The sequence below is a fragment of the Bufo gargarizans genome, chromosome 6 (assembly GCF_014858855.1).
Source record: "Bufo gargarizans isolate SCDJY-AF-19 chromosome 6, ASM1485885v1, whole genome shotgun sequence".
Taxonomy (NCBI): domain Eukaryota; kingdom Metazoa; phylum Chordata; class Amphibia; order Anura; family Bufonidae; genus Bufo; species Bufo gargarizans.
Genome location: NC_058085.1, coordinates 292,232,843 through 292,521,200, shown reverse-complemented (window position 1 = coordinate 292,521,200; position 288,358 = coordinate 292,232,843). Strand labels below are relative to the sequence as shown.

The following is a 288,358-nucleotide window of genomic DNA, read 5'->3' as shown; positions in this document are numbered from 1 at the left end:
CATACATATTGATGACCTATCATCAGGCTGGGTCATCAATATCTGATTGGGCGGGGGTCCGGCACTCCCATTGATCAGATGTTTGAACAGGAGACAGCACTCTATTTGAGTGCTGGTTCCTGCTCATTACACTGTACGTTGTCTCCTCTTAAGCAGTGGCTGTCACGGCTGTTTAAGGGTAACCAGAGCATACACAGTAAGAAGAGCTACTGACCGGACCCAAACTAGGGAAGAGAAAGGGTGACCCCTGTCAGACCCTCAACACTCTCCCTATGCTGCTAAAGCACATGCCCGGATCCAAATGGTGGAACGAGGCATGCCCGCGTACCTTAGACTGATGAGCCCTGTAACCCCTACAATAGTGGAAGGGGCACGGCCACCGATGCCCTACTCAGAATATGGAGGGAACCGTGGCCACCTCAGATCCAGTCAGGAAATCACCAGGTACACAGCAAAGTCTGCACACTTAGCTGATGGAGCTGCAGCCGCAGAGAAGACGGATCCAAGGGCCGCTGGCAATATCCGGAGTGCTTGCAGCAGCAGAACACAGGTCCAGAGAACTAGTAGCTAAAGAAGTGAAGATACTCAAGGCAGAGCTACAACTGAAAAGAGAAATATAATCCATGCCCTGCAATAGGAGGAGGGGTGATTTAAAGGCAGGGAAATCAAACGCAGGAGCGACAGCTGGGAGTAAAGACCTCATCACAGGGGCGGAGAAACAGAACAGTGAGAACACCTCCAAACTCTAAGTGACATCATCACAGGGGTGGAGACACAGAGCTGTGAGAACGTCTCAAAGCTCTGGTAGTGACAGTACCCCCCCCCCCCCCCTCTACAGGTGGACTCCGGACACCCAGGACCCACCTTCCCAGGATGAGCCCTATGAAATGCCCTGATAAGGCGAGTGGCTTTAATGTCCGACATCGGAACCCACATCCTCTCCTCAGGACCATAACCCTTCCAATGAACGAGGTACTGAAGAGAACCGCGGACAATGCGAGAGTCCACAATTCTGGAAACCTCAAACTCCAGATTGCCATCAACCAAAATCGGAGGAGGAGGCAAAGAGGAGGGTACCGTGGGCTGGACATATGGTTTTAAGAGAGATCTGTGAAATACATTATGTATCTTCCAAACCCGTGGAAGATCAAGGCGGAAGGCAACAGGATTGATGACTGACAAAATTTTATAAGGCCCAATAAACTTGGGACCCAATTTCCAGGAGGGAACCTTCAGTTTAATATTTCTTGTAGACAACCACACCAGATCACCCACATTCAGGTCCGGACCAGGCACACGTCTCTTATCAGCCACACGCTTATACTTCTCACTCATCTTTCTGAGATTACTCTGAATCTTTTGCCAAATGGTAGACAAAGACGAGGAAAATCTCTCCTCCTCAGGTAAACCAGAAAGAGCCCCTCCCGAGAATGTCCCAAACTGCGGATGGAACCCATATGCACCAAAAAATGGTGACTTATCAGAAGATTCCTGACGACGGTTGTTCAAAGCAAACTCAGCAAGAGGGAGAAATGAACACCAATCCTCCTGGTTCTCTGCCACAAAACAGCGCAAATATGTCTCCAGATTCTGATTGAGGCGCTCAGTCTGACCATTCGACTGCGGGTGAAAAGCAGAAGAGAAGGACAGCCGAACCCCCAGGCGAGAACAGAAAGCCTTCCAGAACCTGGACACAAACTGCGTGCCCCTATCGGAAACAATCTCAGAGGGAATGCCGTGCAATTTAGCAATATGATCGACAAAAGCTTGCGCCAACGTTTTAGCATTGGGTAAACCAGGGAAAGGAACGAAATGAGCCATCTTGCTAAAACGGTCCACGACCACCAGGATCACCGACTTCCCCGAGGAACGAGGAAGATCCGTGATAAAGTCCATGGACAGGTGTGTCCAAGGACGGGAAGGTATGGGTAACGGGAGAAGGGAACCTGAAGGTCGTGAACGAGGGACCTTAGCGCGAGCGCACGTCTCACAAGCCGCCACAAAACCCTCCACAGACTTACAAAGAGCCGGCCACCAAAATCTCCGAGCAATGAGATCTACCGTGGCTCTACTCCCGGGGTGACCAGCAAGAACCGTATCATGATGTTCCTTAAAGAGTTTGTGACGTAGCTCAGGAGGCACGAACAACTTCCCGGAGGGACAACGGGCAGGTGCCTCAGACTGGGCAGCCTGGACCTCGGCCTCCAAATCGGAATATAGAGCAGAAACAACTACCCCCTCCGCCAAAATGGGACCCGGGTCCTCGGAGTTTCCTCCTCCCGGAAAACAGCGAGAGAGAGCATCAGCCTTCACATTCTTGATCCCAGGGCGGAAAGTAACAACAAAATTGAATCTGGAGAAGAACAGAGACCATCTGGCCTGTCTCGGATTCATACGCCTGGCCGACTCCAAGTACGCCAGATTCTTATGGTCCGTAAAAACGGTGATAGGGTGCCTGGCCCCCTCCAACCAATGGCGCCATTCCTCGAAAGCCAACTTGATGGCCAACAACTCCCTATCTCCCACATCATAGTTTCTCTCTGCCGGGGAGAGTTTTCTAGAGAAAAAGGCACAAGGTCGCCATTTGGCAGGAGAGGGGCCCTGGGACAAAACTGCACCCACACCCACCTCGGAAGCATCCACCTCAACAATAAAAGGTAAGGAAACATCGGGATGCACCAAGATGGGAGCAGACGCAAAACTCTCTTTAATCTTAGAAAAGGCTGCAAGCGCCTCCTCCGACCAAGAGGAAAAATCCGTCCCCTTTTTTGTCATGTCAGTAAGGGGTTTGACAATAGAGGAATAATTCAAAATGAACTTTCTGTAGTAGTTAGCAAAACCCAGAAAGCGCATCAATGCCTTCTGATTTTCAGGAAGCTCCCACTCCAGCACAGCACGGACCTTCTCCGGATCCATGCGAAAACCAGAAGCAGAGAGGAGAAAACCCAGAAATTGAATCTCCGATACCATAAAAAGACATTTCTCCAGCTTGGCATACAGTTTATTTTCCCGCAGTATCTGCAGGACCTGAAAAAGATGATCCTGATGGGTCTGAACATTAGGGGAAAAAATCAAAATATCATCAAGATACACCAATACAAATTTCCCCATTAAATGATAGAAAATACTATTAACAAAATGCTGAAAGACGGCCGGAGCATTCATCAGGCCGAAAGGCATAACGAGATTCTCGAAATGCCCGTTAGGGGTATTAAAGGCCGTTTTCCATTTATCCCCCTCTCTGACCCTGACCAGGTTGTACGCGCCTCTCAGATCCAATTTGGAAAACACCTTGGCCCCAACAATTTGGTTGAAGAGGTCCGGGATCAGAGGAAGGGGATAGGGATCGCGAATCGTGATACGGTTCAGCTCCCTAAAATCTAAGCAAGGTCTCAAAGAGCCATCTTTTTTTTTAACAAAAAAAAAACCCGCGGCAACAGGCGACTTTGAGGGACGAATATGCCCCTTCTCAAGACTCTCGGAGATATAGGTTCGCATTGCGAGTCTTTCCGGTTGTGAGAGATTGTAGAGGCGTGCCTTTGGCAGCTTGGCGCCGGGAATGAGGTTAATGGGACAGTCAAACTCCCGGTGAGGAGGTAGCTCCCGAACACCGCTCTCGGAAAACACATCCGAGAAATCAGAGAGAAATGATGGCAGAGTTTTAGTAGACACCTCTGCAAGAGTGGCTGTGAGACAATTCTCTCTACAAAAGTCACTCCACTCATTTATTTGCCTTCCTTGCCAATCAATAGTGGGGTTATGTCTAGTGAGCCAGGGTAGCCCCAAAACTAGAGGAGAAGGCAATCCGTTAAGGACAAAACAAGATATCTCCTCCACATGAGTGTCACCTACAGCTAGCCGGATATTGTGAACAATGCCTTTCAGAGATCTCTGCGAGAGTGGGGCAGAGTCAATAGCAAAAACAGGTATATCCTTTTCTAATGTACAAACCTGAAAACCATGCAAGGCTACAAATTGAGTGTCAATAAGATTGACGGCCGCTCCACTATCGACAAAAATCTCACAAGGAATGACTTTGCTCTCTAGCGCCACCCTGGCAGACAGGAGAAAACGGGAACTGCAGGTCAAAGGAAAAGCATCAATTCCCACATCAACTTTGCCCAAAGTAGCAGATGAAGCAGAACTTGATGATCCACCTCTTGAGGTTTTTCTCTTATTATCGGTCTTAGTACAGTTCAGGAATCTCCTAGACGGACAAACATTTGCCAAATGACCTATGCCCCCACAACAAAAACACACCATATTCTGAGGACTAAATCCTCTTTTATCAGGGGCAAGTCGGCCTAGCTGCATGGGCTCCTCCTCAGAGGGGAGCGAGACAGGATGAGACCCCTGCATACCGAATGAGTCCGCACCATTGCCCCTAGACTGACAATGGCTGGACGGAGAGGTCTTGTTTCTTTCCCTTAGACGCCTGTCAAGGCGTACCGCTAATGACATGGCAGACTCTAAGGACGTTGGTCTCTCATGGAAAGCAAAGGCATCTTTCAAACCCTCTGAGAGACCATGACAGAACTGACTTCGGAGTGCAGCATCATTCCAGCCTGAATCATCTGCCCATCTCCGAAATTCAGAACAATAAAGCTCCGCAGACAGTTTGTTCTGGCATAGAACACGTAAGTTCGATTCTGCCAGAGCAACACGATCCGGTTCATCATATATCTGCCCCAGGGCCACAAAAAATCTTTCCACGGATCGAAGGGAAGGATCCCCTGATGGCAGCGAAAAAGCCCAAGTCTGAGCATTACCTCTGAGCAGGGAGATGACAATCCTCACCCTCTGTTCCTCATTACCAGAGGAGTGGGGACACAAACAAAAATGGAGTTTACATGCCTCTCTGAAGCGAACAAAATTCTCACTGCCCCCGGAGAACGTTTCCGGAAGTGAGACCTTTGGCTCGCAACAGACTCCATGAGCCGGAGCAGAGCCCAATGCTTGTAGCTGAGTCACAGATTGACGGAGATCCGCTACTTCCAAAGAAAGACCCTGCATGCGGTCAACCAGGTCAGAAAGCGGATCCATGTCAACAAGGACGGTTTTGGTGGATTATAATGTCACGGCTGTTTAAGGGTAACCAGAGCATACACAGTAAGAAGAGCTACTGACCGGACCCAAACTAGGGAAGAGAAAGGGTGACCCCTGTCAGACCCTCAACACTCTCCCTATGCTGCTAAAGCACATGCCCGGATCCAAATGGTGGAACGAGGCATGCCCGCGTACCTTAGACTGATGAGCCCTGTAACCCCTACAATAGTGGAAGGGGCACGGCCACCGATGCCCTACTCAGAATATGGAGGGAACCGTGGCCACCTCAGATCCAGTCAGGAAATCACCAGGTACACAGCAAAGTCTGCACACTTAGCTAATATCCGGAGTGCTTGCAGCAGCAGAACACAGGTCCAGAGAACTAGTAGCTAAAGAAGTGAAGATACTCAAGGCAGAGCTACAACTGAAAAGAGAAATATAATCCACGCCCTGCAATAGGAGGAGGGGTGATTTAAAGGCAGGGAAATCAAACGCAGGAGCGACAGCTGGGAGTAAAGACCTCATCACAGGGGCGGAGAAACAGAACAGTGAGAACACCTCCAAACTCTAAGTGACATCATCACAGGGGTGGAGACACAGAGCTGTGAGAACGTCTCAAAGCTCTGGTAGTGACAGTGGCATAGTGTAATTACAAGTACTCGCTATATTCAAGCGAATGGAGAGAGTACTTGTCATTACACTACTCCGCCAAGACGAGGGGAAGCAGTGTTCACATGGAGCACCACCTCCTCTTTAAACAGCTGATCGGCGGGGGTGCCAGGTGTCAGACCCCCAATCAAATAATGATCGCCTATCCAAAGTATAGGTCAGCAATATGTATGGTCTGCACAACCCCTTTAAATACTTAAAGGGAACCTGTCACGTGGATTTTGTGTATAGAACTAAGGACATGGGTTGCTAGATCGCCGCTTGCACATCCACAATACCCAGTCCCCATAGCTTTGTGTGCTTTTATTGTGTATAAAAAACAGATTTTATACATATGCAAATTAACCTCAGATGAGTCAGAGCTTAAGAAATATGACTCTTCTCTGGTCACACAAGTAAGATATGACTCTTTTATGTTAATTTACATATGTATCAAATCTTTTTTTACACAATAAAAGCACACAGAGCTATGGGGACTGGGTATTGCGGATGTGCTAGCGGTCATCTAGCAACCCATGTCCTCAGCTCTATACCCAAAATGCCGGTGACGGGTTCCCTTTAATGCTTTTGGAGCTACTCTAAGGATTATTTTTGGAAAATACATAACTAGCAATTATTGATATCATACAGTATACATAGTTCTAAGAATTTAGAGCACAGCCTAATAAAAATAAGTATATAAGGTAGATAAGTGTGTAAAAGTATAAAAATTACTCCACTTGACATAAATATGTTAGTAGACGTTAATTATCTCTGTTTTAAGCTCCTTTTCAGATACTATACAACCTTGAAAGGGTCATTCTGGTTATTTCAGGAGTTAGTTGTATTAGATTGGTGGGAGTCCGATCACTGGGACTTTCACAGATCATGAGAAGGGGGCCCCACAAGATAAATGGCTTCACTGTAGCTTTTATTCATGTCTGCGGGTATGCCTGAATACGGGTATGCTATCTCTAGTAGTCCCATAGAGATGAGTGGAGCTCCGGTGGATGCCCGACCTGCCACTCAATGGGGTCTCATGACCAGGGGAGGCCCCAAGTATCTGACAGTATTTAGATATATTTTGCATCTGTATTTGTAGCCAAAACCAGGAGAGAACCCTAATATTGGAACAATTTGCACCTCTTCCATATTTTGAACCCACTCCTGTTTTTGGCAAATAATGATGAATAATTCTAAATTCAGATTGAAATGCATTGTGTGAAAGAGGTCTTACTGTACACTTTTTTGGCATACGCATGGTGTGTTAGTGTATGTATGTAGATTAGTTATTCTTATTTCATTTGGATTTTCTAAAAATTTTAAGGCTACTTTCACATTTACGTTTTACTTTCCAAGTGTTGAGGTCCGGCAGAGGATTTCAATACCGGAGAAAAACGCTTTTGTGTTGTCATTTAATGTCAATGTGGACAAAACTGAACTGAACAGAATGGAATGCACCAGAATGCATTCCGTTCCGTTTGGTTGAGTTCCCATACCGGACAGAAAAAATGCTCCAAGCAAAATCCAGCATGACACACCATGTAAGTCAACGGTGCCAGATCCGTTTTCTCAGACACAATAGAAAACGGATCCAACACCCATTGACTTATAATGTTTTTAAAGAGGACCTTTCATGGTTTTGTATTAATTGCGATAAATACCTTTACTTGGGGGGTACCCCCCTCTGATGCTGCCACCCTGCCTGATTTTTTTAAATATCACTCCTGTGCCCCCCCCCCCCGTAGTTTTCCCGCTCAGTATGCTAACACTGAGCAACGGTACAGGGAGGAGGAGACACAAGGGTTTCTCAATGGGCGTCTCCTTCTCCCTGGCTGTGCCGCGATCCAATCACAGGGGAGAGTGTCACAGCCAGGGAGAAGGAGACACTCATTGAGAAACCCTTGCGTCTCCTCCTCCCTGTACCAATGCTCAGCGGGAAAACTAAGGGGGGAGCACAACGGGGCGCAGGAGCGATATAAAAAAAAAATCAGGCAGGGTGGCAGCATCAGCGGGGGGTACCCCCCAAGTAAAGCTGTTTATCGCAATTCATACAAAACCATGAAAGGTCCTCTTTAATGCCGGATCCGTCATGGCTATTTTAAAGACAATACAACCGGGTCCGTTCATAACGGATGCAGCCGGTTGTATTATCAAAAACGCAATTGTAAAAGTACTTTAAAGCAGACAAAATATTGGTGGGGGTCTGACATTCACGTGATGGAAACCTGGAAAACCCCTTTAATAGGGTATGTGGACAGTTGTTGCTTTCACTTATGAGGCTAAGGCCTCATGCACACGACAGTATTTTTTTGCGGTCCAGAAAAAGGGGTTCCGTTGTTCCGTGATCCGTGTCCGTTTTTGTTTCCATGTGTCTTCCTTTATTTTTGGAGGATCTCCAGACATGAAGGAAAGTAATAAAAAATCTAAGTCAAGTTTGCCATGCAAATGATAGGAAAAAAACGGACGCGGACGAAAATCTTGTGTGCCTCCGTGTTTTTTCACTGACCCATTGACTTGAATGGGTCCGCGAATCGTTGTCCGTGAAAAAAATAGGACAGGTCATATTTTTTTCACGGACTGGAAACACGGATCACGGACGCGGATGACAAACGGTGCATTAGCTGAGTTTTCCACGGACCCATTGAAAGTCAATGGGTCCGCAGAAAATCATGGAAAACGGAACACGGGACACAACAACGGTCGTGTGCATGAGGCCTTTGGCTACATGCACACGAATGTTGTTTGTTTCCGTGTCCGTTCCGTTTTTTTTGCGGATAGGATGCGGATCCATTCATTTCAACCGTGTGCTGTCTGCATCAGTATGTCCGTTCAGTAGCCCCGCAAAAAAATGGATCCGCAAAAAAAACAAAAAACGGATGGCATACGGATGTCATCCATTTTTCTTTGCGGATCCGCAATTTGCGTACCGCAAAATACATACGGTCATGTGCATGTAGCCTTACATGTCAATAGCTATTAGGTAACGACATTAAAACAGACTATTTATGACATCACAGTTTTAATGTAATTGTTTTCTCACTATGATTTATGATATTATTATAGGTGTAATAATTATGTCTCCACACTGTACCTCAGTATAACAAGGAGACACTTATAGACAGTGCAATATAATATCCAGTAAAAAGCCAAATAAATCCATAATATCTGCAAATTGACAACGGACAATTTTATAAACTGAACTTGTTAGTTATCTACCATTTTTCATACTGTATGGGATTTGCTTGGTAATCACGGGAAGAAATCTGCATGGAGTTTGTTCTCACATGAATCATTATGTGATTTCTCCTTTATCCTAGTTTTACATTTGTGGCACGAGATCTCTCTGCCGGAGCTCTCTGGATCCCGTATTGCCGGACTGTCCCAGATTGCCCGCCGCCCCCGTGGTCCGGCAGAGATCCAGCCACTACCTAGGAAATACACATAGAATTGTCTGCCCAGCCTCAGCTCTGAAAGAAGCCTTAGGGTATGTTCACATTGTATAATGTACAGTACAGACCAAAAGTTTGGACACACCTTCTCATTCAAAGAGTTTTCTTTATTTTCATGACTATGAAAATTGTACATTCACACTGAAGGCATAAAAACTATGAATTAACACATGTGGAATTATATACATAACAAAAAAGTGTGAAACATCTGAAAATATGTCATATTCTAGGTTCTTCAAAGTAGCCACCTTTTGCTTTGATTACTGCTTTGCACACTCTTGGCATTCTCTTGATGAGCTTCAAGAGGTAGTCACCTGAAATGGTGTTCCAACAGTCTTGAAGGAGTTCCCAGAGATGCTTAGCACTTGTTGGCCCTTTTGCCTTCACTCTGCGGTCCAGCTCACCCCAAACCATCTCGATTGGGTTCAGGTCCGGTGACTGTGGAGGCCAGGTCATCTGGCGCAGCACCCCACTACTCTCCTTCATGGTCAAATAGCCCTTACACAGCCTGGAGGTGTGTTTGGAGTCATTGTCCTGTTGAAAAATAAATGATGGTCCAACTAAATGCAAACCAGATGGAATAGCATGCCGCTGCAAAATTCTGTGGTAGCCATGCTGGTTCAGTATGCCTTCAATTCTGAATAAATCCCCAACAGTGTCACCAGCAAAGCACCCCCACACCATCACACCTACTCCTCCATGCTTCACGGTGGGAACCAGGCATGTAGAGTCCATCCGTTCACCTTTTCCTGCGTCGCACAAAGACACAGTGGTTGGAACCAAAGATCTCAAATTTGGACTCATCAGACCAAAGCACAGATTTCCACTGGTCTAATGTCCATTCCTTGTGTTCTTTAGCCCAAACAAGTCTCTTCTGCTTGTTGCCTGTCCTTAGCAGTGGTTTCCTAGCAGATATTCTACTATGAAGGCCTGATTCACACAGTCTCCTCTTAACAGTTGTTCTAGAGATGTGTCTGCTGCTAGAACTCTGTGTGGCATTGACCTGGTCTCTAATCTGAGCTGGTGACTTGGATGAACTTATCCTCCGCAGCAGAGGTGACTCTTGGTCTTCCTTTCCTGGGGCGGTCCGCATGTGAGCCAGTTTCTTTGTAGCGCTTGATGGTTTTTGTGACTGCACTTGGGGACACTTTCAAAGTTTTCCCAATTTTTCGGACTGACTGACCTTCATTTCTTAAAGTAATGATGGCCACTCATTTTCTTTACTTAGCTGCTTTTTCCTTGCCATAATATAAATTCTAACAGTCTATTCAGTAGAACTATCAGCTGTGTATCCACCTGACTTCTCCACAACGCAACTGATGGTCCCAACCCTATTTATAAGGCAAGAAATACCACTTATTAAACCTGACAGGGCACACCTGTGAAGTGAAAACCATTTCAGGTGACTACCTCTTGAAGATCATCAATAGAATGCCAAGAGTGTGCAAAGCAGTAATCAAAGCAAAAGGTGGCTACTTTGAAGAACCTAGAATATGACATATTTTCAGTTGTTTCACACTTTTTTGTTATGTATATAATTCCACATGTGTTAATTCATAGTTTTGATGCCTTCAGTGTGAATCTACAATTTTCATAGTCATGAAAATAAAGAAAACTCTTTGAATGAGAAGGTGTGTCCAAACTTTTGGTCTGTACTGTACATCTGCCGTGTATTTGCCGTGGAATCTGCAGCAATAATCTGAGACTGATCCTCAGATTTCTTTTGTGGATTTGTAGCTTGAATGCGGCATTGAATGGGGCTAATCTGCATGCTGACGCGATTTCAAATTGAGGAACAATGGGAAGCAAAATACATGCGGTTTGCAAACATATTTTGTTGAGGAATCCACGTGGAAAATCTGCCATTTGAACGTGCCTTTAGTAAGCTTGAATGCTTCCGATCTGGACTGTGCCCTACGGTGGTATCAGGTGAACACCAACCTTCCAGCATCCAGAATGTGGATAAAAGGTTGGAAGCAATAATGACACTAAGCAAAAAACAATAAGGGACAGTGGTGACAAGAGCAAACAATAAAGAAAGTCTAAAGAAGCAAGTGCAGCGCAGTCGCATTGTTCTGCTAGGCTGATATCTGCACTGGGAGGAGGGGTTCTCTCAGGGGCGTAGCTAGAAATGACTGGGCCCCATAGCAAAAAAAAAATGTATGGGCCCCCCTCCCAGATCTCCCACCCCCACATACCTCTCAGACCTCCCACCCCTTCCAGAGCTCCCAACCCAACATCCTCACACCCCTCCTAGACCTCCCACCCCCACACCCATCCTAAATCTCCCACTGCCAGTCCCCAGATATAATGGTCCAGACATCAAGTGTCCTGCTCCCCCCCCTCAATTTAATGGTCCAGACCTTGGAGATCCTGCGGCTCCCCCCTCAATAAATTGGTTCAGACCTCCAGGGTCCTGGTCCCCCCTAAATATAATGTTCCAGACCTCCAGGGTCCTGCTCCCCCTCCTCCCCAGATATAATGGTCCAGTGTCCTGTTCCCCCGATATAATAATGGTCCAGACCATACCTCCAGGTCCTGCTCCCCCCTTCTCCTTAAATGTACTGGTCCAGACCTCCAGGGTCCTGCTCCCCCCTTCTCCTTAAATGTACTGGTCCAGACCTCCAGGGTCCTGCTCCCCCTTCCTCCCTAGATATAATGGTCCAGGACTCCAGAGTAAATTTTACCAGTCCCAGAGTCAGCCAGCCCTCACCTCACAGCCACTTGAACGTCTGTGCGCCCACACTCCAGCAGCGCTGCCAGACCTAGCACCATGCAGCTTCGCTGTACGCTCCGCCTCTTCCACTTCCGGGCCAGTAGGACTGCCGCCCAGACTGGGAGCGGGACCACTCCCTCTCCTCACTGCAGGTACGCCTCTCTGCCTCCGACAGCCCCCTATCGCACTGCCCACAGCCTGCAGGCCCTGCAGATAGCGCTTTGTCTGTCCTGGAGGGGCCTGCGACCCCTGTAGCTATACCACATGAATTAAAAAATTAATATTAATCCTCAGCAGGCAGCCTGGGCCCCCAGTGGCGTAGGGCCCCATAGCCATTGCTATGGCTGCTATAGCGATCCCTACGCCCATGGGTTCTCTAGACACATCCAGCACCTGTTGGACAATCAATCCCAATAATGCATCACTTCTATACGACAAACTAGATGTGAGGGTATATTTCCCGGCTCATATCTCCATTTAAATGTAAATGCCTTTCTTCACTAGGGACAGTCAGGCTGTTTCCATGGCAACAGAGAAAGGGAGTAAATCAATGTCTTCTATGGAGCTGAATTCCTTTTGTTTTCTGAAGTGATATTCTTTGCCTTCAAGCACCACACTATAGGACAGTCTGCAATGATCCTCTATATTGTCTATGGAAAAAGGTCTAGACTTATAAATGCAATATAACAAGATGACTCTTTTTTTATTTTTTTAAGTTTTCATAAAAAAACAAAGCAAAAAAACATAAATTAATAAATGCATTGTGGGGTTATTGAATAATTTAACTTATGTTAGCAAGTGGCTATTACTAAATGGTTTCTAAATTTGACTGTAACTGTAAGGTTTGTTGACAGTCAGTAAACATACCATAGGGTTAGAGAAATTAAAGAGCATCTGTCACCATTAACAACCCTTTAAAGCCAGACATGCTGCCTGCTAGGATTTTGGTGATTGTTGTTACTGATGAAGAGAAATTCTTATCCTTATCTATATACAAATGAGGTGCTAGGAGCACCTGCGAGCAAGTCAAGCCCCTCTGAGCACCACTTCACCTCTGCCTCTTCCCGAGGCCACTCCCCATTCCTGTGAGATTGACAGGGCCGGGCACCCTCACTGCTCTGATGGCAGTACCATGGTGTATGCGCAGTGAAGATCTCAGAGTGGGGAGAACTGCATGAGATCTTCACTGTGACGGCGCATGCTCAGGATTTCAAGGCCAGGCATCAAAGCAAGGAGGCTACCTGGCCTTGTCAAGTCACTAGGAGAGGTAGTGGCAAAAGGGAAAGGAAGAAGTGCTCCAAGGGGCTAGACTGCTTCATGGTGCTCCAATCACCTCATTTGCATATAACTAAAGAGAAGAATTTCTCTGCATCGGTAATACCAATTGCAAAGAGAGAGAAAAGGCTCATTCTATTCACCATGATCAACCCTTCCTGGCAGTATGCCTGGTTAAATAGGGTTGATCGTGGTAGTGGTAACAGATGCTCTTTAAGCAATGAATTTAAGTTTGTTTTTGTGGAGGAATCATACCCATGGAGACAGGTAAGACCACACAGGTTGTGACCTGACAAAGAGAGAAATCCTGTCCTGAAATGTGCTGTTTTTGTATAAATTGTAGCATGATCACTAAGGATTTGATCTTTTTAACCAATTGTTAAAGAGAGAATTTTACTGTTGAGTTGATCTATATTAGAGCAGCACCCTTCAACCTCAATCTTTATACATGGACTGTGAAACTGGCCAAATACATATGTGTTCACCACTGCCATATCTTCACCACCAACACACATGCACATTCCAGTTGGCCAAGTATATATTTAATGGGTACACCTCATGCTGCGACTTACATTTCAGGGGAGATCCAGCGTTGCTGATCCTGCTTTCCACGGCTGTCATCATGGATAATTGATTGGCAACTTGTTGGCCAATTCCTTTCTCCTTCTTCAGTCAGGCTAATCTATGACAAAAAGGGGCTAGCTGCTGTCCTTTCTTATATACTCTTTTACCTAGTCTCTGATTGGACATCCATTCAATTGTTTGGGTTATTAATTCAATGGGGGTAGATTTACTATTGCAAATGTGCCAGAATTCTGTCTCAAACTGGCCATTCAGCATCAGCTTCTGTGATAAATCTGGTGCATGTTTGTATATCAGGGGTCCACAACCTGCAACCCTGGTATGCAAATAGAAAAAGCTGTCAATCACTGAGTAGGACCACCCACTGGACTCCTATACCCAGGATGAGCAGTGATATAAGGTCTACAAACACATTAATTGTTAGCAATCCTACAGAAATCAAAAGGTTCATCTGATAATTTATGCTGCAGTATTTTCTCCGTCCAAAATGCCGGAACACTTGCCGGAATGCCGTATCCGCCATTTTTTTACATTGAAATGCATTAATGCCGAATCCGGCCCTAAGTGTTCCGGAAAAATGGATCCAGTATTGAGGTCTGCGCATGCGCGGACCTTTAAAAATGTGAAAAATATAAATACCGGATCCGTTTTTCCGGATGATAACCATAGAGAAGAATCCGGTATTGCAATATCCACATCCAGATCCGTCTACAAATGGTATCAATTTGCATACAGATTGACGAATCCGGCAGGCAGTTCCGGCGAAAGAGACCTATGCTATGACAGTCTCCCAAACTATAGCAGTAACCAATGTGAACATGAATATTGAGAATGAATGACACTCATGATCATGGTCGGGATGGAGGGGAGAAGGAGTGTAGACGGTTGAATGAGTGTGAATGGAAAGGTTCATCGGGGGATTGAGTTCAGTAGGGTGACAGCTGTGGGAAAGAAGCTGTTCCTAAACCTGCTGGTTTTAGTCTGAAGGGTCCTGTAGCGCCTTCTAGAGGGAAGGAGCTGGAAGAGTTTATTGGCAGGATGAGTGGAGTCCCTAAGAATGATGCGTGACTGGCGTAAACATCTCTTCTTGTGAACATCCTCAATGGTAGGAAGTGGAGTTCCTGTGATGCATTGGGTAGTTTTCACCACCCGCTGCAGTGCCTTACGGTCAGCCACAGAGTAATTCCCATACCAAACCGTAACACAGTTGGTCAGGATGCTCTCTATCGCACAGCGGTAGAAGTGTCCTCAAGTTAAATAGGCGCTGATGTGCCTTCTTGACCAGGCTGGAGATGTTGGTTGACCAGAACAGTTCTCAGTGATGTGGGTCCCCAGGAACTTGAAATAGGTAAAGGTAAAGCCTTTCCATGGAAAAGGAAAGCCTGTATTACACTGGCCGATAGTCGGCCAGATCAGCGCTAATGAGCGTTCATAGTAACGCTGGTTAGCGATGACCTAGCAGTGTAATACTACCGCCAATTACCCGATAAACGAGCAAATGTGCACTGATCGGGCTATTTAGATTTTTTAGCAGGATTAAAAATCATCATTTGCCGGTGGCAAATCGTACTGTCTAATCACGATTAGACAATCATAATGGCATTAGTGATCGCTCCTCCCTATACTGAAGAGGTGATCGCTGCATGTAATAGCAACAGTCTCCTCGGCTAACAAGCAGGCGGTTGCTGGGAAGGAGCACTTCCTTCACGACAACCGTCTGCAAAATCTTTTAATGTAATACAGTTTTAAGTTTTTGAGATCTGTTCACTTGGGGCAGTGCTGGTGTGGTTCTGTGCAACAACTGTGGTTTGTTTTGCGGTCCGCAAATCGCGCATCCGCAAAACACAGATGGCATCCATGCGCGATCAGCAATTTGCGGAACAGCATGGACAGCCTTTAATATAAATGCCTTTAATATAAATGCTGTGTCTCGCCACCTGTAGTTGCTGTGTTGTGGTACCAGGGTTGCCATGTGGCACTGTACCATATTAGTAGGACCCTACTCAACAGAAGCCACCTTGACACAGTAAGTGGGCCTATGTAATTTGAACAAAACCTATGCAAAGCACCTTGTGGATGTTTTTATAAATTATGCGGAGAGGCAATATATCAATGCATGGCATGTTGATGTGCGATCCATGTCTTCTTTTTTTTTTTAACAGATTGGCACATTGAACTGCAACACCCGATTCTTTTGTTCTCCTGGGAGTTAAGCTGCCACCAGAGGTGTCTGGCAGAGGCTTTTGACTGTCTCTGGACTGAAATTAAATACACTCTCAGCTCAGTATGTGTTATGTATAGGCGAATCGGAAATGTATGGTCGACAGCTATTGAAAGTATATGAGCTCCTTATGATCAATAAATCACCAGTTATATTGAATTGTTTAACATCTAATATATATATATATTTATATAAACCTGCTCAGCTCCTCTCTATAAGATGCTGCCTGCAGATAAGGCCTCATGCACACGACCGTTGTGTGCATCCGTGGCCGTTGTGCCGTTTTCCGTTTTTTTTCACGGACCCATTGACTTTCAATGGGTCCGTGGAAAAATTGGAAAATGCACCGTTTGGCAGCCGCATCCGTGATCCGTGTTTCCTGGCCGTGAAAAAAATATGACCTGTCCTATTTTTTTCACGGCCAACGGTTCACGGACCCATTCAAGTCAATTAGGCCCCATGCACACGGCCGTTGTTCACGGCCGTGTGCGGGCCGTGGAACCGCGGCCTGGATCCCTTCCTGTGAGCTGGAGCGCACGGCGTCACTGGTTGCTATGACGCCGTGCGCCCCCTGCTGCCGGCACAGTACAGTAATACACTGGTATAGATCATACCAGTGTAGTACTGTATTGCGGCGGCAGCAGGGAGCGCACGGCGTCATAGCAACCAGTGACGCCGTGCGCTCCAGCTCACAGGAAGGGATCCAGGCCGCGGTTCCACGGCCCGCACACGGCCGTGAACAACGGCCGTGTGCATGGGGCCTTAGTCCGTGAAAAAACACTGATGCACACAAGATTGGCATCCGTGTCCGTGATCCGTGTCCGTGATCCGTGTCCGTTTTTTCCTATCATTTAAATGGCAAACTTGACTTAGATTTTTTTTTCATTTTACATGTCCGTGGATCCTCCAAAAAACAAGGAAGACCCACGGACGAAAAAACGGTCACGGATCACGGACCTACGGACCCGTTTTTGCGGACCTTAAAAAAAAAAACGGTCGTGTGCATGAGGCCTTAGACTTAATTTTGAATGTGACAGGTTTGTGAGAGGTTCTCATTCACACTACTTTATAAGCGACTTCATTTAAATAATTCTAAGACCATTGTCAATTAATCATGTATCCCATTTCCAGTCATGGACTTTGGTTTGCATAGAGGATCTTAGTCTTGTCCTTTGAAAGCCCCATGGCAAGGAGTGAAGGATCCTGATGAATAACTTCTTCTCCTTCTTTGTGTCATAGCTTTTGCCAATAAAAAAGGTTATTTGTTAAATGTTGGCAGCAGTTAACGAGCATCAATGATCATTTATTTAGATGGACATTAAGAATCCTTAATGACCTACAGAGCTAAATTGGTGATCTCTTTTATTGGTTGCTTCTACATTCTAGACCATCCTTGTTAGCAAAGGTTGTGCTCCATCAACTCCAAAAAGGGAGGAAATGTGTATGTTCTATAGGATTAAATATTAAAATTTATGAACATGAATTGTTAAAGAGATCTAAGAATTTGTAGATCCGCCGTGTGTAATCGGAAGAATGTATTTGCCGGATAATTGATATACAAACGGAATATAGACTGAATTTTCAGAACTCCATGTTAATGCTCGTGCTGTAAAGTGCAGCAGACCTCTGCCACCCACAAAACAGGTCATATATTTTTTCCTGAGCAGAAATAATTCATTTTTCACTCAACCAATGAAATCAAAGCCTATTTTTCAAAGGTCAGCTGGCTAGAGAAAATCTGCCTCGGTATTGCCTGGCAACAGAGGGAGTAGTGAATTACTAAATACCCATTGTGCTAAATTTTTATTTTGCGAACTAAAGCCTTATATAGCTTTTTTTTCAGTTATACAGGAATGTTTACCTAGTGCAAAATATCAGATATAACTGAAATATAAGATATACAGTATATTTTTTTTACATTTCAGTACTTTTCGCTTGAGGTTTTAAGAGAGGAATAACAAAGTACACATAAGGTACATCATTACAATAGCACATGTGAAATAATAGAAGTAAAATGGAATATATCATGTCAGTCGCTGACATCTTGTAGACACAGTAGATGTTTGTGTGGTTATTACTGCATAAATGTACAAGGTTGTTGGAGGACTTAGAATTGCATATGTATTATACTTTCAACACTGTCATTTTTACACATATAGGCGGCTCACCTAAGGGTAAGTTCACATTACTGTTTCATTTTCCGTTCTGATCCGTCAGAAGGACAGAAAAAAAAAGGATCCTTTATTTTGAGCATCCATTGTGCTCATTGTGCATTTTTAGCCATTTCCATCTGATATCCGTTATTTGAAAAAAATACAAATTCCTTCATGAAAAAAATATTTTGAGAAAAAGTCCTTTGTGTAGGAGTTTTCCCCCTGTCAAACACAACAGATATCATAGATGGAAACAGCTAAAACGGAGGAAAAACAAGCGCAACATATGCTCAAAATAAAGGATTTTTTGTTTTGTTCTCTGATGGATTGCCCAATTGCCTAAAAAAAAAAAATCATGTAATACCCACATCTCTTTTTTTGTGCCACCAGTTGTGCTTGCTTAGAAACTGCAGTGGTTATGTGCTGTACACCTGCATGTCAGGGTGCACGTCACAATGGTGCACAGTGAAGTGTAGGTGTACGGCATGGCACATGACTGCTGTAGCCAATCGCCGTCAAGTTGGCATAAGGAGTGTTATATGCAAGGTAATGCTTCCTGGTAAAAAAGGAATACAAATAAGCTCTTAGGGAGGAGGACAAAAGGCCACTCTCTAGTGCCACCTATTGGATATATACCAGTGGTGCCCAACCATTTCTCATCTGAGGGCCGCACTAGACATGGTATAAATTTTGCGTGCCAGAACCAGGTAGCTTTGCCAGAAAGAAATGCAAACACTGTGAGGGGGCACATATGAGCATTACTACTGTAAAGGGGCAAATATCTGGGAATTCTTTCTGTGAAGGGGCACATCTGGGCATTACCCCTGTGAAGGGGGCACATCTGGACATTACTACTGTAAAGGGGCAAATATCTGGGCATTACCCCTGTGAAGGGGACACATCTGGACATTACCCCTGTGAAGGGGGCACATCTGGGCATTACCCCTGTGAAGGGGGGCACATCTGGGCATTACCACTGTGATGGGGGCACATCTGGGCATTACCACTGTGAAGGGAGCACATCTGGGCATTACCACCATGAAGGGGCACATCTGGGCATTGCCACTGTGACGGGGCACGTCTGGGCATTACCACTGTGATGGGGCACATCTGGGCATTACCACTGTGAAGGGGCACATCTGGGCATTACCACTGTGAAGGGGGCACATTTGGGCATTACCACTATGAAGGGGGCACATCTGGGCATTACCACTGTGAAGGGGCACATCTGGGCATTACCACTGTGAAGGGGGCACATTTGGGCATTACCACTATGAAGGGGGCACATCTGGGCATTACCACTGTGATGGGGCACATCTGGGCATTACCACTTTGACAGGGGCACATCTGGGCATTACCACTGTGACGGGGGCACATCTGGGCATTACCACTGTGAAGGGGGAACATCTGGGCATTACCACTGTGATGGGGCACATCTGGGTATTACCACTGTGAAGGGGCACATCTGGGCATTACCGCTATAAAGGGGGCACATCTGGGCATTACCACTGTGAAGGGGGCACATCTGGGCATTACCACTGTGATGGGGCACATCTGGGCATTACCACTTTGACAGGGGCACATCTGGGCATTACCACTGTGACAGGGGCACATCTGGGCATTACCACTGTGAAGGGGGAACATCTGGGCATTACCACTGTGATGGGGCACATCTGGGTATTACCACTGTGAAGGGGCACATCTGGGCATTACCGCTATAAAGGGGGCACATCTGGGCATTACCACTGTGAAGGGGGCACATCTGGGCATTACCACTGTGAAGGGGCACATCTGGGCATTACCACTGTGAAGGGGGCACATCTGGGCATTACCACTGTGAAGGGGGCACATCTGGGCATTACCACTGTGAAGGGGCACATCTGGGCATTACCACTGTGAAGGGGGCACATCTGGGCATTACCACTATGAAGGGGGCACATCTGGGCATTACCACTGTGAAGGGGGCACATCTGGGCATTACCACTGTGATGGGGCACATCTGGGCATTACCACTGTGATGGGGGCACATCTGGGCATTACCACTGTGACGGGGGCACATCTGGGCATTACCACTGTGACGGGGGCACATCTGGGCATTACCACTGTGAAGGGGGAACATCTGGGCATTACCACCGTGATGGGGGCACATCTGGGTATTACCACTGTGAAGGGGGCACATCTGGGCATTACCACTGTGATGGAGGCACATCTGGGCATTTTGTAGTAGTAATGCCCTCTGTGCCTCCTTCACAGTAGTAATGCCCATTGTGCCCTCTCCATAGTAATAATGCCCATTGTGCCCCCTTAATAGTAATAATGCCCTCTGTGTCCTTTTGTAGTAGTATAATATAGTATATAATATGCCCTGACACACACACCCCACAGTGGGTGCTTTTTTTTTTTTTTGTACTGAAGCAGCAGCAGGTTCAGCTCGATATTTGCAAACACAGTGTCTGTGACACACAACACCGGTGGTCACTTCAATTCACTACAAGGCACACAGCCGTTTTCAGGAGGACTAGAGAGGAGCACTGGATCGAGTGAGCGGCTGCAAAGATGGAAAGTTTTTTCCTACCTGGAGTAGGGTGAGCTGCGGCCGGCGGCGAGAACAGAAGTGAGTGAGATAGGTGCGCGCACACTCCCTGACTCAGAGCACGCACGCTACTTCATAGGCTGATCCCCCTTCTGCGGCGCTGCCCACGTGACCTCCCCTCCTCTGTCTCTGTCACTGCTTGCTGCGCTCATCCTGCCTGAGCCATTCAGTTAATGATTCACTGAATGGCAATGGCCGGCCAAGATGCGCTCTCACTCATAGTTCGCTGCCTGATGCCGGCGGCACTGCACCTTCTGTATAGCTGAGAGCGCCGCAAGCTCTGACTTCGGTCACTGCACGGGTTGCATGACACAGGCCGGATTTGGTCCGTGGGCCATAGGTTGGGCATCACTGGTATATACCATATAAATAAATTTCTGACCCATTCAACAATTACTTTGTATAGAAACCAAAACCCCTTTTCCCAGGGAGCATTGCTTGGCCTCTAAGACATTTTTTTTAATGTAAAAGATTCTATATCCTTGTTCCAAAACCTTTTTAAAGGGTGTAAGAAGGTACAAGGAATCATTGTGGATTATAGGTACGTGTCACCGAGGTTCCTGGCCTCGGTGGAGTAAGAGCCGTTTTTTATGTTTCCGCAGCAGTTGCTATTTGACACCTTAAAGGGAGTCTGTCAGCAGATTTACCCCTTTTTAACAGTTGCCATACCGCTGTAGCCGCAACACAGATGATTAACACAGCAAGTGTCCAGGGCGGAGTCCACCGGGTTGGAGCCCAGGCAGCTCTGCCTCTTCGGCTCTTATCCCCGCCCAGCCTCTTCCTCTGCCCGCCTATCTGTTGTCTCTCCCCCTCAGCGAGATCCCGCGCCGACGCGATGACTTCCTTGGTCGGGGCATGCGCATAAGCTACTGCGATGCCGTGTCAGCAATGGGCATGGCAGTGCGCATGCCCCGGCCAAGGAAGTTATCGCATCGGCGCGGGATCTCGCTGAGGGGGAGAGACAACAGATAGGCGGGCAGAGGAAGAGGCTGGGCGGGGATAAGAGCTGAAGAGGCAGAGCTGCCGGTGGACTCCACCCTGGGCACTTGCGAGCCCTCATCAAAGTTCGTTTTTGGCATATTTAAAAGTCCACCAAAGCATATAAAGGTACTGTGTTAATCATCTGTGTTGCGGCTACAGCGGTATGGCAACTGTTAAAAAGGGGTAAATCTGCTGACAGACTCCCTTTAATACTTAGTATGGATGTATGTCTGATCCGGGGCGGCTATTACTGAGAGTAGTCAAAGTGCTGGGTGGGTGACTACTCCCCATGTTCCAGGCTGGGTTTTGCTAGGCCTAAAAACCAGCCAGCACTGCCAGGTGAGGAGGATTACCCCTGTCTGACAGTGGAGCTCAGGTGGTTTGTGTGCTTGGATCTGAGTCTTGTGCTCACTGAGACCCGTCTGTAAGGGAAACGGGCCCCCTAAAAGCCTGATATGGACTGCTGGAGGCAGAACTGCAAACAAGGTGATTTTTGCTATGTGGACTTTCCATTGTGTGTGAACTAACACCAAGATTGCAAAGTGACATTTTGTTTTTGCGTTATGTGTGAATAAACACGGAAGTTTGATTTAAGAACTGGTAATTTGCCTCTGTACTGCGTCCGCACTCCCTGTCTACCAGAGCGAATCCCCACAAGGGCTAGACATCCAATAGGCACTAGAGAGACAGCTTCTGTCATTCTGGGCGAGGGCTTATCTGCAGTTACAACATAGCTATAGTGCAGGATAAAGATGAGGCATGTTAACTGACCTGTAGGATAAAGATTAGCCCTAAATGTGGGTAGGTTCCAGAAAGAACAAACTCAATTAACCAATGTGATAAAAAGATGGTTGCATCAATCTGCATTAACCAGTTATTGGTGCAGACTGTAAACTTCTAAACACTTCTAAAACCGTCATATATTTAGAACAGAAGGTGATATAGTCCATTTATCCTTGTAAAATGGAACCTTTAAATAGACAGAGTAGACAGAATGGCAGATTATTACATAACAGAATTATGCGCCATTTGACACCACTGTGGCTTTTCCAGTGCTCCATTCAGCTGACAACAAAAGGGTAGGTTACCCCTAAACGATTCCCCGGAGATGGCAGAATTGCATCTGACATGAATCAGAACTCTGCTCAGGCAATCAGCGCTGAACAATGAAGACCTATTGAATGACCATGAAAGTGCAAGAACCTTTGTGAGCCTGAATTTCAGAGAGCATGCCCCTGTGTTTCCTGGCACATTAAACACATTCCACTCAGGTTTTAATGTATGCCTCGCTGAGCATATACTCCAAATTAATTCCAAACCGGTGCCGCAGACGCATGGTCCTTGTTCACATGCTTACTAGTAATAATGGAAATTATATGTGTGGTGTAAAAGTGAGCAATCGTAATTCAGCAGGCTGATCTACCGTGTTTCTCCGAAAATAAGACATTTATTATTGGGGTAGGGCTTATTTTTGGCTCCATGAACATATTTTATATAGACACATGCCAATTACAGAACAGTCCCTGGACAGTGTTTATATTAAATATGACTATAACCCCCCTCACCCATAGGAATGTAGCCTTATACTGCAGTACATGGGTGCATTCCTATGGATGAGAGGGGTTATAGTCATATTTGCCACACATTTTTCATTCTGGTACTGTATATTGCCCCTGAGCTGTTCTAATCCAAGGGACCTAGGCAGCAATCTACATGTCACGGGGCACCAAAGGCGCACTCGGTCTCCCATCAGCCGCAGACCTGCTGCTTAGCTTCGGTAGCGAGGATCTGTGTTTGGCCTTGTTCCCAGGGCGGCTTTGCTAGCTGGGAGGCTCCCTGCTCCTAGGTCTGCCTTGAGCACCGAGCTGATCACGCTGTGCTCGACTTGTCTGTCTGTTGGTCATGTGACGCTGGCCACGTCACATGACCCTCAGACCCCACTATAAATACAGGCAGCCTGCTGGCCACAGGTTGCCTGTTAATTCTAGGTTTTTGGCACCTGATCCTGTTCCCTGACGATCCTTTGCCTGCTCCTCCTGTACTGTGCATCCCTCCTGGTATTGTGACCTCGGCTCCCACCTGACTACTCTTTGCGGACTCCTCTGGTACTTCTCTACTCTCCTGGTATTTGCCCCCGGCTTCTCCTGACAATTCTTTGCTTAACCCTTTGTACTGCGTAGCTCTCTTGGTTCTGACCCGATCCGTTTAACGTTCCGTATTTTGTCTTGTCTGTCTTCCCTGCACATATCCTAAGTAAGGGACTGTCGTCCAGTTATCCCCTGTCATCAGGACTCGTGAGGCAAGTAGGCAGGGCCAGGGGTGAGGGTGGAGCGCAATGGTCACTATCCTTACCCCTGTGTGTGTGTGTGTGGACGTGACCGTTACACTACAGTACCAGAAAGAGCAGATACTGCATGGGAGAGATGTAGGGAGCTCCTCTAGGCAGCAGAGAGGAGAAGGAGATCCTCCTGCTGCCTCCTTCATGTAAATAAGAACGTGCAGGCTGGCGGCAGTACAGGGCATACAGAGAAGCCGCGAGCCCGCCCAGCGTGAAAGTGAAGGGAAGCGCAGGCTGCCGGACTAATTTAGCATTTAGTGAAGCCGCGGCCTGCCTAGTGCCGCGATGTATGCGCGGGCTGGCGGCTTCACTGAAGCCTGAAGCCTGCACTGCCCACCCTCCTACTGTTTCATGGCAGCTCAGGAGCCGTCTTGAACACCATTGTCAGTCAATAGAAGATGGATCCGTCTTCTATTGTGTCATAGAAAACGGATCCGTCCCTATTGACTTACATTGTGTGTCAGAACAACGTTTGGCTCAGTTTCGTCAGACGGACACCAAATTGCTGCAAGCAGCGTTTTGGTGTCCGCCTCCAAAGCGGAATACAGACAGAGGCAAACTGATGCATTCTGAGCGGATCCTTTTCCATTCAGAATGCATTAGGGCAAAACTGATCCGTTTTGGACCGCTTGTGAGAGCCTTGAATGGATCTCACAAACGGAAAGCCAAAACGCCAGTGTGAAAGTAGCCTTAAAACAAGCAAACAGCCTTCTTCAAGAACTAGGGTAATGTTGCACTACATCTCTACTGGTAACATGCCCTTCGTCAAGCTGTATCACACAGCTTGATGAAGGGCACCGAATTTGGGCCCGAAACGTTGCTATAACATGATGTTGAAAAATCTATAAAAATATCAATTTTTTGAAGATCATTTGTGCTGTCTCAAACTAAACATGGTTTTATTTTTTAAGCTATTCTGAGACTTTTATCTTTAAAAAAAATACTGGCTAGACAGTCACTAAGAGGTCCAATAAGTTTGTTTCTTTGGGACCCCCACTAAATGTTGATATGAGACCCTTTGATTTATGTGTACACCCCTGCCCAGTAGTCACCATGTGGCTCCTGCTATTTTCTTGACTCCTCTGTAGATACTTGTCACCAGTTGTCCACATTGTTTCTCACTTTTACATTGGTGGCCTGTGCCTGCTGCCGCCCTGCGCCCCTTTTTCTGCAGCATTTTTAGGGTTTATCCCTGCTCTGTTTCTCTATTCTGATATTCTCTGCAGCACTTCAAGGGTTAATGCTCCTTTGTTTCTGGGTGCACCTGCTTGACTAATGGGCTAATCAGCCCTGCAATATATTCTGTGTGTTGTGTCCCACCCCTGGGCTGAGCATCAGGTTCTGTCTGGTCTTTCTAATCTGCTGCATGCTGGGAAGGACCTATAATCTGTTTGTCTGTCTGCCTGACTCCCTAGTCTGTGTGTCTGCCATCTGACCTGTGCCTGTTCTGTTCATCTGCCTGTGTTCCGCCTTTGCCTGTTGCCTGGATCGTGACCCAGTGCTGTCTGCCCTTGTCCTGTTTCTCAGATTCTCATGTACTCTGCCTGACCTCGACCTGGTTCTAACTGCGAGTATTGCCTAATACCTTGGTGCTATGCACCGGTGTCTCTGACCCCTGTGGGGTATACTAGGACTATTCCAAGAGGCAGTGCCCTGGTAGCTTCTTGTGTTCTTAATGTTTTTTCCCTGGGCACCCACTGTCCTGATTCTGTGCCCTCTGATATAGGCTACAAGTGCTATCCCTATTAGTAAATATGTGATATATGGTTATCAATACTACAGTGTACACCTTGTGCAATGTATGCAGACCTTGAAATGCTGTTTGAGGGTGCATACTACTGTACAACATGTGTGCATGTTTGGAAGTTCAGATTAGGGATCTAAATAAGCAAACCTATGGAGATGCAGGAAGAAGGGACAGGTAGCTGGACATAAAAAAAATGCTGGATCTGTGTTTTCTTTTACATTTCATGTGATGATTTGCTTAATTTGTGAGTTTTTTTTTTTTTAAATAAAAAAACTGCCACAAAACTCAAAGTATAAAGAAGCCATTAATGTCAAATTATACCCCATGTTAAGCCATGCCCCAAACCACACCATAAAATTTGGGGTGCCTTTTCTCCTATTGCCACTTGTAAAAATGAAACATTTGAGGCTAAAACTACATATAATGGAAATTCAATATAATTTTTCATTCCATGCCCCAATCTTAAAAAAATGTGTGAAGCAACTATAAGGTCAGGCCAGTCTTTATAACCCTAGGTGAATTCCTTGAAGGGTTTAGTTGTCAAAATGGAGTCACTTTTGGGGTTTTACACTTTGCTGGTAGTTTGTGGCATCCAAGAACCACTCCAGCAAAATCTGCCCTCCAAAACTCAAATGGCACTCTGTCACGTTCGGGTGTGGGAGGGAAACACCACACTTAACATAGGAGGGAAAGGGGAGAGAGAATAAGACCTGGAAACTAGGGAAAGGAAATGGACACCTCCTAGTAAAACCCTAATCAAAGTCCTGACTAACTACCAGTATGAACAGACCCCAGAGGTAGGTGAGTTCCTACACCGGAATACCTAGTGTCTTAACTCACTCTATAGGACCCTGGTACTAATGTCAGGACAGAGACAGCCTGTTCCTCCAAAAGTAAGGACGAACAGCTAGTGTGTGGATCTCGGCTGAGTTCCTGGTGCTGCCATGGCCACTTGAAGTTTAGTGTTTTCTTTCCCTTTTGTATTTTGTTTGGGTTATTTTTCTGTGTTGCAAATTACAGGGAAATGCAACACAGAAAAATAACCCAAGCAAAATACAAAAGGGAAAGAAAACACTTAACTTCAAGTGGCTATGGCAGCACCAGGAACTAAGCAGAGATCCACACACCAGCTATCCACAAGTCAAACTGAAGCTATAAACTGCATAGCATAGTGGGAGAAACAACAATAAATAGAGATGGTTGAATGACCATAATAGCCACACCTGGGGAAAGAAGGTGTGGCAAGCACCAGAAGAAACACAGACGTCATTTGATCCAAACGGAAAACATGTCAGATCAAACCACGTGTTGCCAGTCTCACCGATGTCCTGCCACCTGTCGTGGAAATGTCTGTGACACGTTCCTTCCCTTTTAAACCATGCAGTATACCCATGTAGCAGTTTACAACCACATATTGAGTGTTGTGGTATTCGGGAAGTAATAGTAAACAAGCTGTTGGGTGCTTTTTCTCCAGTTGCCTCTTGTGAAAATGAAATATGTGGGGCTAAAGCAACATTTCCTCCTGTTCTGTGTTTTTGACTAGTACCTGGTTTTGGCTCACAATCACTGATGGAAATCACTGACCAAACACTGAATGTGTGAAAGAGACCTAATACGATTGTAAAGTGAGAAAAAAAAGAAAAGAGAGGACAGCGCCTCATGTGTGGTGTTGCTGGAAACAGTATTGTTGTTAGGGACCACTCATTAAGGCGACCTTGGCGTGGTGAGCGCTTATTACGCTTTGCCAAAATGTACACCAATGCCTTATTCAACATCCAGCATGAAGGCAGGGCAGAGTGCTGGTTGCAGAGTGCGATTGCATTTGTGTTTTTGCGTTTGTATCTATATTTCGCCATAGCAATCTGCACCTGCATGGGGTTGTGCGGGCTGAATCCCCCATATTTTTTCTTTGTAGTATATATTGGAGGCGTGGCGATCTGCATGCAGTCATGCACACCTGACCAGTTAGTATGCCCTGGAGGCTGGTTTTAAAGTCAGTATAAAACTGAGTCTGCTTATATAGCACCTACCAGTAGCCATTTGGCTCCAGGAGAAGTATATAGCGGACTCAGCATGCATGTTGATACTTGCATCCCTGGATCCGATGAAAGCTGTAATGGCACTGGACGGGGTGAAAAGCAGAGTGTGCTTGGCGTGCATGCTGTACCTGCTCTCCCTGGACTTTGCTGTGGCTGTCGTGGCCCATAACAGGTAGGAACTAGTATAATAAAAATCACAGCAGTGAGAGGTATTCTTTGATTGCAATTTATTTTTTTGCTGCGTTTTCGGCTATATATTAGCCTTCATCAGACACTATGGAACAGAGAATAATAGTGTCATATATATACACAAGGCATATACATAAACTCATGTAATACACCATTGGCGACAATAAATCAAAAGGAACATAAAAAGTGAAAAAGAAGGAAAAAAGAACAAACTAGTAAAATAAAGAAAAAATGGCAAGCAGATAATTGATGAGAAATCATCCTAATATAGAGTTACAATTCAGTAGCTACATAATATTATGTTGGCATATAACATAGGATATGCATGGCGATGCGATGGTTCCTGAAGGATCAAATTAAGGAAAAATCAAATCTAAACAGAGTCCTCTAATTGAAGTATGATGTCCATTCTAATAGGTTACAGACTAAAATTAATAGCCACAAGTATGGTGATAAGGACAACATATCAGACAGATGAATAACCCCAAGTATAATAGTGAAAATACCATATAAATCAGATAAATAGATAGCCTAATCCCCACTCGGGAGGACCTACCATTGCCGCTGGAGATGGAAGGAGAATGTGGAGGTCACACAGTTGTAGATCAGGTGCTGTCAGCACCAGTGGTTTGAGGTGTGTGCCCATAGCAGTGTGAACCACTGCTTTAAATGAGTACCAGGGAGCGCGCCAAGCGAGGGGGGCGGACCTGGGTGATGGAGCACGTGTGACGCCGTGCGTTCCATTGGCCGGAAGTAGATCGTCAAATGGAACGCATCGGGTCACGTGACTGCGTTCCAACGACCGGAAGTGAGTCGGTCTGTTGGATGTAGTCATCTGAAACAACACTGGGGACTTGAGAAAGAAACCAAAGGATGAAGGATTGTGTAGAATAGTATCATAGAAGGGAAAAGAAGATATGGATATGGCTTTATGTGGTTGTATGTGAAAGGATACTATTAATGGATGAGTGTACATGGCCAAATGTGTTAGTATATACTGGTAATATGGTACAGTGTGTATACAGAACTAAAGTGATGTGATTACAGTGTAATGTACAATAGGATGGTATAAATGGTATACGTGAACGTCACTGATGTGTGCTATGTATCTATGTGATATAGTATTAGTGTAAACTAATAGAAAATACAGATAAAGGATACAGTAGATGGCACGTGGTCCAAGAGGTGGGGATCAGGAAGCCTGTCAGAAAAAAGGAGAAATAACAGTTAATATGATAATTGGACATTCATGCATAACTACATTATAATAAAGATTGGATCTCATATTCTTTGTTCATTCCTTTTGGATGGAGCGTCTGCAGTGTGTGAATCCAATAAGCCTCTCTGAATTTGAGATTTTTGATCCTATTACCCCCTCTGCGGGGTGGAGGTACCTGCTCTATTATTTGGTATTTTAATTGGGATATAGAGTGTTTATGTTTATCGAAATGCGCCGGGACTGGTAGCAGTAGATTTTTCCTCCGAATTGTTGATTTGTGTAGCAAAAAAATAAATTGCAATCAAAGAATACCTCTCACTGCTGTGATTTTTATTATACTACATTCTGGGGTCGGAACCCTATGCACAGCGGAGATAACCCGGTGTGAACAAATTTGTTCTACATAGGTAGGAACTAGTGTTAGGGACCACTCATTAAGGCGACCTTGACGTGGTGAGTGGCTTATTAATCTTTGGCCAAAATGTACACCAATGCCTTATTCAACATCCAGCATAAAGGCAGGGCAGAGTGCTGGTTGCAGAGTGCGATTGCATTTGTGTTTTTGCGTTTGTATCTAAATTTCGCCATAGCAATCTGCACCTGCATGGGGTTGTGCGGGCTGAATCCCCCATATTTTTTTATTTTGTAATTTTTAATTTTCACAGCCAAATGTATCTAAATTCTATGAAATGTCAAACTCCAAAATGAGGTCTATTTTGGGGGTACCTCAGGGTCTTTTCACATGCGACATAGTGCCCATATAACCATTCCATCAAATATGTCCTCCAAACGCCAAATGGCGCTCCTTCCTTGCTGGGACTTGTTATGTGCACATACAGCAGTTATGGGGTGTTTCCATATTCAGAAAAAATACCTAACACATTGTTAGGTGATTTTTCACCTGTTACCCCTTCAACATTTATTGGAAGAAATGAATTTTTTCATTTTTACTGTGAAGTGTCTCTAAATTCTATGAAATGCCTCTTGGGTCAAAGCGCTCACTATACCCCTCAAAAAAATTATTGAGGGTTGCAGTTTCCAAAATGAGGTTACTTTTGGGGTGTATCTACTGCAGGGGTTTCTTAGGCTCTCTTCAACTGTGACATAGACCACAAAAAACATTCCAGCAAAATCTACCCTCCAAAGACCATATGGTTTTCTCTCCCTTCTGAGCCCTGGCGTGTGCCCATACAGCAGTTTACAATTACATATGGGATGTTTTTGTAAACTGAGGAATCAGGGTAATAAATATTAAGGTTTGTTTTGCTATTAACCCTTGCTGTGAAAAATATGAATAAAAATGTAAAATCTGCTCAAATACTGAATAGTTTAAATTTCGCCTACAATTTGTTTTCATTCCTGTTGAACATCTAAAGGATTAACAAAGTTCCTAAAATCAGTTTTGAATAATCTGAGGGGTGTAGTCTCTAAAATGGGCAATTCATGGGTAGTTTCTATTGTGTAAGCATGCTGCGTTTTTTGTCCAGCCGATTCACGGCATGTTTGCCGTGCTGCGGCTGCATCTCCCATCCATTCCCATTATAGTGAATGGGGCCCGGCTGGACTTCCCGCAGCACACAAGTGCCGGAATAGCCTGCCGGACAAGCCTAACGCTAATGGTAAAAAAGCCTAATAGATAGGGAAAGATAATTTTAGTTTTTTAGAGGTTCAGTTTTAGATACAGAGAGGACATTATATTAGAGACAGCTGCCAGACAATTAGTGGTTATTGGGAGTAAAGCAGGAGTGATGTCTTGGGATTATGTGTATAGTTGTGTGTTGTCAGCATAGAGATGGTACCGAAAGCCAAATCTACTGATAGGGGCTATGTAGAGACAGAAGAGTAGAGGACCGAGGACTGAACCCTGAGGAACCCCAACGTCAGGAGGAAGAGGAGAAGAAGTAGAGTCAGCGAATGATACACTAAAGGAGCGACCGGAGCGATAGGAAGAGAACCAGGAGAGAGCAGTGTCCTAAAGGCCAATTGAGTGGAGCATGGTGAAGAGGAGTTTTTGGTCTACCTATCAAACACTAAAGAGAGATCCAGAAGAATCAGCAGAGAATAGTTGCTATTCTTTTTGCTCAGGAGATCATTAGACACTATAGTAAGGACAGTTTCTGTAGAGAGGAGAGGGCTAAAGGCAGATTGTATGGGGTCAAAAAGAGTTAGCTTATTAAGAGAGTAGACAAGATGTTCCAGGAGTTTAGAGATGAAAGGGAGATAAGAAACAGGTTGGTAATTTGAAGCACAGATCGGGTCAAGAGATGGGGTTTTTTAGAAGTTGGGTTATAACAGAATGTTTGAAAGAGGACTGAAAGATACCAAAAGAGAGGTTAAATATTGTAGTAAGTTGAGTAATAACAGCTGGGGAGAGGGATTGAAGGTGTGAGGGAATAGGATCACTGCTACAGATGGTGGGTTGAGAAGAGAATAGAAGCTTGGAGACTTCTTCATCTGTTATAGGGTCAAAAGATGAGAGAGAGCATGTGGAAGTGTGGGATGGAGGGGGATTGAAATTGGTTGAGGACTGGGAGATTATATTTCCTGCTGGATGTTACCAATCTTGTCTCTGAAGTAAATGGTCATGTCATCAGCACGGAGGTCAGTGATAGGTATGTCAACTTCAGGGCTTAGAAGCGAATGAAAAGTGTCAAAGAGTTGTTTTGGGTTATTGAGAGTGAGGAGATGAGAGAGATGACGTAGTTCTGTAGAGGACAGAATTGTAGGTTTTAAGCATAAATTTATAATGGAGGAAGTCTGCTGATATTATGATTCTCATAAGCGTTCTGTACATCTGGAGAAAACGTGTTTCAGGTGAGTGCCAGGGTTGCCATGTTCTGTGTCGGGAGGGTCGGATTGATATTGGAGTTGCTTCATCCATGGTGGTTTTGAGAGTATGGTTGTAATGATTGGCAGCCAGGTCTGGACAGGAGAGGAAAGAGATTGAGGTAGGAGCTTACTGTAGGGTGTCAATGAGTTGCTGGCATTTAATGGTGTGTAGGTTTCTATAAGTGTGAAAAGTAGGAATGTCGTGAGAAGAGTGAGAGGTCTTAATAGTGTAAGGGATCGCTCTCTTAAGCAGGGTGGCGACGACAGATTCCTTCTCAGACAACAGGGTTCAAGTCCAAATGGTGCTTTATTCTGGCACTTCAGCACCATTACAAACATAAACATAAACCAAAATAAACACCTGCCCGTCTGGGCTCTACCTAATACAAACCGGATTCCAAAAATGTTGGGACACTATACAAATCGTGAATAAAAACTGAATGCAATGATGTGGAGGTGCCAACTTCTAATATTTTATTCAGAGAAGAACATAAATCACGGAACAAAAGTTTAAACTGAGAAAATGTACCATTTTAAGGGAAAAATATGTTGAATCAGAATTTCATGGTGTCAACAAATCCCCAAAAAGTTGGGACAAGGCCATTTTCACCACTGTGTGGCATCTCCCTTTCTTCTTACAACACTCAACAGACGTCTGGGGACCGAGGAGACCAGTTTCTCAAGTTTAGAAATAGGAATGCTCTCCCATTCTTGTCTAATACAGGCCTCTAACTGTTCAATTGTCTTGGGCCTCCTTTGTTGCACCTTCCTCTTTATGATACGCCAAATGTTCTATATAGGTGAAAGATCTGGACTGCAGACTGGCCATTTCAGTACCCGGATCCTTCTCCTACGCAGCCATGATGTTGTGATTGATGCAGAATGTGGTCTGGCATTATCTTGTTGAAAAGTGCAGGGTCTTCCCTGAAAGAGATGACGTCTGGATGGGAGCATTTGTTGTTCTAGAACCTAAATTTATTTTTCTGCATTGATGGTGCCTTTCCAGACATGCAAGCTGCCCATGCCACACGCACTCATGCAACCCCATACCATCAGAGATGCAGGCTTCTGAACTGAGCGTTGATAACAACTTGGGTTGTCCTTGTCCTCTTTGGTCCGGATGACATGGCGTCCCAGATTTCCAAAAAGAACTTCGAATCGTGACTCGTCTGACCACAGAACAGTCTTCCATTTTGCCACACTCCATTTTAAATGATCCTGGCCCAGTGAAAACGCCTGAGCTTGTGGATCTTGCTTAGAAATGGCTTCTTCTTTGCACTGTAGAGTTTCAGCTGGCAACGGCGGATGGCACGGTGGATTGTGTTCACTGACAATGGTTTCTGGAAGTATTCCTGAGCCCATTCTGTGATTTCCTTTACAGTAGCATTCCTGTTTGTTGTGCAGTGTCGTTTAAGAGGCCCGGAGATCACAGGCATCCAGTATGGTTTTACGGCCTTGACCCTTACGCACAGAGATTGTTCCAGATTCTCTGACTCTTCGGATGATGTTATGCACAGTTGATGATGATAGATGCAAAGTCTTTGCAATTTTTCGCTGGGTAACACCTTTCTCATATTGCTCCACTATCTTTCTGCGCAACATTGTAGGAATTGGTGACCCTCTACCCATCTTGGCTTCTGAGAGACACTGCCACTCTGAGAAGCTCTTTTTATACCCAATCATGTTGCCAATTGACCTAATTAGTGTTAATTGGTCTTCCAGCTCTTCGTTATGCTCAAATTTACTTTTTCCAGCCTCTTATTGCTACTTGTCCCAATTTTTTTGGGATTTGTTGACACCGTGAAAATTTGAATCAACTTATTTTTCCTTTAAAATGATACATTTACTCGGATTAAACGTTTGATCTGTCATCTACGTTCTATTACAAAAAAAATATTGACATTTGCCATCTCCACATCATTGCATTCAGTTTTTATTCACAATTTGTTTAGTGTCCCAACTTTTTTGGAATCCGGTTTGTACATGTGTCATCTCTCTATCTCACTTATAGAGTGCAGTTCACAAACAGGGTATCAGGTGCCGACACTCAGCAGGTCAGCTCATCACGCACAGTCCCACACAGGGGAGCGATCCGGCTTCGCACAGCCTCGTGACCCCTCAGCCCTCCTGGCTGAGACGACACAGAGCCTCTGCAGGCTTCCCCCTCTATAGGGTCACTTCCTCTACCCTGGACTCCTACACTGAGGGTTGGTTTATCCCTCAGTGATTACAGCCAGCTGGCCTCACCTGTGGTGGAATAGGGGTGTGGACTGAAATATCCACCCCATCTACACCTCTATCAGTTATGAGGCCTGTTACTGCCTCACAATAAGAAAGAAAAGAAGATAGTGGTCAGAAAGTGAGAAGGATGAGTTAATAAAGTTTGAGACTGAGCAGTGATGGAAGAAGACTAGGTCAATTACTGTGCCAGGAGGAGATTAAATACATTCCCTAATATTTAAATATTTTTATAGCTATATCTAAACTATGTCTGTAAATCATTCAGGATGTAGAATCCTTTATTTCCTTGAGTGAAAAGTGAGTTGTCACTTCTACTACTTAGAGGAAAATACTATCTGCTATATTCCATGTTATCTCCTTGAGATAGGAGACTAGCTGTAAAATGAGTTCTTGCTACTTGCAATTTCCGTTGATAGTTTATCTCCTTTAGATATTGTTCATTGACAGTTTTCCCATTTTGGGCCTTATTCATACGGTCAGTGTTGGGTCAGTGATTTCCAGTGATTGTGAGCCAAAACCATGAATGAAGGCTACACAGTGATAAATTATATTGGAAAGATCTGCACCTGTATGGTGCTTTTGACATGCACCTGGTTTTGGCTCCTAATCAGTCATGGAAATCACTGACCAAATACTGACTGTCTGAACGAGGCTTTATACATGTCTTGAGAATTATGGTTAAAACTTATGTGATATAACCTCACAGTTCCGGGGTTCATGTATCCTAAATATGTATCATAGTATGTAACAATGTACAAGGTTATTTTTCTCCATATTAAAGAAACCCCCCTAGCTGGGACGGCTTGGGCAGATTTGTAAATACTGGGGGTACCTGAAACTAGATATGGCAATTGGAAATAGCACACGTTTAAACAGGTTTTCCGATATCTTTATACTGGTGGCCAAAATTAACATTCTTAAATCCTTTCCACCCTGGCCATACACATAAGATAAACATTATACTCAATTGTAAATTTGACTAAATTATCCAGTGGTTGTGTAAAGTCTGAGTGCAATGCTTAAGAGATGTTTGATGAAAAGTCAGTCATTTTTGTCATTTACAAAGGCAAACTCAACATTGGGGAGCATAGGAGATGGTGAGCAAGGTGGGAAGCGCATTCCCCATGTGATGGGACATATAGTTAACCTGTCCAGCAAATGCACATCAGCTGCCATTCTTGACACTAGCTACCTGCAAGAGCTGGTGAACTTGTTGTCACGCCCATGTTTATGGTCGTGACTCCTTGGGAGCCGCATGCAGTTGCCCGCGGTCTGGGAGTTTTGTCAACCGCAGCTGGGGGCTGTTAGTTGTTTGTCTCAAGTGTGGTTGCCGCGGACAACAGGTGTATTTGGCAGTGTAGCAGCCTTAGCTGCTTGCTAGGCGTCTCACTGTTGATGCGTGCGGTTGCCTCTGGCTATGTGTTGTGTGTATGTATGCACTTTCTATGTCTGGTGTGCACAGGGTTTATGTTATGTGTGCACTGTGACACTTTCCTTCACTTGGGGTTGCCCGTGGCAACGTGTGGTGTTTGCATGTGGTGGCAGTGTCTCGGCCCTATGGCTAATCCCCAGGACATGGTTGCCACGCATGCCGTTGCCCGCGGTAACAGGTGAAGTGTGTGCTTCTTTGTGCTTTTCCCCCTTTAAGTAGTTTCCATCCCTTGCCTGGTTTTGGAAGGGTTAATTCCCTTCTTTGTGTGTGAACACAGGGTGTGGGTGTGGCTACTTGGGGCTATTTAGCTCCTGCTTGATGCCAGTATCTGTGGGGTACTTCAGCCATGGTTAGCTGGAGTCATCCTCTTGGTTATATACCATCTGAGGGCCATCCTTGTGGTCATAAGTTTATGTTCTATGATGTTAGTTTATGTGGTGTTTGTTATTATTGCAGCTATGGATCTGGGTTCCTGTGTGTTTATGTGTGTGTGCTGTGTCCTTTTATGTTGGGTGTGGACATCAGCAGTTGAGCACGGGATCCAGTCAGTGTGTCTGTGGGACGTAGGGGTGGAAGTCTTTCACTCTCCTGCCATATCCATAGGCTGTTGATGTTTCTATTCCCTTGCAGCTTGGCCAGTTTAGACTCCTGTCCGTCCGTATCCAGGAGGAACAGGTTGTCTTATCCAGCTCCTTGCTCAGGGAGATGTCCAGGGCTAGTAGGGAAGCAAGGTTCCTGAGTATGAGCCCTCCTACCATCAGGGTCGGCTCATACAGCTAGGAGTTAGGGTCAGATTAGGGATGCGCTAGGAGGTGACCTGCTCCCTAATTCTGTTGTCCTGGTCAAGCAGCTTTCACTTAAGTTAACATCACACGGATTAGAGTTACCCCCACTCTAATCCGTGACACTTGTGCTGCAACACCCCTGTTACTGCAGGGGCCCTGCTTACAGTTGAATAACCGACAGAATAAAGATTTTCCCACCCAGGAACCTAAGTAATTAAACACTAAGAGGTCCCTGCTGGTGCTAAGGAACGCTATGCATGCATGCACGACCTGGGTAGCTGCTAGCATGTGGAGTCAACAGGTTATGAACCAGAGGGGAAAGAATATGAAAAGCCAAAACAGAAATCAGAATCTGCAGTACGCAGCCCTGCAGGGTGAGCTATGGTGTGGTCACAGGGGCAATTAGCAGACCGAGGGTTTTCTTGGTACTCACAGTTTTTATATACCCTGGGCAGGCGTACAGCAGTGATGGAGAAGCTGGCGCATGGATCCTCTGGGGCACTCTCTATGTATAGGGACCAGGCCAGGTGGTAGGTGAGGTGCCCTGGGTGTTGCAGGTTTAATGTGCCGGTGGCAAGATCCCTTGAAGTTTGTGACGCCAGTGCCGGTAACGGTGGCACACTGATTTATTGCAGGAATAATTGAGGAACACAAGTTGCAGTGAACCAAAACTTCCTTTTACTGAAACAGTGCAACTATTTACAGTGTTTGGTTAGTTCCACATGTAAAAAGGTTGAATACACACAGGCTTCATATAAAACGGCAGTATCACGACCGGCGTGCCTATCACATACGTGACACAAAGGGAGGGAAAAGGGAAGGCTCTGTCCAAGGGAGAGGGAAAGGTGGTGAACCCTATCTCACCTTGAGGCTGGCACCTGACTGCCCTGACGTCCCTAGACGGATTCCTCACCCGTACGCCGATCGCGTGCCTAAAACCCTGGCTTTCCCTAAGATGAGCCCTAGATAGTGAATAGGGCGGTGGGAACACTAGTCCGCACCACTAACTCTAAAGGAAAACACCAAGGGGAGGACAGACAATACAGACAACATATAATCCCAGGTGGGCGACCACAGTGGACAACAAAAAGCCCAACAGGGATCCGGAGGGTAACACTCTGGAACAACAACCAGGATTCACAGCTCCAGTGGGTCAGTATAGAAGTCCAGGCAGGAAGCTCTATATCTGGCAACCAGAGAAGTGAGAGAGGAGAATATAAGGAGATTGGGAGTGACAGACAAGAAACAGCTGAGGAGGAGAAGCTACAGATCCCTGAGTGAGACAAAAAGGATAGTAAGGCAAACACAGAAAACTATCATTAAGAAACAGCGTGATCTTTAGACATAGAGCGCGCAGCCACCCGCTGCGACTTCCTGACCCTGGGTATAACGGAGTCAGACGTGGCTCTTGACACCCTCATGACAGTTACCCCCCTTTCTACGAGGGGCCTCCGGACACTCAGGACCAGGTCTCTCAGGATGAGAGGCATGGAAAGCCTGAAATAACCTGTTGGCGTTTACCTCTGACGCTGGAACCCACATTCTTTCCTCGGGGCCGTAACACCTCCAATGCACCAGATACTTAAACAATAAAAGGCTGGAAGACATCGGGTTGAATTAGAACAGGTGCCGAAGTAAATCTCTCTTTTAGAGAGGAAAATGCAATTTTAGCGGCGTCAGACCATTTAGAAAAATCAGTCCCCTTCCTAGTCATGTCAGTAAGGGGTTTGACGATCACTGAATAATTTTTAATGAACTTTCTATAGAAATTTGCAAAACCCAAAAACCGTTGTAGAGCTTTAAGGTTCTCAGGAAGATCCCAATCTAAAATTGCCTGGACCTTCCTAGGATCCATACGGAAACCTGAAGTAGATAATAGATATCCTAGGAACTGTATTTCCTGAACGGCGAAGACACACTTTTCAATTTTCGCATATAATTTATTCGTTCGTAGGACCTGCAGTACCTGGGCGCAGGCGCAGAAGATTACACACGAACGATGCCAGGAGGATTCGATTGCCCATGCGCAGGATCGAGACCTGGAGAGTTGTAGCCGCCGCCCAGCCACGTGAATATTGATGAGCTGGGCGGGGCTTCAGAACGGCAGTTGGGAGCGGCTGGCTGGGCGCATTTTCAGATGAAACGCCGCCCCTTGGGCAGATTGGAGACCGGACAAGCAGGTTATAAAACTTGTTATTTCCGTATTTATAAGGTGGGCAGGGGGGATACTTACATGATTCTAATACACTTTATATGACCTGTACTGTGATATATATAACTCAATATGCTAATTGGGCCTGTCAGTGTCCCTTTAAGCAATTTTCTCTGCAATGCTCACTCCACTCCAATATCTCCCTGGCCTGCCAATCCACCACAGGATTGTGCACTACCAACCAGGGAAGACCCAATACCACAGGAGAGGGAAGGCCCTCCAGATCGTAACATGAAAGACACTCATTATGGTGGTCCCCTACCCGAAGGTGTAAGTTATGGACAATGTGAGTGAGGTTTCTCTGAGACAGAGGAGCAGAATCAATAGCAAAAATGGGAATAGGTCTCTGCAGCGTACAGAGAGACAAACCCATAGTGCGGGCAAAATGGGCATCAATCAAATTTACCCCTGCTCCACTGTCTAAAAATAAATAAATAGTCTCCATCTTAACACCAAAAACAATAACCGCTGGCAACACAAATTGAGATGTTCGTATGGAGGAAACGTATACCCCCCGGCTGACATCCTCCACACAGCCTGGGGTTAGTGGTTCCGACAGTCTTTTGTTTTTGAGAAAGGAAGGACAGACATTAATGAAATGACCCCTTTCCCCACAGAAATAAACAAGCCCCACGCCTACGGCGAGTCTCAGGAGGATGGACCTGACGAGTAGTTCCTCCTAGCTGCATTGGCTCGTCTAGGTCAGTACAGTCTAACTGCTGCTTGGGAGAGGTTACCAATTGCTCAGGAATTTTCAATCTCTCCCTAAGACGTCTATCTATTCTGATAGAGAGGGACATAACAGCATCAAGGGAAAGGGGAGTCTCATACAGCGCAAGCGCATCCTTAACCCTTTCGGATAACCCAGAGCAGAACTGACTCCTGAGAGCCGGGTCGTTCCACTGAGTATCCGTAGCCCACCTACGGAACTCTGAGCAATATTCCGCTGCTGGCCAATCTCCCTGTAGGAGTCTCCGTAACTTTGACTCAGCCAGGGCGACTCGGTCAGGGTCATCATATATGAGACCCAAGGCCCCAAAAAATTCATCCACTGACAAGAGAGCCTGGGAACCAGGGGGTAAAGAGAACGCCCAGGATTGCGGGTCCCCCTGCAGCAGGGAAATAACAATCCCCATCTGCTGTTCATTACCAGAGGAGTATGAGCGCAGCTTAAAATATAATTTACAGGTCTCACGGAACGTCACAAACTTGTCCCTTCCCCCAGAAAATCTATCAGGAAGAACAACCTTGGGTTCTGCAACAACCTGGTTACCCATAGCAACCGCTGGGCTTGCGGTCTGCTGCATTTGCTGCTGTTGCTGGAGGACCGACGCCTTCAATCCTGCTACCTCCAAAGACAGGCCTTGAAGTTGATTTGCCAAAGCAGCAATAGGATCCATACTGGATTCTAAATAGAGAGAGAAAAAAAAAAAAGATTTTTTTTTTTCTCTTCCCAAAAAATAAGGGCCAGATATAATATCATGACCGGCGTGCCTATAACATACGTGACACAAAGGGAGGGAAAAGGGAAGGCTCTGTCCAAGGAGGAGGGAAAGGTGGTGACCCCTATCTCACCTTGAGGCTGGCACCTGACTGCCCTGACGTCCCTAGACGGGTTAATCACCCGTACGCCGATCGCGTGCCTAAAACCCTGGCTTTCCCTAAGATGAGCCCTAGATAGTGAATAGGGCGGTGGGAACACTAGTCCGCACCACTAACTCTAAAGGAAAACACCAAGGGGAGGACAGACAATACAGACAACATATAATCCCAGGTGGGCAACCACAGTGGACAACAAAAAGCCCAACAGGGATCCGGAGGGTAACACTCTGGAACAACAACCAGGATTCACAGCTCCAGTGGGTCAGTATAGAAGTCCAGGCAGGAAGCTCTATATCTGGCAACCAGAGAAGTGAGAGAGGAGAATATAAGGAGATTGGGAGTGACAGACAAGAAACAGCTGAGGAGGAGAAGCTACGGATCCCTGAGTGAGACAAAAAGGATAGTAAGGCAAACACAGAAAACTATCATTAGGAAACAGCGTGATCTTTAGACATAGAGCGCGCAGCCACCCGCTGCGACTTCCTGACCCTGGGTATAACGGAGTCAGACGTGGCTCTTGACACCCTCGTGACAGGCAGGCAAAGTCTTTGCAAGATACTCAGAGGGCATAAACACTTACAGATCAGGCTGCACTTTTCCTCAGATCCTGTCTGGCTTACTTCAAGGCCCGTAAGCCCTATTGCTGGCTTTATCCTTGGGTAGGGAAAACCTTCCTCTGGTATATGTCTCCTTGCTGTAGAAATATCCTTCTGCCCTTCAGCTCTCTGTTCGGCTGGAAATAAACTTGGCTCTGCACTGCACCTTTAAGGAACTAGGTTTCTCAGGAGGCAAACTCTTCTCTTGGTGGCAGGCTAGGAGCCTGGGCTATCTAGCTGCATGTCAGAAGCTGCTCCTCAGCTCTCTTCTGTCTAAAGTCCACACTGACTTCTGACTACACACTACTCTCCTGACCTGGACCTGACTATATATACTAGGGGGTTCCCTAGCTCCCTCTACTGTCTAGGAGGAGGAACTACACCCCTAACAGGCCTGGTACAAGAGATAACAGGAAAATACACATAAAAACATCATATAAAATACAATCACCCTGTCCCGCAGGAGGTGGGAACAACGTGGCCCAATTGACCCTTGTGTAGTGCTCACATTTACCTAGTGGGACACTACAAATCCACAACAGAGACAAGCAGAGTCAAAACCAACAGCGCAATAACAAAAGACAGGGGCAGGATAAATAAGCCAAGTCAAAAAACAAAAGAAAACCTACAAAATGCACAGAGCAAACTAGCACACAGGATCAAGGTTGAGAATCAATAACCAGCCGAGCGCTTGAACCAAGCTCCCTCTTGGCACTTAGGCTGCGCCCTTTCCTACCTCTTTGAGTAGAGATTGTTACATCCCATAAATGTGCAATTAGCATAATTTGGATGTATTGTCTGTAACAATTTATCAGATAAAATGCACACGATCTTTTTGTGATGTTTGTGTTGTTTAAGGGGTTGTCCACTTTTTTTTAATATTGATGACCTATCCTCAGGATAAGTCATCAATATCAGATTAGTTGTGGGGGGGGGGGGGGGGGCAACACCCAGCACCCCTGCTGATCAGCAATTTAAACAGAAAGCAGCACCTGTAAGAGCACTGCCTTCTCGTCATTGTTTACTGGCACACCTTCACTGTGTAGATACAACTACACTGCCCCATTCACTTCAATGGGACAGCACACTAGTGTTCACATGAATAGGAAGGAGCCGTCCCATTGAAGTGAATGGGACAGCAGAGTTATAATAATTACATCTGCTCACCGGTGCAGCTGCGTCAGCGAGCAAGTAAACAGTGAAGAAAAGGCAGCACTTATACAAGTGCTGCTTTCGCTTCACACAGCTGGTCGGCGGGGGCGCAGATTTGATATTGTTGACCTATCCTGAGCATAGGACATCAATACAAAAAAATCGGACAACCCCTTTAAGGCCTTTATTAAAATGATGATACAGTAATCATTCCTCCCTCATCCTGTTCTATTGATTATCAGCAGCACAGTTCTGATTACCAGTGTCGGACTAGGGCCTACCAGTGGAATTGATTATGGGGGCCCACCGTACAGCTACCATAAATGCAGTGGCATAGCGTGGGTTGCCAGCACCCAGGGCAAGCCAAGTATTGCGCCCCCCCCCCCTTCCCCCAACCTGTGACCACGCCCCTTTTTACAGATAATGAAGTAGATATTACTTGCAGTCCTATGTAAGGATAACACAGTAATAACTCTCTGAGTACAGACAATGTAGTAGATGGGTATGAGCCCCCAGATTTCAGAACAAGCACAGTGTGACCTGAAGTCTGGGGCCAGGGTGGGCCAAATTCTATATCCATCCTCCCATCACTACAGAACATACAGGGTAATGCAGCACCCCATACCTCTTACATCCAGCAACGTGTCCTTTGATGTAGATGTTCTCTTTTCTCATCTTCTCCTTTCAGACCTTCAGACAAGACCACCATTTTTCTGCCATTTCTTGTCTCTGCAGTTTGACAAAAGAAATCTTATGCTGGGTTCACACCTGAGCGTTTTACAGCGCGTTCCTACGCACTGTAAAATGCTCAACAGGCAAGAACCAATGATTCCCTATGGGCATGGTTTTCACCTGAGCGTTTTACAGCATGTACGAACGCGGTGTAAAACGCCCTACGCCCCAAAAAGTACAGGAGCTTCTTTGGGGCGTATTGTCGCGCGTTCCCGCACATAGACTAGCAGGAACGCGCGACAATGGGCGTTTGCTTGTTCCGGAGCCGCGTATGTAAACGCCCGATAAGCACGCTTGTAAACAGCGCTTATCGGGTACGCTCAGGTGTGAACCCAGCGTAAGTTTACTACTTTTCCATCTTCCTCCCATCTTCTGGACAAATCATCTTACCATCCCCAATACTGTGCCGCTGTGCTCCCCAAAATTATACTGCAGAAACAAATAAATCCCCTGATAATACTAGTACCCCCCCCCCCCCCCCGGATAATGCCCCCTTCAATAATTATTGGCACACACTGCCCTAAAATAACTGCGCCCAGGAAATAGTGCCCCTGACACTAATAGTGTAAACATAACGTCCCCAAAAAATAATTGTGGTAAGCTGATGCTATGCCAAGGTGCCCCCACAGCAATAGTGCTTCCAAAAGTCCCACCAATAGGAATAATTCTCTGCTAGAGCACACATGGTAGTAATAGTGCTCCTACAGTGACCCCAACATATCCCCACTGTGCCCCATAAGTAATAATGCTCCCATAGTGCCCATGCTAGTAATTGTGTTCCCAAAAGACCCCCAGTAGAAATAAGGCCCACCATAAGTAGTAATTATTCTCCTTGTAATGTGACAGTGCAAAAATGCCCCCTTATAATGTGTGCCAGTGCAGAAAATACCCCCTTTTAATGGCCCCCAGTTGAGCTAATGTCCCCATACTGCCCCAATAATGTGCCATTATAAAATACCCCTATATAGTGTCCCCAGTAAATGTCCCCTATAGTGCTCCTCTCCCCCCTTCCTCCTAGTGCCCCCTTATAATGTGCCAGTATAAAATGCCCCATATATAGTGCCCCAATAGATGCCCTCAGTGTCCCCCATAATTTGCAAGTATAAAATACCCCTTCCTAGTCCCCCCCGTAGATCTCCCCCTTCCCCATAGTACCCACCATAATGTGTCCCAGTATAAAATGCCCCTATACAGAGCCTCCCATATAAAATACCCCTTCTTTGTGGCCTCAGTAGAAGCCCCCATAGTTTTCCTCTCCCCCCTTCCCCATAGTGCCCCCTATATACAATACCCCTTCTTTGTGGCCTCAGTAGATGTCCCCATAGTGCCCCCAATAATGTGCCAGTAAAAAGTGCCCCCAATAATGTGCCAGTAAAAAGTGCCCCCATAGTGCCCCCCAATAATGTACCAGTAAAAAATGCCCCCATAGATGCCTCCATAGTGTTACCCAATAATGTGCCAGTAAAAAGTGCCCCCATAGATTCCCCCACAGTGCCCCCCAATAATGTTCCAGTAAGAAGTGCCCCATAGATGCCACCAAATAATGTGCCAGCAAGAAGTCGCCCCTTAGATGCCCCCCAATAATGTGCCAGTAAGAAGTCCCCCCATAGACGCCCCCCAATAATGTGCCAGTAAGAAGTACCCCCATAGATGCCCCCAATAATGTGCCAGTAAGAAGTGCCCCCATAGATGCCCCCCAATAATGTGGCAGTAAGAAGTCCCCCATAGATGCCCCCAACCATGTGCCAGTAAAAAGTGCCCCCCCAGCTCTCCTCTCCTGTAATGTGCCATATAAATAAACACATATACTTACCTCCATCATGCTGACAGCGATGCAGTCCTCTTCCGGCCTGTGGCCCACGCTGTACGACTCAGGCGGCGTGATGATGTCATCATGCCGCCTGCAGCGGCGTCTGATAGGCTGCAGGCCTAGTGCCTGCAACTTATCAGAGGAACGTGCCTGCAACTCCTGAGGACGGCGATACAGATAACTATGGAGTTGAGCGCTTCCATGATGGAAGTGCTCATGTCCCTGTGCCCTGCCGCTACGCCACTGCTTACTGGTTTGGGGGCCCACCGAGGATTTCCCCGTCTCCCTAGTGTGCCAGTCCAAGCCTGCTGATTACACAGTGAGATGTGCTGCCAATAATCGATCATCTGTCACCCTGGTGAAAGTTGCCCACCAACAAACAAACAAGTGTTTGCTTGTTCATTGGCTGATCAATTATATTGGCCAAATATAGGGAATGAGAGTTCCTGATAATTATACCGAATGCTTGTTCCTGGTAAATAGCCCAAAAATCATGCGTTCTAATAGTGTCCAAACCCTTCAGATCTGGAGTTCTAATATGCTGCTGTCACTCTGACAGAGGGGCATGCTCCACAAGTTTTCAGCATCACCGGAATCTCTGCTCCTTTCCTATTGTAGCTGGCAAGTGCGCTCTCCAGTAAGCAGTGCTGCCGGCATCTCATCACCATGGTAATCTGGCCAGCCTCTTTGTGCTGGAGCGACAGCCAGTCAGAGTGATGCCGGGGCATCCGGCGTCATGACATCACAGGTCATGTGATTCAGACGTTCCATGTGATCTGTGGGGTCCCCTATTTAAACAGGCAACTGCTAGCCACAGTTGCCTGTGATTAAGGTGTTACTCATCATATACCTTGCTATATTGCATTTTTGACCACTGGATTATTGGACTTTGGCGTGTTTCTGACCAATACCTCTTTTGCCTGATGATTTAGACCTGACAAGACTTCCTATTTTTGCCATTCTGGCTTGGTACGTTTCTGTTTTCTGATTTGGCTTTCGATTGGATTCTCCTGGTATTGACCTATACGACTCTGCTATATTCAGTTTGGTTCTGTTATGGTTATCCTACCCATCGAGTCAGTTATCTGCTCCGTGTATCTGTCACTACGGTTGTTATTTTGTCCTTGCATTTTTCCCTGCAGACCCCTGCACTTTGTTAGGAAGGGACCTCTGTCCAGTTGTGGGCCGTCATCTAGTGCAGGCAGGTAGGGACAGTGGTGTGGGCAAAGTTCAGGACCTCACTGATGCCTATAGTCACAGCTGCCTAAAGCAAACCAACCTATACTTCAAGTCCTGGACAGTCAAATTTCAGCTTTTTTCTGGTGAGCAGATTGAGATATGCTATTGGAGTTTGCTCTGTTTCTGAATGAAACACACTACTAAGGAATAAGTAAGTGCCACCCCCATACTCCACTGAGGACCTCCATGGGGAATTTATTAGGTAAATTGCAGAAAGTTTGCTTTTGTTTCCACTCCATTAATATACATTGCAGGAAGAAATTACCTTTACTCGAACCCGCTGGAAAATACGATATATACTGATTTAAAAATATATTTCTGTAAAATATCCCTTTAGCATGTCTGTGCCTGCCAAGAAACCAAAGCAAGCATAATACTTATCAGTAATTTACTCTACCCTGTGGGAATTCAAGAACCTAAGCAGAATTGACTAAAGTTAAAATGCCCCCCTCTGAACTCTTATTGAACATGTAACTGGTCTTTAATAATGTATGGAATCAAATGAATGCTTTTTGTTAAAACCTAGATCACCAAATAAGAGCACACTTAAAAAGTGAAGGACATAAGTGCATCGTCTCCGCATCTTCAAAGCTGAATAGAACAAAACAGATTCTTCAAAAGTATCAAATGCTAATTTGTGAAATCTTATAGCTACATGGGGTTTCTAAAAGGTGCACGATTTCAAGGTTGTTACGCTGCAGAAACAAAGTGCATTGGAAAGTATTGTTTGTCAGGCTTTAAAACGATACAAGAGGCTGAGATGATTTACTGCCTTTATGAAACTTGAAGTGTATTGTATCTAGCGCGTTACAAAAAAGAATAAACTGGCATTACTGGGCTTATTATGCCAGGCAAATATAAAGCCAGTAAGCACCCTCTTACATGGGATCATGGTCAGCCTAATGAGAATTCGTTGCTAATCACTACCCAGTGCAGAGGGGAATAGCAATCAGCCAAGAAACAAGCAAATGTTCATTTGTCATCTGATAGCATCTTTTAGGCAAGCATAAAAATGCTCACTGGTCAGCAGCTGGTCTCCATGTGTAAACAGGGGTGTGCTGCCTACAAAATGTAAAGTATATAGGAGATGCAGTGGGGAAAATAAGTATTTGACACACCTACAAAGAATGGAGAGGCCAGTATTTTTTTATTGTAGGTACACTTCAACTGTGAGAGACAGAATCTAAAAGAAAAATCCAGAAAATCAAATTGTATGATTTTTAAATAAATAATTTGCATTTTATTGCATGAAATAAGTATTTGATCACCTACCAGCCATCAAAAATTCTGGCTCTCACAGACCTGTTAGTATTTCTTTAAGAAGCCCTCCTACTCTGCACTCATTACCTGTATTAATTGCACCTGTTTGAACTCGTTACCTGTATAAAAGACACCTGTCCACACACTCAATCAATCACACTCTAACATCTCCACCATGGCCAAGACCAAAGAATTGTCTAAGGACACCAGAGACAAAATTGTAGACCTGCGCAAGGCTGGGATGGGCTACAGGACAATAGGCAAGCAGCTTGGTGAGCAGGCAACAACTGTTGGTGCAATTATTAGAAAATGGAAAAAAAAAACAAGATGATTGTCAATCTTCCTTGGTCTGGGGCTCCATGCAAGATCTGGCCTCGTGGGGTAAGGAAGATTCTGAGATAGATTAGGAATCAGCCCAAAACTAGATGGGAGGACCTGGTTAATGACCTGAAGAGAGCTGGGACCACAGTCTCAAAGATTACTGTTAGTAACACACTACACTGTCATGGAATAAAATCCTGCAGGGCACGCAAGGCCCCCTTGCTCACACCAGCACATGTCCAGGCCCGTTTGAAGTTCGCCAATGACCATCTGGATGATCCAGAGGAGGCATGGGAGAAGGTTATGTGGTCAGATGAGACCAAAATAGAACTTTTTGGTATCATCTACACTCACCGTGTTTGAAGGAAGAAGAAGGTTGAGTACAACCCCAAGAACACCATCCCAACTGTGAAGCATGGAGGTGGAAACACCATACTTTGAGGATGCTTTTCTGCAAAGGGGACAGGACTACTGCACCATATTGAAGGGAGGATGGATGGGGCCATGCATTGAGAGATTTTCGCCAACGACCTCTTTCCCTTAGTAAGAGCATTAAAGATGAGTCGTGGCTGGGTCTTCTAGCATGACTATCACCTGAAACACACGGCCAGGGCAACTAAGGAGTGGCTTCGTAAGAAGCATTTCAAGGTCCTGGAGTGGCCTAGTTAGTCTCCAGACCTGAACCCAATCGAAAATCATTGGAGGGAGCTGAAACTCAATGTAGCCCAGCGGCAGCCCCAAAACCCGAAAGATCTGTATGTGGGAGTGGGCCAAAAATCCCTGCTGCAATGTGTGCAAACTTAGTCAAGTACAGGAAATGTCTGAGCTCTGTAATTGCAAACAAAGGTTTCTGTACCAAATATTAAGTTCTGTTTTTCTATTGTATCAAATACTTATTTTATGCATTAAAATGCTAATTAATTATTTAAAAATCATACATAGATTGGCAGCTTCTGAAAGGTATTTGTGCTGCTGGTCAACATTTTGTGCTGTACTATGCTTTTTGATGGTGCTGGGGCAGTTTATTGTGCTGCACTGAGGTATTTGGCTCTGCTAGGGTGGTATTTTGTGCCGCAATATGGTAATGCTGGCCCTACCAGCTTGTGTTAGCCCTGCCTTCTGTCAATTTGGGGCCACTTTTACCTTTTTTTTTTTTCCAGGGCCACTTTAACATCCCAGTCCACCCCTGGTTAGTGGAAAAAACACTACACTACTGATTCGTGTTGCAGACTAAAGACGCCAATTCAAGTGTATAGGTCCCTGAAAACCAAAGACTAAACACAGACGCATCTGTGTTTGGTCCATTTCTTTTAAAAATTTTTACATGTATTTGCTGAAACTGTAATACCCCTTTAACTCTGTCCAGTGAATTCAGAAAGTCTTCCGACCCTTTCACTTTTTTCCCATGTTGGTATGTTGTGCCCTTGTGTTGAAATAAAAAGTTGTCCCCTTCATTCAGCACTCAGTCCCCCATAATGAAAAAGTGCAAAGAGAATTTAAGAAATGTTTGCTATGACACTTGAAATTTAGCTCTTTGGGCCTCTCATTTATTTTGATAATCTTTGAGATGTTTCTACACCTTGACTGGAGTCCACCTGCGGTAAATTCAGTTGATTGGACATAATTTGGAAATACACAGTCTGTCTATATAAAGTCTCACAGCTAACAATGTATCAGAGCAAAAAACAAGACATAAAAGCCTTCAGAGAGCAGATAGAAAATTGTGTGGAAGAACAGGAACAGATCCGGAGATGGGTACACAATATTTTTACTGCACTGAAAGTTCCCAAGAGCACAGTGGCCTCCACAACTCTTAAATCGAAGAAGTTTGGAACAACCAGGGGCCTTCCTAGAACTGGTTTCACCACCAAACTAAGTAATCTGGGGGAAAGTACCTAAGTAAGAGAAGTGACCATGAACTAGCTGAGCTCCAAAGATCATGTGTGCAGATGGGAGAAACTTCCAGAAGGTCAACCATCACTGCAGCACTCCTCCAATTTGGGCTTTACAGCAGAATGGCCAGGAAGAAGCCTCTCCTCAGTAAAATACATTAAGAAGGTTTTCAAAAAAAACATCTGGCCCTAAGCACACAGCCAAGACAACACAGGAGTGGCTTAGGGACAACTCTGTGAATGTCCTTGAGTGGCCCAGCCAGAGCCCTGACGAACCCATTTGACCATCTCTGGAAAGACCTGAGAATGGCTGTCCACTGACAGTCCTCATGCAACCTGACAAATCTGGAGAAGATCTGCAGAGAACAATGGCAGATCCCAAATCCCCAAATCCAGGTGTGCAAACCCTGTGGGAGCATAACCAAGAAGACTGAAGGCTACCCAAGGGTGCTTCAACTAAGTACAGAGTAAAGGGTCTGAATTTGGGTCTCAATGTGAGATTTCAGTTTTTCCTTTTCAAAAATTAGCAAAGATTTTGAACATTCTGTTTTCACTTTCTCATTATGGGGGATTGAGTGCAGAATAATTGGGAAAATTAATATATTTTTTTTTAGCACAAGGCCCCAACATAACAAAATATGAAAAAGTGAAAGGGTCTAAAGCAGGGATGGCCAACCTGAGGCTCTCCAGCTGTTGCAAAACTACAACTCCCATCATGCCCGGGCAGTCTACAGCTATCAGCCTACAGCAGGGCATGGTGGGAGTTGTAGTTTTACAACAGCTGGAGAGCCGCAGGTTGGCCATGCCTGGTCTAAAGAGTTCCTAAATGTCCTGTATTGTCTTATGTAGATACAGCTTATTCACTGTATTTTAGGCAACTTTCTAAGATACTATGCATTAACACTATTTTTAATATCTCTGCTTAGGCAGTGAATGGAAACAAAAATGTTTAGAGGCTGTAAACCAATCATTATGTAGTTTTGCTGAGACAGTCGTTGTGCTTATTACAGTGCAGCACCACTTCCTATGGAGCCGATGCAGGGAAAAGATTTGTGCTGCTGCTATATTTAATTTAAGGGTCAGTGAGTTTTGGTAAAACTTTTGATATGTCCTACAGAGACACATGGGTTTCTGAATGCTGAGTTCCTCACCACTAGAACGAGGAGAGAGAAGTGCACACATATCACGCTCTCTCTCCTTGCTGCAGGGAATAGGACTGAGAGGGGCCCATAGACTTCTATTGATCCCGTCTTCTACAGTGAGGAAAGAGAACACAATATGCATGGACTTTTCTCTCCTCGTTCTAGCAACCGGTGTGGGGCTCAAAACTCCTGCATAGGTCTCTATGACATATCAAAAGTTTTATCAAAACTCGTGACCCTTAAAAAGAGAAGTGCCTAGACTCATACACGGTGACAACCAGAGAAAGTAAGTTAGCAGAGACACCCACCCCCCAATTGGTAACGCTCAGTTGTCAATTTATTTATTTAGGAAGGGTACAACATAGAATAGTTATATTATGGGGAATACAACTACTTACTAAAACAGACATGTCAGGAGAGGTGACACGTGCTCCTTAAATGCAAAGAGATGCAGCTGCCCCAGTTTATATTTATTTGGACAACCCATATTTCCAGCCCTCTTCGCATGCAACGTCTGTGTTTACAGGCTGCAGGGATAACATGCCTGTATAAGACACACAAACACTGGCCTTGGTAGTGTACGGCATGAGACTGCTGAGACCAGTGATTGGCAGCAGTGCTCATGTGCCGTATATATGGCTACTGTTGCAGCCTGGTAACAGAGATCAGAGCGCCAGCATGTGCACCATCACTCCATTTCCACAGGTGACCTGGGGACCATGGTTCTCATAATTAGCAGCGGTCCTGGCACCTGGACCCTCCCAGGTCATACATTTATCACCTATCCTATGGGACATCCTCTTTAAATTTAGAGTACTATTTTTCCCAAATTCATAAACTGTACCCACCTATTCCTCTTTATAGCTTATTACAAATAGGTTACACAACACATAGACATACACATAAATGGTAAATAGATGTACTATGTTGAATAGACCCGGAAAGAGTAAGGAAAAACCCACTCAGTGTACATAGAGACACCAAACACCGAAAATGAACTGAGATTAAACGGGTATATCATCAAAAAAGAAATCCTTTATTGAATAAATAACATATATAAACGAGAACGTGATGCGACAGATAAAAAATGGCTACATCTGAGGAGGCATATCAGCACAGGTGAAACACTAAATAGGGGCAAAAAAAACACACAAAAAAAAATACTAAAATGTATGCACTTGCACTTTAGTATTTTTTGGGTGTTTTTTTGCCCCTATATACACTAAGTAATTGTGGTCACGGGCTTACACCAATATTCAGGCAGGCATTGTACTCTCCTTTTTTGCCTCTATTCCTGTACTCCATTTCCTTCCCTATTAGTGTTTTACCTGTGCTGATATGCCTCCTCAGATGTAGCCACTTTTTATCTGTCGCATCACGTTCTCGTTTATATATTATTATTTATTCAATAAAGGATTTATTTTTTGATGATATGCCCGTTTAATCTCAGTTCATTTTCGGTGTTTGGTGTCTCTAGTTTATAGCTTAGCTGCCTACTTTGCCCACCCCTTGTTCCAGTACTGCCGCTGGCAATGTGGTCACCTGGACACTTATTTTCCTGGGGTATATTGCCATAGCCCAAATGTTATATCCCTATATATATAGAGTTACTCCAAAAACATACTGGTAGGGTACTTAGAATAAGGGCTCAATCACATGGTTGTATGAATGGGTCTGCATCCATTCTGCAATTTTGTGTACTACGTGCTGTCGGCATCCGTAGTTCTGTTCCACGGCCCGGCAAAAAAGATAGAGCATGTCCAAGAGTAGGCCTTTCTATACCGGGCCACCCCTTCCATTCCGCAAATTGAGCCCTAATAAGAATCTGCTCCTAGTCTGGTGAGTGAGAGGCAGGTAAATTAGATTGTGAGCTAGCCCCAAGCTGACCATCTACATACAGCGCCACAGGATATGTCTGTGCTATAGAAGAGGAAACATAAAGAATACAGTATTTGCCGATGACCTGACACAGCAGAGATACATATACAGCAGAATGTATTCTAACTGTAGGAGAGGGGTGATAGAGATAGGATAGATATGGTAGGTAGATAGATAGATAGATATTAAATAGATATATAGATATTAAATAGATGGATGGATGGATGGATAGATAGATGATAGATATATAATAGATGATAGATAGATGATAGATAGATGATAGATATATAATAGATAGATGGGTAGTTGTCTCCTGCAGGTTGCCCAGCGGTCACACACCGCACTCCCCATGCCGGCAGCACACAGGTCTGCTCAGACACCTCAGCACTCCCCTCCTCCCCCTCCCCTCGCCCTCTTCACTCTGCGCTGCCGGGCAGCGGGCCAGGAATTCCTCCAGCAGCCAATCAGGCAGCGGAGAAGGGCGCAGATGGGCGGGGCTTATTCGTTTCCTTTTTTTTTTTTTTTTTTTCCTCCGCTTTCAAGCCGAGAATTCGGGAGCGGGGCGAGTGACGTAGGAGAGTTTCACGGGATCGTGGACCTACAGTAACAACAACACACCGTGAAGCGGCCCGGGGCCGTGCTGCGTGCACCCCGCCCGCTCCGGATACTGGGGGACCCTGCAGTGCCCGCCGTCAGGGGGGGAAGGGGGAGTAGCCTGTGCCAGGTTAGATCCCGGGCGGTGCCAGCGTTGTCAGCAAGATGGTGTCGTGGATCATCTCTAAGGCCGTGGTGTAAGTCATCCCGATGATTGCAATGGTTTCCAGTCATGTATTGTTGGCCTTCTCTGATTACTGGTGTATGAAACATTATATTCATTCTATTCTCTCTATCTCTCACCTCTCTCTCTATATCTATTATCTCCATCTATTATCTCCCTCTCTATTATATCTATTATCTATTCTCTCTCTGTATCTATCGTCCTATTTGATAGCGTTAACCATATAAAACCCGTCTACACAGAGCAATATCCAAATATACATTGACATCCCATTATAAATAGGAAATCTCGGAAGGTTCTGGTTCTGGCCCGCTGAGATCCGGTATTACGTATCATACATGTTATTGCTGGCTGGCAATCATCATGACTCGGGCTGATGATCAGTATGTATGATTTCTAGATTGGGGTGGTCTCCTAGGATTGCTCAGTGTTGTGCTCTTTGAGGATGGGCCTCTGGTCCTGCAGATTTGGTTCTGTATCAGTTCTGGTCCTGTGATGTAATCTAATCAGAATGAATTAAGAGTCAGCGCCAACTTCCCATTTGGTAGGAGTCACTGGACATTGGCCTGGATGGGTAGAGGTTATATGGCAGGAAAATGACCATGTGCCGGGCAGATGTCACTTGGCTCTGCAGTAATTCTGGTTGTGGAGCTGTCACATTATATACATGGTGTAAGTAAGTGCATAGCATTATGGCCTCCACTTGTGGCTCTGCTGCTGTTGGAACACTACAACTCCCAGCAGGGTTTCGTAAAAACAGCGGGAGATCCACAGGTTGGAGGCCATTGCTGTGCAGTGCTTTTGGTTTGCAGTTGGATAGGTGCCATGTTATATGTGAGGATTATCTCTAACTCTATTAGGCCTCATACACACGGCCGGGGTACGTACCTCAGTCCGCAGAATTTGCATTCCTTCCATATGCGGTCCATATTTTTCTCACTCCCATCAATAGAAAGGGCTATTTTCATCACACGACCGCGTATTGCGGTCCACAAATTGCGGATCCACAATGACTTCGCAATGCCGCCTGTGTGGCATTCCTCAATTTGTGGAACGGAACGGGTCGCCCTGTAATAGCAATACCTATTCTTGTCCTCAAAATAAACAAGAATAGGACATGTTCTATTTATTTTTTGTGGCCCCACGGAACGGAGCAATGGATGCGGATGGCACATGGAGTTCTGTCCACATCTTTTGTGGCCCCATTGAAGTGAATGTGCATGAGCCCTTATAAGGGTTTTCCAGGACTGTAATACTGATGACCTATCCTCAGGAGCCTCAGCCTTCCCGCAACTTACCGCGCACCGCGCTGTACATTGTATAGCCATTCACTTCAATGGGGCTGAGCGCAATACCAAGTACAGCCGCTATACAATGTACGGCCCTGTGCTTGGTAAGTTGCGAGAAGACCGCGGCATTCACAGGAGCGCCAGTGCCTTCTCAAACAGCTGATTAGTGGGGGTCCCAGGTGTCGGACCCTCCGATCAGATACTATCGCGAGGATATGTCATCAGTATGAAAATTTTAAAAAACCTGTTTAAAGGCTATGGACACTGTATTTTGGGCTAAAAAATATTTTTTTCAGTTGGTCTTTATTAAGAATTTTTAGCAGTTTTTGTGATACATGTTGTTAAAAATCTGTCTATTTGCAGACTGTCCCTCCTGAGTTCTGGCAGCTGACGGTTTATGTGGAGCCTTATCTCTGATCTCCTGACCTCATAAACACTCCTTATAGCTAAACTCTATCAAACTGATATTTGTATGTTAGGCTACTTTCATACTAGCAGCAGCCTTCTGTGCTGCCGCTAGTGCACACGTGCCGCTGGAGGTCCGCTTTACACTTTAACACTAGCGCCAGCCTTCTCCGGCAGGCTGTTCTGGCGGGTGAACAGCCTGCCGGATCCGTGCTGCTGCTAGTGCCCACGTTCCGCCGGAGTTCCGCTCCGGCCCCATTGACCATAATGGGGGAGGCAGCACGGAAATGTCGTAGTTTTATTCCGACTACCTCTCGGCATGTTTGCCATGCTGTCGTTGAAACTCCGGCCTGCCCCCATTATGGTCAATGGGGCCGGAGCGGACCTCCTGCTGCACGTGTGCACTAGCGGCAGCACCGAATCGGCAGGCTGTTCACCCGCCAGAACAGCCTGCCGGAGAAGGCTGCCGCTAGTGTGAAAGTAGCCTTAGATGAGGTCAAAAGATCAGAGATAAGGCTTTTTATAAGCCGTCAGCTGACCAGGAGGGACTCTCTGCAAACAGACTGATTCTTAACCACATCTATCACAAAAACTGCTGAAAATTCTTAATAAAGACTGATTGAAAAAATGATTTTTAGCCCAAAATGAGTAAAAGACAATCATAAGAAATTGTCTATGTAATTGGCTATACAGACTAGAATAAGACATTCTCTATAATTTGCTGAATGGCCCCTTAGAAATGAATGGGTTAGTGGATAGCACACTGAAGAATAATTTGGTCGTGTGCGTGAGCCCTAGGTGTATGGTGGTATGTGGTCACTGGTGTAACCTGTGGATCTCCGTCTGTTGTGAAACTACAACTCCTAGCATCACCATTGAGAGTTAGGTGGAGGGCCGGGCCTCCTGCCGATTTGTGTACTAGTTGTTTTGTGATTTGCTGCTTATTTTTTATGGTTTTGTTTTTCACAGTTCTTTGTGAAGTTTGACGTGTTCTGTATAACAACGGGTGCAGTGTCCGTGTACCAAGCTTAGGATCTTCTGTGCCTTCTTATATCTCTCCTATCTGTGTGTGTAATGCCTGCCCTGTTCCATGTTTAACCCTTTTACACCTGGGAAATAGAGTGACAATGTGTAAGGTGTGGTCCATGCTAGATTTCACAGCTGCATGTGTCACGTGAGGCTATTACCCTGGGTTCACACCTGAGCGTTTCTGAGACGCGCGTTTTACGCACGTATTTGTCGCACGTTTTTATGCACGTTTTTTGCGATAGTAAACGCGCGTTTGACGCGTGTTTGTGTGATTGACTGCAGTGTTGTCCAATGAGTCTATGGGCCAAAACGCGAGACAAACGCCCCCAAAAAAGCTCAAGAACTTGTTTATGCGTTGGGCGTTTTACAGCGTGTTCAAACGCGCTGTAAAACGCTCAAGTGTGAACCAGGGCCATAGGGAAGCATTGCTTTTCACGTGTTGAGCGTTTTACAGCGCGTTTGAACGCGCTGTAAAACGCTCAGGTGTGAACTTAGGGTAACTGCGGATTTACCACCCTGCTTCATTGAAAGGTGTGAACGCCATCGCAGACTCTACAATCCGCACCGCGGGTCGATTTCCATGCAGAAAAGGTCCACACAGTGTGCACATGAGGTTTGTGAAGTTTCCTCTACTTGCCTGCTGCGGTTCTTCTTATCTGCGTCCCCATGTCTGATTTTCTGTTCCATCATAGGAACAGGAAAAGAAATCATGGCAATGCCGGTTCATCAGAGCACTGATGTCCATGGGTCCCAATATGATAGCCCTCATTTTACTGGAAAAATCGTGCTACATGCTGCAGTATTTTTCAGTCAAATTTTACAGAATCTGTGAAGGAGGATCCTTCATTACAGGTGTGAACCTAGCCTTACCTGTGCCTATTGGTGGCATTTCCATCCATTGCCGACCTTCCAATTGGCCTCTGTCACATGAACATATCGAAGTCTCTCCACATTCCGGCTCCGGATTACACACAGATTCCGGATGATACACCTCCTGTATTGCCCTCCATTAATATCAAAATCCTGGAAAACCCCTTTAGGAGAAACCTGCAGCTGAATTTCTATCATGGAAATTCAGCAGCGGAGTCGTCCCATGTGGACTTACCTTTGCAACATCAGAAGATTGGAGGGAAGGGGAAACTAGTCAGGATCAGTGATGGCCAGTTCGCCGTGTTCGCCCGCGAACACATGCGAGCTGCCATCTTAACTCACAAGTCCGGCGAGGCAAAGATAAGTCCTTACCTGTGCAGGGAGCTGGTCTGAAACAAATGCGGTCACCGGGAGCAGGCAGTTCCGAGAACAGCCGCCAGGGGCCTTCATCGGGCTGTTTTCGGAACTGCCTGCTCCCGGTGACCGCATTTGTTTCAGACTGGCTCCTGGCACAGGTAAGGACTTACTTGTGCATTGCTGGACTTGTGAGTTAAGATGGCAGCCCGCATGTGCTCGCGGGCGAACACGGCAAACTGGCCATCACTTGTCAGGATATTGGTTCAGGGCTGGATCGCAGTCTCTTGAAGGTTGATATGAATGGGTTAGGACTCAGTCCGGATGCCATGCTTCTGCTACCGGATGGAATGATTGCTCATGTTAAAGAGCAGCCATTAACTGTAACCCTTTCATTTATGTAATCTGTGGGCTTTACACCTCCTTGACCTCAACTGATGTCATTTTCTTACTGTGTCTGACGCTCTGGAAGTTCACTTTTATCTAGCCACAGATAATGTTTTGTGACCTATTTCATGGCCGGTTCGTTCTCAAACAGCTGATCGGCGGGTGGTCCCGGGTGTCGGACCCCCACCAATCAGATACTGGTAACCTATCCAGAGGATAAGCCATCCGTATAAAAGATTTGAAAAACCCCTTTAAAGGAGTCCAGGTTCACCTCATGCTCCGATGCTCTCAGTGCAGGGCCAAGGCTTTTTCTGGAGATCCAGTGACGCACCGGGCTCTCCATGGGGAAAGCTTCCACCCAGCAGTGAGCCCGGTGACAGTAAAACGGCAAGGGCAGCGCTAAATCCTGCCCATCAGAACCGGTGACGTCATCGGCAACACTGCTAGGTGGAAGACGACGCCTAGCAGTGTAAAAATATAAACAAAAAAGCCAGTGCAATCCAGAGCAGGGCAAGGGAGAGCATCAGAGCATTTCAGAGGGGCTGCCTGGGTGAAAATAGGGATATGTCAGGGTTCATATCTGAACCTGGACACAGTATTTTCCAGTTACTAAATGCATAGTGCATTGCATATTTACTTACATAAATGTAGAAAATTCTAGGAATTTCATAACTTGGTTTATGTGCTACCTCAGTAGCTTAATTACTTACACGATAGTAAGAAGGAGACCGATGTCACCACTTTACTACAGTAATATAATTTGTTACTACTTCATTATTGGCCATTTATGGAGTTGGAGTGTCATAAAACAAATGGAGTCGGAGTCAGAACTTTGTCTTACCGACTCCACAGTTCTGTTTGATCAGTGGGGGTCTGACTGCTGAGACCCCTGCTAATTGGTAGAACAGGGAGAGAGAAGGACTCACATAGTGTTCCCTCTGTCCTCGTTGTAGGGAACAGAATCAAGACGGGCCCATAGACTTTCTATTGAGTCCGTCACCTGCAGTGAGAAACTTCAGAACTTGTATTCCAATAAATATGGTTTATGTGCTACCTAAGTAGCTTAATTACTTACATAATATTAATAAGGAGCCTGATGTCACTTTACTACAGTATATTTGTTACTTCCGTCCTCGATGTACGGGACAGAATCAGAACGGGCCCATAGACTTTCTATTGAGTCCGTCACCTTCAGTGAGGATCGGTGGAGGTCTCAGCACTTACCGATCAAAACCTTTTGATATGTCTCTGTGACAAGTCAAAAGTTTTTTCAAAGTTCAGTGAGAGTGTACAGAGGACCTCTAACCTTTCCTGACATGTCTCTTTTAGTAACTACCTAAAGGGATTGTCCTGCTATTTATATTAACCCCTTAAGGACCAGGCTCATTTTCACCTTCAGGACCAGGCCATTTTTTGCAAACCTGACCAGTGTCACTTTAAGTGCTCATAACTTTAAAACGCTTCGACTTACCCAGGCCGTTCTGAGATTGTTTTTTTGTCACATATTGTACTTCATGACACTGCTAAAATTGGGTCCAAAAAGTTAATTTTTTTGCATAATAAAATACATTTTTTACCAAAAATTTTGAAAAATTAGCAAATTTCAAAGTTTCAGTTTCTCTACTTCTGTAATACATAGTAATACCCCCAAAAATTGTGATGACTTTACATTCCCCATATGTCTACTTCATGTTTGTAGCATTTTGGGAATGATATTTTATTTTTTGGGGATGTTACAAGGCTTAGAAGTTTAGAAGCAAATTTTGAAATTTTTGAGAAATCTTCAAAATCCCACTTTTTATGGACCAGTTCAGGTTTGAAGTCATATTGTGAGGCTTAGATAATAGAAACCTCCCAAAAATGACCCCATTCTAGAAACTACACCCCTCAAGGTATTCAAAACTGTTTTTTCAAACTTTATTAACCCTTTAGGTCTTCCACAAGAGTTGATGGCAGATGGAGAAACAATTTTGAAATTTCTATTATTTGGAAAATTTTCCAATATAATAAATTTTTTCCAGGAGTAAAACAAGGGTTAACTGCCAAACAACACTCAAAATGGGTTGCCCTGATTCTGTAGTTTGCAGAAACACCCCATATGTGGTCGTAAACTACTGTTTGGCCGAATGGTAGCACATAGAAGGAGGGGAACACCATATGGGTTTTGGAAGGCAGATTTTGCAGGACTGGTTTTGTTTATACCATGTCCCATTTGAAGCCCCCTGTTGCACCCCTAGAATAGAAATTTCAAAAAAGTGACTCCATCTAAGAAAGTACACCCCTCAAGGTATTCAAAACTGGGTTTACAAACTTTGTTAACCCTTTAGGAGTTCCACAAGAGTTAATGGCAGATGGAGAAACAATTTAGAAATTTCTATTTTTTGGAATATTTTCCAATATAATCAGTTTTTTCCAGGAGTAAAACAAGGGTTAACTGCCAAACAACACTCAAAATGGGTTGCCCTGATTCTGTAGTTTGCAAAAACACCCCAAATGTGGTCGTAAACTACTGTTTGGCTAAACGGCAGGACATAGAAGAAGGGGAACGCCATACGGTTTTTGGAAGGCAGATTTTGCTGGACTGGTTTATTTACACCATGTACCCTTTCAAGCCCCCTGATGCCCCCCTAGAGTAGAAACTCCATAAAAGTGACCCCATCTAGGAAACTACGGGATAAGGTGGTTGTTGTTTTGGGACTATTTTTGGGGTAAATTAGATTTTTGGTTGCTCTATATTACTCTTTTTTGAGGCAATGTAACAAAAAAATTTAATTCTAAAATAGTTTCTACATTCGCTATTTAGTTTTGTGGAACACCTAAAGGGTTAACATAGTTTGTAAAGTAATTTTTGAATACCTTGAGGGGTGTAGTTTCTTAGATGGGGTCACTTTTTTGGAGTTTCTAGTCTAGGCTACATCAGGGGGGGCTTCTAATGGGACATGGTGTAAAAAAAAAAACTGTCCATCAAAATCTGCCTTCCAGAAACCGTATGGAGTTCCCTTCGTTCTATGCCCTGCCGTGCGGCTATATAGCCATTTACGACCACATATGGGGTGTTTCTGCAAACTACAGAATTGGGGCAATAAATGTTTAGTTTTGTTTGGCTGTTAACCCTTGCTTTATTACCGGCAAAATGGATTTAAATTTAAATTTTGCCCAAAAATAGGTGTTTTGGCACCGTTTTTATTTTATATTTTTAACACCGTTCATCCGAGGCGTTTGGTAAAAAGTTATTTTTATAGCGACGACTTTTACGCACGCGACGATGCCCAATATGTATGGCTCTCAGACTTTGGAGACACTAAGCAGGCACCCTAAAACTGCAGCCCTCCAGATGTTGTAAAACTACAATTCCCACCATGCCCTGATGATGGCTGTAGGTTGTCTGGGCATGCTGGGAGTTATAGTTTTACAACATCTGGAGGGCCGCAGTTTGAGGATGCCTGCACTAAAACTAATATTTTTTGGGGAAAGAAAAATTGTTTTCGTGTCTCCAAAGTCTGAGAGCCATAGTGTTTTATGTTCTCTAGTGAACTGTTGGGGATTATAAAAATTTAGTACTCCATGGAAGTGTGATACTCCCTGAAGCAATCGATAATGCAGAGGCCCGGATGATCGGGGCACGTGTCACATTGAGTTGTGGTGTCCTTCCGTATCCCCCTCTTGTGACACACTGGTGGTGGGGGGGATGCGGGGGGGGGGGGGGCAAGTGGCAGGGGGGGGTCTGGGGTCTGAAAGTTGAAACAAAAAAGTTTGGAATAAATGTGCTTTTTTTTTTTTTTTTCTTCTAACTTTTCCTTTCTATCCCTGCCTAAAGGTGCCTCTCCCTCACTGACCCTAACCTACCTGGGTGGCGATGGGTGCAGGAGGGTGATGGATGCCGATTTAGGGGGACACAGGAGCTGGTGCTGGACGATGCTGCACGGTCAGGGTGCTGGACAGGAAGAGGAGGGGAGAGAGGAGCGCAGGAAGTTTGAATCTCGCGCCTCTCTCCCCTGCACCAATCAGCACCCTGGACAGCGGCGTTCAGCACCAGGGCCAGCACCGCCTCCTCAAATCCTCGGACTGCGATTGGTGGTGTAAAATTACGCCACCGATCGCAGTCTTTTTCCGGTTCATCGGGTCACAGGACACCCGAATGGACCGGAAACGCAGAAAACCGCAGGTCTGAATTGACCTGCGGTTTTCTGCGATCGCTGATACGGGGGGGTCCAATGACCCCCCCCCTGCGTTGTTACGGGATGCCGGCTGAATGATTTCAGCCGAAATCCCGTTTCGATTAACCCCCGCGGCGCCGGAATTCAGATTTTAAGTCAGGACGTACCGGTACGTCCTCGGTCCTTAAGGACTCGGGAAATAGGGCGTACCGGTACGTCCTCGGTCCTTAAGGGGTTAATAACCTACCGTCAGGATAGGTCTTCAATATTTGATCGGCAGGGGTCCGATACCCGGCACTTCAATGGGTCCATGGTCCACATTTTATGACCAAGTATAATACATTTTCTGTCTTTTAGCAGAAAGGACATACGGATGCGGAAAGCACTTTGATAATCCCTGTGCTTTCATCATCCGTATATCCAAAAGGATAGAATATGTCCCCCAAATGCAGTCAATGGGTCCGCAAAAAAAAAAAATGCGAACGACACATGGACTGCCTCTGTATTTTGCAGATCTGTGGTTTGCACACCAAAAAACAGACACGGTCGTGTGCGTGGGGCCTAAAAGGGACATTCTGAGGTCACAGATAATGACGTGCATCATCTACATGATTTCACCTTGTTTATATAACTATTATACCTACTATTGTATTATAGCCCATTGTTATCTAATGTTCTCCTTAGATAAGCGGCAAGGCCACTTATCTCTGCAGAGTTCATTCACCTTGGGGTTTATATGAACTAGGCCTGAGTTGCAGACAATTGAGTAATGTTATGTACATATGTTGCTGACGGGAGCAGGTGCGACTGTAATGTAGAGCATTTGCTGCTGGTCGTTTGTCTGAGGTTGACATCTAGTGAGAACTGGGATGATGTAGGGCAGTGAAATAGTTTGGAAGGTGTCACTACTTTCCAGCTTAAGAATAGATCACAGATATTTTTGGGAAGGGCTCATCACTGTGAACTTAGGACAAAACCAATGTGTCAGCAGCATTTTGCACTCACTGATTGTGTGAGTATGGCCTCATGCACACGGCCGTTGTGTGTTTTGCGGTCCGCAAATTGCGGATCCGCCAAACACGGATCAATTTGCGGAACGGCACGGACAGCCATTGATATAACTGCCTATTCTTGTCCGCAAAACGGACAAGAATTGGACAGGTTATGTTTTTTTGCGAACCACGAAACGGAGCAATGGATGCGGGCAGCACACGGAGTGCTGTCCACATCTTTTGCGGCACCATTGAAGTCAATAGATCCGCATCCAAGCCGCAAATACTGCGGCTCAGATGCGGACCAAAACAACGGTCGTGTGCATGAGGCCTATGATGCAGAAAATGCTGCAAAAATTGCAGGGGTTAATTTGCCGATCTCCCCCATGTTGGCTTGGTGGCCGCCAGCTCCAGCTTCATGTAGGCCCTTGGGCGATAAAGTCTCAGTGTGCCACCTTGTGGCATCAGACCCCATTAGACCTGCATGTCAGACCCCTCCACCCATATCAGACCTTAGATCAGACCCCCTTTAGAGTTCCATGTGAGACCCCCATATCAGATGTCAGATCAGGACTCCGTGTCAGACCCCCTTTAGACCTCCATGTGAGACCTTAGATCAGAACTCCATATGAGGCAGGGCCCCCATATCAGACCTTAGATCAGATCCCCATTAGACCTCCATGTCAGATCCCCTAAGTATCAGACCTCAGATCAGACTTTAAAATAAATAAATTAACTTACCTCTCCTGCTGCTCCACTACTCTCTCGGTCCGACGTTCTCTCCTGTAGTCGCACTCCCTCTTCTTCGTCGGCGTCAGGTCATAGTGCGCGCAATACATTCTGACGCTGTAGGCAGTCGGGACAGTGGAGCGCAGGCCGGAGGAGACCAGCACTCACAGCGCTTCACTTCCCCGCCTCCTGCAGACTAGTGAGCGTTTCGATAATAGAAGCGCTCACTAGTATTTATAAGGCGCACTGCGCCGCTGGCTTAGGGCCCTGGATGCCGGATGCTGACGCCGGCCCTGGTGGCTGTCAGAGGGGTTGGGGCTTAATTAAGGAGGTAGGCTTAGCAATGTCTTTGTCCAGACAGGGCAGAGGAGCGAGGCGGCTGCTCCAGCCAGTTGTCGCACAGCCAAACTATGGACAATGAAAAGGAGGCGGGGGGGGGGGGGGAGGGGTTGGAGGTTGCGGACATGGCAGAACTCCTTGAACACATAGAGAAGATTTCTTTATATACTGTATTTCTCCATTTAAATTGTAATATGAGACAAAATGGTATCCAAGGAAAGGAGAAAATGAGGGAAGTGTTGGGATATATGTTTTTGTGTTTAATGTTCCGTTAATTATAAGCTATGGTGTATTCTAAGCACTTATTGGTGGGTGGTCTGAGCCCTGATTACTAAAGCAGAAGCCCTACATCGTTAGTAATATGAATCAGCCAATTCATGTGGTTGCGGTTACTGGTCAGGAGGGGCGCTGCACAGAGAAAATGGAACTTAGTCTCTTCCACACATAATTTTATTTCAGTGTTTTTAAGCTTTTTTTTTTTAAAATAAGGCATCTTTCATCATATTTTTAGTTGCATTTGTCATGTAGCGAAGCCTATGGGAAAAACACCAGAAAAAAAAATCATGCGTGTGCATGAGGAGTTCAGGAGAAGTGGCTTTGGGCGCGGCTCATTCCCCTACATCTGAGGCAGAAATTACCTGATAATAACGGTAATCAGCTTTTTCTCACTGGTGGTTTAGTAATCTATACTTTATAATCAGTTTGTCCTTGCTGTATTAGAAATAGCTCTCTATGCTCTGACTTCCAATCAGAAGAGGCAAAGCTGCATGGGAGGGGGGTGTGAGCAGCAGCTTCAACCAATGATGAGACAGGGGGTGTGTCTCAGACTACCTCACAATCACTGTAGACTATAACAAAACTAGTCACAGATCACAAGTCGGACTACATGGAGATGGAGCTGAGCTAGCGTGGTATTACTGCTACAACCCCCTCCCCCCACCACCACCCCTCATCACTGTCTAAATGCTTTGTTGGAGGGTTTGTGTTCATTTTTGATTGAATAAAAAAATGTAATAAAAAATCACCGCTACAACACTTTTTTTACTTTCTTTTTTAATTAAAATTTTTAAAGCAAAAGTATTTAAAGGGGTTGTCCAGGGTTTTACTATTGATCTACCAATCTGATATTGATGACCTATCCTCAGGACAGGTCATCAACAGTAAAAGCCCAGACAACCCCTTTAACATCACATGACACTGAGCTAAAAAGCATCCAAACAAGAAGATATGAGGAAAAAAGGCACTGACGTAGGGTTCATTCACACGACCATATCCGTTTTTTACGGATCTCCATGATAGAAATGCCTATTCTTGTCCTCAAAAACGGACAAGAATAGGACATATTCTATCTTTCTTGCGGGCAGCGGAACGGAAGTGTGGATGTGGACAGCGCATGGTATACTGTCTGCAAATTGTGGATCTGCAAAATACGGATGGCGTCCGCGTGCCTTCCGCAATTTGTGGAACGGCACGGACAGCCATTGATATAACTGCCTATTTTTGTCCACAAAACAGACAAGAATAGGACAGGTTATATTTTTTGTTGCAGACCATGGAACGGAGCAACGGATGCGGAAAGCACACGGAGTGCTGTCCGCCTCTTTTGTGGCCCCATTGAAATGAATGGGTACGCATCCGATTCGCAAATTTGTGCAAAGGATGCGTACAGAAAAATCCAGTCGTGTGAATAGACCCTTATATATAATTTTTGTTCTCCAGATGGGACAGTTGCCTTAACTGGTATGTTCTTGGGCACAGCCAAGCCCATATGTTATATTTGCTTATATGACGGATCCTGGTGGATCAGTCGTGTGTATCCAGAAGAATGATGCTGTCAGACCTCTAAATGATGCAGAGTGTAAGAGAGCCCCATGAAACCATCCGGTATACATATTTTATAAGCCTTGAGCTTTTAACAGCCGTGAGACCTCCATCAGTTCAGGTTACAGCACCAGGCTCCCGGAGAACTCATCCTCTTACTTCCCACATTGGTTGACTCATCCTAGAAGTGGTTCCAAGGTGTCGATGTCAAAAGTTCAAGTTTCCAAAGCTTTATTAACTTGGGAATGTGTTTTAGTAAAGGCCACTCTCTTGTTAAGTGACAGTGTCTTCTGGTTGAGTTCACTGGGCAAATCCATGATGTACAGTAGATCTTATGTGACAGGAACAGACATCTCAGCTTTCATATCCATCTATCTGTCTGCACTCTATTGAACTGATGACTGCTGGGGGTAAGGCTGTGTTAGGCCTCTTGCACACAGCCGTTGTTTGGCTGTTCCAAGCATCGAGGACCGCAATTTGCAGTTCCCAATGCACGGGCACCGCCTGTGCGGCTGCCGCAACGGATCCAGGCCCATTCAACTTGAATGGGTCAGTGAATTGTCCGCACCGCAAAAAAAATAGCATGGCCGTGTGCATGAGGCCTTAAAGGGGTTCTCTAGGAATTAAGAAAATGAAAATACTTAAATATGACTTTATTATAAATATGTCCCAAATACCTTTCATTAGGTATAATGGCTTGTTTTGTCTGGGGAGCAATCATTAGGAGAAATAAAATGGCCGCCGTCCTATTAGTACACACAAAACCTGTCCTAATCGCACAGCAGGGCAAGTTACTTCAGGACACTGAGCTAAAGAGCTGCCTCATCCTCCTTTCAGGGATTATGATCCTGAATACAGCTGATAAGATCTTCAGCTGAATCTCTGTAGGAATTGAGTTCATAAGGAGATGTGAAGTACAGACTGTGGTAATAGAGACCACATACAAGAGCTACTGCTCATTACTACACCCCACTGTCACGCTTTGATGTGGGAGGGAAACCCCACACCGAGCATAGGAGGGAAGGGGGGAACAGGGAGAAAGGCCTGAGAATTAGGGAAGGAAGATGGACACCTCCTAGTGAAAATCCTAACTGACTAACAGTATGAACAGACTTCAAAGTTAGGTTTATATGCAGTAATACCCTGAGTACTATCTAGCCTTATTGGGCCCTGGTACTAATGGCAGGGACGAGACTACCTGTTCCTCCAAAAGGAAGGTTGAACAGGAGTCTCCTTCAGGCCTAATACAAACAATAGGGAAATGCAACACACAGAAGCCAAACAAAAGGGAAAGGAAAGACTTAACTTCAAAGGAGCAATGAAAGCACCACAAACTCAGCCGAGATCCAACCACAATCTATCCAAAGGTCCAAACAGAAGCTATAAACCGCACAGCATTTTCGGAGAAGCAACTATAAATAGAGATGGTTAAATGACTTTAATAGCCCCACCTGGGGAAAGAAGGTGTGGCAAGCACCAGAAACAAAACAGACGTCATTTGATCCAAACGGAAAACATCAGATCAAACCATGTGTTGCCAGTCTCGCCGATCTCTTGCCACCTGTCGCAGGAACGTCGGTGACACCCACCAACTCTCTCTGTACTTCATGTCTCCTCATGAACTCCATTCCTACAGAGATTCAGCAGAAGATGTTATCAGCTGTATTCAGGATCATAATTCCTGACAAGCAGAGCAGAGAGGAGGATGAGGCAGCTCTTTAGCTCAGTGTCCTGAAGTAACTTGTCCTTCTGTGAGATTAGGACAGATTTTGTGTGGACTAATAGGACGGCGGCCATTTTATTTTTTTCTGATGATTGCTCCCTAGACAAAACGAGCCATTATAACTAATGAAAGGTATTTGGGAATATATTTATAATAAAGTAATATTTAAGTATTTACATTTTCTTAATTCCTGGAGAACACCTTTTTATGTGGATGGGGGACACTAGGCACTGCCCTGACGGGTGGGGCAACAAAGGATTGCTGTGACTACTAAATGCGGCAGCTGATCACTGAAAGAACAGTGTTTTTAGTCAGCATGGTTACCTTTTCTGGACCTTTATAGATGGTTAAATAGGGTTGATCCTGCTGACAGATGCCCTTTATATATTGCAGGCTTTCTTATAACATTTGTTTATTTTGCTGGAAAATTTCCCTGCTCCGACTCCCCCGGGTTATGTAATGTTGATTCAGTAATGCTCTGTGATATTTTGCAAGCACGAACCTGCTTGGCTGTGCACACACTGACTACAATAATCCTCAGATCTAGGCTGGTTTATTCTATAGTGTATCTGATATTTCTATCAGCAACAAAGACGTCAGGGTCTATCCTTTATTTAGGGTGATGTTACATACGGCTGCTCTTTAAAGCAACCTGTATTCTGCCTATATTTACTGCAAGCTTATGGGATTGTTAACAAAAGGAACTATACTGATAAAAAGTTTCACAGGGCCTTAAAGGGGTTGTCCATTCCTCAGAATAGGCCATCATTATCTGATCGGTAGGGGTCTGACGCCTTGCACCCCCGTCAATCAGCTATTCTACTGTAATAACTACTCAGTATGGGGACGAGCGATGGAATTAGCGATATACTGTGGAGGAGATTGCTGCATGTAATTGCAGCGTTCTCCTCCGCTAATGTGCAGACGATTGTTGGGAAGGAACACTTCCTTCCTGACAATCTGCTGCTGTTTCATCCCATGTAAAGGACCTTTAGACCCCTTCCACAGGAACGATACCGATTGTGTCCAGATCAGTTTTTTCAGTTTTGATACATTTTTTTTTTCACGGCCGTGAAATCTACATCTCCTAGCGACCATCAGTGAAAAATGCTTTGCATCCAGACCGTGTCCATGTTGCATCTGGATGCTATGCATTTTCACGGAAACCCCATTCACTTCTACCAGGGCTGCGTGAAAAATGCAGAATATAAAACATACTGCAATTTTCACGTAAAGCTGAGATGATGCTTAAAAAACAACGCTCATGTACACAGGATTCAGTGCGGGTGCTAGGTGCGCAATTCACACATTGCACCCGTACGGAAAACTCGCTTGTGTGAAAGGGGCCTTAGTCTCTGACAATTGTGGTACATTCTGCCCAGGTGAAAACAAGAAGGGTATGATGGCTTCCAGCGCACAGAAGAAGTCTCTCCTTTACATTATACAGGACTAGAAATACAAAGCACAAAAGGTTGACCTGTTCTATCCAAGTGAGTCCTGGCATGAGAACATTAGCCCGTGTCATGTCCTCCCTCATTTCTGTACTCACATCCTGGGCAAGTAGATTCACATGAGCTAATTATATAACTCATGCTATGAGATTTAATAACCTCTTGTGAAAGGAACTCCCTTTTCGGGAATGTGTCCTTAAAGCAATACACCATCAGAACAACAAAATGTGTGACTTTGTTTTACTACGTTGTTCTGTAATCTGTATAATCTTTGTCAAGTTCATTGTGTGGTCTTCTTGGGTCTGGTTCACATGGAGTGTTTTGACCAACCCCTTTCCAACATTGCCGTTCCTTCAGTATCTCACTGTTGGAATTGAAATAAGTTAGAGGCATACAGAGGTGCAGTATGGGCCCATAGACTTCTACAAGGTGGATCGGTAATGCGTCCGAAAAAGGTTAAAAAAAATCACCTTGTTCCAAGCTCCATGCACATGGTCACATTACAACCACTGAGTTGCAGAACGCTGTAATGGTGCACCCATAGGTTTCTAGGGGACCCTATATGATTTCATCTGGAGTTGTCTGTCACATGCATATTTAGGCGTTTTTTGTTTTATGCACATACTGCTTTAATTAGAGCATGGCCTATTATGTGGTGTCCAGCTCAGGGCTGAAAATTTCAGTGGCAGAATTGTGAAAATTGAAACAACAAAAAATTCTGATCCGTTTTTTTTGCGGATTAGATGCTGACCCCTTCAATTCTATGGGGCCCCTTTCCGTTCTACGGCTCTGCAAAACAAATAAAACATGTCCTATACTTGTCAGCGGAAATCGGGACGTGGCCCCATTGAGGTTTATGGGTCCGCAAAAATGCAGAATGCAATCTGTTTTATTGCGGACGTGCTGAACTGTCCGCAAAAAAAAAAAAACCAATCCACATTTTTGCGGACAGCATACGGCCGTCTAAATGAGCCCTTAAACAGGTTTGTCCAGCCCAGCTTTTCTGCAAAAAGGCTCAGAACAAAATAATAAGATTGTTCACTTAAAGATTACTTAAAGGGGTTTTTCCCATGAATTAAAAAAATATATATATTCACTATAAGCACTGTTCTCCAGTGTAATGTTTCTTTTTTATCTCTTTTACTCACACATCTGGAGCTCTTGTCTTTTCTCTTTCTGTGGCTGGGCAGTAGCTCATCACATGTGGCAGTCGACACTTAAACACCTGCAATCCCAGGTGTGAATTGCAGTCGGCTCTCCTATTGATGTCCTTGTGTTATGACAGTGACACTTTATGAACACACCTGCAGCCGCAGCCCAGAAGGTTAGCGGATGCAGCGAGGGACTGCAGTATACATCTAATAAAAAGTCACTAAACCGAAAATTTACTTTATACCACCGTACTGTGCAGATAAGTGAAACTCACTGTTTCTTGTAAGAAGCTATTCCATGATGGGAAGGTGCTGACTGTAGTGTCCGTTAATGGGTTTACTGACAAGTACGCCAGTGTGTCCAGCTATAAATGCCGACATAAACATTTCCATACATAGGTGCAAGGTATTGTAGTAAGTCTTATTGTAAACTGCATTTGTCAAATACTTCTTTTTAACTCCGGGGGGACCCCTTTACCCCTAATAGCCTAGGAAATCAACTTGGAAGACTTTTAAGCGTTAAAGGGGTTGCCCAGATTTTTTATTTTTTGCCAAACTCTTACATTGTTTTGTACACTGAGCCTGCCATCTTTTATAAAGTGAGTCAGTCATCAGCTAGATAAAATGGAGAGGTTAAGTATCCTGTTACACATGCCAATGCCAGCACTCACGTAAAGGAACTTTCACACGGCTTGATGCAAAGTGAATGGGGGACAAAGGATCATTTACTGTGATCAGTTGTACCAACACCCCCACCAACCGTGCAGTTTAAATATTCTTATCAGCACATCCTGTTTATATGGGGCAAGGTGCTGCTGATTTGTCGATGATTTGTGTACTTCTGGTGGGGTCGACAATGACAGACTCTCAGACTTTGGGGTTTAAAGTCCAGATGCTTTATTTTCCAGCACAACACTATACAGCGCATCCAAGTTAACCGTCACTTAGGTGAAGCCACAGCACATAAAGCATTACACAAAAATATCAAATTAACACCTGCCCGTCTGGGAACTAACTATACAGGGAACTTCTCTCTCTCACTTATGCCTTCAGCATGTTGAGGGGATCTGGCTTTTCACAGCAACCATGATCTGACCTTGACTGAGGCTCTGAGGCCTCTATTTATTCCCCAGTAACAATCCCAGTAGCTTCACCTGGAATTTCCTCATGCTAGAAAATAGCTGTACTGAAGTACGGGGATGGACTGGTAGGTCCTACTGCCAAACCTACCTACTAAGTCCAAAAAACAAGACATCTCCAGAAAACTACACTTTGCTGAAACTAATTTCTAGCTTTCTGGATTCTTTTTCTCACCCAGCTAATGACTTTGGGTTAAATTGACACCCCTGTCAGCACTTTTCCACACACATTGTTACAACTAGGGTACCTTGGAACCGAACCCCAGTTCGGGAAATGTTTTTTACAGTATAAATCAATTTCTGAAGTTATTATGCGAAGTCTCGCGAGACTTTGCGAAGTAATAACTTCTGCTCATCAGAGCCAATACATTCTAATACTGTACGGAGTGCTCGCTCTGTACAGTATTGAAGCAACGTTTTATGCAAATTGACTTAGGATGTTTAATCCGAAGTCGATTTGCTCATCCCTAGGTACAACATATGGACATTTTTCTTCCGATAATTGGTCATATCCTCAGCACCCATAAAAGGGCCCTAAGCGTAGAAGAGTTAGATTAGGGAATGTCTGGGGGTAGCACATTGTACAAAATTGGTGCAGCACGAGAAATGTCTTGAAGACCGGGGTGGGAAGTTCGAATGATGTAAGATGGTAGTCATTAGCAGAACGTAGAGCATGAGTAGGGTGGTAGACAGAGATGAAGCAGGGCATTGGTAAGGTGAGTATTACTCAATTTGTTATTTTATAGCGTTGTCAACTTTTGGGGAAAAAAATGTAAGTGCTGGACAACCTTTTAATGTGGGATAAAACAACGTGGAACATTTCTTGGATGACCATCCATTCTTGATTACATTTGCAGACTTTCCCTCGTACAGAAAGCCATTGACATCTATATTTGAGCCAACAAGTTTTGTTCACTGTCCTCAAAGGAGGACCCTGGCCTCTGTCCCAGCAGTGAACGTATGATGGATAATGTGGCTGTGTACCCAGCACATACTGTAATGGCTTTTTGTTTTGACTGTACTTTTCCAGGCAATCATTCATCTGACACTTTAACATTTCTTCTTAAGGATGTTGTCTAGCCTAACTAAAAGGCTGGGCCATGTTAGAAAAAAAAAAACACACTCACGTTTCCAGGTGCGCTTCGTTCCAGCACTTTGCCTGTCAGCGATCCCCTTCAGACCCATTATGTTGACCCATTCTTGGTTACGAGACCGTTGAAGCCAATCAGTGGCCTCAGTGGTCACATGTGCAAGAACGGCACATCACTGCCAAGAATGGCTACCCATCACTTCCTGTCTGATAGGGACAGCTGGGAAGTGCGGTGCTGGAACGGACATGCACCTGGAAAGGTGATTGAGGGTTGTTTTATTTTATTTTTTTACCCCAGTCCTGCCTGACATAAGCTTTTTATTTAGGCCGAGAACCCCCCTTAGGAGTCTTGCTTTGTGTGACTGAACTGATTTTAGCTTGACTCATCCTTCTACATTACGACTTGTTTATTTTGTCAGAGGATCTGAAAAATATTTCCAGATGTAGGTGGGTGTGAACATGTGGAAACTGGAGACGGATGTAACCTTGTTTTAACTCTCCTGCTAATGTCAACCATTCTCCTTATGTTGGGAGCATAAGAACTGTTTAATAGGTCAGTGTTTGATCAGTGATTTCCATCAGTTAGGGTACATTCACACGACCGTGTGTAATCCTTTCCGCAAATAACGGAACCGTCTGCCCGCATTTTGCGGACAAATGACTTCCGTTTGTCTTCAGTTTTTTACGGTCCGCGAAGGAAAAAAAAAGATAGACAGAAATTTTTTTTTTATTAAGGCCTTCAAAAGTACGGAAACGGATCTTCAAAAAACGGATGAAATACGGAAACCATTCCATATGTCCTCCGCAATTTGCGGATCCATTGACTTGAATGGGGCTGCGGACCGATCTGTGCGGACAATAGAAGAACAAGCTTAAATTTTTTGCGGACTAGAAATGCGGAAACACGGATGCAGACAACATACTGAATGTTGTCCGCAAATTTTATTCACCCATAGAAATGAATGGATCCGCATCTATTACGCAAAATGCGGAAACGGATGCGGATAAAATTATACGTTCGTGTGAATGTATCCTTATTGTGAGCCAAAACCATTAGTGAAGCCTACAGAGATATAAGGTATGAGGCTGGGTTCACACCTGAGCGTTTTACAGCGCGTTCCTACGCGCTGTAAAACGCTCAACAAGGAGAAACCAATGATTCCCTATGGGAATGGTTCACACCTGGGCGTTTTACAGCGTGTACGATCGCGCTGTAAAACGCCCTATGCTCAAAAAAGTACATGAGCTTCTTTGGGGCGTTTTGTCGCGCGTTCCCGTACATAGACATTCGGAAACGCGCGACAATGAGCGTTCGCTTGTCTCTGTATGCGCGATTGTAAACGCTGGTACAATCGCGCATACAGAGCGCTCCTTTCGGAATGCTCAGGTGGGAATCCAGTTTGATGGAAAGATTTCCTCCTGTTCTGTGTTTTTGACTAGCACCTGGTTTTGGCTCATAATCACTGATGGAAATCACTGACCAAACACTGAATGTGTGAAAGAGACCTAATACGATTGTAAAGTGAGAAAAAAAAGAAAAGAGAGGACAGCGCCTCATGTGTGGTGTTGCTGGAAACAGTATTGTATATAAGTTTGTAGTTCGCTAACCAGATCCTGGTGTGAGGGAGTCACAACAGCTTTACAGGGGGGCTGGTGTTGAAATTAGGGTACTTTCACACTTGCGTTGCTGGATTCCGGCAGGCAGTTCTGTTGTATGCAAATGGTTCCGTCAATCTGTATGCAAATGGTTCCCATTTCTAGACGGATCCAGATGCGGATTTGTCTCAAAAAATTATTGCAATACCGGATTTATTATTTTCACATTTTTAAATGTCTGCACATGCGTAGACCGGAAGAACGGATCCGTCAATGGAGATGAATGCCGAATCTGGCATTCCGGCAAATGTTCCGGAATTTTGGACAGAGATAAAAATGCAGCGTGCTGCGTTTTTTTTCTCTGTCCAAATACCGTGAAAGGACTGAACTGAAGACATCCTGTTGCATCCTGAACGGATTGCTCTCCATTCAGAATGCATTAGGATAAAACTGATCATTTTTTTTCCCGGTATTGAGCCCCTAGGGTGGAACTCAATACCGTAAAACTTTAACGCAAGTGTGAAAGTACCCTTAGACATAAGTTGTGAAAACCAAACAATAAAGCTATTGGAACCATATACCCCATGTTGATGAGATCCTTGGCAGCGCCCACAGAAGAGGTTTGTTTGGTTTTCACAACTTACGTCTAATACGATTGTGGGCAGTCTGCAATCTGTAAGGTAGCCGAGGATGCCGCCTCATTTAGAAACTGCCAAAGATTCCTACTGTGCTACCTCTCTACAAATGGACATATGCGGCGAGGGGGACACCTGATCGATTTGCGCAGATCTGGAAACTGTGGGCCCAGGCCCAAGCTACGACAGCAGTGTCGGCATGAGCGGGTACTTCGGATCCTGTACTTTATTCCCTTGACTAATGCCTTTACCCATGGCTTGAATGCTCAATATTTTTCCTGGTTCTCGGGTTATGGCTGTGATTTTAACTTAAAAAATCAATAAAAATACACTATGAAGATGATAGCCCATGATACCAGTTGTCTGGTGGCATATGGAATGCACATATTGACCTTCAGCGTGCCCAACCCTTTTTTCTGCAAGGAGATAAGATGCTGCCAGAAGGTTTTAGCCTAAAGCTTAGATCAATTTCGGCAACTTTGGCTAATCATCTAATATGTATGGGGCCTCCTGATAAGGATTGAGCATGTTGGAGTTCAACTGTCCTATCTCTTGGCCTTGGGGACATAAGTCGTCACCAGGCATGTCTTCCCTTTCCCCATTATGTATACATTGGAGGATCGGGAGCACCCTGCTGACAGTTCTCTCTTATGTTTGGTCAGCACAGATTAATGGTGTGTGCATAGAGATCACCACTTTATGGACCTATATGGCACTCCATGTGTACCTCTGTGTACCCCCGTAATGTGGCATGTGATGAAACATGCATGTGTATAAAATTAGAGGCTCATCAAGGTGCCATATAGAGCAGATTAATAAATAGATTTGTGAGAACGATTCTCTATAACTTGTATTTTTAAAAATTTTAATTCCTGCTCATTCTGGGCTTAGGAGTCCGGTGGGCAGTGTGATCAGTGATGGACAGCCCTTATTGTATGACTGTACACAGAGATAGCTCCCCATCGCTGAGTCCGCCCAGTGGACTCTGGAGCGTGTTTCCTGAACCACACACGCCGTAATCCCGTCCTGTAGACATGACTTAGTGATGTAGTCATCATTGGGCAGGTCAGATAAGTCGTATCATTCTCCGGAAAATATGTTGAGATTTTTAAAAATGTATTCTAGCATTCTTTGGTATTCTTGTCATAGTTTAATAGCCTTCTATTAACAGGTCAGAGCTGATCACCTCCATATTTATTGAATAGGTGGATGCCTAATTAATCTCTCTGATCATATCATCTCAGTGATTTATTATTGAGATGTTTGTCTCATGTTTCTAAAAACTAGAACGCCTATTATGTACTTAGAGCGTCCCATTGTACAGTGGTCTGACGCTCACTTATCTAACATTTATGGCAGATCCTATTGATATACACTCACCTAAAGAATTATTAGGAACACCATACTAATATGGTGTTGGACCCCCTTTTGCCTTCAGAACTGCCTTAATTCTACGTGGCATTGATTCAACAAGGTGCTGATAGCATTCTTTAGAAATGTTGGCCCATATTGATAGGATAGCATCTTGCAGTTGATGGAGATTTGAGGGATGCACATCCAGGGCACGAAGCTCCCATTCCACCACATCCCAAAGATGCTCTATTGGGTTGAGATCTGGTGACTGGGGGCATTTTAGTACAGTGAACTCATTGTCATGTTCAAGAAACCAATTTGAAATGATTCGAGCTTTGTGACATGGTGCATTATCCTGATGGAAGTAGCCATCAGAGGATGGGTACATGGTGGTAATGAAGGGATGGACATGGTCAGAAACAATGCTCAGGTAGCCTGTGGCATTTAAACGATGGCCAATTGGCACTAAGGGGCCTAAAGTGTGCCCAGAAAACATCCCCCACACCATTACACCACCACCACCAGCCTGCACAGTGGTAACAAGGCATGATGGATACATGTTCTCATTCTGTTTACGCCAAATTCGGACTCTACCATTTGAATGTCTCAACAGAAATCGAGACTCATCAGACCAGGCAACATTTTTCCAGTCTTCAACAGTCCAATTTTGGTGAGCTTGTGCAAATTGTAGCCTCTTTTTCCTATTTGTAGTGGAGATGAGTGGTAGCCGGTGGGGTCTTCTGCTGTTGTAGCCCACCTTTCTTTCCCATTCTGACATTCAGTTTGGAGTTCAGGAGATTGTCTTGACCAGGACCACAACCCTACATACATCGAAGCCACTGCCATGTGATTGGTTGACTAGATAATCGCATTAATGAGAAATAGAACAGGTGTTCCTAATAATTCTTTAGGTGAGTGTACAGTAAATATCGATACCAGGAAAACATCTTTGAGTGCTGATGATGCCCACGACAAAAAACACATGCCCAAAAAATCTTTTGTGTCATCATACACAAACAGTGCACACATGATAAAAGGGAGCCGAGGACCACAGAGACCACCCTTTAAAGTGAATCTGTCACCACTCCCAATATTCAGTACAGTACTACATGAATAGTACTGCTTCCACTGACTCCTCATTACAATTATATGCCTCTAATCACCCCTGCTCTTCCACTGTGCGAGTGCAAAGTAGCGCCCGAATAAATTGAGAGGACTCATCCTGAAGTCCTTTCCATTATCTGGGCACGTTCATGACTCCTGACAGTGTATTCCAGCACCAGTTTGAAGGCGCACAGCAGGATTAATGGAAATATGTATGGACATACAATTTACTCTAGGTTTACATTTGTGTTAAGAAATCCGCCAGGCTGTTCAGGCAGAGGAACAGCTTGACAGTTTTCACCATATCTGGCATAACTGGAAAATGCCGTGAACTGCCGGATCCGCATTGACTACAATGGAATCCAACGGGGATCCGGATGACAACTTTCATCCATACAAAAAGTCCTTCATGCACAACTTTTTGTCTGGCCATACAGCCGTTGAATCCAATTGTAGTTAGTAGGCATCCAGCGGTCCATGGCATTATCTGTCTATGCTGGAGACGGTGAACATTGGTACATTGTTTCTCTGCCGGAACAGCCTGACAGATTTCATAACACTAATGTGAACTGAGCCTTGTCTTATGTACGTAGTACTGCACTTAATAGGGCTTGGGGGAGGCCCCATTCACATGACTCTGTTTTTGATCTGCCTCCGATCCACATCTTTTGCAGATTGGATGTGGATCCATTCATTTCAATAGGGCTGCAAAAAATGTGGATAGCACACTGTGTGCTGTCCACATCCGTATGTCCATTCCTCAGTCCCGCAAAAAAAGATAGAACATGTCCTATTCTTGTCCAGATGCAACATGAACATCACACGGATGTCATCTGCACTTTTTGAGGATCCTCATTTTGCGGACCGCAATAAACATACGGTCGTGTGAATGCACCCCAAAGGGAACTTTTCAGTAGATTCATGCTGCCTGAATTATTTGCTGCATAAAAATACCCGCAGGCTCCTGCAAATATAAGATCAAACATAGTTTGAATATAAATAAGGAACAAGAAGAGTCATGTGGGCGACCCCCCCCCCCCCCCCTCTGGCTACTCCCATCAAGCTTGGCTATATTGACAGGTATCTCTGCATACACAAATAGGGAAGGACTTGTCAACCAAGCTGAGCCCGACAGGGAGCCATTCATGGCTATCCTTAGGATTGGCCATCAGTATCTGGGGGTGGGGATCTGACTCCCGACAGCCGTCTGAATCTCTTCAAAAATAAATAAAAACTGTGCGATTCGCCATTTTTTAAAATGTGGAATGCACGTGGCTTTTTTGGTTTATTTTTTTTGCGGTGTATCGAATGGTATCAAGTATCTCAATACTTTTTTATGGTATTGAAACCGAATAAAAAATTTGGTATCGCAACAACTCTACTTCAGTTTAATGAGTGTTTGGACCACCTAATACAAACATATATAGCAAAGCATAGCCACAGGATATGTCGTATATGTCTGTTCTATGGGGGTTCCCACCTCTGGGACTCTCGGCTATGTCGAGATCTAGTGTTCTTCATCCTCTGCTGATTCTGTAACTTTCATAGTAAATGAAGTGAGATGCGCACAAGTGCGGCCACCTCTCAATCTATTCCATTAATTTTCCACCTGGATGCTGTGGCCGGTGGTCACCTTACCATGCAGGAGAGGATATGATGGACCACCCTTCTTCACATAGCTGTTGGGACTCCCATTCGTCAGACATTTATGGCATATCCTGTGGTTATGGCATATCTAAATGTCTGTGTCAAGAATATCCCTTTAATTTGTCAGAGTTTGGAGGATCTTCTGATTGACTTGCAGTATAATGGACCGCTCACATGCCATCTTTTGGCACAGACACATATATTTCACGGTGGTCGTGCGGTTTATTGACTGTTTCTGCTTCCCATTCAATAGGAGGCAGCCCAGAAGATTGCATAGCCACTGGTTAGATAGTGTCAGACAGTACAGGGACAGCCCCCAACTGGTAACACCCAAGTAAGCCTTTATTGCAGACTGCTGACAATTCATAAACATCTAGTAGGAATAATATGGGAATGACACAGCTTAGGGTACTTTCACACTTGCGTTTTTCTTTTCCGGCATAGAGTTCCGTCACAGGGGCTCTATACCGGAAAATAACTGATCAGGCATATCCCTATGCATTCTGAATGGAGAGTAATCCGTTCAGTTTGCATCAGGATGTCTTCAGTTCAGTCGTTTTGACTGATCAGGCAAAAGAGAAAACCGCAGCATGCTACGGTTTTATCTCCGGCTAAAAAAACTGAAGACTTGCCTGAAACGCCGGATCCGGCATTTTTTCCCATAGGGATGTATTAGTGCCGGATCCGGCATTCAGAATACAGGAATGCCGGAACCGTCGCTCCATTCTGCGCATGCGCAGACTGAAAAAAATGTGAAAAAAAAATGCCGGATGACACCGGAAAGACGGATCCGGCATTTCAATGCATTTTTTCGACTGATCAGGCATTTTTAAGACTGATCAGGATCCTGATCAGTCTTACTAATGCCATCAGTTAGCATACATTTTGCCTGATCCGGCAGGCAGTTCCGGCGACGGAACTGCTTGCCGGATCTCTCTGCCGCAAGTGTGAAAGTAGCCTAAGACTTATATAAAAAGATGCTTCAGAAATGATAATACATGGGAAATGCATGTAGTTACTAAAACCGACATGTCAGGAGAGGTTATAGGTCGTCTTTAACTTATTCCCTTCGTTTTATGGTAAAGTGAGTCATTTCAAAGGAGATTACAAAATTTGGTGGAAAATAAAGAAAATGTTGAGATTACAGTGGTGCATTGTACTATTATCCATCATGTGACATGTCTAGACTTGGTGGACTTTCAGTGACAAATTCCATCTGTCCAGTGAAATTTCAGTGCAAGCCTGGGAAACAAAGTCAGATGTAGGCTGAGCTTTCTCATAGTTGGGTAGATGTTAAATGGTCACTAACTTTTCACATAACTTTGTATAAATCAATAGTACAAGCAACCACAAGATACATTGTAATATGTCTTATCAGTGAGAAATGTTTAGTTCCCATGTTATTAGCTGTTTGCCTCCCCCCCCCCTTGATAATTGCTTTTCTGTTTGAAAATGCTTTTAATCCCTTTCTAGAGGGACCAGCTCTGTTGAAGTATCATATTAGATCTATACAAGTCTATGGAGAGGAGAGGGGGGAGGAGTGAGCAGGAAGTCAGAGACGCACACAATCGAACAGACTGCTGGAGCTACTTAGGAAGTTTATATCTCAGCCCAAGTGCTTTATTCACAACCATGCAGGTCAGTACTTCTCTGTAATGTCCACCATGATCCTGGGGCATACTTTTAAATGAATAAGAGACGTTTAGGAAGCAGATTCTCCTCTTCTTTCTGTGCACAGTGGATGGCAGCTAGTCTCCACCTACCATGTAATGCAAACCAGATATTCAGCAAGCACAGAAGAAAACAGTTCTTTGCTGTGTTAATAATTTGTTCACTACTCGAGCACTATTATATAAGGTTTTTGTTCACACTTACGTTATGGCTTTCTTTTATAGATGGCTACCATCACACTGTGACAGATCCATTGCCAACAGACTCTATTGACTTAAAGGGGTTATTTCTTGAGTATTGTAAAAAGTGAATATCGGACATCATATGGTATATCTTATTCTAACAAAGCCAGAACCAGTCTTGTACTTCACATGGATCGAGAGATCTCCCCATTCAGTGCTGCAATTGCTGTGCTAGATTTATTTGTAGCTGGCAGCTCAGGGGTGTGTGGCCTTTCTCAGGGGGCGTGGCCATTCTTGTGCAGCTCTTCTTTCTGCAGCTGTCACAGCTTCTAATAGTAAATACAGCTAGTGGCAGTAGAAGGATGGAACTGAGCATGTGTGACCCCCCCTTAGTGAGCTGGACAGAGAAATAAGGAAAATAACAAACAGGTGGCGCTATACCAATACAGTTTATTGAATAACTCAGCGGCTGTACTAAATGTTTAATTGCAAGCAATTACAAAAGTATTTGGATCCAGGTGCTTTGACATTTTGACGGCAAGACTAGCAACGGATGCTACAATGTTCTTGCCATCGAAAGTGATGGCAAAAACCCAAAGGATTCAAGTGCCAACAAAGTAAAAAAATATAAATTACTTTTGTGCAAAGGTTAGTATACTGTGTAATCATTGTATACGTGTGCGTTATGGAGAAATGGCTCATCATAAATGAGTGCTTCGTCATTGAAAATACATGAATCCTTGCTTATCAGGTTGTGTAATGGTGGTTGGTTGTATATTTTATTAATGGGTCCCAACTCAGTTATTATTCTCAAGAATAATAACATAGTTATTATTCTTGATGTTGAGGCTTGGCAAACGCTATGTGGAAGGTAATGATTGTGCCCAGGAAGCTTATGTTGGCATCTAGTCATTTCTGCCACATTTTGTAGGATGACATTGAGGTCAGAAATATAACTCCTTGACTACAGAATTGGAGACTATTTTGTTGACTACTTTATGTACAAATCTTTTGTATTTTATTGGAATTATTCTTTATGTCGTACTAAGAGAAGCCTTGCAGCATATTTTAAAGGGGTTCTCCGGGCCTCCACCTAAAAATACTTTTTTAGCTAACCTACAGAAAGAAGACCCTTTGAGCAGAGCTCACCCTTCTGTCGCTCCACCGATTCCGCGACCATTGCTTGGATCACATGACGGCCAGACTGGCTGCAGACGTCTGCATTATGCAGCTGAGCAGGAAGAAAGAGGAGCACATCCGGTCATGACATTAGAGGAAGAGCCTGTAACCAGTCGGCCGGTCGCATAATCCCAGCTGGGAGTGTTGAATCGTTGGTGAGATAGAAGGGTAAGTACTGCTCAAAGTGTCTTCTCTCCAAATGTTATCTGAAAGAGGCGTTTCTGGTTTCAGACCCAGAGAACCCCTTTAATGGTCAATTACCATCTTGGTGAATCTTAAATAGACTTGAACAGAGTGGCAGGTCGGGCATGCACACTGCTGCTCCATTCATCTCTCTGGTACCTGATGGAAATAACTAAACTCTATACTGCTATCTCTGGCAGAACCATAGATTTGAATATAAAGACTGTGTGCAAGCCTGACCTGGCAGGGTACCGGGCCTCCGTTCTCATGATTGGTAGGATTCCCAGAGGTAGGACCTCCGCTGACCTAATAGTTATGCTCTATCTTGTGGGTAGGGGATAGCTTGTAATTACTGGAATACCCCTTTAAGGATTTTTAAGAGCTTACATGGGGCCCGGCAGGGTTTCAATAGAGTGTTAGACAGTGAACTGTGAAGCAATCTTTTATGGTGCTCTGTGGATGTGTAGATATTTAACCCGCTTCAAGATGCTGCAGGGTTTATGATGATCATGTGAAATATCTGGAAAAGAAGTGTGACTTCTTGCGGGAGATTATCTAACAGTATTGCCACGTAGCATCGCAGTTTTGTCTGGAATTCAGCATATTCTGTGGGCTGGATGCTGGTAACTTTTGTATTCACTGAAGTCTTCTCAAGAGTATGCTAGAGCCTAGGAGCCTCACATGAATTCAGACGAATATTAATTTATCAAATTCTTCCAGTCTTAGTTGATCAGTAATATTGCATTTTTATAATATATTCTTAAAGGGAGCCTATCAGCCGTTTCTTGTGGCCCTAACCATGGCCAGGATGAAATATTGACAGGCTCCCTCATTACAGTAAACTACACTCTATTCTGTAACGTTGCATTGTTTCCTAAAACCACAGGGTAAGATTTATCATCTCCCTACACTAGTTTTCTAGTGTAAAAACGTTGAAAACCTTGTGTTTGTGACTTTTTACACGCCATTGTGACACAATATTGTCTAAGTGCCATTTGTACTCCACCCTCGCCATTTTCCCAAAAAGGGGGGCATTACAGGATGGTGAGGGTCGGCAAATGTATCTTCTTCTATGCCAGTTTTCTGGTGTAATAGAAGACTGAAATCTACGGCAGCTTGTTTTTAGGTGGAGCTCCGGGGAGTCATATAAAAAGTAAGAGTTGCTTGAATGATCAGATGGTACAAAATCATTTTCTGAATTAAAGAAATTTTTTATAGGACTTTTTTTTTCCACGGGAGATACCATCAATATCTCTCCCCCACCAATCAGCTGTTCTGAAGTAGCTCCGGCCCCGATACTATTACACAGCATTATCCATTGTGTAGTAGAAGGGTTAGTTACTGTAGCACTGCTCCCATTGAAATTAATGGAGGCAGTGCTGCAGTAACCAGCTCCGTCCACTACACAATGCAGGGGCGGACTGGGAATTTAAAGTGGCCCTAGAAAAAATACTAAAAGTGACTCATTTTGTATTCGGGTCCAAATTGATGGAACGCCAGTAATACCATATTGTGGCACATTATACCACCCCAACAGAGCCAAATAGCGCAGTCCATCACAAAATACTGCCGACAGCACAAAATACATCCCCAAAAACTTCCACTGGCCGTCCATGAGGAGGATCCAGGTGGCCCCCTTGGGAATTTCCATGTAAGGTCTATGGAAAATTCCCCTGACACAATGAATATAGCTGTGTAGTTCCGCCACCAACTGGGATGCGGGGTGTCAGACCCCCACCAATCAGACATTCATAACCAATTCTGAGGATAGGCCATCAATAAAAAAAAATCTGGACAACCCCTTTTAACTTTGTTTTTATATACAGTTTAAATATTTTTTCTTCAACCTGTGACTTTTTAATATCGGCCATGGCACAAAGACAAGAAATTGCACGTCTAGTCAAACAAACGAGCTATCAAGTAGCTGTAGAAAGTCTGCTGCTGCTCAAGCAGTCTAGGTTTATACTTGCGGGAGTAAAAGGAGGACAACCGCTTCATAACAAGTCACCCAAAATGGAATTGAATGTCTTAAGGGTTGAGATTTGCCATGTAGCAAATTCCATTTCGAGTACATAATAGCGCAGAGCTACTCTGTTTTAAGGGCTATGAATTTGTCCCCTCATAATAACATAGGGCATTGTAGTAATCTAGCAAGAAGTAATGGTCCTTCACTTCAAAAAAGTTCAAAGTAAAATAAATTGATTTGCTGGATCAGCACTCTGAAATTGAAAATCTCATTTTATTGCTTTCTATGTAGAATTTGATACTTTTCCATGTATTTTTTCTGAGCCCGTTAGCATGAAGGACTCTTAGCAGCTATTGGTTATCTGAGCAAATACCTACATAGCAGAACATTAACGTAGACTATAACCTACCCACTTAAAGACAGAAATGTGAAAGACTTCTCCGCTGATTGTTTTCCCTGCAAAAAAAGCTAGTTAAATGAATGAAAAAGTGGAATGAATGGAAAAGGTGTTATATTTGACACTGATCTTTTCTCGTCTCCCCTCTATATTCAATTGCTCGCCCGCTCACGCCGTCTGCACCTCAAAAACATCTCTGGAATCCACCTCTTTCTTATGTGGTCAGGGACTCTGTCACCAGTTTCTAACCCCCCCTTTTAAAACTATTGTTCTCTCCATGGTGCCCTTGTCATTACAAAGCTGTTGTTATAAGATAAATCCGCCCTGTAGTTTTGATAAAAATCGCTTTTATCTAACCTGTCAATCTTCTGGATAAGGTGCCCAGGGCGTTTCTGAAGGTCTGAATCTGCCGCTCTCCGCCGCCGCCGTTGGTGCCCAGCTCCTCCCCTGATCCTTTCAGCGCCGCCTGAATGTAAAAGAAATCCGCCTCCGGCTCTCCTCAGTGCCCCCTCCTCCTTTTCAAAGATCCCGCGCGTGCGCACAGGCCTGTGCCTGATGCGCCCGTGCGGACTTTTAGATTCTGCCTCGTTGAGCGAAGCGCGCATGTTCGCGCAGAAGATTGACAGGTTAGATAAAAGCGATTTTTATCAAAACTAGACGGCGGATTTATCTTATAACAACAGGTTTGTAATGACAAGGGCACCATGGAGAGAACAATAGTTTTAAAAGGGGGGGTTAGAAACTGGTGACAGATTCCCTTTAAAGAGGACCTTTCATCAGTTCAAACATTGTAAGATAACGATCAGGCTGTGTAAAGCGGCGCCCCGGGATCTCACTGCACTTACTATTATTCCGGGGAGCCGCTCTGTTCTCCCGCTACGTCCCCTGGCAATTTCGCTGACTTGGTAACACTGGGAGGAACCTGCCCTGTTTCTCCCTGGGCGTTCCTTCTCCGGCGGGTGAACAGCCTGTCGGCTCCATCCTGCCGCTAGTTCACGTGTGCCCCCGTATTTTCGCTCCGTCCCCATTGACTATAATGGGGGTGGGGGCGGAGTTCCGGCGGCAGCACGGCAGTGCACGCCTAGAGGCGGCCGGACTAAAAGTACTGCATGCAGCGTTGCAGGCCGAGTCGAGAGGAAGTGGGAAGCCAGTGCCTGGAAGAAGGTAAGTAAGCTTGCCTTTACAGGCCAGGTAAAGTGGGGGGGACTCCCCCCCCCTCTTTTTGCACAACCCCTTAAAGCCATAGTAAGTCTAGTCAAAATCCTGTATATAAGTGCGTCATCGTAGTTGCCTTGCACAGCTCAAGAAGAAAATGTGTAACGTCGACTGTTTGCATAGTAAAAACCAGAAGCGGCAGCGGCATTTTTTCTTTGGATTGATTTCCAGTCTGTTTCCATGGCAGTATTCTGAAGTGGAACTCCGCTCCGTGCGCAGCCAATGGGTGCACCGGGCTCATCTGAGCCGATAATCTCCTCTCTTTCTATGATGCCGCTGTCACTTGTGTGTGACCTTCAGAGCCAGTCAGCGGCTGCACCGTCAGCCATCACTGGGGAGCTTGTTTTGCCAGCATGCATGTGACAGATGTTCACAAATCTGTATAGCAACAGTGACCCTGAGGGAAACGATAAAATGCAGTTACCATAACAACGATAAATTGCGACCTCACAAGCCGCCTCCTGTAAGAATGTATATCACAGTCTCTTCATCCGGATACACGTCATGGGCAAGTAAAACAGCTGTAAGTCAGGTTGGCCAACATTCGGATTTTCAGGTCCTAGCTGTGATGTGCCCATGAAGTATATAAATTCATCATTCTCCCCAAAAGTTGCAAACCTCAGTGGCTCAAGTGGCGTTTCTACTCCGCCCTCATCACTTTCCTGAGAAGTGGGCATGACAGGGGCGGTGCCAGCGCGATTGGCATATTAATCTTTTCTATGGTAAATGAAGACTGAAATCTGATTTCACTTTAGGCGCACGGACTGCACTGCTGGGGGACGCGACTAAGTTATGACGAGGCGCATCCTCCGGCAGCACAGAGGATGTCATAGACTGTGATAAAGCCCCACCATGTGTCCATGTCATGGACAAGCCCTTAATTAGGCTCTTGCACACGGCCATATTTTTCACCTGTTGGCCATCTGCGTGTTTTTGCAGCTAGGACACTGACCCATTCATTTTTGCGGTCCCTGTGGCCATTCCGCAAATTATAGAACGTGTCCTTTTCTTGTCCTTATTGCAGACAAGAATAATCCTTAATATTGACGGCAGTGAGAAAGACCCAGAATGCACACGAAGTATGGGGGTATCCGTATTTTTGGGAGCCATTGTTTACTGACTGAAGTACAGGCACCGCCATGTGCATAAAGCTTTACTTTTATTTGGGGGAACTTTTGTGTTTATCCCAAATACTTTTATAATTGCATCTTTTTGTTGTTTTTTGTCTCCTCTATTTAAAAAACTAATATTAGAAAAGTTTGACATCCGAAGTCTTGGACTATTAATATACAGAATAAATGTTTCCAGATCAGGTTATGCATTGGTAAAGGTAAACAGCAATTCTCTGATATATGAATATCACATTTTCAGCAGATGCCCTTAGGTCTTGTGCACCAGCTATAGAAAACAGTTTGAGTCAGTGACATAGAACAGTGAAGCCTTTATTGCGGTACATTCACACTTGTGTTGTTGGATTCCGGCAGGCAGTTCCGTTGCAAACGGTTACCATTTGCAGACGGATCCGGATGCGGGTCCGTCACACAAATGCATTGCAATACCGGATCCGTCTCTCCAGTTGTCATCCGGAAAAACTGATTCAGTATTTATCTTTTTCACATTTTTAAAGGTCTGCTCATGCGCAGACCGCAAAACCGGATCCGTTTTTCCTGAACACTTGGTGCATTAATGTATTTCAATGGAAAATAATGTTCCGGAATATTGGACATTACATGCTGCAGTATTTTCTCCGTACAAAAACCGTACAGTGACTGAACTGAAGACATCCTGATGCATACTGAACGGATTGCTCTCCATTCAGAATTCATTAGGATAAGGGTCTATTCACATGTCCGTGGTGTATTGCGGATCCGCAAATTCCGGATCCAAAATACACCCAGCCATAGAACTGCCTTTTCTTGTCAATTGCGGACAAGAATAGGACATGTTCTATTTTTATTGCGGAGCCGCGTCCCGGAAGTTCAGGGCCGCGCTCTGGAAATGCGGATGCGGAGAGCACATAGTGATCTCTCCGCATCCCGTTCTGCCCCATTGAGAATGAATGGGTCCGCACCCGATCCCGATATTGCGGAACAGATGCGGACCCATTTGCTGAAGTGTGAATGGACCCTTAAACTGATCAGTTTTTTCCGGTATTGAGCCCCGAGGACAGAACTCAATACCGGAAAAGTTTAACGCAAGTGTGAAAGTACCCTTAGTAGAAAGTCGATGCTGATTATGCAGTATGTAAGGTTGGATTTTTTCATTCGAAGACTTGATGTCCATAGCCTTTAAAGGGAAAGTGGTTGTTTAGTTTGGACAAACCCTCTTAATAGAAGAATCCTTTCGCATTAAAGGTGTTTTCCAATAGTTTTTTTTATTGACCATCAGTATCTGATCGGTGAGGGTCTGACACTTGGGACCCCCGCCAATCAGCTGATTGAAAGGACACCCACACTCGCATAGTGCCGCAGCCTTCTCTTCGCTCACAAGGCACAGCGTTGTGCATAGTATAGTGGCTGTGCTTGGTATCGCAACTTAGCCCCATTTACTTCAATGGGGGTGAGCTGTACCTAGGCCACATGACTGACGAACATCACATCACACAGCTTAAGAAAAGCTGGAGAAGGCTGTCACGCTACTGCAAGTGCCGCTGCCTTCTCAAACAGCTGATCGGTGGGGGTCCAAAGTGTAGGTTATCAGTAAGAAAACATTTGGAAAACCCCTTTAAAGGTACAGTAGGCTACCGTTAGTGATGACTGATTGTTTCACTACTGGTTTATAAGACTTGCACAGCTCACATTCAAATCAGTGAGCTGTCTGTGTAATGTAGGACACAAAAAGTCAACCAGACAGAGAAACACTCTTTATCACCACCGTCTATTCAAACCAAGAGATAAGGATCCCGAACATGAGACCCCCGCCTTTTAGCTCAGAATTCTTTTAAGGATCATATATTTTAAATAAGTGGCCGAATGATGTAAAGAAATAAATAAAAAGAGTATTACTCACCTCAACGGCCACCTATAACTTCTGGTCCAGTGCTTACTGGGTCCTGGCTAGTCTCGGCTTCCTGGCCCTGGGATTATCATGCAGGAAACGGCAGCAGATGCCCACTTACCCTGTTACAGCAGACACCAGCGGGAACCTGGATCGGGGCGGCAGTGGCCTCTGAACATTAAGGTTCATAAAATGCTTATTTTATTTTTTACAGCATTCTTCTCCTTCATTATTCCACTGGACAATCTTAATTGGTTCTAAAGCACCTTTAACAAGGCAATGGAACAAAGTAAAGAAAGTTAAGCCCTCTAAGGCTGTGCATGGGTTAATAAGGCCTTGAATGTAGTATTCTTCCTCTTGTCCTCCTTTTACTCTTGTGTGCAAAAGAAAATCATAATGGAAAATTCATCATCTCGCGAGTCGTTGTTTGAGAAATCCATTCCAGAAGCATTCAGGACAGAAATAGGCCAAACATTTACAGCTTCATCTAAATTCTCTGCAGAAGGGAACATGTTGTGTGCAGGCTGCTGGAACAGACTGTTTACTCAATGGTGGAAATGTATGCGCTCTGCGCTCTGCGTTCTGTGTTTTCTCCGCATTAATCCATATGTCTTCATCATTGCCCTTTGTCCAACCTCCACTCCAGACTAACAGAATGTCTGTGTCCTCTGCCTCGCGAGTTCACCTAGTGCCATCAAAATAAGTATGCCTCAGTGTGACGTGACCTGAACACGAAGGAGGAGACAGCGGGAAGATGTTTATTGTAGACATGAACACGTTGTACTTGCAGATGATTCTTTTGTTGTAAGAAGAAAACCATTATGCTTTTAGTGTGGCAGAGGACCATAAAACTGAATTGATGTAGGAGGTGTCTACAGGCTGACGTCTGGTTTATAATGGTCTCTAGGTAGAAATATGTGAATCGTTCCAGTGTCCTTTCACTGTAAAACTGTTGGCTTAGGGCTAATTCAGACCTTTTTGTCCAACCCCAAAACCAATTTTAGTTATGGCGGGGAAAGTGTTTAACATGAAGAAGCACCAAGACTTCCGTCCCTGTCCCTTCTACGTCCCATTCGTGATCACATGCTCCACTGCATCCATCCACTGGCCTCAGTGGTGACCACAGAAGCTCAGCAGTGACATGCCACTTGGAGACACATCATCTCGGAGACTAGTGAATGGCTGTAGTGATGCATGATGTGACCAAGGATGGGACATCCGGAGACCAGAAGGGTGGTCCTTAGCATTGAAACTAAGTGGTGGTGAACAGGTGTCTGTTTTTCTTTTCTATAAATTAAATTGGTTTTGAGGTCTGACAACCCCTTCAAACTTGTCCGTGTTCCAGATGGAAAGCATGGGTGAGTCTATAGATGGACTGCACGTGGTTGGTGAAGCAGGTGACTTGGTCGAGGCACATTTCATTTAATCATCTCTAGTTCTAAATTGATAGCAGTATAGAAAGTGGAGAAAGAAATAGTGGAGGCATTGCTTAGGCTACTTTCACACTAGTGTTTTTTGCGGATCCGTCATGGATCTGCAAAAACGCTTCCGTTACAACTGCATGCATCAATCATTAACGGATCCGGTTGTATTATGTCTTCTATAGCCATGACGGATCCGTCTTGAACACCATTGAAAGTCAATGGGGGACAGATCCGTTTTCTATTGTGTCAGAGAAAACGGATCCGTCCCCATTGACTTACATTGTGTGCAAGGACGGGCTCCGTTTGGCTCTGCTGCAGGCAGCGTTTTGGTGTCCTTCTCCAGAGCGGAATGGTGACTGAACGGAGGCAAACTGATGCATTCGATCCTTTTCCATTCAGAATGCATTAGGGAAAAACTGATCTGTTTTGGACCGCTTGTGAGAGCCCTGAACGGATCTCAAACGGAAAGCCAAAACGCAAGTGTGAAAGTAGCCTTACTGTATGTATCTCTATGGATGTATATGAGGGACTATTTTCTATGCAGGAGAGGAAGGAGTAATAAGAGCTAACTGCAATGCATCCTAGATGAGCTGCTGCCCACCACAGAAAGGGGAGAAAGTCCTTCAGATATGTGTATAAAAAAGCTTTTAAATACAGTCTTACATTTTTGGGATAACGACTTTTAATGTAAGTGGATCCCAGTGTATACTAATCATGGAACTCCCGGTAATCTTTAGGAAAAAATAAGTGTTTAAATTCCCCTGCAGTGCCCCCTCAGGGGACATGAAGCATTACAAAGTGCCCATAGATATTAATTTAATGTACAGACATGCTGAGAAGTGAGGTCTCCTGCCATATACCGCTGAGGCCAGAGATTGGCTGCAGTGGTCACATGGGTATCCAGGCCTGTAACCACTGCAGCCAAGTAAATGGAGACTGGCGAGGACGGATATGCAGAGGAATAAACAAGTAATGATCTTATCATATTTCCCCCTCTTGGGCAATTTTTTGTCCATCTTGGAGAACCCCTTTAATCATAATCTTTCAAGAATGTCTCAGATTTTGCTATGCAGATTTTGTATTTTACTGTAATTTTTTTTGTCCTTTGGAAAATGTAATGCATGTGGCAGTATCTGTATGTATGATGTGTAACAAAAATGTATTCAATAATGCAAAATATTGAATGTGCGTCTCATCGCCGGTGAGTGTCGGTGTCTGGTGGAGGCTTTGCTGCTGATGTCTATGTGTACATTCTTAATTGGGCTCGTTGCCATGGTGCAACTCTGCTATCTCGTCAGAATGCCCGCAGGTTTACACTGGCAGGGTACCTGGTGTCTTTTTTTCATCTCTGCAGAATTAACTCACTAATTTCTTTGTGAGGAGACAAAGAACACCTTTTAACCACTTCCTTGCTGCCTACCGTATGTATACAGTGGAAGTAGAGTCTTTTAAATATGGCTTCTGCTTAAGAGTTGAGCAGGCGCCATAGCCGCCAGGTTTCTGCTGTTTTATGCTATTACCAATTACAGACATTTAACCTCTCAGATGCCATAGTAAACTGCCAACATGGCATCTGAGGTATCTTTCCCCGGGAGTTCTGTGCTTCTGGGGTACGAACAGTTTCCCCCACGGTTAATGCAATGGTTAATCATTGCAGTCTATGGGAGAAGTGATCTAATGATGTCATGTTCTAGTCCCCTAGGAGGACTTAAAAAGTAAAAGAAAAAGTTTTTAAACATATAAAAATTCAAATCACCCTCTTTCCCCATTTCAAACATAGAAATAATAAAAAAAATAAAGATCATTTGTATCACTGTTTCCCAAAACACCTTTATCTCGTGGATGCCGTAACTAGAAAAAAATGTCCAATTTATAGAATTTTTTTTTTTGTTGCGTTTTCCTTTTACTTCAGTTTTGTCCCCATTCATTGTCAATGGGGACAAAACTAAGCAAAGCGGAACAGAGCGCACCAGAATGCATCCTGTTCCGTTTTGTTGTGTTCCCATATCGGACACAAAACCGCAGCGTTTTTTTATGCGGCATGGGAAACTAAACCGGCATCAAAAAGCATGTAAGTCAATGGTGCCGGTTCCATTTTTTATTTTTTATTTTGACACGCCCATTGACATCTGGTGCCCATTGACTTACAATGGCATGTTCATTTTCGATATAATACAATCGGATCCGTTCTGAACGGATGCAGCCAGTTGTATTATTCAAATGGATGCATTTTCCTCCGGTTTTCAGATCCTCTCAAAACCAGAAAGGAAAATGCAGATGTGAAAGTAGCCTTAAAGGGGTTATCCAATTTCTCAAATCCCCCCCCCCCCCCATGTGCCGATCCCCGCACCACCGCTGCTGCTTCTCCCTGAACACGGGTGATGTAAACAGCTAAATTGGATAACCCCTTTAAATGGTATCAATAGAAAAAACTACAGATTGCCTGAAAAAATGAGACTTCGCACAGCTCCGTAAATAAACTCTAAAAATGTGGTGTCACTGTAATCATACTGACCCATAGAATGGAGTGAGCATATCCTTTTTACCGCATAGGTTACAACGTAAAAACGAAGTCTATAAAACTGGCAGAATTGCTTTTTTTCAATTTCCAATGACAATTTGTTTCTAGCTTCCCACTACATCGCATGCGATATTAAATGGGGCCGTCGGAAAGTACAAATTGTCCTGCAAAAAAATAAGCAAAAAACAAGCCCTCATATGTGGATGTGGATGGAAAAATAAATAAAGTTATGGCTCCTGGAAGGCAGGGAGTACAGAACAGAAAAGAAAGATCAGAAAATTGCCTGGTAATGAAGTGGTTACTTTTTTTCTCTTCTCCTGAATATGAGTCCAGGATACTGGAAAGTGTTTTAGCCTTGGCTCAAATTCTGAAAGATTACTTTAGTAGATGGACAGTGTACAGGGCTCTGATTACTTGGACTCTGCTATCAGGCATAATGTAGCTCTTTCTGCTGACTCCACACTTACCTTCTGTGCTGGGAGCTCTCTAGATAACCAAGAACAGGCAGACAGATTGCAGGTCTCCGAGCACAAGGCTGTTTAAAGACATACACTGGCGATCAAAAGTATAGAGAACAATTTATGAACACTTGATTTTTTCAGAAATAATGTAATCTACATTGATCATCATTTGAAGGATTTTTTCTGTAAGGGGTGCACCATGCCGTTAGAACAGTGTTTTCCAAAATAACCAAAGTATATCAACATAAAACCTTTATTTTTCAAAAAACCTGATGATCATAATTAGAGAGCAGCAATGACTGTAGCCAGGGGCGTAGCTAGAACTGACTGGGCCCCACAGCAATTTTTTGTGCAGGCCCCTCACCAACTTAATGGACGCACTCATACAGGCACTCGCCACATACATGGACGCACTCATACAGGCACTCACCACATACATGGACGCACTCATACAGGCACTCACCACATACATGGACGCACTCATACAGGCACTCGCCACATACATGGACGCACTCATACAGGCACTCGCCACATACATGGACGCACTCATACAGGCACTCGCCACATACATGGACGCACTCATACAGGCACTCGCCACATACATGGACGCACTCATACAGGCACTCGCCACATACATGGACGCACTCATACAGGCACTCGCCACATACATAAACGCACTCATACAGGCACTCGCCACATACATGGACGCACTCATACAGGCACTCGCCACATACATGGACGCACTCATACAGGCACTCGCCACATACATGGACGCACTCATACACGCACTCACCACATACATGGACGCACTCATACAGGCACTCACCACATACATGGACGCACTCATACAGGCACTCACCACATACATGGATGCACTCATACACGCACTCGCCACATACATGGACGCACTCATACACGCACTCGCCACATACATGGACGCACTCATACAGGCACTCGCCACATACATGGACACACTCATACACGCACTCACCACATACATGGACGCACTCATACAGTCACTCTCCACATACATGGACGCACTCAACAGGCACTCACCACATACATGGACGCACTCATACAGGCACTCGCCACATACATGGACGCACTCATACAGGCACTCGCCACATACATGGACGCACTCAAACAGGCACTCACCACATACATGGACGCACTCATACAGGCACTCGCCACATACATGGACGCACTCATACAGGCACTCGCCACATACATGGACGCACTCATACAGGCACTCGCCACATACATGGACGCACTCATACAGGCACTCACCACATACATGGACGCACTCAACAGGCACTCACCACATACATGGACGCACTCATACAGGCACTCGCCACATACATGGACGCACTCATACAGGCACTCGCCACATACATGGACGCACTCATACAGGCACTCGCCACATACATGGACGCACTCATACAGGCACTCGCCACATACATGGACGCACTCATACAGGCACTCGCCACATACATGGACGCACTCATACAGGCACTCGCCACATACATGGACGCACTCATACACGCACTCACCACATACATGGTCGCACTCATACAGGCACTCACCACATACATGGACGCACTCATACAGGCACTCACCACATACATGGACGCACTCATACACGCACTCACCACATACATGGAAACACTCATACACGTACTCACAACATACATGGACAGACTCACATACGCACTCACCACATGTATGGACATATATACTGTATATTAATATATATATATATATAGTGGGGACTCGCTCTGGTAGACAGGATTAGCAGACGCAGTATAGAGGCAACAACAAGTTCTTTGGATCAAACAGTTCAGTGTTTTAGTCACACTTTAGGCATGTGACAAAACAAGCAATCATAAAGTGTCACCTTGCGGTGTTCGTGGTAATTCACACCATGCAGAAATTCTGCCTCAAAAAGTCCTTGCTGATAGCAGCACCAACCTGTTTTCACGCCAAACAGGTAGCAAGCCTTCGTCCAGACACAAGGCTCCCAGATCTCAACACAGAGACCTGGCTTCTGAGCCCAGCTGCCTATTTAAGGACAGCCAGGTGCTGCCAAAAGCCGGACCGGCATTTAAAATCCGGTCCCGTATTTGACCTCACCTGGCTGTAAATCAGCCCAGCAGCACATGCTGGGAGGAAAATACCTGTTTTCCCAGACCAAACCTCTCACTGTGTCACAATATATATATATATATATATATATATATATATATATGAATACACACACACATTACACACACATGAACATACAAGTAGTTATACACCTATTTCTACACACAGACATTTACCTTTCCTGTAGACAGCTGATGTCTGGTCCTCACAGGCAGCCTGGAGAAGTAGGTGCCATCACCCCTCTGTGCCATCCAGGGACAGCAGTGGAGGGGTTAATCAGTAACCTACTAAGGGGGGTCAGAGAACAAGACTCATGGGAGATGGGCATTCTAGAGCTCTGAGTGCTGGAGCAGCCAGCCTGCTCTACAGTAACGTCACACTGGTGGGTGGGGCTTGATCAATTGCCAGCCATAGTTCTGCTATTGGCTGGCAATTGATGTCCTTGTAAGCTGCCAGCCAATAGAAAACTGAAAGCAGTACTGGCAAGTGGTGTGCCAGTAGTGGCGTCGCTAGAGGGGGGCGAGGGGGGGCAATTGCCCCCCCTATGTTGTCCCTTGCCCCCCCGGGTGCCCCCCCGCTGATTCCCCAGAGTGAATACTAATGAGCGCTTCCATTATGGAAGCGCTCATTAGTACCGAAGGACCAGGAAGTGGTGAACGCTCTGTACTCACCACTTCCTGGTCCTCGGCTGTCGGCTGTGCAGGGCTGCGCACAGCGTAAGGTCGCTCTGTGACCTCACGCTGTGCGCGCCAGTTTAGAGCACAGTCGACTGAGGAGAAAATGGCAGGCAGCGTCCGTCCAGGAGCAGGAGAGGTAAGTGTTTTTATTTTTTATTTTATAGAAAATGTGGCTGCTGGGGGCATTATGGGGGTTAATTGGAGGCATATGGGGCATTTGGAGGCATATGGGGGCTAATTGGAGGCATATTTGGGGGCTAATTGGAGGCATTTGGAGGCATATGGGGGCTAATTGGAGGCATATTTGGGGGCTAATTGGAGGCATATTTGGGGCTAATTGGAGGCATATGGGGCTAATAGGAGGCATATGGGGCTAATAGGAGGCATATGGGGCTAATAGGAGGCATATGGGGGCTAATAGGAGGCATATGGGGGCTAATAGGAGGCATATGGGGGCTAATAGGAGGCATATGGGGGCTAATAGGAGGCATATGGGGGCTAATAGGAGGCATATGGGGGCTAATAGGAGGCATATGGGGGCTAATAGGAGGCATATGGGGGCTAATAGGAGGCATATGGGGGCTAATAGGAGGCATATGGGGGCTAATAGGAGGCATATGGGGGCTAATTGGAGGCATATGGGGGCTAATTGGAGGCATATGGGGGCTAATTGGAGGCATATGGGGGCTAATTGGAGGCATATGGGGGCTAATTGGAGGCATATGGGGGCTAATAGGAGGCATAATGGGGCTAATAAGAGGCATAATGGGGCTAATAAGAGGCATAATGGGGGCTAATGAGGCATAAGGGCTGATATGGGGGCTAATGAGGCATAAGGGCTGATATGGGGGCTAATGAGGCATAAGGGCTGATATGGGGGCTGATATGAGAGGCATAATGAGGGCTAATGAGAGGCATAATGTGTCATCCACAGATGCCCCCATAACAGTGTGTCTTCCACAGATCCACCATAACAGTGCGCCTGTGCACTGACGAGAGACAGAAAGAAGGGGAAAGAATCCGTGGAAGCAAGCAGAGGACGGCACTGCAGACGACTGAATAGCTTCTTTTGTAAGTAAATTGCTTTATTATAACTGTATCCCTGCATATCGCAATTCTCTCGTATTTTGTAATCTTATTGATATATACTTATTTTGTTTGTGCCCCCCCATTTTTGACTGTGGTATCTTTGTGCCCCCCCTATATATTGTTCCTAGAGTCGCCACTGTGTGCCAGTACTGCGGATCCCAGCCTTAGAACAGCCATAGGAGGAGGAGAAGACGGCAGTTATACTGTATCTGCTCCTCACTGAGTAAGGACCTTCAGTGGTAGGAGCTCCAGCTCTGCTGCTGTAAGTGGCATCTGCTTCTATAAAGTGCAGCAGTTGTGAGTAGGGGCAGCCCTAGAGCTAATGAAAACATTCAGTACTGCTCTGGGGCCCCTTCTGAGCTCGGGCCCCGAAGCAGTTGCTTCCCTGATAGCTACGCCACTGACTGTAGCACAGAGAAAGATTCTAACTAAATTGTCTGAAGGTTACACCAGTCGCCAATCAGTAGAAGTGTACAGGCCCTTGCTTTGAATGACTTCAGCACATCTGCGGGCACAGGACATCACTCGTCTCACACTGCTCTGGTGGGATTTTGGTCCACTCTGCTTCCAGTCTCTTCAACATTTCTGTGACTGTTGTGGGTTTCTTGACCATAACTTTGTCACCAAGGATTTTCTAGAGGTTTTCTATTGGGTTTAGATCAGGACTCTGGGTTGGCCATTTCATTGTTTCAATGTTTTCAGTTTCAAGGAACTGCTTTACCCGTTTTGCTATTTGACGGGGGGCATTGTCCTGCATGAAAATTGCTGGCTGAGTGATGAACGCAAGGAAGGAACCATGTGTTGGAGAAGGTTCTGATCCACACTTGCATTCACTCTGCCATGTAGCTGTATGAGAGGTCCAACTCCTGCTGCAGAAAACATTCCCCAAACCATGACACTTCCTCCTCCACCTTTCACTGACTTCTTTACACACTTTGGGTTCAGTCTTTCCCCAGTTTGTCGACAAAAATGTTTCCTATTAGACCCAAATAAATTAAACTTGCTTTCATCACTAAAATGAACTCTGGAGCACTTCTCTGTCCACACAACATGCTCCTCATCAAAAGGGAGTCCAGCCTTTTGATTCTTTCTGCTAATGAGAGGTTTGGTCACTGCAGAGTAGGCTTTCAGTCCAAATGCTCTTAAACGTCGAGACCCTGTATGACGAGACAGATCCTCACCCTATTCAGTGCTAAACTGGAGAGCAATTCCAGCTGCAGTGTTGAAACGATTACCCATGGAGATTCTCCGCATTAGGCTACTTTCACACTAGCGTTCGATCGGATCCGTTCTGAACGGATCCGATCATAATAATGCAGACGGAGGCTCCGTTCAGAACGGATCCGTCTGCATTATTTTAGCATATAACAGCTAAGTGTGAAAATAGCCTCGTACGGATCCGTCCAGACTTTCAATGTAAAGTCAATGGGGGACGGATCCGCCTGAAGATTGAGCCATATTATGGCATCTTCAAACGGATCCGTTCCCATTGACTTACATTGTAAGTCGGGACGGATCCGCATGCCTCCGCACGGCCAGGCGGACACCCGAACGCTGCAAGCAGCGTTCAGCTGTCCGCCTGTCCGTGCGGAGGCGAGCGGAGCGGAGGCTGAACGCCGCCAGACTGATTCAGACTGCATCAGGGCTGGACGGCTGCGTTCGGGTCCGCTCGTGAGCTCCTTCAAACGGAGCTCACGAGCGGACCGACGAACGCTAGTGTGAAAGTAGCCTTATCCTGTCCTCTCTTGCATTTGTCTTTCGAGGGCGACCAGCCTTCTTGGGGGACTTAAATGAGTTTGTGATGTTGTAAAGATGCAATTGTCTAGAAATCACAGACTTGGAACTACCAACTTATCTTGCTATGGCTGATAGGGTCACCCCTTTGGCCTTCATCTGGACAACCTGCTGCCGGAGGGTTTCAGTCACTTTGGAACGGCACACCAAGTTAGGCTGCCAGTTACATAGGGTTTGTCAGATCATTAAGGAAAATAGCACCAGTTGCCAGATTAACACCAATAACTTGCAGGTAACTGAAAGTGTTCTCTAATTTTGATCAGTGTTCTTTTTCAATGATCTCATTTACATTTTTATTCTGTGCTTTAGAATAAATACAATTTATGAAATAATCTCAAAATACTGCTATTGTACTCATGTTAGGATATATTCACATAGGACTACACTATCACCTTGACATTTTGGAAATCTCCACTGTATATAGATTTTCTTGTCTTTTTGTATTAAGAATATTTAAAGAGGACCTGTTACCATTCCTCGTCGGACTGTTGGGGTAAATGCAGCACTTGCATTCTCCATTAACAATAGGTGCAAATTTTCTTTTTACTGTGTTGTGCCATCCCTCTTTTATTACAACTAGAAATGCATGAATAAATTGACACTTAAATGTGACAATTGCCTCTTGTCAAAGTGGTGTGTATCTACAGTCTCATTCCATGCAAAGCCGCTCACCTTAAATCGTTGTGCTGAGGGCACCACAACTTATGGGGCATTGGAGAATGAGTATCGAGGTGCTGCGCATGGTCCCCACCGGACCCACAAGCCAGGCCGGAGTACACAGTGAGAGAGAAGAAGAAGGGGGAGCTTTGGAGCGGCACAACATCTGCAAACAATACGATCTTGAAGTAAGCAGCGTGATAGTCTATCATAGTTGTCTCCGCAACGCGTTTCGGGCCTGTACCGGTCCTTTTGTCAGGTGTCAACGTATTCTGTGTAAATTATAGTTTTATTGATTTTTTTTTTCTTAAAATATATAAATTCTCATTTTTACACATTCTGTATATTGCCTGCCAAAAGGACTGTTACAGCCACAAAACGGAGACAACTATAATAAAGTATCACTCTGCTTATTTCAAGATCGCACTGTTTGCTAAGGTAGGTTCGCTCCAGAGTTCCCCCTTACACAATGTCATTCACTACTGGTTCAACAGTGTCAGACTGTGTTTGGACATGCCCCAAACTGGTAAAACCCGGTTGCGGTGTCAGCTCTAACAAAAGGTTCTCCAGAAATGTTATATTATGAGTAATTCAATAATTTACTAAAATGTAGATGTCATTAAAGGGGCTCTCCAGGAATACAGATTTTTGAATACTGATTCATCCTTACCTGCTCCTTGCTGCTCTGGTCCTCTGCAATGCCTCCAATGTGTCAATGTTCCGGTCCCCGGCTTGTTTTCTTCTAGCGCTGCATAGGCATGGTCACATGCTCTGCTGCAACCAATGACTGGCTTCAACTGTGACATGGCTAGAAGCAGCACACCACCGCTGAAGCCAGTCATTGGTTGCAGTGTACCGTGCTCATACAGAGCCAGAAGAAAACGAGCAGGGGATCGGAACATGGACACAGCGGAGGCATCGTGTAGGAACAGATCGGCTGGAAGCAGGTAAATTTGAATCCTCTGTGTACAGAGGCAGCCTGTGGGCACTTGCTAAACAAAAAAAAGTATTACTGGAGAACCCTTTTAGGGGCTCGTTCACACAACTGTTGGCTGTTTTACAGTCCGCAAATTGGGGGATCCACAAAACATGGATACCAGTTGTGTGCATTCCGCATTTTGCGGAACAGAACTGCCACCCCCTAACAGAACAACTATCCTTGTCCGTAATGCGGACAAGAATAGGGCATGTTCTATAATTTTGTGGATGGCACAGAATGGACGTGTGGCTACGGACAGCACATGGTGTGCTGTCTGCATCTTTGTGGCCCAGCTGAAGTGAATGGGTCCACCTTCGACCCCCAAAAAATGCCGATCGTATGCAGACACAAGCCACGGTCGAGTGCCTGGGCCCTAAGGAAAAAAAAAAATTCTTCTAATATTGTATTAAGGTCAGTGATTGGGTTTATGAATGTTCACTCCCGGCCATTGCCCGTGTCCGGCGATCGAGCAGACATTTATTGGCTGATCAGATCTTTTATATGGACATTGAAGATATTGTTTATCGGCAGCACATCACCCCCAGAAAGCAGGGATGTGCTGCTGACAGCGTGAATGAATGATGGTTTGGTAACATGCAGGATGATTGCTCCATATAAGCACTCGTCTCCAGCAGAAAATATGCCTTCAGCCCCAAGACTCAGTCCCTTCATGTTGACCTGAGTTTGAACTGCGGGAGCTGCTTGTGATAATCTTTCCTCTTTAGCTTTCTCCTAATCATTTCACTTTCTGCGTGTGCATCACATTTTGTCCACTATTGCCATAATGCCAGCAATATAAGCTGTAGTATGAACAGCTCCGAGGCAGATCCTATGGGAAGGTGACTGCATAAGGAGACATCAATGTTGGCACGTCTGGATGATACCACCACTTGTACAATTTTGCAGTATTATAGGCCTCCATAAGCCTGTCCTTGGGGCCACTTTTCAGCCTGGTTTAGGCCTCATTCACATTTCTGTGTCCATGTGTGGAAAATCCATCCGTGAAGAATCTGTGTTTGGTCCATTAGTTGTTTTTTTTTTTTTGCCCTTCGTGTGTCATCCGTATTCCACAGACACTCCTTAGCTGAATATTAATTTCCAGAGCATCTCTAGACCACTGACAGAACACGGATGTTGTCATCGGTTTTCATGGACTCATAGACTTTATTGGGCGTGTTTGGTCTCCATCACAGACCAGAGTGGTGCATGGAGACCAAACACGCACGGTCATTGGAAAACCACTCATTAAAATCAATGGGTATGTTTGGTGTCCATGGAGAACATGGACAGCATACATCCGTGATACACTGAAGTGTGAACGAGGCCTTAAAGGGGTTGTCCAGGTTCAGAGCTGAACCCGGACATCCCTCCATTTTCACCCCGGAAGCCCCCCTGACAGGAGCATTGGAGCAGTTCATGCTCCGATGTTCTCCTTTGCCCTGTGCTAAATCTCGCAGGGCAAAGGCATTTTTAGGAGTTCCGGTGATGTACCGGGGCTCTCCATGGGGCTGCCAGGAAGCCCGGTGACGTTACCGGCACTGATGGGTGGGCTTTGACACCGCCCTAGCCAGTAAAACGGCTAGGGCAGCGCTAAAGCCCGCCCATCAGAGCCGGTGACGTCACCGAACACACTGCCGGGCGGAAGTTTCCGCCCGGCAGTGTGTTATGATAAACAAAAGAGCCCTTGCCATGCGCGATCTAGCGCAGGGCAAGGGAGCGCATCGGAGCATAAGATGCTCCGATGCTAGCCTCAGGTATGCTGCCGGGGTGAAAATAAGGGTATCTCCAGGTTCAGCTCTGAACCCGGACAACCCCTTTAAGATTTTGGTAATTAAGAAACAATCAGTTGATGAAAGGTTGTCCAGATCACTAAATTGTTAGGTACTGTGTAACTCACCAGACATTCTGGCCATAAGGAGAATTCAAGACAAGCCCTGCCCCTGGGAGTTATGAACCTTCAGGGAAATTATTGTTTAAGATCACCCTAATTGTGGTATGGATTTTGCCCATGAAATCCCTAGGTCTCATCCCCCGTCTCCAGTAACAACCACTAATGGCTTGCAGATGAGAAATATGGGATCATAAGGAAGGAGCATAGTCATTCCTGTCTGGGTTCAATGCCAGCAGTAATCAACTAATGGTAATATAGTGGATGATGATCAGGGGTTGTAAAGGCAGGCACATGCCTGGAGATTGTCAATTATTTGCAAGGCAGTAACTTTTTGGGGTGCCTTGGCCCTGCAGGTGGTCAGATGTGGCACATGTGCTTGTATAGTGGCTGTGTAAGGAAAAAGCAGAAAGGAGCATTGACCACAGTGATTGAGTGACCTACCTCTCCTTGTAGTCCAGTAGTAGAATACAAAAATGAGGGTGCTAAACATTCTTTGCAGTTTCCTCCACATTTATAAAAAAAAACTTAGAACTGATTTAATAAATTGTCTGAGTATAGTGTATAGACTGAAAGTCTATATTATATTATCATTTTAAAAAGCCAGTTCTGTCCCTATAGATTCTGTAATGACCATTTAAAGGCCATTACAGTACATACCTCCGTAGTAATCCCAAGAAAGCATTGATTTTAGTATATGCAAATTTAATGCCTAGTGCAACCAGGGCATCACCATTGCACTGAATGCCCCACTCCTTATCTCTGCCCACCTCAACTCCTCAGTTTTGAGTGACCGGGCCAGGCAGCTGGAGACAGAGGAGATGTACTCCTGGCCCAGTGTACCCAAAGTGATGGCGCACGTGCAGTACAGCCCTGACGCTTGGCAGGTCTGCGTACTGCAGACTACTTCCACCCAGGCAAGCAACAGGGCTGTACTGCGCATGCTCTGATTTCCAAAGGACTGGTGCACACGAAAGAACACAAGGCAAGGCGAGATTACATCACTCCTGCCTGGACCTGTCACTCAAAGCTTGGGGAGGGGGGCAACGTTAAGGTGTGTGTTTTCTGGTGCAACATCGACGCCTTTGTTGCACCAAGTGGCTCATTTGCATATCCCCAAAATCACTGAATTCTCAAGAATGCAGGCATCAGTTTGGATAGGTGTTTGAATCAGGAGACCTGCACACATCTGACAGCACTAGGATTACTATGTTATGTGGGGACAGATTCCCTTTAAGATAGTCTGATCCTGGTATGGTACTCCACAAGATTTAAAAAAGGTTATCTGGGGCATTTAAAAATCTCGGAGAAGAGAGGGGATGCGAAAAAAAGTAAATAAGTTATTACTCACTTGCAGCCTCCCCTTCCTCAGCGGCTCAGATGTTCCCACTGGTCTTTGCCGCTATCTTCCACTGATGACATTGCGACCACCCGCCTGTGACTACTGCAGCTAATGAGCAGACAGCGGTAATGTCATCACCGCAGGACAGCTATACAGACCGACGAGAACACTGATTTTCCAGGCAAGTGCTACTGATTTTGTTATTTTCGCTCATAGCGTTTCTTTGAGATTTTTAGATACACTGAACAACCCCTTTAAGGAGTTTGTCTGCCTCTGACTTCATAAAGTTTGATTTGTTCTGTGAACAGGCAAGAAGTAGGTTAGGATTTCTAAACCCTCTATGGCTTCTTGTCTGCTGCTCAACGCTCGGATTTTCTTGGAACATATTTAATTCCCTCCTTGCAGACTCGGAACGCTGCGTTCTCTTCTCTGACTACACGCTAATGTTCCAGGTCTGTGTATGTCTGCCAGGGATTTTTTTTTTTAAAGGCTCTGTGTAAAAGTTCTTAAAATGAAGAGATATAAGCCTGTCTGTAAGCTGAGAGCACAAATAAATAACGACGGCTTGGACGCCTGTCAGCGCCATATTTACCGGTTGGTTTCTGCTGACATCCCGCTCTGTGTAATATTTGGCAGGAGGGCGATGATGTTTTCCAGCTGTTCCGCCTGCATGTGTCCATATATTCCGCTTTCCTGTGGTCTCCAGCATGGAAACAGCTAATGGAAATCTCTTCCCTCAGACGTTTGAAACGAAGAAGCACGAGAGAAGAAGACAAATTGGCCAATAACGTATTGATTGCCCAGCTTTATGAGTAGATAGCGCCTCTACCGAAGATGAATGGGGTGTTTTACAAAGAAATTGCCTGGCGGGAATTTATCATGTTTAATCCAGTTTGACTCTCAAGTGCGGCATTTCTTTGTCGATTGTCGTCGGGGCTAGGTTTCTTGCTGGACTCATGGTCTAGTTATGGGGAACATTAATCTCCCTTTCCCCAGATCATAATCAGGTTGTTTCAACTGTGGGGTAAATGGACAGAACTATCAACTTGCCGCTGGCTTATTGTCTTCATATCATATGTTATCGGGAATGTCTTTATGGATGTTAGCGGCACGTACTATTAATATTTCACAGCATGAAATATATCCTTGCTTGGCTGACCCACATCTTGGACGACCTAAACATTGTGGCTTGCCAGTATATTTACCTTGTTTTGTGTTGGTGTCCTTGGCTGCTATCCATAGCCTTCAGCAATAAAAAAAAAAAGTTATGACTTCTCTATCATAACTTAGGCTACTTTCACACTCACATTTTGTGCGGATCCGTCATGGACGGATTTATTCAGATAATACAACCATCTGCATCCATTCAGAACGGATCCATTTGTATTATGTTTAACATAGCCCAGACGGATCCGTCTTGAACACCATAGAAAGTCAATGGAGAATGGATCCGTTTTCTATTGTCCCATATTGTGTCAGTGAAAACGGATCTGTCCCCATTGACTTACATTGTGTGTCAGGATGGATCCGTTTGGCTCAGTTTCATCAGACGGACACCAAAACGCTACAAGCAGCGTTTTGGTGTCTGTCTCCAAAGCGGAATGGAGACTGAACTGATTCAATCTGAGCGGATCCTTTTCCATTCAGAATGCATTAGAATGCAAACTGATCCGTTTTGGACCGCTAGTGAGAGCGCTGAACGGGTCTCACAAACGGAAAGCCAAAAGACTAGCTAATGTTTGTACTTGTTTGCAATTAGATATGTTATGCTATTACGTTTTTTTAAATATGTATTTTATTGTATTCTTTCATGAAGCGCTGTACAGAGATTGTCATCACGCCGAGATTTTGATATTGGTGACCTGTCCTCAGTGAAAAAACTGCCATTTTTAGAACCAAGTAAAGTCTATGAGGATATTCACCATGGCCATTTTTTCGAGCAGACAGTGAATAGTGACCATAGAAAAAATAGGGCTTGTCCTATTTTTGGCCATTCTCACGGTCAGGCCGACACCATTGAAATCAATGGGCCCATTTTTAACGGCCTTAAAGCCAGAAGTGCACATGTGTAATGACTTGAATGCTTGGGGACACCTGCTCCTGTAACCCTCGCTTCTCACTGGATGTAGCAAAACCTGTAGCAAAGTATGATGATGTCCCATGATGATTCTGGAGCACTGAACCTGCAGCATCCAGTGAGGAGCGAGTGTCCCCGCGGGTTCAAGTGGACGAGTTGAGGGGGTATTTTATAATACTGGGGGCTAAAGGGACCATTTTTCTAATACTGGGGAGTGGGGACCATTATCTAAATTCGGGGGCACTATGGGGGTCATTATACTGGGGGAACAAAGGGCCCCATTACCTATATTTAGGGGCTGTATGGGGGACTTATCTATACTGGGGGGCACTATGGAGGTCATTATACTGGGGACACTATTGGGACCGGTATCTATACTGGGAGGCACAATGGGACCATTATCTATAGTGGAGGTAACAATGGGACTATTATATATACTGGGGGGCCCTATATGGGAGGCATTATGTATACTGAGGGCACCATAGGAGGTTGTTAAAAACTGATGCAAAATGGCAGTTAAAAACATGTAAATGGGCAGAAAATAGATGCACACAGAGATGCAAAATGGCCATAAAAACAGACCATTTATTTTTTTTCTTGAAAAAAAAAAGCCTTAGGCTATAAGTCCTCTGTGCAGTCCACATTGGAGAGTTCTAGCTGAACACATGGTGTGAACAGTGGCATTTGAACACAAGGGCCCCGCGGTGCAATCAACAATTCGTATTGAGATTTTGGTATCACAGTGGTATATAATTTTTGATTGTTTTTTTTGTATTTTTAATTATGTATATATAGTGTCCACCCTCATTGCATTTTGGCAGTAATAAATTATTTAGATATTTTAAAATCCGGTCCACTGTTTACTTGAGAGCCCAATATGGATCCTGGTCACCCATTATATGTCATCAAATGAATCGATGGATAGTAATAGATCTATGTGTATCATTTGTATATCTTTTTACACCCTATTATTGAGATTTGTGCCTCCGGCATATCTTATCTAGCGGATAACAACTGTGGTAAAATGCCACCTTTTATGAGCTGTCTGAGAGATTGAAGAAATCTGGTATGCACAGTGACTAAGCTGTGAAGATAAATGACAAGTAGTGTAATAACTGCCAGAGAGAAATCTGTCCTCGTGATGCTGCATGCATGCATAATGGCTTGTAATATGTGCTGTTTAGCATATTTCTCTTTACCATATTAATAATTCCACTTACACATTCAGGTTTCCAGTACAATTAATACTGTGCGTGTTTCTCTTCTATCCTAGAAAGCAGCTCTCCGGGGGACTTCGGAGTTTGATAATTAAAAGGACTTGTTAATATCTGTATTCTGTGGGTGTAGTAGGCTTAGAAATCATCTAGTCTGCTGATCATTCGTCACATGAGCTCTGACACCTTCTGAAGTATTCTGTGGTGTGACCTGTGGTATAGTTGGATTACTGATGTCTAGGCCTGGTTGTCCAGGTTCAGGTTTTTCCTTGCCTGGTATAGTTACTGGGAATGCAAAGCAGTCCTAGAAATACGCTCCTCAACATTGAAATTGCAACACCAAGAAGGAAATGTCATAAAGTTATGTAAGTCGAGGAAGTAGGAGGTGTCGCTAAGATCTACAGATGATCAAATTTTTCCTACTTTTGTCTTAGGTGAACTGATAGCCGGAGACTGGTCTAGAGACCACGTGGCCATGAAAAGGCCTTCACAAGGGAACATCACACCGGTTCAACTCCTGGGATTATGGTGTTAGGTGGCATAATGTACTGTAGCGATCCCCCGCTAGTCTTCATTTCAGGTACACTAACAGCTTGGTGTTACATTGTTTTGGTCATGGAACCAGTGGTACGGCCATTTCACCAAAATGTCACAGGAGCATCAAGTTGGTTGTGCTACTGTGATCAGCGTGCATGGCCTAAACATGCTACCATAGCCTGGAGCGTTTCTATTTTTAGCATTTTCATAATAGTAACATGTCTATCTATCCAGTGATTTCCATAATTCTACAACTTTTCTGTCTTGGTGTTCCAGTTTCAATGTTGAGGAGTGTACAACAAAGCTATCCATCTCATGTTTGGTAAGCAATTCTGCATGAGAAGGCATCTAAGGGTGCCTTATACCTTCAATAGCATAGCCAACGGCTATCCTTCCTGACATATATGGTTAGCTCGTCAAGTGTGCATGTGTTTACAGTGGGTGGAGAAGAGTAAGCCAAACAAAAAGATCAGATGTTGAAATTCAAAGCCCCCCGATACTTCTCTACCATGACATCACCTCTTAGTGGAGAATTAGAGTGTTGTCTGCTTCCACCTGACAATAGTGTAAATGTGTATGAGTGCCTTTAAGACATGAATAGCATATCACCAGGGTAAAAGTGAATGTAAGATAAGGTTGATTTAGAGAAATTGCATAGCACAGTAATCCCATCGTTTTCCATTATCTTGGCCACCTCTCCATTCAATCATTTCATGGATAGGGTTGCTGGACCTCCATACCACTAGCAACTATTTATTACTGGTCTTCAAAGGATCAAAAGACACATGTATAGACTGATTCCCTTAAATCATTATGTTTTATTTGCCAGATCATCAAGTGTTTGCATTCACACACAGTAACTTACAGATCTTTAGATCAACATTTTTAGCATTCCTAAAGATCTTCCATTTCGCCCATCCAAGGTGACTGTGTACGATTATTCACACATTGAGAATTGATACTATGATAAGCGAAGATTAAATTTAGTTGAAGTGTACTCATTATTATTAAGGCATGTAAAGGACTTCAGAATTGATGTCCTATCATTAAGATTGACTGTCAGAATCAGGTCGGTAAGTGTCTGGCACTCCAGCAAGCTGATAGGCAGGGGTGCTAAGTGTTAGACCCCAACTGATCTGCTCTTAAGGGGTTTGTAGTTATCAGGCGATAGTTTATCCTGGGTGCATCACATCTTCTGCATTTAAGTTGCCATTAACCCTAAAATGTAAAGCCCACGGTTAGAGATATTAGTGTTGTTTACAAAAATTTACATGGGGAAAATTTCTTAAGCCCTGTCTGCCAGAATTCTGGCTTCAAAAAGTTGCCAGTTGTGCAAAAAATGTGTAACTTTTTGAGCACTGTGCCTTCTAGCACCACCCAGAAATTTGGATTGAAAAATTTGTCCGAATTTCAAAATAGATTCACCTGGAGTACTTTTACTGCGCCAAATGTATTATTACTGTGCGCCACCTTCATAACTTTGGTGCAGGTGCGTATAGCAAGTCAAATCTAAAAATTAACCTCAAATATACCTACAATCATAATCCCCATATTTGTTCCCGTAGCTTCTGGAAAGATATGTCAGATAAAGTAGTGACCATGCGGACGTGGTCTCCTTTACGTCACTATGGCTTATGTGAACCTTCTCCTTACTCATTATTACAATTACATGTAAACTAAGAAGTCGTAACGGTTACAGCCCCATGTAAGGTACTGTCTTATACAATTCTAGGCGCAGGAATTGCGTCTGCAGTATGGACGCTAAAAAAAGCGTTTGTATAATAGCCGGTTGAAAGTCGCATTAATAACCTACGTAGAATGAAGACTCCATCTCTCCTCTAATACGGTAAATTCCACCTTACCTTACTCTGTATCGGCACATTTGGTGCAGTGCTGACGGTTTTCATGAGACTTATTCTTTTGTTATATTGATCCTTATGATTTTTTTTGAATACTTAATTTTTGCTCGTATTTTTTTCCTTTTTCCCATTTTACTTTTCCGTTCCCCATCCCCCACGTAGATGAAATCTCGACAAACAGAAAAGCCTGGAGTCTGGCCAACTGCAAGCGCTGCGCCTCTTCCTAAGGCTGTGAATTACAATCTGTTGTTGCTGTGCTGTTCCTCCGGTTGCCAAAGCAACAGCAGAAGAGTGAATTAAAAGCTGGGTGGACCGCCTCGTCTAAACCGCTGGAGAGGAAAAGAAAATAAGATTGCAAGGGCATAAAAGCAAACGTGATCAGCGCGGCGAGCCTAAATTAGGAAGTCGGGTGTATTTACAAACTGTGCATACGTTTTGATGGGGATAATTATGTGTTTTTGAATTTTGTTTTGAAATTGAATTTACTTGGACCGATTCCCGATCGGAAACAATAGGCTGTTTTTGGCACATAATGCTATGGCTTACCATCGTCTTACGCGGAACGCCGTTATTTTCATGCAGACCTGGAAATGAAGGTGCAGGGACTGAAACGTGACAATTGGCAAGCAAGAGAGTTGAAGCCGAATTGTTGGCTGAGCTTAAAAGAGCAAAAAAATGACTCCTCTTTATTTCCTCTAGATATATACTTAACCATGTGTCAGTGGTGATTGTAAGCTCTTGTGAACAGGGTCAGTTACGTCATCAGTATTCATGCGTTGTTATATCCCGTGCTACATGCTAGATTTTTCTAGGGCGTGAAATCCTACAGTTTTTTTTACATATTGGGGTAGATTTATAATGCTTTAACACCATAGGCGAAAAGTATAGTGTGCGCCAGATTTACTACAACTTCCGCCAGAAACTGGTGTGCCAAAAGTTATAGCTGAAATCTTGCTGGTCCCTAGATGTACATTTGAATTTTTGGTGCATGTAAGGTCAGAGGTGCCCTTAATTTATCAGGAGGCATCTGCTCTTAATAAATTACGCACATCTCTGGTATACAGAGGATCAACACAAGGGTATGGGAACGTCAAGCTTCCCCATTGTTCTAATGCATCTAAAATAAAAGTGAACCTACTATGCAAATAAGGGTCCATTCACACATCCGCAAAATGGGTCTGCATCTGTTCCGCAATTTTGCGGAACGGGTGCCGACCCATTTATTCTCAATGGAGACAGAAAGGATGCGGACAGCACACATTGTGCTGTCCACATCCGCATTTCCGGTCCGGGTTCCCGAAAAAAATAGAACATGTCTTATTCTTGTCCGCAATAGCAGACAAGAATAGGCATTTCTATAGGGGTGCCGGCCCGGTGTATTGCGGATCTGCAATACACTACGGATGTGTGAATGGACCCTAAGTCTTACTCTCCTATCTTTGTGTGTCTACCGCTCCTGTACAGACCTATATGTCTCCATGGTAACAGACTACAAAGAAAACCTGTGTAGTCTGATCCTGCAGTCATTTTATTACCCACATGCCCCCTGTTTCTTGCTAACCCAGAAACGGTATGCTAGTAAAGGGCTATTTTCCCTGGCCGATGATCGTGAAGAACTCAGACCTTTGTTCACCTGTTCATAGCCAGGTAACCCCATCTTACGCGGCATTAACAGTCCTCAGTTGTCAGCAGCACATTGTTCTGCATGAACGCCATGTGCTGCTCACAGTAATGGAACTGTATGTTCCCACATTCAGTGCTGATGATCGCTCCATATAAATGGAACTAAATGAGCGCAGATCGACAAACTATGTTTCGGGGACAAAATCTGTTTGTGTAAATGGACCCTAAGGAATAGGGGACAGATGGAAGAGAGTGCGACTGCAGAGTCGCACCACAAAGGGTTTGTGTCTCGTCTCTTACCATCTAAAGACATAGATCCACGTAAAAGCTGGGGGCACTGTACCAACATTTTCAGTGGAAACGTCCATCAGATACTTGTAATGGTTTTCCAGACCACCAATTGTTCCTTGCGGGTTTCGAAATCCTGAAGTATATTTTATCTCAGTGTCCAGTTTATCTCAATGTGTTTTTGCCAGTTAGAAGCTGACTATAATGCTTTTCAAAGAAATAGTGAAATTCCAGAAAGATGTCTGGCCCTATAATAATCACTTCTGCATCTTGCTTATCCACGAGCCTCCAAACTTGCATATGTGAATGATATTGGCATTTTTAAGCTATTATAAATCTAAATTTCCCATAACCCCCACTCCCACCACTCTCCCTGTGAAACCACAGACCTCTGTCTTAGCATCGTTCTTGGCAGTGGGACTTTAACAGTAAATATCTGAGATCCCCCAAGCTTTATTGTGAAACCAAGGAAATACTGTAGCGTGCTCCATCCCTGCAAATCCTAAACTGACCGGCTGCCGTAACCCTCAAGTCATGGGAGTTCTCATGGCAAGGGGTCAAATTCCCTTTTACGATTTGTAATGTGTGACTTATGTTTTTTCTTCTGTGCCTAGGAGCTTCATGCCCTAGATCTTGAGATTTTTTTTTATGTTCGGTAGCATTGTCACAGTACATTCAGAGCGTGGAATCCTAGTGTGTGAAATAACAAATTGGTGCCTACACCGCAAGGGTCTCAGTATCTTCTGCTCTACCAGAATAAAATTACTGTATAATTTGTATGGCGTTTGCTGCTTGTTTTCTGTCATTTCTCTGGGTATATTAGTTTTCTCTGACCTTCCTAAAAGATGCTTGTTAATTGGCTTACATGGGAATTTGCCTTAATGCCCCTTTACACGATAATTGATTTGATTAAGCGACATTCAAGTCGTTAAGGTTTGAACGACAACCATTTACATGAGCAGAGTATCATGTAAAAATGTGTGAGTGATTGTGTAACTAAACTAAACCATTATCGCTTGTTGTTTGATTGTTCAGTGCTTTTATACTACTCGATAACTGATCACTTTCACTCGATTTTACGTTTGTTTTTTTCAAATCATTATCTACTCGTGTAAGGCTTCTTTCACACTTGTGTAGTTAATTCGGGTATTGAGATCCAGCAGAGGATCTCAATACCGGAATTAAACGGATCCGTTTTGATTTTGCACATCAGGATGCATCTATTCCGTTAGGATGAGGTTTTGTGAAATCAAAACGGAAAAATATTGATCCGTCACTGAATACAATGAAAGTCAATGGGTGACAGATTTAGTTTTTTTTATGCTCCTTAAAAACCGGATCGGTCACCATTGACTTACATTATTTTCAGTGCATTTTTATGACCGGACACAAAACCGCAGCTTGCAGTTTGCATTCCATGTTTTTCCCAGTTCTGTCAATAGAAAGGACTATTCTTGTCCACAATACAGTCAGGAATATGCACACGAATCCACAAATAATAAGGCTATGTGCCTGGTCCTATAGAAATTATTGGGGTAGCGTAGTATCCACAAAAAAATGTGGCTAGCACACCGAGGACAAATGTAGTCGTGTGCATGAAACCATAGATAGATAGATATTACATAGACAGATAAATAGATGGATGTTACGTAGATGGATAACTAGATAGATGTTATATAGATAGATGTTAAATATTAGAAATATAATAAATATTAGTTAATTGATATTAAATAGATACTGTTTAATATATATATATATATATATATATATATATATAAAGATATTAAATACGGTAGATATCTTACCATAGATAGATTAGCTGGATAGATAGTTAGATAGATAAATTAGATACATAGATAGATTAGATGCATAGACAGATTAGATTTTGTGTCCTGAAGCTCTGCCGGGTCGTCCTGAATGCCCGGGTGATTGTGACTCTGGTTTTGTTATGCTTGTGGTTTTGTTTTGCTGGTGTGAGCAGTTTTGTAGGAAGCGGGAACATAAAATGAAGGCCTTGTGATAAACAAGTTGTGATTTAATTGCGTTGTAATGTTGATGTTTATAGGATCTTTTAAAATGACTCTTTAAATACAAACGGCGCTGTCGGCTGATGGGATTTTTGTTGCTTGCAGCATTAATATTCTATTGATGTGATTTGCAATAAAAAAGGTAGACAAAATGTACAGTATGGTATATAAAACACAGGATCAGACTGGTCGGTATTAATGGAGATGGGACTGAGGAATTGATGTAAAACTATTGAGTACTAAAAGCCAGCTGCTGATTGGATGGTCGATGGGATATTGTGGTGAGTTAACTTTAGGGATCATGCACGGTGGCGCAGCTCCCGTATGGCGGTACATCGAGCCATACTGCCTCCATGTGCTGCTCTCCAAGCCCTGTCAGACTCTGAGTGGATAGAAATATTCACTAATAATATCAGACTATATAATATACGACTTTTGATGGAGTATGCCATAATTTTTTGTATTTTGCACAGAATCGTACAGAAGTAAAATCTTCTCCCCCACATGACATCTGATTCCCAGGCTCATCTTGTTCATACATATACCTGTATAGCCTACTATCAAAGGAAAAGCAGTACTCTTTTCTTTAAATGTTCCTTTTACAGGATTGAATCATTGTACCCCAACTGTTTTGGTTCTATAGATACAACAGTTAATGCTAGGAAGACTTATTATTGGGCCTATGGTCATCTTAAAGGGGTTTTTATACTCATAGGCCATCAATATCAGATTGTCAGAGTTCCAACTCCCCACACCCTCATCGATCAGCTATTCCTGAGTTGCTCCGGTGCTGGAAATAGGAGCCGTGGTGTAGTAGACAGAGCTGGTTACTGCAGCACTACTCCCATTAAAGTGAATGGGGGCAGTGCTGCAGTAAACAGCTCTGTCCACTACACAATGGACAGAGCTGTGTAATTCTGGAACTGGAGATACTTGGGAATAGCTGATCGGTGTGGTTGTGGGATGTTGGACCTCCACCGATCAGATATTGATGGCTTATCCTAAGAATAGGCCATCAATATCAAAATCCTGGAAAACCTTTTTAAGCAGTGCTGCACTTACTGAGTAGATTGGAGGGGCTTCATTAGTCTTGACTTCCACTACCAGGTTAAAGGGGTTCTCCGGGAATAAAGAAAACGAAAATAGTTAAATATTAATTTATTATAAATATATTCTCAAATACCTTTCATTAGTTATAATGGCTTATTTTGTCTGGAGAGCAATCATCAGGGGAAACAAAATGGCCGCTGTCCCATTAGTTCACACAATACCTGTCCTGATCACACATGAGGACAAATTATTTTACAACACTGAGGTAAAGAGCTGCCCTATCCTCTTCTCTGCTCTACTTGTCAGGGATTATGATCCTGAATACAGATGATAATAACTTTAGCTGAATCTTTGGGGAATTTAGTTAATGAGGAGAGATGAGGTACAGAGCGGATGGAGAGGACAGGCTGTGGTAATGGAGACTGCATACAAGTGCTGCTGCTCATTAGCTCCACCTCACCCTCCTCTCATGTCTCCTCATCATCTCCATTTCCACAGAGATTCACCTGTATTCAGGATCATGATTCCTGACAAGCAGAGAGGAGGATGAGGCAGCACTATGGCTCATTGTGGTGAAGTAACTTGTCCTCCTGTGTGATTAGGACAGGTTTTGTGTGCACTAATCCTAATGATTGCTCTCTAGACAAAACAAACCATTCAAAGTAATGAAAGGTATTTGTGAATATATTTATGATAAAATAATAATTAAGTATTTTCATTTTCCTGGAGAGCCTCTTTAAGTTTCTGGGTGGTATAATATCTTATTTATCTGTCAAATTTCTCACATACAGTACGTCTGAGAACTACAAATACCAGAAGCAGTTAACATGGGGTTATAATTGATGATGCCTACTGTCTGCTTACTTGTGTGTACTAGGGTACAGTGAAAACCACTACAAATCCACTTGGAAAATTGTGTTGAATATGAAATTAAAGGGGGTTTACTCTATAGGTTATAACTTCCTGATTGGTGTGGCTGTCTACTGCAAGCCTCAAAATCACTAGTTATAAAGGGGTTATCCGATATTTAAAATATCCCCCCCCCAATGCCCGGGCCCCTCGTATACATCATACTTACCTGCTCCCCGACACCCTCGTGGCTCCAGATCCCCGCACGGCCACCGCTTCATCTCCGGTGAGGGGAGGGGGGGGGGGGGGGGTTGGTCTAGCCAATTGCAGGCCGCGAAGGTAATAAGCCCCCTTGAGACTGGTCACCATTGCGGCCTGCTATTGGTTGTCCCAAATATCCCCTGTTGCTGGATGTTTTGATCCGCACGACTGGGAGATGCAGCGGAGTCCGTGCTGGGATGCGGAGCTACCTGGTTGCTGGGGAGCAGGTAAGTATAATGAATACGAGGGGCCTGGGTATTGGGGGGATCTTTTAGAATTTGGATAACCCCTTTAACCTGATAACCCTAGAGACCTGTCATGACAATCGGAATTTCTCTTCAAAAGTGTTTCTGACCATTTTCTATTGTTGACCTGTGTCAGTGATGGGCAACCGTTGTCACTCCAGCTGAGGGGAAACAACGACTCCCAGCATGCTCCATTCATTTCTGTGGAGTTCTTAGAACAGCCAAGCAAGTGTGCATCTTGGGAGTCAAAGTTTTACCACAGCTGGAGTGCCGGAGGTTGCCCATCACTGACCTAAGTGATCGGTGGGGGTCTGACACTCGGAACTCCTGGTGATCAGCTGTTTGAGAAGGCATTGGTGCCCCTGTGAGTGTCGTGGCCTTCTCTCATCTCGCTTGGTATCACAGCTCGGCCCCATTCACTTCAATGTTGCCTGAGCAGCACCTAGGCCATGTGACCAATGAACTTAAAGGGACACTGACAGGCCCAATAAGCATATTTAGCTATAAATATGACTGCACAGGTCTTCTAATGTGTAATAAAAACATATAAGTATACCCCCTGTCCACCTTATAAATTCAGTAAACTGATGTTTTATAACCTGATAGAATCGTCTTCTTTCTGCCCAAGGGGCGGCGTTTCAGTTCACTTGCGCCCAGCCAGCCTTGCCCCAACCGCCGTTTTGAAGCGCCGCCCAGCTCATCAATATTCACTTCGCTGGGCGGCTTCTGCTGTCCCCGACCTTCCGAGATGTGGATACTATGCTGCCCCATTGATTTCTATAGCGCAATAGAAAGCTATGGGCATCGGACTCCATTTGAGCTTCAGCGCATGCGCCCGGCACCCTCACTGGCGCCTGCGTCCCCTCTGCTTCTTTGAGGCCGCTTCACCCTCTGCGTTCTGGGCCTGCGCCGGGCACTCTTCTGAGCAGCGCTTAAGAGCGCTGCTCTCAAACACATCAGAAGCCGCCCAGCGAAGTGAATATTGATGAGCTGGGCGGTGCTTTAAAACGGCGGTTGGGGCGAGGCTGGCTGTGCGCAAGTGAACTGAAACGCCGCCCCTTGGGCAGAAAGAAGACGATTCTATCAGGTTATAAAACATCAGTTTACTTATATGTTTTTATTACACATTAGAAGACCTGTGCAGTCATATATATAGCTAAATATGCTTATTGGGCCTGTCAGTGTCCCTTTAATGTCACATGGTCTAGGGAAAGCAGCGAGAAGCTGATTGTCGGGGGTTCCCGGGTGTCGGACCCTCACAATCAGATACTGATGACCTAAGTCTGGGAAAACCCCTTTAACTTGCCCATAGAGGGATCGGCTGTAGTATAATCGGGTTGGTCATGTCAGTATAGAATAAATACGGGATTTTATTGGACGATATCTTCACATCTATCCCATATATTATTTTTTTTTATTCCGACCAGCTGTCATTAATACTTGTATTATTAAAAAAGGGCAGTGAAACTGTCCTCGGAATATGTTATTTGCGCTTTGTTGCTGGCTATTTGCATATAGAACTGTTATAATTATATGTAAGCCCCTGGTAATTTATAAAAGTGACACTCTAGGAGCGAATTCCCTGCGCATTTCTTTAAGAACACGCTGTCAAGGTTTTTTAAGGTTAGGCTGCAGTGGAAGAATGCTACATTAATTGCTGCGTGCAGCCGGGAAACTGAAAGCAGGGCATTTTACTGGCAGACATGGCCAAGCAAGACTAGCCATAAATCTCACAGTGCGGAACGGAACATAATAAATTAGATTCAGCTGAAGCCCGCTTCCAGATTATATAAAAAAAATGAGAAAAAAAAGTTTCTTTGTTCCATTTAGTTTCTAAAATCCGTGACTCTTTTTGTCTGCAGGCAATGTTTTTGTCTAGGATGTTTGCTTGTTTCATGTGTGGGGTGTAATGTGGGGAAACGTGATGTAGGCAGGGAATAAAAAAGAAAAAGTTTATGATTTCAGATTACAACCATTTCCTTCCTTCCTGGTCTGGCAAGTTTGTTAGTGACTCAGTATGTGTGTGGTTGCGTTCCTGTTTTCTCCTGGTTTTCAGGCAGCAGTAGATCAAGGGGACAATAGGGGTAAAAAAACAAATAGTATATTTTACATATTTAAAGGGGTTCTTTCAGTTTTTGTTAAAGACCTGAGATCTTTCCTTCCTGACATGTCTATGTTAGTCAGAATAGATGGATGGCATACGGATGTCATCCGTTTTTTTTTTTTTTTTTTCAGATCTGCAATTTGCGGATCGCAAAACACAATACGGTTGTGTGCATGTAGCCTTAGGGCTCGTTCACACAAATGTGTGCTGCCCGTTTCCGTATTGCGGACCGCATTTGCGGATCCGCAATACATGGGCACCGTTCCGTGGCCATTCCGCATCACCGATGCGGAACCATTCACTTCAATGGGTCTGCAAATCCGGAGATGTGGAACGGAAGCACTGAATGGAACACTACGGAGTTCCGTTCCGTGCCTCCACACCGCAAAAAGATAGAACACGCTCTATCTTTTTGCAGAACAGAGGGATCGCGGACCCATTCAAGTCAATGGGTCCACGATTCCTATGCGGCTGCCCCACGGACGGTGCCCGTGCATTGCGGACCGCAATTTGTGGTCCACAGCACGGGCTTCACACGTTCGTGTGAACGAGCCGTTACCTGCATGTTCTGTGCTTTGAAATGCAAATATTCCAAGTTCCGGCTGAATCTGAATATGTTAGAAAGTACAGCCGACATCTCATCCTATATTCCCTCCACTTGGTAACCCCTGTTCTCCCTCCTCTGCAGGCTGGTGTTTGGTATGCTGTACCCAGCGTACAATTCCTACAAGGCTGTGAAGACGAAGAATGTGAAAGAATATGTAAGTAGCACATTATGAAATGCAGACTTTCAATGGCTTTTTACGCTCCAGGTACATTCCATGTCTGTGCTCTGCAGGGATCTTTACACAGTTCATGTTGTTAATGTGCCTCCATGCAGATGTTTTCACTTTAAGGGGAAGCAATAGTCTGCAGTTGTATTATTTTCCACAACCTGTTCTCGGTCCCCTTTGCTGGCTTGTTGGTTTAGTTATTGTGTCTGTGTTTTTCAGACACAATGGCCTGGATCTATGCAAGAAGGGAGAAACGAGTATTTGTGCTGTTCATTGGGAATAGGGAAACCTGAACATTATTATACACTTATAAATCCTGGTCAGCAGCACAGAAATCTACAATTACACCCCGATTTTTTTTTTTGTACCTTAGGAAGGCCGTTGACGATAAGCAGTAGGAATAGATCTACGCGGTAACATGAATAAAGCAGCTGTCAGACAGTTTTTGCTTGCAGTTTTCTGTCTGTATGCCCGATCTGTGCACAAAGTAATGATACCATCTAACCCTAGTTTTAGGGTACTTTCATACGGCTGTCATTGAGTGTGGAACCACTGTGTCAACCAACAGATTTGACTTTGGTGTACTCCTAAGGCCTCTTGCACACAAACTTTTTTCCCGTTTACGTTCCTTTTTTTTGTGTTCCGTATACAGAACCATTCATTTCAATGGGTCTGCAAAAAAGATGGAATGTACTCCGTATGTATTCCGTTTCCGTATTTCCGTTCCGTTCAAAGATGGAACACGATCTATTTCTGCCTGCAAATCCCGTTCCGTGGCTCCATTCATGTCAATGGGGTTGTAAAAAAAAGGTATGTCTTCTGTATCCGTTCCGTTTTTTTGCAGAACCAAATATTGAAAATTTTATGCTCAGCCCAATTTTTCTTTGTAAGTACTGTATACTGTATATGCCTTGCTTCCGGTTTCCGTTTGCGATCCGCAAAAAACGGAAACCAAACGGAATGGCAAAACGTAACGGAAGCGCAACAAAAACGGAAGCACTACTGAAACAAAAAACTGAAAAACTGATCCATTTAAAACAGACCACAAAACACTGAAAAAGCCATACGGTCGTGTTCAAGAGGCCTAAGGGTGTTATCCTGGCAGTCCCCTGGTTTTCAACCTTTAATACATATACAGGGACAGGGCTCCAGACTAAAAAAAATATCAAGGAGCCATTGGCTGCTAACCTGAAAAATTTAGGAGCCAAATGAAATTTTTTGTCGCCAAATTTAAAATGCATATAATTATGGTATAATAAAAAAAAAAACATGTGTCTTATCTTGTGTAGTTGCCCATTTGTCTCTCCTTTTTGATTTGTTCTTTTTACCCCATCAGTCTTGAGACTCTTGAGGGGTTGTACACTAATTTCTATGAACTCTCAGACTAGCCAGATTCGCATTGCTGATCATTCTTCCTTGATCCCTAGGTGCTGGGCCTTAGCTCATTCGCTTCCAGGCCTCCGCTGCTCGTCTTGGGTTTCTCCATGAAAACTTTTATCTTGATGCTGCTGCAGCCAATCACTGGCCACAGTGGAGATCTGCTCCCCTTGCATCACATGACCATTTAGCATAATGCAAGGGAAGCAGTGGTCAGTTATTGGCTGTAACGGCGTCAAACAGGAAGTTTTCATGGAGGGACTCAAGACAAGCAACGGAAGCAGGGCGCAAACGAGCTGGGACCCAGCACTGGGGATCAGTGGAGATCTATTAGGGTGAATAGGACTTTCTATTAGAGTGAATAGGACTTTACACTCTCCCTGCTGCCCTGTGCATAGTACACACAGCAGCAGGGAGATTTCCATGGCAGCCAGGGCTTCAGTAGCGTCCTGGCTGCCATGGTAACCGATCGGAGCCCCGCGATTACACTGCTGGGGCTCCGATCAGAAGCTAACACTGCACCATGTGGCAAATGATTATAATACTGGGCGGGAGGGTTGGGGACGCACTGCGCCACCAATGATTATACTTTATAATACTGGGGTCTATGACATGGTGCTGTGATCCCTGGCAATTAACCCCTCAGGTGCCGCATAATTGCCATTGATCGCAGCACCATGTCAGAGGGCAGGTGCCAGGTATGTGATACCGCTGCTGGCACCCGCTGCCTACACTTAAATTAATGTGTTAATTATATTCATTGGTGGCGCAGTGGCCACAGTCCCTCCCCTCCTTCTCCCCTGTGCTGCTGAGGAGAACACGGCACATGCTGAGAGCAGCGCTTGCCATGTTCTCAAGCAAATACTAGGCTGTGCAGCCTAGTATCGTTAAATAGTAAGACCCGGTATCGTATCAATCCGGGTCTAAAAGTACCTCTTCAGCTGCAGCTCTGTGGTCCACTTGCAAATGGCGACAAGACTAAAAAGTCTTGTTACGGCCTGCAAATGTAAAGGCGCGTTGGCGATCGTTTTGGTCACCATCTGGAGCGCTGAGGGATCTGGACTTCGCTGCAGAGGAGCCACTATTCCATTACCTCCTGGTGCACTCTCTTTATGATTGACTGCTTACCCACAAGCGTCAAGAGACCAATGCAAGTCACTGAGGGATTAGGCACAACCATAGTCAGGGACAGGCCAAGGTCAGGGCAGGCAGAGTACATGCAATTTGATAAACAGTCTGAGGTCAGAGCAGGCAGCGAAGGGTTAATAAGGAGATAAGGCACAGGTCATCTCAGGCAGCGGAGCGTAAATATCCAGGAAACAGGCAAAACTCAGTACACAGGGAGATAAACAAATACAGCATACCTTTGCAGGAACTAGCAAACTAGGAACCTATTGCTAAGGTACCTTCCCACAAGTTAGCCAGTGAATTAATGTGTGTGAATGCTAGCCCTGTACGAGCGGGGAGGATTGTGCGTGTGCCTTACAGAGAGAGGAAAGAGGACTCACTGGCAAGCAGCAGGCTGCAGCCTGCTGAGATGGACAGCCAGAAGGCTCTGGCGGCCGGGCCCCCATGAGGGAAGAAAGGTAGGCCTGCAAGTCTGGGTGAAGGGAGAAGGAGATCAGAGGTGAAAAAAATGGAAAACGAGGCAGCGGGGTATGAGCTGCCGACAGGGGCGTACATAGAAATCACTGGGCCCCATAGCAAGAATATGAATTGGGCCCCCTAACCCCACCCACTACCCATGCCTAGCCCATCCCACCTCCTGTCCTGGCTCCTCCCCCACCACACCCCCATTTGCCAATAAAGAAATGTATACATACGTTAGTACGTATTCGTACTGACCCAGAGAATGAAGGGCACAGGTCAGTTTTGCGGTAAAGGGAATGCCGTAGGAACAAAACCCTGTGGTATCTGAATCTATGGCACTCCTGTGGATATTCCATAAAAGTTTTATCTGCAGTCCTATGTAACACTACAAATAACACAGTGATAACTATCTAAGTACTGATAATGTAGTAGATGTCACCTGCAGTCCTATGTAACAGCACAAATAACACAGTGATAACTCTCTGAATACAGATAACACAGTGATGGCTCTCTGATTACCTAAAATGTAGTAGTATTACCTGCAGTCCTATGTAACACTACAGATAATACTAGTGTAGATAATGTGGCAGTGTTACCTGCAGTCCTTTGTAAAACCACAGATAACACTAGTGTAGATCATGTGCTAGTGTTACTTACCTCCTTAGTGTGCCTCCCTGTGTCTCTCCCACGGGACTCCATATTGGTGGCGCTGCCTCCTCTTCCATCTTCTTCTTCTTCTTCTTCTTGCCCCGCACAGAACGTCCTGATGCAGCTGTGTCAAGACATAGCAACACTGTGGGCATGGTGATGGTGACACACAGGGATAGAAACACACATACAGACAGACACACACACACTGGGACAGACACACACACATAAAATAAATATGATCACATCACACATCGCTGCTCCTGCCTGTCTGCTTTGGTGAAGCCGGGCATAGATGGTCTATGTTAGGATTTAGCAGAGTGGGCACAGGACAGTGGATACAGGGCACGATATGTATGTGAGCACAGCTGAACAAGTGCAGGGCAGGAGCACGCATACATATCGCTCCTCCTGTCTGTGTCATAACCCTCCCCCGGGCATTTTGGGGGGCATTAGGGGTTGGATAACCCCTTCAACTCCTTGCTGCTGATGCTAAGTGTGGACATAGCCACCAATCATATCCCCCTTCCCTCCTAAAGGTGACTTATGTGCTGGTGGGGGGAGGGGGGGGGGGGTATGATTGGTGGCTATGTGCACACCCAGCATCAGCTTCAAGAACTTAAATAAAACCCCTATATTGCCCCCCATAATGCCCGGGGGTGAGGAGTAGGAGGAAAGCACACTGGAGCACATTGTCCTCCTGAATCCTCTTATGATCCAAGCACATTGTCCTCCTGACTAAGTCATCTCTACAAGCCTACAGGGCCCCCCTCCCCCTCTTACTGTGGCAGTGTGTTTATGTGCACTGTTCACTGTCCGGACGGAGCGATCCTTCAGTCTAACAGTACTGTACTTCAGCGGTGCCTGCGCCTGCTGATCTTTGCTCTGCTAAACGGCCAGTGTAAAATGCAGGGAACAAGCGAGCCAGCAGCCAGGATCATGGAGCGGTCGGGGGAGGGGGGAACAGGACGGCCGGCCCCGAGGGAAAACAACTTTGTGAATAAACTGTGCAGCGTAGACAAAGGGGGCGGAGCCTTCCATGCGTTCCGGGCCCCCCTGTGCCGCGGGCCCCATAGCAACGGCGTGGTCTGCCTATATTGGCGGTACGCCACTGGCTGCCGATATAATAATTGCTGTCCTATCCTTGGAGAAATTTTCTACACAACTTTATGGTATGGAAAATGGTCTTAAACTATATCACACAGTCGGCGGAACCAATCCCCAAAGTTACCGTATGTAGAGACCTGCGCCTCTAACTAACTTAGGCGCATCTGCCACCAGCGCAGAAGTGTTTAGATTGGCGTATAAATTGCCGGTCTTAATAAATGATCCCCTATGTGTTTAGCATTTGGCTCTAGTGGCAGTACTGCCTTAGGAGGACTTATGTAAGATGAATACATAACTACAATGGTCTGCTCATTTCGTCAAAAAGTATATTGATTAGATAGATTAATGAATGGATAGATTAGATTGATTAGATATATTGATTAGATTAAATAGATTGATTAGATTGGATGGATAGGTAGATACATAGATGATTAAATGGATGGATAATCAGATGAATGGATGATTAGATAGATCGATGGATAGATAGAGAGGCTAGTTTCACACTAGCATTGTGAAATCGTGCCGCAGTTCTCAGACAGCCGATTCTCTGCATATTTTCAAGTTGCCGCTGGATCTTTGTTGGTCCCCATTATAGTCAATGGCACCGGACGGCAACGCTGTGGCTTCCGGCAATGCCGAATCCAGACAGACCCGGCAGGCTGTTCCGTGCCGGAACAGCCTGCCGGATCTCACAATGCTAGTGTGAAACTAGCTTTAAGGCTCTATTAGACTGGCAGATAGACTGCCAGATCATCGCTAACGAGCGTTCATAGTAACATAGTATATAAGGCCAAAAAAAGACATCTGTCCATCCAGTTCAGCCTGTTATCCTGCAAGTTGACCCAGAGAAAGGAAAAAAAAAAAAAACACCCTGTGAGGTAGAAGCCAATTCTCCCCGCTTAAAGGGGGAAAAAAATTCCTTCCCGACTCCAATCAGGCAATCGGAATAACTCCCTGGATCAACAACCCCTCTCTAGTAGCTATAGCCTGTAATATTATTACACTCCAGAAATATATCCAGGCCCCTCTTGAATTCCTTTATGGTACTCACCATCCCCACCTCCTCAGGCAGAGAGTTCCATGGTCTCACTGCTCTTACCGTAAAGAATCATTTTCTATCTTTGTGTAGAAAACTTTCCTCCAGACACAGAGGATGTCCCCTTGTCACAGTCCTGGGGATAAATAGATTATGGGAGAGATCTCTGTATTGACCCCTGATATATTTATACATAGTAATTAGATCTCCCCTCAGTCGTCTTTTTTCTAAAGTGAATATCCCTAATTTTGATAATCTTTCAGGGTATTGTAGTCCACCCATTCTAGTTATTACTTTAGTTGCCCTCCTCTGAACCCTCTCCAGCTCTGCTGTGTCTGCCTTGTTCACAGGACCCCAGAATTGTACACAATACGCCATGTGTGGTTTGACTAGTGAGTTATAAAGTGGTAGGACTATGTTCTCATCACTTGCATCTATGCCCCTTTGTCACGCCCTGCCCTGTGGGTGTTCTGAGAGATCTGTCAGAGTTGCTGCACATGACTCGATCTGACTGTTTGTTTTGTTGTGGGTTTGAACAGAATCATGCCTCCTCCCAGGTGTTGTTCTTTAGGTAATTGGTGAGGGTTATAGTTCTACCTTGTGTGAGCTCTGGAATTGGTGGATTGTATGCTCCAACACATCTCTAGATAAGTCCTTTTTCCCTTCTGTGTCTGTTTTTATTAGGCCTCTAGGGTGACGCTAGCCCCTTCGGTTGTTGAAGGTGCTGGGTGCCTCTTTCCCTCTTCCCTACAGCTGAGGGTTTGGTTCAGTGTGTTATAGCCTTAGGTACGTTGGCTTGTGCATATCTACCATTGAGATATGCACATGGGCATAGCAGCTTAGGGAAAGTGTTTTAGGGATTGCTGGGAGGTGACCCCTTTGTTCCCTAGCATTTGGGGCCTAGTCAGTTGTTTTGTTTGCTTTGCCATGTTCTTTTTCCTTCCCTTATCCCTCCTACCCTGACACCCTTTTGATGCAACCCATAATCTTATTGGCTTTGGCAGCAGCTGCCTGACACTGTTTTTTACAGCTTAGTTTGCTGTTCACTAAGTTTCCTAGGTCCTTTTCCATGTCAGTGTTACACAGTGTTTTACCATTTAGTATGTATGGATGACTTGCATTATTCCTTCCTATGTGCATAACCTTACATTTGTCAGTGTTAAACCTCATCTGCCACTTCTCTGCCCAAGCCTCCAATCTATCCAGATCCCTCTGTAGCAGTATACTGTCCTCTTCCGTGTCAATTACTTTACACCTTTTAGTGTAAAATGCAAAAATTGATATTTTACTGTGCAAGCCTTTTACAAGATTATTAATAAATATATTGAAGAGAATAGGGCCCAATACTGACCCCTGAGATACTCCCCTAGTGACCATGACCCAATCTGAGTGTGTACCATTAATAACCACCCTCTGTTTTCTATCACTGAGCCAGTTACTTACCCAAATACAGACATTTCCTTCCAGTCCAAGCATTCTCATTTTATATACTAACCTTTTATGTGGTACAGTGTCAAATGCTTTGGAGAAGTCCAGATATACGCTGTCAAGTCTAGAACTTACCTCCTCATAAAAACTGATGTTGGCACCAGATTTGCTATGCGCCAGTCCTGTGGAACACTCCCTGTCAGTATAGAGTCCTTAAATATCAGAAATAAGGGTCTGGCTATGACATTACTTAATTATCTTAGGATATGGTGGTGTATGCCATCTGGCCCTAGCGATTTGTCTATGACACTGCTGTACTGGGTCAGACAGGGCACTTTTAATGGGGAATTAACTTTTACATTCTGCATTTCATCTGACAGTTTATTTTCTTGAGTGAATACAGTGGAGAAAAAATATTTAATAGCTTTGCTTTCTCCTCATCGCTCTCTGCAACTCTCCCCTCATTACTCTGTAAAGGGCCGACACCTTCAGATTTTATACTTTTTGCCATTTATATAATTGAAGAACATTTTAGGGTTAGTTTTGCTCTCTTTGGCAAGTAATCTCTGTATTTTTTCCTTATAGTTTTTCTTTGCTTCCTCGCTACCCTCCTGTTTAGTGATTTTAAATGCTTTCTTTTTGTCATTTATTGCTTTCTTTACAGTCCTAATTATCCACTTGGTTTCTTCTTGTTCCTTAACCTTTTATTTCCATAAGGTATGTACTTCTCATAATTAGATTTTAGGATACTTTTAAAAATATCCCACTTTGTGGCTGTATTTTTAATTTTGAGGATTTTGTCCCAGTTAGTTAGGCCTATGGCCTCTCTTAGTTGGCTAAATTTAGCTTTTTTGAAGTTTGGTATTTTTGTTCCTCCCTGTAGAAACGCTCTTTTGAATGATAATTGGAAGGTTATTACTTTATGGTCACTATTTCGCAGGTGTCCCCCAACCTGCACATCTGTTGTTCTGTCAGGCCTATCGGTTAATACTAAGTCCAGTATGGCAGTCCCTCTTGTCGGGTCCTGAACCAGTTGGGAAAGATAATTGTCTTTGGTTATTGCCAAGAACCTGTTTCCTTTATGAGATATACAAGTTTCCGTTTCCCAGTCTATATCTGGGTAGTTGAAGTCCCCCATAATACCCATAATAACGACCTCATTATGATCTGCCGCCTCGTCTATCTCGTTTAGTAGTAGATTTTCTGTGGACTCTGGTATATTAGGTGGTTTATAATAAACTCCTATTAGTAATTTATTAGTGTTTTTGCCTTCATGTATTTCTACCCACAGTGACTCCACATGTTCATGTCCCTCACTTATATCTTCTCGGACTGTGGGCTTTAGACAGGACTTTACATAAAGGCAGACCCCTCCCCCTCTCCTTTTTTGGCGATCCTTTCTAAACAGGCTGTAACCCTGTACATTAACTGCCCAGTCATAGCTATCATCCAGCCATGTCTCAGTTATTCCCGCTATGTCATAGTCCTCCTCACACATCGCTAATTCCAGTTCACCAGTTTTATTAGTTAGGCTTCTGGCATTAGTATACATACATTTGAGAGGTTTATGTATATGTTTTACCCTACACTTTTACTTCTGAACTGTTCTAGTCCCTCCTTCCATTCCTCCCCCAGTCCCACTACCTTGCCACCGATCTTCCCATCCTATAACGTAATTACCCTCCACCCCCCTGTCCCTAGTTTAAACACTCCTCCAACCTTCTAGCCATCTTCTCCCCCAACACAGCTACCCCTTCCCCATTCAGGTGCAGCCCATCCCTATGATAGAGCCTGTAGCCAAGAGAGAAATCGGCCCAGTTCTCCAGGAACCCAAACCCCTCCTTCCTACACCAGTTCTTGAGTCACTTGTTAACCTCCCCAATCCCCCACTGCCTTTCTTGTGTGGCTCGTGGTACAGGTAGTATTTTGGAAAACACTACCTTTGAGGTCCTTACCCTAAGCTTTTGACCTAAATCCCATAAATCATTTTTAAGGACACTCCACCTACCTCTAACTTTGTCATTGTTTCCGACATGGACCATGACTGCTGGATCTTCTCCAGCCCCTCCCAGTAATCTGTCAACCCGATCCGCGATGTGCCGATCTCGAGCGCCAGAAAGAACACACCGTTCGACAATCCCGGTCCTTGTGACAGATCACCCTATTTGTACCCCTAATAATTGAGTCTCCCACTACCAGCACCTGTCTGACCTGCCCTGCTCTCCTGGTCTTCTGCTTACTGGAGCTAATATTTCCCTGACTGGCAGAGGAAGTGTCCATCTGCAGCAGTGCTCTCCCTGAACAGACATCCCCCTCATTTGCCAAACTTGTAGTAACACTCGTTATCGATGATCTGCCTGTGTAATACTGCCTCTGATTTCCTAGTGAACGGGCAATACAGATTTTTTAATCTAGTTTAGAAATAATTTTGCCAGCGACAGATCGTGCTGTGTAATCATGATCTGCTGCCGTTAAACACCTAGTAAGTATAGGGACGAGCAATGGCATTAGCGATCACTCCTCTCCATACTGAGGAGGAGATCGCTGCATGTAATAGCAGCAGTCTCCTCTACTAATGAGCAGGCAATTGCCAGGAAGGAAGCGTTCAATTGCCTGCAAAAAAAAATACAACAGATGGATGGATAGATAACATAGAATATTAAAGCTCTGATGGGAATCAGAATCTGTTGTGTCCCCAATGTCTGGTTGTAGACAAAATACCATGCTTTCAATGTTTCCACCATCTTATATGGGTGATCTTAAAGGAAAACTGATGAAAAGGCGAAGTAAGCTGCATGCATCATGTTATAGAGCAGGAGGAGCTGAGCAGATTGATATATACATTTGTGGTGAACGATTCAGTAAAATCTTTATTTTATGCATTAAAATTCCTGCTCTTCCTGAGCTTTGAAGTCAAGGAGACGGTCCTATCAGTGATTGACAGCCTGCCCTCTATGACTGTATACAGAGAGAGCTGTCAATCACTGATAGGACCGCCTCCTGGACTTCAAAGCTCAGAATTAGCAGGAATTTAAATCAATGAAATAAAAGTTTTACAGAATCTTTTCCCACAAAACTATATATCAAACTGCTCAGTTAATCCTTCTCTAGAACAGGCTGCCTGCCGCTCAGACACCATGTCCAACGTGACAGGTTTCCTTTAAGCTCTGATATGTTACAGTAGTGTTTGAATAACCTGTATGTTTTAAATGTGTTCATACACTCTTTCAGACGGCTGGATATTTTAGGACACAAAGAGTTAATGCTTGCACAGTTTAACATGTAGTCTTCCCAACGTATGATTATTCTAAATAAATGAGCATACGGAATTCCCAAGGATAAGGAAGCCAGATGGTCTTGCTCTCGCATGTGAATCTTGTGGCAGCAATAACATGCATACAAGAAGAAACATTCTTGCCAATAATAATTGAGCAAAACTCCCTTTCAGGCCTCAAAGTCATAATTTTAGATCAGAATTGCTTCCCATATCCCGTGTCTCTGTGTTTTTTTGGCAAAACATTTGTTGGGTCTGAAGGAAAACTGCTGTAGGATTCACAAGACTTGACAAACATGAGGTTGGCGAGTTTTGTTGTTTATCGCAATTGTAGAAGGAAATGTTTGTGGCTTTTGTACTGTTTATTATGTTGTACCAGTTCACTCTGTGTTATGTCTTATTTTTGTGTTTAGACAGTGGAATTGCCTTGTATATACTTAGAATTTTTTTTGGGTGCTCTAATAGTAACAAATTAGCTGTTCTTTTACCCTTCCCTTTGTGTGCATCCAGTTTTATTTCTTAGGAGGGATGCTTGGTTAGTTTACAGAACCAGATCTTAAAAAGATTGAGGAGGGCAGCAAATCCTATGGTGCCCATACACCTTCAGTAGCTGTATGGTGAATGTTTGTTTGGTCAACCGCTGAACCTCGCAACTTCCCGTTTTTTTGCACCACATGGCTAAGCGCTGTGTGTTTCCATGGGGAGAGAGAAGAAAGCTGCCTTTAGACACCTCGGGTGGAGAACAAAAGAGGTGTTGTCAGTGGGAGCTTAAGGTGGCCCTGGAAAAAAAAATCTGAAAGTGGCCTCATGCTGTAGACGGGTCCAAATTGACACAATATAAGTAGGCAGGGCCAACATAAGTAGACAGGGGCAGCGATACTATAGTACAGCACAAAGTACTGCCTCAGCAGAACCAAATACACAGTGCAGCAAATACTGCCACGGCATTAAATTCTTATCACCGTTTTCAGGAAAGCGAGGACACTTTCTTCAGCCAGCCAGGTGCTCCTTTCATTAATTAATGCTGAGATCATCAAATCGCTATGTACCCATCTGTCGGCCATGAGGAGACACCAGGTAGCCCCATGGGTATCGGCCCAACAGGAAATTTTCCTGTAGGTTTTATAGCCAATCCACCCTGGGTTTTAAAATTTAAAGTGCTTAATTCTTTCTCCTGGCAAATGAAAGTCAGGAGCTCCCCATAGGCATTAGATTGTCAGCCAACCCTGCCGAAATGGGGGGGTTTGATTACATTCCATCGCCCATACAGAATAGATATCCGGCATATACACACAGCACATCCTCAACCCCAAACTTGATATGCCCATCTGGTCCCACCGGGGGTTTGGTGGACTTTTACCTATTGTGTTTGGCCATAGCATTCCTGTATTTTATTCAGTTGAATAATTTAGAAAGTTGCAATTCTCATTTTATCTACCAAGATCACATTCATGCTGGGCATATTTTTTTTTGCAAGTTTTAGATGTCAGTAAATGGGTAAATATGATTTTTCCCCATTCCGACTAAAAAGCATTTGCTGTGTTTTTTATGCAGTAATATTGCGCTTCTCAACGGAATCATTACCGGCAATTCTTGGACCTAACTAAATGTGAATGAGTCATAAATATTTTACTGTAGACTCAATCCCACAGTGCACTGCAGCCAGGACATAAAAACATGAATTTCCCACATCTGTCAGTCAGAAAACAGGAATGGGTTGATCAGTGCGGAGAATTGTTTTTCTAATTTCAAGACTAGGCCTGTTTCCCATGCTGCCCGGTTTTCCATGTGTCCAATGAGGGCTGCATTTTCTTGCTGTTTAGCTATGCCGATAAATACGAGCACATGTTGGCAGACTGCCAGAGGCAAACTTAAACTCTCGAACGCTAATTTGCTTAAATAGCAAAAAAACTTTCTTTTGTACCTTTTTAGCCCTGTCTGCGATGATGATGAAATTTAATATTATTGCATAAGTAGCCATAATATGAAAGTTTAGTAAAACTCATCATATTCCCTATGTATTTCCAGTACTTAAAGGTACTTACTAATGTCTTACTTCAGCAAATGGCATTTATCACGTAGACAAAGTTAGTGCAAGGCATTTACTAATGTATTGTGGTTATACATATTGCTTCCTTTGCTGGCTGGATTCATTTTTCCATTGCATTATACACTGCTTGTTTCCATCGTTACGACCACATTGCAATCCAGCTGCGGTGGTCATGTTTGCAAACTATAGGAAAATGAGCCAGCCTATGCACACTCCTGTGGTTCTGGCCACCAGAGAGGCCTGCACCTTTTCCTATTGTGTGCAAGCATGGCCACCGCTGATGGATTGCAGGGTGGTCTGAACCCCTGGAAACAAGCAGTGTATAATGTGATGGAAAAATGAATCAAGCCAGCAAAGGAGGCAATATGGACAATCACAATACATTGTATTCACTTTGTCTACATGATAAATGCCATTTGCTGATGTGAGACAACCCCTTTAATGGTTGCCATGAAAAATGATTTGATGTGATGTTGAAGGCTATGTGATGGTCTACTGTCAGTTACTATTTTCAGAAGGGGTTAAAGCTTGTCTTTAAGCTGGCCATACATATTTGATTAAAGTTGTCCAAACACAGTAAATTTTGCTGAGTCAGTCAATGGTCTTATTATGGCAGTGGGTGCGAAAACACTGTGTCAGTCCGACATATTTTACTTGAGGCTTCTCCTAAAGGCATTTTCCTGGCAGTCCCCTGTTATTCACCCTTTTATCCTGTACAGGGATCTGGACTTCACTGCAGGGAAACCACAAGTCCACCACCTCTTGGCCTAGTCTCTGGTTGACTGCGGACCCACGGGAATCAAGAGAGACTAAAGCAGAGCACAGAGGGATCAGGAAAAACCATAGTCAGGAACAGGCAGAAGTCAGGACAGGTAGAGTACTTGTCATCTGATAAACAGTCTTGGATCAGGGCAAGCAGTTAAGGGTCAGTAGGAAGGTCAGGCAGGGGTAAGGTTTAGGAGTGAAGGGTCAAATCCAGGAAACAGGCAGAAGTTGGTACACGGAGAGACATGAACCAGTACACCTTAGCAGGACAGTAGAGCACTCAAACCTATTGCTCAGGCACTTGCCCACAGGATAAGGTGCCTAAAGTACCCCAAGGTGAGCGCACACCCTACAGGCAGAGCAAGAGGGCTGAGCCGACAAGCAAGCTGCAGCCTGCATGGAGAGACAGAGCTATCCTGGTGGCCAGGTCTGGCGGGAAGAATAGGGGAGTGGGAGGCAGATCCACACCGCCATATGGTATTGCTACCTTAAGACAGTAAGGCTACTTTCAGACTGGCGTTTTGGTTTCCGTTTGTGAGATCCGTTTCCGGGCTCTCACAAGCGGTCCAAAACGGATCATTTTTGCCCTATTGCATTCTGAATGGATAAGGATCCGCTCAGAATGCACCAGTTTGCCTCTGTTCCACCTCCATTCCGCTCTGGAGGCGGACACCAAAACGCTGCAAGCATTTTGGTGTACGCCTGACTATGCGGAGGCAAACGGATCCGTCCCCATTGACTTACATTGTGTGTCAGGACGGATCCGTTACTGACACAATATGGCACAAATAGAAAACGGATCCGTCCCCCATTGACTTTCAATGGTGTTCAAGATGGATCCGCTTTGGCTATGTTACAGATAATATTATCTGAACGGAAGCGTTTGGGCAGATCCATGACGGAACCACACCAAACGAGAGTGTGAAAGTAGCCTTACACATGACTTCAGAATCAAACTACAAAGACTGTGGAAATACAATGGTCTGTATAAGAACTGGAGACACAAAGTGATGGGGGGGGGGGGGGGGGGGCTGGAGAGTTGTGCCTGGTATTGGAGCTCATACTATTTTTCCTGGGCGCCGCTCTGTTCGCCCGCTGTGCCCCTGTTAAATTCTTCCGCCTGGTATGCTAATTAATAGCATCGGAACAGAGAGGAGGAGAAGCCAGGGTTTCTCAATGGGCGTCTCCTTCTCCCTGGCTGTAGCACGTCCAATTACAGCAGAGAGCGTCACGGATACGGATAAAAAAAATCCCCTTCTCCCTGGCTGTGACGCTCTCCTTTGTGATTGGACCGCGCTACAGTCAGGGAGAAGGAGACGCCCATTGAGAAACCCTGGCTTCTCCTCCTCCCTGTTCCGATGCTATTAATTAGCATACCATGCGGGAGAATTTAACAGGGGCACAGCGGGCGAACGGAGCGGCGCCCAGGAAAAATAGTATGCCTGCTTTATGCCTTACATAACCTGCTATTTCTGCAGATAGAACATCATCCACATGTCGAGTAGGACTGATATATTTTTGAGAAAATATGCGGTTGGTCTTATTTTTACCTGTGTTTAGCTAGCAGGGCACAATTCTATACTCGCTCCTTGCTTTGCACTCTCCATTTCAGGGAATGATTTTGTTCCTAATGGAAAAGGGAGAAGTCTACATGTTGAGCAGAATAGATATTGAGTTAAATAATTCATAGAACCTGCATCCTGAAAAGCTTCCAGAGGACATAGGAAGCCACCAGGGCTCACCTTCCTGAAGACAAATAACTTGAGCGCACACAACGGGGACATTTAAAGTACATACAGAAGGCAGAGTACAAAGCCTTAATTTACATATAAATAGTCTCAGAATCCCGGTCAGAATCGGTGACAGTCCATCTGATTGATGAGGTCTCCAGCTATCCATATGATACGTTTATATGTGCAGCTGTGACTCAATTACCACAATGCAATCATTGCTCTAATCTCAGTAATGTGAGGGTCCTGCTAAACCCTATATAGAATCTTCCTCGCTTGTATCCAAGTTGAGCAAAAATAGATTTTATTTTTTGATCATGTTACGTGTCTTTGACAGCAGTTTTTCCTCTGATCTGCAATAACAGGCCATGTTGGGATGATTTTTATTATGAATTTGGTTTAAAGGGGTTTTCCAAGAACTAAAGGGGCTATCTCACCTAGAAACATTGGTGGCATATCGCTAGGATATGCCACCAATGTCAGATTGGTGTGGGTCCCACCTCTGGAACACGCACCTGTTTCTAGATTGGAGCACCCAAAGTTTGGGAGAGTACACCGCGTGAGCACGATCACCCTCCACCCATTTGTATGGTAGCGCCGAAAATAGCCGAGCATCACGTCACGAGTCCTATAGAAATGAATAGAGAGCGCCCCGTGCAAGTGCGTTCACCCCTCCATTCACTTCTGTTAAATTACCGGAAATGGCCAAGCCAGCGCTCAGCTATTTTCGGCACTCCCATGATAATGAACGTGGTGTGCTCTCATTTTGTTTGGGAGCTTTGTGCTAGAGATAGATGCGGGTCCCAGAGGTGGGACCCGCACCTGGCGTGACATTGGTGGCATATCCTAGATTTTATTTAACAGAATATCCAGATGGCTGAATCTCAAGAATCCACAAGCTTAGGGGGTTATACCTATTGATCACCTGTTGATCATTTTTCGCAACTTTCTAAATTTCGCTTCTTCAGATTTTGTTGCAGAAAATTCCATCACGTGTGAGGGCAACCTGAAGAACACACATTTAATGTATTTTGCAGATACATACATCCCATAGAAGGCATTAAATGGATTGTCTCAGTTCAGCAAATTGCACTTATTATGTAGAGGAATTTAATACAAGCCATTTTGCTGGCTGGAATTATTTTTCCATCACATTATACACTGTTTGTTTCCATGGTTACGACCACCATATAATCCAGCAGTGGTGGTCGTGCTTGCACACTATATAAAAAAGTACTACCCTATGTGCACTCCCTTGGTCCCGGCCACCAAAGAGGCTGGCTATTTTTCTTATAGTGTGCAAGCACGACCACCACTGATGGATTGCAGGGTGGTCATAACCATGGAAACAAGCAGTGAATAATGTGAGTGAAAAATGAATCCAGCCAGCAAAGGAGGCAATATGGACAATCACAAATACATTAGCAAGTGCCTTGTATTAACTTTCTCTATATGATAAATGCCATTTGCTGAAGTGAGACGACCCCTTTAACGGGTAGATGAATACCATGCTTTGCGGCGGGATACATAAACCCTGAATATGCCTTTATGATGACGTAGGACACACAGTGGCAGATCTTTTAATGAACGGAGGTTCTTAGTTAATGGCCTCTTACCTTAGCAGGGCATTTAATTAGCACCTTGTTTTAGATGCAGCTAAAATTCCCCTGCTTTCTGACTACAATAAATACATTTTTAGATTATTGGAGGAAATGGGCAAATCAAAAGTGTGTCTGAACCTCTCTCCATAGAGACTAGATATATATTTCCTTTTGTTTTGAATGATAAAATTACATTTTGCTAGGATACAGAAACTAGGCTGATGCATCGGTTACTGTGTTACCATGGAAACTGGCGTAAATGAAGCTGGATGGTAAGATGAAAATTAGCCTTCCCAGCAGCGTTCGCTTCTAGCCTTGAAATAATCAATAATTTTTAAAGTAACACACATGAAGAAAAAAAAGTTTTTTATTTGTATTTCAATTATTATTATTATTATTTTATTTCTCTTGATATTTAATGAGTTTGGATAATATAATACTTTTTATTTTGTATATAATTTACGTACTAGTTTTCATCCTAATTTACACCCCCATTTACCATTGTGAAGGTGGATTCATACATCTATTTACTGGTATTTTTCGGCCCTTTTGCATTTTTTTATGCATTTTTGCACCTTCTTCTTTGGGCTCATGCACACGGCCGTTGTGCAGCTGTATTGTGCATTGGGGACTGCAATTTGTAGTCCCCAATGCACGGGTAACATCCATGCAGTGGCCGCGAATGGGTCCGTGATCCGTCAGCACCATAAAAAAGGGAACATGTTCTATTTTTTTGCGGTGCGGAGGCACGGACAGAAACACCACGGATCCAAGTGAATGGGTCCGCATCCGTGATGCGGGGTGCACACTGCTGGTGCCCGTGTGTTGCGGACCTGATGTATGCGGGCTGCAATACGGCCACGGTCGGGCAACGGCCGTTTGCATCAGCCCTTTAGCTGAGAAAACATTAGCTCCTGATGTTAGCCGAAGATATTTTTCATCCCCTTCTCTATAGGGAAAAGTACCAGGGAGCCATTCAAACAAGTGTTAACACAAACATTTTACAAAAAAATAACATAAAAGAAATGCTAGCGGTCTTCCTGGCTTTTTTTAGGGGTAAGAATAAAATAAATAAACGCCAGAGCAAATGTGTAAAGGTAAGCCAAAGTGAGGCAAATTTTAAAGAAGCATCTAAAATCACATACGAGAAATTTCTTCAAACCGATGTGTATTTCTAGTACCTTGGTATTTGGAGGCATTAAATATGCACAGGATTTGGCAATGTTGGATGTAACACAGAGGCTTTTGTGTAGTTAAACAAGATCTGCAAATGCCAAAGCCATTACTGGTCCAAGTGATTAGATCCCGGAGTCTGTGCGGGAGCTGACCTCTCCGTAGCAGTTGCTATGTGCGGCATACTTTGGTTACTGTTGCTAGGGATTTGGAGCCTTGGGGAGAATGAATGCAACGGATCTATATGTAGCTTGTGATCAAGAACTAAAAGAGCGAATTACAGAAGTATGGGAAAAGCATTGCTCATACATCAACACAATTCTAAAATAGCATTGCGTGCTGAAAAAACCCTGGTCAAGGCTGTCGGAGACCACGGCGGGACTGTGAATACTAACGGCTTTTGTAGACCGTATAGACAATTGTGACGTTTCTTATATTGTAAAATGCTGCAGAATATGTTTGCGGCGGCACTATATAAATAAAGATTATTATAAGATATAGCATTTATATGATGGCACAGAATGGCTAAGGTATCATTTAGCTTACAAAGACCATTTCTGCTCTCCAAATTAAAGATACATTAAATATGCATTTTTTTTTTTTTGTCAAAGCCAGAGATAGATCCATCAGGAAGGAAAGGTATAAATGTTTCTTTCATATCCCCTATTCCTATTGAACTGCATTAAAGCCTGCACTAACACCTGCCACAAAAATGGCATGTGATATGTGATTCAACGTTGACGATAAAGATCGGATCAGAAAAAAACTGTGATCAAAAATTACTATTATGTTTCTAACACAATTGGTTGTGCTTTTTTGTGCACTATTCCTCACGGAGGACACAAAGAACCTTTTGTATCATGGTGGAATATCTCAGACCGATTGACCATGTAGGGTGTATAATCCTGTAGACCTTAAAGCGGTTGTCAAGTTTTTCACAAGCTTTTTGCATATATATCACTGTCCTTTGATCTTTCATCTCCTTATATAATATTAACTGTCATACCAGTCATGTGACACTGTCTTTAGCGCTCTCTTTCTTTTGGTGATGTTGCATCCACTGGCTTCCTTCTGCATCTTTCTGTTTCTTCATGATCTTGGCTGCATCCCACGACCATCTAATTTACATGGATAGGGAGTAGGTGAAATCATCAGGACTCCGGTACAGGCGCCAGAATATGCAGAAAATCTGAAGATGCTGCATATGCCTCATCCATGTACAACCCCAATTCCCAAAAAATGTGGGATGCTGTGTAAAATATAAAATCTCATAGACCTGTATTTTATTCACAGTAGAACATAGAACACATCAGATGATGAAAGTGAGACATTTTACCATTTCTTGTAAAAATAAACTCATTTGGAATTTGATGGCAGAAAATCATCAAAAATTTGGGACAGTGGCAACAAAAGCCTGGAAAAGTCAGTGCTACTAAAAAAAAAACTGATGAAGGAGTAATTTTAAAGTTACATGACTGGGTATAAGAAGAGCATGTTGTAGAGGTAGAGCCTCTCAGAAGCAAAATATTGGCACAAGTTCACCAATCGAAAATGCAATAAACTGAGTCTAAAAATTGTGGAACAATTTTAGAAAAAAGTTCCGAAGACCATCTACAGTACATATCATCAAAAGTTTCTGAAAAAATCTGGAGGAATCTGATGGTCAATACTGGATGCTTTTGATCTACGGGCCCCCACATTAAAAACAGGCTTGATACTGTACTGGGAATCACTGCATAGGCTCAGGAACACTTAACAAAAAATCACTGTGTGTGAACACTGTTTACCTTGCAATCCACAAATGCAAGTTAAAACTGTATCATACAAAGAAGAAGTTATATGTCAACACGATCCAGAAATGCTGCTGTATTCTCTGGACCAAAGCTAATTTAAAATAGACTAAAGCAAAATGGAAAACTGTTCTGTGGTCAGATAAATCAAAATTAAAAATACCTTTTAGAAACCATGGATGCTCTGTCTAGCGGACTTAAGAGGAGAGGGACCATCCAGCTTGTCACAGTTCAAAAGCCTTGGATGGTGTGGGGGTTCCATTAGTGCCTATGACACTATGACAGCTTGCACATCTGGAAAGGCACTATCAATACTAGACAGTATATAGAGTTGTTTTTTTTAAAGAGATGGGGATGCTAAACTTTGGTAGACATGGCCCTGTCCCAACTTTTTGAGATACGTTGCTGCCATCAAGTTCTAAATGAGTTAATTTTTTTCCATACAATGGTAAAATGTCTCACTTTCAACATCTGATTTGTGGTCTATGATCTATTGTGAATAAAATATGGGTCTATAAGAATTGCAAATCATTGCATTCTGTATTTATTTACATTTTACACAACATCCCAACTAAAATATGGGCAGGGATACCGCCGGGATAGGAAGAAACATAAAGTCACAGAAGCCAGTGGATGTGTCATCACTGGAAGAAACACAGAGGGCTATGGACGGGGTCATGTGTTCTATCTAGCAGATGGTACTATTGCTGAGGTACCTGCATGACACCCAGAGCCTCTCCTGTAAATCATATATACAGGACAGTTTGGTCGCCTTAGCAACAGCACTGTCCAAGCTGCTGCTGTCAGATTTATCCCGGCAGGACACAAGAACGGCGGCAATATTAGAGGTCCACATTTAATTTGCTGTCCGTCCTCTTGTGGATCGAATCTTGAAATCCCTGCATGATATGGACTTTTTTTATAGTGTTTCTTTTGCTAGCTTCTTGAAGATAACTTTTTTTCCCTTCTTATAAATAAGTCATTATCATTTGTGTACCTATTAAGATCTGGTATGTACATGCCTCTGTGCCATGTTTAAGTGACCCATGAAGTGATGGTGTCAGTGGAGAACATTCATACATTTCTTAACCTAGAAGTGAATCTTTGATGATCTTCCCAGGATTTTAATTAAGGAATGCTCTTGAGTGATGTCTTGTAAGGACCGAGAGGCCTGTGACAAGATGATGGATGATCCAGTGGAGAAAGAAATAATTAAATGTTCTGTTTTTGATAATTCAGTTCAGTATTCAGGTTTTTCTCTATTCAACACGACATCATTGTGTCTGCTTTTCAATTTGCTTCCAGCGGCATGATCCAACGTGTAATGAATTCCTGAGGGCTGCATGTCTGTGTGGTTTCATTGGGACTGCAATTCCATTTCCCACTGAGCGGTTTATGTAACATGCTTCCACATCTAGTTATTGTACACCCTCTCTTGGAAGAATGTCTTCTGCTATGTCTTCATGTTATCAAGGGTTCATTTTCTTTTAGATGGACTGTGTAATTACACGCCCTTACATTATATTGATGGGTACAAAGAAAATAAAGGCCTTGACTCAATCACTTGCTGAGAATCTATCCGTGATCTACTCCAACCATTGGAAGGTCCAACCATTGTCTCATGCAGTAGAATCCATGGGGGCAAATGACACACTCTAATACTAATTTAATCGCTAATAAATAATTGACACCAACAACATAGTGGAGGAAATGGCCGCTGAGCTTTATTAGGGGTCATTTAAAATATTTTGCAACCATAAATGAATTAAATTGATTAATTTTAAAATACCATCATAACCGATACCAAAAGACCAATAATAAATTAACCATATAAAGACCAAGATCCACTCAGCATAAGCTGAGCGACACTACCCCTCTAATAAAGTCCAGCGACAGGTGACAGTGTGAAAATAAGGGAAGGGTGGGTGGGACGCTGGTCAGTTCTTCAGGCACATCTGAGCCAGCTCCGCCGAACCTGTAAATATAAAGGGAAACAGATTCCCGCCACTAAACAAACAACAAATCAGAGGGCTGGAAATCTCCCCCAGCAACAGGCAGCAACCAATCAGCTGCGCTCTTCACTTGTAAAGCTGGAATCTTCTAGACAGCAGGTAAGACACTTTCTGAGGTAAATTCACCTGTATTAGAAAAAAGGGCGGGAAAAGACAAACAGGGGAAAGAAACATGGATCCTACAGAACCCCTAATTATATACTACCTATGGTGTCATTGCCCCCATGCTTCCCCCCAAGCTAAACGCTCTGGTGCGGTTAATTCATTCTTCTCTGAGCAGCCATATTACCTCAGGCTAAATTTACATGCTCTTTGTTTCTACAATTTGTTTTGCAGATTTTGGTGTTTGAAAGGCCAAAGGTGATCATATCATCTAAGGGAAATGAGCTCCTTTGTGAGACCTTTTTACTGTACCTCTCAGTTATGACCATGATCATTGTATTGTGAAAATATATTGCATTCATTGGATGTCCCATCAGCCTGACTGGGGGCAAAGTTATAAGATACAGAATTTTAGGAGAAAGACAAGCAGTTATCATATAGCTGGACTGTTGGGGGCAATTGTTCAAGAGCATGCATGCATTGTTCAAGGTTTGATTTGGCTTTTGGAAAGTTGTTGAATTTACTTCTTTACCTCCATATAGTAGTATATGTAGTGTATCCTTTGCTAACATAGATTTTGTAATGTATAAGAATGGATTCGCTCTTGAGATTTACTGCACTTACAGTGCATTCGGAAAGTCTTCAGACCCTTTCAATGCACTCAATGCAAAGACAAAAAGACAAGCACTCTGCAAACACAAATAAAGTACAATAATGCCATAATTATAGAAAACATTCTGGTGCTAATGCTACGCTTATTTTGAAGATTTTAGATTCTTGGCAAATACATTTTGTACAAAATTATTTGGGCCCGTCTGCCAAACGTCAAGGCGATCTCTATAAGACGGTAACCTAACACTAAATACTTGTGTGCCAAAATGGCCACCATAAAATTCAGGAAATGCAGGTTCCACATGCATACTGGGTCCACTGTGCTTTCTACATTTTTGGTGCCATAACGGCCTCCATTAAATCCAGTGTTGCAGGTACCAACATGCATGCTGAGCCCACTCTATGCCTCTCTTGGTGACAGATGGCTTCAAATAAATACAATGAGAGCAGGCTACAGCTTTATACTTACTCTAATTAAAATCAGCCTATGGGGCAGACAGGCTAGTAAGGGGTGCACGACCAACTGGAGTCAGCCACAACTCCAGCTCAGTACAACTGCAAAAAAAAGTTTTCTATAGTTATGGCATTATTGTACTTTATTTGTGTTTGCAGAGTGCTGTTGCGTTGTATTTTTTTCTTTGTGTTTCTAGCCATGGCAGTGTGCACCTGCACATTGGGATGTGCTGACTGACCCCCTTTTTTTGCATCTGAACTCAATATCCCATAATTGCAAAGTGAAAAGAGAATGTTTGACATCTTCTCTAATTTATTGAAAGAGAAAAACTAAAATATTAAATTGATATAAGTATTCAGACCCTTAACTAACTCAATACTTAGTTAAAGCCTCTTTGACATCAGTTGCAGCCTTAGTTTTCTTGGGTAAGATGCCATAGGGATGGTATTGGGCAGTGCCTGGTTTCCTCTAAACATAACGCTTGAGGCTAAAAAGTTCAATCTCACCAGACCAGGGAATCTGGTTTCTCACAGTCTGAGGTCTCTTTTACTGATGAGAGATCTCTATTAGGCCACTCTGCCATAAAGCCCAGATTGGTGGAGTTCTACAATGATGGTTGACCTTCTGGAAGTCTCTCCTGGAAGTTTCTCCCATCTTAACACAGGATCTTTGGAGCTCAGCCAGAGTGACCATTGGGTTCTTGGTCAACTCTCTTACCAAGGCAGCTAGGTCTAGGAAGAGTCCTGGTTGTTTCAAAACTTCCTCCATTTAGGATTTATGGAGGCCTTTTTGCTCTCAGGAACTTTCAGCACAGCAGACATTTTATTGTACCCTTCTCCAGATATGTGCCTCCACACAATCCTGTCCCTGAGCTGCTTTTCAATACAGGATTAAATACAGAATTTCCTTTCACCCATCCATAGAGTTTATTGATAAAATTCTGACTGTGAACTAATATAAAAATATGTCTTCAGTAAGCTCTTAATCTCCCCCTAGTGGTGGCTTCACAGAGTCCCTGTTTACTCTGTGGCTGTGTTAAAGGGATTGTCCAGGATTTAAATATTGATAACCTGTCACCCTGATGTATCATGAATATGTAGTGGATGGGGAATATCCTTTTAACTCATGGAAAAATCCCTCTAAATCCCAGACAACCTGTTTATGGGACAGAAAGAATTTGTAGCTCTGAAAATGAAACTTTGATGCTATAAAGATATTTAATAAAATGTATCTGCACAGATGTTAAACTTGTGTTGGAAAATAAAAGCCATAGCCTTTATTTAGCAATGGTAGGAATATTTCATTTCTTCCAAAAAATGTGGTGGAGTTATTTGCCTTGAGGGCTGCTTATTTGATTAGCTTTCCAGGCGGATGTCACACTTTAGTATGATTTGAAGCCGTGCTTCCATTGCAACAGTGGAAACAAGATCTCCAAGGCAGGCAGAGCTGTCTGTAGATGAGGTCCCCTGCCTGCACAAGGAGTCAACCTGTCCCTTGCCAATGCCCTCCAGGGTGTCAATCAAGAGCAAATTCTGTCTGTATATTGCTTCATTTATTATATTCAGTTCACATTCTGTTGGACAGTCGTCTTGTGCATTTGGCTTGTTGTCATCAATGATGTGTTAAATTGTCCGCTATAACTTGCTTGGGATCCCCTCCCCCAGTAGTTGGCATCCCTTTGATACAAAGTCAGGTTCGCTTTTCCTGTGATTGTAGGACGCTGCCTGCCCTTGTTGTTGTGTTGCCTGCCACCTACTGACTGATCGTATGCCTGTTCTTCTGCTATTTCACTATATTGGTTTTGACTTTTTATCATCACCAAGTGTTTGCAGGAGTTGGCTCATTGGATTCTTACACTTCAAGGAATTCTATATATATTTCAAACTATAGACATGGTTTAGATATGCAAAGTGATTAAATGAATGCAGAGGGTACTTTCACATGTAATGGCTCATTCACATGCGCGCTGATCATTTCTGTTGTTTTCTTCGAACCGTACGTTCAGAGTGCCTTCACACCCGCAGATTTTGTTGTAGAATTTAACGCGACTGAACATCCTTTCCATTGACCTGAATGGGGCTTGCAGAAATCCATGTGCTTGCCACTGATTTTCAGGTGCGGAAAGTTCTGCAGCAAAATCTGCCGCATGTGAAGCCATTTCATTTTACTTGATCTATGATTCATACCTGTACAGGTCGAAACGCGTCAGGTCTTATGTACCTTATTACATGCTTTAAATGGAAGAAATTAAGATTTTTTTTATTTTATTTACTGGATCTTACATCTGTTTCTGGCATGTGAAGGCACCCTTACTGATACCATTTTGGGAAACATATCACTTATTAACTTTTAGCACCTTTTTTGGGGTGGTAATGGGGAAAAAAGCTGTTCCGCAATTGTTTTTTGCACTTTGAATTGACAACATTCGCTGTGCACCATAACGAGCGTATTACATGTATGTGCTGCTTTCACACAAGCGTATTTGTAATCCATATATGACGCATGTAAATGAATAAGGCTATTCACATGGGCGTGTATTTTCCATCAGTATTTGAAATCCGTAGTACGTTCTAGTTTTTTGTGCATTATAGTCTATGGGAGTGCATAATAACTGCAGGAGGGAAGGAATACGCATGGTAAATGCAGATGAATTAGGCTGGGTTCACATCTGCGGCATGCATGATCCGGCACAAATGCCGGCTGTCGGCTGGACCAATAACCGTAGCAGTATGACGGATGTCTATTAGATCGGTGGAGGTCCTACCACCGATTCCGAGAATGGGGACGTTGTACCCCACTGAACCTACCGAAATGAACAGAGCGGCCAGTTGGGCCATGCTTCATTCACTTCTGTGGGAGCTCCTACAGCACAGGCATCTATGATGATTTTACGGGCATTATTGCGGCCTCAGAAGGGCAGATTGATAAAACTACAGATTATGAAACTGCCAGTGAGAAATAGATGGGCATCAGATGCACACATCCTTAGGCAAAGAATCCAGGAGGGTCACTTTAAAAGCAACCATAAATGTAATTATTGCAAATATCTTTCTGTGCATGCCCCTTTAATGACCAGCATTCGAACAATGGTCAGATTGGGGCCAACTCATCATCTATGGTCTAATAAATTTATGTAAATTCAAAAGGCATCAGCATGTTCAAACAGGCAGTGAAAAAAAAGGAGTTAGGTGCTCAAGAGCTTGCAATCTAAATGAACATGATCATGTTACATACTGTTTACGGTGTTGCATTGGCTCTTTTTATTACATGCAAAAGCAGACGGTAGAAGGCAGTGGAAGGTGGTGGGGCAGACAGAAATATCTGAGCGGGATTTTACAATGTGTGTTTATTGTGATGCAGTTTTGTATCTGGGCCAAAGAAAAGTAGATCAGACGGCAAAACAACACACAAGTTCAGCTGGCTCAAAGAAAAGCAGCTTTCAGTAATCACTGCGCTGCTTAGGTTTATGGCTCTGCAAATCAGAATCTACATCTACGTGATGTTATATTCCCATACTTTGGGCAATCCTGTAGAAACCGGGTATTAAAATGCACATTCTAATATAAGGTTCCGAAGATATTCTTTTGTGGGGGATGTTTAAAGGGAAACTGTCACTATGAAAATGCAGACCAATCTGTAGGCAGCGGAGGAGCTGAGCAGATTCATATATAGTTATATGGGAAAAGATTCAGTAGGACCTGCATTTATTCATTTAAAGGGGTTTTCACAAGACTCTAGAACTGGTGACTTATCCTCTAGATAGGTCATCAGTACCTGATCAGTGGGGTTCCGAAACCCGGCTCCCCCGCCTAATAGCTGTTTCAGAAGGTAGGGAGGCTAACAGTAGACAGTTGGCAGCTGAAGGATGGAATTGAGCATGCGCGTCCACCTCAGTGAGGTGGACAGAGAAATAAGGGGAAGAACGAACCACAGGTGGGGCTATACAGACATTTTATTGAAAATCTTAGTGGCTATACTAAAGTGCAGGCAGTTACAAAACTATTCAGATGTTGGTTTGGAAAATGTAGAATATTTTTTGAATTATGTTCCAATTTTATAATCTGACGTTTAGGCCGAGACTTTTGGAGACACAAATTGTGACAAGGCGTCATTCAAGGGGAATGAATGGTTTTGGTCTTCCCTAGCCTACGATTTGTTCTTCACGCTGGAGTGTAAGATAGGAACTATGTCATTGTGCACCAAGCCTTGTCCAATAGTTAGACATGTGCACGAGGTCCCCTAGTGGTCGAGCTGTCAGGCATAACGTAATATTCTATTACTACTTTAGAATATGCTCACGTTCCTCTCCATTAATGAGTTCTGCAGAGAGCCATGAAACGCTAGGTAGACTACAGCCCATTATTCTTAATGATGTTGATTTTCAGCTTACCCGTTATGCCAGTAATACCGCGTAATACTACAATAGTTAATGTGTAGGTTTTTGGTATCAAGGCAGTTTTAAAAGTGTCAACTTTTCCCTGAATTGTTTGAAAATTCTTAATGCGTTATAAAGTGCGGCTCCCAGCACGGCGCACGCCTGCGACCTGCAGCACAGATGACCGGCTCCAGTGTGCTTGCTGGGAGCTGCTGGTTCTACTGGTATATGACTGGGACTTCCTCATGCCAGCTGTGCTTTTCCAATCCCCAGAGCCTCTTTATGTAATCCCTCTTTGACCCTCACTTGGAGCACTGCTTTTATACAGTCACAGACTTGAGAATCCGGCGGCGCTGCTTTGTTTGCACACAGATGTGAACGCTTAGATTGCTGGATTCTGTGCAATCCTTTAATTATATGTGGACATGGCAGCTTCTGCAAAGGTATATTATAAAAGATGCAACATGAGTTCGCCTTCTGTCCTTCGAGCTCTTCTTTGGGTCAAAACAGCCCTTTTGCAGCAGCTTCTTGGCACTCAGCGTACGGATATAAATAAATTAATTTAGTACACATACATATAGCATTGTGTGTGGTCTCAGCTAACGTCATTGGTATTAATGTAGGAGAAAGATAACAGCCAAGAGTAAGGCCTCTTTCACACACCGGTTTTTTTTTTCTGTTTGCGAGACGTTTTTTGCGTTCCGTATACGGAACCATTCATTTCAATGGTTCTGCAAAAAAAAAAACCTGAATGTTCTCCATATGTATTCCGTTTCCGTATTTCCATTTTTCCGTTCTGTTGAAAGATAGAACATGTCCGCAAATCACGTTCCGTGGCTCCATTCAAGTCAATGGGCCCGCAAAAAAAAAGGAACAGATATGGAAATGCATCCGTAGGTCTTCCGTATCCGTTCCGTTTTTGCGGAACCATCTATTGAAAATTTTATGCCCAGCCCAATTTTTTCTATGTTCTATAACTGTATACTGTATATGCCATACGGAAAAACGGAACAGAACGGAAACACAATGGAAACAAAAAACGGAACAAAGGATCCGTGAAAAACGGACCACAAAACACTGAAAAAGGGCTCATGTAAACGAAAGTTTTTTGCGTTCCGTATACGGGCCGTATTTTGATTCCATATACGGTCCGTATACGGAACCATTCATTTCAATGGGTCCGCAAAAGATGCGGACAGCACTCTGTGTGCTGTCCGCATCCGTTGCTCAGTTCTGTGGCAACGGATGAGGCATGTCCTATTCTTGTCCGTTTTGCAGACAAGAATAGGTTTTTCTATAATTGGCCTCCTGTTCCCTTCTGCAAATTGCGGAAGGCACATGGCCAGCATCCGTTTTTTTTCCGGATCCACAATTTGCAGACCGCAAAAAATGTGCATGAGCCCGAAGCCATACGGTCGCGTGAAAGAGGCCTTAGGCTACATGTACACGAACAATGTTTGTTTCCGTGTCCATTCCGTTTTTTTGCAGATAGGATGTGGACCCATTTATTTCAATGGGTCTGCAAAAAATGCGGACAGCACACCGTGTGCTGTCTGCATCAGTATGTCCGTTCCGTAGTCCCTCAAAAAAAAATAGAACATGTCCTATTCTTGTCTGTTTTAGGCATTGTTACAATGGATCCGCAAAAAATAAAAATGGATGTCATACAGATGTCATCCGTATTGTTTTTGTGGATCCCCAATTTGCGGACCGCAAAACACATACGGTCGTGTGCATGTAGCCTTAGGCCTCATGCACACGACCGTTGTTTTGGTCAGCATCACATCAATGGGGCCGCAAAAGATGCGGACAGCACTCCGTGTGCTGCCCGCATCTGTTGCTCCATTCCGTGGTCCGCAAAAAAATATATAACCTGTCCTATTCTTGTCTGTTTTGAGGACAAGAATAGGCAGTTATATCAATGGCTGTCCGTGACATTCTGCAAATTGCGGAGCGCACACGGATGCCATCCGTGTTTTGCGGATCCGCAATTCTAGAATAAAACACACAACGGTTCGTGTGCGCGAGGCCTTATAGACTTCAATGGGCGTGCTTGGTACACATCACGGACCAAAAAAAGAGCATGTCTCCATGATTTTTCCACTGACCCACAGTCTGTGGAATATCACTGATGTGTGAATAAACACATTAGAATCAATGGGTATGTGATTTATGGACGTGTGACCTTCGGCTTCCCATACTCAGTGCTGTCCGGCAGCAGGATCCACGCGCGGATCACTTCTAATTGACGGCCTTTGCTTGTACAAGCCACTTAGCCCTCTTTCACACAAACTATACGGATTGTGTCAGGATCAGTTCAGGAAAAAACATGGATTTGCACACAAGTTCAGTCAGTTTTGTCTGCAACTGCGCTCAATGTTTCAGTTATTCCCACACGGGTACAATCAGTTTTTGATGCGTTTTGTCACGCACGTGAAAAAACTGAAGAATAACAATCTACATCTCCTAGCAACCATCAGTGAAAAACGCATTCCACCTAGATTGTATCCCGATGCCTTCCGTTTTTCACTCAAGCCCCATTCACTTCTGTGAAACCAGGGCTGCGTGAAAAACGTAGAATATAGAATATGCTGCGATTTTTCCTGAACGCAGAAACGATGCATGAAAAACACGGACCCATTAAAATGAATGGGTCAAGATTCAGTCCGGATGCTATGCGTTTGCTTTACGCGTCGCACCTGGACGGAAAACTCGCTAGTGTGAAAGAAGCCTTAAAGTCCAAAGCTTTGGGTCTGCGACTTTCATAAAATATAGTTTATTATCAAATTTAGTTATTAAAAAATATTTTACACATTTTGATGTACATTAAAGGGGTTGTGTAAGGAAACATATTCTACATTTTTCAAACCAGCACCGGGATCTGAATACTTCTGTAATTGCATGTAATTAAAAAAATATACTATAGCCAGTGAGCTATTCAATATAATGTATCTGTATAGCGCCACCTGCTGTTTCTTCTTTTCCTTATTTTTTTACTTTCTGAGATGGTCGCACACGCTCAGTTTAAATCTTCAACTGCCACCAGCCATATGTTCAGAAGCTGTGACAGTTTCAGGGATGGGGCTGCGGCAGAAAGGACCTTCCCGATCTGCCAGTCTGAAGATAATTGAGTAGAGCAATCGGAGCAGAGATCTGGGATCCATGTGACGTACAGGGCTGGTTCTAGCTTTGTTGGAAAGGTATCGTCATGGTCTATATGATGTCTGCTTTTCATTTTTGACATCAATCATGGCATAACCCTTTAAAGAGGACCTTTCACCAGAATTAAACTTCTAAAGTAACTATACAGGCATGTAGAGCGGCGCCCAGGGACCCCCCTGCACTTACTGTTATACCTGGGCGCCGCTCCGTTCTCCCGTAATTGCCTCCGGTATCTTTACAGTTAGGCTCCACCCAGGGGAACCTGCCGGCGCCTCCTTCTCCCATGCTGCAGCGCTGGCCAATCACAGCGCTCAGCTCATAGCCTGAGAGAGAAAAAAGCCTCTCAGGCTATGAGCTGAGCGCTGTGATTAGCCAGCGCTGCAGCATGGGAGAAGGAGCCGACGGCAGGTTCCCCTGGGTGGAGCCTAACTATGAAGATACCAGAGGCTATAACGGGAGAACGGAGCGGCGCCCAGGTATAACAGTAAGTGCAGGGGGGTCCCTGGGCGCCGCTCTACATGCCTGTATAGTTACTTTAGAAGTTTAATTCTGGTGAAAGGTCCTCTTTAAGGAGCCATGTTTTAGTTTGCTTATGCTAGTTCTCATATAATATTGGTACATAGTTGTCAAGTTAAGAAAATCATGAACTTCTTGAATTACATAGATAGAGACAAAAGGAAGGAATTTATGGAGCCTGTTTGCTGGTTTTCTTGCATAAAAATGTTGCAAACTTTTGCACGTGGCGTGCTTATGCCAACATTTGTAAGTTGAACATATGTTTCAAACAGCGTTCAGTGTTTGATAAATTTAGCACATATTTACAGCAATGTGAACTTTCAAAACTGACTTAAAAAATTCCCCTCATGATAAATATGTTTAACCCCTTCAAGTCGTGTCTTTACACATGGTGCTCACTCGCACGTGCAGCAGGCGCCGTAACTGGCAGGTTTCTGCTGTTTAAAACAGCAGACACCCGTGGCTCATGTATGTGATCATCCATAAGGCTGATCACATACATTTCCCCCCTCAGATGCCATGGTCAAATGTGGCCACGGCATCTGAGCAGTCCTGAAGCGGGAGCCGAACGCTCCAGCTTCCTGTAACAGCGCTCCCCGGCTGAGATCGGGGAACCTGTTACACTGCTCTAATAGCCCGAAGCCTCAAGCAGGCTTTAAAGTCTATTAGAAGAATATACCAATACAGCACTGTATTGTTAGATTGAAAATGAAGTGTTTAATGATGGCTTTATAGTCATCAATGAACACAATGGGCAATCTAATGATTGCCTGTTATAGTCATCCAGGGTGACTTAAAAAAAAGGTAAAAAATATAAAATTTCAAATCACCCCCCATTCCTTAAAATAAAAATACTTAATAAAAAAAAAAACATTGGCAAAATGCCCATACAATTAAAATATAACAATGTTAATGCCATATGGCAAATGGCATAACAGGAAAAAAAATAAACAGCCAATTCGTCATTTATTGCCCCACAAAAAATTAGCCCTCACACAGCTCCATACACTTAACTACAAAAAAGTTATAGGGGTCAGAATATGGTGACGTAATTTTTTTTTTCTCAAGGCTTTTATTTATTTTTTTCAGTATTAAAACGCAAGAAAAACTATGTAAGTGTGGTATCGTTGTAACCGTACTGACCTGGGAAATTAAAGTAACAGGTACATTTTACCGCATAGTGAAAGGTGTAAAAAAAACTAAACAAAACAAAAACCTCTGTCAGAATCGTTTTTTTCCCAATTCCACCCCATTTGGAGTTTTTTTTTACCACTACATTGTATGCAACCGTAAATGGTGCCATTAGAAAGTACAACTTGTCCCGCAAAAAATAAGCCCTATAATAAGGCTATGTGAACGGAAAAATAAAAAAGTTAGTTGGGGAGTGAAAAAAAGAAAACGCAAAAATGGAAAATCGCAGGGTCCTCTAAGGCCTCTAGCACACGGCCGTGCCGTTTTTTGCGGTCCGCAAACCGGAGTGCTGTCCGTATCTTTTGCGGCCCCATTGAAGTGAATGGGTTTGCATCCGAGCCGCCAAAACGGCGGCTCGGATGCGGACCCAAACAACGGTCTTGTGCATGAGGCCTAAGGGAGAGTTTTTTCCGGGAGTACAATATTGGCGACCTATCCTAAAGAGAGGTCATCAATATCTGATTGGTGGGTTCCGACTCCTGGAACCTCCCTCCAATCAGCTGTTAGAAGAGGCCGCAGGCTCCTCTATAGCTCCATACATTGTATAGTGGCTGTGCTTGGTATTGCAGCCCAGGCCCATTCATTTGAATGGGACTGAGCTGCACATAAGTCAGGTGACCGGTGTACATGACATCCCCGGCCTAGGAAGAGGCCGCAGCACTCACAAGAGCTCCGCGACTCTCCAAAGAGCTTATTGTCAGGGGTGCCGGCAGTCGGACTTACAGCAATCAGATATTGATTACCTATCCTGAGGTCATCTGTATCTTCTGTGTCAAACCCCTTTAAGGTAACCCTGCTCTTGCATATGGATTATGAGGCATCAGATCTTCAAATGTAGTTAAATTCCAGCAAAATAAATAGTTTTTCTTTTGATGTGCCTTAATTTGATTTTTTCCATCTGCAAAAGTTGATGATTTAGTTGCTGAGTCGACTGCTCCAAAATGTGGTGTTTTTGATCTTTTTGGGTGGAGATGGCCTCTATAAACTAGTTTTCAGCTTACAGAACAGAAGCTTTTAGCTACCTATACATTATATAGATTATATTGTATATTCAGAGTAAAACAATCCTGTAACCACAGCCTTACTCTTTCATTAGACTGCTGCAAATCAGCTAAATGGGCCAAAAATATTTTAATATGGCCACATTGAGGAGTATGTAATTTTAATGTAGCTAGTGTTTAGTATTCTCTTGATGATTTCATACTTTATGTGTCTTTCATGTTCTTGATTTCTATGTGTGGCTTTAATCTTAGTGTGATTATTTCATTTTAGTCATTTTACGGATTCCTAGAAAATGGATAATCTACTGGTGAGATCTATGTTCTCTTTAGACCTCTATGTTCACTGTAGACCTCGTTCACATCTCTGTCTATGAAACCAGCAGACTGCTCTGTGCCAGCGTTGCCGGATCCTCTACTTCACCGCCGGATCCCCATTGACTGTAGTGAGGTCTGGTGGTGATCTGACCGGTTTCTGGCATAAATACTTGGTTTTGGTTGGAAATAAACTGCTGCATGCAACGGTTTTGCACTCAGCAAGGATCTGGCTGTGAAGTGGAAAATCCAGAAGGCTGCTCTGTGCTGGAACAACCTGCCGGATCCACGGACGGAGATGTGAATGAGACCTTAGACTGTGAGCTGACAGCTATTGTATCCGACCCTCATATACCCATGCACTCTTGACTCGGTCAAGCATGCATGTGTTTTGAGTTATAATAGGTGAATAAGCCCCTGTTAGATGCCTCATCCGGGGAATGTCAGGACCACCAATGACACATTAGATGGTTGCCCAGTCCTGCCAAAATTAGCAGGCTCTTCTGACATTAAAAAAAGTTTTTTCCAAGATGGTTTTCCTCCTGATAGGTCATCAGTATCTGATTGGTGGGGGTCCGACACCCGGGACCCCCGCACATTAGCTGTTTGTGAAGGCACCAGCGCTTGCACTAGAGCTGCAACCTTCTGCTGCTCACCAAGCACAGCGCCATCCATTTGATAAAGGCTGTGCTGGGTATCGCAGCTTAGCCCTATTCACTTCAATGGGGCTGACCTGCGCCTAAACTTATGACCAATGCACATAAGGTCCGATGGCATTGGCAAAGCTGCAAGAAGGCCACGGTGCTACTGCGAGCGCTGATGGCTTCTTAAACAGATGATCGGTGGAAGTCCCGGCTGTCGGAACCCATCCGATCAAATACTGATGACCTATTCAGAGGATAGCAAAAATATCTAGGAAAACCCCTTTAAAAAGGGTATTCCAGTTGTGAGAAGTTATCCCCTATGCACAGCTGTCTTTAGAGATGAATCCGACCTGTTGTTAATATACAGTTGATGAAAAATGATGAATGATAATGGCAGCAATCCTCGGTTCTTTTCCAGGGATGAAGCGTTATTCCAGGCCCAGATACAGCAAGGTTATAGCTCAATACCATGCAGTTCATTTCAGGGGCTCCCGAGGGGAACAGGGATCCTGTTCTCGTGATGGGTGGGGGTCCTAGCAGTAGGATCTAATACTTATCCTCTGGATAGGGGATAACCTCTCAAAACTGGATAGCCCTTTAATGTTTATAACCAACTTTACTATTGTGTGTTAAAAAAAACCCTAAAAAAGGTGCACTTTTTTAGCTAAAGTCAAAGGGTGGGATTGGAAGGATGTTTTTTTTTATTACTTTCAAGATTGTGGTCTAGTCTATTGATTTATTATTGACAGTGGGATGTCTGAGATGTCAATTTGTGCTTCTCTTTCCACTTCTAATTCAGCTTTACCTTGAAATGCACTTGGCCTTCTGCATCTCAGCAAAAGCAAATGCAACTGAGGAAGACATAACCAGATCGAAAAAGCTATTAGCATTGTAGATAATGTCTCAAATTTAGACATATAGCATGTAGGCCATATAGACCTATAAAATAACATCAACCTCATCTCTGAAATCTGCTGACGTGGCGCATACAGAACATTAGTGATGGATTCTGCTCTATTGTAATTGAAGAAGATAGACTACCATTAGTTAGAACCAGTCATCAGAAGTAGGAACACTTTGGGGGAGATATATCCTTTTTTTGGTGTTAATTTTTTTTGGAAAACCATAGTTTTGTGACTTTTTTAGTTGCAACTGGCATTTTTATGCTTCGACAGGTTTTACAAAAAAGGGGTGAGGGCAAGGCCATTGACCCCATCTACATCATCATCATTTACACCAGAACCTGGTCTAAATAATGACTGAACTCTACGGCAGCTCCGAGTGGCCGTAGCTTTCTCGTTCTGGCTCGCGGACTGCCGGAGGAGCCATGTAATTTATGACGAGGCCATGACTTGTCTTAAATGACATCCCTCCTCCAGCAGCGCAGGCCCTATCAAGCGTAGCACATACCCATCTTAATAAATCAGGGGCTTTTTGTCTGTATATGACCTTAGATGCAAATTATAAGGAAGGCAACAAACAGGTTTTCTTTGTCGTAACTCCTTAGTAAGTGATTGCCTTTTCCTGAGACACTGGAGGCCAGCTTTAGACAATCAACAGTTTTATTTTGCGATATACCCTAAAATTGCTCTACCATATTGTATATCCCAATTAAAACTTTGGTTCCCGGGCACTGAAGTAGGGACACATGCTGCATCCCCTTTCGTTACACCCCTGTATTTAATGGCCCACATTTGCCGTTGTGGCTGTGCCTGAATTCTAGTGTAAGGCCCCTTTCACACGGTCGTTGCGGATTTTTAATTAACCCCTCCAACCCTATTGTACTATGCATTCTGTATTCAGAATGCAATTATTTTCCCTTATAACCATGTTAAAAGGGAAAATAATAATGATCGGGTCCCCATCCCGATCGTCTCTTAGCAACCGTGCGTGAAAATAGCACCACAACCGCACTTGCTTGCGGATGCTTGCGATTTTCACACAGCCCTATTCACTTCTATGGGGCCTGCGTTGCGTGAAAAAACGCAGAATATAGAACATGCTGCGATTTTCACGCAACGCGCAAGTGATGCGTGAAAATCACCGCTCGTGTGCACAGCCCCATAGAAATGAATGGGTCCGGATTCAGTGCGGGGGCAATGCGTTCACGTCACGCATTGGACCCCAGGGGGAAAGCTCGCTCGTGTGAAAGGGGCCTAATTTGCAGCAAAATTTGGTGCATTTTTGCCACAATTTGGCGCATCTCACTTTAGAGACTAAGAGAGCATAAGGCATTGCGTTTCACCTACCAGACAGTGCCCTCATATCTGCTGATGCATTTCTGGAATAGGTTTGGATTGTATCTAATCATATCCGTTTCCCATGAGATAACAAGGCGCCAGCGCTATCTGACAGGCTCACATCTGCTTGAAACGCTGTTTCGGTATCATGCACATTTGGCTAACCACCAATGTCCACATGACAAGTGGAGTCTGATTGGTTCGCTTTGGGTAGCAGCACTATATGCACTCGTTTGATACGTGTGTGATCAGTGTATAATTAGTGCCCGCCTGCACCAAGTCCTTTCACGAGCACCTGATAGCATTTATTGTGTATGCGATTGGCTGCGTTTGTCACTTGCTCCATACTTCAGCTTTATTTAGAAGCCAGACAATTTAGTATTTTGCATCTGGTGGCGGTACTGTGGTCAATGTTTTACAGACAGTCCGTTCCATCTGAAATGAATTGGCTGATGAGAGCTTCTCCAATTATCTGCTGACTTGTATGGTGCTAATTAGAGTCCGTGGGTCATGATGACTTTGTTCGGGGTTTGCAGCAGCCGAACGACTAGAGCATAAAGGGAAAAAAAAAACTAATCAAATGAGTCATATCTGGTTTTCTCTTCAGAATAAAATCTTGAGCTCCATTTACCGGCTGCTTTAATTAGTGCATTTGCAGAAATGAACGGGATCCGCTCCTTCTGAGAGATATTTATCGCATTTAATATTTACTTGTAAAATAGAGGTTAAAAAGGGGTTGTATACGATTAGAAAAACATGGCTCCTTTCTCCCAGAAAGAGCTCCATACCTGCCCTGAGATTGTGTGTGCTATCGCAGCTTTGCCCCATTCATTTCAATAGGAGCTGCAATACCAGACGCAGCCCATGGAGAGTTGGGGCGCTGTTTCTGGGAGAAGGCATCAATACTTACTTTATTACTAATGGGCAATGTGTATCATGTCAGCAACCCTTTTTCAAATGAGGCTGGTCTAGCGGAGTCTCGCATCTGAATCTCCTGGCAGTCAGTCATTACCGGGTCCAGTGCGTAGCCAGCTGTTACCGGGAAGTTGGGTTTCTCCGAGTAATATCTAATGGCGTTCTGCTCTGGTTCATAGAGGGGTCTCTTTAAGTTTAGCCCCCACCACCTGATTATGCCAATATGTCTTAGGGCTCATGCACAAGGACAACGTTAAATTTTTTGAGGATTGAATGCGGACCCATTATTCTCAGTAGGGCAGCAAAAGATGCGGATAGCACGCTGCGGGCTGCCTGAATCCGTAAATCAGTTCCGTGGCCCCGCAGAAACAAACAAAAATAAAAACATGTCCTATTCTTGTCCGTATTGCTCACAGCTGGGATCTGTGTTTTAAAACACGCCCGTGTACATGGGGCCTTAAAGGGGTTTTTCGGTACTTAGATATTCATGGCCTATCCTCTGGCCCAGCACTCCCACCCATCAGCTCTTTTGGGCAGCTGCTGGCACTGGAGGCTATACACTACAGTGGCTGGTTGGCTATCCGCTGTGTGGTTTCTGTTGCCAGCGTATTGCAGCTCAACTCCCATTATTTGGATTGGGAGCTGAGCTCCCGTACATCGACACGGCTCAACATCTTAGGGCTCGTTCACACGAATGTGTGAAGCCCGTGCCCGTGCTGTGGACCGCAAATTGCGATCCGCAATGCACGGGCAATGTCCGTGGGGCAGGCGCACGGGGATCGCGGACCCATTCAAGAGCAAGTTCTATCTTTTTGCGGTGCAGAAGCACGGAATGGAACCCCAGAAAGCACTCCGTAGTGCTCCGTTCCATTCTTCCGTTCCGCATCTCCGGATTTGTGGACCCATTGAAATGAATAGGTCCGCATCCGTGATGCAAAATGACCACGGAATGGTGCCCGTGTATTGCGGGTCTGCAATACGGCAACGGGCAGCACATGTTCGTGTGAACGAGCTCTTAGGCCTCTTTCACACGACGGTATGCCTTTTTCAGTGTTTTGTGGTCCATTTTTCACGGATCCGTTGTTCCGTTTTTTGTTTCCGTTTCTGTTCCCTTTTTCCATATGGTATATACAGGAATTACATAGAAAAAATTGGTCTGGGCATAAAATTTTCAATAGATGTTTCCGCAAAAATGAAACGGATGCATTTCCGTATGTGTTCCGTTTTTTTAGCGGACCCATTGACTTGAATGGAACCACTGAAGGTGATTTGCGGGCAATAAGAAGACATGTTCTATCTTCCAACGGAACGGAAATACGGAAACAGAATGCATATGGAGTACATTTCTTTTCTTTTTCCGGAACCATTGAAATGAATGGTTCCGTGTATGGACTGTATATGAAACGCAAAAAACGTCTCGTAAGCAAAAAAAATTAATGGTTGTGTGAAAGAGGCCTTAGACAGAAACTTGTGCTCCGTCCACTGTATAATGACAGTTACATAAAACAGATGATTCATGGGGATCCGATAATGGCCGTTGTAGTGATAGGCCAGGGCTTGACAAATTTCCTTGGAATCTAGGAGCCAGCTAAAAAAGTTAGGAGCCGTTTTTTCTTTTTCTTTTTTTACCTTTATAAAGCCTTATTTTCAGCAACAGTGTTTATCAGTGTACTGTGACATCACTGTGTGCCGCATCTCCTCAGTGTTTATCGGTGTACTGTGACGTCACTGTGTGCCGCATCTCTTCAGTGTTCATCGGTGTACTGTGACGTCACTGTGTGCCGCATCTCTTCATTGTTTATCAGTGTACTGTGACGTCACTGTGTGCAGCATCTCCTCAGTGTTTATCAGTGTACTGTGACGTCACTGTGTGCCGCATCTCCTCAGTGTTTATCGGTGTACTGTGACGTCACTGTGTGCCGCATCTCTTCAGTGTTCATCGGTGTACTGTGACGTCACTGTGTGCCGCATCTCTTCATTGTTTATCAGTGTACTGTGACGTCACTGTGTGTATAATCCCTGCGCTGTGACGTCACTGTGTGTATAATCCCTGTGCTTTGACGTCACTGTGTGTATAAACCCTGTGCTGCAGCTGACAGAACTGAGATCCCTTCCGCAGGATGTTTGGTCCGGGCTCATCATTCATCTCATAGTTCTTCTCTTGTAAACTTATTTCGTGACTAGATAAAACTGAAGCAGCGCTGGGTTTGAAGAGAAATGTCCCTCGTTGCCGCCTGTATCCGCCGTCACTGCGGGATCACTGCCCTTCTGCTGTCCCGGGTTATTTCTCCTGTCAGGGGGATAATGGAGTCGCTGTTGTCGCCGTCTCCAGGGAAGTCCTTGTACTCCCTCTGCTGTGGACGCGCACTGAGTCCAGGCCAGGATTTGGTTCCAGCTCTTGCCGGATCTACATCCTGTGCTGTGATGGGGAGGGGGTGGGGCTGCGGTCCTGTTTGTCGGAGGGATCTCGGAGTCCTGTGAGTGCGTTAAGCCTCATGCACACGTCCGTGGAACACGAACCGTGTGATAACGGCCTGGATTTCTTCTGAGAGCAGGAGCGCACGGCGTCATTGGTTGCTATGACGTCGTGCGCTTCCTGCTGCCGCCCCAGTAACAGTAGCGCTGCCACGTACATGTCGTGTGTCACTCAGCGGCCAGCTGACACTGACAGCCAGCGGGGAGAGGGAGTGATGTCACTCAGCTTAATCCGTCATGTGCACCGCCTGTCACATTGTTAGGACCTTTCATCTGGCAAAAAAATTGTGAACTAAGTATCATCATATGTACAGCGGCGCCCAGCACTTACTATTATCCCTGGGCGCCGCTCCGTTCTCTCGTTATGTCCTCCGGTATGTTCGGTCACTTGGTTATAGTAGGCGGAGTCTGCCCTTATTCTCCTGGGCGTCTCCTTCTCCTAGGCTGTAGCTCTGGCCAATCGCAGCGCAGAGCTCACAGCCTGGGAGAAAAAAAACTCCCAGGCTGTGAGCTCTGCGCTGCGATTGGCCAGCGCTACAGCCTAGGAGAAGGAGACGCCCAGGAGAACAAGGGCAGACTCCGCCTACTATAACCAAGTGACCGAACATACCGGAGGGCATAGCGGGAGAACGGTGAAGTGAGATCCCTGGGCGCCGCTGTACAGTTCATGACACTTAGTTCACAATTTTTTGCCAGATGAAAGGTCCTCTTTAATGCTCCAGTGGCTGCGCCCTGCTGCTGGTGTGCTGGGCCTATTTTCAAGCAGGGGCAAATACCCAGGCGCCAGGACAAAATTTCTGATCGCCATGGCGACCTGGCGCCTGGGATTTGTCAAGCCCTGTGATAGGCCATCAATAACTACCAGAGAACCTTTTTTTTAAAAAAAGGGCATATGGAACTGGTTTGCCTTTGTGAGCCAATCCTTTTAATAGACCTCAGCACTGCTCTCTGCTGCTCCCGTGCCCATCCCTACGGTAAAGGACTTTGGGACCTGGTGATGAATGACCCTTCGGTAACTCCTATAGCTATAACATTGATGGAAGTCTGATCTGGGATACTGGGGCATTCTGTCTGAGAAAAGTGAACGGGGCTGAGCTGCAATACCAAGCACAGTCGCTATACAATGGCTGGTGCTGTGAAGAGGCCGTGGCGCTCCCTCGTGTTCTGCAGCTTCTTTATACAGCTGATGGGCAAGGGTGCCGGACGTCGGGCCCACGCCAATCAGATGCTGATGAGTTCATCCTGTGTGAAATAATTGGAAAATCCCTTTAAGATTTGGGGCGGTGACATGATTATACTACAGATGAGATCTATGGTACAGAGTTGCCCTGTAAAGTATACTTTGTTGGTAAAATAAAGCACATGAAAAGGCAGTTTTTGGCGGTGAAATCGTTAAATGCTGGTGTGTACTAATATCGGGTCACATCAGATTTGTTCTGACATTGCAGGTAATTCATTTTATACCTGACCCATTGGCAATCAGTCAGAAGATGTCTGCGACGCAATACTAGGTTGGCGGGTGACTACTTTAGCAAGAAACCCATGGCATGAGTGACAGGGCATTTAAATATAAATGGGATTCCTAAGATCAAGGAAGCGCTATCGACCAACATGTCGGGCTTCTGTCTGAATTATTACTGCAGTGAAATTGCTGGTTTCTAGCTCTGTGCTGGGGAAATGTATTTTCATCTTGCTCTGTTCAAGATGAACGTATGTCTTCTTCCCCGTGTTTTAATTTTCACAAGACTGAAAAGGTTTATTTAAAAATTTGGCACATGTCTGGTTAATCTTTAAACATTTTGGTCTGTCAGGTTGGATCATTGACCCGTTGACAATGACTTGTCATCTATGACGCGCTCATCATTGGAAACAGTAGGGTCTTTCTGCTCGTTGACGAGCCTGACATAGATTTATGGTGGCATTGGACTGGCATAAGTTAGCCCGTCATATCTCCTGTATTTGGCCAGCTTTAAGCTTTCGTTATGTAGTAGTTTCTTACAAAGCCCCCCCCCCCCCAGGGAGCAATAGTGTTTTTGATTCTGCCATAGCAAAGAAAATGGTCTGTGCAGATTGGTGGATTCATGTGTCATACGTTGGCCGGACACGTTGGTGCTAGCTAACCTTGTTGTGTTGTCTACATGCTTATCTTGGTTCAGCTGATCATGCTCCTCATATATACTGGGTAGTCATACATGAAGGCAGGCTCAGACTGGCCCACAGGGGTACAGGGGAATCCCCCGGTGGGCCCCTGAGCAAGGTGGGCCCCTAGTCTCGCACCCCCTGAACAAGTGGCACATAACACATTAGATTTACTGCACTACATACATATATTGAATGTACAGCACCTCAACCATCCTGTGTTCATATAAAAAAACTTGTTAAATTATTTATTATATTTGAATGTATCCGTACGGTGGGCCCCCAAAATAAATGTTACTGGTGGGCCCTAGGTACCCCAGTCCGACACTGCATGAAGGTGTGTCCTGTATATAGGTTATGAACGAGTACCTCCAACAATTCACTTGGTGTAAAAATCAGATTTTCTAATCTAGTACCAAATAAAGAGTTCATTTTTATTTGCATGTTGCATTTCAATATGGGAAAACATAGGAGTAGACTTGACTTACTACAGCCTATATAGTAACATAGTACATAAAGCTGAAAAAAGACATTTGTCCATCCAGTTCGGCCTGTTATCCTGCAAGTTGATCCAGAGGAAGGCAAAAAAAAAAAAAAAACTAAAAACTGTGAGGTAGAAGCCAATTCTCCCCACTGAAGGCTCCATTCAGACATCCGTAGAATGGGTCCGCATCCGTGACGCAATTATCCGGAACGGGTTTCGGACCCGTTCATTCTCTATGGGTCTGAAAGAGATGCAGAGAGCACACTATCTCCCCTCAGTCGTGAATAACCCTAATTTTGATCATCTTTCAGGGTACTGTAGTTGCCCCATTCCAGTTATTACTTTAGTTGCCCTCCTCTGAACCCTCTCCAGCTCTGCTATGTCTGCCTTGTTCACAGGAGCCCAGAACTGTACACAGTACTCCATGTGTGGTCTGAGTAGTGATTTGTAAAGTGGTAGGACTATGTTCTGATAGCAAAAATAATCTGATTGGCTGGCCATGTATTGGTTGTGAAAAGTTTTCTGGATAATAAAGTCCTGTGATTGTACCAGCTTCAGCACTGATTAAAGCAGTTTCTTGATGTGAATTAACAAGGAAGAGGAAGCATTCGCAAGTGTAATGTGAGCAAGCAGGCTTCTAGACAAAGTGACCGTGACTGGTCTGCAGCTCCACTATATCAGTAAGGCTACTTCCACACCTATGGCCGGGTCCTCCAGCCGACAGCTCCATCAGGCAATGCCATGAATCAGTTGGACAAAAAACTCTGTGTGCGTGCTGGGTAGTGGCAGATATCTGCCGGACCCCATTATAGTCAATAGGGAACAGCAGGAAGGTGGTAGTATCCAGCAATGCTGGATCCGAAAAACTCTGGCAGATGTCTCTGCTGCAGATGTGAAACTAGCCTCACATAGTGGTCAGTAGCTCCCTATTAATTAGAAAGAAGGAGAGGATTGAAGCACAGATCACCAGTATATGATGATCAAAAAGCACTGTCAAGTTTTTACTTTTTGTCTGGTTTCAGGATAAAGCTGGCCACCCCCCATGACGGATCTGTCTCTAAAACCATTGTAAGTCAGTGGGGGACGGATCAGTTTGTTTGTTTTTTGCCAGAGAAAGCGGATCCATCACCATTGATTTATATTGTGAGTTATGATGGATACATCTTGCTCCGCGTCCCAGGACGCACTCAAAAACGCTGCTTGCAGTGCTTTTGTGTGCGTCAAAGGCACGCAATGGAACGGAATGCATTTTGGTGCGCTCCGTTCCCTTCAGTTCAGTTTTGTCCCCATTGACAATGAATGGGGTTAAAACTGAAGCATTTTCCACCGCTATTGAGATCCTATGACGGATCTCAAAAGCGGAAAGGGAAAACGTAGATGTGACAGTAGCCTTAGCCGTTCTTCATTGAAGCTTGATCCGGAGGGTTGTACAGACAACCCCTTTAAGGCATGCTTCACATGCATGCAGTGTTGCCGTGAAATGTAATTATCCATGTTGGGACCAATCTATGATAAATATCTAGACCAGGGATCAGCAACCTCCGGCACTCCAGCTGTTCTGAAACTACAATTCCCAGAATCCTTCTTTCACTTCTGTAGGAGTAACAAGAAGAGCCCAGTAAGGGCTTGTTCACACGACCGTTGCCCCACCGTGACCGTGCCGTGGGCCGCAAATTGCAGTCCGCAATGCACGGGCACTGGCCATGGGGCTGCCGCATGCGGATCGCGACCCCATTCACTTGAATGGGGTCCGCGATCCGTCCGTTCCGAAAAAAGATAGAGCAAGTTCTATCTTTTTGCGGTGCGGAGGCACGGAACGGAACCCACGGAAGCACTCCGTAGTGCTTCCATAGGGTTCCGCTCCGTGCTTCCGTTCCGCAACACATCTCCGGATTTGCGGACCCATTCAAGTGAATGGTTCCGCATCCGTGATGCGGAATGCACACGGCCGGTGCCCCGTGTATTGCAGACCCACCGTATGCGGGCCGCAATACGACAACGGAGGGGCAATGGCCGTGTGAATAAGCCCTAGTGTGAATTCTGGGAGTTGTAGTCACAGCAGCTGGTGTGCCGAAGGTCGCTGAGCCCTGATCTAGAACATTAGGTTCTAATCACTACAGTTTTGTTTGATACATTCTGCTTATCCTTTATTCAAGGGGTTTTCTTTTTCTTTTCTTTTTTTTTTACTCCTGGCTCAGTTTTATACTTTGCTCCTATTTATGAAAATGACAGAGAATATTCAGTATGTGGTTTGTCCCATGAATATTTTATTGCTGACAGCAAAATATGGGGAACTTGTGCTTTTAAACAGTGCAAGGTAATAGATTTCTAAATAATTGAAGAAGCAATCAAAGCATGAATCTAGAACCGCCGCCTGACATTCCGTTCTCAATTCTAATTTCAGATAAATATTTAAAGCTTTTAATTGCTCCCCTTGTATTTTTTAGATTTTTTCTGATAACGTGTGAAAATCCTTCACAAGGGCTTCTAATAAGCCTTTTTCTGACGGTAGGCGGGGAAGTGGGCTGACAACCGTTGTGAACATATTTCTTAGAAAAATTGTTCTCACTTTATTGTCTAAACAGGCAAAGTTTAATTTCTTCATTCTACTGGTACCAATAATAAATAAATTAAAATATCCCCACGCAGGGCAAAGGAGAGCATCGAAGCATGTACTGCTTCGATGCTCATGTCAGGGGGGCTGCCTGCATGAAAATGGAGGTATGTCTGGGTTCAGCTCTGAACCCAAACAACACCTTTAATGCTTTTGTGTCTTCAGTGGCTCGCAGTTCATTTATTTTGCATGCCTATTTCTCAGTCACATTTCTGTCTGTACAGAATATTTGCGCCTGAAGCAATTAAATTGCAGGGCTTTTATTCAGTCATGTGTGAAACCTCATTCAGAACTGGGTGACGGTGACAATATTACACTCCGATATTATGATGTGCATCACACTATACTTGGAGTGCTGTTTTACCGGATTATGGATAGCTGCTCAAGTTGTAATTTTCTAATATAGTTTTGCTATCTGAATGGTACCTTTTAAAGCTTCATGCGCACTTGCACTGCATGGATCCGTGTTGTATGAGTTTATACGGAGCCCAATGGAGGTTTTATCTCAGAGCTTTATATATGCAGTATCACAGAGCCATTTTCACCTTGCTCCTAGGAGAGAATACCATGCCTCATGGCTGTGTGTGTATATATATGTATATATGTATACAGCCTCAGGACATATGTAGTGGCACAAAGAGCCCCTACAGATCCATCATCCCATGCCAATAGACTGCTGTAAACGATATCTCCTGGTGTCTCTGATTCTATAGGGAATCACATAGAGGCACCATACGGTGACACAAGTGTCCAGGATACAGTTCCCATATGATGTGGCTATCTCCTTTTTGTCTCCGATTTTATGCAGTCACATAGGGTTGCTCTTTATTTGGTCCCCTTTTCATTAGGTCCCCTAGTGTGTGGTTTCTAATGAAAAGAATCATGCTCATCTGCTCCCTGCCGCTCCGGTACGACAATCTTTCAGTCCCCAGCTTGTTTACTTCTGCCCGACGTATGCACGTGGTCACATGTAGGGTGGCATCAGGTATCGAATTATCGATACCCAATCGATACTTCTGTACCGGTATCGTTTCGGTACCGGGATTTGCCTTTTACCTATACTAGGCTGCGCTACTGCAGAGCCTAATATCAGAGAACATCGTGCGCTGCTCTCAGCGCGCGCCATGTTCCCTCAGCAGCACAGGGGAGAAGGAAGCAGTCCCTCCCTGTGCCGCTGCCACCAATGAGAGGAGAGAGGGGCGGAGGAGGGGAGGGGCTGTGCCCACTGCGCCACCAATGAAGATTATTAACGTTTAATACAGATACAGGAGGCGGGTGCTGGCGGCAGAATCACATAGCAGGTACCCATCCTCTATGACCGCAGCATGCTGCGCTTTTTGCTCCGGCCAAAAATCCTAAAGACTTGCCGCAAGGCCGGATCCGGAATTAATGCCCATTGAAAGGCATTGATCCGGCATTAAGCTAAACGTCGTTTCGGCGCATTGCCGGATCCGACGTTTAGCTTTTTTAGAGTGGTTACCATGGCTGCCGGGACGCTAAAGTCCTGGCAGCCATGGTAAAGTGTAGTGGGGAGCGGGGGAGCAGTATACTTACCGTCCGTGCGGCTCCCGGGGCGCTCCAGAGTGACGTCAGGGCGCCCCAAGCGCATGGATGACGTGATCACATGGCACGTCATCCATGCGCATGGGGCGCTCTGACGTCATTCTGGAGCGCCCTGGGAGCCGCACGGACTGTAAGTATACCGCTCCTCCGCTCCCCGCTCCTACTATGGCAACCAGGACTTTAATAGCGTCCTGGCTGCCATAGTAACACTGAAAGCATTTTGAAGACGGATCCGTCTTCAAATGCTTTCAGTACACTTGCGTTTTTCCGGATCCGGCGTGTAATTCCGGCAAGTGGAGTACACGCCGGACCTGGACAACGCAAGTGTGAAAGAGGCCTAAGACACCAAGAAAAGCTGATGTTTGTGAGTCATTTTATAAGCAATACAATGTGCCTTCCTCTACAGTAATAGGGGGAGATTTATCAAATCTGGTGTAAAGGAAAACTGGCGTAGTTGCCCATAGCAACCAATCAGATTCCACCTTTCATTTTCCAATAGATCTCTGAAAAATAAACAGCGGGATCTGATTGGTTGCTGTAGGCAACTTAGGCCTCGTTCACATCTCCGTCGAGCAGATCCAGTTGCCTGATCCTGCTCAAATGCTTGCAAACCCTGCATTTATGCCGGAAAGCAGCTGGATCACCACCGGACCTCATTACAGTCAATGGGGATTCAGTGGTGATTCGTTGAATCTGGCAATGCCGCATCCGGTCAACGCCGGTAGGCTGTTCTCTGCTGGAAACGTTCAACTGAGATGTTAACGTAGCCTAAGGCCTCATGCACACGAACGTATTTTGTTTCCGTGTCCGTTCTGTTTTTTTTTCCGTATAGGATGCGGACCCATTCATTTCAATGGGTCCGCAAAAAATGCGAACAGCACACCGTGTGCTGTCTGCATCAGTATGTCCGTTCCGTAGCCCCGCAAAAAAAAAAAAATAGAACATGTCCTATTCTTGTCCGTTATAAGGCATTGTTACAATGGATCCGCAAAAAAAAACAAAAAAAAACTGATGGCATACGGATCAGCAATTTGCGGACCACAAACCAGATACGGTCTTGTGCATGTAGCCTTAGCCAGTTTTGCTTTACACCAGTTTTGAAAAGTCTCACCCATAATGTTCATCCATTATGATGACCTCAATGTTCTGTGTTATTTGAGAGCATGGACTCGAGCACTTATCATTCAGTACAGCACAGAAACGTAATATGTGTCTGTTTTCTTGTTTTCTAGGTACGGTGGATGATGTATTGGATTGTTTTTGCCCTTTACACTGTGACAGAAACCATAGCAGACTTAACAATATCCTGGTAAGTTCCCATAATTGCCTACAAAACTACAGACACAAAATAGGGAACCCACTTTAATCATTTATTTTGTTGTCAGTTTGTGTATTTAAAGAATAACGAGCAGTATTAAAAAAAAAAAAAAAAAGACAAAAATTTTCTCGCTGTTTTCCCTAAACCAAACTGAAAAAGAAAAAAACAAACACTTAAAGGGCTTCTGTCACCCCACTAAACTCGTTTTTTCTTTTTTGGGTACTAATAATCCCTATCCTGCGATATATCTATACATTATGTTATTAATCATTTTCGTTCTGTAGATAAGGCAAAAAACGTACTTTTATAATATGCTAATTACCTGTCTACCAGCAAGTAGGGCGTCTACTTGCTGGTAGCAGCCGCAAAAAACCGCCCCCTCCTCTTGTTGATTGACAGGGCCAGCAGCGATCTCCTCCTCCCGGCTGGCCCTGTCTGCATTTCAAAAATCGCGCACCTGTCTTGATTCGGCGCAGGCGCTCTGAGAGAAGGAGGCTCGCCTCCTCAGCACTCCCTCAGTGCGCCTGCGCCGATGACGTCTTCTCTTTCGATGAGGGGTGGTATAGTGCCGATATATTTTAGACAGTCTCAGTGGCAGTGAGGAATAGTCTAGTGTATGCTTTAATAGCAGCATAGGAATTGGAGTGTGACAGAGTGAGGCATTAGGTATTGATAGAGCCACCCAGACCTCTATCAATAGTAATAGAGGATCTAGCATAGCCAGATTAGGGATCAAGTTTAGTGAATTGTCGACCTGCAGTTTGATACAAATAGTGGCAACCTCTAAGGGGCAGCAACACTGTCACCAGAATTGTTACCCTCTGTACAGGGGACAGACAGTGGAGGCTTCCTGCAGGTTGACGCTCTCACTATCTAGGTGGTGTAGCTCCGCATGAGAGAACGCCATAACGCATCAATAAGATTGCAACATTAGTGTGAATACCACCCCAAGGGAATAAAGGTGGATGAGACAAACCAACCAAGGGACCCTCACAGAGTAATTGTGAATTGGAAAACACAACTCCAATTGGAATAAATATTCCCTATGCCTTTCACAGACATTTAGGAATAAAAAGTGATTGTGGTAGAAACCGCAACAGGAACCATCCCACACGTCACTATATACTGATAATTTTAAAGTTTTTTCCTCTTCATTTTGTGTGATTTTTCAACTCTTTTAAAATTAACTAATAAAGATATACCGTAAATACTCGAGTATAAGCCGACCCGAATATAAGCCGAGGCCCCTAATTTTACCCCCCAAAAATGGGAAAAATTATTGACTCGAGTATAAGACTAGGGTGGGAAATGCAGCAGCTACTGGTAAATTTCAAAAATAAAAATAGATACCGTACCAATAAAATTACATTAATTGAGGCATCAGTAGGTTAAAGGTTTTTGAATATTTATTTCAAAGAAAAACAATATGGTATCAACAATAACTTTAACAGTCCAAAAACCAACTAAAGCGAATATTCGATTTTTGGGAAAATACCAGTTCATGCGATTTTTTTGCGAATTTTCGCAATCAAGACCTAGACTCGAGTATAAGACGAGGGGGCTTTTTGAGCACAAAAATATGTGCCAGAAAACTCGTCTTATACTCGAGTATATACGGTAATTTTAATATCAGTTAGAGACCCCTAAAGGGATTCTAGGTCTCATTGACCATTGCAGTATCAATATATTAATATCCCGAGGGTCTCTAAAAGGGACTTTGTACATTATATCGTAGCGATATACCACCAATGTTCCAGGTGAGACAGCCCGTTTAATAAAAAGCTGTATATATCAAGTAAATAAGGTCACAAAAATTATTTTGGCAGTCCAACAAAAAAAAAAATTACAACCGGTAAACCACCACGTGCGGTAAATCCTTTTCGGTCCTGGTTATTAAAGGATTAAACTTTCCTGCACATTGAAAGATCGGGATCCCCCCACAGCTCTGTTTACCCCGGAGAGTCGTATTCTACAAAACAGAATTTTATGTTCAGTTTTTTTTAGTTACCCACTAAAAAAAAATATTTTTCTGTATAAAGAAGGTCTCGCGGGTTCCCTTTTCACATATAGAGATGTATTGTATTCCCTTCCAGGACACGTCCTGACGTTTAGAAATTCTATCCCGCGTCTGTTTCCATAAGTGCAGGACACATAACACACACCCTGCCTGGTCTTTCCTGGGGCCGGCATCATACGTGAAAAACAGACTTGGCAGCGGGCCCTAATACATAATTGATTTCATGTGTTCTCGCTCCTGCCAGACTTGTGTTTCACAATGTTGAGTAAGGAGCCAGCATGCGCCGAGAGCGCTCAATGTTTTATGTAATTTATACATGGGCTTACATTTCCATTTATGCACTTATACTTTACATGGCATGGCACCATTGCTTCTCCTGCAGAAGATGTATAGTATGTATGTAGCCATGGCACTTTATGACAGGCACTATGCCAGTTTTTGGTGTTGAATGACCCTGTTTTGCAACTCTTCATAGACCGTGTGACAGTATTTTGGCGCATGGGAATTTTTGCTCTGTGCTCGCCACTGGGGCGGGGGCAGAGGCCAGAACATCAGGTCCTATACAATTACCATCTTTTATGCCTGGAAAGAGACATAAAAGTGGAATTAAAACTACTCCAGCCTCATGCACACGACCGTTGTTCTGGTCCGCATCCGAGCCGCAGTTTTTGCGGCACGGGTGCGAATCCTTTCACTTCAATGTGGCCGCAACCGATGCTGCATCGGTTGCTCCGTTCCGTGGCCCCGCAAAAAAAATATATCATGTCCTATTCTTGTCCGTTTTGCGGACAAAAATAGGCATTTCTACAATGGGCCTGTTCCTTAAATTGCGGAAGGCACACAGGCGGCTTTCGTGTTTTGCGGATCCGCGGTTTTCGGACCGCAAAAAAACGGAACGGTCGTGTACATGAGGCCTAAGCCAGAGCCTTGTCATAAGTTATGCGCTTTCTCTGCCAACGCAGGAAGAAACAAAGACTGGTGTAAAACGAGGACCGTTCAAGGACTGTGTGGCCATATGTTCTACGGTGTCACTAATTAAATTAATGAAGACCCCACTGTTAGTCATGCGGTGTGGTCATATTCTTACGAGGACTTATGCCTGGCCACTATGACAAATCCGTCAGCGCTGGCTTAAAGGGGCATTTTAAATTTCCCAATGCCAACTGCTTGCTGATGAGCAAGTGTTCAGTCCCTGTACAGTTTTGCATGTTTACATCGGGTGATGTGCTGCCAACAAGAGATGATTTTTTTTTTTTTGGCCTGCATAAAAGATGAGATCAGCTGACAAAAAAAGCGTATGCTCGTTGTAGGCTGAATGTTTACACAGACCATTGATAAGGAACAGGCGTTCTTATATACACTCATTTGGCGGATTATGGACCCATGCGAAAGGACCTTTATACCATTTTCTTTAGGGAAATATGTCCCTGCTTTCCCCTCACTTGATCTGATTCTGTTTTTGGTACTAATTGACTCGTTAGCGGTTATAAAGCTTGTAGTGTGCCTAAATTTGAAGTGAATTGTTCATCTGCGTGTTGCCATGGCTTAGACTACAAAAGTAAAAGCAAACACAATGCAACAGCACTCTGCAAACCCAGAATATATGAACCAGTGCTATATGCACTATACAAAACTAATATGAGGTACTTAGCAAATATATTTTGATCAAAATCATTTGCGGCCATCCGCCACAGCTAGGTGACCACTTTCTGGATGGGAACATACTCTATATGATACCTTTTCTTGTGCCAACAGAGGAGGCTCAATCTGTATAGGGAATCGACTCTTTGTGACAGGTCTCTAGCCGTGCATAGATAGTTTTGATGAAGTCCAGAACATCTCCTCAAACCCAGCCAACTAAATAAGACTAGTACATAGAGTGCCATAGTTTTTGTGCATTTTTAAGACAGACATTGTGGTCGTTATGTATTAGACTTGCACAGCCGCAGTATAATGTAGTCATACATTTCTTGTTTTAATTAGCCAGGATATTTTTTTTGAAAAAATAAAATATCCTCTGACCTCTTTGAGCTTCAGAGACAATTTTCTGCTCTTTGCCCCACTGCATGTTACTGCGAGGCTCATAGTAACAGTACGTGATAAATGCCTTAAAGGGAACCTGTCACCTGGATTATGGGAATAGAGATGAGGACATGGGCTGCTAGATCGCCGCTAGCACATCTGCAATACCCAGTCCCAATAGCTCTGTGCGATTTTATAGATGTAAATGAACCTTAGATGAGTCCTGTCTCCTCTATGCTTGAGAGATGAGTCCAGCGTTCTCTGACTCTGAGCCCAGCCACACCCACTGTGAAGGAGCCCCACACCGCCCCGCATCCTCCGAATCTCCTCCTTGCTCCCCGACGTCACAAAGCTAGAGCGCTGTAATCTCGCGATGCGCGAGCTAGTGCATGCGCAGTTCGTTCCCTGAGTCTGATGCCAGCACAGGGAAGGAAACCCATGCCGACACTGTGCATGCGCTGGCTCGCACATCGCGAGATTACGGCGCTCTAGCTTTGTGACGTCGGGGAGCAAGAAGGAGATTCGGAGTATGTGGGGCGGTGCTGGGCTCCTTCACAGTGGGCGTGGCTGGGCTCCGGAAATGTTAGTAGCCTCATTTACAAATATATAAAATCCTTTTTTGACACAATAAAAGCACACAGAGCTATGGGGACTGGATATTGCGGATGTGCTAGCGGCGATCTAGCAGCCCATGTCCTCATCTCTATACCCAAAATCCAGGTGACAGGTTCCCTTTAATGGGAACCTGTCACCTCCAAAAAACATCCCAAGCCGCCAGCAGTACCTGAGAGTAGCCAGCAACGTGTTTCCGACGATCGTTTTCTTCCTGAAGGCAGATGAAGCAAAAGCTCAGAAAATGTTCTTTTATCCCCTGCCCGCGTGATTTTCTAGTCATGCTTGAAGTCAAAGGGGCAGCGGCCTCCTTGCTTCAAGTCAAGGTAACCGTGCCCCCCTTCCCTGCCCCTTCGCTGTGACTGACAGACGGCTGTTTGGCAAAGGCAGCCGAACTCTCGTGCATAAGGGCTGTCAGTCACGGCGAAGGGGCAGGGAAGGGGGCACGGTTATCTTTGCTTGAAGCAAGGAGGCCGCTGCCCCCCTGACTTCAAGCATGACTAGAAAATCACGCGGGCAGGGGATAGAAGAACGTTTTCGGAGCTTTTGCTTCATCTGCCCTCAGGAAGAAAACGATCGTCGGAAACACGCTCCTGGCTACTCTCAGGTACTGCTGGCGGCTTAGGATGGTTTTTGGAGGTGACGGGTTCCCTTTAGGCTTGGAGTGCAGTATTTGAGTAGTTAGTATTCACATAGAAAGGATACTCTGATTAATTAATTCATGACATCTATGTCTGACTTGGCTTTCAAAGTTCATGCAAAGTGCACTACTCGACAGGGGACTGGAATTTGTGAGTAGTTCCATTTTTAGATATGACAAGACTGAAATGAAGAATTTATTATGGTCTTACTTGTACCAATATATTGTTGTTGACTCCAATAGTAACAGGCAGTGATTCCTTTTTGCAGTTTTGCACAGGAACATTTGACCATTTTTGGTCAGATTCTATCTTATTCTAGCTTTATTTTCTAAATCAGAACTTGCAACGTCTTCACATCCACAAGAGACCAGAAAGAGGAGATGAAAGAGGAATTTGAAAGTATGACAAGTTAGGAGAACAGCCACATATCTTCAGGCAGTCTAGGAGACAAGGTCATCAAGCATGCCACATATAATTGGATGGTGCTCTCTGTCTCGCAGACCCATCAAAACACATCTATATGCGGCATAGTTCAGATTTCCAGCATGTTTTCTGTCTCCTTACTGTATTCTGACTTACTGTCCTTAACTGACCTCACATTACATGATACTTGAAGAACCAGACACTGAACAGTGGTGCAGAAAATCACATTTTTCATCTGTTTTTACTTCTTGTGTAAACCATTTGGCATTTTTATTTGTTATGTGCATTTATATAACCCATTTTTCCTTAAAAGATTGTGTATTATAAAATATAGATGGCTAGGTATTATTTTAGGAATGGGCCGTGGTATCTTAGATTATTCTATATTCTCTTCTTTTGTTGCTTGTAGGTTTCCTTTGTATTACGAGTTAAAGATTGGTTTTGTAATCTGGTTATTATCTCCGTATACAAGAGGTGCCGGCTTGTTGTACCGGAAGTTTTTGCATCCTCTTCTTTCTAAAAATGAAAAGGTAAGTTGTGCAGAACGTGTGTGCAGATGATTTACTGGCTACAAAAATAGCTTTATGTTGCAGGGGTCTGTACTGATTAAAGAACCTATGATTGAATCACCCCAGGAACCATATGGGTGGCTTTTCCATAAACACTTGAATAGAACATTCCAGATGTATTAACAAGACAATCTTTACAGATAAGCATTTAAAATGTGAGAATTTTCTTTTTCTGGTGTCATATCAGTATTGGTTCAATATTGGTGGCATATCACAAGCATGAACCACCAATGTGTTACTGGTGGTTGTCCAACTGCTGAAATCAGTAGAATGAAGTGGCAGCGGATTTAGTTGCTGTAAGTACTTTTTCTGGACAGCCACATGGTCAGCCACTGACCATAATTAGTCAACCGGGTATCCTCTAAAGAAGGCATAGCAGAGCCATCAGGAGATTGTGACACTTTCCTAGTGACGATGCAGCTTCATTCTAGCAATCAGCAGGGCTAACATTGGTTGAAGCCTTTGAATTTGGACATCAGTAGCATATACCGTATTTTTCTGAGTATAAGACACACCCCAGGTTTAGACAACAGAAAATCTGAAAAAAAAGATATTTTCTACTTATTCAACCTTATTTGGTGGATTAATGAAGTGTATGGTCCCATTACACAATAGTTATAAAAACATGCATATATATTTATATGTATATACCTGCAAACACCATGGAGCCACCCTTTGCTCCCTGGATCACAAGTCAGGGGTGATTGAGCTTCTTCAAGAAACCACAAGGTAATAAAACATTTCAAGAGCACTCTCTGTTAAAAGCGTCATGCCTGCCTAGGTGCACTTCAGCTCCAGCAAGCCCTAAAGTGCTGAAATAGTGCTGAGAGGCCCTGCTGATGAATAAGACATTGGGCCAGTACATAAACACAATGACTGTGGACCATAAGACGCAGGCACTTTTTAGCAACATTCCAAAAATACTGCACTTTCACTTTGCTAAGATAATGCCTTTAATCATAGCTGGGGTCTATTTAGTTACTTAAAAATATATAAAATTAGAAAATATCAAAAATATAGTTGGGTGTCTGTCCACTTGGACAACCAAGACCACATTTACCCATGCCATATTTATTGCCACGAGTGGGGCTCTGAGCTTTTTTACTTGATATTGCATCTGATGTGTTATATGTTTAATAGTCATGACTTAGAACAGATGTCCTGTGTTTTCCGAACAGGAGATTGATGAGTATATTGTCCAAGCCAAAGAGAAGGGCTATGAAACCATGGTGAACTTTGGCAAGCAAGGCTTGAATCTTGCTGCTACTGCTGCTGTGACGGCTGCCGTGAAGGTGAGAGTCCCACTTTATTACTCGTTAGCACGCCGTTTGTTATTATTTTCTCTTGTAAAACACTGTATAGATCATTACCTTCTTGTAAAAGCTTTTTAGACCTTCTTAGCTGTGCTTTTTTTCTTATTGAATCCTGGCTGATATGTGGAAGTAGACCAGCATGTTACTGGGTTTTACAATTTGGATTTAGTTTATGGAGACGCCTGTTATTTTGATAGGATGTAACAAGTAGTTAATCCAAATTTTATGGCTGATATGCAAAAGTCAGGCCGTAGATAGAACTTAAGGCCCTATTACACGGGCAGATGATTGCTAACGAGCGTTCGTATCTGGCAGTGTAATACTGCCGCCGATTACCCGATGAACGCGAGTAGGCGTTTGAGAATGCTTCCCTCCCGACAATAGTCTGCTCTATCTATCTGTTTTATAAGGCTTTTTTATTTGGGATGAAAGTGCATAAAATGATAACACTGGTCAGTTTAGTAGCTTTACAAGTACATTGCAATGCTTAAAGGGGTGATCCCCTCAGAGACAACCCCCTTTCAGAAGTTGTTGCAGATTCCACTCGTAGCATGCCCAGCAAGCAGCATTTTTTTTTTCAGGGGAAAGCTATGGCTTGCCAGGTAATTCCCCTGTAGTTACCACGTGGAGATATGCCGTATTTCATAGCAGTTATTCATTAATGCAAGGCTGGCCGGAGAGGGACATCTGCACAGGGGTTTCTCCTTTCTGGCTCACAGAGGGATTTCTGTGCAGGGGTTGTCTTTGTGAAAACTGATCCGGAGTTCATTATGGTTTAACATGCATATAGCTAATCTCCACTGCAGTCGGTCACCACCATAAGATGGAAGGAAGTAGGGAGATGTGCCAATGTTTTCTGCTGAAAGCCTACTATAGGAGACCACTTTTATTTGATATTTACTGTCTTTTTATCTAGAACCCTAAATTTATTTTAAATTTAAAAATAAATGTGTTCTCTGAACAGATTGGGGTGGAATTAATATGAATAAGAGCATTAGGCTGGCAAAACACTTTAAAGAAGTGCTAAACCTGCCGATTTCGTCAAGCACCACCTAATGGTCTTGCTGTAGATGTTGGGGGAGAAAAAGGTTGGCCAGTTGGCTTTCAACTACCCGATCCTTTTGGTCTTCGGGAAATGAGCCTCTGCTAGAAAGTTCTGGCAGCATCTTTTTCCCCTCTTCACAGATGCATGCTTGACTGAGCTACGTAATGTTTATGGCTAGCTTTAGAGGTCAGTGTATTGGTTGGTGACATAGTAAATATTAAAGGCACAACCAATCAAACCATGAGTTATACTGGAGAAAGAAGATAGGAGTATGCGGAAACAGGTGTCCACCCATCGGTGAAGTAGGATGGTCATCTGCACAGCTTGAAGGAGAAAGTTTTGTGGATTCAGTAGCTGATATGGGAGATATCCCTTATTAAATGACTTCTTTCTCTCTTTTCTCATTTTGCTGTCCTTGGCTAATATTCATTGAACAATCTATCTACTGTTCTCCATCAATCAAGTGAAGGTAAATAGTCACCAGCTCCAGCATGGCATACCCGCTTACACCAGTCTATTGTAACATGGTTTAACATTCGTACTAGAGGTAGCTTACTAAAATTACAGATTACTGTACATGTTATATATATATATATATATATATATATTTATATGTTATGGGTCAGTAAATGGTAATTATAATATCCACTGAAACATGACTGAAGAAGCAATTAACAGTACATAGCAAATCATTTCACCTCAGCTTCTCCCGGAAATCTAAAACCACGTTTGCTTTTGTTTTGCGTATTTGAAATTGGTTATTGGAAAGACTTAATGACAGCTAATTTAATTACTACATAACCTTTTTAATCTTATTATTTATTATGTTGGTTGCAGTTGGTCCATTGGCTAAATCTGGTAGGGCTTGTAAGTTGCAAGCAACCACGGGCTTGATGTACAGTAAGGGTTTTTCAGCCTGATTAATGGTATTGGCAGCCATTGTGCACTATGTATGTGCCACTCTTCAACATACGGCGTTCAAACAAGGTTGCAGCTTCATTAGGGTAGGACTATCATTGATTGTGGCCTCTAAAATATAGCTTTTAAAAGATATTCTGAAAAATCCTAGCAAAAATGTAATCATAAATGGTCCAAAACGGCTAAATTGATGATAACATGGCTGGTGATTCGCTCTGGTAGGCAGATTAGCGGACACAGTACAAAGGCAAAAACAAAGTCTTTAACCTAAACAGTGCAGTGTTTATTCACACAAACAAAATGACAGTTCGCCGTCTTGGTGTTCATTCACACCAGGGCAAGGCCACAGAACAAAAAACATTCACCTAGGGGCCTGCTTCCCAGCAATGCAGCTCTCAGCCCTTTAGCACGGCACACATTCTTAGATCTAAAAAAAACGGAGTCTCCACAGCTTCCTTGTCAGATGGAGGATAATCCACACAGCTGAGACTGCTGGCTGGGTTTTTATATTCCAGGCAAACCCCGGCCTGGAGCGTGGGGAACAGCCACCCACCCAACACTTTGGCTGCTCCCAGAAAGAGCCGGCCCAGATCGGCTTTACAGCCACACTAAATAACCAAAAGTGCCAGTCAGCACTAGCTGCCGCTGACACTTAAAATTACCGTTACCGGCTCTTACCTCACCGAAGCCAGGAACCTCGGTGTCACATATCTTCCGTCAATGACGGCCCCTTGCGCTTTCCTACACATTGGATAATTTATCTGGGAACCTCACATTCACATAGGGGGTATATAGCATAAGGTCAATGCTATATTTGGCCTAATCCCTTGCTTTAGGTTCCAGAACAAACAGAGCGCTTGCCCTGAAAGGGGCCGCCCTGTCCAGATGACTAGCCCTGGTGCACCCTAGTAATTCCTAGTAGTCCACTAGCCACAGCAGTAATGGAGCTGCCTCATGAATGAAATGCATTGCTAGTAGCTTGCAATAAAGGTCCAGCTGGGTGTTACCATTTTAGGATGTGTCTCTGCAGAGCCTGACTGTCAGCATTGATTGGATGATGTCACACTGTGCAGGGACACACCCCGAACTGGCTGGACATTTATTGCTGCCAGCAATTCATTCATAACTTCTAGAAGTAATAATAAAAGAATGGCACAGAATGGAGTCAGAAGAAATACATGCTCCAGAGACATTTTTACATGGGGAATACAAGTTACTAAAGCACATCAAGAAAGTTGACGGGTCCTCTTCATTCTTACTTGCCAGAAATTTTCAAGGCACCACCAAATGAGGTTATAAGCTGCTTTATGTGTAGCACACAGGCCTGCGAGCTGTAAACGTTTCTGTTTCAGGCTTTTCTCAAGCTGTATACTGCCTGTGCTGAAATGTTGCTGTATGTATACAGTCTGAGAAAGGCCTGTGCACTAAAACGTTATTTTTGGTTTATGTGCTACTAATAAAACAGCTTATACTTCATTTGGACTCTTCTTGCAAGTTGTATTTTCTTGGTGGATTTTGGTGGAACCGATCCCCCAAGATAAAATGCCACAAATTAACCTGGTGCACACGTGACCCATTTTGATATGCTACTTGCCCTTACCCTTAAAGGGTTGCCTGGGCTTTTACTATTGATGACTTATCCTCAGTATAGGCCATCAATATCAGATCAGCGGGGGTCCGACACCCGGCACCCCCGCCGATCAGCTGTATAAGAAGACGGCAGTGTGTACGTACCATTTCCCTTCTCTCTTCCTGCTCTCCTCTGTTGTCTGTGGTCTTTGCTCGTACAGCTGAGTGCCGGGTGTAGGACCCCCGTCGATCTGATATTAATGACCTATCCTGAGAATAGGTCATCCATGGTAAAAGCCCGGACAACCCCTTTAAAGGAGTATTCCAGTAAACATAACCATTTCCCGCTGTGTTGAGACAGAAGTAAGACGTGGAGCTCAGCATGGATGCTGTCAGAACTGCAGCAGCCATGGGCTCGAGGAGGTGAGCATAAGCTAGGTTATTTTCTTTAACCAGGTCATGGCCGTCCAAGATCCTTTTTATAAAAAAAAATTTTTCTACTGGAAATTGAAATTCTCGATCATACAATGATAAACCTCCGGGGAGAAGGATACAACCATATCGAGCAAAAGGTGATAGAATATTGATCATTTCAATGTAAGAGTCAGTACAGTAGCCAGAAGAAAAGCAGCACCCTCATGGATTGTATTGCATTACATGCGGAACTCAGACACCTTGTAATTGGAAATGACTCATTTGTTTGCAAATTACAGAAATTGGACTCTAAATGTCAGGTGGCAGCCTGTTATTTTCTACCTCGCCCACTGATGCTTAATTAATTGAATATAATCACAAGGCTGAATTTGAATAAAAATTTTGTTTGCTGCTTTCTAGCATACAGCTTTATCTAAACATGCTGGTTGTGTAGGATTAGAAGAGCATGGCCGCTTACTTCCAGAAGTAGCGCCGCACATGTCCATGGCTTTTGTCTAGTGTTGCACCTCGGCTCCATTGAATTGAATAGGGCTGAGCTGTAGTTCTACACACAAACTGTAGAAAGGGAAAGCGTTATTTAAAGAGGTTGTATGAGAGAATCCCCCAAAAAGAGGTCTGCTTGTTTTCAGCAGCGCCATTCTTGTCCATGGATTGTGTTTGGTATTGCAGGAACTGTTGTCCACAATGCCTTCACAATGTCTTCAGTGTCTTATTTTTTATGAAATGTTGAGTAAAATTATTGCTGATGAACTTTAAATTCAGTTCTTTTATAGTTTTGTGTATATAGTCTATAAATATAATAAAAGTACAACAAAACATTTGCAAAAAGCCATACGTATATTTGCGTTGGTGTGTAGTAGTTGAGGCCATCTCTGATATTTTCTATAAATGGTGTGGGCTGCCATTAGCTTCCATAGTTGTTCCCTTCTGGTATTCATGGAGGGAACATTGACCAACCTTCAATATGATGAGAACCAACAAAAGATGATGGGTCACTTAAAGTACAAAAGCACATGTAGAACCGGAGTAATCACAAAATAACATAATTTTTATTGAAAATCACATGATTGACACAAACCACAATAAATAATTGACACAAGCCACAAAACATTTAAAACATTAAAAACCAAGAGGACCGATGGTGGGCTGTCGGTGTATATTGAAAAAAAATGCAAGTGCAATATTCGTTGTTGGCCACTAGTACAAAAGTTGGTTAAACCAAACAACTATGGCTCAAAAGTACATAATACCAAAATTAATCTACATATACATGAAACAGGCACATTGCCCTGTAGGTGATGTAACACACCACAAAAAGTGACTAGAGCAGAGGAGCAAGAAAATATCATAAGCACATAGCAAATACTGACCAACCAAGCTTCAACACCGCACCCGACCACCCCCAGTCCAATAAAAATTATGTTATTTTGTGATTACTCCAGTTCTACATGTGCTTTTGTACTTTAAGTGACCCATCATCTTTTGTTGGTTCTCATGACATGGTTAGGTGTGAGTCCTGGACTTTGATTTTGGGCTATATATAGGTTTCCCAACCTTCAATATGTCTAGGACATTGTGGAACCAGTCATGCTGCCTTTTTGTCTCAGTTAGGAGACGTGGTGTTCCAACAAGATAAAGCTCGTCCACTCACTGCCAGCACCACACAACATGCTCATTAGGGTATCTAGCTCCCTGGCCAGCATGGTCACCAGTTTTCCACCTCATCTGAAACTGGATGGGGTGGTGGATCTCCGATGCACAGCAGCCAACAATCACTTTGGCTGAACTACGGTTCCAAGTTGAAAGAGCTTGAAATGACATCCTGCAGGAGGATATCCAGCATCTGTATGACCATTGCCAGAGTGGCAGAATGTGACTCTGCCTCATCTTATACCCTCCTGAAGAACCCAACATAAGCACCATATGCACCACCTTAGCTGTGTGATCATTGACTAGTTTATACTTTGTCAATATCAGCTCAACTGCATTGAGTTTTCCACGTTTAAAATTTTTATTTTATTTTTAATTTTCCACTAGTGTACATTTTTTTTTTTTATGCATAAGCTAGAATTTACTCAATTGTCCAAGTCTCGAGGGCAGAGTATTCACCAGGAGAGCGGAGAGAGTTTATTAATATTCTTTTAATCAACTAGTTGTTTTCAGCTATAATGCAGACTTTTAGCTTTGGAAAGTTCCGTAGCTTTCTGAAATGACTCGCAGCTCTTTGTGAAAGGTAATGGTGATCACACATGAAATTTTCTGCAATTTGCATCACTTATTAAACCAATGGGTTCATAGCTGTATGCACAAGCTAGAATCAGGCTTCCTCAGATGAATAATTTTCTAAGTATACCTGAAAGCTAATAGAAAACAAAACATCTGCCCTCAATGGCCATTTCAGTGGTGCAGTCTGTAAAAAACAACATCCCGCGTTCTCTCTCCGCATCACTTAAGTCTATTACAGGGGTTATTTGCACCCCCCCCCCCCCCCACTCCCATCATGCTACATCTGCAGCTGTCACTGTATATTGTGCAGCATGTTACCGGACTCAGAATGTAAATTAATCATTTAGCTTAATTTGTTTGTGTTCTGTGTCCTGTATTATCTATAATCTAGCTCATTCAAGAACATTGAGGCAAGCATGACATTGAAAGTAGTAAAGCCAGCCGCGAGGTCTTGTCATGTATTATAGTCCCATAAAAGAAAATCGCCATACCTACTGTAATTCAGTCATTATGTTGGAACAGAGTAAAAGCAAAGTCCTAGATGCTGAAATATATGGCTGTGTTACCAGCAGGTCTGTCATTTAGTTGAATCTATCCAAAGCCTCCATTTATATTCTGTCCGCACCACATTTGGTGTATGTATGTCTAGTGTGTACAAGGAGTGCTCTCCATTTATATTCTGTCCACACCACATTCGGTGTATATATGTCTGGTGTGTACAAGGCGTGCTCCAAGTCTATAGACCAGTGATGGTGAACCTTTTAGAGACTGATTGCCCAAACTGCAACCCAAAACCCACTTATTTATCGCAAAGTGCCAACACGGCAAGTTACCCTGAATACCAATATAGTGTCACGGACAGGTGTAAGGAGATCAGAGAGAATGGCAACACGTGGGTTAATCTGAATGGTCTCTTGTGGATCATTTGTGTCTGTGTTGTTTTGGTAATGACCACACCTCTGGCAGGTGTTGTTGGTTTGGTCATTTTACTTCCCCTATTTATTACTGCTTACCCCTTATGGGGGTGCGGTTTATAGCTTCAATTTCTGGACTCTTGGCTTGCTGGTTGTTGGATCTCAGTTGAGCTGCCTTTGCTCCACGTGAAGTTTGTGTCGTCTTCCCTTTTTGTATTTTGTTTGTTGTATTTCCCTGTCTTTTGTATCTAGGCCTGAGGGAGACTCCTGTTCATCCTTCTGGTGGAGGAATAGATTGTCTCAAGCCCTGTCACTATACCAGGGCCCTACAGGGTGTGTTAGGGCTCTAGGTTCCTGTGTATGAACTTTCCTACCATCGAGGTCAGTTCATACTGATAGTTAGTCAGGACTTGGATTAGGGTTGTTCTAGAAGGTGACCTTCTCCTTTACCCTAGTTTCCAGGCTTAGTTCCTTTCCCCTTTCCCACCCACACCGCGTCTGTGACATATAGTATATCATGTATCTATAACAGCCTGCCTGCATTCAATGTGCTGGTTGTGCACCCTGCGCTGATGAATGGCAGGAAAAGTCTAAGGCATATTGGTACACCATAGACTTTTTCCAGGGTGCGGGTGCCCACAGAGAGGGTTCTGAGTGCCGCCTATAGCATCCGTGCCATAGGTTCACAACCACTGCTATAGACCGATTGTGGCCAAAGCTAATATCATCCATTTTTATTCTGTCTGCACCAAGTTTGGTGCATGTATGTCCAGCATGTATAAAGCATGTACAAACATAGTGTAGCTAAGAAGTTGAGCATTATTCATACTTTATCATAATCTTTATATTTCTTAATAAATGCTCTCTGCGAGGCATGGAGGCTTAAGCGGATTGGCCATAGACCCTACAGGAAAATTTCCCGCTGGGCCGATGCCCAGGGGGGCAACTTAAAGAGGTTGTCTCACCTCAGACATTGGGGGCATATTGCTAGGATATGCCCCCAATTCTGATTGGTTTGGTTCCCCCACCTCTGGCACCCACAACAGAGCCTGTAAAGTGAAGGAGGATGCACCGCACATGCATAGCCACCCTCCACTCATTCCTATGGGTGCGCCGAAGATAGGAATGAATGGAGGGCGGTGGCGGATGCACGGTGAGCTCTACTTCACTTTGCAGGCTCCGTTCTAAAGATAGGTGTGGCTCCCAGAGGTGGCTGTCAGCAAGTTACATAAAGATCTGATGCTCTCAGTATTAATTTATGTAGGAACATCAGGCACTTATACATCTGGCCAGAGGCCGCAGGTGCCCTCTTCAATTCAATGATATTGCCATCCTCAGGACGATGATACAGCTTCATACTGTAGGGTGAGCGGCAGTATTTTTTGCTGGACTTTGGTATTTGGTGCTGCTAGGGCGGCATTTTGTCTTACACTACGGTATTGCTGGCCCTGTCTTCTGTCAGTTGACCTCCCATGACATGAGGCCACTTTTATGTTTTTTTCCAGGGCTACTTTAAGTTCCCAGTTCGTCCCTGGATGGAGGCAACTAGACATTTCATGAATCCATTTGGGTGTCTGCCAGAGTCTTCATAGACCCCACGCCTATTGAGTACTGTCACTTTCATAGAGCAGACATGTTGGTAGCAAGATTAGCATTACTTCTATATTCTTCTAGAGAGATGTAATGGAGTTGCCCATAACAACCGATCAGGTTGCAGCTCTCATTTCTTTAGTCCTTTGGGAAATGAAAGCTACAACCTGATGATGGGGGAAACATTTTTTAAACGTTTGTTCACTTTTGGATCCATGGACAATAAGCCGATCACACATTCTCCTCCTGGTTTGAGATTACATCTGAAAAGAGGGAGACATTTCAACTGGAATTAGAAAGTACATTTCAATTTTACTCTGGCGCCACCGCAGGTGAAAGTAAGCATTACACAGTGCCAGGTCAGATCATTGGCTTGTCTGTGTAATGCAAGAAGAGACAAGTCCTCCAGAGTGAGAGATGTTTATGGTAACCACTCTATACCAAGACACACATCCTGAACAGGAGACTCTCTGCTGTCTCAAAATTCAGTGTACAGCGGGCCCTCAAGTTACAATATTAATGTGTTACTGGACAACCATTGACCATGTTGAAACCATTGTAATTTGAGTCCATAACGCTATGGAAACTAGTAATTTGTTCACTTTCTATGATAAGGATAGGAGCTTCTTCAGGGTCCAGTTTGCCCAAAAAATAAAATGGAGGTGGCCTCAGCTGGTGTCCAAAAGACGCGCTCATCCTGGCACAGACAGGGCGCAGTACAGAACATGTAGTACCGCACTGTACTGTAAAGAGGAGCTACTAGACAGCCTATACCAGTGTTTTACCAGTGAAACCATTGGTTGGACCTGAGTCTGAGACATTGTATGTTGAGTCTAATTTCAACTTACGATGGGTCAGAAAAGACCACTGTATGTTGAAAATATTGTATTCTGAGACCATTGTAGCTTAAGGGATCACTGTATATGGTTGTGTTTTTTCTAAAATACAGTGGACAACCCCCTTAATACACTATTTTTTGATGGATAAATCTCTAGCAGTGTTTTCCTGCTTAATGTATTGTGTATTGTGACAGCGTGCTCAGCGGCTTTCTGTTGACTTTGTACTGTTTGTATTCCTTTTTCTTGGGATGTGATAAACCACAATGGTTTGTTTTGTTTTTTACTGTGAAATGGCACGTGTGCGGCTGGATGTACATGTAGTGACTACTGCCAGGACGTGATTTAGAACTGTAGCAGTAATCTGCTGGTAAATTGTCCTCATTAGATCTGATCATTTACTGGTCATCACATTATTGCCACCCTAGATATACTGGTTACATATGTTTAGTAGATGGCTGTTAGATTATAATTGTGCAGGTTAAAGGGGTTTTCTGACCCTTTTTAACTGATGAACTATCCTCTGGATAGGTCATCAGTATCTGATTGGTGGGGGTCCGACACCCGGGACCCCCGCTGATCAGCTGTTTGAGAATGCACTGGCGCTCCTGTGAGTCCTGTGGCCTTCTCGTAAATTACTGAGCACAGGTGCTGTACATAGTATAGCAGCAGTGCTTGGTATTGCTTGGCATTCACTTCAATGGGGCTGAGCTGCGCCTAGGCCACGTGACTGATGATGAACGCGAAGTCACTGGCCTAGGCTCAGCTGCAAGAAGACTTCTCAAGGTGACTTCTCAAACAGCTGATTGGCGGGGGTCACTGGTGGATAGGTCATCAGTTAAAAAATGTAGGAAACCCCCTTTAAGAGGGGGCAGCAGACGAGAGATTGCAGTAAGCAACACTTGGGGGGAAGATTTATAAAGAATGGCGTTTTCAATGCCAGTCTTGATGTACCCTGTGCCGCCAGAGGATATGCTTAATGTATGAAGAGATCCACGCCTCTAGAATTTAATCTACCCCAGCTCATAGGTGGCATAGATTTCAGCCATTATTTATGCCAGGAAACTGGCGTAAATGATGAGAAATGTTCTCAGACTGATGGTCCCACACACACCCCCACCACACCTCCTGTTCTGAAAGTGGCAAGGGAGGTGGTAAAGCGAAGCTCCATTTGCGCAAACATTTTTGCCCAAAAGGCATTTTGAAAGTCACAGACCCTTTTTTTGTGCCAGTTTTCTAGCGTATAGAGATGATTAATCTCCCCCCCCCCCCCCAATATCATTATGGAATCTCTAATATGTCTTCTATTTGTTTGTGGTCGTCCATTATGCATTGCTTGTATTGGAGACATTGTGACGGCAATTTCCATTTTTGTTTACCACCAGTATGACTTCCATGCGCCAAGCATTGTACGCTGCTGACTTTCGTTGACTTGTTTTCACATTATATTTAATGCAGATACTGAAAAAAAAATGCTGATTTTGTGTCTAATGCGTTTTACCTTGTGTCCTTGCCCAGGGCCAGGGGGCTATTACAGAACGGTTAAGAAGTTTCAGTATGCATGACTTGACAGCAATACAAGGTGATGAGACTGCCGCCAACAGACTCTTCCCATCTTTACCTGAGGCGCAAAAGAAACCAAAAAATACCGAAGGGTCTGGTAAGTTGCTACATCTTTTTTCTATATTTTTGTATAAAAAATGTAACCTGTATAATGTTTTATTAATATGTACTTAGGAGCTTATATCACGTTTGAACACTACTTACGATACATCATGTATGCTGTGGGACGGCGTCTGCCTACGTGCCAAATTTTTCCTTGTGCCCATCAATCCTTTCGTCATATGCGTGGCCGGTATGCATCTGCACACATTGGGGGAGAGTTATCAAACTGGTGTAAAGTAGAACTGGCTAGTTGCCCATAGCAACCAATCAGATTCCACGTTTCCTTTCCCAAAGTAACTGTGAAAAATGAAAGGTGGAATCTGATTGGTTGCTATACCAGTTTGATTTTTGTAGGGGTCGTCCCATGAAGACAACCTATCCCCCATCCACAAGATAAGTGTCCAATCAGTGGGGGTCCTACTGCGACCCACTAATCAAGAGAACAGGGGGCCTGTGCTCCCCGTTTGAATGGACAGCAGACACGCATGCATGTCTGCTGCTCCGTTCAACTCTATGGCAAGTGCTCAGCTATCTCCAGCAGCCTCATAGGGCCTCATAGAGCATGCAGTTGGGGGAGAATGTGCCCCCTGTTTTGTGATTGTTAGGGGCCCCAGTGGGACCCTTGCCGATCAGATGCTTATCTCCATCCTGTGGACAGGGGATAAGTTGTCCTCATGAGACAACCCCTTTAAGGAGCTATTTGATTTTAGCTATTCGTCGTATGCTATGTATACAGACACAGGGGTGGATGAATGAACCTGTCCTTGTTGCACTCAGCAACCAGTCACAGCGCAGCTTCATTTTACACTTTAGGAAATGAAATGTGCGCTGTGATTGGTTGCTGTGGACAAGAAAGACTGGTTATCTTTCAGACAGTATTCCTAAATCTGCTCCATATTGTGTTTCAGTAAAGTTCAGTTGAGTTTTGTTCAGAAAAATAGAGACATCGAGGATCAAATTGTGATGTTTAGCAAAATCAAAATACCATTCATGTAAAACAGATTTACGTGGGCAGATGAACCCGCCAATTTCCAGGAACAAGCATTCATATGGATGCTTGTTCGTCTAAATGTGCTGCCGATCGTAGTAGTGATCATTCATCCCCATACAGAGGGTGGAGGATGCCGAATGTAAAAGCAACTTAGGCTACTTTCACACTAGCGTTCGATCGGATCCGTTCTGAACGGATCCGCTCATATTAATGCAGACGGTGGCTCCGTTCAGAACGGATCCGTTTGCATTACCATTTTTTTTTTTTTTGTTCATGATAGTGCAAACGGATCCGTTTTGACTTTACATTGAAAGTCAATGGGAGACGGATCCGTTTGAAAATTGAGCCATACTGTGTCAACTTCAAACGGATCCGTCCCCATTGACTTACATTGTAAGTCTGGACGGATCCGTTTGCCTCCGCACGGCCAGGCGGACACCCGAACACTGCAAGCAGCGTTCAGGTGTCCGCCTGCTGAGCGGAGCGGAGGACAGACGGAGCCATACTGATGCATTCTGAGCGGATCCGTATCCACTCAGAATGCATTAGGGCTGGACGGATCAGTTCGGGGACGCTTGTGAGAGCCTTCAAACGGAACTCACAAGCGGAGCCCCGAACGCAAGTGTGAAAGTAGCCTTAAAGGCTATGGGCACCTTTGGGGGCATTTTATTATTAGTGCATTGTACTCATTATGAGATAAAGATCATTTTTTAATTTGGTGTTTTATTAAAATGTGGTCCTTTTTTCTGTACAGGGCTGAGATTAGGGTTGCCACCTTTCCCAACAAAAAATTCCGGCCAAGTTAAGCCAAAGGGGGTTTAGTTGTGGGGGGTGTGGCTTAATACGGGGTCATAATGTGGCTCCCAGTATTAATAGTGCCCCCATTAATGCCCTCCAGTAATATTAATGCCCCCCTATTAGTGCCCCCGGTAATAGTAATGCCTCTATTAGTGCCCCCTAGAATTAATAATGCCCCCAGTAATTGTAATGCCTCCATTAGTGCCCACCAGAATTAATAATGCCCCATTAGTACCCCCAGTAATAGTAATGCCTCCATTAGTGCCCCCCAGAATTAATAATGCCCCTAGTAATAGTAAAGCCTCCATTTGTGGTCCCCAGAATCAATAATGCCCCCTCTCCCAAAAAAATAAAAAAAAAATAAAAAAAAGAACTCACCTCAACCATTAGATGGTGCCCGTCTGGCCAGTCCTGTCCTGCACATCCAGTGTGCAGAGAGTGTTCACCATGGTGCGATCAAATGGAAGAGGAGATGTTTTTTGTTTTTGTTTTGTTTTTTCTTCTTAACACAAGGGGGGCACTAAATTACCAGCTTGGCCGGCCGGGTGACAACCCTACTCAGATCAGACCCCCAATCTTCAGCAGACTTTCCCCCCCAAAATCAGATCCCCAATCCTCAGCAGACGCCACAATCGGAACCATCAGACATCAGATCCCCCACCCAGCCACAGATCAGACATAAAAAAAAAAAAAACTTACCTCTCCTGCTCTGTGCGGCGCTGCCACTCGCCGCTGTCTGGTCTTTTTGTGGTCCATACTGCACTGTGAATGAACTTCGCCCGGAAGAAGACCAAGGAGAGGCGAGTACAGCTTATGGACTCATTGCTCCCCGCACCTCTTGCATACTACCACTTTCATAATGGAAGCGGTCATTAGCAGTCGCTCTATGAGTGCGTCTTATAAGGTGAAAATACAATAAATATGATAACCAACATATTTCCTTAAAAAAAAAAAATGTTCATTTATATATATAGAGATTAGAGATGAGCGAATTTCCGCTTATGAAATTTGTTTGTGATTCGTTTACTGGTAAAAGCAGAATCGCGTTATGGATCTTGGAACCGAACCCCAGTTTGGGAAATGTTCTTTTACAGTACAAATTAATTTATGAAGTTAGACTTTGCAAAGCAATAACTTCGGCCCATTGGAGCCAATACATTCTAATACTGTACAGAGCTCCTGCTCCGTACAGTATTAGAACTAAGTTTTATGCGAATCGACTTCGTATGTTTCATCCAAAGTCAATTCGCTCATCCCTAGTCTTATCCTTAGGTCCAATTCACACGCTTATAAAATCAGATTTTTCATGCATTTTTTTACGGGTCTCTTTTTAAACTAATGAAATGAATTTTCAGCTTGAGGTTCTTGAAGCAGATTTGTGCAAAAAAAAAAGCATGTAAAACACACAAAAACGCATGGACCATAGGCGTGCGCACAGGGTGTGCCGGGTGTGCCTGGACACACCCTAATCAAGCCGACTCAAGGTTCTGTAAGGGCCGGGAAGCGCTGAAAGCGCTATACTCCCCTCTTCCTTCCTGGTCCTCGGCGCGCCACTGTGAAGGCTACGCACAGTGTGAGGCCGTGCTGTGACCTCACACTATGTGCGCCGACACAGCAGACTGTACAAGATAGTGCGGGTCTGTATGTATGCATGCAGAGTGTATTTTTGTATATATATATATATATATATATATATATATATATATATATATATGTGTATATAATATATACATACACGCGTGCGGCGTGTGTGTTTGTGCTTTAGGGTGCACACCCTAATGCAATAGGCTGCGCACGCCTATGGCATGGACTTACATGGAGCTGTTTTTTTCTTGCCTTTCATTTCTTTTAATGGGAAATTCAGCGCTGATTCTGCCTCAAGATAGGGCATGCTGCTTTTTTTTTTGCCACGTGTTAAAAAATACCCCAACAAATGCTGCTTCCCATGGAAATGAATGGGAGGCTGCTTTGCGGCGTATATTTGCAGCAGATTTTGAGACAGAAACACTCCGAAATCAGCATAAAAAACTCAGTGTGAACTTGCCCTTAGGTTGCGCATATGGTTCAGATTTGTGTTCAGAAAATCTGCAAACCACATAAAAAATAAAAAAACGCGCATACATCTGGACTATTTATCGAGCAGTTTGTTATGTGTTTTTTGGTGTGGTTTTGATAGCTATTCTCTGCAAATCTCACCCTTCCATTGAAAAGGGTGAAGTCCGCACACAAACAACCTAACAATTAAAGGGGTTGTCTCGTGTCAGCAATTGGCATTTATCATGTAGAAGAAGTTACTACAAGGCACTTACTAATGTATTGTGATTGTCCATATTGCTCCATTTGCTAGCTTGATTCATTTTTCCATCACATTATACATTGCTTGTTACCAAGGTTACGACCACCCTGCACCCCATCAGTGGTGGTCATGCTTGCACGCTATAGGAAAAAATGCCAGCCTCTCTGGTGTCCGGGACCGTGTGAGCGCCGATAGGTTAGTGCTTTTCATTACCACTGATGGATTGTAGGGTGGTCGTAACCATAGAAACGAGCAGTGAATAACGTGATGGAAAAATGAATCCAGCCAGCAAAGGAGACAATATGGACAATCACATTACATTAGTAAGTGCCTTGTATTAACTTCCCCTACATATTAAATGCTATTTGCTGAAGTGAGACAACCCCTTTAACATGCTGCAGATTTCAAAATCCACACAGCAGGTCAATTTTGGCACCGTAGAAAAATGGCAAAGTATACATGAGATTTGTCTAATCTCACACACTTTGCTGGTATCGTATTGCGCAGCGTTTTTTGCATCCATGCGGAAAAATTACTCGTAACCCGCACCGTATGCAGCCGCCCTTACTGTGACAACAGACTTGGTCAGACACATGGTTTACTAACTTTTACTGCAGCGGGAAAACAAAGTCCTCCTTTATAATACATAATCTCACAGCGTGTTAATCTCAACATCATTTGCACAATGCCTGGCTGATATATTGTTATTTTCCCCCAGACACTTGACAAGCCTATCTAGGAAGCTTCATGCTGATAGAATACAATGTAGAAGATGTGAATTCATAAGCAAGTAGAAAGAAAAAAAAAGAAAAAATGGAAGAAAAGCTAGTCTGGAAATCGTTCAGCGCTGCGCAGACATGACTGCAATACACAATGCGCTGCTAGTCTACCAGGAACCGTAATGGTGGAGTCTCACGCCGAGCGCCTCATCCCTGCAAAAATGGGGAAAATCTGAGGCTTCCATAAAATAAAACAGATTTTTGGATTTTAGACTTAGTCACCGTAGACGGTATTACCAGTAAATAGCTATGTGTCTGTAATGGAAAAAAAAGTCCTCACTAATTCTTATGTTCACCGCGGGGACTGCCGTTTCATCAGCTAAAACAATTCAGATGGCTATTGTAATCCAAATAATTTAGGACGTTTCATAATAATCGGTGCGCTCATAGATGTGATGTAGAACGGTTTGTTTTGAAAGGAGACAGGAAGTAGGAAATAATGTATTCCAGATGTCTGCGGTACACAGCGGTTTCAGGGCTCCATTGAATGTCACTTCTGCCACCTAGTGGTTCTTTGTGGAATATATTACAGGAAAATTCTGACGTGTGGTACAGTTTTTATTGTTCATTAAAAAGATTGTTCCATAAAAAATCTATAAAAAGAGAATTGAAGAAAAAAAAAAAAGATTGTTCTAAATAGGAGTGGACTGATTCTGAGAAGGGGTTGGCACTAGGACCCCCACCAGATGTATTACTAATCTTACTGCCTGTTGATATGTGCCATATTTGGGACAAACGCTTGTACTTGCGTACAGCCACCGAAGGAGTGTGCCCCTTTTTTGTTTGTCGTACTTGTATGGAATCTGATATAGGCTGTACTGGGGTACAGTAGAGGTCTAGTAGCAGCCCTACTACGGCGTCTTACAAAATACGTAAGGCTGGAGTCTAAAGGAGAATTCTCACATGTTGTATATCATTTTTATATTGGCATATTCCATAAAATATAGAGGATGCTGGGGGAAGGGATTATCTAGATCCACACAAGGGTATAATATGGATGCATCTCAGAGATGGAGAGTGCGGGGCAATCAGTTACAGCACTAGATGTGCTCACTTCTTGAAAGCATATTCATACTGTAATGATTAGAGCGTGAACAGCCTTTGTTCTCGCTGATCTCTTGGGAAGCCTCCAGTGAGAAGCAAGATTTGCCTATTTTGGCTTTGAATAACCATGAGATTGTTGTAAAAGGAAAAATTCCCACTCAGATTTCCATAATGATCTTGAGTAATAATTTATCTTTGATAGTATGGGTTTATATTCACACTGAGCAGCAAAGATGCGCCCAAGAGCCTCGCCTTTAGGGCTCATGCCCATGAATGTATTTTATTTTCTTGTCCGTTCCGTTTTTTTGTTTTTTTTGCTGACCGTATGTAGAACCATTAATTTTAATGGGTCCCCCAAAAAAAGGAAGTTACTTTGTGTGCATTCTGTTTCCGTATGTCCGTTCCGCAAAAAAATAGAACATGTCCTATTATCATCCGCATTACGGACAAGGATAGTACTGTTCTATCAGAGGCCAGCTGTTCTGTTCCACAAAATGCGGAATGCACACGGACGTCATCCGTATTTTTTGCGGATCAGCGTTTTTGCAGTCGTGTGCCCTAATTCCGTAGCAGCTGAACAGTATGTGTTTTTTCTTGCGGTATTAGCACTGCATGTGAATGCATGTTTTAGCGCATCTGTCTGTCTGTCTGTCTATCTATATATCTATCTCATCTCATCTTTAACTGCACTGATTGACAAAAAACATAACAAACCAAGAAAGAGTTGTTGAAATAGAATGAAACTTTATATGGGGGTCATTTACTAAGGCCCTTTTTTGTAAACACCCAGTTTAGTTGCCAAGACGTTTTTATGTCGTCCTGGCCACTGGAGGAGTAACGGGGGCCGGGTTGTCTGCCCAGGCAAATTCGTTAACATTTATGACTGGAAGCAGGAGTAAATGATGCCGGAAATCTACAGCAGTCAGGGACTTGAGTAGTTTTCACTCCAGGCACACAAACTGCCCGGGGGATGTGCCTAATATATAATGAGGTCTGCATCTCGTAATAGATTAGGCTCATCCTCCAGCTGTGCATGGGGTATCAAAGACTGGCCTAAATTACCTCCTATATTTGTAAATGTAATGATGATATATGTAAGGCATTACAATATTACAGCAAAACAATGTTTTTTTGGGAAAACTGTACAATAGAAAGGAGAACCCTGTTGGGTCACCTCTAGCCTGGATACTAGATAAGATGTGGTTTGGCATGGAGGCATACAGGTTCAGTATGGTATCATGCACATTTGCCCACAGATTTTGCAGCTGGGTCTGTAGATCCTTCACACTTGTAGGTTGCCGAAGCTGGTGTCCCAACTAATGCTTGATTATTTGGCGATAAATCTGGCGACCGGGTAGGCCAAGAAATGGTTGCCGTCTGGTGGAGATGTTCCTGGGAAACCCTGGCTGTGTGCGCGTGAGCATTAAATGCCAGTTGGAAGCCCTGCCATGAGAGGCAACACGTGGCCGAAGGGTGTCCTGCACGTATCTCTGAGCTGTTAGTGCCCCTTGTATCATTACTAGGGGTGACTGGCAGTCATATGTGATGGCTCCCTAACCAGCAGTTGGGACAGTAGGAACGGTATGTTGCTCCACAGCAGAGGCAGGATTGAAGCACTCACCAAGAGGCCTCCATACTGAAACCCAACTGTTGTGGGATCCCAAACAGAACCAAGTTTAGCTAGATTGGCAGACCAGGCAAATAAAGGTGTCACCTGTGTCTGGATGGGGGACAACGAAACTGTGCTTCCACTATGATCCTCTCTTCTGGTGTTCTGTCTGAGCCGTCCGAACCCCGTTCACCTTATGTGCATGCTTCCCCTCTCAGAGTCTAACAACTGGGCAAAATGTCTTCAAGTGCGTTGTAAAGGCATTTCTAGCAGTCAGCAATTTCTCACCAAGAGATACACTACCCAAAAGTAGCCTCTGAGAGCCTATTTATAGGGCAGCGGGAGAAGCACTGTTACTTTCTCTTCTGGCAAGACCCAGAGTGTAATCAGACCACACCAGTAATCATTTACATAACTGCATTCCGAGTGTTGCAGCAATCTGACATTCCTAGCACGGGTGCATTATTTTTTGTCAGTGAGTTTATTTATCTATATCATTTTTCTAATTTATCCATATCAGGCAACTCTAATGAGCCAAGTAGCTAAAGCACCTACTGGCACCCAGAGCAGATAGAAATGGGCATGCATGTGTTAATACCACAAAACCTCTAGCCAACTAGGGCAGAATAAATTGGTGCTTATCCCCCCCCCCTTTCCATATCTCCTTTCCAAGATCCTTTTCTGGATTTTTCTGGCCCACCAGAATACCAGAGGATCCTCCAGTGGGCCCAAGCTTGGACACAATAATGGACCTCTATAAAACAGGACCCTGGACGGTTGTGAAAGACTCCTGTTTTCTCTATCCCTGTATCATATAGTGCATGTACATATAGAAATGTGTTGGTCAGGCTCAGGCATCAAGCCTAATATATTCCTACTTGGAAACCTAAATGAGATAGAAAAAATGATGTAGAAAAAACTGATTCTGTGGCACATTTGGCATCTGTTTGATCCATTTCCATCTGAGATCCGTTTTTTAGATGGATAAAATGCTGCATTCAGGACTTTTTCCCCCGTCTAAAATAGAGATGAGCGACTTATTCAGAAATTCGATTAAGTTGCTTTTGCAGAATTTTCCCCCAAAATTCGCTTTGTAACAAATTACCTTGTCACGAAGCACATTTCTTTCTAAGTAGTGGGTGCAATGACAGGGAGCGGCGATTGCACTGTTAACCCGTCATTGTACCCCTCAGATGCTGCGTTCATACATGATCACGGCATCTAATATAAATAATGAAGTGTAAAAAGAAATAAAAATCATACTTGCACGATCCATTTGCTTGCGACGGGCCGGACACCTCCATCTTGCTTGAAGATCTGGCGTGAAATCTCACGCGGCCTGTGATGACGTTATTACGATTTTTTTTTTGTTGTTTTTTACACTATTTCAGGTTAAATCGATTTGCTACCACGAAGCACGAGGAAATTTGGCTTTGCAGCGAATCGAATTTATGCTGAAATTCGGATCGATTCACTCGACACTACACACAGGATCCTTTTTTTTTTTAACAGGATCACAGTTTTTTTTTTTTGTTCTTCTGACGGATCAGAAGAACGGAAAACGAAACTGTGATGTGAACTCTCTCTAAGGGCTCATACACACAGCCGTTGCCCTGCCGTGGCCATATTGCGGCCCGCATACAGCGGTTCCTCAATACACGGGGCACCGGCCGTGTGTACCCCGCATCACGGATGCAGACCCATTCACTTGAATGGATCCGCAAACCTGGAGATGCGGTGCGGAACGGAAGCCCGGATTAGAACCCCACGGAAGCACTACGAAGTGCTTCCGTGGAGTTTCTGTCCGTGCCTCCGCACCGCAAAAAAATAGAACATGTTCTATTTTTTTTTCGGTGCAGACGGATCACGGACCAATTCAAGTTGAATGGGTCTCAATCCATCCCGGCCGCCGCATGGACGTTGCCCGTGCATTGGGGACCGCAAATCGCAGTCCCCAATGCACGGAATGGCTGCACAACGGCCATGTGCTTGAGCCCTAAGTGAAAGTTAAGACATCCTGCTTCATCATGTGGTTTGGGTACATGCCAGATGATCTCCAGCCAGGCAGAAAATACCAGTAATTATTAAATCTAATTGTTGGCAGATAAATTGTGTCATGCTCATTCAATACTACTAAGAGGACCTGTCACCGCCCCTTACATGTCTGTTTTAGTAACTTCTTCCATTGCCCGTGCAATAACAATTCTGTGGCATCTATTCTTATATCTCTGTGTTGTGTCATTCCTCTGTTATTCCTGTTAGAATTTTATAAATCAGTTGTTAACAGTCTGCAATAAAGTCCAACAGGGTGTTATCAGTTTAATGGTATGTCCCTGCACAGCCTGACACTGGCAGCACTGTTTGCATAATGTCAGACTTTGCAGGGACACACCCCTAACTGGTAACACCCATCTGGACCTTCATTGCAAACTGCTAGTAATTAATTAATAAAACGTCAAGTAGGAGCCACAGGGGAATGGCACAACATGCAGTCATAAGAAAAGATGTCATAGAGGGGACTGCAAGTAGCTACTAAAACAGACAGATGTCAGGAGAAGTGACAGGTCCTGCATACATTTTCACATGTCATTTGTCTTGCCTTTAAAGGCTATGGACTCCTTGGGGGACAATTTTTATTATTATTGCATAATACTTATTTTGAGCTAAAAATAATTTTTTCAATTGGTCTTTATTAACAATGTAGAATCCTTTTTTGTGTACAAAGCTGAGATGCTCTACTAGCTGCCTGTGGATTTCTGTCTTTTCCGTCATCTGGGGACTCCTTATCTCTGCTCTCTGACATTATAAACACTCACTATAGCTCAATCATTATCTTATTGATAATAATGCAGCTTAAATAAGTGTTTATGACCTGTTGGTAGTTTAGAAATAAGGGTTATTAGATGACCGGCACAAAGTGAAAGTGAAACTACTAGTCACACAATTAGAAAAACAGTTATCCTTTTTTGACAGAACAGCTCAATATTTCTAATAAAGGCCAATTGAAAATATGATTTTTAGCCAAAAAGTAGTAAAATTCAATCATAAAAAAATTGCCTACTTGTGCAGCTAGAGTATATGGGCTAGAGGTTAGATATTGGTATCATATTAAAAGGGTTTTGCCAAGTTGTGAAATTATTTCCTATCCACAGGGGATGACTAAATGATTACTGGGAGTCTCACCGCTGGGACCCCAACCAATCTTGAGAATAGGGGTCTCGTCCCCTGATCTGATGGAGCAACAGATTTATTCCCTCCCTGTGGGACTGCCGGAGACAGCCGACTACAGCACTTGGCTATTTCCAGCATTCCCATAGAGAATGAATGGCGCAGCAGGGCACATGCCTGACCTGCAGCTCCATCAGATTGGGGGAACGGGGCGCTGTTCTCAGAATCAGTGGGGGTTCCAGCAGTTGGACCCCGAGGGATCAGTTAGGGTAAGGATAGGAGAGTGGATACGGGATAACTTCTACACTTTGAACAACCCCTTTAAAGCTCAGAATCTTAGCATTTTTTTACACAAGTTTTAATTCCTGGTTCTAAAACCTGCAAGTGACATCAGGAAGAATGATCACAGCCTGTTACTGTCATCTGTCACTCTGCACACGTTGAACTTTTATTTTTAGGCGGTGTTGTGAGTCTCAAGCTCTGTTTGGTTGAGACTTTTAACCATATGCTTTACAGTTTATATATATATATATATATATATATATACACATATATAACATATATATGGGATCTGTGTGTTGACGTGGGTTGTCGATGACAGATTTCACAGGATTCATCAGTTTAAGGCTACATGCACAGGAACGTATTTTGTTTCCGTGTCTGTTCCGTTTAGTTTTTTTTTGCGGATAGGATGCCATTCATTTTAATGGGTCCGCAAAAAATTCTGACAGCACACCGTGTACTATCTGCATCCGTATGTCCATTCTGTAGCTCCGCAAAAAAAATAGAGCATGTCCTATTCTTGTCCGTTTTGCGGACAAGGATAGGCATTATTACAATGGATCCGAAAAAAAAAACGGATGCCATACTGACGTCATCCTTTTTTTTTTTTTGGCGCACCGCAAAACACATACGTTCATGTGCACGTAGCCTAAAGGAGTTTTCTGATATTTAAATACTGATGACCATCAGTATCTGATTGTGAGGATTTAAGAAGGCAGCGGCACTCACAGGAACGTTAGTGCCTTCTCAAACAGCTGATCCGCATGGGTCCCGGGTGTCGGACCCCTACCCATCAGATACTGATGACCTACTAGGAGGAATCCAATACTGTTTAATTTCCATCCAAGTTATACAGTTACTGGAATGATTCCCCAGTACCAAAATAGAACATACAAAACAAAAGTCCTAGCCCGTCTGGCTGCTAACTAACTAAATCACTGGTCATTGATTTCCATCTGGATTTTGAGCCAAATCCAGGAGTGAAGGCTACACAAAGATAAGGTATAAGGGAAAGATCTGCATCTGATCTGTGTTTAGACCCGCACACAGGCTGAACATTGGCTGTGTAAAGCCTAATCTCCAGTGTTGAGCAGGTCATGCAGCTTGCAGGCGCTGACACTGAATGAGCATCTCAGCCTTGTATTTATCCCCACAGTAATGAGCCCAGCAGAAACACAGACCTGTCTTAGGGTAGTGGAAAGCATTGTACTGGAGTGGGGGAGGAATGGCACATCCCACTATCAACACCTATATGCCATACCATAAATATCCAGGTCCATAAATATCTTTAAAAAAAGTGTAGTTTGCTAAAACCACCCAGCTTTCCAGAATTTTTTTTACCTTACCCGTCTGAGCATTCTGGGTGAGATGTACACCCCCTCCAGAACTCCTATATATATGAGTTAATATGACTAATGCTGCAGTATCTCCGCCCATGGCTTGTAGGCTCTGTGCATGCAGCGTCCTAAGGGAGCTGACAAACGTTCAGGTTTTTTTATGCAGTATTTGAAGCCAAAACCAGGAGTCGATTGAAAAAAAACTGGAAAACTAGTATTTGCCGGAATACTTTCTCTCCTGTTATGATCCACATTTGATTTTGGCTTTAAAAACTGCATCAAGAAGCCTGAACTTGTGTCAGCACCCTAATGGTTAATTTCCACTTTATACCACACTGGTAGAAGTGTTTAAACCATATATTCCTCCTCCTGTCCCCCAGCTCCTGTTAGTCTTGGCTTTCTCTAATGTTTTATCTTTCTTTTAGAAAGATCCACTATTCCAAATTCAACAAGGCCCTTGCCTGTGAAAATCTGTTTATCCAAGACAGACCAAAGAGCTGTCCGGCATCGCTGTGTGTCTCTCATTCCAGCTTGTCTAGTCTCTTCTACAAAGGATCTCCAAATACAGCCTGCCAGCGCCTCCTGTAAAGACGGTCTCCGACCATGGCCTCCTAGCATGTATATACATATATGGAGCGAGCGAGTCTGTTTAACTTGCCTGTCCTCATCCTGTGACTGGCTGCAGATTGTACTTTCCATATTAATGTGAATTATAGTACACAGCTGCCAATTGTCCCCGACGTCCAGACACGGTTTGGGGTTTTCTAACTTTGTCCCTAGAAATATTTCTGCTTAGCAGAACATGATATTAAATACTGAGATGTTGCCAAGGGGCATCATTGACCATGCCAGTCAAAACGAAGGCACAAGGGTGTAATCTGCTGTTCTGTATTCTATCGCGGTTCATAAAAGCCAATCATAAACTGCTCTTAAAGAGGTTATCCGAGACTCAAAAATGTACCGCATATGCCGCTCTGGTCCCCGTGCCCTGTGCCGTTTCTGGTCCCCGCACCGCCGCTGCTGCTTCTCCCCATGCGCAGATGAAAACATCCACTGTCGGGGAGGAGCAGCCAATGGCAGACGGGGACGAGCCTCCCTAGCATTGCAGGTGGCGCTAGGAAGGCTCGTCCCCATCCCCACCTGCCTTTGGCTGCTTCCCCCCGACACCAGGTGTTTTTATCCGCACACGGGGAAAAGCTGCAGCGGCGGTGCGGGGACCAGGCGCAGCGCAGGGAACGGGATCCAGGTAAGCATATTCAGTGTGAGGGGTCGGGCATATGGAGTACATTTTTTTTAGTCTTGAACAACCCCTTTAAAAGGGGACAGTAAAGACTTTGTGAACCTGCAATTTGAGCCTGGACAGAGACTGACTGTAGGAGTGTTCAATAGGATTTCAGAGAGGAAGTCCATAAATAGTATTTGCCCCCATGATAATGACTATATGTTACATATGACCAGTTCTGGGAACCTCCATAAGCATTTACATATCAGGCTTGTGTTCACACGTTGTGGATGCGCAGCGGCTGAGGTGTTCCCGCGATGTGGCTAAAACAAACTTCACCTAAAAGCACTTTCATTTAGCAGCATTAATAAGCAGCCATTCATCCTGATGGGGCTTTTATCCGAAGTCAGGCTATAAACTGTGCCGGTGAGGTTTTGGATGCATCAGTGGGCACACCTCATATGTGCCCACCCTTATACATACATACATGCAATGATGTCTTAATGGATAACTGCCTATACTGCAACAGAAAATTTTTTCCTACTACTAACTTGGTTGTTGGCCATACTTTATGATGACTTTTGCTCATTACACCACAGAGTGAATAAAAGTTTTTAAAGCATATCTGACATCTACATACGGAACGTATGGCACCCGTTTTTTTTTTTGCGGATCCATTGTAATAATGCCTATCCTTGCCTGCAAACTAGAAAAAAATAGGACATGCACTATTTTTTTTGCAGAGCAACGGAACGGACATACTGATGCGGACAGCACACTGTGTGCTGTCCGCGTTTTTTGCAGACCCATTGAAATGAACGGGTCGGCATCCTATCCGCAAAAAAAAACGGATCGGACACGGAAACAAAATGCGGTCGTGTGCATGAGGCCTTATCTGTAGATTTAAATGATAAAATGATGCACTTTAATTTGTATTCATTATTTTTATGGTTCCAGCGACTGCTCGGTCTTCTTTTTTCTGCTTCACATTTCACTCTGTTTTGCTTTGATTTTTGCAGGATTCAGCTCATTAGGAAAAGATTCTGGAGATGACAAATCTGATGAAGAAACAGAAGGGGCACACTCAGAAGATGAAATGTATGCGCACAAGGGGCTGCGCCGAGCACAGAGCATGAGATCTGTAAAGGTCGTTAAAGGCCGTAAAGAGGTATTTGCTGCTTTTTAGTATATATTAACAAACAGAGCTGGTTTATTTTGGCAGCAGTTCATACTGAGCAGCACAATACAGCCCCACAGTTTGTATGTGTTTTATTAAACTCTAGATGAACTGTGCCTCGCCACCCCCCTCCATATGTTCTGAGGGGATAGTGTTCCCTGCCAGATAGCAGAGGCAGTGATGATTCACAGTAATACAGTTACAGTACGCTGTTAAGTGTCAGATTAACACTATTGCGTTGCCTTTTCAGGGGAGTTTTCTGGCAAGCTAAAGTTGTAACTGCTCGTAATTTATTTTTTATTTCACCCATTTGTTGATTTTTTTCAAAGTAAAAATCCAAACTAGGCACAACTTGCAAGATCTAGATATAGAGATGCGTAAAACCTCTGCCATATCTATGATGGCACAGTATATAGTACCGCTATCCTATGTTTGCAATGATGGTAAGATATCTATCTATATCTTACCATCATTGCAACACTTTTAGTAGTTTTTAATTTTTTACTCAAATGGTTACTTAGTAAGTTTCAGTCTACAATCATCATTTCTTCATTTAGTTTTCACAACCACCATGCTGCTGCCTCTGACAGAGCCGTCAGGAATAGGATTAGTGCTCTGACAGATTAATGTCAGGTATGTAGGTTGAAAAACCTGCACACCGTGTACAGACGCAAAATGGTAGGACATTTTTAATAATGATTTAGAAAGTTGCTTAATTTGGCATTTAGTAAGCAAACGACCAATTAAAAAAAACGGAGCAAAGCTTTTATTCCCATCCATAATTAAAGGCAAACTGTTACCTCCAGCAAATCCTAAGGGTTAATTCACACGTCCGCAAAATGGGTCCGCATCCATTCTGCATTATGTGGAACAGGTGCGGACCCATTCATTTTCAATGGGGCCGAAATGTGCTTGTGCTATCCGCATTTGCGGATCCGCAAAAAATAGAACATGTCCTATTCTTGTCCGCAATTACGGAACAAGAATATGCATTTTCTATGAGAGTGCCGGCGCTGTGCAGTCCGCAAAATGCGGAACGCACATTGCCGGTGTCCGTGTTTTGCGGATTCGCAAAACACAGATGGACGTGTGAATGGACCCTTAATAAGTACAGTAATATATGTATAGGACACCTGCCACTGACTCCGGATCAGTAATTGGTATGTCGATACACATCCCCGTCCAGGAGAAGCCCTGTCTATGCATTCCACAGCTGGTTTGTGGACACATAGCGGTGGAATTGGGGTGAACATCAACATGCAAATTACTGATCTGGAGTCACAGAGAGGTTGTTCTGTGCATGTATTATTGTACTTAAAGGGGTTGTCTCACTTCAGCAAATAGCATTTATCAGATAGAGAAAGTTAATACAAGGCACTTGCTAATTACCAATCCTTTGCTGACTGGATTCATTTTTCCATCACATTATGCACTGCACCGTTTCCATGGTTACGACCACCCTGCAATCCAGCAGCAGTGGCCGTGCTTGCATATTATAGGAAAAAGCACCGGTCTCTCTGGTGGCGGGAACAGTGGGAGCGCACATAAGCTTTTCCTTTAATTATAGTGTGCAAGCACGACCACTGCTGCTGGATTGCAAGGTGGTCGCAACCATGGAAACGAGCAGTGTATAATGTGATGGAAAAATGAATCAAGCCAATAAAGGAAGCAATATGGACAATCGCAATACATTAGTAAGTGGCTTGTATTAACTTTCTCTACGTAATAAATGCTATTTTCTAAAGCGAGACAACCCCTTTAAAGTGTTTAAGGTCCTTTGGATAGAATAGGACATGAATGGGGGGGTCCAGCCCGGCGACCTCTGCCAATCAGCAGAATGAAAAACTCATCTGCTTCATTATATTGTTTCCATCCACATATTGGTACGGATTTACTACTGTAAATGCACCACAATTCTGGCTCTGATTGAGGCGCATATGCCTTACACCACATTTATTTTTATTCCAGAATTTTTTTCTGAAAAGTCTGTTAATGGAGAGTGGTTTAGCACCAGAATTTTGACACAAAATAAGCTAATAGGTGGTATAAACTTAGACTAGACAGGCTAAAGGTATGCCGGATTTATCATCCAGCATCAGGCACTGGGATAAATTGGAGCATCTTTGGACTGTCTGGTCTGTTTGCCCTGAATAAATCTGCCCCATTGTTTCACTGCCTGATGCCGCAGCCAATTCCCTTTCACTTGTGTGAGACTGAGCAGCAGTACAAGCTATCCCACTGTATGGATGAGCGATTGCACCTACAGATAGGCTATCAGTTTGTAAAGTGTTTTGTAATTTATTTATTTTTTGTTGAAACTTTTTTTTATATACTTTATTAAGTGAATTTGTATATTTGTATGAGAAAAAATGGCTCTGAAATGTCCGCCAGCAGTGCTCTCTAAATGAGCGTTGCTAAGGAATATCCATCTTCACAATGCAGTGCTGACGGGCTCACTGCCTCCCTCCTACACATCGATAGAACTGACTATAGATATACACACACACACACACACATTGTGCCCTGTCTTCCTGCTACTTTTGCACTGTCAGTGTGGCGAGCACTGACAGTGTATGATCCTTCTGTATCCTCGGCATGCTGAATAACTAAGAAACCACCGGGAGATGCAGGAAATCGGGCTGTCAGAGCTCGCTATTGTCAGTAAGTATAGAGGCAGGGAGAAACTGTTCTACAATATATAGGGACAGTAATATATACTGTATTTATAGAACTGTCTATCTATCTATATATATATATCTATACACCAACCAGAGTTTTCAAATTATAAGATGCACTTTTTCCCCTAAAAATGGGGAGGGGGGGTGATAGTGCGTCTTATATTCTGAATGCTAATGACCGCTTATCGTGAGGTAGGCGGGGGGGGGGGGGGTATTTAGGGCAGTGCTGAGCTGGCTGTACTCCCCTTCCCTGGTCTTCTTCTGGGTCCCACTTTGCACTCTGTCCTGACAACGCACAGTGTCAGGATGCAGTGCATGTAGGCGCGCACGATGACCTGACACTGTGCGCCATCAGGTCACAGTACACAGTGGGACCCAGAAGAAGAGCAGTGAGTCCTGGATCTGCAGCGCCGTCTGGAACAAGCGAAGTAATTATCTATTTATTTTTTGTAGCATTTTATCTGGGGACTGGGGCTGATCTGGCATTTGGGGGGTGGGGCGGTTTGATTAGAGGCTGATAGGGTCTGCTGGGGGGCTGATTTAACGCTGGGGGGTCCAATCTGAGGCTGATTGGGTCTGGTCTGAGGCTGATGAAGGCTGGGAGGTCTGAAGGGGGTCTGATCTGAGGCTAATGGAAGCTGGTGGGTTCTGATCTGAGGCTGATGGAGGCTGGGGGGTCTGATGGAGGTTTGGGGTCTGATCTGAGGCTGGTGGAGCTTGGGGGTCTGATTTTCGGGTCTAATCTGAGGTCTGATGAAGAATGTAGATCTGATTTAGGGGTCTGATGAGGGTCTGATCTGCGGTCTGATGAAGAATGAGGGGTTCTGATTTGGGTTCTGCGCTCTGATGGAAAACATTTTTTTCTTATTTTCCTCTTTCAAATCCTAGGTGCATCTTATAGTCCGAAAAATAACTGTCCCTATATATTGTAGAACAGCTTCTCCCTACCACTATACTTACTGAGTATAGGGATAAACCAACCCTCAGTGTATGAGTCTGGGGGAGAGGAAATGACCCTAGAGAGGTCTTGGAAGGAAGCCCGCAGAGGCTCTGTGTGGTCTCAGCCAGGAGGGCTGAGGGGCCACGAGGCTGTGTGAAAGCCTGAAGTTTGGGGGGCCCAGTGATGCCTGCGGAAAGAGGGTTGCACGGTCAGAGTCGGGAGGACTTCTGGACCATAATCTTCCAAAGGTACTGGTGTGGTCACAGCCTGGAGGCTGCTGGATCGTTTGGCTGAGGAAAACCAGATCTAATACTGTGTGTGTGTGAACTGCGCTCTATAGGTGAGGTAGAGATGGCCTATGTATTAGGTAGTGCCTAGACTGGCAGGTGTTTATTTTGATGTTTATGTTTGTGATGGAGCTGAAGTGCCAAAATAAAGCACCATTTGGACGTTAACACCGTTGTCTGAGGAGGAATCTGTCATTGCCGACCCCTGAGAGAGAGCGATTCCTTACAAAATATAAATATATATATATATATATATATATATATATATATATAGTCAGCTTTATCAATATATAGGGTACTGCGCTGTGTTGTGAAGATGGATATTCCTTCTCAATGATCATTTAGAGAGCGCTGCAAAGAGAAAATTCAGTTATTTTTTTCATCCAAATTTACAAATTCCCTTACAGTATATTACAAAAAAACTTTACTTGTGACTTCCCCTATACAATACAGAAAGAAAAAATAAATAAATGACAGTTACACTTTAAGATCTGGAGAAATCCTTTAATGCATTCTTCCAGCCATTGGCAGGTTGTGTGACATTCTCTCAGAGATCAATGTAAGCAAAAGGAGCGACTTTCCTTTGATGGGTGCTCCACTCTCTGGTGAGATGTGCACTCTCTGTTTTGACCTGCCAGGTCATAGTGTGGGCTATTTTGAATAACGGTTGGAAGGGCTTGGGTACCGATTTTACATTTTCAGGCTGCATTTCAACAATTGCATTTCACTGCCTCCACTTGACACCAATTCTTTGCTGTGAGTATTAGGCAGTGACAAATTTCCTTGCTGTTTTGCAGGTACGATATGGATCACTGAAGTACAAAGTGAAAAAAAGACCCCAAGTTTACTTCTAATGGGACTTAATGAAATGCCCTGAACTGCTGTAATACAATCATGTTCTTTGTCTGAATGTGACTTGTTAATATATAGTACGTTTCAGAAACAGCAGTAGACACCAAGAAGCAATACCAACTTCCAGGATCACTATTTATTGTGTATTTTATATGTTGTTTGGAACGTTTTAGACCTGTAACTTTGGAGCCACTTAAGGGATTCTGTGCAACACAGTGCTTTATTCTTAATGCTTCAGGAACGGATATAGGTCTTGCTGGTAAGGAGAACAGGTGGATCATTAGGGTTTTTATTACAGTTTTATGCAATATACTGTACATGGTCTTATGGATCGTAAATGTTTTCTGTACACAAATTCGGACAATTCTATCAAATGGAAGCTGCCTTATCCAAGAACTTGCAGTTTACAATACAACCAGGTTAATTTCCTAAAACAGAAAATGTTATTTTTGGTCGTTGATTAGTTCCTGATAATTAAAAAGGAAGTTTATTTTGCTGTCTTAAAAGGAACGTGTCAGCTCGATGTTGACATACAAAATGTCCACAGTTCCTTAGAAATCTGGTCTTGTTGTTCCCAAAGTGCCTCTTGAGTATTTCTGCTGACGTCCATGCTTCCGCGGTATGCTAATTAATGGTTAAAAGTGAAAAAGGCTGACACTTTTCTCCTTGAAGTTGAACTTTCCCTGCCAAAATCCTGCGTTCTGTACCTTGTTTGATGTTCCCTTTCACGGAGAACATCATCCCCTTTGTCTCTAGGGATATTGCACATTTACTGTTCAGGAGCGTCAATCAAAGTAGAGTAGGCCAGATTCGGGTGAGGAAAGCTTGATTTTGAAGAGGAAAGCACCAACCTCCTTGACTTGTGACGGCTAGTTTGCAGATGATCGAGCATGGTTTACAACAAGTCAGAGGAAATGTACAAAAGGTACTTTGGAACAACATGACAAGATTGCTGGGCAGTTTCTAGGTCAAAATTAAGTGGGCAGGTTTCCCTGAAACAAGAGCAGTCAAACATGTCTGTTTTAGTAAATTTTCATAGTAAAAAGTGGTAACACCCACTTGTGAATCTACTCATACTGTGTATTACTGGAGGAAGGGCACAACGCATAGATGCCCCAGAATTTACTAAATGTCAGGATAGCTGACAATTCTTTTTTTAAAGAGCACCTGTCAGCCCTATAAAACCATGTATACTGCCTGGTAGGGTTGATCAAGCTGATTAAAGCAGTATATTTATTTTGTTTTTAGCTTGTACCACTACAGAGATGTCATTACTTTTATATTTATGCAAAGTAGTTACTTGGAGCACCGAAGGGATGGCTATAGCACTAGGAGCACTGCTACCGCTATACCCCAGTGCTCAGTGCACCCCCTCCTCCCATTTGATTGACAGGGCAATACATCTTGTCTTGTGCTGTCTTCTGGAGCCCTTTATGTGCCTCACAAACTCTGCACCTGTGCTGGCAAGCGTTCCTCCTCTGTCTCTGAAGTCGCCGGAGCCTCCACTTCCAGGTGTAATAAAGTCGTTGGCATCTGCATACTGAATCTGCGCTGCTTGGCAAGAAGCAACAGATCTAGAGCACAGGTGCAGAATTTGTGAGCCACAGCGCAGGCGCCCAAATACAGGGCAAGATGAGAGGCATTGCCCTGTCAATCAAATGGGAGGGTGGAGTGTACTGTGCACCAAGACGTAGCTGTACCAGTTCTCCTAGTGCTACAGCCAGCCTCTCTGTGCTCCAAGTAACTCCTTTTCATAAATATAAAAGTAATGAGTTCTCTACAGCGGTACAAACTAAAAACAAAAGAAAGATATTGTTTTAATCAGCATGATCAACCCCACCAGGCAGTATTCCTGGGTTAATAGGGTTGTTTATGCTAATAGTTGCTCTTTCAAGGAGTTGTCTGGGTTCAGAGCTGAACCCGGACATACCCATATATTCACCCAGGCAGCCCCCCTGACAAGAGCATCAGAGCATTTCATGCTCCGTTGCTCTCCTTTGCCCTGCACTGAATCGCGCAGGGAAAAGGCATTTTTAGAAGATCCGGTGACGTACCGGGCTCTCCTTAGGGCTGCCAGGTGGGGGCTTCCGCCTAGCAGTAAGCCTGGTGACGTCACCGGCACTGATGGGCGGGCTTTAGCGCTGCCCTAGCCTGTAAAACGGCTAAGGCAGCACTAAAGCTGGCCCATCAGAGCTGGTGACGTCACCGAACACACTGCTGGGCAGAAGCTTCCGCCCAGCAGTGTGTTATTGTAAAAAAAAAAAAGCTCTTGCCGTTGCTATCCAGCGCAGGGCAAGGGAACGCATGGGAGTATAACATGCTCTGATGCTATCATCAGGGGGGCTGTCTGGGTGAAAATATGGGTATGTCTGAACAACCCCTTTAAGCAGGTTACACCGGAAAAAAAAATACTCTTGCTGGACTACAAGTCATTTTACATAACTGAATACTTACACACAGATTGTTTACTGATCTAACTAATTTCTTGGCTATTGGAATCAGAGGTGATTTAGCTTTTTTACCTCCATTTATATTTTTCATTAGTTTTTTCCTTTCCATTGTTCATTCTTTGTATTTTTTCATTGTACATTACCAAGTATTGAACTTGCTTTCAAATAGAATATTGTCCTTTGATGCCTGTACAAGCACTGCTGGCAGTGGACTGTGCCGCAGGGTGGAAGGCCAGGCAGAACACATTTTTACTTCCTGCTATTTTAATTTTCTTTCGCATTTGTTTTACTATGCAGTTTGAAATTTTGCAATTACTTTGTACTCTACCAATTAGTTGTTTTTTCTATCATTCAGGTTATTAAGACAAATGTTTCATAATCATTGCAATACTAAGCTTTATTTTAATGTGCGGCACATTGTGTTTTGCGTGTTATATATCTAATATTTCTCTGAGGTCCAGAGTAGATACTCTTTATAATTTTATAGTCATTATGCATTGAGTAGTTTACATGAATACATTTGATTGCAGTTGTGCTTTAATTTTGGGAGTGGGAATTGTTTTTTTGCGTTCATTTGAAAATCAGTTTTGTTTTATGTTTGTATGTTTTATATTTGACTATGTGGTTGCTAAATGTTTATATATTTCTGTTCCAATTTTTGCATATAGTCTGTGACAATGGTGTTTTAGAACCATTGGATTGTGATATAACGTGCGTTTATAGTATGCTTCATGGTGGAGGCAGTTTTGCTTATTAGATACTTTACATTAGCTTTACAAGATCGTTGAGCTCCTAAGGTCTCCTTCTAGTGCTGCTTGGAAAACATCTAGGTGATTATGCTGATTGGATCAGTATTGATTGAAATTGCGATTCTGGGTGGAGGAAGGGGTTGCAGCATCTTGTCTTCTCACTTTATAGTTATGTTAAAGGAGTTGTCCAGGATTTTTGATATTGATGGCCTGGGGTCAGGATAGGTCATCAATATCTGATCGGTGTGGGTCTGACCCCCAGCACCCTTGCCAATCAGCTGTTTTGTGGAGACTGCAGCCCTCCAGCGAGCTCTGTGCCCTCTTGTTTGGCCAGTGATGTCACGTTCATGTGTCACATGGTCTAGGCACAGTCGCATTCAAGTGAATGGGCCTGAGCTACCAAGTACAGCATCTATACAATGTAAGGTCCTGTCCTTGGTAGGCTGTGAGGAGGCCACAGCCTCTTCAAGCAGCTGATAGGTGGGTAAGGGGGGCGGCAGGAGTCGGAGTCCCACCAATCAAATATTGATGACCTATCCTGAGGACAGGCCATCAGTATCAAAATCTTGGACAATCTGATCCGAAGGCTCCAGCAACATGGTGAACTACCTGTGTTGATGAAATGGTATCCACCAAAGTTGGCTTTCGAGCCTAGTATTTAGTCCTCGTTATTCTTTAGGATAGTAGTGGGCTCTGAAAGGAAACCTATTACAGTAAATAGTTGAAAACCAAAATCAGAGTAAATTTTCTAGGAAACTACCCAGGGAAATTGTCTGTGAAACAAAATTTTTATTTATTTTTATTTTATTTTGACTTTCCTGTGGTTTAAATAGCGACCAAGGCAGCGATCTTCATCTTGAATCTTAACAAGTTAAAGGGGTATTCCCATCTGGGACATTTATAGCATATCCACAGTATTTGCCATAAATGTCTGATAGATCTGGGTCCCACCTCTAGGACCTACTTCTGTCTTAATGTATGTAGACAGGGCTGAACAGGTGGACGCACAGCGTGGCTCTCTCCACTTCAGTAGCACTTGAGAAAATACCTGGGCACGCTTTGCAGCATAGGCTTTGGATAGGCCATGAATGTTTTTTAAATAGATAACGTTTTACTTTTTTGATGATAAGAGATCACAAGTTATCAAATTCAAGTTAGAAAGTGCTGCATCTGTAGCTGTTTCTGTCTTCACAATGCAAGGGCTTCTCGGTGCAGTCCCAGGCTTGCGTCTGTCTTAGTTTACAATTTTTCAATGTTTTTAAAAGACATGCAGATTGCACACTTTTTATTACTACTGGAACCCTGGCACAATTTAAGAATTTTGTACAAATATAATTCACAATATGTGTAGACAGAATAATACATTTATTTTGGAGTAGATCTATAAAATGTGTGTAAAATGCTGTATGGGGAGACTTTCTTTCCATGTTCATCATACTGGAATCATCAGTTCATCTGTTATATTCAATGCAAATTGTGGAAGACCTGCTGACTAGCTTGACACACACAGCCCAGCAGTTACATCGTAGAGCAACCTCAAAAAGTATTTTCTTATCTAACTACAGTCCTCTAGGCAGTGGAATGGTCTCTTACTAGTCCCAAAATTAGGGACTATGATATGCTTTGGGCTATTTTTCTATTAAGATTAGAAGAGCACTCTGTAACAGGGGCTCATTGCATCTGGTGTTATGTAGTATATACATATACAATAAAATAAATAGCACTCCAGTAAAAGCTTAACAAGTATTCCGAAGCCAAGTTTCATAAGTGGCTTCTGTTTTGATCTGCGGTATTGTCTTACCTCATCAACAGCCTAACAACACTTGGTTAGGCTACTTTCACATCTGCATTTTTGCTGGATCCGTAAAGAAAAATGCAGAAAAATGCCTGCATGTATGCAAAAAAAAAATGCAGAAAAATTCCTGTATGTGTGCAGAATGCTCACCAAATAATACCACAGTAGACCGGAAGTAGCCGTTTTTCATTATCTTGCCCTGCTTTGTGCTGTACCTTTGTATGGATGCTACTAGGGCTTACCGTTCCCCCTCTCACACACATTGCCTCTATTCACAGCCGCCTGCATGGACTTCTGTAATTGCTCTGTCTTCACACACACTGAGCTCTGTTTTGCTGCCCACCATGAGAAATACGATCCCTCCGTAGACAAAGTGGGAGGAAGTGAGCATAAGAGGCAAGTGATGTTTGATGTCCCATGCATCAGGGAGAGGGGGTAGCCATTTGTACGGTGTACAGGGTGTCACACAAGCAGTAGATAAACCACGAGCATGGGGCATGCACTGCATGTGAGACTGTCTTGCAGACCATTTGCACACTAGTTTTTAAGAGTTGGAAAACTCCTCTAATTGATTCAGCACACCAAAGTAGACGCCCTTGAGATTCAGACCCACCACACATTGATGTGTTACCTGGGATATGCACAAATATTAAAGCAATAACCTCTGAGATAGACGACTCTCTTAATGTATCTCATTGCGAGCTCAAGTGTAAGCGAGGTGGTGACAATATTTCAAGTACTTTGCACTAACTTTGTACGGAGATTTACTAATATACTGTAGACTACTAAAGATATTGTGTGACTTCTCTGTTAATGCTTTTTAAACTTACAGTATGTACAGTCTAGGAAGAGGAGGTGGCCAAGGAGAATTGGCTTTGTACCAGACATAATATTGTTTGTATGTAACGTGTGTAAAATTTCAGCTAGGCTAAGACTACAATATGTGTCGTCAGAAAATTACCTAGTTTTTATGTTAAATATATTTTTCCATTTTCGATCTTACAATTTATATATATATTTTTTTAAATCCTAAAGCCCAGGAGTGTTCGCACTGCCACTGAGCCTTATAATAGGCCAACATGACCTGCTTTATAGAGATCACTTTTCAACAGTCATCTCATTATCAGCACGAGCAGGATTACAGTGAAAGATAAATCCTCTGTGTAGATAACACAGGATCACACAATTAACAGTAGGTGATGTCACAGCTTCAATTTTTTGTGTGACTTTTTTTAAAGTTAATAAATCTGGCTTAAATCAGCTCAGCAGGCAAACCTGAGCCACTTTCCCACCTAGTGTTTCAAAAGTTTGCCTAAATAATCCCCAAAAGTCACAAAGCCCTAATTTGTAACCTTTTTGTGTGCAAAACCTAAATTGCTGAAATGGGTTTTACACATTATGCCACATCATGTGGGAGGGTGTATCCATACCTACTGAAGAAAACCAACAGTGTGCTGGCATATTCCCTGTGCTGATATACTGGTATGTAAGAACAGATATTTAAGGTTAGACGTATAGTAGGCAGAATCTTCTACCTTGGAATGGAACAACGAAATCTCTTTTCTTTATCTGTAGTATGGAGCATCATTCTTTACCCAAAATACGTTTTCTTCATTACATCCTCAGTTCTCCTTTCTCACCACCTCCTCCGACAGACCAGAATATTATTTTTTTTTATTAAAAGGAAAAACAAAATCAGTGCTGTAATTTGTGCTTGATTTTTTTAGAACGCTTGAATTTTGTAACGGGCTATAACTCTGGATGCTGATTATTAAGCAAACGTTATGCAAAAATGCTGGATCTTTTTGCAAAGGAGTCCAATAAAAATCTTAAATACAGTACACTGCTTGTTTTTTGGTTTTTGTGCGGTGAGCAATTTGTAATGTTTGATTTCTCTTACATTTAATCTGCTTGTTTATCTTCTATTTTGCATTTTATAGAGCATGCATTTAAAGGGGTTATCTGAGATAAATACAAACTGGAGCAGAAGCAATAAATGTCATAAAAAAACAACAGAAATTCATACTCCCTTTTCTCCTCTGCTGCTTCCAGCGTCATGGTCCAGCCCCGCAGCACTGAGGTCACCTTCCTGGCTGCAGCAATGTTGTTCCGTGCACACCAGATCACTGTGTACACAGACTATGGGATGTGACAGCTGAGGCCAGTGACTGGCTGCAGCAGTTATGTGGTGTGTATGGGATATCACTGCTGCAGCCAGGAAATCAAACAAAGACTAGCAGGACAACACTGAATCTACCAGGGAATAAAATGGATGAGTATGACTTCACTGCTTCTTGGACAACCCCTTTAAAATTAATATTGATGGCCTATCTTTTTGATTGGCCACCAACATCAGATTGGTGGAGGTCTGACTTTTGGCATTTCTGCCTTTTACTTGAAGCGGCTGCGAAGCTGAGATAAGCAGACAAGAACTGTGGCCTCTTCATTGTTTATGCCGTCAAAATTGTCAACCCCTAAAATCCCTTTAGTGTGAAGAAAGTACCTTGAGTGCTGCTAATAAAGAAATTATGCATGTATAGTAGATGTGGTTGGATTGCTCTGCATTCAAAGTTTGTGTATTGATGGATTACAGACTTTTTCCTACTTTTCTGCTAATTGATCTAATGCTATTTTAGGCATCATTTAAATAAAATTGTACAATTGTTGTTGGTTTAAAAGGTTTTCAGTTCAGATAAAGAACCTATAATATATAGGCAAGTTATTAGGGATGAACGTCTGCAGAAATGCTCATTCCCTAAAATTGGTCTGTGTAAAAGGTGGCAGCGATCACGCGATGAAAGAGCAAAAGCTTCTTCATTGGGTAATTGTATCTTCCCGCCAATCATCTAAAATCATTGGAGGGTCATTTATTAAGATTCCAGTCTTAATAAGCCCCTGCGCTGGATCCTCCGAAGTTATGTAGAGGCGCTGGCCTCTACATACCTTTGGTGTATCCAGTGCCGGTCTAAATGTAAGACAGCTTCCTTGCTGGCTCACCTGTAGACCATTTTCTACATCAGGCATAGAGAATGATAAATGAGGCCGGCCTGCAGGCCCTTCCTCGCCCACGTCACTGCACCTTTTTTAGACCTGGGATGAGGGGAGAAAGTTGCATATTGCGGTTCAAGTAACCTTTGCACTGCAATCTGTGCCAGAAATATGCCCAATATAAGTGTATTTCTGATCGTAAATGACCCCCATTGTTTCTGTGCAGCAGATCGTACTAAACAGAGATCTGCTACCCACGAACAATAATTCTCTATGGGGACAAGTGATCGCCGTAGCAATATCTTTAGTCACATAGAATGGAGATGATTTCTGCATGTAAATTCATCCTTCATTTTCGCTGACGATCAGGTAATTATCAGGACCATTTGGTTTGTTCCTGATAATTGCTTAAAATATTGGTCTGTGTAAAAGAACTTTAAGCGTTTAAAGTTCTTCTAGTTGCTATGGGAGGCTATCAGCAAGCCTGTTGTCAGAAACACCTCTGTCAGTTTAGCTAAGCTCCTTTAATGGTTTTTCAGATGATCAGACAGCTGTACAGTGCCTGTTGTAAAGACTACACTTCCCAAAAATTAACATCACTAAAACAAACTATTTAGAACCTGAGTTCTCAGGGAATGCTAGGAGATTTCTGCTCTGCAGGATTGTGAATTCAGCTTGGGACTGTAAGATTTGCTGTAACTCAAGATCAGTACAATACAGTGTCTATTTCCGGAAAAAGCTGGAAAGTTAGCTTTTGTCAAGACTTTAATTAGCTCAAAAGTTTCCTTATTTTTTAAACTCAAACCCTTCATTTCAGGGGCTCAAAAGTAATCGGACAAATTAAATAATTGTAAATAAAATGTTAATTTCTAATACTTGGTTGTAAACCCTTTGTTGGCAATGACTGCCAGACGCTGTGTTTCCTTTTTTTTAATGCTCTGCCAGTCCTTTACTGCAGCGGTTTTCAGTTGCTGTTTGCTTGGGCCTTTGTGTCTGAAGTTTAGTCTTTAAAACGTGAAATGCTCTATTGGGTTCAGATCAGGTGACTGACTCGGCCAGTCAAGAATATTCCACTTCTTTGCTTTAATAAACTCGTGGGTTGCTTTGGCTTTATGTTTTGGGTCATTGTCCATCTGTATTATGAAACGCTGACCAATCAGTTTGTGTCACGGCCTTTGGTGTGCGCTGTGACACTGTTGCTACACTTGCGGTTGCCCGCGGCAACGTGTTGCTGTGAGAGCATGCGGTGGCAGTGGCTCGGCCTTCTGGGTGATTGCCGTGACATGGTTGCCACGCATGCTGTTGCCTGCGGCAACGCGAAGCTTTGTATGCTTGTGTGTGCACTTCCCCTTTTAGTGGCTGCTTTCCTTTGTCTGGTGTTGGAAGGGTTAACTCCCTTCCTAGTGTTTTGTTAACACTGGGTTTATGTGTGTGTGGGTGTGGCTGCTTGGGCTATTTAGCCTCTGCTGGATGCCTGAAGCTGGGGGGTACTCCAGCCATGGTGTATGCTGGAGCTATCCTCCTAAACTTCATATTCCATCTGTCCAGTGAGGGCCACCCTTGTGGTCATAGATGTTTTTATGGTGTCTTATGTTTATTGCAGCTATGGGTGTCCTGGGTCCCTGTGTGGTTTGTGGTGTGTGCTGTGTCCTTAATGTTGGTGTGGACAGCAGCACTAGTGCACGGGTTCCAGTCTGTGGCACGTAAGTGTGTTACTGGTCTCGCTTACCTGCCATCTCTATAGCTGTATGTGTTCCCCTCTCCTTGCAGCCTGGCCTCAGATAGAGACTCCTGTTCCTCCATGACTGGGATGAACAGGTTGTCTCTCCCCTGCTCCTAAGTGAGGGATTTCAAGGGCGACTTAGGGTTTCTAGGTATCCTGAGTATGAGTCGTCCTACCATCGGGGTCCACTCATACAGTGAGGAGTCAGGGAGAGGATTAGGGACACGGTAGGAGGTGACCTGCTCCCTTATTACTCCTTTTGGCCAGGCTGATCCCCTTTTTCCCTTTGACACCGCACGGTGAGGGGTTTCCCCCACTCCCCGCCGTGACAGTTTGGTTGCATTTGGCTGGATTTGAGCACACATTATGTCTCTGAAAAACCCAGAATTCATCCGGCTGCTTCTGTCCTGTGTCACATCATCAATAAACTCTAGGGACCCAGTGCCACTGGCAGCCATGCATGCCCAAGCCATCACACTGCCTCCACCATGTTTTACAGATGATGTGGTATGCTTTGGATCACGTGCTGTACCATGCCTTCGTCATAATTTTTTTTTTCCATCATTAAGGTAGAGGTTGATCTTGGTTTCATCTGTCCAAAGAATGTTCTTCCAGAAGTGTGCTGTTTTTTAAGATGTTTTTTTTTAGCAAAGTCCAATCTATCCTTATTCTTGAGGCTTATGAGAGGCTTGCACCGTGCAGTGAACCCTCTGTATTTACTTTCATGAAGTCTTCTCTTTATGGTAGATTTGGATATTGATACGCCTTTATCCTGAAGAGTGTTGTTCACTTGGTTGACTGTTGTGAAGGGGTTTCTCTTCACCATGGTAATTATTCTGCGATCATCCACCACTGTTGTCTTCTGTGGGCGTCCAGGTCTTTTTGCATTGTTGAGGTCACCAGTGCTTTCTTTCTTTCTCAGGATTCTCCAAACTGTAGATTTTGCCACTCCTAATAGTGTAGCAATTTCTCGGATGGGTTTCTTCTGTTTTCGCAGATGAAGGATGGATTGTTTCACCTGCATGGAGAGATCCTTTGACCGCATGTTTACTTCTCAGCAACATCTTCAACATGCAAGCACCACACCTCAAATCAACTCCAGGCCTTTTATGTACTTAATTGAGAATAAAATAAGGAATTGCCCACATCTGCCCATGAAACAGCCTTTGTGTCAATTGTCCAATTATTTTAGTCCCTTTAAAAAACAGAGTGCCACATGTAAAGGAGCTGAAACTACTAAACCCTTCATCCAGTTTTAATGTGGATACCCTCAAATGAAAGTTAAAAGTCTGCACTTTATGTCCATTATATACCTATAATTTTATTATGTTTTAGTAAACAGGTAAAAAAAAAATAATGTGTCAGTGTCCAAATATATATGGACCTAACTAACATACAACTATAGGCATAGAGTAATAAAATACTACATAAAGATGATGCAAGTTGTCTGCAGACCAGCAAAATGAAGTTTTATGAACTGTAAATGCCTTTTACATTTTGAAGCTACAGTTGCAAGAAAAAGTATGTGAACCCTTTGGCATGATATGGATTTCTGCACAAATTGGTCATAAAATGTGATCTGATCTTCATCTAAGTCACAACAATAGACAATCACAGTCTACTTAAACTAATAACACACAAATAATTAAATGTTACCATGTTTTTATTGAACACACCATGTAAACATTCACAGTGCAGGTGGAAAAAGTATGTGAACCCCTAGACTAATGAGATCTCCAAGAGCTAATTGGAGTGAGGTGTCAGCTAACTGGAGTCCAATCAATGAGATGAGATTGGAGGTGTTGGTTACAGCTGCCCTGCCCTATAAAAAAAACACACCAGTTCTGGGTCTGCTTTTCATAAGAAGCATTGCCTGATGTGAATAATGCCTCACACAAAAGAGCTCTCAGAAGACCTACGATTAAGAATTGTTGACTTTCATAAGGCTGGAAAGGGTTATAAAAGTATCTCCAAAAGCCTTGCTGTTCATCAGTCCACGGTAAGACAAATTGTCTATAAATGGAGAAAGTTCAGCACTGCTGCTACTCTCCCTAGGAGTGGCTGTCCTGTAAAGAGCACAGCGCAGACTGCTCAATGAGGTGAAGAAGAATCCTAGAGTGTCAGCTAAAGACTTACAAAAGTCTCTGGCATATGCTAACATCCCTGTTAGCGAATCTACGATACGTAAAACACTAAACAAGAGTGGATTTCATGGGAGGATACCACAGAGGAAGCCACTGCTGTCCAAAAAAAAACATTGCTGCACGTTTACAGTTTGCACAAGAGCACCTGGATGTTCCACAGCAGTAATGGCAAAATATTCTGTGGACAGATGAAACCAAAGTGGAGTTGTTTGGAAGAAACACACAACACTATGCGTGGAGAAAAAGAGGCACAGCACACCAACATCAAAACCTCATCCCAACTGTGAGGTATGGTGGTGGGGGCATCATGGTTTGGGGCTGCTTTGCTGCGTCAGGGCCTGGACGGATTGCTATCATCGAAGGAAAAATGAATTCCCAAGTTTATCAAGACATTTTGCAGAAGAACTTAAGGCCATCTGTCCACAAGCTGAAGCTCAACAGAAGATGGGTGCTGCAATAGGACAACAACCCAAAGCATAGAAGTAAATCAACAACAGAATGGCTTAAACATAAGAAAATCCACCTTCTGGATCGGCCTAGTCAGAGTCCTGACCTCAACCCGATTGAGATGCTGTGGCATGACCTCAAGAAAGTGATTCACACCAGACATCCCAAGAATATTGCTGAACTGAAACAGTTCTGTAAAGAGGAATGGTCAAGAATTACTCCTGACCGTTGTGCACGTCTGATCTGCAACTACAGGAAATGTTTGGTGGAAGTTATTGCTGCCAAATGAGGTTCAACCAGTTATTAAATCCAAGGGTTCACATACTTTTTTCCACCTGCACTGTGAATGTTTACATGGTGTGTTCAATAAAAACATGGTAACATTTAATTATTTGTGTGTTATTAGGTTAAGCAGACTGTGATTGTCTATTGTTGTGACTTGAAGATGTCTATTGTTGTGACTTGAAGATGAAGATCAAATCACATTTTATGACCAATTTGTGCAGAAATCCATATAATTCCAAAGGGTTCACATACTTTTTCTTGCAACTGTATATTCATTTGGATCATTGGTGGGAAATGCTTCTTCAGTATGTGGAATAAGGAACCTATGAAACTTTTCTCAGATGCACATATAAAAAGAGATTCACTGCATGTATGTGGGGGTAATTGTCTGCTTATTACCAAACTGCTGGAATTTGCTGCTGTGAATGAGACAGGGGAAGGTGCTGTCTTCAGTGTTTGGATACAGAGTTCTTCATGTGTGAAACCATTAGAAGCTGCAATTTCTGTATAAAGTAGTTTTTCTCTACATTACATTCAGCGACAGGGATTTTTTATTTTTTTTCCAACCCCCTTAACCAAATGCTGGAATAAGACTGCTCGATAGAACTGTCTGGAAACAAATTAGGTCAATTATGTGACTTACTGTACATTACTGGTGGGCACGGTCTATATTATGCATGCAAAACCTGGACCTCTTGTGCTTCTGCTGGGTGGTAGTAAAGATATTTACACTTGAGATAGCGAACAGCCATTTCTTCTCACTTCCTGTAAATATGGATTGGATAAGCATGCATGGGGAGATGAAAATAAGCTGCTGCCAAACCCCTCTGAAATCCAACATGTCTGATCCTTCTTTTCCCAGACATCTACTGTTGGGAGGCCTCCATATGCATTAGATCATTGGATGATCCTGCCAAGATTATTGGGCTTAGTTGTCTTTGGCCTAATGCACCGTTTCAGCTTTAAATCGACATAGAAATCTATGGCAATCTAAGATCATTTCAGTAGAAACCTGGAAGGAGTAGGTTACAACTGTAACAGACCAACTGGACACAAGGGCAATGGACCTGGCTGTGAAAACTCATTTTAAAGGCCATTTGGTGATTACGTATAGGCCAAGTATTGAATAAATGTATGATGACCCTTGGGCAGAAAGAACTGAATGATGTTGACAGATGTAGTAAAGGACATAGGAATTGTGAATATAGAGTAAAAATGATTAGAAGGCCAAAATGAAGGTGGAAAATTGGCAATTTGGTTGGTGCAACCGACAAGCAGATGGAGCAACAATTGCTGTGCTCATCATAAAAGAAAAATCACTTCTGACTGATGGACATATCTTCCAGTGACCAGAAAAGTACTCTCAGATTTTATTGGGGAAAAAAATACCCAGTTCATAGCACTATTGATTATGCACCTTGATGTTTTTCTAAAATGTTTATGTATCTTAGTGCAAAAAAGTTGCAGCTAATGTTTTTTCACCACACTCTACAAGGGGCGCGATATAGAATAAAAAATGCTACGTTGTAAATGCATCCTTTTGTGTGCCAGAATTTGTCTTAAAAATCTAAAGTCTTAAACTCTTAGACAAAGGAAGACATTTGTCAATACCAGTGTTTTCCACTCTGGTCTTGATGCCCCTTGCGCAGCTGGAGGATGTGCCAATTTATGCAGAGGTGTATTCCTCTCTAGAGTGGGCCGTGCAGAAGGTTAAATCAATGGTAGCTTCATAGCTGAGCAGATTTCTGTCAGAAAAAGGTGTAAATTAAGATTAATGTGCCAGTCTCATCCCCCTTCCACCCCCCCCCACCCATGCCACACACCCTTTTCTTGCCAGTTTAGAAAAGTGGCATGAAGGGCCAAAAGTCACTAATCTTGTCGCAAAACCGTTGTGATGTGCCAGATTTATCCTACAACCTGAGCCACTGTGATAATTCTGGTGCATTTAAAGACTCGTCGCCTTCTAGATGTCTACCTTGTTGAACTCATAGTAAATCTATGGCCACCTTAACATAACTGGAACTAGAAACCATACATTTGTACATTATAGTGGTGTGACAGATGTAGCCTTTTATTATGTTTGTGGTTGTAATTTTAATTATTGGCACATTTTTATATTAAGCATGTACGCTACTTCTTTTGGCAATGCAATAAACTCTTGTTTGACCAAAAAATACTGTATTCCCTACTCTGTTTCTCTGAAACATAACCAACAAGGAATACAAAACTATAAAAAGCCGAGAAGGAGGAAATAAAATGAAGACATACAGGTATACAATCCATCTGATGCTCCAGGTTTGGCAAATACTATAAAAGGCAAATTCTTTGTTTACCACTATGTTGCTTTAAAATGATGAATGTTTTATTTATTAACAGGAAATTAATAATAAAAATTTAGCAACTAGCTATATTTATCAAAATATAAGTAAACCTTAGAAATAACAGAGCCGAATAACAGAAAATGTTTCCGAAGATCAGCCCTGAATAATCATTTTCTGTTAGGCCTCTTGCACACAAACGCATTTTCATTCCGTTTTTGTTCCGTTTTTTTGCGGACCGTATACAGAAGCATTTATTTCAATGGGTCCGGAAAAAAAAAAAAAGAAAAGAAGTGTGCATTCAGTTTCCATATTTTCGTTCCGCAAAAAAATAGAACGTGTACTATTAGGCTCCATTCAAACGTCCGTATGAATGGTCCGGATCCGTTCCATAATTATTGGGAATGGGTGCAGACCCATTCATTTTCAATAGGGACGAAAAAGATGCAGACAGCACACAGTGTGCTGTCCGCATCCGCACTTTAGTTCCGCGGCCCCCGAACTTCTGGTCCGCGGCTCCGCAAAAAAATGGAACATGTCCTATTCTTGGCATTTTCTATTATAGTGCCGGCCAGATTTGCGAATCTGCAAAACACTTACGGACGTGTGAATGGACCCTTATTGTCCGCATTACGGACAAGGCTAGTACTGTTAGGGGCCAGCTGTTCTGTTCCGCTAAATACGGAACACGGATGTCATCTCTATTTTAAAGTCATTTAGTGGTCTGCTAGTAGTCAATAGGACCTGTAGGCTCCTCTGATGTGCCTGTTTTAATAAATACCTAAATGCCCAATGAAATAACAACACAAGCATCTTTTTGTTCCTCTGTTATTTCTCCTGGAAATGTTTAAAAAAAATTGACAGCCTGGTGCTATTATTCCCCTTGTCAAGAAAGTGTATCCCTACACAGTCTGACACTTCCAGCACTAATTGGACCTTGTCAGAGTATATAGGACGTGCCAAAAGTAGCTTTTGCATGGTTCCCTAGGTGACCAGACTGCACTGTATGCAAGCTTTCTCTGCGGTGTCTCCTGCCTTCATATTTAAAGGCGTTGTCCACTTTCTTGTGACTTTACTTGTGACCAATGTGTATGTAAGATGACTATATGGCATTTACTAATATAGTCTTTGATGATATTCTGTGCCATTTGCCGACTTGTTAGGAATATCTTCTGTGCTGTCCACATAGATGTCCTGTCCATAAGATGGCCGCTGATGGAAGGTCATGTGACCAGACACATCACTCAAACACGCTGCACCCCGCACTAAACTCCCAACAGAATGGAGGAGACATCACATGGAGACGATTTGCCTGGTCACATGACCCTTCATCAGCGGCCATCTTATGGACAAGACCTCTGTGTGGACAGCACAAAAGACTTGGTAATCAAGGGACCATACCTTAAGAAATATAGAAAATAGCAAGGCTATGTTAGTACAGTAAGTGCTATATAATCATCTCACAAACACATTGGTCAATAGTAACCAGAGAGTGACCAACCCTTTAAGCTTTTTGACTGAATGTGTGTGCATAATCATGAGGTATAGTTTAAAAATTATATATGTGGCCATCTCTTAGGCCTCTTTCACACGGGCGTCATGTTTTTTGCCCGGATAAGAGGCGGGTGCGTTGCGGGAAAATGCGCGATTTTTCCGCGCGAGTGCAAAACATTGTCATGCGTTTTGCACTCGCATGAGAAAAATCGCGCATGTTTGGTACCCAGACCCGAACTTCTTCACAGAAGTTCGGGCTTGGGATTGATGTTCTGAAGATTGTATTATTTTCCCTTATAACATGGTTATAAGGGAAAATAATAGCATTCTGAATACAGAATGCTTAGTATAATAGTGCTGGAAGGGTTAAAAATAATAAAAAAAAGTTAACTCACCTTCTCCTCTTGTTCGCGTAGATCCCGGTCTGTTCTTTAGCTGTGGGCTGAATGACCTGAGGTGATGTCAGATCACATGCTCCAATCACATGGTCCATCACCATGGTGATGGAGCATGTGATCTGACGTCATCAAAGGTCCTTCAGCCACAGCTAAAGAACAGACCGGCCTCTACGCGAACAAGAGGAGAAGGTGAGTTAACTTTTTTATTATTTTTAACCCCTCCAGCACTATTATACTAAGCATTCTGTATTCAGAATGCTATTATTTTCCCTTATAACCATGTTATAAGGGAAAATAATACAGTGAATAGACTGTCACCTAGAACCCATGCGTGAAAATCGCACCGCATCCGCACTTGCTTGCGGATGCATGCGATTTTCACGCAACCCCATTCATTTCTATAGGGCCTGCGTTACGTGAAAAACGCAACGCACCAGTGATGCGTGAAAATCACCGCTCGTGTGCACAGTCCCATAGAAATGAATGGGTCAGGATTCAGTGCGGGTGCAGTGCGTTCACCGCACGCATCGCACCCGCACGGAAAACTCGCCCGTGTGAAAGGGGCCTTAGCCATACCTGTTACATATGTGTGACAACCAATATGTGTACAATGCCATCCTGCACAAGGGTTGATGCCCAGCTTTCTTAAAATCCAGATAGGAGAAGATGCTGTAATTGCACTGCACTACCGCTGCAAGGGAGACGGGGTGCAGGTAGACATTGAGGAGGAGGACAAATGAGTGCCACAGACCCTTCAAACAGAAATGCCGGCCCAGGAGTCGAAACTCCCCCAATCTGATATTGATGACCTATCCTGAGGATTTATGACCTATCCTTGTGTTTCATCTGCATCAGAGGTATAGATCTAGGGCAAAGATGCCCAACACGTGGCCCTCCAACTTTTGTAAAACTACAAATTCCATCATGCCTGGATAGCCTACAGCTAACAGGGCATGCTGGGAGTAGTAGTTTTGCAACAGCTGGAGGGCCGGAGATTGGGCATTCCTAATCTAGGGTATTCCCAGTCAGATATATACCTCTGATGGAAGCCTCCATTATATGCCATAGTATAGACATACAATGGAATACGTTGGCCATTGACTTCCATTGTAAAATAACATAGACTATGTGCATTTTCTTTCAGTGTCCCTCTGCATAGGGAAGTGTAGCCGCCTATCCAATACAGTAAATAAATAAAAAATGGGTATGTTTCGCAGCATATTTTGGCAACATAGGGGTACATTTAGCATGTACGGTATGCCATGAGCTTTCCCAATGAAAATGCCAAATGTGGGCAAAAAATGAGTTGTGAACGGAGCCTAATCTGCTGGTTTGTAGCAGTGGGCTCAACTTTTTATGTTTGATACACGTGTCCAGTTTTGTTGGTATGTTATTTTAAGCAGTTTTATATTTTTTGCCTCTGATAATATTTTCTTCTTAATTACTTGTCATAACACTGTTAATTAGGTAATATTGCGGTTTCTGTGCGGTTCATCTCTATTATTATGAGATCTCAGAAGGCAAAGCAGAGTCAGTTTAATTAGCCGACTTATCTGATGCCTTTTAAATAGAACATCTCCGATAAAACTAATTAGAGTAAATTTGATTACAAAACATGTAAAAGGCAAAGCTGACAATAATATAATTAATGTTAGGTTTAAATTATAAAAAAAGATAATGAATGTTTGTACTGATTATGTTTTTTTGGCAGCATGTATTTTGTCATGTTGAAGAAAATGATCACCCTAAAGGGATTTTCTAAGATAAAAAATTTGAACCAAAAGAAGGCAATGGCAAAAAATAGCAAAAGACCCATTACCCATCTGTAAAACCCCTGCTGCACCACTTCTCCGGTGCTCCTTACCAGTCCTTGTTTACTTGGCTGCAGCAACTATGTTCCCAGATATCCTCGTGACTACTGCAGCCAATCACTGACCTCAGCAGAGTGAGGCATGAGACCACTGAGGCCAGTGACTGGCAGCACCATTCATGTGGGATTATGGACACGTCATTGCTGCAGCTAAGTAAGCACCGACAAGCAGGGACCACTGGAGTGGTGACGCCGGAATGACTGGGGATTTAATAGGTGACTAATGGTTCTTTTGTTAGTTTATGCTACTTTCCCACTTTGTACCAGTTTTCTTTTTTTTTTTGGAGGGAGATAAGCAGCCATATAAGGCTGTCCCGTTATTTTTTTCTATTTTAATGTTTAAAAAAAAAAAAAATTGCAAAAGGATGAAACCTGACAACCCTATGAATCAAGTTGCAATAGAATTTAACAGGTGAGCACTTACCTGTGGATTCTGTGCTCCCATTACGGTTGCCCCCCTCCGTTTACCTGGATGCAGCAGTGATGTTATGCCGTCAATTTGTGACTGCTGCAGCCAATCACTGGCCTCAGCGGTGCACCTGAATAGGTCACTGGCTGCAGCAGTTATGTGTTGTAGATGTGACGTTACTGCTGCAGCTGGGTAAATAGAGCCCAGCCAAGTGAACCAGAGTGGCGGCATGGGATTTGGAATTTAAGCGCTTACCCATTATTTATTGCAGGCTGATCTGGAGTTGATACGATCCGTTAATAGTGTCATCCATCATTCAAGTATTCCTCAGTACAGAATAAGTGAATTTACCGTTCACTCCTGAAACAGGCATCTAGTTGTCTTGTGTATCATTCTGTAATCATGCATTATAAGATGAATAACAAAATTGCATCATACACGTATACACGTATTTCTATCCGAGTCCCTTGTGATACCGCAACTCCTTGACGACCCGCACTGTAATCGCACATCACACACCAGTTTGTGCCTATCATAAATAGGTAATTTGTGGACCACACATGGCCGGCACTATGATAGAGCTAGGCCTATTCTTGTCCGCAATTGTGGATAAGAATAGACATTTTCTATCTATTTTGAAGGGCCGCAGAAGATAACTACGGATGCGGACAGCACATAGAAATAAATGGGCCCACAGCCGTTCCGCAAAATTGACCAAAATAATAATTATACATTTCCTTATTCCTAACTTGCTGCTAAAATTGGTCAAGTAGAACCCAATTCCAAGTTTTGCTATGTGACTGAACAGCGCTGGAGGTGTGGCACTCCGGCGAGTCGTGCACTCCTGATCAGCCTGTCTGCCCCATAGGCTGATTTTAATTAGTTTCAGTATAAAGCTGTGGCCTGCTGTCACTACATTCATTGGAAGCTGTCTGGCACAAGGAAAGGTATAGAGTGGGCTCGGCATGCATGTTGGCACCTGCATCCCTTGTAATGGAGGCCATTATGGCACCAAAAATGGTAAAAGGCAGAGTGGACCCAGCATGCATGTGGATCCAACACTCCCTGAACTTTATGGCGGCCATTATGGCGCATAACAGGTAGTATTTAGTGTTAGGACCCGTCTAACAGAGATCGCCTTGACGTTTGGCAGACGGGCTCAGATGGTTTTGTACAAAATGCATTGGCCAAGCATCTCACTTTATAAATAAGCGTAGCATTAGCACTATAATACTTTTTGTGACTATGGCATTGTTGTACGTTATCTGGTGTGCAGGGTGCTGCTGCGTTGTCTTTTTTTCTCTATGAACATGGTTACTTGTTATACCCTTCCGATCGGTAAGGGATCTGCTGAGGTTTCCTCTTCTGCCCTGTTTTGCATATTGGCTTTTGAAACAAAGAGCAGCAGCAGTATTATTATTATGTAAGCCGATTTGTGAATGGAATACAAATGACATTTCCCTCCCATTATAAATGCATGTTTATCCCACCGAGTGTGTGAAAAAATGATGAGGATTGAATTGTGTTGACATGACTATTGCTGTGTCTTTCTTGCAGATGTGTTCGCTATTACTGAGTTAATGAAATGCAGCGCGAGGGTTTTCTCTGACTTTGTAGCTGGACAGAGTTTCCCATCCATGTCATCATGACAATATTGTGTAAGAAAAGTATGGCTGCTTCCCACCCGTCCATGCTCACGCTCTCCCTTCTCATCTGGAGTCCATCAGAAAATCCTCCTGTGTGGCGCAGTCATTTCCGCTCTCACCCGAATGAACTTTTCACATTGAAGGATTTTCACTTCACACAGGAAGACATTTTACAGTTCAGGCTAGAAAGGTCACCATTAGTTAAAGGGATATTTCCATCAGAAAGGGTTTTCTCATATTCTTTTTTTATTATTTTTACTTCAGCAGTATTATGCCATTGAAAATGAAATAAAAAGTATTGTCCTTCTGTAGCAGTCAGCACATATAATGAATTACCTATCAGTATAGGAGTTTTGTCAGTTTACTCCTGCTGTGAGAGGAAGGTGTAGAACTGGGGTAACAGAATGACAGCGACCATATATTGTTCTCTTGTTAGGCCCAGAAAAAAATGTCCATTGAAGAGCATTGTATTGATTAGTGTCATGTGTGATGTTATAATGAGTCACCAAAGGGGATCCCCATCGGATCAGAGTGATGGTCACTGTTTGCCGTGCTTAATGCCCTAACAAGGAGGAAGAGCCAGGACAGGAAGTGGAATACACGGAATGACTTCAGAAAATTATGTGCAGAGAAATATTCACCCATTTTTGTAAAATAGTGGATATTTTAAAGCAAATATGTAATTGTCACCCTCACCCTAAGTAGAGCTTATTTGTATCATGAGTCTAGTGCAGTAGTGACGAACCTATGGCATGGGTGCCAGAGGCGGCACTCAGAGCCCTCTCTGTGGGCACCCGCACCCAGGAAATAGTCTATGGTGTACCAATATGCCTTAGACATTTCCTTCTATACATCAGCGCAGGGCGCACTATGAACAGCGCAAGCAGAGCATTGACTGTAGGCAGGATAGTATAGCTAAATGATAAAGTACATGGAAGATACACTATATTGGTATTCAGGGTAAATTGCTGTGTTGGCACTTTGCGACAATTCGGACTCTAAAAGGTTCCCCATCACTGGCCGAGTGCATGAACCTACCTGTAATTTACAGAGTATAGAAACACTTAGAGGGGAATTTATCATGAGGGTAATATATGAAGTCACTTTCCCTTCAGTCTGTGTTGGCGTATTTTGCGTAAAATCTATCAAACGGCTCCTGTTGTTTGTTAAATTTTGAAATCTTGAAAGGGGTTTTCTGGTTTAATGATTTTGAAGCAAGTGCTCTCAGTCTGTCTGATAAAGGCCTCATGCACACGACCGTTGTTTCATTCCGTGTCCGTTGTTCGTGATTTTCTGCGGACCCATCGACTTTCAATGGGTCCGTTGAAAACTCGGCTAATGCACCGTTTGTCATCCGCGTTCGTGATCCGTGGTTTCAGTCCGTCAAAAAAATCTAACCTGTCCTATTTTTTTCACGGAAAATGGTTTGCGGACATTCAAGTCAATGGGTCTGTGAAAAAACGTGGAGGCACACAAGACTGTCATCCACGTCCGCACGTCCGTTTTTTTCCCTATCATTTGCATGGCTAACTTGACTTAGACTTTTTTTTACTTTCCTTCATGCCTGGTGATTCCAGTGGCGGATCCAGAGCCTGGTCTCGGGAGGGGCACTTTTAGATTATTTTCTGTCCGCCGCCACAAAACAATGGTGATTAAAGAACAGACTACACAGTGTAGCGGTATACTGTACATTGTGGGGCACAGTGTAGGCTATATGTGTATAACAAACATATTTCAAATGAAAACTTACAATTACTTGGCTTGGCCCTTGGGGATCTCGGACGCCACTTCCACACTTGGCTGGGGGCTCGGTGGAGCTGATGTTGTGTTTTATCCTAATGAGAAAGATTTCATAATAAGGATTTGGAGAAGGGGCAGAGGGATAGCAGAGCAGGAAGAGGCTGGTGCTGCTACTAGGGGGTCATTCCATGGGGGAGTAATAAAGCCCACCATAATGCCTCCCCAGTAGTAATAATTCTCCTTATAATGTGTCAGTGCAAAAAATACCCCCTTGTAATGCCCCCAGTTGAGTAATGTCCCCATAGTGCTCCCATAATGTGCCAGTATAAATACCCCTATATAGTGCCCCCAGTAAATGCCCCCATAGTGCTCCACACCCCCTTCCTCCTAGTGCCCCCCATAATGTACCAGTATAAAATGCTCCAGTAGAAGCCCTCAGTGTCCACCATAATTTGCAAGTATAAAATATCCCTTCTTAGTGCCCCCCGTAGATGACCCCATAGTACTCCTCTCCCCCCTTCCCCATAGTACCCACAATAATGTGTCCCAGTATAAAATTGTACTGTACAGAGCGCCCATATAAAACACCCCTTCTTTGTGGCCTTAGTAGATGCCCCTATAGTGCCCCTAATCATGTGCCAGTATTAATAACAGCCCCCCCATGTGCCAGTATTAATAACAGCCCCCCATGTGCCAGTATTAATTACAGCCCCCCATGTGCCAGTAATAATAACAGCCCCCATGTGCCAGTAATAATAACAGCCCCCCATGTGCCAGTAATAATAACAGCCCCCCCATGTGCCAGTAATAATAACAGCCCCTCCATGTGCCAGTAATAACAACCCTCCCCCCTGTTCCAGTAACAACAGCCCCCCTCTGTGCCAGTAATAACAGCCCCCCCGTGCCTGTGTCCCGCACTGTATAGCTCAGGCGGCGCGATGACGCCTGCAGCCTATCAGAGGAAGGGAAAAGGGACGTGCCTCTCCCTTCCCTGCCGCAGCACAGCCATCTGTATCGCTGTCCTAAGGACCGCGATATAGATGACTGGAGATGAGAGCTTCAACAATGGAAGCGCTCAATCCCTGTGCCCCGCCGCCGCCAGCTCGGGAGGTCAATTGCCCCGTTGCCCCCCCCCTCCCCCCCCGGATCCGCCACTGGGTGATCCTCCAAAAATAAAGGAAGACACACGAAAAAAAAAAAAAAGGAAACGGATTACGGAACAACAGAACCCCATTTTGCGGAACGGAACACAACAATGGTCGTGTGCATGAGGCCAAAACGGGAGATTCATATTTACCCGCTCCATGTTGCTCCGGTCCAACTCCGACTTTTGTCTAAAAAATGTTACTCCAGTTTTCTGCACCCCCCTCATACTGGAGTGAGACTTTTAAAAAAAAGTCCCTGTCATAAATCTGGACTGTGAGACTCATTAACATAGCTAGCCATATCCACTTACTTAAACTGGAGTGAGGGGTGAAAAAGTCCCAGAAGGGTAACTTTTTAAAGACCGTATTCTGGAATCCAAAGGCTTGATAAATTACCACTGAAGGCCTCAATCGCATTTCCATGTCGGTGTCACATCCGTGAAAAAAAGCGTACGTGTTTCATCTGTGAAGCTATCAGTGAAGAATCCGTGGTTGGTCCGTGTGTCCATTTTTACCATTCATGTGTCTTTAGTTCACTGATGTTGCTCAGCTGAAAATTAATTTCCAAAGAACCTCCTATTTGTCTTCAGTGTAAAACGGACACAACATGGATGTGTGTCAGTGATTTTTCACTGACCCATAGACTTCAATGGGCATGCTTGTTCCGCATCACGGATGAAAGTAGTGCATGTCCCTGTGATTTTATTTATTTTTTACTTATCCATGGTCAGTAAAAAATACTGAAAGGTGAACAGACACATTTAAATCAGTCGGTGCGTGTGCTGTTCGTGGAAAATGCAGACAGCACATGTCAGTGAAAAACGGAAATGTGAACGAGCCATAAGAATAAACCATTCAGACTGAAAAGACCTGGGCGCTAGAGGTAACTAGATGCTTCTGATCTCTGATGCAAATTCTGTAATCAGCCACCCCAAACATCGTGTTCCTTTTATAGTACAACTCATATCTTCAGGTCCCCTCAGGCACCAGGGTCTGCGTGGATCTGCAACTCATGCAAATGATTCGCTGCTATGAGCAACACATTTTTTAAATGGCGCTCATAATTTCTTTTTACATTTTTATTTCTCTACATGATGAGTCCTGCTTTAGCATATCCTTGTGTCGCATGTCTAGGGAGTGAAAAGTTTCCATAATTTAAAGAAATAACCAGGTTACAGTCTGTATAAATAAATATCACTGCTGTCCCGTGCCGGTGGTAAATGCAGATGTTAAAATGGACAAATACAGCGTCCGTCCAACACAAATACCAATGAAATGTGAGCGTTACAGCTGTGTTTGTCTTATGTGCTTTCAACAACACAGCCATTCGCTGACGGTGGGGATGTATTCGTGTCCATTTTCTGTACACTGCTCTTGCTAAAACTTTCCATTGAGATAAAGTTTGTTTGTAGAAAATCATTTCATATAAACACTTAAAGTGAAACTCCATGCAAATTTTTATGATTAGTGAAATGGAGCAACTAGGGTCATGTAAGATACCAGGGCCATTAATTCTGTCACTCTGTTTCCCTGAATTTAGGTTTCCAATGTGTCCTTTACACTATAGATGCTTAAAGGCCTGGTTTTCCAGCATTGCTAGGGGTTCCAATAGATATGCTAAAGTAGTTGCTTCCTTCATATACATTTTCTCCATGCTTTTTTTTTTCTCTCCCAATTTGGACTCTCCTGATCCATTATCACCATGTAAATAAATCACTCTGGTTTGTTTCCATCCTGTATGTAGCACTTCCTGTTGCTGGATCCAACCAAACCCATGATGCATTTCTCCTTTCTATGCCACCGCTCCAGCACCGCCCCTAACAACGCCCAGCTAGTTTATAGCTCCTCCCACCAGCTAGTTACATATACACTCCCCTATCACTGCCCCATACAGCTACCAGCTAGTTTATAGCTCCTCCCACCAGCTAGTTACATAGACACTCCCCATCACTGCCCCTTACAACTACCACCTAGTTTATAGCTCCTCCCACCAGCTAGTTACATATACACTCCCCATCACTGCCCCTTACAACTACCACCTAGTTTATAGCTCCTCCCACCAGCTAGTTACATAGACACTCCCCTATCACTACCCCTTACAACATCCAGCTAGTTTATAGCTCCTCCCACCAGCAAGTTACATAGACACTCCCCTATCACTACTCCCCACATTAACATATCACAGGTTATAAGAAAGAACCTAGCATGTATGTAACATATACACTAATTACTGTAGCTGGATTTCTATGATTAGAAACCAATAATATACACTCACCTAAAGAATTATTAGGAACACCTGTTCTATTTCTCATTAATGCGATTATCTAGTCAACCAATCACATGGCAGTTGCTTCAAGGCATGTAGGGTTGTGGTCCTGGTCAAGACAATCTCCTGAACTCCAAACAGAATGGGAGAGAAAGGTGATTTAAGCAATTTTGAGCATGGCATGGTTGTTGGTGCCAGACGGGCCGATCTGCTCAGTTACTGGGATTTTCACGCACAACCATTTCTAGGGTTTACAAAGAATGGTGTGAAAAGGGAAAAACATCCAGTATGCGGCAGTCCTGTGGGCGAAAATGCCTTGTTGATGCTAGAGGTCAGAGGAGAATGGGCCGACTGATTCAAGCTGATAGAAGAGCAACGTTGACTGAAATAACCACTCGTTACAACCGAGGTATGCAGCAAAGCATTTGTGAAGCCACAACACACACAACCTTGAGGCGGATGAGCTACAACAGCAGAAGACCCCACCGGGTACCACTCATCTCCACTACAAATAGGAAAAAGAGGCTACAATTTGCACGAGCTCACCAAAATTGTACTGTTGAAGACTGGAAAAATGGTTTCTTGAACATGACAATGAGTTCACTGTACTAAAATGGCCCCCACAGTCACCAGATCTCAACACAATAGAGCATCTTTGGGATGTGGTGGAACGGGAGCTTCGTGCCCTGGATGTGCATCCCTCAAATCTCCATCAACTGCAAGATGCTATCCTATCAATATGGGCCAACATTTCTAAAGAATGCTATCAGCACCTTGTTGAATCAATGCCACGTAGAATTAAGGCAGTTCTGAAGGCAAAAGGGGGTCCAACACCGTATTAGTATGGGGTTCCTAATAATTCTTTAGGTGAGTGTATATATAACTGCTTTATTTACAGACACTATATATGATTATAAAGAAACCAGTAATATGTGTTAGCTTCTCTATGTGGTAATCTTATAGCTTAGTGGTAAGTGGTCAGTTTTGCATGTTGAGAGCCTGAATTCAAGTTCTAGAAAAGGTTTTTATGTTTTTTCAGTTTTTTTCCTCTCTCATTTAATTCATAATAAAAGGATATACTATGAAAAAATAATATATAATAATAATAATAATAATCATAATAATAATAATAAAAGGCCTTATTATAGTAAGAATAATGTTTTCACAGACACAATAAAATACATTATTCTCAGTATGAGAAGGATTTATGGGGTCATTTATCAAACTGGTGTAAGGTAGAACTGGTTTAGTTGCCCAGAGCAACCAATCAGATTCCACCTTACATTTTTCACAGCTCCTTTGGAAAATGAAAGGTGGAATCTGATTGGTTGCTATGGGCAACTAAGCCAGTTCTACTTTACACCAGTATGATAAATGACCCCCATAGACTTTTATTATGGGCTAAATTAGGGAGAAAATATATCTGAAAGTCTCACCCAAGATTTAAACTTGAGATCGCTACATGCAAGGCTGAGAACTGGTTACTAAGCTATAACTGGTCTCCATCACATGGAGAAGGATGGTTTTTCTATGTTCAGAGAGCTCACACATATTACGGGTTTCTTTATAATTGTGCCTATAAATAAGGCCTCATCCACACGACAGTATGTATTTTGCGGTCCGTAAAAAACGGATCCGCAAAAACAACTGATGACATCCATGTGCATTCAGTATTTTGCGGAACGGAGCAGCTGGCCCCTAATAGAACAGTACTATCCTTCTCCGTAATGCGGACAATAATAGGACATGTTCTATTTTTTTTTTTGCAGAATGGAGATATGGACATACGGAAACGGAATGCACACGGAGTACCTTCCGTTTTTTTTGCGGATCCATTGAAATTAATGGTTCTGCATGCGGTCCGCATAAAAAACGGACACGAAAAAAAAATAAGTTTGTGTGCATGAGCCCTAAAGCAGTAATATGTATATTAGCTTTCTAATCATAGAAATCCACTCTTCTCAATGTGGTAAAGCTACAGTAATTAAAGGGGTTCTGCAGTTCCCGGCCCAACCCTTTCCTGCCAACTCCTCGAGCGTAAAGAGTCACAGAATAGGGGATATGACCAGGGAGTGGGCACATAGGGGGTCATTTACTAATAAAAATTTGCCTATTTTTAGGAATATTTCTGGAGCAGGTTGTGGCTCAAAGGTTATTTGCGCCACAACCTGCTCCAGAAATATTTCAAAAAATCGGCAAATTTCTATTAGTAAATGACCCCCTATGTGCCCACTCCCTGGTCATATCCCCCATTCTTTGTTTGCAATAGGATTTCACCTGAAGTAGTTGTAGAAAGTTGGACCCCGTCTGGCCATATGGCATAGATAGTTCCTAAAGGGCTACCCAGTGCTGCTCCCCCAGATGAACGAGATCCCCCAACACTCTAAGGCTACTTTCACACTAGCATTTCTCTTTTCCGGTAGTGAGATCCGTCATAGGGTCTCAATACCGGAGAAAAACACTTCAGTTTTGTCCCCGTTCATTGTCAATGGGGACAAAACGGGACTGAACAGAACGGAATGGTCCAAAATGCATTCCATTCCTTTTTGTTGCCTTCTCATACCGGAGACAAACCTCAGCAAGCTGCGGTTTTCTTTCCGTCATGGGATGCGGAGCAAAACAGACCCGTCATGACCCACAATGCAAGGTGTTCATGACGGATCGGTCCTTGCTATGTTAAAGATAATACAACCTAATTTAGGCGTATTTCAGTATAGTAAATGACCCCCATAGTTTACATATAGGTCTGGTCCAGGGGAGGCTGTGGAGAAGATAATCTGAATTATTAATTTAGCACAGAAATTTAGAATGCTGGTGAATAGTTGTTTAACAAGATTTATCAGCAGAATTCTTCGTATTATGGTGCTTACTAGCTTTCAGAAAAAATGTTGGGATTTAAGCCATACAGCTGACTGAACACCCTGACCCAAATGCAAGAAAGACTGTACAATTATTATATCCAATGTCAAATGTATGGTTACAATTGCACTTAGGGTGAGATGTAGTGATGGACGAACATCTGCCGGGACGATCAAATGGTCGCAAACAGCAAGTTCGCGGCAGGTCACATTTATTTTAATGGCAGACGAACCTGAGAAACCTTCAGCTCATATTTGCAGCCAAGAAATAATTACTAGAATTGCAGAAATAGTCCCACAACATGGACAGTGACATAGCAGATGTATTATTAGAATTTCCGATCTCCATTTATTATTTTTTTCAATGCAAAATATCGGCAATATATATTTCGCGTACGTGCATGCGCAAATGCACTATAAAGAAAGTATATTGGTATATAACACCCCGCTTCAATCAGTTTTTTGGGGGACGACTGGTATATCACACCAGTTATAATTATTTTTTCTAATTGCGTTTGGCACTCTGTGTGGCTGCAGTATCGCAGCAGAACCGCACACAACTGCCGCACAATACAAATGCACTATAATATACTTTCTAACATAGAAAGTATATTATAACATTGTACACGGAAAGCAATCCATTAGAATATACATGAAGATAAAATGTAACCTTTAATAATTTTACTATAAGGGTCCATTCACACGTCCGTAAGTGTTTTGTGGATCCGCAAAACACAAATGCCTAATCTTGTCTTCAATTGTGGACAAGAATAGGACATGTTCTATTTTTTGGCGGAAACGAAAGCACAGATGCGGATGCAGACAGCACATTCCGGCCCCATTGAACATGAATGAGCCTGCCCCCGTTCAGCAAAATTGCGGAACGGATGCGGACCCATTTTGCGGACGTGTGAATGGAAAAGATATCCCTCAAAATGAAAATAAATTAAATTATGAAAGTTAAAGGGGTTCTGCAGTTTGTTTTAACTGATGATCTATCCTCTGGATAGATCATCAGCATCTGATCGGCGGGGGTCCGACACCCAGGACCCACGCCGATCTGCTGTTTGAGAAGGCAGCGGCGCTCCAGAGGATAGATCATCAGTTAAAACAAAGTGCAGAACCCCTTTAAGCAAAAAGCATAAATGTGGTAAGCAATAACAAGTGCTTGGCGGCACTAAATCAGGTGCTTGGCGGCACCAAATCAGAAACCATATGTCCTACTACAATCCGGGAGTTCCGGTGCACATAGAATCCCAAAGGGAAAGCAAAAAACATCTATCCCTGGGCTAGATGATGATGTGGTATTGAAGGGCAGGGTGGGCAAGAACTGTCCCTGATATTGCCCTACAGGGGGTGCTATTCTGACCCTCATAGCCTAACCACAGACCACCCGCCCTGATAAGAGCGACCCCGTCTGGAACCTTACCTTATATAAAAATGGTCCTAGTAAGCCCCTAGCCCCTAGCCCCTGACTTCCAGGTGATCACTATATAGATCTATGTGTTTTTGACTCATTATGAAAGTATAAGTATATCGCACCCCTCTGTGTATCACACATATCGATAGCACACCTATACTAGTGCTTAGAATGACTTTTGTGGCCCTATTAGCTAGCGTTTGGGGTCCCTAACAGCCTGCCCCTGCTCCACACAGCAACCTCTCCCTACACTGGCAAAACACTGAATGTAAAATGGCGGCCAGATATGGTTTTTTTATAAGGTAGGGGGTATGTCCATGTGCTGAAATGTCTCAATTGGCTTTCCTGTATCGCCTGATGGATGTGTCATGGGTCAAAGTTCTTCACTATGTAAAAGAATATGGCGGGCGCGAATATCGCCATATGTTCGGCGAATCGCGAACACGCAAAGTTCGCCGTGAAACGACCGCCGGGCAAACCGCAAGGCCATCTCTAGTAAGATGCAGCAATGTATATTCAGCACAGCGGGTGGCAATTGGCTACAGAAAGTAAGAGCAAAACTTTTTCTAAAGCCTTATTAGATCCAGCTTCTCTGTAGTTTGAAAATAAAAACTTGCAATTATATTACATAATATTTGGCCTGGAAAACAAATATTACTTAAAGAGGACCTGACACCATTAAATGCAATGCAATCTGCAGACAGCATATAAAGGAGAAGCTGAGATTGATGTATAGTTTTGTACAGTTTTCATTTTAGGACATGATTAGATATCATAGTTAGTCTCCGCTCAAAATCATGTTCTGAGCGGACACCAAAACGGACCCCATTATAGTCTATGGGGTCTTTAGGCTCCGTTAGGTCTCAGTTATCTGCAGACTCCGTCCTTTCCGTTCTCCTGCTCCTCAGCGGAGCCGGAGAACGGAAAGGAAAAACGGTGATGCGAACGAGGCCTTACACTACCAGATAACTGTCTTTGACCCCTGACTGTGATATTTAAGGCCTGTTTTCCATTTGTGACAGGTTGTTCTACCGGCATACCCGCCAGCCCCATTGACTATAATGGGGTGTGGCGCAGATCTGGGCGGATTTGGCTGAACAAATACCTTATCATTGAGCCACAGGTTAGGCCATTAAGGTGGTGTTTTCTTTGGCCAGATCAACTATCTAGCACACTGTGTACAGGGCCGGACTGGCCTGCCGGGATACCGGGAAAATTTCCCGTTAGTCCGGCAGGCCTGAGTGCCACAAGGCCGCGGCCCTGGTGACAAGTGGGGGCGGCCGGTGGCAGGGCACAGCAGGAGATAAGCGCTTCCATTGTGGAAGCGCTCATCTCCATAGTCATCTGTATCGCCGTCAGGACGGCAGGGGAGGGAGAGGTGTGTCCCCTCCTGTTCCTCTGATAGGCTGCCAGCACTAGGCCGGCAGCCTATCAGAAGCCGGTGCAGGCGGCGCGATGACATCATCGCGCCGCCTGAGCCGTATAGCGAGGGACACAGGCCGGAAGAGGCCTGCATCGCATCGCTGGAGGTAAGTAAAAGTGTTTTTTATTAGTTTTTTTTTTTATATAGGTACAATTCTGGATCATGATAGGGGGGGTTACGGGAACATGATAAGGGGGGGGGTACTGGAACATGATAAGGGGGCTACTGGCACATAAGGGGGACTACTGACACATAAGGGGAGCTACTGGCACATGATGAGGGGCTACTGGCACATGATAAGGGGGGCTACTGGCACCTAAGGGGGGCTGCTGGCACATAAGGGGGCTACTGGCACATAAGGAGGGCTACTGGGACATGAGGGAGGCTACTGGAACATGAGGGCATCTACTGGCACATGAGGGCGGCTACTGGCACATGAGGGCGGCTACTGGCACATGAGGGCGGCTACTGGCACATGATAGGGGGCACTCTTGCTACTGGCACATGATAGGGGGGCACTCTTGCTACTGGCACATGATAGGGGGGCACTCTTGCTACTGGCACATGATAGGGGGGGCACTCTTGCTACTGGCACATGATATGGGGGGGCTCTGGCTGATAGCACATGATGGTGGGGGGGCTCCTATTACTGGCACATGATTGGGGGTCATCTATGGGGGGCACATCTTACTGGCAGATTATTGGGTGGCACTATAGGGGCATCTACTGAGGTTAAAAAGAAGGGGTATTTTATATGGGGGGCTCTGTATAGGGGCATTTTATACTGGGACACATTATGGTGGGTACTATGGGGAAGGGGGAGCACTATGGGGTTCATCTACGGGGTCACTGAGAAGGGGTATTTTATATTGGCACATTATGGGGGCACTATGGGGACATTAGCTCAACTGGGGGCATTACAAGGGGGTATTTTTTGCACTGTCACATTATAAGTAGAATTATTACTACTGTGGGGGCATTATGGTGGGCTTCATTACTTCCCCATGGTATGACCCCCTAGTAGCAGCACCAGCCTCTCCCTGCTCTGCTATCCCTCTGCCCCTTCTCCAAATCCTTATTATGAAATCTCTCATTAGGATAAAACACATCAGCTCCACCGAACCCCCGGCCAAAGTGTGGAAGTGACGTCCGAGACCCCCAAGGGCCAAGCCAAGTAACTGTAAATTTTCATGTGAAATATGTTTGTTTGTAGTTAATCTTTATTATCGATTTTACATTGCAGATTTTTTATTTATTTTTTTGCAGCATATGGGTGAGATTTTATAAATATTTTTATTATTTGGTCGAAAGGCTCATTGGGGGGGAGGGGGGGGGTTGTTGTAACAGGACTGCCGTAGAAATAGCTGGTCAAGTAAAATGTTGCATGCAACAATCATTAAATAGGTGGCCAACAAAAAGGGGCGGGTCAAAGGGCGTGGTAAAACACTGTCTGAGCATGCTGAGAGTTGTAGTTTTGCAACAGTTGGAGGCATCCTGGTTGGGAAAACACTGTGATAATATGAACAATGGAGGTTCTACAAAAGAGCTATCGTGGGGCAAAGTTCATATTCGTGTTTACACACGTGTTTTAAAATGAACGCTTTCTCCTATTATAAACTAGTGAATAATGACGCAATGCTGTGGGGCTGGTGTGCAACTTTTTCCAGGGCTGGTTTTTATCCCCAGTCCGGCCCTGACTGTGTATGTGGAACTCATTATGACTTTGACCCTGACACATGAGAAAAGTTAGACATCAAAGTCAAACATCATTTGAAAAATGTCCTGTGGCTGTCGTATTTAAAAAAATAAATAAAAAAAAATATCCAACTTTCTTTCCAAATTATCTGGATTGGAACCCAAAGTCTACTACATAGGCTTGCCAATTATTTGCTTAGATATTCAGACAGTTATATATAATAGGCAAACAATAAACATACTGTACATATGCTTAGGTATTGAGCAGGGGTGTAACTAAAGGATCATGGGCCCTGGTGCAAGAGTTCATCTTGGGCCCCCCTTCCCTCAGTGCTTTGTGGCCAGGGGATTGCCTTTGTGCTGAAACCCCCCCCGCCCCCATGCCAAATTCTTGACCTAAGCCCTTCCCTCCTGCCAGAGGTTTAACTTGACCAACAAGCACTTTCTATAATACCAGTATCTTCTTATCTTTGGGCCCCCTCAGGTGAGGGGCAACTGCTACCTCTGCACCCCCTATAGCTATGGCCCTGGTATTGAGTAATCACAAATCAGAGTCAAAGTCAGATGTCAGGGGTATTTTACATTTACCGTTTTTTTTTATCTTGTACTTCTGAAGGTACCAAGCTGAATTGCTACAAAAAAGCCACTGATCCAAAAAACACTAAAAACTTAAATGCTGTTTATGTAGAGTAATTTGATAAAGACTGCCACAAAAAAAAAAAAACACTGGATAACGCCGTTTGTGAATCCAGCCTTAGATTGCAGTATTCCAAAAGGTATAATTTGTCTCTGAGCCACTAGGCCCCAAACCAGCCAATGAAAGGGTAAAAAAGCCATTCTGATTATGATAATTATGCTCTTTAGTTAATTAAAGGGATTACTTGGGTTAAATATCCTCTTCTAAAAGTTTTATTAAGTTAGGGCAAGTTGTGGTAAGTGTGAGTCCCAAGGTCCACAGCCAGTGGTAGTTATGTACAGTATGGTTCATGTTGTAGAGAGAAAATGGGGTGGTTCACCTGGTGATAAGTGAAGATGGAAGTCTACACATTTTATGTATGAAATTTTCGCACTCACATAACCAAATATGCATTGTGTTCCTTCCACTGGCTTTAATAATTGTGATTCAACGAGCATCCACTAGATGGCAGCACTGTATAACATTCAAATGAAATCTCACATTTTGGCTTAAATATTAATACGTGTATAATTGTTATTTGGAGGGATTTATCACCTACCTTTACAGCTTACACAATTACAGATCAATGTGTCCACTGATCCAATATGCGTTGTTTTAGGAATATACATTATTATTATCTGCAATATGTGGATAACCAATGCAAATCTATATTTGCTCAACAGTGTAAAAAAATAAATAAATGAATTGCTGTCCACATGATGTAAAAGAAATTGTGATTCTGGTCACCAGTTCTCCAGATGTTCCAGTTCTAATACTCATGTGCACATTGTAAGTGCTTTCGGCAATAGACAGGGACCGACATGGTTACTGTGACCCAGAAACCGTGTTGGACTGGGGTTCGTTGGGCCCACCAGATGAAATTACTGAGATCCATCTCTGTAGAGCATTAAACTATACGGCCTCCAATGAGGCAAAGTCGGTTATTTGCGAAATCTCACAAGACTCCGGTGAATAAAAATCAAATACTGAAGTTAAAGTGGAACACCACTTTAAAACTTGGATCTGAACGCAGATTCAGTTCGGAGGTATCAGTCGAAGTGGTTTTCACTTTAAAAATCAATTACCAAAGTTATTCACCGAAGTCTTCCCAAACTTCGCGAATAACTGACTTCACCTCATCGGAGGCCGTCGATTCTAATGCTCTACCGAGACGGATCACCGTACAGTATTAGTCCGAAGTTTTGAGCGAGGTAACTTCGGATCTAGGATCCGAAGCTCGCTTCGCTCATCAGTAGAACTGAGCTGTCCGGCTTATCTAAGTCCCTTGGTTGTTGCTCTAATTTGATTCATTTTTCAGGTTTAAAGGGCATCTGTCAGCAGTTTTGTACCTGAAATGGTTTTCACTTCACAGGTGTGCCCTGTCAGGTTTAATAAGTGGGATTTCTTGCCTTATAAATGGGGTTGGGACCATCAGTTGCCTTGTGGAGAAGTCAGGTGGATACACAGCTGAAAGTCCTACTGAATAGACTGTTAGAATTTGTATTATGGCAAGAAAAAAGCAGCTAAGTAAAGAAAAACGAGTGGCCATCATTACTTTAAGAAATGAAGGTCAGTCAGTCCGAAAAATTGGGAAAACTTTGAAAGTGTCCCCAAGTGCAGTCACAAAAACCATCAAGCGCTACAAAGAAACTGGCTCACATGCGGACCGCCCCAGGAAAGGAAGACCAAGAGTCACCTCTGCTGCGGAGGATAAGTTCATCCGAGTCACCAGCCTCAGAAATCGCAGGTTAACAGCAGCTCAGATTAGAGACCAGGACAATGCCACACAGAGTTCTAGCAGCAGACACATCTCTAGAGCAACTGTTAAGAGGAGACTGTGTGAATCATGGTAGAATATCTGCTAGGAAATCACTGCTAAGGACAGGCAACAAGCAGAAGAGACTTGTTTGCGCTAAAGAACACAAGGAATGGACATTAGACCAGTGGAAATCTGTGCTTTGGTCTGATGAGTCCAAATTTGAGATCTTTGGTTCCAACCACCGTGTCTTTGTGCGACGCAGAAAAGGTGAACGGATGGACTCTACATGCCTGGTTCCCACCGTGAAGCATGGAGGAGGAGGTGTGATGGTGTGAGGGTGCTTTGCTGGTGACACTGTTGGGGATTTATTCAAAATTGAAGGCATACTGAACCAGCATGGCTACCACAGCATCTTGCAGCGGCATGCTATTCCATCCGGTTTGCGTTTAGTTGGACCATCATTTATTTTTCAACAGGACAATGACCCCAAACACACCTCCAGGATGTGTAAGGGCTATTTGACCATGAAGGAGAGTGATGGGTTGCTGCGCCAGATGACCTGGCCTCCACAGTCACCGGACCTGAACCCAATCGAGATGGTTTGGGGTGAGCTGGACCGCAGAGTGAAGACAAAAGGGCCAACAAGTGCTAAGCATCTCTGGGAACTCCTTCAAGACTGTTGGAAGACCATTTCAGGTGACTACCTCTTGAAGCTTAGCAAGATTGTGCAAAGCAGTAATCAAAGCAAAAGGTGGCTACTTTGAAGAACCTAGAATATGACATATTTTCAGTTGTTTCACACTTTATTGTTATGTATATAATTCCACATGTGTTAATTCATAGTTTTGATGCCTTCAGTGTGAATCTACAATTTTCATAGTCATGAAAATAAAGAAAACTCTTTGAATGAGAAGGTGTGTCCAAACTTTTGGTCTGTACTGTATATGAGCTAACTATATAATGTAATGATGCAGCAAAGCACAGAGCACAGCAATGACACTGCTGTCTCTCTCTCAAAACTGCAAAAAATTGCAGAAAATGGCTGCTGGGGAGGTTCTTATATAGTAAGTGGAAGGCAACTGATGGAAAAAAAATATCTAGAATATTCACGGTTACGAATATATAGCACTATATTCTACATCTTTGCGAATTCTCGAAGTGCCGATATTTGCAATAAACATTTGAGAGTAGAATATTCGTGATCAACACTACTGATAATGGGACAGTGGGTTTTCAAAATCCAAATGAAGCAGTTTGAGAAGGATGTCTCATAACGACAACCCCCTTTCTAATGGAAATCAGCTGATGGCTGTGGGTGACCACCAGTTACCTTACAGCAACTTATTGATATCAAATTCCCCACCCAAGATTCCAGCCGGCAGGACAATAGAACTGGATGATTTATTATACACTTTGCAGTTTATATACACCGTATTTTTCGCCGTATAAGACGCACAGGCCCATAAGATGCACCTAGGTTTTTGAGGAGGAAAATAAGAAAAAAAAAATTGAACCAAAAGGTGTGCTTTTGGTGGGTTTTGAACTAATTGTGGTCTGTGGATGGCACTGTTATGGGGGATCTGTGGGTAACACTTATTGGGCTCTCTGGATGGCACTGTTATGAGGATCTGTGTATGACAGTTATGGGGGGATCTGTGGATGACACATATATAGCATCTTATGCTATGTGTCATCCACAGATCCCCTTCATAAGTGTCCCTGTAGTGAATGACCCTCAATACAGGGCTGGGAGCCGGCATCTGCTTTTATAATGACAGCGGGGCCCGTGCAGTGACTGTATTCTACTACACGGGCCCCGCTCACTGTATAATCGTATCTCTAATAGTAAATTGTTATGCATATAATCGCATAATGAGCGCTGTGTATTACTTACAACTACAAGCGCTCGCAGCTCGGTAGGTAGCAGAGAGGAGGGAGGAGGGAAGAGGCAGGCCGGGGGCACAGGCGCTGGCAGCGTGAGTCATACATCATGCGCCCACGCCGCCTGCTTCATCCATAAAGTGGGCGGCGCAGGCGCGTGATGTATGACTCACGCTGCCAGCGCCCGTCCTCCCGGCCTGCCTCCTCCGTCCTCCCTCCTCTCTGCTACCTACCGAGCTGCGAGCGCTTGTAGTTGTAAGTAATACACAGCGCTCATTATGCGATTATATACATAACAATTTACTATTAGAGATACGATTATACAGTGAGCTGGGGGCCCGTGTGGTAGAATACAGTCACTGCACGGGCCCCGCTGTCATTATAAAAGCAGATGCCGGCCCCCAGCCCCTCCTCCCTCACAGCTGATACACCCGCCGCGTGGCATCGCGGCGGGTGTATGATTGAAAACTCGCAAAATCAGCAGCATTCTCCGTATAAGACGCACTGCTATTTTCCCCCCAATTTTTAAATGGGGGTATTTATAAATATGGTATTTATAAACATTATCTAGTATCATTTAGGGTTAATGAGACTTAGGCTGCTTTCACACTAGCGTTCGCTGGTCCGCTCGTGAGCTCCGTTTGAAGGAGCTCACGAGCGGACCCGAACGCAGCCGTCCAGCCCTGATGCAGTCTGAATGGAGGCGGATCCGCTCAGACTGCATCAGTCTGGCGGCGTTCAGCCTCCGCTCCGCTCGCCTCCGCACGGACAGGCGGACAGCTGAACGCTGCTTGCAGCGTTCAGGTGTCCGCCTGGCCGTTCGGAGGCGTGCGGATCCGTGCGGATCCGTCCAGACTTTCAATGTAAGTCAATGGGGACGGATCCGTTTGAAGATGCCACAATGTGGCTCAATCTTCAAGCGGATCCGTCCCCCATTAACTTTACATTGAAAGTCTGGACGGATCCGTACGAGGCTATTTTCACACTTAGCTGTTCTATGCTAAAAATAATGCAGACGGATCCGTTCTGAACGGAGCCTCCGTCTGCATTATTATGAGCGGATCCGTTCAGAACGGATCCGCCCGAACGCTAGTGTGAAAGTAGCCTTATATGTATGTATTAAGTGCCTTAGTATTATTTCACTAATATGTGTGAGTACAGGGATTAGTACATGTGTTTGATATGGGGGAATGATTTTATATGTATATTATATTTGATGTTATTAATCATGTAATTGGAAATCATGGAGCTATGTTTTGGTGTCTCTTGTATTCACTTTAGCACTTTTCACTGAGCACTTATGTAATTTGTCTGGGTCTATATGATACAAGATGGTTTGCATTAGAGAGTAGGAATGGATATACAATAGCTCTAAATGATTACTACTAATAGTTGTAGAAATGCTTATGGTTGTAGTTTTTATTATGTATATAATGAATTATTAATTGGAATAATTCATCTAATCACGTGTCACCTTGTTTCTATCATGTATAAATTTTTTATATTATTTTGGTAATTTAATATATTGTTATGTTGGTTTTGTACCACACTTTCACTCTTCACAGGCACTTGTCACTTTATTGTACACTATCGTTCTAATTTGATTTGATGGTCATGATGTATCATATGTATGTGGGTTGCACTAAACTGCTGCTAAAAGGTTTTGATATTTAATTTATTGGCATGTCTTGCCGTTCGGGAGTATGTACCATTGGAGCCGCTATAGTTATTAGAATTAAATTAACAGGTGAATAGGTGTCTGAGAGACGTGGAACTACATAATATAGATGTTTTTACCGTCCTGGTGTGGAATGGTGGCTCCGCTCATGTGACCCGTCACGTGACATTTCTTTTTCACGTGATGAATCATGTGATTTATGACGTAGTCTGCCGCACCATTAAGGTATCGCGAGATCTCGGACGCAACTCCAGGTTGGGAACAACGTATTCGTTGGCTGATTGGTTAATAATATCATGCTAAGTAATTGGCCGAATCCGAGATGGGGGGTATATAGGAAGGGGGGATTGGCTGAGTTGTTATGCCCCCTTGAGGAAGCGCATAGTGAAACGATCGTCGGGCGTTACGCTCCAGGCTGGGTCAGTACTCATTATTATTATTCCTAGTAGTGTCACTATAGGCTCTGTATAAGATTGTCTCCGTTCCCCACTGTGCACAGTGACGGGCGCTGTATTCTCACAACATTAGGTGCCTGTTTGCCATCTGAGCCTTTACTTACTATGCTACTATGTGTAATTAACCGCCTCCAGACCGCCTAACGCACGGATGCGTCCTGGAGGCGGTTGATTCATTCCTCCTGGACGCATCCGTGCGTCATCTCACGAGAGGCGAGACTTCCTGTGAACGCGCGCACACAGGCGCGCACGTTCACAGGATCGGAAGGTAAGAGACAGGATCTACAGCCTGCCAGCGGCGATCGTTCGCTGGCAGGCTGGAGATGCGATTTTTTTAACCCCTAACAGGTATATTAGACGCTGTTTTGATAACAGCGTCTAATATACCTGCTACCTGGTCCTCTGGTGGTCCCTTTTGCTGGGATCGACCACCAGAGGACACAGGTAGCTCAGTAAAGTAGCACCAACCACCACTACACTACACCCCCCCTGTCACTTATTAACCCCTTATGAACCCCTGATTACCCCATATAGACTCCCTGATCACCCCCCTGTCATTGATCACTCCCCTGTAAGGCTCCATTCAGAGGTCCGTATGTGTTTTGCGGATCCACGCATCCATGGATCGGATCCGCAAAACACATACGGATGTCTGAATGGAGCCTTACAGGGGGGTGATCAATGACAGGAGGGTGATCACCCCATATACACTCCCTGATCACCCCCTGTCATTGATCACCCCCCTGTCATTGATCACCCCCCTGTAAGGCTCCATTCAGAGGTCCGTGTTTTGCGGATCCACACATCCATGGATCGGATCCGCAAAACACATACGGACGTCTGAATGGAGCCTTACAGGGGGGTGATCACCCCATATACACTCCCTGATCACCCCTGTCATTGATCACCCCCCTGTAAGGCTCCATTCAGACGCCCGTATGTGTTTTACGGATCCACGCATCCATGGATCGGATCCGCAAAACACATACGGACGTCTGAATGGAGCCTTACAGGGGGGTGATCAATGACAGGGGGGTTATCACCCCATATACAGTCCCTGATCACCCCCCTGTAAGGCTCCATTCAGACGCCTGTATGTGTTTTACGGATCCACGCATCTATGGATCGGATCCGCAAAACACATACGGACGCCTGAATGGAGCCTTACAGGGGGGTGATCAATGACAGGGTGGTGATCACCCCATATAGACTCCCTGATCACCCCCTGTCATTGATCGCCCCCCTGTCATTGATCACCCCCCTGTAAGGCTCCATTCAGAGGTCCGTATGTGTTTTGCGGATCCACGCATCCATGGATCGGATCCGCAAAACACATACGGACGTCTGAATGGAGCCTTACAGGGGGGTGATCAATGACAGGGTGGTGATCACCCCATATAGACTCCCTGATCACCCCCCTGTCATTGATCACCACCCTGTAAGGCTCCATTAAGACATTTTTTGGGCACAAGTTAGCGGAAATTGTTTTATTTTTATTTTTTTTCTTACAAAGTCTCATATTCCACTAACTTGTGTCAAAAAATAAAATCTCACCATACCCCTCACAGAATCCAAATGCGTAACATTTTTTAGATATTTATATTCCAGACTTCTTCTCACGCTTTAGGGCCCCTAAAATGCCAGGGCAGTATAAATACCCCACATGTGACCCCATTTCGGAAAGAAGACACCCCAAGGTATTCCGTGAGGGGCATATTGAGTCCATGAAAGATTTACATTTTTGTCCCAAGTTAGCGGAAAGGGAGACTTTGTGAGAAAAAAAAAAAAGCAATTTCCGCTAACTTGTGCCAAAAAAATAAAAAATTCTATGAACTCGTCATGCCCCTTATTGAATACCTTGGGGTGTCTTCTTTCCAAAATGGGGACACATGTGGGGTATTTATACTGCCCTGGCTTTTTAGGGGCCCTAAAGCGTGAGAAGAAGTCTGGGATCCAAATGTCTAAAAATGCCCTCCTAAAAGGAATTTGGGCCCCTTTGCGCATGTAGGCTGCAAAAAAGTGTCACACATCTGGTATCGCCGTACTCAGGAGAAGTTGGGGAATGTGTTTTGGGGTGTCATTTTACATATACCCATGCTGGGTGAGATAAATATCTTGGTCAAATGCCAACTTTGTATAAAAAAAATGGGAAAAGTTGTCTTTTGCCAAGATATTTCTCTGACCCAGCATGGGTATATGTAAAAAGACACCCCAAAACACATTGACCAACTTCTCCTGAGTACGGCGATACCACATGTGTGACACCTTTTTGCAGCCTAGGTGGGCAAATGGGCCCACATTCCAAAGAGCACCTTTCGGATTTCACAGGGCATTTTTTACAGATTTTGATTTCAAACTACTTCTCACGCATTTGGGCCCCTAAAATGCCAGGGCAGTATAACTACCCAACAAGTGACCCCATTTTGGAAAGAAGACACCTCAAGGTATTCCGTGAGGGGTATGGCGAGTTCCTAGAATTTTTTATTTTTTGTCACAAGTTAGCGGAAAATGATGATTTTTTTATTTATTTTTTTCCTTACAAAGTCTCATATTCCACTAACTTGTGACAAAAAATAAAAACTTCCATGAACTCAGTATGCCCATCACGAAATACCTTGGGGTGTCTTCTTTCCAAAATGGGGTCACTTGTGGGGTAGTTATACTGCCCTGGCATTTTAGGGGCACAAATGCGTGCAAAGTAGTTTGAAATCAAAATCTGTAAAAAATAGCCGGTGAAATCCGAAAGGTGCTCTTTGGAATGTGTGCCCCTTTGCCCACCTAGGCTGCAAAAAAGTGTCACACATGTGGTATCGCCGTACTCAGGAGAAGTTGGGGAATATGGTTTGGGGTGTCATTTTACATATACCCATGCTGGGTGAGAGAAATATCTCGGCAAAAGACAACTTTTCCCATTTTTTTATACAAGAAAAGGAGGTAAAATTAATTTGGGTGGTAAGTTGCATGACCGAGCAATAAACGGTGAAAGTAGTGTAGTGCAGAAGTGTAAAAAGTGGCCTGGTCATTAAGGGTGTTTCAGTTAGGGGAGATGAAGTGGTTAAAGAGAACCTTTCGCCTGTAAAAACAATGTGAACTAAGTATGCTGACATGTAGAGCGGCGCCCGGGGATCTCACTGCACTTACTATTATCCCCGGGCGCCGCTCCGTTCTCCCATTATGCCCTCCGGTATCTTCGCTCTGTAAGTTATAGTAGGCGGTGTCTGCCCTTGTCCTGTGGGCGTCTCTTTCTCCTAGCCAATCGCAGCGCACAGCTCACAGCCTAGGAGGTTTTTTTCTCCCAGGCTGTGAGCTGTGCGCTGCGATTGGCCAGCGCTGCAGCCTAGGAGAAGGAGACGCCCACAGAACAAGGGCAGACACCGCCTACTATAACCTACTGAGCGAAGATACCGGAGGGCATAACGGGAGAACGGAGTGGCGCCCGGGGATAATAGTAAGTGCAGTGAGATCCCCGGGCGCAGCTCTACATGTCAGCATACTTAGTTCACAGTGTTTTTACAGGTGAAAGGTCCTCTTTAATACTAGTCCCTTATGTCTGGAGTGTTCTTATGTTTGTTACACTCCAGCTTTTCCTTGTTTGCTGCTATATGTATTTTATTACAATTGTTAGTGTTATGTGTATGTATGTGGATTTACCAATAAATTATGAATTTCTCTACCTTGTTGCGTGGTAGTTTTTGATCTTGATAGGTGTTGAACGGCTGGTTCCATGCAAGATATATATGTTGTTGTTGATACTTTGGTGTTTTATTAATGGCTGTTGGTCCAACTTTTAGGGCCCTTGGCATCACCGGTTATTATATATGGAAAATCAGACATTGCAGGGAAAATGTAGCATTATATGGCGGTCATTCAAATAAATGGGCACCCATGTACTACATGGATTCACCAGAAGATGGAGCCTTTCTTCTTCTTATATACTAGTAATCATATCTGCTTATAATGGTTGTGATTCTACCATAAGTGCTGAGTTTACGGACATTATAACCACGAGCTGCCATAAGCCTGATCTGATAAAGGATTCCAAAAGTTAAGCTATAAATAAAATCTTATATTACATCTCAAAACCGGCTTAACTGCACAATGCTATGAACAACGTACCACCACATTAAAAAATGTTACGAAAATATCACTGACAAGAAGTAAGGCTGATCAGAATATAGGATTTCATGGAAACAAAAAAAGAATTAGAATTGACATTTAGCATATTTTTGTATTATTTAGCCTTCCTGGAAGACAAATATTATCTTTGTTGATTAAAAAACAATATATGCAGACGTGTTAAAGGGGTTGCCTGGGCTTTTTCATATTGATGACCTATACTCAGGATAGGTCACAAATATCAGATTGGCAGGGGTCCGGGACCCCCGCCGATCAGCTGTATGAGGAGATGGCGCACGTGCCGTCTCCTTTCTCTCTTCCTGCTCTGCTGCTGCTGTCCCATAGACATACAGACACATAACGTTAGCTGATCTGTGTCTAGGACATCATTTGCTATTAAAGGGGTTATCTAACCCCTATAATGACCCCCCTCCAATGCCCAGGCACCTCATATAGGTTATACTTACTACGCTCCCTAGCACCCACGTCGATCCTGATGCCCACACGGCTTCCGCTGCATCTCCCCATTGTGGGTGATGCTAGAGAGGCTCATCCCTGTCGCGGCCTGCTGTAGACTAACCTCCCCAGTCTCCAGATGTTTTGATTGGCGCAACGGGAAGATGCAGCAGCAGCGGCCGTGCAGGCATCAGGAGTGACGTGGGTGGCAGGGAGCGGGGTGAGAATAACCAATCTGAGGGGCCTGGGCATTACGAGGATCATTTTAAGCAACAGAGGTCCAAAGATATAGCAATATGTAAGAGTATTAGACTTTAAAACAAATTGGTTTCCCACCTCATGTTGAGGTTTGTGGAGGCCCCTGAACAAGACGGTAGCTCCTAAATAATACTCCCATACACTGTAATAAATAATAAAATAAAGCTACCAAAATACCCACGTACCAGAGGTTTACAGGGAGGAATTTACCAAACTAGCTTCAAAAAGTCACAAGTAGGTGCTTTGCAACTCTTTGGGGTTGCTCATGCAAAAAAAAATTCAACTTTTTGAGCACTGTGCCTACCAGCGACATCTATAGTTTTGAAGTGAAAATTTGGTGACAATTTCAGAGTATATCACTTTTGTGACACACTTATAAAGTGCTACTATTTTAAAAAGTTGCAAAAAAATCTGCAACCCCATGCCAAGCATTCCCAACCTTACTTTTACTAAAATAGTATCAACCACATTGCACTTACACCAAATGTATTATTACTGTGCACCTTTTTTCATAATTTGGTGCAGGTGCACATAACAACTCCAGTCTAAAAACTAACCTCAAATTCGCCTACAATGATATATTATACACAAGGGCGGAATGGAAACTAAAAGTGGCCCTGAAAAAAAACGTAAAAGTGGTCCCATTTTGTAGACGGGTCCAAACTGAAAGAAGGCAACATAATTAGGTAGGGACAACAGAAGTAGGAGGGCCAGCAATACAATAGGGTAGAGCAATATACCTCCCCAGCTGAACTAAATACCACAGTGCAGCACAAAATACTGCCACCTGCTGAACAGCATTCAACTGTATCGCTGTCCTGAGAACCTCAAAATAGTTGAATTCAGGAGGGCTACTGGCCAGGTGAGTAGGAGAGAATCAGATCATTACATACCAAGCCTGAGGCCATGAGAAGGGCTTGGGTGGCCCTCCTAGGCATCAGCCCACTGATTATGACCAATCCGCCCCTGATTATACAGTGCACAGATAATACTAACATACACTTATATACAGTTCTTATACAAGGTTCAGATAAAAATGTTCAGGTCACAGGTTCCCAAGAATTAGAGACTTGTAGTTGCAGTGACTTGTCTTAGGAGGATTGTGAAGGACTTTAGATGGTGGAGGCCCCAGGGTATTGAACCTTTTGCTCACTCTATACTCTATCTGTGCTCATTTTGCTCTGCACAGCACATTGCTACTCCAGCCTTTCCTCGCTTTCTTGGTTGGAACCTCTGCACTGATATTCTATGGCAGAGCTTTTAGCGGAAGGTACAGGCTGGAGCTGCAAGATGCTCACTGCAGGGCATATAATACAAATCAGTATCCGTACTCCGCATACATGGCTGCAGTGTACAGATTCTCTTTGCACTGCGGTGAACATTACTTTAGGAGGCCTGAACATCAGGGGCCTCTTTTGGTGGTAAAATTAGAAAATACATAAATGAAGTATAGTAGAAAAATAAATATTTTTATAAATATAAATTTTTATTTTTATAAACATAAATATTTTTAGGGTACTTCTAACAATTAAAAAATTTTTTTAGTTGAACGTTTAGGTACACTTTAAAGGGAACCTGTCACCGGGATTTTGTGTATAGAGCTGAGGACATGGGTTACTAGATGGCCGCTAGCACATCCGCAATACCCAGTCCCCATAGCTCTGTGTGCTTTTATTGTGTAAAAAAACTGATTTGATACATATGCAAATTACCCTGAGATGAGTCCTGTCCCTGACTTATCTCACGTACAGGACTCATCTCAGGTTAATTTGCATATGTATCAAATCTTATTTTTTCAACAATAAAAGCACACAGAGCTATGGGGACTGGGTATTGCGGATGTGCTAGCGGCCATCTAGTAACCCATGTCCTCAGCTCTATACACAAAATCCCGGTGACAGGTTCCCTTTAAAAGAAAATATACCCTCCAACTCATGAAATCCACACAAATCATCATTTCAACTTTCCCATGTTCTTACCAAATATACTTTCTATGCATTTAAATACTGCATTAAAAACATACAAATAGCTAAATATCCTATAGCAAATATTGAATTGACACATCTATAACGTATCCAGCCTTGCTAACTAAATACCCCGGTAAAGGCAGAGTGACTTTTTGGTGCACCAAAGGCACATGCGCCTCTAGCCCCTCCGGATTTTTGTGAATTCCAACAAGAAAAAAAAAACAGCCAATGCATATGCCTATTGTGTTGTACAAAGTTGGCCCTGTGCATGTGGCATAAGGCTGTATCTACACATTCAGGTTAGATGGACAAAGACTACATTTACATCATATAGCTGAGAAGACATGGAGAGCTTGCCTTGGCTCGATCTCTTGAAATCTAAATTGCTAGTTTGGTTGTCTCCAACTTTGGTATCTCCATATCTTTCATAGACTTCAGTAGAATAGTCATCTTTGTGTATGTAACTGTTATAAGGGGTCAAGTATGGTCCGGAACCTGGAGTTTGAACAGGGACACCCACCAACCTTAATCCAGCCCTGCATTCTGCAAAGATGTCTATTCAATACATTCCTCAACATTCCGACAAGGCTTTAAAATGAAATATATTATTTCCCTGTCAGCACTGACTAGGAATGCACTAGAGAAGAAGCTGGGAAGGGTAAGAAAAGATGATTGATAATAAAATTCTCTAGGTTCCCTGCTTTAATATCGGTCACGTATATTGTAAAGAATGGCTGTAGTAACATTTTACTAATATGGTGCAAGTAAATTTTTGTCTTGTTTTTCACCGGTGTTCTGCAGTCATAAGGACATATCTAATCTCTGACTGCATTTAATCTGGACTTCTTGTGAGGAGGAGTGGTGGATTTATTAAGGTGAGGTGTAACTTTGCCATTTTAGGATTGTATATAAGACAAACCTCACATTAGACTGGTGGAGCATTATCAGCTGGCCTTGTTTCCTGGCAAAATGAGAGCAGGAGGTGTAACTTTTCTCCTCGGCCTGGCATTGATACATGTCTCTTTTGCAGGTAAGACTTGATGAAAACTATTCATATTACTTTCCTCATATGAATATTTTTGAATGCTAGAAAAGACCATTTTAGTATGGTCCAGTAGTATTAGGACATATGTTGAAGATGCATTATAGCTTAGGAAAGCATAAAGATTCTTAAGAAGGAGGTACGGTACTGCTCTTTCCCTGTCTTTTTTCACGGGACAATATTGTAGAAACTAGATGTTGCAGTCACACAAGAATCATCAGACACATAGACTTTGTTCTGTATTAAAAGCTTATGCATTACAACGTAATCCCTTTATCAGTTCAAATAATAATATAATGGGCGGTTTGCACTGCCCGATTGTTGGGCAGATTATCGGGAAAAGACGTTACGACGGAAAATAATCTGCCCTTGTAAAGGTGCCACAGATCACTGATGAATGGGCAAAAAGCTCGATCAATCGGTTCATCTTTCAAGCGGACACCTCAGTAATCATTTCATCATCACTAACGATCAGGCAATTATCAGGTTCCTTCATGATAATTGCTCCATCAAACCATCTAAATCCACCTGAAGTCTTTGGCTTGATTAAAGGGAATCTTTCACCCCGTTTTTGGACCATTATTATAATACATGAGTTGTACTGCAGATATAGAGTCCAAATAACTGTTTTTATATTCCTACTGCCCCCACATTGAAATACATTGTCAGGACTACCGTGCAAGCGCACAAGAGTCCTCTCCATTATGTCAGAACAGCACAGCAGTCCGGACTGTGTATTTTAGTGCAGCTTTGACAGCTGACAGAAGGGAGTACAGTAGGAAAATAAAAAATAGTCATCTGGACTCCTTATCTGCATTTCTGCGCATGTATTACTATAGATAGTCTAAAATCAGGGTGACAGATTCCCTTAAAAACTATACATAGATCATATCCCAACATGCCTTCCTGCCGCGTAAGAGAACAAAAAAGTTCTAAGTTGATAATGTAGGTGATACTCACATATAATTACTCTGTAAAGTATGTCAGTAGGGGATATCCATAAAATGCTATTTAGTATGTATAAATACTGTTTAATTAACCCTTAATGACCATGCAAATATTTTCATCACCGCTTGCCAAGAACTATAACTTTTTTGTTTTTTCATCAATGTACCTGTATGAGGGCTTATTTTTTGCAGGACAAGTTATAGTTTTTAATGCACCATTTTGTGTACATATAATCATTAATTAAAGCCAACGGTCTAGCCTAAACCCCCTTTGTTTACATCAGTAAAAAGGCGTATTTGTGGTCACAAAGAGGTTTTTTAATATGGTAGCATTATATCTTGTCATCTCTTGGTAGGAGGTCGCCCACAGCTGCTTACTTTCTGGGTTCTTGGAGCACATTAATACACCAGGAATATGTGAATAAAACGTTAGGGACATATTCATGTATAATTAGTATCATTGGTGGCTCAGTGGTTAGCACTCTTGCCTTACAGCTCTTGGGTCCTGGGTTCGAATCTGACCAAGGACAACATCTGCATGGAGTTTGTATGTTCTCCCTGTAATTGTGTGGGTTTCCTCCCGTTACTCTGGTTTCCTCCCACACTCCAAAGACATACTGATAGGGAACTTATATTGTGAGCCCCATTGGGGACAGGTTGATGCTAATGTCTGTAAAGCGCTGTGGAATATGTCAGCGCTATAGAAGTGAGTATAATAAATAAATAATTATCTGCAGTCATAAAATCCCATCTGCTCTTCAGGAACGGAATGCAAACATTGGGGGGAAGCCCTCTGGAGTAAGCAAAGCCTAAATGATTTGGATACACGTGCCTCTTCTTGGTTTGGGGCATCTTTGGGCCATGAATGGAAGTCTGTTCCAGCTATGAGCTGGCATAGATTTAAATAGAGTAGTGAAGAGCAAATTCATTTGTTAAAAAAAATCTGCCTCCCTGAGGAATGAGGGGCTTGCCCCGCTGCTCAAGAAACTGCCCCCGTCCCCTGGATTAACAGAGCCAGAAATCTTGCCTGGCCTTGTCAATCTTACCAGTCAGTCAGAAGGTCTGGTCCTACCTAAGCAACGCAGATGGTGACTGTGCATGTTCAGTTTCACTTCCAGGTGTAACCAGACCTATACATTTTGGTTGACAGGCATTAGATGGGTCATCTTACCTGTTGTTTCCTGATTACACATCGGCGAATGTATAGTACAGCCTGTAGTCTCTGCCAGGACAAAACTTGTTTTCATCCCTGCAGAGACTATTTGAAAATGCCATTGCTTTATTACCCATGCTCCTAATGACAGACTCCAAGCTATAATTAGGGCCAATTTTGGTATAAATTATAGTAAGAGTTCCATCACACATAGGTGTTTGCTGGTGTTTTTCTGCACTTTTGCTTTTTTTTCTCGAATCAGCATTCTATTGGCGCCTTTTTTTTTTTTTGCTGTAAAAATACCAGTTCCAGATGTTTCATGAAGGTCTATGGGGGTCTATGAAATGCAGGACAAAGTCATTTTTATCAGGGGCATAGCTAAAGACTCATGGGCTTCTGGTGCAATAGTTTAACTTGGGCCCCCTTTCCCTCATTGCTTTGTGCCAAGGGGCAAGGGGTCACCTAGCCTTTCTGCTACCTGAGGAAAAAATGTCAACGGCACCCCCATGACAAATTCTTAACCTAACCCCTTCCCTCTGGCAATAGTATTAAAGACAGACTTGGAAATTATTACATACAGCTCTACAAAACATACAGGGTAATACTGCACCGCATACCTCTTACATCTAGTCACATCTCCTCTAATTTAAGTGTTCTCTTTCCTCATCTTCTCCATTTTGTACCAGACCACCATGATGATTTCTTTCACCCAGCTCATCTCTGCAGAGTTTGACAAACAGACATCTTATTTTCCTACTTTTCCATCATCCTCCCACCTTCTGAACCCCCCGTCCTGCCACCCCCAATACTGTGCCCACTGTGCTCCTCAATACCATATTATAGAAATAAGTAATCCCCCTAAAAGTAGTAGTACCAGACAGATACTGCCCCCTTCAATAATTATTATTGGCATGCAGTGCCCTAAAAAAATAACTGTGCCCAGCAAATAGTCTCCCTGACACTAATGGTTAACATAATGTCCCCCAAAATAGTTGTGCTAAGCTGATAATGTGCCAGGATGCCCCCACAGTAATACTGCTCCCCAAAATCCCACCAATAGAAAATTATCTGCCAGAGTGCATAGTGTTAACAGTGCCCCAATAGTAATAATGCCCCTACTGTGCCCAAGAAGTAGTAATGCTCCTATAGTGCCCATACTAGTAATCATGTCCCCCATAGTCCCCCAGTAGTAATAATTCTCCTTATAATGTGTGCTAGTAGAGAAACTCCTTTACACCTCAGATCAGACCCCCATATCATACCTCGTAACAGACCTCAAATCAGACCCCCATATCAGATTTTCAGATCAGACCTCAAATTAGAACCGTATATTACACCTCAGATCAGACCCCATATGAGCCCTCAAATCAGAGCCCCTTTAGACCTCCATGTCAAACCCCCATATCAGACCTCACATCAGAGCCCCTTAGACCTCCGTGGCAGACCCGCACTGCGTCTTATAATTGCAGTGCACTACTGGCAAGGGGGGGGGGGGGGGGGGGTCATGTTTTGCTACTGGTGTTTTTATTTATTTGGTGCCATTTTTGTCTTGCGTCTTTTTAAAAACACAGCCTGCCGGAGCTTTGAACTTTTTTTCAGGCATTTTGACACCACCTTCTCTATAGGGCAAACTGCCATGAAGAAAACTCTAGAAGGAAGACACAGGGGCCCAGATTTACTAATCCAGTAGATAGTGTAAGTTTAGGCAGGCTGTCTAGACCTGCACCAGATTTAGCCCAGGGGCTCAGGCTGGATGATAAATCTGGTGCAGGGATGGACACTTTTCTCTGACTCTATACCAGGGGTGCACAACCTTTTCTGGTTGGGGGCCATATTGTCAGCCTGAACCAATTCCAAGGGCCGAAAATAAAACTTAAAGGGGTATTACCAACTGAAATACTATATTCATGGCATATTGAAAATACAGTATATATCATAAATGTCTAGATACACTTCTAGTACTCCCATCTAATGCGAGCCACAAGACATAGACATATGTCTATTACCAGATGGTTGGGGGCCGCACATAATGGTATAGAGGGCCGCATGTGGCCCCTGGGCGGCAGGTTGTGCACCCCTAACCATTCCTACTATTGGTTCGTTTATTTTGAGAAAGATTCTTATTTCTTACGCCAGAATCGAGTCACAATTTGGGTACAAAATGATGCATCTTAGACCTGCGTCCTTTCCATACAAAGCTCCACTCCCTTTCAGCCAAGTCCTGCCCCCTTGTTGAGCATGTCGGAATAAGTGTAGAAACTAGATGCACCTAATTGCTCCAATTTGCGGCACTTTTTAGGCAGATTTTTGACACAGACACATTAGTAAATTTGCACCACTGTGTGCAAAAAACACAGGTGTCAAAGAACTTTTTTTCTGCAGTTTTTTTTACAGGTATAAAAGTGCCAGAGACAAATTCATGTGTGAAAGCATCCCACATGTGTTGTGCCATGACTGACCATGCTTTTCCTGCTAAGTTCCACCCAGAGTTGTGAAAAAAGTGGAAGCCAAATATTAGCACAAAAGCAGATATTGCACGAAAATGTGTAAACCTTTACAATACAATTGTGAGTGTGGCTTAATAAATGTGGTCAATTAGTGAGGAATGAAGAATATTGACAATTATTGATGAATATTGACATAATTAGAGAACATGTTTATAAATAATAATAATTTTATTTATATTTTGCCAAATATTCCCCAGCTCTTTACAATCAGAGAGTTTATGTACAAACAAAATCATAAACTACATAGTAACAAACTAGTCAACAATTAAAACAAGAAGAATGAGGGCCCTGCTCGCAAGAGCTTATAATTTATGAGGAGATGGGGGGACATATAAGGTAAAAAGTGCTTGTTTTGTACAATGGTCCGGCCATCCTAACACAATAGGGGAGTAGATATAAAGCTGTATGAGCCAACCACCAGCAGAAATCTGTAGTGCTTGTGAGTGCATGCGGTGTAGCGGACAGCGTTTCATGATGGCTTAGTTTCAGGTGAAAGGAGTTAGATAAAGGAATGTGATAGGCCACCCTAAAAAGATGAGTTTTTAGGGAGCAACTGTGTGAGTTGTTGTGAGTTAACCTGCTCGGGAGAAGTCTTGAAGACGGGAGTGAGATGTTCTGATTATGGTGGATGTTAGCCATAGGTCATTGGCTGAACGGAGAGCATGATGAGGTTATGTTCACACGGCCAAAATCTGCCACTGATTCAGCAGTGGAAAACTGATGTTTTTAACTGCTAAATCCACAACCAAAACTCACCACTCAGCTCAGCCGAGTGTGCTACCAGACACCTCTAGTGTTTGTTGTTGTTTTTTGTTTGTTTTTTACTTTGGAGCAAAAAGATTGAACATATTTAAATTCTTCAATCTGCTTTTCTTTTAACTTCTGGCATTAGTATAAATTTTGTGGCAGAAATGTCTTCACCATTTATTTGAAGGAGGTTGTTTTGGTAGCAGGCACATAGATTTCTGTAAGCCCCACTGAACTGATTTTCATGCCCCAGTGCTCTCCACTTTTTAATGTGACAAGAAGCTGCTTGTATTTCTTCTAAGGGGCTAGGTCTTCTAAGGTTGTAAAAATTGTGTATTTCTCAGGAAAACTGGGTGAGTTGATCTAATTTGCATCATGCATATGGGGCTCTAAAACGCTGGGCTACTACATTACCAGGGTGCTGCTTCTGTACTGTTCTATGATCCCATGAAATGATGTGTACTGTAGTTCTGATGATACAGAAACACACTGGGATAGAGTGACTCTGATTATGTCAGCCAACCTTAAGGCCCCCATACACATTAGTGTATCATTGAAGGACGGGTTTCTTTGATAGATAATGGGGTGGGGTGGGGGTTGGTGAAGGTTTGGGCAAAGTGAATATTTTAGCCTGATTCTTCTGTTCTCCTGGGAGATAAGCTGTTGCCATAAGTGTCTGCCAGCAACTTTTTCCTCTCTCCCCATTTAATACATATACATGTTTGGCCAAACCAAATGTAGATGTGTGCTGGGCAGTTGGGAGAGAGCTATTGGATGTGTGTGCTAGCCTTTAGAGGCAAGAGTCGCTCCTTGATTTATTATACACATAACAGTTGCGTAAAGTAACAAATTCTCCATGGCTGAGCATAGTACATGAGGATAAGAGTGGAAAAAAATGCACATCACCAGAAGTGTAGACGCAAGTGTGAAAGCAAAAGCACAATTCTTCATAACTACAATTCTAAATATCTTGTTTGCATGTGATATTACTGTAATTGAAACAAATTATACAATTTACATCTCCAGGCAACTCAACAAATAACACAGAGGAAGAGCCGAGAGCATTAGAAGATGGAGTAGAGCCGATAGCATTGGAAAATGGTGGAGAGCCGAAAGCATTGGAAAATGGTGGAGAGCCGGAAGCATTGGAAGATAGAGTAGTGTTTGTAGCTGGATATATATTTGATGGTGATAAAATCTTTGCTGAAAAAGCTGATTCAATAATAAAATACAGTGCTGAAGTTATGAAAGGATGCACCACGGACGAGTGCCGCTACTACACCTATTGTAACAAAGTGGGTTATGACATCGTTTGTCTAGATATAAGGCTCAGTAAGTATCAATTTCTTTTGACATTGATTCTTAGGATGATTCTATTGATATGCTGAATATGTGGCCCATACTTGCCAGATTTTCAGAACAGTCATGACTTTATTCTGGAATGCCATGTAGGCAGCCTCAAAATGTTTTACCTTATGCCCCTTCCATTTATATAGGACCCGCTCCAGCCATTGGCATTTGAATCTCAGACCCCCAAGTGAAATTCGACAAGCTAATACAAACCAGACCCACTAAATGAGATTAAATACAGACACCTTATCAGACGCTGTAAATAAATACAGTTCCCTCCAGAGCTATGGCAATTAAGACAGACCTGATACCAGGCTCTACAGAAGCTTGCCTTTCCTCATTCCTGCAGCTGGTAATCCTCCTCACTTCTGGCACATTGTCTGTGGTGGGGCCTGAGAATGAACTGGAGTGCAGAAATGATGAGTGGTGAGTATATTTTAAAGAGGAGACCGGACATATGCTTTTTTTGGAATCCACCAGGTCTCCATTTTTCAAGGTACTGGCAAGTGTGAACTAGGTTAGTTTCACATCTGGGGCACAACTCTCCGGCAGGCAGTTCTGGCAGAGAAAAGCCTGCCAGAGTTCTATAGATCAGGCATAGCGGGATTGCTTAGCTGGCCAGCCTCTGGACCCCACGGACTATAATGGGAACCAGTTAAGATCCGGCCTCTTACAGGCAAATATGCTGGGATTCGGCTAGACAAAACCAGATGCACACAACAGCCTGTCGGAGAGCTGTGCTGCAGATGTGAAACTAGCCTTACCTCTCAAGAAATAAGTAATCTTCACTGTCCATATAGTGTATCTGACTAAATAAATGTGGTTGGTAAACCCTTACGACCCAGGTGCAGGTTTCTTCTCAGTTGTATTGAAGATACAGCAGTGATCATTTTTTTTAACATTGTCTGAATGTATCTGATTGAAACCAGGTATGAGCATAAGTTGAAGAATATGGACATCCCCTTAAAAGCAATGGGGGGTCCAGTTTCTGGCATAAAAAGTCACACGTCCCGTTTTGTGACTTTTTCAATGCCCATGCTCCTAAATTCAGACCCTGGTGGCATTCTATATTACCTATGACACTGGGGAGTGGTGGAGTCAGGGTCATTAGCCCCTGTAAATTCGCTAACATTTACACCAGTTTTCTGGCGTACATGACGATTAAAATGTACTCCAGCTACGTGCGGAGGATGCGCCCAATTTATGAAGGGGTCCCACCTCGTCATAAGTTAGGCACATCCTCCAGCAGTGAAGGGGATATCAAAGACCAGCATAAAATGTATTTAAAGGTGTTTTCTGAGACACCCTCCCAAAAATGAGCTGATGGCTGGGAATGTTGTAAAATAAAAAGCAATGCTACTACATCTCTGACATTCCAGTGGTGCTGTTCTGTGGCTTCCAGTGGTCTTTGTTTCCTGTGCTGCAGCGATAGCATATCCGACTACCACAACTGACCGCTGAGACCAGTGATTGGCTGAAGCAGTCATGTGAGTAGTCGGACACATCTTCGCTGCAGAGCCCGAAACAAAAACTGTCGGGAGGCACTGGAATGGAAAGGGCTTGAGAAATGGAGAATTGCTTGGCTGTGATGTGGAAAAAAGCAGCAGAACAGCACAGATTATAAAAGAAACAAGTGCTAACACCTTGCCTTTTGGAAATGGTGGTGACACTTGAATTTAAGTCCCTGGCAGTTTGAATGCTGCAGATTCTATCCTTGATTAGCCCCATTTAGTGGGGATAATTCACGCACCAACACCTACCATGGCTTCCAAATGTAGTGCCCTAGACAGTAATACCCATCCCTTGGTGCCTCAGAGAATATTTGTACCCCCTTTTGTGCCCCACACAGTCATAGTGCTCCACAAACAGCAATACTGCCTAGACTGTATTTGTGCCCGAATGTTGAAATAATGTTCTTGCTTCGTGCCCCCACAGTGTTATAATGACACTTTATGGTACCCCCATGTTGTTATAATGCTCCTTTTTGTGCTCCACAATATAATATCCCCAATTTCTTCGCCTGCTTCTGGCTACTCCAATATTTTGAACATCATGATTTTTTAAATACCTTGTTTTAATGCAACATTACTGTAAAAATGTCTTCTTTCAGCCAACTCAACAGACCTTGCAGAAGAATTCAGAGAAGATGTAGCTTTGGAATTTGACGCAGTGTTTAAAGAAGGATATATATTTGATAATGATGAAACCTTTGCTGAAAAGATGGATTCACTGTTAGAGTACAGTCATCAAGTAATGAAGGAATGCCCGTCCAGAGATTGCCGTTACTACGCGTTTTGCAGAAAAGTGGGTTACGACATTGTTTGTCTGAGTATAAAGCTCAGTAAGTATCATCTTCATTTCATATTTCCTTATGGAGAGACTGTTACCCTCACCCATATTTCCTGTGTGAAACATTGAAATAGGAACAGTGCAGCTGGCCCTCATCTCCCTCTATATTATACATAATCTACTCTTAAAGGGGTTATCTTTTTGTAAAAAAGTGCATCACAATTTCTCTGTAATAAAACTAGAACCAGCCCTGTACCGCACATGGATTGAGGGCTCTCCGATTTTGTGCTCCAGTTGCTGTACTAAAGTCTCTTCAGGCGATTGGGGGGATGGAGAGGGGGGCATGTTCTTTACATTGCAGCCCTCTCCCTATCATGTCCTCTCTCAGAGGTGTGTCCTTTCCTTGGATTAAGGTAAGTTAAACCCCATCCACATGAATTGTACCGTATACTACTATTTGAATGTAGTCTAACTGCATACTTTAGGTGAGCCAATACTTAGCAGGGCAAGGGACAAAGTTGTAATTAGGGTGGGTGAAATTCATGGATTTAAAAATACATGCAAAAACTTTTAAACATGTTAGATTTCTTTGTAAAATAAATTTGATGGTATGTCCAAGAGGTGAGGTAAAGAGCCTTAAAAGGAGTTGCAGAGAATTCCACTACAGATATGTAGCACGGTGGCCGTAGCAGTTGACCCTGTATTGACATTTAATAGTTCATTGCTTCTTCATGGCACATCAATATATTTTCTGACATCACTGCAAATACCCCAAATATCTATCTATTGATTGATCGGTCTGTCTGTCTATCTACAGTATCTATCTGCTTTCGGAAAAGGATTCAGACCCTTTCACTTTTTTTCAAATTTTGTTATGTTGTGGCCTTGTGCTAAATTAAAAAAATTAAAGTTTGCCACCATCGATAGACACTTAATACCCCATTATGAGACGCCGGTCTTAATAAAGCCCTATAGGTGGCAGTGGATCCGCTAAAGTAATGAAGAGGTGCTGGCCTCTCCATAACTTCAGCGCATCCCGCTCCAGTTCTCAATGAGCTTCCGAGCTGTCTTACATTTAGAAAATTTTCTCCGTCTAAACCAGGCGTAGAAAACGAGGAATGAGACGGGCCTACCGGTCCGCCCTCTTCTCCTCCCACACCATGCCCACAACTTTAGATCTGGCGTGAGCAGGGAAAAGTCGCAGATTGCAGCGCAACTAACCGTTGCACCACCATCTGTGCCTGAGATATGCCTAATATAGGCGTATTTTAGTATAATAAATAACCCCCTAAAATTTCACATAGGCATACATATTCAGATCCTTTGCCATGACACTTGGGATTTAGCTCTGGGTGCCTCCCATTTCCCTTGATCATCTTTGAGATGTTGAAAGTCCACTTGTGGTAAAATTTGCAGTTGATTGGACATGATGGAAAGACACCCCTGTCCATATAAGGTCTCACAACTGACAATGAATATCAGAGCAAAAACTAGGCCATGAGGAGGAAAGAACTGCTTGTAGAGTCAGTAATGTGGGGACGCACACATATGGAAAAGGGTCCAAAAAATTCTGCTACACTGAAAGTTCCCAAGAGCACAGTGGCCTCCATAAATCCTCCTCTTCCTAGAGCTGGCCACCCCACTAAGTATTCAGGGTAGAAGAGCCTTGGTAAGAGAGGTGACACAGAAACCAATGGTTCCAAAGATTCCATGTACTGATGGGAGATACTTTCAGAAGGTTAACCATCACTGCAGCACTCCACCAATCTGGGCTTTATAGCAGAGTGGCTTGAACGATGCCTCTCCTTAGTAAAAGATACATGAAAGTTTGAAAAAAGTACAGGACTCTCAGACTGTGAGAAACAAGATTCTCTGGTCTGATGAAACCGAGTCTGAACTTTTTAGACTCATCTCTAAGCTTCATGTTTGGAGGAAACCAGGCACTGTTCATCTCCTGCCCAATATTATCCCTGCAGTGAAGCATGGTGGTGGCAGCATCTTGCTGTCAGGTTGTTTTTGAGCAGCTGGGACAGGGTCAGAGTTGAGGGAAAGCTGAATGGAGAAGACTACAGATATATTCTTAATGCAAACCTGATCCACAACCCTGTAAATGTCCTTGAGTGGCACAGCCAAAGCCCAGACTTGTAGCCAATCAAACATTACCTGAAAATGGCTGTCTATCAATGACCCCCATCCAACCTGACAGTGCTTGAGAGGATCTGTAGAGAAAATGGCTGAAAATCTCATAATCCAGGTATGCAAACCGTGTGGCATCATGCCCAAGTGGACTGGAGGCTGTACTTGTTGCCGAAGGCTTTAACTTAGTACAGAGTAATCTGTCAATGCAATATTTTAGTATTTTCTTTTCAATAAATTAGCAAAGATTTTGAATATTCCGTTTTGACTTTGTCATTATGGAGCACTGAGTGCAGAATGATGGGGAAAAACTTTTTTTTTTTTATTTTAGCACATGGCTGCAATGTAAAATGTGAAAAAAGTGAAAGGTCTAGACTTTCCGAATGCATTTAAAGTTTAATAATCCATTGATAGAAAATGCATTAATGAATGTCCAAGAATATCCTATAACAGAGAACCCGTATGCCTGCAATAATTTAGTTTATCAAATGAATATAAAATGAAGAAAGTTGGTTAGTAGCTCAATGAGTACTTGTCCTAAAGTCATAATTATTTAGAATGAACTTGGCCATTTCATTGAATGGTTCGATGCCAGAACTAAAAGTGCCTAGGAGTGCCTTCATACACGGACAAATTGGCTGCAATTTCTGTCACTGAAAAATCAGTTCCATCCATCTGAATAAGGTTGCTTTGGCAGGAAGCGCGTGGATTTCTGTAAGTTCCATTAAGCTGAATGGAACAGATTTTTAGTCATTAGTATTAGTTTTAGTATAGTATTAGTATAGTTTAGAAATTTTCTGCAGCAAATTAATCCGTGTTATAACGGAAAGCAATAGCGGAATTCAGAACGCAGATGTGAACCCACCCTTACTTTGTTTTATATTTATTTGATAAACTAAATTATTGCAAGCCTACGGGTTCAGAATCTGTTGTAGGATATTCTTAGAGATTCGTTGATGCATTTGCTAACAATGTATCAATGGACTACAAAATCGGCCACGTGTGAAGGCACTCTTGGAGCTTATGAATAGTTATCCTATAAATTAAAAAGCTGTGACTATGACTGTAGATGTTGTATGCTCAATCAACAGTATCCCAAACTATTTTTGCATAAAATGTTGATATTTTTATTGGCTTTCCCTCAATGAGCACCTGTGTAATGTCATCTAATGTAATGTTGTGAAGCATAATTGCAGTAGCTGGCTTGGTATTTCTCAACAATGTATGACTTAAAGGGAGTCTTTCACCAAATATGACCATTACAGACCACTCAGATCAGGTTCTCCATTACTTTCCCCAGATTTCTATGGTACCTTTCATGATGCAGTCCATCGCCGATTTGCTCCAAAAAACACTTTTATACCATATGGTAATTAGGTTCTGAAGGTGCCCAGGGGCGGCTGGTGCCCAGGCCACTTGGCGCTTTGCTTACCTCCTCCTCTCTGTCTGAAATCCCGCGTCCTCACCGCTCCACACATTCCCGGTGCGTGCGCACTGCATTGCCCATTATGGGCAGAGGAACAGGGACTTTCAATGCGCATGCGCAAGCCTGCGCAACCCGATCCAGCCGGCGGCGGCACAGATGGAGAGGAGGAGCCAATCAGATTAAACAAGGGATTGCCAGAGGGGTGAAAGAGGAGGGGTTTGGTAAGCAAAGCGCCAAGGGGCCTGGGCACCGGCCGCATGAACGCCGCCCCTGGGCACCTTCAGAACCTAATTACCATATGGTATAAAAGTGTTTTTTGGAGCAAATCAGCGATGGACTGCAATATGAAAGGTACCATAGTAATCTGGGGAAAGTAATGGAGAACCTGATCTGAGTGGTCTGTAATGGTCATATTTGGTGAAAGACTCCCTTTAAAGGACATTCCTACCATGGGACAGATCATTGCTGAATGGCATCTCTATCTACAGCATGTGGATATTTTACTAAATGCATTTAGCAATTTTTGCTCCTCAGCAGCCACATATGGTGCTAAAGGAGTTTATTATTATTCTTTAAAATTGATGGCCTATCCTTAGGTCCAACTTAGCACTCTTTGTGATCAGTTGCATTAAAGGTCTGTGGTGCTCTGGCGAGTGTCCCCTTCATTGTTTATCAGGCACAGCTCCATATGTTTAGTAGTAGCTTCAATTAAAGGGGACTGAGCTAAAATACCAGGTATAGCCACTACTAAAAGAATGGAGCTATGCCCGTTAAACAACGATGGGGAAGCACTGCTCCCCAAAGCGCTATGACCCCCTTCCAATCTAATATTGATCCTGTCCTAAGGAAGAGTATTGGCTCTCTTATTGAAGGGGTTGTTTGCAGTGGTGCACCTAGCCCTTCTGCTGCCTGAGGTTAAAACTGAAACGCGCCCCCCCATACCAATTTCATAACCTAACCCCTTTGCCACAATGAAAGCGCTCATTGCCCATGGCCCTTCTGCTGCCCCCCTCTTGCCCCTATCTGGTGCTGCCCAAGGCGAACGCCTCACCTGGCCTCATTGATGGTGCACCCTTGTACTTGTTTGGGTTTCCATTTAGGTTGCAATATAAAGTCACGAGGAGTTGTGATATGGCAAAACGTATATTAAAGGGGTTGGCCACTTTCTGACTATTGTTGACCAATGTATTAGTAAGATGACGATATGGCACCTAATAATATAGCCTTTGTTGAAATTCTGCGCCATTTTCTATAATTCATGAAGTATGCCACATTGTTTGCCAAGTTTTGTGTGCTGTCCACACAGAGGTCTTTTCCATAAAATGGCCGCTGATAGAGGGTCATATGGCAGATCACCTTCTCCTCCGTGCAAATACACTACACTTGCCATCTGCGCTTGCACTGTTGAGAGTTTAGGGCTGGTGTAGTGTGTTTGAATGGGGGAGGCTGAGTGACGTGTCTGGTCACACAACCCTCAATCAGCAGCCATCTAATGGACAGGACCTCAATGTGGACAGCACAAAAGATTTGTCTTACAAAGTGGCATACCTTATTAAATATAGTAAACAGAACAGAATGTAAAAAATGGCTACATAGTGCCATACAGTCATGTTACCTACAAATTGGTCACAAGTAGCCAGAACGCCAACCCTTTAACGACTGTGATTTATCTAGTGTCTGTGTTGCTTAGTAGTGCTTCATATATCTAAAGACAATAGTGCTATACTGTATGTCAATAATGCTTTAACTGACTAACTGAAAATAAAAAATGTAGTTCCAGACAAATCTGCAGACATTTTTAATGAAGAGGAGGAACTGGAAGATCATATATATTTGAAACATGGTTATATATTTGATGATGATGAAATCTTTGATGAAAAAAGTCAATCTTTGTTAAAATACAGTGCCGAAGTAATGGGAAAGTGCACCACAAAGCTCTGCCGCCTCTACGTGCTTTGCAACAGAGTGGGTTACGACATTATTTGCTTGACGGTAGAACTTTGTAAGTATTACTTTCTTCTACCTCTGATACAAAAGTCAATGTTCTTATATTACATCCCTCCAGAAATAAGACATCTTAAAACATCAAATGGCTGGTTCTTTCCAGACAGAGCAACACTCTCATTATCCAAATGATGCTCAGAAACTGTACCTAACGTCTTAAATATAATCTGGTAATATTTCCCAATCTAAGAAAAAAGCACCGTATTTCATATGATATGGATGTTTTTACTGCATGTATATGATTGGAATAGTAGAGTCTACGGCACTATTTTATACAATAAGAAAAAGGTATACTAATGCTGGTTCATGTTATGCCAGGGCCAGGACAAACGGGACCTTTGGATACCTCAGCGTAGGCATAAATTATTGAAATTCAGGCTAGAGCTATAACCTCTTCTATACAAATATTACCATGAACAGAAGAGTAATAAAGAAAATAGTATCCTAAGAGTAATGCTAGAGGCTCCAGGGTCCCAATGCAGTATTTGCAACAGGACACCCCAACTACCATGTGCCAGTTACGGTACTGGTGACCTCTTTTGAACTCAGTCCCTATAGCTACACTAAAGTCTGAATTCCAAGCAGAGAAAACAAATTTTAATATAATGTAATATATCTTAGCAGAGAAAAATGTTTGGTTCTCCACTTATCTACATTATTACAGCTAGTCTCCATCCACTTGCTCATGAAGAACTGAGAATTACACATGCAGCATGCAAAAGATGGAAGTCATATAATAGTCAGATATACTGCTAGCACTTTTGTTTATTCTTAAAGGCTACACTGAGGAGGTACGCTACACTCGAATATTAACATTTACAATGTTTTACAGTAATATTGTAAATAATATATTAAGATATTACTGTGTTCTTTACTGCATCTAATCCTAAATATACAGTGAAGCCTCTCTAAAAGACTATTCCCTTGGTACGGCTAACCCTGATCTACACCAGATTTGTATATATGATGTAAGGTCTCTTCTTTGAGATGACCTACCCTCTAGAACAGTATTTCTTCACCTTTTTACACCAAGTACCTACTATCATACTTTTTAAATTACATTCAGGCCTGCCAAACTTACAACATTGAATGCCTATTATATCCATTGATGTCTCCTCTGATTTTAGATGGTCCCTTTTCTTCATCTTCTGCATTCAGCACAGATCACCATGAGGACAACTTCCATGTCTTGTCTTTGCAGACATCTTAAGGGGAATCTGTCACCAGCGACCTCCCTATCAAACGGTTTGCACAGACGCATAGCTGTGGTTCCCCTGATTAAAATGCAGTTTTTCTTTTATTGATCTGAGGCTCCGTTCCTGAGTTATGATACTTGTTCGTGATATGCAACTTAGGCCTTTGGTGCCAATGAGGGCGTTCACTATTGCTCTAGTTGCACCAAATCGCCGCTCCTTTCTGTGTCCAGCCTCTCGCATTGCTGCTTTGCCACGACCCGATCCTATCAATCAAAGCAGAAAGGGAGGTGCTGGCCATAATAATGAGTACAGCTTGGGTGCAACAAAAGTAATGGTGATGCCCTCCTTGCACCAAACACCTAATTTGCATAAGTATTGTAACTCTGGAATGGACCCTTAGATCAAGAAACAAAAATAAATGTTTCAATCAGGTGAACCACAGCTATGTGTCTATGTTACCAATTCGATAGGGAGGTCACAGATTCCCTTTCCCCATCTTGGTGCTCCTACAGTGTTATGCTGCTGCTACCAAAATACTTTGCCCACTTCGGAACCAGAGAGTCCCCCAGAAAATACTAGTATCACACAATTAGTACCCTTCCAATAATTATTGCCACACAGTGTCCTCAAATATAATCGTGCCCAGCAAACAGTGCCCCTGACAGTCATAGTGCCGCAAATATAGTGTCCCCCAAAAATAATTGTGTCAGGGCTCTATAGAAAGATAATGAGAATCCCATAGGGTGCAATGGTAATTCACTGCAGTCTATGGGAGCAGTAATCAGACAATCGCGTCTTCAAGTTTCTTAGGGGGACTTAAAAAAGTGTAAAAAAAAATCATCCCCTTTCCCCATAAAAAAAAAAAAGGTATAGCTGCATTCAAAAAAGTATTTATCCCGTATGGTAAACACCATAACAGAAAAATTCACCATTCACAATTCACTATTTTTTTTATTGCTTCACCTCTCAAAATTGAATAAAATATGATTTAAAAAAGTCATACAGACTCCAAAATAGTATCAATAAAAAATAAATACCACCTTGAAAAAAATAAGCCTTCACATGGCTTCATAAACGTAACTGTGAAAAAGTTATGGGGGTCAGGATATGGTGATTCAAAGAACAAATATTTTTTCAACATTTTCATTTTTTTATGTATTAAAACACAGCTTCCCTTTACATTGTATGCAATATTAAATTATGCCATTAGAAAGTGCAAAGCAAAAAAAAAAAAAAAAGCCCTCATATGTATATGTGGATGGAAAAATAAATAAAAAAGTTATTGCTTTGGAAAGACAGAGAGTAAAAAAAAAAAAAAACACACATGGAAAATTGCAAGGTGCTGAAAGGTTTGGAAGCATCAACTAGATGTTTAATAGTAAAGTATCCCACTAACACAGAATAAATGAGTCTAGATATGAAAACGGACAAGAATGGAGCATGCTGCATAGATCAGCAGTTTGTGGTTAAAAACTGAAGTGTGACGAGCACCATTAACTATACTGGGTCAGTGTGCTGTGTGGGAGCAGTCTGCATAGCACACGAATGGAATATAACTGTCTCCTGAATAAGGCCTTAACCTGCTTGTGGTTATGTGGCCTCAGTAGCTACACATAGCTACCACTAGGGAAACATCCTGGCATCTTGTGATACCATCACAGCCCTGACCGCACTAACATCACTACTCTACATACTGGACACTGTTCTCAGCACATTCAAAATCATACTGGTATAAGGCTGGAATAATCTAGATGGTAAAATCAATCCTAGTAAAATGATGAATAAAGGGGTTGTGTCACTTCAGCAAATGGAATGTATCATGTAGACAACATTGATACCAGGCACTTACTAATGTATTGTAATTGTCCATATAGCCTCCTTTGCTGGCTGGATTCATTTTTACATTGAATTATACACTGCTCGTATCCAAAGGTTACAACCACCGTTGCACAGCAGATACGAGGTGGTCAGGACGGGAGCTGCTGTGCATGCGTGTCCATGCGGGCTCCCACGGTCCCAGCCACCAGAGAAGCCAACACTTTTTCCTATAGCAGGCATGTCCAAACTGCGGCCCTCCAGCTGTTCCAAAACTACAACTCCCAGCATGCCTGGATAGCTTACAGCTATTAGAGCATGCTGGGAGTTGTAGTTTTGCAACAGCTGGAGGGCCGCAGTTTGGACATGCCTGTCCTATAGTATGCAAGCACGGCCACCACTGCTGGATTGCGGAAGTAGTACCACCCACTGGACTTCTAATCATAAAGAATGGTTATTCACGGTAAATGATTGAAAGGCAAGTTTTTGCCTAATATTTTCCCAGAAAACTATATATTAATCTGCTCAGCTACTGTAGCCCTATAACATGCTGCCTGTCAGACACCATGTTCAAAATGTAATGTTCCCTTTAAGGTGTAATTTCCCTTTAATTATGAAAATCAAGAGAAACTCCAGGACAAATTAAAATCTCATGGAACTCTACATTGCAAATTGCCTACAACTGAAGCCTGTACTACCCATTCAAATTTGACAACTGTGCAGCCTTAGCATTAACCCCTTGACAGGTAGCATAATAAATATTCCAACTAACAACTGCAATGCTACAGAAAATGCGTGTGGCCTAACGCTAAATTTTCCGCTTTGGGTGGAGTTGTACTTGAAGGACTGGATTGTGGCTCTGTACTGCCTCCAGGTTTTACTGATCCATAATGCGACACCTATAGAAGTCTATGAAGGAATAATGTTCTTTTAATATGCCTCTGATTTAATATGATGTAAAACTTTGAAAATGCATTGTTTCTGTTTTGTAGTCAGAGGGGAAGATGAATTAATAGATGAAATTATTGGGCATCTCCATGTTGATAATCCATATGATGGTAACGAGACGGACAATTTAGACTTTATCAGTGCAGAACCAGAAGACAACGATGAACTATTGGAAGGAAAGGACAGTAGTGAGGAGATCAAGACACAAATAATAGAAAACAAAGAAGATGAAGAGGAGACACCAAAGGAAGATCTACCAGAGGATAAAGTAGAAGATACTCCGCCTGCTTAAAATGAATGTGCTGTATCCTAGTTGACTTCTGCTTTCCACTAGGACCATATATAATTATATACTAAACGATGATTTGTGGTTTTATTCCACCAGTGGTCCATACGCAGTTGATACGTTCCTCAAATAGGAATTACTAGAGTTAGATTTGCCAAACAGGTGGCCCAAATTATTTTGGATTTGCAGATGAGGTCATCATGACAATGAAATTTCAAAACTGTAGCCTACCATGTGCTTAGCTAATTGTTGCGGTGGTGGTGAAGAACATATTGAATAGTCCAACAAGTTCCATAAGTGCTTTAAATATTAGGTCATGTATTGGGTTTTATTAACAAAAAGCCTTGTGTGATCTAGCTGCAGGGTAGCAATTAGAACCTGACAAGTAATGGCTGGATAAATGGCAATATACAGTAAAACTAATAAAAGTGCTCAGATAACTATGTGTGATGATTTGATTTGATGCGCTATAAAGGGGGTCATTTATTAAAACCGGTGTTTGTCATGCTGGTCTTAAATGCCTATGTGCTGCTGGAGGAAGTGCCAAAGTTATGAAGAGGCACAGGCCTCTACAATCTGTAAGTTTGGTGCTTTCTCCAGCAGGCTGTGCAACCGACTTAAATCTACACCAGCTCTAGGATCTTTGATAATGTCATCATCATGTGACCAGTGCAGAGGACTGGTGAAAGACCTGTGAGATGTCGCTGTGAGGGGTTGGAGCTTCTGTGTGGTGCCTGATGGAGCAGAGGTTAATAGTGTCTTGGGATAGCCCATATAACATCCTAGAGAAGCTGGGAGTTATAGTTCTGTCCTATTATATCCATTTCCATGTAATTTCATCTTATGCCCTAGTACAGTCTGGCAATTCTGGGAGTTGTAGTTCCTCTCCTCTTATACCTCTTCTCTGTAATATATACTGATGCCCCATAATAAGTCTGGCTCTACTGGGGGCTTATAGTTATTTCCTTTTAAAGCTATCACCTAGTACAACTGGATGATCCCCTATAATAATCTGGACATGCTGGGACTTGTAGTTCTCTCTTCTTAGGCTGGGTTCACATCACCGTTTAGTTTTGTGTGCAGGATTTTTTCCGTCTAAAATAACGGATCTCAGACGGATGCAGAATGTGCAGAACTGATGCTTGAAATACAGGATCAGTTTTTTTTCTTTATTTGTTCTGTTCTTCTGGCGGATCAGAAGTATGGAAAACTAAACAGTGGTGTGAACCCGGCCTTATACTCTCTCTCTCTCTCTCTGTGTGTAATATCCACTTTTATCTAGTAATAACAGCTGGGAGTTATAGTTCTCTCCATTTTACCTCTCCCTGTGTTGCCCCCTAATTTCCAATAATAACAATTTGGTGATGATGAGACTTGTAGTTCCCTTGTCACTATTATAATGTTCTTCAGCAGCTGAGGTGTATATTTGGCTTTGTTTACATCTGTGCTGGTAACCTTCGCTGTTCTGGCGTCATAGAAGCACAACAACGAAAATCACCGTAGTTTAAATCTGGCACTTCATGGACAACAACACCTGACGGATCTGATCCGTGGTGAGATCAGACGGGTTTACATCTGCCAGGCTATCAAATATCAGTTGCAAAATAAGGTAGGGGGCGGCACCACTCGCAGTGGCACAGCGCACTAGAATCCAGTGCTGTACGTGGCTAAGGAGGACACACACAGACAGCGGTGCTCAGCTATGCAGATGCGATGCAAGTGGAAGGTAATGTAGAACAGAAGAAAGTAGCGGCACTCACCGGTGTGTAGTCAAAAAGATTTGCAGCTTTATTTAATCCAGGGTTACATCAGGCAGGGGGTGGACAGTTCAAAACACGCATTGATCAGCGGCGGCCGTTTCGCGCTAAATGCGCTTCATCTGGCTGTACGTCAATGCGTGCTAGCGCACTGCTCCTTTTTAAACGCTGGCGTGGACTGTTGCCATAGAAACTGACAACCCAGGCCGCGTCAGTGTAAAGGAGGTGGCTGAGACAAAATACATATTAAAACAATGTAAAAACAATACAAGTGTAGTATCAAAGGAATGAACACATATTGGGCAGCAAAGAACTATACATATTTGGGATATTACAAGAAAGGACTTAAATCATTTCTGTCGTTCAGTCCTAGTTCCCCTAGGGCTTGTGTACGTAATATCCATTTGGCCTCTCTCCGCAACAAGAGGCGGTGTCTATCTCCCCCTTGTGGGGGCGTGGATACAATTTCCAATCCAGAAAAAGAGATACAACTCGTATCACCATTGTGAGCACTTCTAATGTGTTCTATCAATCTAGGGCAACCTTTGCCTGTTTTGATAGAATTAAAGTGTTCTCTTACTCGTTCAAAGAGACATCTAATAGTTTTACCGATGTAGAAACGTCCACATGTGCACAACAATAAATAAACTACGTAAGTACTGCGGCAGTTAATAAAGGTATTGACTATATGCCGGGTACCAGCAAATTCAATGCTCCTTTCCTGCGAATTATTGGTGCAAAGTGAACAGTTTCCACATCTGTAATTGCCTTTTGGTAGATTACTTTTAAGCCAGTTTTTCCTACTGTCTTTTTGGAGCCTGCTCCTGACAAGTTTATCCTTGACAGTATGACTCCTTCTAAAGGAGACGAGGGGTCTCTGTCCTGTCAGCTCATTTAGAGTTGCGTCCCTCCTTAAAACATCCCAGTTTTTAAATATGACTGATCGGATACGGTCAGCCATGGGGCTGTATTTAAAGGAGAACGCAAATCTAGTACTTCTAACCGGATCTGTATCCTTATCTTTTTTCTGGTTATCGCCCCTCAAGAGGTAATCCTGTGAGAAATTTTCCTCCACTCTTACCATGTCTCTGTTAAGTGTGTCCTCAGGATAGCCTCTTTTCACTAGAGGTTGTTTAAGGTCATTGGCCTGTCTGCGATAGCCGCTGTCTTTGCTATTTATACGTCTAAGGGTCCATTCACACGTCCGTTTTTTCTTTCCTGATCTGTTCAGTTTTTTGTGGAACAGATCAGGACCAGATCTGGACCCATTCATTTTCAATGGGTCCTGGAAAAAATCGGACAGCACAACGTTTCCGTTGTTCCGTTCCGCATGTCCGTTTAAATATAAAACATGTCCTATTCTTGTCCGCAAAATTCAGATCCTGGTACAATACAAAGTCAATGGATCCGCAAAAAACGGAAGACATTCGGATGTCATTCCGTATGTCATCCGTTTTATGCGGAATCCGTTCCTGGAAACACATAACAAATTTTTATTTTATTTTTTCAATTTTTTTTAAAAGAAATCCAAACAACTTTATTTGATTATTGAACTTTATACATGTTTCCGTTTTTTGCGTATTCCGCAAAAAACGGATGACATACGGAAACATTTTCAGGAACAACGGATCCGCAAAAAACGGACCGAAAATCGGGATATAGGAAAATACTGACGTGTGAATGTAGCCTAAGTCTAATAAACTGTCCGTATGGTACGGCTTTTTTAACACTCCCTGGGTGAAAGCTGTCGTGGTGGAGCAAGGAGTTGGTCGCCGTGGGCTTGCGACCAGACTAGAGGACAGATATGTTTACTCTGTTAGTAACCCTTTCCTGTCTAAATTGAAAACGTATCTACGTTTTGTAGACGATATATTCATAGTCTGGGAAGGCACAGAGGATGAGTGCAATCAGTTTGTTGACTATATGAATAAAAATGACATGGGCATGACCTTCACCATGAATTTTGGAGGAGACAAGTTGGAATTCCTGGATGTGGCTGTCCTGGTGGAAGGCGACGAGTTGGTCACGGAGGGCTTTCGCAAGCCCACGGCGACCAACTCCTTGCTCCACCACGACAGCTTTCACCCAGGGAGTGTTAAAAAACCCGTACCATACGGACAGTTTATTAGACTTAGACGTATAAATAGCAAAGACAGCGGCTATCGCAGACAGGCCAATGACCTTAAACAACCTCTAGTGAAAAGAGGCTATCCTGAGGACACACTTAACAGAGACATGGTAAGAGTGGAGGAAAATTTCTCACAGGATTACCTCTTGAGGGGCGATAACCAGAAAAAAGATAAGGATACAGATCCGGTTAGAAGTACTAGATTTGCGTTCTCCTTTAAATACAGCCCCATGGCTGACCGTATCCGATCAGTCATATTTAAAAACTGGGATGTTTTAAGGAGGGACGCAACTCTAAATGAGCTGACAGGACAGAGACCCCTCGTCTCCTTTAGAAGGAGTCATACTGTCAAGGATAAACTTGTCAGGAGCAGGCTCCAAAAAGACAGTAGGAAAAACTGGCTTAAAAGTAATCTACCAAAAGGCAATTACAGATGTGGAAACTGTTCACTTTGCACCAATAATTCGCAGGAAAGGAGCATTGAATTTGCTGGTACCCGGCATATAGTCAATACCTTTATTAACTGCCGCAGTACTTACGTAGTTTATTTATTGTTGTGCACATGTGGACGTTTCTACATCGGTAAAACTATTAGATGTCTCTTTGAACGAGTAAGAGAACACTTTAATTCTATCAAAACAGGCAAAGGTTGCCCTAGATTGATAGAACACATTAGAAGTGCTCACAATGGTGATACGAGTTGTATCTCTTTTTCTGGATTGGAAATTGTATCCACGCCCCCACAAGGGGGAGATAGACACCGCCTCTTGTTGCGGAGAGAGGCCAAATGGATATTACGTACACAAGCCCTAGGGGAACTAGGACTGAACGACAGAAATGATTTAAGTCCTTTCTTGTAATATCCCAAATATGTATAGTTCTTTGCTGCCCAATATGTGTTCATTCCTTGGATACTACACTTGTATTGTTTTTACATTGTTTTAATATGTATTTTGTCTCAGCCACCTCCTTTACACTGACGCGGCCTGGGTTGTCAGTTTCTATGGCAACAGTCCACGCCAGCGTTTAAAAAGGAGCAGTGCGCTAGCACGCATTGACGTACAGCCAGATGAAGCGCATTTAGCGCGAAACGGCCGCCGCTGATCAATGCGTGTTTTGAACTGTCCACCCCCTGCCTGATGTAACCCTGGATTAAATAAAGCTGCAAATCTTTTTGACTACACACCGGTGAGTGCCGCTACTTTCTTCCGTTCTACATTACCTTCCACTATCAAATATCATCCAGCATTTACAGGGTGGATTTGATTTAAATCAAACCAATTTAAATCACGATTTAAATCGCGATTTAAATCACTAGTCAGTAAGGCTTGATTTAAATCATAGTTTTTTACATAAAGATTCATATTTGGACAATTTTTCTGTTGTACTTAGGAAGGAGAAAAATAATCATAACCTTAATAATAACAATTTAAATAGGATTTATTCAACTGAAACAATAACATTACAGCATGTTATTTGCGTAAACATCCATGTTTGTTAACTAATTTGGCTAAAGAAAATATATATATTTTAAGTGACTTCCACCAGTTCACTGGTGTGACTTTCTTTAAAATATCTTCAGCAAACATATATTTCTTGAATGGTTCCCCCTTGGCTTTGAAGTTCATTATAGTTGGCATTACAGATGGATGATTGCTGGATACCCGTGTCATAGCTAACTCCTCTTCCTCAGCACTTAAAGGGCTTCTGTCACCCCACTAAACCCATTTTTTTTTTTTTGCTTACTTATAATCCCTACGCTGCGATTTATGGCTACATGATCAAATTAATCATTTTGGTCCTGTAGATTTAGTTTAAAACAAGCTTTTAAAATATGCTAATTACCTTGCTACCAGCAAGTAGGGCGGCTACTTGCTGGTAGCAGCCGCATCCTCCGATCGTAAAGACGCCCCCTCCACATTGTGATTGACAGGGCCAGGGAACGGGATCGTTCTCTGCTGGCCCTGCCTGTTTGCATTAAAAATCTTGCGCCTGCGCCGCGGCCGTACCTGTCTTCAATTAGCGCAGGCGCACTGAGAGGCAGCCGCTCTATCCTCAATGCGCCTGCGCCGATGACGTCACATCTACACCCGGCGCAGGCGCATTGAGGATGGAGCGGCCGCCTCTCAGTGCGCCTGCGCCAATTGAAGACAGGTACGGCCGCGGCGCAGGCGCAAGATTTTTAATGCAAACAGGTCCCGTTCCCTGGCCCTGTCAATCACCATGTGGAGGGGGCGTCTTTACGATCGGAGGATGCGGCTGCTACCAGCAAGTAGCCGCCCTACTTGCTGGTAGCAAGGTAATTAGCATATTTTAAAAGCTTGTTTTAAACTAAATCTACAGGACCAAAATGATTAATTTGATCATGTAGCCATAAATCGCAGTGTAGGGATTATAAGTAAGCAAAAAAAATAATAATAAGGTTTAGTGGGGTGACAGAAGCCCTTTAAGTTTTGACCCTGATACTGGACATTGACAATATTTGCCAAAAAATGAGCTGGAGACAGTGCTTGTCCCATTCGTTGTTTTAATGCTTGTAATTTAATTCTGTCCATGTGTAGTTCTGTTTTTAAGTGTTCACTCAGTTCCTTCCAAATTTCAACAGCATCAGCAATAAAACAGCCGAATGGATTAATGGAATTTAACAAAAAATTAAACATATACAGCCTTATTCTACATAATTTAAAAAGTAATCTTTATTTCATAATGAAATAACCTTTAGATGGTAATATATTTTCCTCAAAAAGCATTTTATATTAAAAAATCTGATTTCAATCAAAAAAATCTGATTTCAATCAAAAAAATCCGATTAAAATCCAAAATATCCAATTTTTTCATTTTTTTTTTAAAAATCATAGATTTTTATCCACCCTGAGCATTTATGACCTGATCTGCAAATGATGGCCCAACACAGATGTGATCAAGCTTTACATGTTTTCAGATTATGAAGTTCTGCAGCAGCTGAGGTTGTATTTTGAGGTTCTGCAGCAGCTGAAATGTGTATTATTAGGTTCTATAGCAGCTGAGGTATGTATTATGAGGTTCTTCAGCAGCTGAGGTGTGTATTAGGAGGTTCTGCAGCAGCTGAGGCATGTATTATGAGGTTCTGCAGGAGCTGAGATGTGTATTATGAGGTTCTGTAGCAGCTTAAGTGTGTGTTAGGAGGTTCTGCAGCAGCTGAGGTGTGTTATGATGCTGTGCAGCAGCTGAGGCGTGCATTATGAGGTTCTGCAGCAGCTAAGGTTTGTGTTAGGAGGTTCTGCAGCAGTCAATGTGTGTTATGATGTTCTGCAGCAGCTGATGTGTATTATTAGGTTCTGTAGCAGCTATGGTGTGTATTATGAGGTTCTGTAGCAGCTATGGTGTGTATTAAGAGGTTCTGCAGCAGCTGAGGTGTGTTAGGAGGTTCTGCAGCAGCTGAGATGTGTGTTAGGAGGTTCTGCAGCAGCTGAGGTGTGTGTTAGGAGGTTCTGCAGCAGCTGAGGTGTGTTATGATGTTGTCAGGTGTGTTATGATGTTGTTCAGCAGCTGAGATGTGCATTAGGTGGTTCTGCAGAAGCTGAGGCATGTATTAGGAGGTTCTGCAGCAGCTATGGTGTGTATTATGAGGCTCTGCAGCAGCTGAGGTGTGTGTTAGGAGGTTCTGCAGCAGCTGAGGTGTGTTATGATGTTGTCAGGTGTGTTATGATGTTGTTCAGCAGCTGAGATGTGCATTAGGTGGTTCTGCAGAAGCTGAGGCATGTATTAGGAGGTTCTGCAGCAGCTATGGTGTGTATTATGAGGTTCTGCAGCAGCTGAGGTGTGTGTTAGGAGGTTCTGCAGCAGCTGAGGTGTGTGTTAGGAGGTTCTGCATCAGCTGAGGTTTGTTTTAGGAGGTTCTGCAGCAACTAAGGTATGTTATGATGTTTCGCAGCAGCTGAGATGTGTATTATGAGGTTCTGTAGCAGATGGTGTGTGTTAGGAGGTTCTGCAGCAGCTGAGGTGTGTATTATGAGGTTCTGCAGCAGCTGAGGTGTGTTAGGAGGTTCTGCAGCAGCTGAGGTGTGTTAGGAGGTTCTGCAGCAGCTGAGGTGTGTTAGTAGGTTCTGCAGCTGAGAGGTGTATTAGGAGGTTCTGCAGCAGCTGAGGTGTGTTAGCAGGTTCTGCAGCAGCTGAGGTGTGTTAGCAGGTTCTGCAGCAGCTGAGGTGTGTTATGATGTTGTGCAGCAGCTGAGAGGTGTATTAGGAGGTTCTGCAGCAGCTGAGGTGTGTATTAGGAGGTTCTGCAGCAGTCAGAGAAACACCAGTTGCGACTGCATTAAATCCTTTAGTTTTCTGTGTCTGCATTTTGTAAAAGTCTGCGCTGTGACTGACTGACCAGTTCGGACCTGACGTGATCCAGCAGCGTCACCAGTTCAGACTAAGGTATGTTATGATGTCTCGCAGCAGCTGAGATGTGTATTATGAGGTTCTGTAGCAGATGGTGTGTGTTAGGAGGTTCTGCAGCAGCTGAGGTGTGTATTATGAGGTTCTGCAGCAGCTGAGGTGTGTTAGGAGGTTCTGCAGCAGCTGAGGTGTGTTAGGAGGTTCTGCAGCAGCTGAGGTGTGTTAGGAGGTTCTGCAGCTGAGAGGTGTATTAGGAGGTTCTGCAGCAGCTGAGGTGTGTTAGCAGGTTCTGCAGCAGCTGAGGTGTGTTAGCAGGTTCTGCAGCAGCTGAGGTGTGTTATGATGTTGTGCAGCAGCTGAGAGGTGTATTAGGAGGTTCTGCAGCAGCTGAGGTGTGTATTAGGAGGTTCTGCAGCAGTCAGAGAAACACCAGTTGCGACTGCATTAAATCCTTTAGTTTTCTGTGTCTGCATTTTGTAAAAGTCTGCGCTGTGACTGACTGACCAGTTCGGACCTGACGTGATCCAGCAGCGTCACCAGTTCAGACTAAGGTATGTTATTATGTTTCACAGCAGCTGAGATGTGTATTATGAGGTTCTGTAGCAGATGGTGTGTGTTAGGAGGTTCTGCAGCAGCTGAGGTGTGTATTATGAGGTTCTGCAGCAGCTGAGGTGTGTTAGGAGGTTCTGCAGCAGCTGAGGTGTGTTAGGAGGTTCTGCAGCAGCTGAGGTGTGTTAGGAGGTTCTGCAGCAGCTGAGAGGTATATTAGGAGGTTCTGCAGCAGCTGAGAAGTGTATTAGGAGGTTCTGCAGCAGCTGAGGTGTGTTAGCAGGTTCTGCAGCAGCTGAGGTGTGTTAGCAGGCTCTGCAGCAGCTGAGGTGTGTTATGATGTTGTGCAGCAGCTGAGAGGTGTATTAGGAGGTTCTGCAGCAGCTGAGGTGTGTATTAGGAGGTTCTGCAGCAGTCAGAGAAACACCAGTTGCGACTGCATTAAATCCTTTAGTTTTCTGTGTCTGCATTTTGTAAAAGTCTGCGCTGTGACTGACTGACCAGTTCGGACCTGACGTGATCCAGCAGCGTCACCAGTTCAGACTCCAGTCCAGCTCCGTGAAGATCTGCACCCAGGCCCTGACTGCTCACTGCCAGAAGCACAAACAGCAAGTCAGCATTGGGGAGGAGGTAAAGCCAGATCCAGCCTATGCCAAACACTGCTGGCACCTGCTGGATCCCATTCACAATAGTGGGGTCAGTCGAGATCCCGCATGCAGCAGTATTTTGCACTTTGTTTTTGCCAGAATCTGCAACAGAGGCTTCTACTGGAACCTCTGCAGCAGATGTGCACGTACACATCCCTGGCCTGGTTTTTGATGAAGTCAGAAAAGTCAGTGTGATAAACACAGCAGACCAAAAGTGGTCATTTTTTATTCTAATGAGAAGGTGTACGGTTTTGAGCAATAAATTACTGCACATATCTTGCATTATATAAAGCAACTCTTTCAGGTTTAAGGGAATCTTGGAGATCAATAGAGTTGTAGTAAACAAAACAATTTGTTTACCATTTATATGTAAAATCAGCTTTTCTGCCATTTCTAGGTTTATGTTAAAGAAGCTGTCCCATTCATTTCCTGCTCTGTGAGGGTTATATTTTTACTGACCAGAAACCTTTGTGTTATACCTGAACACAGATATGTATGTGGTTTCTCAAGGAGGCAAACACAAATAACTGTGGTTACGCAAAAATGCGCTAGCTCACATTATTAGTTAGAAGTTTCCAGCTATTTTAATATTTTTTTTTGTGTTGCTGGCTGATGGAACATCGGGGATGATGAAACTGTAGAGAGGGTTCTAAGCTGTTTTCTCCTTGCAAACAGGCAGGACTCACCAGGCGGACTTAGTTTAATGCTGCTGAGGTTTAATACATTTCTTTAGAGTCTCTACTCAGTCTGAAAGGCACAAACACTTGCAGAATAGTTAGTAAGAGAGGTGGTTCTGTTTACTACCAGTAACTCTGGAGCTTCAATTCTTGCCCTGGACTTACTGCCATTGGCAGTTCCTCCAGTCTTGTAAGCTGGAACTTCTACCTACTCCGCAGTCTACTCCTGAAACGTGGTCTATTCCTGATAGTGGCCTGGCTTATGGTGGGAAAACACTTTGATCAACTATGTCCCACCCACTGAGTATCCCTAGCACAGAGTAGTTTGTTAAGGGCTTTGGTAAATCCTGTTTTTGGGCCTGGATTTTTATGGAATGATGGTCAGGATGATAGTGGGGCCTATCATTCCCTTCCTGGCCAGTACAGGTTTTCTTTGCAACAACATCCACCTCATTATTGGGTTATTAAATTGCAAGGTGTGCACTAGAGGGAGAGCCACCTGAGAAGACAGAACCTGTCTGGGGGGGACTGTTACTGAGATTACTAGCCTCAAAGTGGACATTTACTCCTGGTCTGTGGTAACACACGTTAATGTAATGTGGTTGGTAGTAAGCCACTTGTATAGTCGGGTAAACTTATAGGTCTAGTTAGTGCTCATCCAAGCAGTGGTTAATTTCTATCTTTGGCCCTGAATGTAAGGGCTAAATGTTTTGACATAATTTGATCCAATTTTGACTAGCACTACAGGGCTATTTCCCACTCTATCTATCTATCTATCTATCTATCTATCTATCTATCTATCTATCTATCTATCTATCTACTAGCAGAAGGACCTGGCTTCGCATGGTTATATTTAATCTATTTCATTTAATGTTTGTGTGTGTGTCGTTAAAATAAATCAACAGTATCTACTATAACAGTGACATCTACAGTCCCCCGCCCGCTTAACAGTGAACTCCACAGCCCCCCACAGTGCCCGTCTCCTTAAAATGGGACCTTCACAGCAGCCCACCCCCTTAACTTTGACCTTCACAGGGGCCCGCCGCCCTTAACAGTGACCTCTACAGCACCCGCCCCTTAACACTGACCATAGGTTACAGTCCCCTTAACTGACCTCCACCATTCCTGGCCCTCTTAACAGAGACCTCCACAGCGACTGCCCCTTTAACAGTTACTGCCACAGTACCCCGCTCCCTTAACAGTGACCTCCACTGTACCCCGCTCCCTTAACAGTGACTTCCACACACAGTACCCCATCTCCTTAACAGTGATTTCCACAACACCCTGCCCCCTTAACAGTGGTCTCTACAGCAATCTGTCCCTTAACACTGACCTCCATAGCGGACCGTCCCCTTAACTGTGATCTCCACAGCAGCCTGCCCTAGGGTGGCCAGGGGTCCAGTTTTAGGCCGGACAGTCTGGCTTTCAGACTCCCTGTCCTCCATCCGATGCAGGGCCTGGACGGACACAGGGGTGTCCTTTTGAACAGCTTACTCTTAGAAAGCAGAACTGTGCTGTCTAAGCGTGAGCTGCAGGGAGAAAGTCACCCTCCTTCCCACCCCTGTAGCTCACAGTAGTTGATTTTTACCTTGATTTTTTCAATTCCCATCGGCTGTGGAGTGGGAGAGGGCATGGCCTGACCAAGTCAGGGGCGTGGTTTAGAGTGACCTGGGGCGTGTTTTTTTAAGTCCATCTTTTAAGGGTGGCCTGAATGACCACCCTATCTGCCCCCTTAACTGTGACCTCCACAGCACTCCGCTCCCTTAACAGTGTCATCCACAGTGCCCTGCCCCTTTAAAGCTGACCTACAGCAGTGGCTGGGTTGTTATGTAAACCTGGTGTAAAACTGTGTGTATGTGGAGACTAAGGGCCTGGGAGCTTCTATTGGCTGAAAAGGGTCATGTGACTGTGTGTATGGCAGTTGGGATATGAGGAGAAAGACCTGCAGGCTTCTATTGGCTAATGTAGGTCATGTGATGTGCCATATTTGCATTTTTTGGGAATATCTCAGTAACGGTATGTCCTAGAGAGCTGAGACCCGGTCTAAAACCTTCCAGACACCTGTGTGCCAAATTTCGTGATTGTAAATGCGACGGTGCGGATTCTTTTAGCGGATATACATACACATACACTCAGCTTTATATAATTATATATATATATATATACAGTACAGACCAAAAGTTTGGACACACCTTCTCATTCAAAGAGTTTTCTTTATTTTCATGACTATGAAAATTGTAGATTCACACTGAAGGCATCAAAACTATGAATTAACACGTGTGGAATTATATACATAACAAAAAGTGTGAAACAACTGAAAATATGTCATATTCTAGGTTCTTCAAAGTAGCCACCTCTTGCTTTGATTACTGCTTTGCACACTCTTGGCATTCTCTTGATGAGCTTCAAGAGGTAGTCACCTGAAATGGTTTTTCAACAGTCTTGAAGGAGTTCCCAGAGATGCTTAGCACATGTTGGCCCTTTTGCCTTCACTCTGCGGTCCAGCTCACCCCAAACCATCTCGATTGGGTTCAGGTCCGGTGACTGTGGAGGCCAGGTCATCTGGCGCAGCACCCCATCACTCTCCTTCATGGTCAAATAGCCCTTACACAGCCTGGAGGTGTGTTTGGGGTCATTGTCCTGTGGAAAAATAAATGATGGTTCAACTAAACGCAAACCGGATGGAATAGCATGCCGCTGCAAGATGCTGTGGTAGCCATGCTGGTTCAGTATGCCTTCAAATTTGAATAAATCCCCAACAGTGTCACCAGCAAAGCACCCTCACACCATGACACCTCCTCCTCCATGCTTCATGGTGGGAACTAGGCATGTAGAGTCCATCCGTTCACCTTTTCTGCATCGCACAAAGACACAGTGGTTGGAACCAAGGATCTCAAATTTGGACTCATCAGACCAAAGCAAGAATGTCCATTCCTTGTGTTCTTTAGCCCAAACAAGTCTCTTCTGCTTGCTGCCTGTCCTTAGCAGTGGTTTCCTAGCAGATATTCTACCATGAAGGCCTGATTCACACAGTCTCCTCTTAACAGTTGTTCTAGAGATGTGTCTGCTGCTAGAACTCTGTGTGGCATTGACCTGGTCTCTAATCTGAGCTGCTGTTAACCTGCAAATTCTGAGGCTGGTGACTCTGATGAACTTATTCTCCGCAGCAGAGGTTACTCTTGGTCTTCCTTTCCTGGTGCGGTCCGCATGTGAGCCAGTTTCTTTGTAGCGCTTGATGGTTTTTGTGACTGCACTTGGGGACACTTTTAAAGTTTTCCCAATTTTTCGGACTGACTGACCTTCATTTCTTAAAGTAATGATGGCCACTCGTTTTTCTTTACTTAGCTGCTTTTTTCTTGCCATATTACAAATTCTAACAGTCTATTCAGTAGGACTATCAGCTGTGTATCCACCTGACTTCTCCACAACGCAACTGATGGTCCCAACCCTATTTATAAGGGAAGAAATCCCACTTATTAAACCTGACCTGACAGGGCACACCTGTGAAGTGAAAACCATTTCAGGTGACTACCTCTTGAAAAAAAGAGTTTTCTTTATTTTCATGACTATGAAAATTGTAGATTCACACTGAAGGCATCAAAACTATGAATTAACACATGTGGAATTATATACATAACAAAAAAGTGTGAAACAACTGCAAATATGTCATATTCTAGGTTCTTCAAAGTAGCCACCTTGTGCTTTGATTATTGCTTTGCACACTCTTGGCATTATCTTGATGAGCTTCAAAAGGTAGTCACCTGAAATGGTCTTCCAACAGTCTTGAAGGAGTTCCCAGAGATGCTAAGCACTTGTTGGCCCTTTTGCCTTTACTCTGCGGTCCAGCTCACCCCAAACCATCTCGATTGGGTTCAGGTCTGGTGACTGTGGAGGCCAGGTCATCTGGCGCAGCACCCCATCACTCTCCTTCATGGTCAAATAGCCCTTACACAGCCTGGAGATGTGTTTGGGGTCATTGTCCTGTTGAAAAATAAATGATGGTCCAACTAAACGCAAACCGGATGGAATAGCATGCCGCTGCAAGATGCTGTGGTAGCCATGCTGGTTCAGTGTGCCTTCAATTTTGAATAAATCTCCAACAGTTTCACAAGCAAAGCACCCCCACACCATCACACCTCCTCGTCCATGCTTCACAGTGGGAACTAGGCATGTAGAGTCCATCCGTTCACCTTTTCTGTGTCGCACAAAGACACGGTGGTTGGAACCAAAGATCTCAAATTTGGACTCATCAGACCAAAGCACAGATTTCCACTGGTCTAATGTCCATTCCTTGTGTTCTTTAGCCCAAACAAGTCTCTTCTGCTTGTTGCCTGTCCTTAGCAGTGGTTTCCTAGCAGATATTCTACCATGAAGGCCTGATTCACACAGTCTCCTCTTAACAGTTGTTCTAGAGATGTGTCTGCTGCTAGAACTCTGTGTGGCATTGACCTGGTCTCTAATCTGAGCTGCTGTTAACCTGTGATTTCTGAGGCTGGTGACTTGGATGAACTTATCCTCCGCAGCAGAGGTGACTCTTGGTCTTCCTTTCCTGGGGCGGTCCGCATGTGAGCCAGTTTCTTTGTAGCGCTTGATGGTTTTTGTGACTGCACTTGGGGACACTTTCAAAGTTTTCCCAATTTTTCGGACTGACTGACCTTCATTTCTTAAAGTAATGATGGCCACTCGTTTTTCTTTACTTAGATGCTATTTTCTTGCCATAATACAAATTCTAACAGTCTATTCAGTAGGACTATCAGCTGTGTATCCACCTGACTTCTCCACAACGCAACTGATGGTCCCAACCCTATTTATAAGGCAAGAAAGAGTGTGCAAAGCAGTAATCAAAGCAAAAGGTGGCTACTTTGAAGAACCTAGAATATGACATATTTTTAGTTATTTCACACTTTTTTGTTATGTATATAATTCCACATGTGTTAATTCATAGTTTTGATGCCTTCAGTGTGAATCTACAATTTGCATAGTCATGAAAATAAAGAAAACTCTTTGAATGAGAAGGTGTGTCCAAACTTTTGGTCTGTACTGTATATATATCATATTCAATGTCAATTAATCAATAACATAATTAAGTGAAAATTGTGATAATATTCATAAGTGTATATCAAAATGCAATTGTACATGATTCCAGACCCATACAAAACCAAATCAGTGACATAAATGAATGCATCCTCAAAAATACATATACATAAGAGACTATAAGTCATATTTTATACTAATTAGACCACTCATTAAAACCCAGGTGATATAATAAATAACATGATTAAAACCAATAGTTGAACATTTGCAACCTGATTCAGATCCAAGCGGCACATGGAGAGCTGGCGTGGTGTGGAGACTGCTGCGTCTGCACGATGCTACTTCCTCAATCATTCCGGTGTAAGCAGTCTTCTATGAGCGGATGTGTCACATGATCCACAGGTCAGATGACCGGAAGATCAGGTGACTGGAATGTTAGAATCACATGGGGCATGTTTGTATACGTTGCTACAGCAACCATCACGTGACTCAGGTCCTGCACTTTCAGACGAACAATCCGCAGGATATATGCCTCCATGTATTTAGAAGAAAGTAAAAATAGCCTCTATCACCCTAATTTAGTAACCTCTCTCCACATATGTAGCTCAAAGATCACAAAGAAATACATCCCATAATAAGCGAACATTATACACACACCCATTTACCTCATATACAGAAACAGTTACAAAGACAGATTAACACGTTCAGGACTTTGGACGAGTATACTTGTCCTGGAACACCGGTACTTAGCGCTCCAGGACGAATATACTCGTCCTGGCATTAAACTGTCACCATGTCTGCAGACATGGTGACAGCGCTGAGTTACACACAGCCAGGCACCTAGGGTCAATGCCGAGGGGGGTCCTGTGACCCCCTGTATCGGCGATCGCTGCAAACTGCAGGTCAATTCAGACCTATGGTTTGCAGCGCTTTCTGTAGTTTCTGATCCCTGCGGTCCCTGACCGCAGGGATCAGAAACGTTAAAATGGGCAAAAAATAAATAAAATTATGGCTCTTAGAGTATGGAAACACTAAAACATGATTTTTTTTGTTTCAAAAATGAAATCATTGTGTAAAACTTACATAAATAAAAAAAGTATACATATTAGGTATCGCCGCGTCCGTATCGACCAGCTCTATAAAAATATCACATGACCTAACCCTTCAGATGAACACCGTAAAAAAATATGAATAAAAACGGTGTTAAAAAAGCAATTTTTTGTCATCTTATGTGACAAAAAGTGTAATAGCAAGCGATCAAAAAGTCATATGCACCCCAAAATAGTGCCAATAAAACCATCTCATCCCACAAAAAATGAGACCCTACTTTAGATAATCGCCCAAAAACTGAAAAAACTATGGCTCTCAGACTATGGAGACACTAAAACATATTTTTTTTGTTTCAAAAATGAAATCATTGTGTAAAACTTACATAAATAAAAAATTTTTATACATATTGGGTATCGTCGCGTCCGTGACAACCTGCTCTAAAAAAATACCACATGATCTAACCTGTCAGATGAATGTTGTAAATAACAACAACAAAAAAAGTGCCAAAAAAGTTATTTCTTGTTACCTTGCCTCACAAAAAGTGTAATATAGAGCAACCAAAAATCATATGTACCCTAAACTAGTACCAACAAAGCTTCCACCCTATCCCGTAGTTTCAAAAATGGGGTAAATTTTTTGGAGTTTCTACTCTAGGGGTGCATCAGGGGGGTTTCAAATGGGACATGGTGTCCAAAAAAACTGTCTAGCAAAATCTGCCTTCCAAAAACCGTATGGCATTACTTTCCTTCTGCGCCCTGCCGTGTGCCCGTACAGCAGTTTACGACCACATATGGGGTGTTTCTGTAAACTACAGAATCAGGGCCATAAATAATGAGTTTTGTTTGGCTGTTAACCCTTGCTGTGTAACTGGAAAAAAAATAGTAAAATGGAAAATTTGCCCAAAAATTTAAATTCAGAAATTTAATCTCTATTTGCCAATAACTCTTGTGGAACACCTAAAGGGTTAACGACGTTTGTAAAATCAGTTTTTAATACCTTGAGGGGTGTAGTTTCTTAGATGGAGTCACTTTTAAGGGAGTTTCTACTCTAGGGGTGCATCAGGGGGGCTTCAAATGGGTCATGGTGTCCAAAAAAAACTGTCTAGCAAAATCTGCCTTTCGAAAACGTATGGCATGCCTTTCCTTCTGTGTCCTACCGTGTGCCCGTACAGTGGTTTACGACCACATATGGGGTGTTTCTGTAAACTACAGAATCAGAGCCATAAATATTAAGTCTTGTTTGGCTGTTAACCCTTGCTTTGTAACTGGAAAAAAAATATTAAAATGGGAAATTTGCCAAAAAAGTGAAATTTGGAAATTGTATCTCTATTTTCCATTAGTTCTTGTGGAACACCTAAAGGGTTAACAAAGTTTGTAAAATCAGTTTTGAATACCTTGAGGGGTGTAGTTTCTATAATGGGGTCATTTTTGGGTGGTTTCTATTATATAAGCCTCACAAAGTGACTTCAGACCTGAACTGGTCCATAAAAATTGGGTTTTTGAAAAGTTCAGAACAATTTCAAGATTTGCTTCCAAACTTCTAAGCCTTGTAACATCCCCAAAATATAAAACATAATTCCCAAAATGATGCAAACATGAAGTAGACATATGGGGAATGTAAAGTAATAACTATGTTTGGAGGTATTACTATGTATTATAGAAGTAGAGAAATTGAAACTTGGAAATTTGCAATTTTTTAAAAAATTTTGGTAAATTTGGTATTTTTTTTATAAATAATTTTTTTTTTTTTTACTTCATTTTACCAGTGTCATGAAGTATAATATGTGCCAAAAAAACAATCTCAGAATGGTC

At 43.6% G+C, this 288,358-nt stretch overlaps 1 protein-coding gene across 1 annotated transcript; it reads left to right on the top strand.

The window, feature by feature from the left end:
• Positions 1 to 52,860: 52,860 nt before the first annotated feature.
• REEP3 (receptor accessory protein 3) lies at positions 52,861 to 204,302 on the top strand. Its single transcript, XM_044297378.1, has 8 exons — positions 52,861 to 53,113; positions 117,948 to 118,020; positions 165,645 to 165,721; positions 171,855 to 171,975; positions 173,193 to 173,306; positions 184,379 to 184,520; positions 199,071 to 199,219; positions 203,931 to 204,302. Exons 1-8 carry the CDS (start codon positions 53,082 to 53,084, stop codon positions 203,985 to 203,987), a joined length of 765 nt encoding a protein of 254 aa, XP_044153313.1. The 5' UTR covers positions 52,861 to 53,081; the 3' UTR covers positions 203,988 to 204,302.
• The last annotated feature ends 84,056 nt before the right edge of the window (positions 204,303 to 288,358 follow it).

Bases quoted from the DNA above. Each gene is read 5' to 3' on its own strand.
- REEP3 (XM_044297378.1), top strand. From the start codon at position 53,082: ATGGTGTCGTGGATCATCTCTAAGGCCGTGGT. The intron at 171,976-173,192 runs GTAAGTTGTGCA...TTTTCCGAACAG, and splicing joins TTCTTTCTAAAAATGAAAAG to GAGATTGATGAGTATATTGT. The intron at 173,307-184,378 runs GTGAGAGTCCCA...GTCCTTGCCCAG, and splicing joins CTGTGACGGCTGCCGTGAAG to GGCCAGGGGGCTATTACAGA.